The 247468-nt window shown below is 44.0% G+C and overlaps 3 protein-coding genes across 3 annotated transcripts; 1 reads left to right on the forward strand and 2 right to left on the reverse strand.

The window, feature by feature from the left end:
- Nucleotides 1-4258: 4258 nt before the first annotated feature.
- Nucleotides 4259-44191, reverse strand: LOC120933180 (gamma-glutamyl hydrolase-like). Its single transcript, XM_040346238.1, has 10 exons — nucleotides 43949-44191; nucleotides 39368-39486; nucleotides 37427-37541; nucleotides 24172-24222; nucleotides 22919-23003; nucleotides 22151-22289; nucleotides 16233-16339; nucleotides 11592-11685; nucleotides 8185-8322; nucleotides 4259-4690 (listed from the first exon to the last, which is right to left on the reverse strand). Exons 1-10 carry the CDS (start codon nucleotides 43987-43989, stop codon nucleotides 4572-4574), a joined length of 1008 nt encoding a protein of 335 aa, XP_040202172.1. The 5' UTR covers nucleotides 43990-44191; the 3' UTR covers nucleotides 4259-4571.
- Nucleotides 44192-60083: 15892 nt separating this feature from the next.
- ADAM9 (ADAM metallopeptidase domain 9) lies at nucleotides 60084-219652 on the reverse strand. Its single transcript, XM_040346239.1, has 22 exons — nucleotides 219220-219652; nucleotides 155412-155506; nucleotides 151939-152000; nucleotides 143409-143487; nucleotides 123982-124058; nucleotides 121711-121897; nucleotides 113984-114049; nucleotides 108373-108444; nucleotides 105788-105957; nucleotides 97763-97844; nucleotides 94552-94688; nucleotides 91427-91598; nucleotides 91237-91329; nucleotides 89420-89615; nucleotides 86282-86387; nucleotides 81985-82168; nucleotides 80394-80474; nucleotides 77749-77854; nucleotides 76693-76834; nucleotides 66938-67226; nucleotides 65424-65491; nucleotides 60084-61075 (listed from the first exon to the last, which is right to left on the reverse strand). The coding sequence occupies exons 1-22, from the start codon at nucleotides 219293-219295 to the stop codon at nucleotides 61000-61002; spliced, it is 2616 nt and encodes an 871-aa protein (XP_040202173.1). The 5' UTR covers nucleotides 219296-219652; the 3' UTR covers nucleotides 60084-60999.
- Nucleotides 219653-225362: 5710 nt separating this feature from the next.
- Nucleotides 225363-236163, forward strand: TM2D2 (TM2 domain containing 2). The gene is made up of 4 exons (XM_040346240.1): nucleotides 225363-225645; nucleotides 228082-228169; nucleotides 231526-231641; nucleotides 235747-236163. The coding sequence occupies exons 1-4, from the start codon at nucleotides 225473-225475 to the stop codon at nucleotides 235958-235960; spliced, it is 591 nt and encodes a 196-aa protein (XP_040202174.1). The 5' UTR covers nucleotides 225363-225472; the 3' UTR covers nucleotides 235961-236163.
- Nucleotides 236164-247468: the final 11305 nt, after the last annotated feature.

The raw sequence follows: 247468 nt of genomic DNA on the forward strand, positions 1-247468 counted from the left end.
CTTCATGGGTTGGGAAAATAAATATAATAAAGATGGCCATACTTCTTAAATTCCTGTACCTTTTCATAGTTCTTCCAATAGACATCCCAGCCTATTCCCTTGGAATTATACAACAAAAATTTATAAAATTTACTTGGGGAAAACTCAAACCACAAATATCTAGAGAAACCTTATTCCTTCCCAAAATCCATGGTGGCCTAGGATTTCCAAACATTTCATTATATTATAAAGCCGCTCAACTAGCACAATCTATAAAATATCACTCCAAAACTGAAGCAATAGATTGTGACCCTCTCTCCATACACAGTAATTGTATGGTTGCGTCCCATAAATCGTAAACCTTTAAAAAACCCAATCACTAAACATTCTCTAGCTGTTTGGGATAGACTCAAAGGGCTAGATTCACATAGATCAGCGGATCTTTAGATCCACGTGATCTATGTGATTTAAGATCCGCTGCCGCAAGTTTGAGAGGCAAGTGGGTAATTCACAAAACACTTACCTCCAAACTTGCGGCGGCGGATCGTAAATCCCCCGGCGGAATTCAAATTCCGCGGCTAGGGGGAGTGTACTATTTAAATCAGGCGCGTCCCCGCGCCGATTTAAATGCGCATGCAACGTCCGTGAATTTTCCCGGCGTGCATTGCTCCGACTGACGTCGCTAGGACGTCAGTGGTTTCGGCGTGAGTGTAACTTGCGACGAGCGGGTTTGAGAATCGGCGTACGCAAACAACGTAAAAAAAAAAATTTGACGCGGGAACGACGGTTATACTTAACATTGGCTGCGCCTCATAGAAGCAGGGGTAAGTATACGCCGGGTAAACCGCTACGTAAACGTCATATCAAACTGCGCCGGGCCCGCGTACGTTCGTGAATTGGCGTATCTCGCTGATTTACATATTTCTCAGCGTAAATCAGCGAGAACGCCCCCCGCGGCCATTTTTAAATTGCAGTTAAGATCCGACGGTGTAACACAGTTACACCTGTCGGATCTTAGGCATATCTATGCGTAACTGGATTCTATGAATCAGGCGCATAGATATGACGGGCCTAAGTCAGAGATACGACGGTGTATCAGGAGATACACCGTCGTATCTCTCTGTGAATCTAGCCCAAAATCTCTCATGGTCTGCAATCCAAACATAATCCACTTCTATCTTTTCTCAAAAACCCAGCTTTTTATCCAGCATTGACCTGTCCCAGATCTTTTCAGGCTTGGTCTAAAGCAGGTATAACATGTTTACATCACATGATCCTAAATACAACAATCTGTCCCTTCCCAGACTTATGCAAGTCTTTTGGGCTCCCCTAATCAGAAATATTTTGTTGCCTTCAAATTAAAAACGATTGTATTCCTTTCCTAGATGATTTTACCAAGTTAATCAAGCTATTCATACAACTTATGACGGCCGCGAAACAGACAATAACTAAAGCATGGAAAACTTCCTTACTAAACATAGAAACCAAACACAGGATGAATCGGTCATTGTTGCATGCAAAAATGGAAGCCATAGATAAAGAAAATTTAAAAGGATATGAAGATCTATGGAAACCATGGATTACACATTGTTTACCTATAAACCTTGACCACCAGGTACTCCAGTCATGGTAACTAACATTTGTATATGCAACAACAATAAAACTATAAGAATAGATTATGCCTCCGAAGCACCCCATTTTTTTTTCACGATCGTGTGTATGCAAGGCAGGCTTGACAAAAATCACGTTGAGAAAAACATTGTTTTTTTCTAGGACATTAAAAATGGTCGTGTGTGCGCGACATAATTGCCAGCATGTCCAGAAGCAGCAACGCTTTGGCAGGAAAAATGCTGCATGTGTATAAACGCGTCTAAACATGTATTACTGCTAGATGCGTCAAACGCTTTATTGTTAATTAACTTGAATGGCCAGGATAGGTACATACAGTGTCTTGAATGAGTATTTATACCCTTTGAAATTTTCCACTTTTTGTCAATTTGCAATAAAAAAAATTTACACAGTTTTGTCTCTTGCTGTGCTGACTGCTTTTACATACTTAGGGACTGGCTCGAATTAACGTTTAATATTTTCGTTGGAAACGGTGAGGGCGGGAGGAGTAGTAATTGGTCGTGTCTGAGAGTGTCATGTGACTCGTCTGTCTGGCAAGCCGGCTGATCTTACAGTTTAGTATAAAAGAGTTGTCACGCTGTGGTGAAGATGGTGGCGAAAAAAAAGTGCGGAATCGTTTTGAACAACCCTCCTTCTTCAATGAAGATATTGATATCCTACATCCTAACATATTATTTTGTAAACATGGTTAACAGCACTTTGATATAAACTTTTTGTTTACAGAGTAGGCAATTACTGTATTTATGAGTGCCACTATGGAATGTATTGTATATCAACAGTCGGACAGGAGCTTACATCAGTCAAGAGACCTCATTACTTAATCACTGTATATTTATTATAGTAGTATTTTGTTTTCCTCTTATCCTGTTAATGGCTCTCTAAGGATTTTACCGTCTTGGGTTACATTTAAGAAATCTCTCATTAATTATTGTTGCATATTGTAATTGTATCTGCTTAAACACAGAGCACATCAGGGATCAGATTATACACACCAGGGAGGGCTTCTACCACAAGGGAACAAAATGCTTCACAGCATGGCAAACATTTCAGCATCAATTTAAATTATTTTCATAGAACTGTAAATTAAAAAATGCAATGTGTTTAAAGTATATGTAAAGACAGTTACTTGCACATAAGTTTTAGTAGGTTATTGTAGCTGAAAATTCTATTCAGTCTTTTGAAACTCTAGCAGGACCAATCACTGTGTAGCACCCTCCTAGGTAGGTGCTAGAGAGAGAGTAAAGGTTACCCTGCCTACCAGGGAGCAGTGATCCATTGAAAGGATCTGCTTATTGTGCTCTGATGCTGCTCATGTTGTCTGCCTGTTTCAAACTGGTACAATAGGACTGGGCGTATTGGACAGTGGGAGGTAACCTGACAAATGGGAGCATAAGTGTAGTTACAGCCCTGGCCATTGGCAGGTGCCTCAAGGCATGCTGGGTGACTGTATATACACCTAGGGTACATGTGCTCTGGGTTTCGGGTGGAGAGCAGGGTCCAGGAGAGTGGGGGTTGCTGCCCCTTGTCAGAAGAGGTTGCCATGCGGCCTCAGGTGGTCGACCTGAGGGCCGGAAGTACAGAAGCTGCAACCCAAATGTCCTGTAGATCTGACTAGAAGGGAGACGTGGCTACACATTATGTTAAGCATAAACATCCCATAATGGTTCGATAAAAAGGTAAAGTGGTTACAATATTAATCTCATCTCCAAGAGCTGATCAGACAGAAACAATAAGTGACTCAATTAAAATGCACAGCTAGGAGGCACACAGTGGGCAACCCATACTTAACAATAAACACATAACACCTTAATAAATAGACTATAGCAGGAGACCCCAGTAGTGAGGCTGTTTGAGTTGATTAAGTTAACATCTGCTCTGAGTCTCACAGTTTAAAGCAGTCATTGTTGATTTGGGCATAGAGAGTCCCCAAATATGCATCTGGGTCCTTCAGTTCCCAGAGTCTGTGCGTTTTGGACTTGAACCTGAAGTATGACCACTCCAAGGGTCTCTCTGGCAAACACCTCCCAAGAATAGATCCCCCTTCAAAAGTCAGGGTCAATAGGCAAGAGGCTACCCTGCAGTCCCCTCCAAAAGCCCCTATCCTGGTTGGGTCTGTCACAGGCCATCTCTTTGCTGTATTTGGGCTGTCTCGTCGCTGGATTTGGGCCGTCACTTTGCTGCATTTGGGGACGTCACTTTGCTGCATTTTGGGACGTCACTTTGCTGCATTCGGGGACGTCATTTTGCTGCATTCGGGGACGTCACTTTGCTGCATTCGGGGACGTCACTTTGCTGCATTCGGGGACGTCACTTTGCTGCATTCGGGGACGTCACTTTGCTGCATTCGGGGACGTCACTTTGCTGCATTCGGGGACGTCACTTTGCTGCATTCGGGGACGTCACTTTGCTGCATTCGGGGACGTCACTTTGCTGCATTCGGGGACGTCACTTTGCTGGATATCGGGCTATTGAAATTATCTGTAAGTGTATCTGAGATTTGGTAATTGCTGGATATTTCTACTATTTCTAGGTGTGTGGGGGTGGAGACCAGGGGTGGTCTAAGGGGGCAGTTCTAGGGTGGGTAGGGGCAGAGACAGGCTTGGCCTATGAGAGGGGTGTGGCATCTAAGAATTGGTGGTCTGCAATATAATAAATATTTGCTTTTTGGTTTTAATATTGCATAAATGTGAAGATTATATAATAATCAAGTGTTCAATTCTTGAGCTCACCTTGGGTGGAACCCACCTTCATCATATCAGCTTCCAGACCAAGTACAAGATCTTTATTCAATTACAAAAGCACCAGTCCTTTTTACAGCACCCATAAAGCAAGGGAACAAAAGGTAAGTGTCCCAGGGGGGAAGCTAGGAAGGCATTGTGGGTGTTCACATGTTTAAATCTATATGTTGCTATGTATATATTTAACTTTATACATTTTTATTCAAACGGTGTCCCTGTTGGTGGCTAGAAGAAATAGACCTGCTCATAGCCACTGATATTCCCTGTGTATGTTGGTGTCCAATTGTAAATCAGAGCTGATCCCTCCTCTTTAGCACTTGGAAAGTGATTTGAGTTTTTCCTGGCTGTAATACAAAATTGAAAAATGCATAAAAATATTAAAACAGAAATGTTTCACACTGGGAACTTTTATATAAAATGTCTCCAAGTGCTCATGAACTCTGACTGCAATTGTACTAAAATTTACCTTAATTGGTCTTTAATAAATACCTTTCTGAATGACTAAAACCTTTTGGTACATGATTCTTTGCTGTGCTATCGACCTCTCACTGAACCTTTCTCTCCCTTTCTAGACCATATCAAATTATTTTTTTATTTCTTTGAACTTACTCTAGTGAAAAAAAACTTTACCCCCAGTGATGCCATCAACAGGTTGGTACGCGCCTTACAGGGACAGCTGCTTGGGAGGTCAGTTCCTTCTGAAGCAACCCCCCAGAATAACATCTTCCAAAAGCCCTTTCCCTACTCACAGTGTCTGCGTTCGGATTCACCCACCCGCTGCTGCCCACAGGGCCGCCAACAGGGGGGTAGAGGCAGTACACCTGTAAGAGGCCCGGATGGTAACCCCCTTCTTTTTTTTTTATAAGGGGTCCGGAGGTCTCCAGGGCCCCGGATGACACCCCCCCCTTTTTTTTATATATACTTTATATATATATATATATATATATATATATATATATATATATATATATATATATATATATATATATATATATATATATATATATATATATTAGGGTTGTCCCGATACCACTTTTTTAAGACTGAGTACAAGTACCGATACTTTTTTTCAAGTACTCGCCGATACCGAATACCTTTTTTTTTAATCTCATGTGACAGTGGCACATGTGTCAGTAGTTTTTTTTTTATCTTTAACAATTTGTTTTAAATTTTTTACAATTTTTTTTTATCTTTTGTTTTTTTATTCTTTATTTTTTTTTTCAGCCCTGTTGGGGGGGCTTTGGTGAGATATCAGGGGTCTTAACAGACCTTTGACATCTTCCCTTTGAGACAGGGAAAGGGACTAGGGACATATGTTCCCATGTCCCTTTCTCAGCAGCATCAGCTTCGCTGAAAATTAAAGGAGAGAAGACAGCGTCTTCTCTTCATTCATAAACTGAAACATTGTAATCACAGTTTACAATGTTTCAGTTATGTGATCACTGACTCTGTCCATTCGGAGCAGTAAGGAGCCAGATTTACTGGCTCCTACCCCGCTCTCCATCCTGACATTTCCAGGGGGTGGAGGAGGAGCATGGAAGGGGAGAGAAACACGGCGGGATGCACGGGATACACGGCGGGGCGCACGGGATACACGGCAGGATGCACGGGATACATGGAGGGATGCACGGGATACACGTCGTTATACACGGAGGGAGGGAGACAGACTGTAGAAAAACGGAGGGGGGCTGGAGGACACGGGACAGTCAGCGGTGATCGTGTATGGGGGAGTTACAAGCATCAATCACCGCTGATTTTAAAGCAGCTGAAAGATGCGCAGGGGGAGGGGTGTAGAGAGAAGCGGAGAAATAAATTTTAAATCTATACAGCGGTGATCGGTGCTTGCAACTTCCCCACGCACTGATCACCGCTGACAGTACAAGTATCGGGTGAAGCATCGGGAGCATTTGCCCGAGTACAAGTACTCGGGCTAATGCTTGGTATCGGTCCGGATACCGATACTAGTATCGGTATCGGGACAACCCTAATATATATATATGTATATATTTTTTTTTTATTAAAGGGCCCATAGGTCCCCAGGGCCCCGGATGGCAACCCCCCATTTTTTTTTATAAAAAATAAATAAAAATGTTATATATACTTTTTACTTATTTTTATTAAAGTGCCCAGAGGTCCCCAGGGCCCTGGATGGCTACCCCCCTTTTTTTTTATAATTTTTTTATATATATATATTTGTCTTTATTTTAGGGCTGTTACTGATCAAAATTTTTCTGTTCAATCAATCGTTTTTTTTAATCGATTAATCGACTAATTTCGATTAATTATAACGCACATACAGATCCAACTACTTTTAGCTGATCTCCTTGCAGGCTGATTCCCAGTGCAGCTACCAACCACTGAAAAAATGGATAGCAGGATACAAAAAAACACACAAAGGCAGCGCTCGATGGGAATAGCATTAAAACTTTTATAGTCTTCAAGTAGGTAACAAAATAAATATTGCACTGGAGATAAAATCGATGTAGCTACATAAACTGTAAAAATGGTGCGAGTAATACCAAACGATACTAAAATCAGTCATAAAAACATGTAGCTAAGTATGATACTGGTATAAAAATGTGTACAATGATACCACTGCTGAATCCAGATGAGCAGAGGTTAACATCAGTCCGTTGGCATGTAGATGTCCCGTGAAGGAAACTATCACAACTCCCAGTGGATGGCTGTAGAATCCCAGGTTGATAGAGGGAAGTGGTAGAGGGAAGTGTAACAGCCCTTGTGTGTGGCAGATAGTAAGGTCCCGCCGGCATGCAGATATGAAGGCACAGCAAAGAAGCCCTTCAGATGGACACAGCAAGCCCCGACGGTGTCCGTGACGTTACTGGATCTCCGATGGAACTCCCTGAAGGCCCAGAAGCCGGCGGATCGGTGAGTACCAATCAAAAGAATTTTAATCGATCAAAAAGATTTTGATCGATCAAAAAAATTAAAGATTAATCGATTAATTAAAAGTTAATTTGCACAGCCCTACTTTATTTCTTATTTTGTAAAGCCCCCGCCCCCCCCCTGCTTCTCAATTTTCTCAATTAGCGGCAACCCCCCCCCCCCCCCCTGGTTCTCTGCTCCAGGGGGCCATGCCTGAAGCTGTGTAAGGGGCCCCATAATTCCTGATAGTGAGAAAGGAAACTGTCGCTCCAGGTGAGTGCACTCAGCAATCAGTGTCCTCTCAGAAGCGTGGGTGCAGGCAATGCACGGAGCGAAGACTGGAGAAAAAGACTGGACAGCCGCACTTCCACAAAATTCTTAAAATATTGCCTTTAATAGTAAAAAATGGAAACAGCACTACAAATCACAGCAGACAGTGTGGTGGATAGCTGACGCGTTTCGCACTGGGGTATGAGCGCTTAGTCATAGCTATGACTAAGCGCTGATACCCCAGTGGAAGTGCGGCTGTCCAGTCTTTTTCTCCAGTCTTCGCCCCATAATTCCTGATGGCGGCCCTGGCTGCCCACATGTCAAATTTTGCCATTCAACTGTACACAGCTCCGAAGTGGATGCACACAAAGCAAAAAGAGGCTTAGTACAAAAAATGGGTCCCAGGGCCCGACTGAATGAGCCCTTTGGAGTAAAAAAGGAAACTGGAGTATCCAAAGCAAATGCAACAAAGCATAGGGAGAACTTGCAAGTAGTGTCCTTGTTGGGATTCAAACTGGGGACCCTAGTGATGCAAGGTAGCCCACTAAGCCACATATAAATGTGTTGCACCCTACTGATTTTCATGAACATAAATTTATTAGTCTTTTATTTTTCTTGATTCTCAAATTGTTTACACAATAGTTATGCATTATAAATATGTTAATTATAGTAAACCTATTACCTTCATTAACAAAGAAGTTGGCCATATATTGTGATAACCATATTGCATTTTCAGAGTGTGGGTAGGCATAGTCCCGGTTCCACTGGAAGCGATTCACTTCTGGATGCCACTGCACTCCATAGATAGGGTAATCTCGAGCTATGGACATAGGAGAACGTATTTAGTTATTAATTGCACTCCTAATATATAGTAATAGCTAAAATATATATTAGAAACATAGTTATAAAGCTTTTTTCCAGTTTTGTTCTTTAACCGCTTGCTGACTGCCTCACGCAGTTATACGTCGTCAGAATGGCACGGGCAGGCAAAGCAATGTATATATACGTTGCTTTGCATCTGATGTCCGCCGGTGTCCCGCGATCGGGTCACGGAACGGCAGAACGGGGGGATGCCTTTGTAAACAAGGCATCTACCTGTTCTGCCTAGTGACAGGACACTGATCGTCTGCTCCCTCCCATCGGGAGCAGCGATCAGTGTTGTGTCAAAGTAAGCCCTGCCCCACACATTTAGAATCACGCCCTAGGACACACTTAACCCCTTCCTAGCCCTCTAGTGGTTAACCCCTTCCCGGCCAGTCACATTTACACAGTAATCAGTGCTTTTTTATAGCACTGATCGCTGTATAAATGTGAATGGTCCCAAAACTATTTGAGTCAAACGTGTCCAATGTGTCCGCCATAATGTTGCAGTCATGATAAAAATCGCTGATCGCCGCCATTACTAGTTACACATTTTTTTTTATGAAAATGCCATAAAACTATCCCCCAAACCAATCAATACACACTTATTGCGATTTTTTTTTTAAACAAAAATATGTAGAAGAATATGTATCAGCCTAAACTGAGGGAAAAAATATTTTTTTATATATTTTTTGGGGATATTTATTATAGCAAAAAGTAAAAAATATTGCTTTTTTTTCAAAATTGTCACTCTATTTTTGTTTATAGAGTAAAAAATAAAAACCGCAAAGGATGTCAATTTTGTGTGGGAGCTACGTTGCACAACCACACAATTGTCAGTTAAAGCGACGCAGTGCTGAATCGCAAAAGGTGGCTGGTCATTGGGCAGCCAAATCCTCCGGAGCTGAAGTGGTTATTCGAAAATTTCAATACCCAATACCTGTTAAATGGGGGAAAAAAACTGCGGTGGACCTATCCTAAAGTGTGGAGGCTTTGGATACGGGTATACACACTGGTCAATATGGTCCTTCATATCAATGTGATGAAGGATCCATGGGATGCACTCTTAAATAAACCAATTGCAGAAGCCACTTGCCAGCAACGCACCCTCATAACACATTTTTATGGTGATGAAGAAAACGAGTGCGCGGTCATGGAAAATGCCTATCCTCAGTTTCGAAGTGGTCAAGAGTCTAATTCATGGAATGCTTAGCAATAAAAATGTATTCTTAATCACATGCAGGATAGATTCTTAAGAGTTTGGCAAAACTGGCTTGACCTGTTCCCTCATCTTAAATGACTTACCGCTTCCTGGTACTGTAGCCACTTTCACCTGAGCCGACACAAGCCCTGGGGCACCCCACTTCCCTATTTTCTCTCTTTTAATCCACTTTCTTTCCTTAGCTACTGTACCCCCCTTTTTTCTTCTTTGTTCTGTTTTGGACTTTTTAATGCTTTGGATGCACTCTCCTCCCCATTTTGGAATATGACTGTCTTTTCCTTGCTTCACCCCCTCTCCACCCCACTTTTTTTTTTGTTCGGCCTTTCTGTGAAGCACTTTTCTTGGCTACAGTGTAGTTAGTACGGCCGAGGCCAGTAAGTTTGATACTGCTCCTATTGCCCTACAGGGATGTGGGGGATTTTTGTGTTTCTGTCCACAAACACATGTACACCTGCATAATAAAATTACTTTTGTTCTTATGCGACCTGGTCTTCGACAAATGGAACATCTAGGTCATAATCCTTTGTTTACATGTTGTACTTAATTTTTTGTCAAGCGTGGACATTTTGTGTACTTGTTTACTGGATTGTACTCTCTATTTGCACCATAGGCGTACTGTTTTTTTTTTTATATCACAATGTACAGTATAACATTTACTATCATCTGTGCCCAGTCTTGCCACACAGAGTTAATCCAGCTCTGAGCAATCCTCTTTTATTGTTCAGTGAAATAAAACGGACTTAAGTGACAGGTTATTTACATATCTCATGCACTAGCTTGGAGACAGGCATTATTTTTTAATTCCCGCCCCCACTCCTTTTCTGAAGTCATGTGGTTACTTTTCTGGATTTTGACTGGATGTTAGTGATCGTAGCAGAATTTAGTGTAAGGAAAACAAAAGAGATAACAAGGGGAGTGTAGAGGAGGGCGGGGAGTCTACAGACATCACGACTTCACCCACCGAGCTCCAGACAACAGACCCACCCACAGAATCTGCAGTTTTTCAGTTCTTATAACAGACAGAGGGGAGACATTTGACAGGTAAGGATACATGCAGGAGGCATCTATATCCTTATAGATCAGCACTATGGCAGTAGTTTAGAAAGGATGAGAGTGGGTTAACATCCACTTTTGATAAAAGAAAAAAAAAAGTTTTCAATGCTCACATCCACTCCAGTTATGTCCAAGCAGACTTGCTTCCTCCATTCCCAGTTGTTGCCTCATGTTTCAGGATGAATGATGTCCAGTGTCATCCAAACCACTTTCTGGTAGTCCAGGCTGTCAAAGACTCACCCCCTTTCCAGTGGCTCGTCATAACGTATTGAGGGATCACAGTACTTCTGAGCTGAATGGCATTCATACAGCATCATGTGCAATTGAAAGGCCACCTAGTGCTTCTCCCCAGAAAAAATATGAAGGACCATGACATTACCAGACTAGCATGTTGGAAAAAGTGTATGTAGGGTTTAGGGTTTTTCTTTAAACTCATCTGAGAGGGACTTCATGTGGCATTAGGTGTCAACAGAGTTTCCATTTAAAGCCTAACTCAGGACAAATTTTTGGCTTGAGTAGGGTAGGTAGCGTTTGAGTAGAGTGGGGGGAGAGTATTTATGTTAGTCTTTTATTTCTGTCTGTAAACCTACTGGGGAGATTTTCCCTCACTCCCTGTCCCTGTGACAGCTGCAAAAAAAGAATGGAGCGTGCAGTAGACACTGGATGACATGGACAGCAATAAAAACATTGTCAGAATGGCTTTACCAGTAGGTGAGTATGTTGAGTGGTGCTGGGTATATAGAAACAAACACCTTTTGGTGCCTGTTTTGCAGCCATTGACTAACTGTTTTGTCAATACAGAGTCACCTAAGTGATCTGACATTTACCAGAACTAAGATATCCATTTTAGGTCTCATTATGAATTTTGGAATATTTTTAGATAGCAATTTAAAGTGTGCTATTATAAATATTAGATATCTTATCACCATTCTCAGCTGGTTATGCCAACTTACCCTCAAAAGTTGAAATAAATTCCACTCCTTTCGTATCTCGATTTGTGGACAGGATCCGATAAAACTCAGATAGCTTCTTGTTTGCATAAAAAACCTGAATATAATAATATTAATAAGCATAGTAAAAAAGATAATAGAAGTAGTAGAGACTTTAACATGCATAAGCAGTTTTGCTATAGAAACGCAAACCTTTCTACTCATGATTGGACACCACGAGGCAAGATATAAACATCTTCCAGCGTGTACACTATATTGTCAAAAGTTAAGAACTTTAATGGTATCCCAGTCAATATTGAGTTGGCCCACCCTTTGCAGCTATAACGGCTTCAACTCTTCTGGAAAAGGCTGTCCACAAGGTTTAGGAGTGTCTATGGGAATGTCTGACCATTCTTCCAGAAGCGCATTAGTGAGGTCAGGCATTAATGTTGGACGAGAAGGCCTGGCTTGCAGTCTCTGCTCTAAATCATCCCAAATGTGTTCTATTGGGTTGAGGTCAGCACTCCGTGCAGACCAGTTACGTTCCTCCACCCCAAACTCTTTTGTCCATGTCTTTATGGACCTTGTTTGTGCACTGGTGCGCAGTCATGTTGGAACAGGAAGGGGCCACCCCCAAACTGTCCCCACAAAGATGGGACCATTAAATTGTCCAAAATGTCTTGGTATGCCGACGCCTTAAGAGTTTCCTTCACTGGAACTAAGGGGCCAAGCCCAACCCCTGAAAAAAACACACACACCATAATCCCCCACCACCTAATGATTTGGACCTGTGCAAAAAGCAAGGTCTGTAATGACATGGATGAGTTTGGGGTGGAGGAACTCAACATGAAAGAATACCTATGGGATGAATTAGAGAGGAGACTGCGAGCCAGGCCTTCTCTTTTAATCATCCTTTATTTGATTTTAAACAACAAGGAAAACAGAGATTCACGAGTACAATCCAAAGAAAAGAAAAAGGAAAAAGAAACCAAACCCGAGGGGTATTCCTCTGGTTTAACCCCCTTTGATCACATATAACAGGAATATCCATTTATTTACCCATGGAAAGAAAACAAACATTTCAAAAACCATTTCCCCATCAAATTATTCTTCATTTATAACCAGGGGAAGGAAAAACAAATTACATTTTAAATGTTCTTATCCCTGTTTCTTTCCCCTCCCTCACTCCTCAAAAGTCGGGGCTCTCACCCTGATAACACCTTTATTATCCCGTTTCGGTTTCGTCCCCTTCATAGCAGGAAACCAAAATCCCGCCATGATTGGGACATTTCCCCTGTATCTCCTTGTTTACTTTACCTGACCCCCCCCCCCCCCAGTCCCTAACCCATCCCCAATACCCATTAAACCCCCCAAAAAAAAGAGAAAAAAGAAAAAAAAAAGAAAAGCAACGCCTCTGCCTGTCTCCCCCCCACGGACCCCGCAGCAGTCATCCCACCTTCAGTCTACATCCATCAAGGCTTTCCCCTCCTCCGAATATCTGAATATGTTCCATTCCGCCCACGTTTCCAAGTAAACCCTCCGCTTCTGCCTTGAGGTCCATACTAGGTCCTCCATTCTATTCAAGTTTTCCACTCTATTAAGCCACATCTTAATGGATGGGGCCCTTGTCTGTTTCCACAGCCCTGGAATACAAGCCCGGGCCGCGTTCAGGAGATGACACACCACTGATTTCCTGTAACGCCTCACTGATATTTCCACATCCTGAAGTATGAAAAAAGACCATTCAATTGGTAGTTGTTCCCTACAAAATCTTTGTGTAATTTCCCGGACCCTACTCCACTAACTTAGAATCTTAGGACAGGCCCAAAAGATATGCATTAGGGTTCCTCCTTCCCGCCCCCACACCTCCAACATCTGTCTGTCATGTGTGGAAAACATTTACTCAAAATCTCGGGGGTCTGATACCACTGAGACAAGATTTTATAATTCATCTCTTGTGTCTTTATACACATGGATGTTTCGAAAATATTCCCTATTATCTTGGTTTTTTGATCTTCTGTAAAAGGTCTTCCTAATTTCCGTTCCCACTTATTAAAGAAGGGTAACTGAGAGTCCGCTGATGGAGTATTAAGTAACGCACTAATTCTTGAGAGGGAGTGCCGTAAAGTCCCCTTCCCGCTACAGTACCTCTCGAACATTGTCAGGCTTCGGCAGTATCTAACTGGTGGTTTTAAGGTGTCTAAGAAGTGGTACAATTGTAAGGATCTCCAAAAGTCTAGTTGGTAGGGCAAGTCTTTCCTCTCCATTTCCTGCCTGGGGATCCAAGCGCCCTCCCTCAAGAAATGCGATGCTTGGAACCACCCCTGTTCCATTAGCTTACTAAAGGGGCCGTTCAATGACCCTGGTACAAACTGCGGATTTCCCAGAATTGGAAAAAGGGGTGAGTCCTCCGTCGATAGTACCCCCTTACAAATAGCTTGTGTGCCACCCGCAAGGTGGGGCCTATCAGCGGATGTCTTTTCATTTCTATTGGGAGAGCCCGGTAACACCATGCTGCCCGCTGTAGGACACTGCCGCATTGGTCCTGCTCTAGCCCCGGCCATAACTTTTCTCCAGTATGTCGGCTCCAGTCAATAAGTCGACCCAGTAATGTTGCTTGGTAATATCTAAAAATAGATATTCTGGGGCCGCAATTCCTCCGTCCCGTTTGGCCAATGATATAATATGAGCCTTAATTCTTGGGCGTTTATTTGCCCAAATAAACTTATTAATGAGAGCCTGTACCTGCCTGAAGAAAGCTCTGGGTATTGCTATTGGGAGGGTCTGGAAGAGATACAAAAATTTGGGTAATATACTCATTTTAATGATGCTAGATCTCCCCAGCCATGAATGAAACCCCCTATGCCATCCATCCAGGAGGACCCGTGTTTTGGACAACAAGGGCAAAAAATTAAGTTTAAAAACTTGTGTTAGGTCCGCCGGTATGGAGGTTCCCAAGTATGTAAGGGTAGTGTCAGACCATTTAAATTTAAATTTAAATTTCAATATCCTTAATTCTCTCCCCGGGATCGCCACTCCCATCGCCTCCGATTTATCATAATTAATCTTGAAATTTGACCACTCACCGTACAGACCTAGTTCTTGTTCCAAATTGGGGAGGGATTCACTCGGGCTGGTCAAACTGAACATCATGTCATCAGCATAAGCTGAAATTTTATATTCTGTACCTCTCAGAGACACCCCCTTGATACCCGGGTTCAGGCGGATCCTGCTCAGTAGTGGTTCAACCGTCAGGGCAAATAAGAGCGGTGACAGGGGGCAACCCTGCCTTGTCCCGTTTGATAGTTTAAAAGGTGGTGACAATATTCCATTCACTCTCACCGGTGCCGTTGGTTGCGTGTAATTGCTTGTGATCCACTGCAGCATCTTTCTCCCGAACCCCATGTGCCTTAACACTGCAAACATAAATTGCCAGTTGATCCGGTCAAATGCTTTCTCTGCATCTGTACCTAAAAAGACACATGGGGTTCGGGTGGTGCCTACCAGATGGATCAAGTTCATAGTCTTGACTGTATTGTCTCGGGCTTCCCGCAACTGCACGAATCCCACCTGGTCTTTGTGGACAAGCCCTGGTATGTTCTGCTGTATCCGCCCTGCCAAGATCTTGGCAAAGAGCTTCAGGTCTTCGTTCAACAACGAAATTGGTCTATAACTCCCACATTGGGAGGGGTCCTTTCCTTCTTTAGGAATCACCGCTATCACCGCCTTTAATGACTCGTTATGAAGGGCGCCTGAGTCCCCTAGGCCGTTAAACAGATTTACCATAAATGGACCCAGTTCAGGCATAAAGGTTTTGTAATATTGAGTGGTATATCCGTCCGGCCCTGGTGCCTTTCCTCCCTTCCCCTTTTTCACTACCTGCTGCAGTTCGTCCATTGTAATTGGTTTTTCCATTTCCTGGGACATTTCTGGTCTTAGGCTCGGGATACCTGAGGTTGCTATGTAATTACCCATTTCCGCCTGGTCCTTAGGGTTTATTTGTAAGTTATATAGGGAGTTGTAAAAATCCCCAAACCTCCCTGCTATCTTTCTAGGCAGCACAATTTTCTCCCCCTCTGTACCAGGCCTTCTCATCTGCATCAGTGCCTTACCTCACCGATGTGCTTCTGGAAAAATGGTCAAACATTCCCATAGACACACTCCTAAACCTTGTGGACAGCCTTCCCAGAAGAGTTGAAGCTGTTATAGATGCAAAGGGTGGGCCAACTCAATATTACACCCTATGAACTAAGACTGTGATCACATTAAAGTTCATGTGTATGTAAAGGCAGGCATCCCAATACTTTTGACAATATAGTATATGTCCAGCCCAAATTTTTTTTTTAAAGACATTGGAAATATTAATATCTCTTTGGGGTATTACTGCTATCTGGGACTTTTCGAGAGATATTCCTTTACCTACTGTTTTGAAGTTAGAGATTTCCCCTCACTTTTTGTCTGAAGAAACATTTCTCACTAGGACCATGTATGAGTTTAAAAACAAAAAACACTTTTAGCTGAACACCTTAGCCTGCCTCTTCAGGACCACACATAAGACACAAATAATATCGTGAATGGTCCTGCAGGTAAAGTACGTTCCAAATTCTGCATGGCCTATAGATAATAATCACCGAAATACTTATGAATATATTGACATCTCCTCACCTCTGGGGTTAGGCCAAAGTGGTGGAAATTGGCAGTTATGTCCTCTCTGGTGACAGCATGGAGTAATTTTGGAGGAATGTGCCGAAACATTCTGCTGGAGGAGATGTCTGTAGAGAAAATATTAGAACATGAAGTGTATTTTCTACCTTGTGCTGGTAGGAAAACAATTTTCAAAATGTTCCACATTAACCACTTGCTTACTGGGCACATATACCCCCCTCCTGCCCAGGTGAAATTTCAGCTTTCGGCACTGCATCGCTTTAACTAACAATTGCGCGGTCGTGCGACGTGGCTCCCAAACAAAATTGACGTCCTTTTTTCCCCACAAGTAGAGCTTTCTTTTGGTGGTATTTAATCGCCTGTGCGGTTTTTATTTTTTGCGCTATAAACAAAAAAGTGAGACAATTTTGAAAAAAATACAATATTTTTTACTTCTTGCTATAATAAATATCCCAATTTAAAAAAAAAATAACATTTTTTTTCTCAGTTTAGGCCGATACGTATTCTTCTACATATTTTTGGTAAACAAAAAAAAAAAATCGCAATAAGCGACTGGTTTGCGCAAAAGTTATAGCGCTTACAAAATAGGGGACAGAATTATTTTTTTTTAATTATTTTTTTTACTAGAAATGGCGGCGATCTGCGATTTTTAATGGACTGCGACGTTATGGCGGACACATCGGACACATTTTTGGCGCCATTCACATTTATACTGCGATCAGTGCTATAAATATGCACTAATTACAGTATAAATGTGACTGGCATTGAAGGGGTTAACACTAGGGGGTGAGGAAGGGGTTAAATGTATCCCTGCTTAGTGTTCTAACTGTAGGTGGAGGGGGGGTGACTGGGGGGGTGACCGATCTATGTCTCTATGTACAAGAGACACAGATCGGTCTCCTCTCCAGAGACAGCACCGCTGTGTCTGTGTAAAACGGCAATGAGAGATGATCTCATATGTTTACATATGAGATCCTCTCTCATTGGCCGCACAGATCGCCTCGCGAACGGCCACTCTGATTGGCCGTTCGCGGCGATCTGTAATTGGCTGTGTCCGAGGGACACGGCCAACACAGATTTTCCCCGCAGCGCGCTCTGGAGCGCGCGCGGGGAACGCCCAAAGGGGCGGCCGTCAATTGACGGCGGTTTGGCTTTTGGGATCCGCACTGTAGCCGTCAATTGACGGCAGGCGGATCCCAAGTGGTTAATTAAACATCTAGAAATTGTACAGTGCTAAACAATGACCTAAGAAAATTGATCATACAAAAACATAAAAAATGTAAATTTCTCATACATATGCTTAAAATAGTAATCACAACCAATACAATTCTGCAACAAGAGCAAACTATGTGAAAAAATGGATTCAAATAATGTATCTAAGTTTTCAGAAATTGTTATAGTCTACTGTGAACATATCAGAAAATGTAATCCACCTAATCCTCACAAGCTCCTCTGTGACTCCCCTTAGGGCTGAATTTTGGGACGCTGCATGGCAGTGCGGTAATTGTTGCTGGCTCCCTCAAACTCTCACTGTTTCAGTGTTGGGGGTTTCCGTGTCTCGGTCCTCAGCTGATTACCTTCAGCAGTCTGCCATTCTAATATTAATTACCTGCTTTGATGCCTGCTCCCTAGCCGCCCTTAATCTAATGCTTTTACCAGCATAGAGTTTTACCTACTTTTGTTCCCCCTTGTTCGCTACGGTGGACCTTGGTCAGCGAAGCTTGCACTACGGTCCTTGACACCTGACTATACCCCCTGAAGAAGCGGTCACCCGCGAAACCGGTAGAGGTTCCTCTAGGACTCCTCCTCACAACCTCAGATACCCTACGGCGTTTTCCATCTGTAATAACACTCTGTATCTTTAAGTGAGGTGGTCCTAGCCTTGTTTTATATATAGAAAACTATGTTTTTATGTATAATAAATGAATTTTTTATTATATTGACTCATGTTATCAGTATCGAGAAAGTGCATTGATACACATTTTTACTGGGTAATAGTTTGCGTGAGTCTGCGGTACTAGCAGCCGCTACCCCTCTATTCCTGGTCCCCCTCTTTTTCCTAATTCATTTCGGATGATGGTACATTTTATTTTTTCTAATTAAACCAATCTGAGGCTATACTCAAACTCTTTGCATATGAGAGAAGAGCACTGAATGGTGGTGACACATTTGTTAAAGGGATAAGTTTGGCACAAAGTGTGTGAAGGAAGAAGAGTGATCAGGTGGTGGATTACATTTTGCGGTAAATTCACAGTAGACTTCTATAAATATTTATAAACACTAGTCAGATTCCAATATTTTTTCACCTAGTTCGGGTTTTGTTGCACAATTGTTTGGGTTATGATTATTTGTTATTGTATGCAGATGTATGAGATTTTTTTTTTTTATGTTTTCACATGATTAGCTCAGTGTTTCTCAACCATTTTTCAGTCGAGGCACTATTTAAAATGATAATCTCAAGTCACCCTTTAGAATTATGGACAGTGTAAGGGGTTAGCTCGGTAGTGGGTGTGTGACCCCTTGGATGGGTTCACCACACACTGAATTTATACAGACTGGCAGTCGAAGACGGTTGAAAACAAAGTTTTTAGTTTATTTTTCCATCTTGCTGGAAAACAATTGCACGCATCCAAACAGCATAAACAAAATCAAACATAAAATAAACCCTAGCCACTCTGGGTGTCTACCTTCCACACAGGAACCTATCTATGGAGTCTGGCTCAGCCTAGCGCTGGGCAGACAGTGCTGGTCGTACAGCACAAAACAATAGTCTTTTGATTTTTATCACACAGAAAAATCACTCCTCTCCTCACCTCCTCAGAAGACTTTCAGTGCTGCTCTCCTACTCACAAAGCCTTAGGAATGATGCAGCAAATTAGTGGTAATCCTTTGGACTACTTATAGAGGCCTTAATTGCCTCATTCTGAACAGCTGAAGTTTTTCAACGGCCTCAAACCTTTCCTGGCTACATTTTTCAGCCGTCGCCTAATAACAATTAGTGTATTGTCTAACAAGGCAGAAATGTATGTCCCATCTGTGACAACACCCACAGATTTACCTGACTTCCTGTCACAACAGTCTCGAGGCAACCCATTCTAAAATGTAAAAATATTCGAATAGATTTACACAATGCAGCAACATCTACACGTAGGACACCCAACATTAGAAATGATTTATTGTTCCAAAGCAAATACACTTTTGCACACTGGTACTGACCAGTATTCCAGTGTTTATCAGTCAGCTAATGTAACCCCAGTGCTAAGGGAGAGGGGCACAGGAGGGTCAAACAAGGATGCTGTGGAGGCATCAGACATCCTCCTTATTAACTGATGATGTCATTGGTTGTTAGGATGTCAGTGTCAGTCATGATGGTGCGCAATGAAAACTGTGGCTTTGTGTAAGTAAAAATTTCCCATGCTGGCTTGTATCCAATTTTTTATACATTTTAGGCATTTTGCCAAGGCGGCCCTGAAGATCCCTCAAAGCACCCTGGCTGAAATTGCTGGATTAGCTTACTTATGGGGCATTGTTTAGTGCTGCACAAATTATGTTTAATAAATGTGTTTTCTGTGGATGAATGAGCTTGCTAACACTTTATATATATATTTACACATTTTTTACACTGATATTTTAGGTTTTCTAAAACTGTCCCCACAGTCACTATGTGGAGGGACAACTTTCTGTTCCTGCATAAACACAGATAAAATGGGCCTAACCTCACAAAAAGACATGGCTTGGTGAAAACGAAACATTGGCATATTTGTGAAATGCAACAGGTTTTTTTTTTCCGTTATACATCGCGGGACACAGAGCATCTTCGTATTAATGATAATAGTTTTATGCTGCCAACTTCAGGTGATTGGACACTGCCAAAAAAAGAAATTCCCTTCTAGGCATAACCACTTACCAGCTAGTCAAGGCTTCTGCTTTTTGCTAGTGTCTTATGCCATGTACACATGATTCCGACATCAAAACCACAGACTATTTTCCCAACAGAGTGTTCACTCAAACTAGTCTTGCATACACATGGTCACACAAATGTTGTCGGAAATTCCAAACGTCAACAACGAGTCACATACAACACTATGACGAGCCGAGAAAAATGAAGTTCAATGATTTCGAGCATGCGTCTAATTGATTCCGAGCATGCATAGGATTTTTGTGCGATGGAATTGCATACAGACGATCGGAATTTCCGACAAGAACTTTTGTTGTCGGAAAAATTGAGAACCAGCTCTCAAACATTTGTTGTCGGAAATTCCGACAGCAAATATCCGATGGAGCATACACACGGTCGGATTTTCCAACAACAAGCTCACATCAAACAATTGGTGTCGGAAATTCTGACCGTGTGTATGTGGCATTAGGTTTTAAAATAGCTCCCACCCCTCTTTCTTCACAGCTTGATACATAATCTGAAGCCTTGCTTAGCTTGGAGGGGTTATACCTAGGACTAGATTTCCTGTCTTTTTTGCCAGTGTCCAATAACATGAAGGAAAAGCAGAACCCTATCATTATTGATATAGAAAGTGAAAAAATGCGCATACCGAAAAAAACAGATTCTAGAACAGCAGCAAACTCAAAAATGTTATACAACATAAAAACGGATAATAATGAATGGGAGTTGCGCTAAAAAAATGAATATATAAGTGACCATATAAAAAACAAAAATAAAAAAGTTGTGCTAGAGACACCTCTTAATGATGACCATAAGGTCAACTGAATACAAAGTCCCAATATGTGTACACATGTAACAAGGGTGAAGCAAATGTGTATTAATCCAAAAAGAATAAATGAGTTCAATTCTGTGGATAATGCTGGATCAATTCTTGTGGATAATGCTGGATCTGTATCCGGGTAAACACATTCAAGCTGACCCTTACCAGAAGTATAGATCCCAAGGATCAAAATAAGCCATCCACGATATAACCAATGAAAGATCCAATCTAGATTGATGTAGAAACTCCAACTTCAAAGGACTCGACCCGGAACTAGGCGACCCTCTAGGGATCAATATTGCATAATAGTGTGTTAAGGTAATCAGCAGAGAAGCGTTCTCAAAAGGTCAATTAAGACGTTTTAAAACAGCAAGTATAGAGTAGCTGGCCGGCAAACAAACGAGGCACGTCCTCAGTACGCGGTGACGTCAGCACGACAACCTCCCTAGGGAGGTTGTCGTGCTGACGTCACCGCGTACTGAGGACGTGCCTCGTTTGTTTGCCGGCCGGCTACTCTATACTTGCTGTTTTAAAACGTCTTAATTGACCTTTTGAGAACGCTTCTCCGCTGATTACCTTAACACACTATTATGCAATATTGATCCCTAGAGGGTCGCCTAGTTCCGGGTCGAGTCCTCTGAAGTTGGAGTTTCTACATCAATCTAGATTGGATCTTTCATTGGTTATATCGTGGATGGCTTATTTTGATCCTTGGGATCTATACTTCTGGTAAGGGTCAGCTTGAATGTGTTTACCCGGATACAGATCCAGCATTATCCACAAGAATTGATCCAGCATTATCCACAGAATTGAACTCATTTATTCTTTTTGGATTAATACACATTTGCTTCACCCTTGTTACATGTGTATACATATTGGGACTTTGTATTCAGTTGACCTTATGGTCATCATTAAGAGGTGTCTCTAGCACAACTTTTTTATTTTTGTTTTTTATATGGTCACTTATATATTCATTTTTTTAGCGCAACTCCCATTCATTATTATCATTATTGATACAAAGATGCCATGTGTCCCATATTGTATTCCAAGAAATGGATTTTACAAGAAAACCAAAAATTCTATTTTTCAGATGTGCTCAGAAATGTAGGTCCACCTGGAAAAACAAAAGGGATAGAAGCCTCAATGGAAGCTGTGCAGGAAATCATTATTCAACTATTTCCATCCTACTGCTGTGATTACCTTCTGTGAGGTTTAGTGGAAGCGATATGTTTTCAGCCGATGTGTTACTTAATAAGTCCTCTCCAGTCGTTAGGGCAGTGAGGATCTGGAATCCCATACATGTCCCCCAGATAGGGAAATATATTCCAGAAGAAGCAGCCTAGGGGTAACAATGGAACCAAACACTGAGCAAAAAAGATGGTCTATTTACAATTAAAAGAATAAATCAACCTGCACAAATATATTTTACCAGACACAGAGACAAAATACAGAAAAAAATATTATATGAGCTGTATATATAAACTTGTGCCCAAACTGTGAACATCATTAAAGTATTGAAATATTTTGAACAAGCAGTAAAGACACTGTACAAGCCATCATTCATCTCTGTATCTAAAAAAACAGCAGGTGTCTCCAAGCAGTTAGAAATGGACCAACACTCAACATCAGAGTCTCTGTTGTGATATTTGAGGGTCTTTTAGGGTGGTTTTCTTCACAGTACAAGCAGTTATAAAGGTCAGGGATGAAATGTTTTAAAGCCCCTATACTGTTTGTTAAGATTACTTAAATAATGTCCATAGTTTTTTTAAGTTGGAAAAAGAGGCACACCACGTTGGGCACCATCTTCTACATATACTATATGTATAGGAGACATAACACTTATATATTTGGGTTTGGGTCCTTCTATTCTTCTTATGTACAGTATATGAGGGACTCTTGGTCACCATTCATAGCAGGAATCGTTGTTTTTTATGGTGCTATATGGGCCTTAGTGTCTTGCTTACTCACCTCAATTGACAGTTTATAGAATATTCCAGCTGTCCGAGAAAAATGAGAGGTCAGAAGACCAACAGCTCCTCCAGGTAGAAGAACACTGTTAAAGAAACACACATCAATCACATCATTGTAACACATTTCTGTAAAGCCCACATGCTACCAAGCTTTTAAAAATCTAGTACTGTTGTAGCTCCTGATTTGGTTTTAGGGTCTAAGTGCAGTAAAAAAAAAAAAAAATCAGCACAAGGGGCATAACTTACAGTCAAGTAGGATGTGTACCTTGTGCCGATGTCTCTTCTTTTAGTAGAAATCCTCCTCTGTCCATACCTCCCACACCCAAATCAACATAATCTTCTGGGGAGGTGTGGGTTAATACAACTTAGGCCCCCCGTACACACGACCGAGTTTCTCGGCAGAATTCAGCCAGAAACTCGATTGGAGCTGGAGTCTGCCGAGAAACTCGGTCGTGTGTACACTTTTCAGCGAGGAAGCCGACGAGGAACTCGTAGGGCCGAATAGAGAACATGTTCTCTATTTCCTCGTTGTACAATGAGGAAAGTCGGCCCGCCGAGATCCTCGGCGGCTTCAACACTGAACTCGACTAGGAACTCGATGTGTTTGGCACGTCGAGTTCCTCGGACGTGTGTACGGGGCCTAAGGGTCTGTCACAAGCTCTCACCAAGTGAACCCAACTATGCTTGCACTTTCTGCCCAGCTGCTTCATTCATAGAATCTGTACTACAGTTTCTATGAATGAAACAGGATCTAAAAATGGAGGACTGGTGGATGATTGAAATGTCTGCCCTTTCTATTCATACAGTAAATTAGATATAAACCTACTGACTGTAAGTTATTTCCTTTGTGCTGATTTTTCTTCTTTTCTTTAATTTGGGTACACTTAAAGCGGTTGTATACCCGCTGAACTTTTTTTTTTTTTAGAACCCTGTAAGGCAAAAGGCATAATGAGCTAGTATGGTTTTTCCCTGGGCATTCCCCAGGTTTTGTTGTTATTTGCTTTAGCCTTCCAATGCTACTTACTGCGATTGCCAGCTATAGATGGGGGCGGTGGACATGTTTGTGTTTCACTTAAATCACATAGCAGATAAATTCATAAAAGCAGGTTTTAATTATAAGTCATCAGTAAAAAAATGAAATATACATGGTATGAACAGCTGAAAGTACACCAACTGAAAATCATGATCATAGAACAAAGCATTATAGAAATATGAAAATATATGTAAAATAAATAGGAACAGAGAACTCACCCATTGATGGAGTGAAAGAGGGAGAGATACTCATCTTCGCTCAGATTCAACCTGAAAATCATTCACACGGTTTCATTAGATTTGTAGCACTGGACACCCTTACAAGTCAGATTAGGCCAGGTTCACACTGGTATGACATGAGCTCCGTCTTTGGGAGCACATGTCGCATGATATGTATAAATCAATGGTTCCCTATGAGAACTGTCTTAACTGGTCGGAAACATGTTGGTCCAACTTGACTACTGTGGTCTGACTTTGGTCCTACTTCAGCCCATTGAATATCATTGAAGTCGGATCATCATCTTAACTGATCTAACTTTGGCATGCCTTGTGCTCTAAGGATTTTGAAGGGGAACCTGGAGCTGCACAATCTTGCTGACATGTAGGAAGGGGGAACACTGAGCGGCTTTTTTCGCCTCACTTTACCAGGCGACCCACTATGCCAGGGGCCACTTAGCATTCTTGGACTTTTGCCTTAATTTGATAAACCAGATAATCTATCCCAACACACAAGTTGGGATAGATTAGATCAAGTTTGAATAACCCACGGATGAGGTTCTGGTTTGGACTACTCCACTAATCAAGGGAGTTGGTGACAACTGTTTAAGCTGATGTCTATATACATTGAGAGCGTGACCAGGGCCGGATTAACAATGGGGCTGATGGAGCTGCAGCTCCAGGCCCCTTTCTAAAGATAGGCCCATTTGCCCAAAAAAAAAAAAAAAAAAATTTTTTTTTTTTTTTTTAAGATTTTTTTTTTTTTTAAGATCGAATTTGGGGGGTTGTAGCTCGATGACCAGAGGTCACAGAAACCCCACATTTGGGGGTAGGCATGGGAAGAGCTACCCCACAACTGGTCAAAATATGGGACGGCTATCATTTATGGTTCCGGAGATACGGGCCTGCTTGCACAGCCTGTCAGAAGCTACATTCAGAGCGGCCAATATAAATACAAGGTGACACACTGCAGCAGACTGATAGGATCACAGTGCTTATAATAATTATTTGTATATTACTCATGGTAATTAACCCCTTGCCACCCAGGCCAATTCGGACACTTCTCTACTACATGTAAAAATCATCATTTGTTTTTTGCTAGAAAATGACTCTATGGTGGTCTTTGCACTTTTTATGTTGCACGGTGTGGAGCTGCACGATTCTGGCTAAAATGAGAATTGCAATTTTTTTGCTTAGAAGATAGATCACGATTCTCTCACGATTGTTGCGGCGTAACATCATCTTTCACATTAAAACAAAAAAAAAAAATGGGCTAACTTCACTGTTTTGTTTTTATGGTTTTTATTATTCATTGAAGTGGGAAAATGCAGTGTGACATAAAATATTGCAGCAATAGCCATTGTATTCCCTGGAGTCTCTGCTAAAATATATATAATGTTTGGCAGTTCCAAGTAATTTTCTAGCAAATAATATTGCTTTTTAACTTAAGAAACAAGTGTTGGACTTTAAGTGGTTAAATTTAGTTACAATGTTAGTTAGTTACAATGTTTCATTTTGTTTACAAACTTCACAGACTGCCCAGATTTGTTCTTTACACACAGAAGTGTATCCCTTTGATCTAAGAAGGAAGTGTCAGTTACAATGTTTCCTGTTAAAAACTTGGCAGACTGCCCAGATATTTTCTTTTGACAGCTGAAAGTCTCTCCACTTGTTATATGAAAGATTTAGCAAACTCTGCATTGAATATCGTCAGGGGGGTTGGATCGAGATCACGATTTTTTTAACGATTAATTGTGCAGCTCTAGCACGGTATTTGCGCAGCAATTTTTCAAACATGTTTTTTTGGAAAAAAAATGTTTCATTCATTAAAAAATCAGTTAGTTAGTTAAGTTAGCACAATTTTTTTTGGTATCCTAAGCGATGCTTTACATTTTTTTAGGTTACATGTTTAGAGTTACAGAGGAGGTCTAGTACTAGAATTATTGTTCTCGCTCTAACGATCGTGGCGTATGTAACCTGTGTGTATCTGGCTCTGATACTACCAGTGCCTACCCAGCCACTGACTAGTATCTCTCCCCAGCCTGTCCCCACACACCCTCTCACCTGCTGACCTGTGGATGGGGGAATCACTCCTGCAGTGTTATTGTGTTCTGCCAGTGCATACAATGATCAATGTTGCTAACTTTAGCTGGCAGCACTGATTGTTTTAAGAAAAAAAAAAACAGGGCTGGTTGTACTCAAGTTGATTAATAGATTGACTTGTGTAAAACCAGCTAGCCCATACATAGATTGACTATGGCTGGTCTCTGCATAATTGGCGTAATTTCAATCCATGTATGACCCGCTTAACCACTACTCAGTCCCTAAATATCCTTCCACTCCTGTACATAGTGCTCACTGTCATACTCTCCACACTCCTCTCCTGTACATAGTGCCCACTGTCATACTCTCTACACTTCTCTCCTATACATAGTACCCACTGTCATACCCTACACACTCCTCTCCTGTACATAGTGGATAATTAGTGAGAAATTCAGTGCGCTACTGTGAGTAAACGAATGTGATAATATAGCAGTGATAATAAGATGTGTAAAATAAATCTGAGGCCGCTGTATCTAGGAGTGTTCACATAACACAAAATAAAAATAGATAAATAAACAAATGATAAGCGCTTCAAATACGTGATCTAATTCACAGTGGAGGGTAATACCAGTGATGAGTGCACAAACACAATAAGAGGTTAAATGTGATAAATAACCAATAAAATATTTTCAAAATAATCACAAATGATGTGAACCTGAGAAGGTGCAAATAGTGCAATGAGATGTCCTTCAATATTAAATGCAAACAACGATTGGTGCAAGTAGTGGTTCAAAAAATTGAAAAATATATAAAAGAAAAAATGAATGGATGATAATGAGATCAGATTATGATCGACAGTCTATATAGGATGGATCAAATGAAATCAATTTCTGAATCTCTGCTCTCCTCCCTCAAGCGGTAAGCAAATATCCTCATAGGTAATGTAGTTCCCTTACCTGCAGGGTACTATATATGAGCATATAGTGTAGACTCCACGACGTGATGGTCCTGCTCCTCCGAGTATGGATGACTCCTCCTGCTCCAGCTGATGGGTCTCTCCAAGCTGCAGGGTGCTATATGTGAGTATATAGTGTAAACTCCACGGCGTGATGGTCCTGCTCCTCCGAGTGTGGATGACTCCTCCTGCTCCAGCTGATGGGTCTCTCCAAGCTCCGTGGTCCGGGGTGAGCAGTGAGATGAGGGAGAAAAGAAAAAAGTGCCTCCAATAGTGCAGTAGGTTTGGGCTCAATCCGGTTTATTATAGTAAAAGTTAGATATGCAGGTACATTTTGCAGGGATGGGCACATGCAGATAACAAATTTTAAAAATCCCGGGGACGCGGCGTTCTAGGTACCGCCTGACGTCTGGTGGCCTCCGACTTGTGCGGGTGTGTGAATATTGGTCTGACTCCCTACGGCGTTACGTCACGCACCTCGTGACTTCATCAGGGGAACCTTATTGGCCGTCAGGCCGTCAATTAAATAATAGCAAAACCGGAAGTAAACAAGCTTCCATTTTCTTGAAGTCCATGTCCATAGACATGGTAGTAAAGGAAGTGAGTATTGTTAGACGTCGATGGGACATTGATTGGTTCTGTGGATACAGGGAAATCCAAACTTGGACGTAACAGAACTAATGTCCCCAAGGCAATAGAAATTGTATAGAAATAGAGTTAAAATAGCGAGAGAGTTTCTCATTATGTATAAAGTATACTGGCCATAAATGTATAAAGATAGCAGTGCTCAAATGCGTACAGTATAGCGAAAAAAATGAATAAAAAGATAAAAACTTTTAAAAACTTTTAAAAAAATTATTACCAGGATACTGGGCGTAGATAAATATAAAGACACTTAGTGAGTCTATTATTGGTACTACTGTACGGACCAGTATTGATGTCTTCTGGTAAAACCACATTTATATGTTTTTATCTATATGTTGCTTACATCATTCAAGCGAACAGAAATGGATGTAAAGTATAGATACATCTTAAAGGGTGAAACTATATATCAGTGTATGTATATATAGGATATATATATAAAAATGACACTGGAATTAACCATTGTGGTACAGTGTAACCTCCTGCCAATAGTGTTGAAGCATATTTCAATAGAGGTATGTACATATCCAATTATTGATAGGTGTGGTGTGTTATTTTGTATGGGTACTAAAGATTCTAGTGAAAACTTCACCCACAGTCAAGGAGGGCCAGGGTGTCTCGGAGGTGAAAATGGTTAATATCATAGATGGATTAAATACCACCCCCACAAACCCAAGGCCACCACACATATTGTGACATAACATGTCAATGGACACTTTACATTGGAAAATACATAAATGATCCATATGTGAATGTTAATTCTACATAATATATAGGAGACATAATTAAAAATATTTAAAATTATTTTAAAAAACATATTTAAAAGTTATTTAAAAAACAGTTAAGATCAAAATCCACATTCATACCCCCTGGTGTAAGTGTATTAAGAGTGTGGATCCAGCGGGATTCTTTCTGACTGATAACCCGTATCTTATGACTACCTCTCCATGATGCCTTGTATTTTTCTATGCCCCAGAATTGTAGTGAGGTAGGGTCTTGGTTGTGTTCTTTCGCAAAGTGTCGTGATACACTATGTTTGGGATTGCCCTTACTAATATTTCGTATATGTTCCTCTATTCTCACTTTGAGTTTCCTTTTGGTTCTGCCTACATATTGCCTACATATTGCAAATTGCTCCAATGCAATTGCAATTTGCAATATGTAGGCAGAACCAAAAGGAAACTCAAAGTGGATCCACACTCTTAATACACTTACACCAGGGGGTATGAATGTGGATTTTGATCTTAACTGTTTTTTAAATAACTTTTAAATATGTTTTTTAAAATAATTTTAAATATTTTTAATTATGTCTCCTATATATTATGTAGAATTAACATTCACATATGGATCATTTATGTATTTTCCAATGTAAAGTGTCCATTGACATGTTATGTCACAATATGTGTGGTGGCCTTGGGTTTGTGGGGGTGGTATTTAATCCATCTATGATATTAACCATTTTCACCTCCGAGACACCCTGGCCCTCCTTGACTGTGGGTGAAGTTTTCACTAGAATCTTTAGTACCCATACAAAATAACACACCACACCTATCAATAATTGGATATGTACATACCTCTATTGAAATATGCTTCAACACTATTGGCAGGAGGTTACACTGTACCACAATGGTTAATTCCAGTGTCATTTTTATATATATATCCTATATATACATACACTGATATATAGTTTCACCCTTTAAGATGTATCTATACTTTACATCCATTTCTGTTCGCTTGAATGATGTAAGCAACATATAGATAAAAACATATAAATGTGGTTTTACCAGAAGACATCAATACTGGTCCGTACAGTAGTACCAATAATAGACTCACTAAGTGTCTTTATATTTATCTACGCCCAGTATCCTGGTAATAATTTTTTTAAAAGTTTTTAAAAGTTTTTATCTTTTTATTCATTTTTTTCGCTATACTGTACGCATTTGAGCACTGCTATCTTTATACATTTATGGCCAGTATACTTTATACATAATGAGAAACTCTCTCGCTATTTTAACTCTATTTCTATACAATTTCTATTGCCTTGGGGACATTAGTTCTGTTACGTCCAAGTTTGGATTTCCCTGTATCCACAGAACCAATCAATGTCCCATCGACGTCTAACAATACTCACTTCCTTTACTACCATGTCTATGGACATGGACTTCAAGAAAATGGAAGCTTGTTTACTTCCGGTTTTGCTATTATTTAATTGACGGCCTGACAGCCAATAAGGTTCCCCTGATGAAGTCACGAGGTGCGTGACGTAACGCCGTAGGGAGTCAGACCAATATTCACACACCCGCACAAGTCGGAGGCCACCAGACGTCAGGCGGTACCTAGAACGCCGCGTCCCCGGGATTTTTAAAATTTGTTATCTGCATGTGCCCATCCCTGCAAAATGTACCTGCATATCTAACTTTTACTATAATAAACCGGATTGAGCCCAAACCTACTGCACTATTGGAGGCACTTTTTTCTTTTCTCCCTCATCTCACTGCTCACCCCGGACCACGGAGCTTGGAGAGACCCATCAGCTGGAGCAGGAGGAGTCATCCACACTCGGAGGAGCAGGACCATCACGCCGTGGAGTTTACACTATATACTCACATATAGCACCCTGCAGCTTGGAGAGACCCATCAGCTGGAGCAGGAGGAGTCATCCATACTCGGAGGAGCAGGACCATCACGTCGTGGAGTCTACACTATATGCTCATATATAGTACCCTGCAGGTAAGGGAACTACATTACCTATGAGGATATTTGCTTACCGCTTGAGGGAGGAGAGCAGAGATTCAGAAATTGATTTCATTTGATCCATCCTATATAGACTGTCGATCATAATCTGATCTCATTATCATCCATTCATTTTTTCTTTTATATATTTTTCAATTTTTTGAACCACTACTTGCACCAATCGTTGTTTGCATTTAATATTGAAGGACATCTCATTGCACTATTTGCACCTTCTCAGGTTCACATCATTTGTGATTATTTTGAAAATATTTTATTGGTTATTTATCACATTTAACCTCTTATTGTGTTTGTGCACTCATCACTGGTATTACCCTCCACTGTGAATTAGATCACGTATTTGAAGCGCTTATCATTTGTTTATTTATCTCCTGTACATAGTGCCCACTATCATACCCTCCACACTCCTCTCCTATACATAGCGCCCACTGTCATACCCTTCACACTCCTCTCCTGTACATAGTGCCTGCTGTCATACACTTCTCTCCTGTACTTAGTGCCCACTGTCGCACCCTCCACACTCCTCTCCTGTACATACTGCTCACTGTCATACCCTCCACACTCCTCTCCTATACATAGTGCCCACTGTCATACCCTCCACACTCCTCTCCTATACATAGTGTTCACTGTCATACCCTCCACACTCCTCTCCTATACATAGAGCCCACTATCATACCGTCTACATTCCTCTCCTGTACATACTGCCCACTGTCATACCCTCCACACTCCTCTCCTGTACATACTGCCCCATCATACCCTCCACACTTCTCTCTGGTACGTACTACCCTCTGTCATACCCCCTCACTCTTCCTGTACATACTGCCCATTGTCATACCCTTCACACTCCTCTCCTGTACATAGTGCTTTTTTCCGTACCCTTTGTACTCCTCTCCTGTACATAGTGCCCACTGTTAGACCCTCCACATTCCTCTCCCTCACCTGCACATACTTCCCACTTATATACCGTCCATACTCCTCCCCTATGTCGCTTACCCACAAAAACAGTTCTTTAAAATTATACTGAATATCCTCAATGTTACCAGCTCTAGAATGGACACACTTTTGTTAGTTCAACTAAAGGAAATATCAGTTCTCATATTTGTTCTGCCCCATTATTAGTACTCCTTTAATTTTGTGATTACTACTATGATGTATAGAGGAACATCTGGGATCTCAGCTACTCTAAATATAGCACTTATATAAAAAAGGCCCTGAAAATATTTTTTAAATGTTGGCAACTGTGCACTTAGGCACTGCCCAAGGGCCACCGCCCACCGGGTCAGTAGGGGGCCCCATGAGAGGGTCCTGGGATCCTGTGATAATAAAGCGGTAGTAAACTTTCCTGACATTACTACTTTTTAGAGGCCCTGGGGTAGGTTATGCCACAATGTACAAGTATGCACAGCATATTAGCACATTAGTGTACACTTACATTTTCAGACTGAGCCCTCCAGTGCTGCGATGAATCAGGGGTTCTGTGCCTTTGGTCACTTGCCTTGGCTGGGCTGCGTTCATGTCATTCCCACGCATTATTATTATTTATTACACCCCATTCACACCTCCGCGACAAAACGCCCGACGCCGGCCGCTCGTGCCGCTGGAGGGGAGAATTCCCATTGCTGTCTATGAGATGGTTCACATCTCATAGACGCCGTACACCTGCGGCATGAAAAAAAGTCCCGGACCCTTTTTTTCAGGCGGCATTGGCGTTCCGCCATACAAAGCAATAGGAAGGATTTGTAAAAAAAAAGTTACACTATTTGCGGCAAAATACGCCGCGTACGCGGCGTTACTTGTCGCGGAGGTGTGAATGCAGCCTAAAAGGCCCCACCAAAATCCTCAGCACCAGGCCCATGATGTTCTTAATCTGGCCCTGAGCGTGACTGTAATTTGCTTTCCTGAAAAAGCGGACAGCGACCCGTGAAACGCAACTGCGTCAAAGGTCGCAGCAAGCCATTTATCACCTGATTCCCACAGGGCTGATCCAAAACGTCCCCCTGATGGACATTCAGCTCAGGAGGATTTCTGATGCTGCGTACACACGACCGTTTTTCGGGTTCTAAAAAATAAAGTTTTTAAGGGTCTAGAAAAAACAACGTTTTTTCAACCCGATCATTAAAACGGCCTTGCCCACACACGATCGTGAAAAAAAAAATGCTCTAGCAAAGCGCGGTGACGTACAACACGTATGACGGCACTATAAAGGGGAAGTTCCATTCGGATGGCGCCACCCTTGGGGCTGCTTTTGCTGATTTTGTGTTAGTAAAAGACGATTCGCGCTTTTCAGTCTGTTACAGCGTGATGAATGTGCTTACTCCATTACGAACGGTAGTTTTACCAGAACGAGCGCTCCCGTCTCATAACTTGCTTCTGAGCATGCATGTTTTTTTCACGTCGTTAAAGCCCACACACGACCATTTTTTACAACCATAAAAACGACAATGTTAAAAACGTCGTGAAAAAATAGAGCATGTTCGAAATTTTTAATGCCCATTTTTTAGATCGTGAAAAATGCTCTGGAGGCGACACACAATCGTTTTTAATGACATAGAAAAAAAAAAAATGTAATTTTTTAGAACCCGAAAAACAGTCTTAAGCCTCAGACACCTGGCGCAGACATACCGGGACTTAGAATCTGATATATCAGTGGTCCAGGTCAGCGGGACCGGGGGTGGGGGTGAGGAGGGGGACCTGTGTAAGTTCACCTTACATAGTTTTCTGTAAAGGTAAATTTACCCTTTAAATAACAGTTTATAGGGTCCTTTTGTACAATTTCTCTGATAGGATGAGGTACCGGACAGTTTTGTCCAGCCACTAGATGGCCCTCCCTGGTGGTTCCTCCTCCCACCTCACACATTTTCCTTCTTTTCCATGACAGTAATAAAAGTGGAACCACTGTATCCAGCACTGTGGTCTCCTGGAACTCCCTATTGGCCACTGTCATGTTTTGGCCCGGCCCAGTTCATTCCTCTCTGCATTACTGAAGTTTGTACACTGAGCTGAGTGTGCTTAGTTCAGTGTATAGGGCATACAGGCAGGTAATAGAACTTTAATGCAAGAGAAACATACTGTAAAATAAATTTTTGCCCGTTTGCCAAATGTTTTTCTCTCTCTTAAAGTTCCACTTTAAGAACAGCTCTGGGATGACATACAGAGGTATGCTAGTCCTCAGAATTGAGCATAGAGTGCTGGAAATCATGTATGTGACATGTATGGCTCCCCGGCCCCATTTATCTGTTTGCTGGGAGATACCTTCGCCAAAAGCTAAATGCAAACAAAGGAGCTGGGGATACAGGTGATGTCATTATGCAAATATGGCCGAGGCCAGGTGGGAAGAGCCCGATAGGAAACTGAGAGACTTGTTCCCAATCAGGTCCACTTTACTGTTGACAGCACACGGCAGTGGGCCGATTTGAAAGCTGTTTTTGAAATGATTAGAGGCTTTGGATCTGCTCACCGCCAATCAAAAGATGAGGGGATCCGATTGGGAAGTGTCTTAGCACCTATTCAGGCTCATCCCACCCCAGTAAAAAAACTCCTCCAGTGACGGTCACAGCGGCTGGGAGGACAGGACGGAGTGCAATGAGCATACCTCTAAATGTTTTGAGATGGGAACGGACACCCATTATCAAAAGTATCAAGAATGTATGTAAAGAAGAATTATAAAAATATATATATATATATTTTTTAAACCCATAAGTGCTTTTTTACAACTACTATTCCTTTAAATTGCCATTTGAAACTTACGAATGCAGCAATTTAGAAATTTGATAAAGTGTTTCCCGCTGCTAAACCTTTTATTCAAGATAAATAGTGCATTTTATATACAACCATATCAGACCAAAATGTGGGACAAATGAGGAGGAAAGCGGGACAGAGGATCTTTGTTAAAAATCAGGGACAGTCCCTCGAAATCAGGGACCGTTGGAAGCTATGGAATGAGGAAGGAGATACTGGATACCCTGTCCTCAGGAGCAGGCAATAGCATGTCCATGTTCTGATCTCGAACATGAATCAGGTGCAAACACAGACACTTTCTATGCTGCATCTGACAGAATTCTAAAGGGTGTTTATTATTACACCCTTTATGAGTTCCCCAGAGTAGGTTCAGTATTTCCATTATTTATTATGGAAAAGACTAAAAAATAAATAAAAAAAAAGTGTTCATTATATATATGTTTACATATACTATGTGTGTATATACAGTATATAAATATACACTATATTATCAAAGGTTTTGGGACGCCTGCCTTTACACACACATGAACTTTAATGGCACCCCAGTCTTAGTCCGTAGGCTGAGGAAGGAGATGTAACTAGCCACTGAAACGTGTTTCAATTGGTCAGTTCCTCCTGAGATTTGACAGGTGTCCAGTTCATTTGGTGGAGGGGGGATTATGGTGTGGGGTTGTTTTGCAGGGGTTGGGCTTGGCCCCTTAGTTCCAGTGAAGGGAACCCTTAAGGTATCAGCACACCAAGACATTTTGGACAATTTAATTCTGCCAACTTTGTGGGAACAGTTTGGGGATGGCCTCTTCCTGTTCTAAGTGAGTTTGGGGTTGAGGAACTTGACTGACCTTTGAGGTGAATTAGATCGGAGAAGAGTTGAAGCTCTTATAGCTTCAACGGGTGGGCCAACTCAATATTCAACCCTGTGGACTAACACTGGGGTGCCATCAAAGTTCATGTAAAGGCAGGCGTCCCAATACTTTTGACAATATAGTATATATATATATATTTTTTTTTTTTCTCTAACAGATGGAGCTCTAAGCTTTTTTTTCACGTTTACAAGGCTAATCTTAACTGCTCTATTAAAAAATAAAATATGTTGGTTAACACAGTAACATATGCCTTTGTCTGTGAAGGTTCTCATTTATCCAGGTCATAGTATATGTAGCAGAAGTTGGTCACATTCAACCGGACTTGTTCTGTAATGTTGAAGACATTTCACAGCTTATCCAAGCAACTTTTTCAGTTCTAATGAGCAGTGTTGTCAGTAACGGCGTTAAAATAAACGCTGTTACCCAACGCAGCCACTTTAGAGGGTAACGAGTAATCTAACCGATTACTCTTCCCCTCGTGGTAACGCCGTTCCCATTACCGCAATTACATCTACCTCCACTAGATGTCAGCAGAGTTCCAGAGGATTTACGACACTACACACAAGGGAAACCATCAGAATATGTCACGGAAGTGACGAAGCGGGGGGAAGAGAGAGAGACATAATGGTACAGAGAGCGTTAACGGGGGCTCAGGGAGGGGATTACCTCCCCTATGTGCATTACTTGCCCTATATACATACATATATATATATATATATATGTATATACAAAATAAAAAATGTGCTGATAATTTAAATACTTTAGAAAGTCTTAAGCTGTCACAATTCACAGTAGCCTACCCACATTCTCAAAAACACAATAAAAGTATACTGGAACAACCATACTGTCAGAGTGCATTAACCTGTGGTGCAATGCTGGGACTTGTAGTGCCCATCAAGAGCAACCTGTGGTGCAATGCTGGGACTTGTAGTGCCTATCCAGAGCAACCTGTGGTGCAATGCTGGGACTTGTAGTGCCTATCCAGAGCAACCTGTGGTGCAATGCTGGGACTTGTAGTGCCTATCCAGAGCAACCTGTGGTGCAATGCTGGGACTTGTAGTGCCCATCAAGAGCAACCTGTGGTGCAATGCTGGGACTTGTAGTGCCCATCAAGAGCAACCTGTGGTGCAATGCTGGGACTTGTAGTGCCTATCCAGAGCAACCTGTGGTGCAATGCTGGGACTTGTAGTGCCCATCCAGAGCAACCTGTGGTGCAATGCTGGGACTTGTAGTGCCCATCCAGAGCAACCTGTGGTGCAATGCTGGGACTTGTAGTGCCCATCAAGAGCAACCTGTGGTGCAATGCTGGGACTTGTAGTGCCTATCCAGAGCAACCTGTGGTGCAATGCTGGGACTTGTAGTGCCTATCCAGAGCAACCTGTGGTGCAATGCTGGGACTTGTAGTGCCTATCCAGAGCAACCTGTGGTGCAATGCTGGGACTTGTAGTGCCCATCAAGAGCAACCTGTGGTGCAATGCTGGGACTTGTAGTGCCCATCAAGAGCAACCTGTGGTGCAATGCTGGGACTTGTAGTGCCTATCCAGAGCAACCTGTGGTGCAATGCTGGGACTTGTAGTGCCCATCCAGAGCAACCTGTGGTGCAATGCTGGGACTTGTAGTGCCCATCCAGAGCAACCTGTGGTGCAATGCTGGGACTTGTAGTGCCTATCCAGAGCAACCTGTGGCTCAATGCTGGGACTTGTAGTGCCCATCAAGAGCAACCTGTGGTGCAATGCTGTTCTAAAACACTGTATATAGTGTTTTTATTCTCCAATCAGTTAATATAAACATCTTTGATATTAAAGATGTTATAGAACGTAATTGTATTGTAGAATATAAAAAAAAAAAAAAAATCACAGTTACTTTGCTGAGTAACTAATTACTTTTTCAATGTAGTAACTGAGTCACTAATGCAATTACATTTTCGGAGAAGTAATTTGTAACTGTAACTAATTACTTTTTTAAAGTAAGATGAGCAACACTGCTAATGAGTGTCAGGAACACCACCAACACTTAAAGCCTATAAATATAATGGTGGTGTTCCTGACACTCATTAGAACTGAAGAAGTGGCTTGGATAAGCTGTGAAATGTCTTGAACATTACAGAACAAGTCTAGATGAATGTGGCCACCTACTATTAGTTGTATTCCTTATACGCCAATTACAAGTGTTCTTGTTAGTTTTATGCACTTTTATTTAGTGTACTACAACATTTTTTTTAGCGGTGTATTCATTTTGTCTAATTTTGGTCTTAATATGTACTCACCGGATAGGAACTACTCTGCAGCCAGCGGACTCTAAATAATTCACATAAGAGTCTGCAATGTAGGTTTTCCCATACTGGAAGAATACTTCATCCGACACCTCCTGGGTTATAATCCCTAATGAAGACAAGTGGAGATGAATTTATGCTGCATCTATAAATACAATTAGAGGAGATCTAAACTCTAACTATGACTTTTAGCTTGCTAATGTACTGTACATCATATATCTTTTTTTTTTTCCTATAACAGCGTTCACCTTTTTATGCATCTCAGTGCTGCTGCTCTCCTCCAGCATGTTTCAGACATTTCTTGTGATGCTTTTACTCCAATGTTGGCTGTGCATCATTGCCTGGGAGCTTCTTCCTGATAGCGACAACAGTGCACCATGCCTGTGTTGATATGTGTGGGCCTGGGCACTTGTAATTTTTTCCAGGGGCATAGGTGACAGGGTTGGCAATGCATGAGCACAGTTGGTAGACAACAGTTGCCAGTGGATGAATAAAGTATTTCAAGGCAGGATTGCCAGATAATATTTTCTTTAAAGCTTTAGATACTAAAAACGTATAAACAATGTTGTAAAGTACATATTTAAACTTATATGACATTTTAGTGTTTGGGTTTAGACAGACTTTAAGCAGTATTTACCCAAAAACAAAAATGTTCTATATTGCAACTAAATATGGTGGCTGCATTAGTTTCTTCTTTTTCCTTTATTTTTACCCAGTGATCTGACCAGTAACACACCTCTGGTCAGAGCTCATGGATACTAATATTGGCATACATCAATTGAAAAATACAAACTTTGGATGATAGTTTTCATTCATGTTTCCAAAGCCACAGAATGCAGCATATGGGCGCCCTCTTGTGGTTGCTATGACTTATTGGTTTTAGTAAAGTATCAGTACACCACCACCCTCTCTTCCTTTCTTCCCCTCCTGCATTCCACACTTCACAAACATGAAGAATAAATGTGCGTGTTAAGATAGCTATTTAAAATGGCCATCTGAGCAACAACAAATCAGTTTCAGTAATCTAGTGGTGATAGTACACAGAAATCGCATATCAGTACAGAGGCCACAAGGTTACATGGTCAGTCTCTATATTTCTGGATCCCTACAGGTAAAAATTTAAAGTGGCTGTAAACCCAATTTTTTTTTGATGTCACAATGTACAGTATAAGATTTCCTATCATCTGTGCCCAGTCTTGCCACAAAGAGTTAATCCAGCTCTGAGCAATCCTCTTTTATGGTTCAGTGAAATAAAAGGGACTTGCAAAACCTTAGTCCGTTCTTCCCCCTTGCTGTGAGTGACAGGTTATTTATATATCTCATGCACTTGCCTGGAGACAGGCATTATTTTTTAATTCCCACCCCCACTCCTTTTCTGAAGTCATGTGGTTACTTTTCTGGATTTTGACTGGATGTTAGTGATCATAGCAGAATTCAGTGTAAGAAATACATAGGAAAAAATGCATGTTGACAAGGGGAGTGTAGAGTAGGGTGGGGAGTCTACTGACATCACGACTCCACCCACCGAGCTCCAGACAACAGATCCACCCACAGAATCTTCAGTTTTTCAGTTCTTATAACAGACAGAGGGGAGACATTTGACAGGTGAGGATACATGCAGGAGGCATCTATATCCTTATAGATCAGCACTATGGCAGTAGTTTAGAAAGGATGAGGGCGAGTTTACTTCCACTTTAAACCTACAGTATGAATGACACGATGCCACAGTCCATATTTCTCTGCATGGTATTGCATAGACATAGTGCCAGAGCTAACTAAAGTGTAGCATTGCTTTCTTGTTAAAAAAAAAAAGTGTAGCACTGTTTATTTTGTACAGTAATAAATATATATCAGTTTATACTCCCTCATTTTGTTATATTCAGATTGTACAGCACACACAAGAGAACTGTGCAGAAAAAACAAACTACACCTTACCTATTATAGGCCTCTCATTATTTCCTTGCACTTTAGAGATGAGCAGTGCGAAGCTCAGAAGGGAGTATAAATCAACAATCTTGATAGAGGACATATTTGCCATGGAGTCACTCTTGCATCTGCAGAACATAAAAGTTACAATACAAACATACTAAAAATGTAAAAATCTTAAAAAGTTGTAATTACGTTTATTATTCTATTTTAAATAGAAGAAGAAACAAGAAGGCAGTTTTAGAGCCGGTTCACACTGGGGCGACTTGGGATCTGACTTGAAGTCGCCTCAAGTCGTCCCAAGTCGCGCTGTAGAGAAAAACATTGTAAGTGAATGGGAGCGGTGTTAATACACACGACTCGAGTCGCTCCGACTTCAAAAGAAGTTCCTGTACTACTTCAATCCAACTTGTAGGCGATTTGTACCCATTGATTTCAATGGAAGTCGCCTCCAAGTCTGATCACTGCCCTGATGTTCACTGTGCCCTGATGTACTGTGACCTGTGCCCTGATGTACTATACCCTGATGTGCTATGCCCTGATGTTCACTGTGCCCTGATGTGCTGTGGCCTGTTGTGCACTGTACCCTGATGTGTTGTGCCCTGTGCGTGCGTGTCGGGAGGGGGGCGTCAAAATGCACCTTCGCCAGAGTTGGCAAACATTCTTGCACCGGCCCTGCACCCCAACACCAATTCATTGTGTTTGCATTGTAACCTGTTGCAATGCACGGTAGTGTGTTGCATTTCAAAAATAGAGTTTTAGACTTAACAGTCAAATTTATTTCCTGAAAAACATGGACAGTTTTATACATGTTCATGCCGAACAGGCTGGATTTTGGTCAGTGTATAGCCAGCTTAAAGGGGTTGTAAAGGTAAAAAAAAAATCCCTAAATAGCTTCCTTTACCTTAGTGCAGTCCTCCTTCACTTACCTCATCCTTCCATTTTGCTTTTAAATGTCCTTTATTTTTTCAGAGAAATCCTCACTTCCTGTTCTTCTCTCTGTAACTCCACACAGTAATGTGAGGCTTTCTCCCTGGTGTGGAGAAAGCCTCTTGAGGGGGGAGGGGGCGAGCAGGAGGGTCAGGACACTCTCTACATTGCAGATAGAGAAAGGAGCTGTGTGTTAGTGGGCGTCCTGACACTCCTGCTCGCCCCCTCAAGAGACTTTCTCCACACCAGGGAGAAAGCCTCGCATTACTGTGTTTAGTTACAGACAGAAGAACAGGAAGTGAAAATTTCTCAGAAGAAATAAGGACATTTAAAAGCAAAAAGGATGAGGTAAGTGAAGGAGGACTGCACTAAGGTAAGGGAAGCTATTTAGGGAAACATTTGTTTACCTTTACAACCCCTTTATAAGTTCTAATTTAAAAAAACTGATTTTGCTATCTCAGTCATGTGTGAAACTGAGGCCTACCAAAAAAAAAAAACTAAGCTCTCCTTAACCACTTCAGCCCGGAAGAATTTACCCCCTTCCTGACTAGAGCACTTTTTGCGATATTGCACTGCGTCGCTTTAAACTGACAATTGCGTGGTTGTGCGACGTTCTACCCAAACAAAAATGTTCCCACAAATAGAGCTTTCTTTTGGTGGTATTTGATCACCATTGCGGTTTTTATTATTTGCGCTATAAACAAAAAATGAGTGACAATTTTGAAAAAAAAGCCATATTTTTGATTTTTGCTATACTAAATACACCCAAAAAAATATACTGTATATATATATATATATATATAAAAAAAAACGAATTTCTTTCTCAGTTTAGGCCGATATGTATTTTTCTACATATTTTTGGTAAAAAAAAAAAAAAAATAATATCGCAATAAGCGTATATTGATTGGTTTGCACAAAAGTTATAGGTCCGGATTCAGAAAGAGATACGACGGCGTATCTCTGAGTTCTGACGGTCGTATCTATGTGCCTGATTCATAGAATCAGGTTACGCATAGATATCCCTAAGATCCGACAGGTGTAAGTGTCTTACACCGTCTGATCATAGGCTGCAATTCCAGGCCGGCCGCTAGGTGGCGCTTCCGTATTATTACGCGACGAATATGCAAATGAGGAGTTACGCCGATTCAGAAACGAACGACCGCCCGGCGGTTTTTTTTTACGTCGTTTGCGTTCGGCTTTTTCCGGTGTATAGTTACCCCTGCTATATGAGGGGTAGCCAATGTTAAGTATGGCCGTCGTTCCCGCGCCGAGTTTTGAAATTTTTACGTCGTTTGCGCAAGTCATTTGCGAATACGGATGGACGTAATTTACGTTCACGATGAAAGCAATGACGTCCTTGCGATGTCATTTAGAGCAATGCACACTGGGAGATTTTACGGACGGCGCATGCGACGTTTAAGTAAAACGTAAAAAACGCGGGGTCAAGGGAAATTTAAATAAAACACGCCCCCTACATCCCCATTTGAATTACGCGGCCTTACGCCGCTCTAACTAAGGGCGCAAGTTCTTTGTAAATAAATAACTCAAGCCCAAAGTTAGAGCGGCGTAACGTATCGGAGATACGTTACGCGGGCCGGACAGATACGCCAATGTATCTGAATCCGGCCCATAGCGTCTACAAAATAGGGGGTAGATTTATAGATTTTTTAAAATACATTATTTGGCAGGATCTGCGCTTTTTATCGTGACTGCGATATTGCGGCGGACACATCGGACACTTGACACTATTTTGGGACCATTGTCATTTATACAGCTATCAGTGCTATAAAAACGTCTGATCGGCACATTGAGGTGGGGGGGGGACCCGAAGCTGTTGCGAGTGCACACTGCTGCTCCGGAGCGGAGTGTGGCGGCAGGACTCGAAGTGAACTGCGGGGGGGCGCAGAGAGAAGTATTCAGCTGCGGTGGGGCTCGGTGGTGGTGGCGGGGCTGGCAGGCAATGGATGCGGGGGTGCTGCTGGTGCTGGCGTGGGGGATGGAGCCGGTCTGTTCCTTACCTTCAATGGTTGGCGCCGCTCCTCTATGATGCCCCCACACGCGCTCCAGATACCACCAGAATACCGGAAGTTATGTAATATTAATGGCACTGCCCGCTGACCTCTCCTCCGATCCCCGCCGAGCCAATCCCATGACAACACCATGCATGCTAGCAAATCAAATGACAGTGGGAGTGTGTGCGGGCGCACGGCTTGCGCCCTGCACACGCCCTAAACACGGGCAAATCAGCTTCCCAGCCTGCAATCAGCTGATTGCAGGCTGGGAAGCTTCCCATAGACCGCCGCATGACCGGCGCCTGGTCACTCTTAAAGTGACATTTTTTTATTTATTTTTTTTACAGCTTGGGGGGGGCGGCGCCTGAGCGCCCCCTATGGATGGGCCGCCACTGCCTACAGGTCTACACATTCTGCAGTTTGAGGGTTTTACTGGCGATTATTGCAAGGGGGCATTAGACCCCTACCATCAGAGTGCACTTTTTTTCCATAATAGGGCCCTTCTCAATGTGACAAAACACTACACTTTTCACTGTGTTTCTTTTCTGCCAATTACTAACTTTTCCCTTATATTTTTTGTTATTATTACATAAAATAATTTTGTTGTACAGAATAGTTTTTAGTCCTGGGTGGTCAAACACAGTGTGCAGTGACATTCTTCATTCCTTTATTCTGATATCTCAGCTTATTCTTCAGGCTAATGTACTGTGATCTGAAGATATGGGGCTAGATTCAGGATAGGGGCGCGCATTGTTATGGCGGCGCAGCGTATCGTATTTACGCTACGCCGCCGTAAGTTAGAGAGGCAAGTGCTGTATTCACAAAGCACTTGCCTCCTAATTTACGGCGGCGTAGCGGAAATGGGCCCGGCGTAAGCGCGCGTAATTCAAATGTTTTATGTTAATTCTTGGTGACCCGACGTGATTGACGTTTTTCCCGAATGGCGCATGCGCCGTCCGTGGAATTTCCCAGTGTGCATTGCTTCAAAGTACGCTGCAAGGACGTCATTGGTTTCGACGTGAACGTAAATTACGTCCAGCCCTATTCGCGAACGACTTACGCAAACGACGTTAAAAATTCAAAATTTGACGCGGGGACGACGTCCATACTTAACATTGCATACGCCTCATAATAGCAGGAGCAACCTTACGCCGAAAAAGCCTAACGTAAACTATGTAAAAAAATAGCGCCGGGCGTACGTAAATTTGTGAATCGGTGTATCTAGGTCATTTGCATATTCTACGCCGAAAACGACGGAAGCGCCACCTAGCGGCCATCGTAAATATGCACCCTAAGATACAACGGTGTAAGAGACTTACGCCAGTCGGATCTTAGGCCAATGTCGGCGTATCTTGCTTTCTGAATACAGAAAGAAGACACGCTGGCGCAGCTTCGAATTTACGTGGCGTATCTACAGATACACCGGCGTAATTCAATGCTGAATCTAGCCCATGGTAATTAACAGGCGTTCCTGTAAGCCATTGGAAGTCATTTTTAAGGATGTCCCCATGTTAAAAATGTGAGAAATGCTGCTCTAAAACAATATTCTGCTCTTAATGAGCCAATTACAATATTTTGATGGATTGTGAGGATTATCAGATAGAAGAGTGAAGCCTGGTGTAAATATGAGAATTGAAATGGACTTTACCTTGCTGATTCACAAGCTTGGCTCTTCTCTTGGCTTGTCATTCGCAAACGTTGATAGTGAAACCAGGAAGCAGAATGTGAGTAATGTGACCGGGAGGGGTCCTCGTCCAAAGAATGAGGAAGACACGTGCCAATTAGTCAGCAAAGTTTGCAAGAGCGAGAGGCATACATGACATAGATAGGTTCAAAAACAAATCCCATATCAGTCAATGAAAACGCCTGCTAAACACTGATCATGTGGCTTGCTTATGAAAAGTATACTTGGCTGCCCTTTGTTCTGTGTGCAATCAGTTCAATTTACTTCAGGTCAGTAACACTTAAAAGGTAACCAATGAGCAGGGCCGTTTGAAGGAATTTGGGGGCCCCAAGCAAAATGGGGCCCCCAAGCGCACCCCCCCCCCACACGCAAAGCCTACGTTAGCGCTACACTAATTTTTTACACCCATGTTCTTACTCCTCCCCCCTCCCTAGTCACTATGTTTTTCTATTCTCACCTCCCCTTCTTCACTGTAGGCTGCCACTGTAGCGTGGCCAAGCTCCTCTTCCTCCTGTTCAAAGTCCCCTATCAGGCAGTGCCCGGGCTGGGCCGGGTACCGCACGGTACAGGAGATTCCGATTCCTGTGTTCCCGGCCGGACTGAAAGTGTGCACTTACTGTCAGACCGGCCGGGAACAGAAAACTGAATCTCCTGTACCACGCGTGGTACCCGGCTGGACTGACAGGACTCCAGGAGGAAGGAAGAGGAGCTCGGCCACGCTACAGCCTGGGAAGGGGATGTTGGGGGCCCCAGGCCAGCTCGGGGCCCCAAGCAATTGTTTGTTTTGCCTGTCCTGTAGCAACGGGCCTGCCAATGAGGATCTAAAAACAAAAATGTAATACAGTGGAACCTTGGTTTACGAGTAACACGGTTAACCAGTGTTTTGAAAGACAAGCAACTTTAAAAAAAAAAAAAAAAAAACCTGACTCGGTTTGCGAGTTGTTGTCTTGCAAAAGGAGCACAATTCAAGCTAATGGGGTGTGCAGTACTGCATTTGGCCAGAGGTGCGGGGGCGCCGGTGACCCTCGGAACGGTTCGGAGCCGTTCAGGAAATACTTGGAAACACTTGGAAATACTCAGTTCCCAAGTGTTTCTGAGCCTTTGCGAGATCAGCCGAGCTGACCCTTTGGAGGACAATCATAATGCAAAAAAACACACTTCAGTCACCACATGTAGGGACTGGTAAACTGCAATATAGTACATTGTACATATTACAGCTTAAAGCGGATGTCCGCTGAAAAAAAAAAACATTAAAAGCCAGCAGCTACAAATACTGCAGCTACTGATTTTTAATATTAGGACACTTACCTGTCCTGGAGTCCAGCGGCGTCCGCAGCAGAGGACGAGCGATCGCTCGTCACTCTGCTGCCCCCCCGCCATCCTCGGTGAGGGAACCAGGAAGTGAAGCGCTCCGGCTTCACTGCCCGGTTCCCTACTGCGCATGCGCGAGTCGCGCTACGCCTGCCGATTGGCTCCCGCTGTGTTCTGGGAGCCGAGTGTTTCCAGAACACAACAGGGGGACGGGGACGGGAGGTGATGTCATGCCTGCAGTTTACCCGAGACTGTGTGGCCGGAAGTGGTGCAAATATTTGTCTTTAGACAGGTATCTGCACCCCCCTCCCCCCCTGAAAGGTGTCAAATGTGACACCGGAGGGTTCCGATCAGCAGGAGTTCCACTTTAGGGTGGAGCTCCGCTTTAATCCTTAGAGGTGGTGACTGAATTTGTTTTCTTTTATCAAGCTAAGAACGGTTTTGGTACAGAAAACACCAGAAATGCAGTGTCCTTGTTCCAAAAAGAAATGTAAATTTTTGCTTTTGGGTTTAGCTACGTTTCCAAATCACAAGAGTTTATGCAACTCTTGTTAATATTTTTAGGCAGAAATTTGATGTCACTGTGATGTCATGATTACCAGGAAGGCCTTTGACTGGTATATTTATGTTTTTTTGCACTATTGTGTCACTGGACAGTAAAGAAAAAGGCAACAGCCATCTCCCCCATCACACCTGATTGTCTCCTCCTTGTACTGCCATTCCCTCCCCCAGTCTGTACTGATTTACAGGGGGTTTCCGGGACATTTGTGTCCCAAGACCCCCTGTTAATCATTAACGCAAACTTTTTTACACCATTGGAATAAATAAAAATACAATTTTTGTACTCACAATAAAATGCTTTTCTTGGAGTCCATTGCACACAGGAAGCTTAAACCCTTAGGTTATACTTCCGCCTATTGGAGGAGCAGACACTGGCAAACAAAAATATGGCAACCTTACAAATCTGAGAAACAGAAGCCTGAAGAGGTGCTCACTGACCTAGTGGAGTTAGCCTGTACTGTATTGGGGGGATACCCGATGCTTAAGCTCATAAGCCTAAACATTGGTCTGTGTCAGCCACCTAGAGATTGTGGAACAAGAAGCAGGGGTGCATTTCTTAAAGGAAACAGCGACTGAAGGATAGAATCAAAAAGCCCAAGGCCCCTTTTACACTGGCGCCATTTAAAAGTCATGCGATTTTACGATTTTGACGCAATTTCAGGGAATGCCTGTGCAAACTTGAGGTCTATGGACCTCAACTCGCATGAAAGTTGGACAGGGACTACTCTGAAGTTGGCACGACTTGAAGTCGCACATATGTGAATGCATAGCATTGGAAATCATGGGGGAATGACTTGTCATGCAACTTTACAGTCCCAAGTCGCAGGACAAGTCGCACAAGTGTGAAAGGGTCCTAAACCGGATTTAAGGCTGATCCACTAGCGTCAGAGTGGGGCACACTGCATCAATATGGGCCAAAATGGTCTCCTTTACCTTAGAAAACTGACTCCTCGGGATAAAGCTCATCAGTGAAAGACTTGCATGACTCAGAATCATACAAAATTCTCAATAATCAATGACTCAAAAGCTGCAGGAAAATCGGTCACAGAATATCTGGAGAGCAAGTGATAGGGATCCTGCAGCCTCTGCAATCAGAGTCAGAAGAAAAACTGAGTAATTAGGGCCATGCATGACTGTAGTAAAAACCTCAGCTGTGAGGGCAGAGGGACACCCAACAGAGCAGAAGAGGGTTCTGAAGAGAGACTCCAGTTCCAGAGGGTACCAGATTTTCAGGTTACTAATGTTGCCACAATCAGGGGGACATGCTGCAAACAGTCTCTGATCTAAAGCATAGTTGTATGTTTCCTTGATGCGGTTTGGTGGGAAAAATAGAATGGAGTGCGCACTTGGCACTCCATCCAGCAGAAGACATCTGCACTTCCATGCAAACCTGTCAGGAAACAGGGAAAAATTGGTCCCCAGTGGCCACAAAAAATGAGCGAACTTGTGCTGCTTGGCTCAAATGATACAAGAAAAAATTCCCACTACTAGCGCTACACCATAAGGACAATAAAACACAGTGTTTTGTGTAGTAAAAAAAGATGAAAAAACCTTTCCGTGCAGCTGTCAATCACCTGAGAACATGGGCAAAGAACTGAAACAAAAAATACAGCGCTCGAGGATGGAGTACGAATCACTTTATAGTCTTAAAGTAGTGCAAAAATATACACATGAACTGAAAAATTAAAAACTGCACACTAGGCAGAAAGTTTAAACAAGCGAATCTATTGCAAAGTCCCCAAACACTTGAACAGTAACCATATGGTGATAGTGGGATAGCAACCTGAAATCACTGCTGGGAGAAAGCTTCCAACCAAAGTACACTTCTGTAGTATATGAAGGTGGTACAGCCGTTAGTAAACCTCTAAGCAGGGAGATGAAAAACACACAGCGGGGAGACAGCATCCACGCTGGGAGTGAACATAGATGTTATTCACCTGCCGAGGGAGAAATGGCTGTAGTTCTAATCCAACAGGGAGGCCGATGGGGGCGGGATCACTCCTCGCAACGAAGGATGTAGGGCAGTGAGGGAGATCCTGGATGGGAACCACCGTGCCAATACGAGGACGCCGCCGCGTCAATCAGAAGCGAGGAGGGAGGGGTGGAATCACCGCTGCGTCACATGAAGGGGAAGGGAATGAAGTCCGGACTCTATCCCTCGAGGGTCATGTGACTCCAGGGGCCAATCAGTGGAAGAGATAAACGAGCAGTAAAATCAACATGCTGAACGTCACTGAAGGAATTCCCAGACTGTCAGTATCTCAGCATTGGCTTCTTGTAAACAAGTGGGGGCATAAAACGAGATGGGGGTGAGCCGTGACTGACATGTTTCGCGTGCCAGACGCTTTGTCAAATGCTTAGAGGCATACTAACGGCTGTACCACCTTCATATACTACAGAAGTGTACTTTGGTTGGAAGCTTTCTCCCAGCAGTGATTTCAGGTTGCTATCCCACTATCACCATATGGTTACTGTTCAAGTGTTTGGGGACTTTGCAATAGATTCGCTTGTTTAAACTTTCTGCCTAGTGTGCAGTTTTTAATTTTTCAGTTCATGTGTATATTTTTGCACTACTTTAAGACTATAAAGTGATTCGTACTCCATCCTCGAGCGCTGTATTTTTTGTTTCAGTGCTTGGCTCAAATGGCCTACTCACTAAGTGGGTGTTCAGAGACAGGGCAAGCGCTAAGGCAATGCCAGCAGTCTGGACCTGGAAACTGCTTTGCAGCTAAGCAGAACTCATCTAGAAAGGGACCATGTGGGGCCCAGTACCTGAGGGTGATTTCCAAGCACAGGCAAGCCCAGTCCGGTCAGGGATGATAGAGTCCAAAATCCAGGCTAGGGACAACTGCATTGGATATATGCAAGTCAGTGGGAAATACCAGCAGTAGTGTATAGAAGAATCTTGACTAAGGGTAAAAAAAAGTTGCTAGAAAAATCACAGTTTAGTCTTTAAAACAGCAGAGAGTTGAAAAAAGACAACCACCTTCCTAAGACACTAGCAAAAAAACAAGACATACTGGTATTATGAGGAATATACCCTATGCTGGACTACATTTTTTTTGCCAATGTCAAGTCCCACTGTAGCTACATATTTTAACCCAAAAATGTAGGACTTCTATGTCCCTCAAGGTACAAAAAGGAAATACATGTTTACATATGTAAACAAGTGCATTTTAAGATCTTCCTAAAATTCCTAGGACACTAGAAAAAAAAAACAAGACATACTGGGTATTATGAGGGATATACCCTGAGCTGGACTAAATTTTTTATTTAATTTTTGCCAATGTCAACTCCCCCTGTAAGTAGCATTTTAACCTAAAAATGTAGGACTTCCATGTCCCTCAAGGTACAAAAAGGAAATACATGTTTACATATGTAAACAAGTGCATTTTAAGATCTTCCTAGAATTAAGCCGTTGTACTGCCATTGATCCGTTTCATTACTTCTGCTTATGATCCTTAAAGGTTTCACATTTCAGCATTGATGTTACAGACATTTACCATTGCAATATTCAAGAAAACAGTATAGAACTTACTATAAAAAAAACATTCTTTATTGATTACAGTGTAATTTAATTTTTACAGGTTTAATAAAAATCCTTCAATAACTTCAAACAGTACAAAAGAGTTGAAAGCTCAAACAAACATGGCATACAAACTTGTATGGAAAAAATGCTAAACATTTCCATTATTGAGAAATGAATCAATGGCCTTAGCAGAACTTTGCAGTTTTCTCTTATTGCAATGTACCAGTATCTTGGCTCCAATGGAATTATTTGTTTAATAGGGTTACTTGCTAGAAAAATAAATGAGTGCGTTTGGCAACGTTAGTATTCCTACTTTCCTTCATGAGTACTTTCCTGGAAATCTGCAAGGCTAAATACGACAGAAAAGTGTGTACTTCTGTTTGTCGCGCAACACGTTGGTCTAAATTTTACATAGAATATTCTAGTATCAAAAGTATTTTAATGGCTCTGGAGACAGACAGCAGATAAGAGCATCCAGGTCCATGGGGACAGAAACCCAATTCCAAATGCTAAAATCCTATTGTCTTTATACCTTACAGAAAGAAGCTAGAAAACTAATGATCATGGTCCCTATGAGCCAAGTAAAATTCTAAAATAGAATTCAGGACTTTATTAGTTTGGGGCAGAGTGGGAAGGGGTTAAAACTTCTGCCATGCTTTTCTGTGTACTCTTTGGGGAGATTTTCTCCCACTTCCTGTCCCTATGAACATTGTCCTACTTTACATCACTACCTGTCCACATGATCATTGTCCAACTCTACGGCACTTCCTGTCCCCATGATCATTGTCCAACTCTACGACCCTTCCTGTCCCCATGAACATTGCCCAACTCTATGATCCTTCCTGTCCCCATGAACATTGCCCAACTCTATGACCCTTCCTGTCCCCATGAACATTGTCCTACTTTACATCACTACCTGTCCACATGATCATTGTCCAACTCTACGACCCTTCCTGTCCCCATGATCATTGTCCAACTCTACGGCACTTCCTGTCCCCATGATCATTGTCCAACTCTACGGCACTTCCTGTCCCCATGATCATTGCTCAACACTACGGCACTTCCTGTCCCCATGATCATTGCCCAACTCTACGGCACTTCCTGTCCCCATGATCATTGCCCAACTCTACGATACTTCCTGTCCCCATGATCATTGCCCAACTCTACGGCACTTCCTGTCCCCATGATCATTGCCCAACTCTACGATACTTCCTGTCCCCATGATCATTGCCCAACTTTACAACACTTCCTGTCTCCACGATCACTGACCAACTCTTCGTCACTAACAAAAAGATCTGCCAGGACAAGTAGTAAGGAGAATCCTGCCCATTTAAAAAACAGTAGTAGGGACCTGCCTGAGGTTCTTGCCTTTCCATTTCCACGATAAAGACCAAATAAAGTCATAAGAACAGATATGCCGCTAACAGTTTTCATTTCCAATTGTGTCTCCATGTACATAGGGTGTTTAAATATGATTGAGCAGTCCAATAGGCACTAGAAATGACCCGATGCAACACCATTGCCGTTTATGGATTGTACTTACAGACTTGTACTGCCTTGTGTTCTATTCAATAAAACAATATTTTGTTGATTAAAAAAATAAATGACCCAATGCACTTTAATAGGTGTAGACCTTGTCAGACACGCCCCACTGCCTTCTATGCCATGTGCTGAGGGGCGTGGCTGTAACTCAGCTCTGCCAGTACAGAGCACTGCAGTAAGAGGGCAGGAAAAAAAATATATATATATATATATATATATATATATATATATATATATATATATATATAATGTTGTTTCTCCAATTTCTTCAATATCCAACAACGCATCAAATTCTGTGTTTGACTGGCTACTAGAAGGCACAGCATCACTATATCTACAGTCAATAAAAATCCCCCCCTCCATGACTGCAGACAGCGAAGAACAAATATCCTTTCACTTTTAGAAATAAGAACTAGTCTGTCTAATGCTGCAAATAATACAAAATCTGATCTCACTTTCCTGAAACACATTCACCAGACAAAGCAATGGGGCATTCTTTGTACAAAATATCCTACAAAGCAGGGTTTTGTGATCTCCCGCAACGACATTCGAAATAGTATCAAACCTTCAGAAACTAAACCATTTCTTAAAAAATTGACTCCAGAACTTGCAGTTTACAGCTTTCCATGCTGCTGGCTCCTGCTCTCTCAGTGCTGCTTCCCTAATTTTCTAGTCTACACAGAAAGGGTTAAAAAAAAAGGAGGACAGTATAGTCTCAAGATAGTTTGTGAGAATGGAGGAGCAAGGGAGTTCTTTGCCATCCTAAGCTGTTGGGTTGTGCATTTCTATTGATGCCCACAGTGTAGAGACAGAACTCTGCATGCACGGGTGGCTCCATAGGATGCTTTAAGAGAAAGGAGCCACCCTGAAAGAGAAAACCTGGGGCAGCGGTCATGTCACCAGCTTAAACGGGAACACAGGCAAGGCTTAAAAGATAAAGAAGCTTTATACTCTGAGGGTTTCATTTCACTTTAACTTGATCTGCTACAATAAACTGACAATCAAGTTTCAGCTGCTATGAAAACTAGAATGTCATAAACAGCCCCGGGACAGAAAAGATTTCTGGACATGTTGTAATTTCTGTGGAGATAAAGAAGAAATTACATTTCATATGTTTACATTGTATAATTGGCTGTCAGACATTACGCAGCAGTAGATATGACAGCAATTGTGTCCAAGTCAATACAAACATTGCAAACAGAAAACTGCAAACAGCTGCGGGTCATGTTATATATCACTGATTAAAATAAAAATGTAAAAGCAACAAATGGTTTTATAATCAAAATCAATTCATTTTAAAAAAATCATTGCGTTTCATAATGCTAAAGTTGTGAAGAGCATCACTCAAAGTCAGGTATGTTCCGATTCGTTCCGATTTGTCCATGAAACGGTGTGATTGGATGAATGACCAAGGCGTTCATTTATAAAATGTTTTCACATAATAGTTACACATTTTAAATTTAGTTAAAAAATGTGTGAATCTTGTGTGAAAGCATTTCTGAATAGACCCTGAAGTGAAGCTGCCAAAGCACCTTTTTAAGCCTTTAAAAGGATCTGCACTTTTTAAGCTTGCCAAAAATGATTCTTATCTGTGCTTTGCAGTGCGCTAAAATGCAGATCTCAGGGTGCCATTTAAAATGAATGGCATCACAATGCAGTACAGTTCATGTATTTCCTTAACCACTTCCATACCAGGCACTTACGCACCTTCCTGCCCAGGCCAATTTTCAGCTTTCAGCACTGTCGCACTTTGAATGACAATTGCGCGGTCGTGCTACACTGTACCCAAATTTTTTTTATCATTTTGTTCCCACAAATAGAGCTTTCTTTTGGTGGTATTTGATCACCTCTGCGATTTTTATTTTTTGCGCAACAACTAAAAAAAGACCGAAAATTTTGAAAAAAAATAAAGTTTATTTGTTTCTGTTATTTTTTTTTTGTGAATAAGGAAGTTTTCTTCTTCGATTACGGGCACTATGGCGGCACTGATGGGCACCGGTGAGGCGGCACTGATAGGCAGCGCTGGTATGCGGCACTAATGGGCACTCATAGGCGGCACTGATGGGCACTCATAGGCAGCACTGGGCATGCATAGGCGACACTGATGGGCACTCATGGATGGCACTGATAGGTGGGCACTGGGCATGGATGGGAACTGAGGGGTGGCACTGAGGGCATTGCTGGGCATCACTTGTTTATCCCAGTGCCCATCTTGCCAGTCAGTGCCCATTTGTGGGCACTGATTGGCATCTTTCTCATTTACTTATTTTTTTACCGCCCCCTTCTCTGGTGGTCCAGTGTGAGCTTCCCTGGTGGTCCAGTGTGGGCACCCGAGGGGGGGCTGCGCTGATAAACAATCAGCGCAAACCCCCCGTCAGGAGAGCCGCCAATAGGCTCTCCTCTACTCGCGTCTGTCAGACACGAGTGAGGAAGAGCCATCAACGGCTCTTCCTGTTTACATCGTGATCAGCCATGATTGGACACGGCTGATCACGTGGTAAAGAGCCTCCGCCGGAGGCTCTTTACCGAGATCGGAGATGCAGGGTGTCAGACTGACACCCCGCATCACCGATCGCCGTGCTGTGCGCCCCCACGGGCGCGCGCCAGCATGAAATCCTGCAGGTCGTCAATAGACGTCCAGTCAGGATTTCACAACCACTTCCTGGACGTCAATTGTCTATTGACGGGGCGGGAAGTGGTTAAAGGCTATGTTAACCTTTAAGCAAAAAATAATAAATGCATATATCTTTGCAGGTATAAAAAGTGCATTTATTATTATTTTTTTAGTTTTTTACATAGGAGCCTGCAAAGCATCTGTGATCAGTGGATCGTGGGTGCAATGTCAGGCTCATGCCGACTCTCCCTCTGCTTTCTCCCTTTACCTTTGCATGGGCTTTTAGTTAGAAAGCTGGAGGAAGATCCAATGGACTACGAGCATGCTGATTGGCATACTCGTAGTCCCTTAGGCCGGGTACACATGGACAAACATGTATGGTGAAAGCGGTCCGTCGGACCGTTTTCACCATACATGTCTGCCAGAGGGCTTCTGTACGATGGTTGTACACACCATCGTACAGAAGTCCGCGCGTAAACAATACGCGGGGCGTGTCCACGGTGTCGCCGCGTCGATGACGCGGTGTCGCCGCGACAATGACGCGGCCCGCCTTTAAAATGCTTCCACGCATGCGTCGAAGTCATTCGACGCATGCGAGGGACGGCGGGCGCCTGGACATGTACGGTAGGTCTGTACTGACGACCGTACATGTCCGAGCGGGCTGAATTCCAGCGGGCTGTTTTAAAACAAGTCCAGGAATATTTGTCTGCTGGGAAAAGGCCCGGCGGGCAAATGTTTGCTGGAATTCGGCCCGCTCGCGCCCACACACGACCAAACATGTCTGCTGAAACTGGCCTGCGGGCCAGTTTCAGCAGACATGTTTGCTCGTGAGTATGGGGCCTTAGAGTACAACAAGCTGTCTGCCGTGGTGGTAGATGGGACTTGAAGTTTCTTCATTCACAGATCTCTCCCAGCATCACAGAGAGTGTAAACACAGAGATCCACATCCTGTCAGGGAGAGGAGACCGATGGTGTGTCCCTTGTACATAGGGACACCCATCAGTCACCTCCCCCAGTCAGTCCCCTCCCCCCACAGTAAGAATCACCTAGCAGGGCACCCATTTAACCCATTGATCGCCCCCTAGTGTTAACCCCTTCCCTGCCAGTCACATTTCTACAGTAATTGGTGCAGTTTTAAAGCACTGTTCGCTGTATAAATTTGAATGGTCCCAAAAATGTGTCAAAGGTGTCCGATGTGTCCGCCGTAATATCGCAGTCCTGACAAAAATCACAGATAACCGCCATTACTAGTAAAAAAATTATAAAAACAAAAAGGCATAATTCTATCCCCTATTTTCTAGACGCTATAACTTTTGCGCAAACCAATCACTATACGATTATTACGTTTTTTTTTTTTTACCAAAAATATGTAGAATATGTATCGGCCTAAACTGAGGAAAATTTTTTTTTATTTTATTTTTTTAATTGGGATATTTATTAAAGCAAAAAATAGTTTTTTTTTCAAAATTGTCGCTCTTTTTTTGTTTATAGCGCAAAAAAAATAAAAACCGCAGGTGATCAAATACCGCCAAAAGAAAGCTCTATTTGTGGGAAAAAAAGGATGTCAATTTTGTTTGAGAGCCACATCGCACGACCGCGCAATTGTCATTCAAAGCGTGACAGTGCTGAAAGCTGAAATTTCGCCTGGGCAGGAAGGGGGTATATGTACCCAATAAGCAAGTGATTGAGCAGCAAAGTGATATTAACACTGAAAGAAAAAAACAGGGGGCATTGATGCAAACTATCTCTCAGCCTATACAGAGCTGGCTGGGGTGACTGGTTGTCTATACAGGACGATACCCTCTGTAAGGCTGGCAATGCTGCTTTTGAATTGGGATTGCTGAAAACTGGGGCAAGCAGAGGAAAGCCTCAAGTATAGCAAGGGGCGTTAATAGCTGCATTGGAGGATACATTATACATTTGTTTGTGTCTGGAGTTCAGCTTTACATTTTAGATCTGGTGGAGTGATTTCTTCTTTTTTTTCAAAAAAAGCTTAAGGCAGCTTTCACGCGGAGCGCACCGTTTTTGTGTCCGCTCCGTGTGTGTCCGTTGGCTCAGCGGGGCCGGCCTGTCTCTCCTCCGCTCTCCCCTATGGGGAATCAGATGAAGACGAACCGTCTGTCCGTCTTCATCCGATCCGTTCCGCCGGACAGAAGAAAAATAGGGTTTTCTTCCGTCCGATGCTCCATCCGCTAACGGACGCGATCCCATAGGGATGCATTACAAGTCCCTAAACGGACTTGTAATAAATGGACGAACGGTCCGTCAATGTGAAAGGGGCCTAAAAAAAAGACTTTAAATTAACCTTAAAATATATTTTTTAAAGGTAGCATGACAATGTTTTTTAGAGCAACCAATTAGATACTCTTATTTCTAACAAGCACTAGAAAACTACCAGATTAGGTGGCTATGGGCAATATGGCAATGGATCACTAGCTTTTTAGATGGGTCCTATTGTAGGCCTCGAGTACTCACAATACAGTGCTTTCTGGGGTTGGCGAATATGCAGATTATCAGTTCCCTGATAGGGGGGAATAGTTCATCGGTCACATGGACATTAGGGTCAGCTACACCAGAATGGCCGTGTGCGCTATTTGAAAGTGATGAGCACACTTGGCACATACAGTGTAATTATTCCCAGCATTGTACATTGATACAGTGTACAATATCACCGGAACACACACACCATGTAACTACTACATGCAATATTATGCTGGAGCATGAGAAAACGCATACTGTTACTAGGAACGAAGAGAACGTGTAAAATATAACTGGGCAGTTGGAAGTTATTATTCTATAGATGACAGCTAGTTAGTTCTGTACTTTACAGCTGTCTGGGTACAAGGGCATGCTGGGAGTGGTAGTTTTTTATCAGCTAGGTGTCTGTACATTGCCTAGCCCCTTGAAGTGCAGTCTCAATGAGAGTTATTCTTTATATCATTCCTCTGAAACCACAAAATGTATTGTATTGGTTTTGTACACCAAACGTCTAGATACCTGTACCACGTATAAAAGAAAAAAAAAAATCTCAATAAATCCTACTAAACCTTACTCTAAATTCAATCTTGTATCAATAAATATGTGCCATAGTAAAGGTAAATATATTTTATATATGTGGGATACCAAAAAAATCTTTAGAGTGGAGAGCAAATGCCATTATACTCTGGACACTATGGTATTTATGTTTACAGGCCACTCATAAAATGCTGTGTAGCTTGCAGTATTGCATGGAGTGGTTATTGTAGTAATTTGTGATTGGAGGAGAGGCTGGTCACAAACAGTTTTTCCTTTAGGTCAGTATACTGTCATTTGCACAATGTGGGATACTGCCACCTTGTGGCCGAATTGCAATACTGTATCTCAACACATAATATATTAAAATTTTAACTCAAAACTGCAGTTATTAGGCCATCAAAACTATGTACCATTAAAACAAATCTGATTTCCTCCTAACTGAAATGAAAAACGAATTTCACAAACAAGAGAGACTCAAGATGTTAAACGGTTATGGGTGAATTTCAAAACATACATTCTTTAAAAACAAACATTTTCATTTATGTGCTACTTCAAGTATATTATTATTGAAGAAAATAATTCTCATAGAGTGTATAACAGAGCAGAGTAAAATACATCTGAAGTTTAAAATAGAGAAAACTCTGAATTATGTAAAATTGACTACATATTATTCTTACTACATTGTAAAATAATCTCATCAACCACAAGTTCTGAACCTCATTTTGCTTTCAAGAAATTCCACATGTGAAATACTGAAAAAAAGAGAATTATAGCCACAGTTTTTCAGGCTGAACCTTTTTCTAAAAAAACAAAAAAAAAAGTTGCTTGTAATGGGCAACAGACATATTGCTTATGATGCTTTCTATCCATTGTGCACACAGGCAAACCTGTAAAGTCCAAGGCCATTCCAACATTGACAGAAAAAGGACACTTGGCACTGACACCCTTTCCTTCAGATTTGGGGTCCTCTGATGAAATCATGCCTACACAGACAGGACAGGAGCCCACCTCAATGGGCGACGACCCCCTCCTGCTAAAAACTGCAAAATTTGGTGATAGAGGAGGGGGGTCACAGCTAGAAACAAAATTTACTACCGGTAATTATCAAGGATAAAACAATGTATGTGCTTCCCAATCCTCTACCTATGAGGCCTTGTTATTACGTTAAAACTCAAAATCAGCTAATTTAGGATAGATTGGGGAAGAGTTGGAACCTGTTAGGTCAGTGGTCATCAACCCTGTCCTCAGGGCCCACTAACAGGCCAGGTTTTATGCATTACCTTGGGGAGATGCAGACCAGAATACTGCAATCGCTGAGCAGCAAATGATATCACCTGTGATGTATTTCAGTTATCTTGCAAACCTGGCCTGTTAGTGGGCCCCGAGGACAGGGTTGATGACCACTGTGCTCGGTAACTATTTTGCCTGCGGCTGAGCTATGGAGCTTTCACTTCCTGGCCCTTCTCAATCGGACAGGAAGTGAGGGGAATCTCTCCAGGACGTATGAGCTCCGGTGAGCCCGCCAAGAAGTCTGCACAGCGCTGCGCTAACCACAGGCAGGGAGACATTTCCTGATCTCTGCAGAGACCTCGAGCATCGGGAATATGTCTCGCTGCCTGTGATTAGCGCAGCGCCGTGCAGACTTCCTGGCGGGCTCTGCACGTGGACTGTGCGAGATATCGTCCCTCTCCTCTTGTTTTGGCGTGTGAGGCTACATTCAATTCACATATCTACACTGTTCAAGCACTGCAACTGCAGGGCCTTTTGCCAGGAACACCATCAAAGATGCAGCATGTAGGATTTTTTTTTTTGTAAACGCATCACAGTAAAGGTCAGAGGACTGAATGTGAGCACAAGGTGTCACCAGGGCAGGAATCGTGGAGAAATCTTTCCAACTAGAACACAAACGCAATAAAAAAAACCTGTCAAAGGTTCTCAACTTTCCTTCACTCTATCCAAAACTATAACAAATAGCTGGCGTTAAAATTTACAACACTGCAAGGGCAAAGACCTTACATCTCAATAACAAAAGCTGATCTCTATGATCCACATTGCAAAAGTCTGGTTGTTTACCAAGAATTGCTTCTTGTGCTTACTAAAGTTATTGCGATTTCTGTGTTGCAACACACGCAAAGCCTTATGCCGCGTACACACAACCGTTTTTAATGTCATGAAAAAAACCAAAGTTTTTCTCAACGTGATTCTTGTCAAGCCTGCCTTGCATACACACGATCGTGGAAAAAAATGCTCGAGCAAAGCGCAGTGATGTACAAAAGGCACAATAAAGGCGAAGTTCCATTCGAATGATGCCACCCTTTGGGCCGATTATGCAATTTTCCCTTCTAACTTGCTTCTGAGCAAGCGTGTTTTTTCCCCCCGTCGTTAAAGCCTACACACGACCATTTTTCACGACGGCAAAAAAGACGACGTGAAAGACGTCGAGAATTTTCTTTTTTAATGCCCATTTTTCTCGTCGAGAAAAATGCTCTGGAGCCTAAACACGATCGTTTTTAATGACCAATTTAAAAAATGGCATTTTTCTCGTCATGAAAAATGGTTGTGTGTACGCGGCATTAACAGAATCTTCATTTTAAATCAGATAAATACATTCTATGTACATCAAAATAAAGGGTGTGCGAAGGCTTGTTTTCTTGTTTCTTCTCCTAGCAGATGAAATCCAATACAATCACTTCATGTTACAGACAACAGGAAAAGCTGCTGATGCGTTTCACACCTACGAAGATGCTTAAAGAGGAAGTAAACCCTCACAAAAAAAAAAACACCCTGCAAGAGAAAGACATAATGAGCTAGTATGCATAGCATACGCCGTAGACATCGGTGCAGACTTTTCTTCAAATATCTCCTAAACCGTGTAGGTTTAGGAGATATTTCTTGTACCTACAGGTAAGTCTTAATCTAGGCTTACCTGTAGGTAAAAGTGGTCTGTAAGGGTTTACAACCACTTTAATCATAGCTATGATTACGCACCTTCATAGGTGTGAAATGCGTCAGAAGCTTTTCCTGTTTTCTGTAACATGAAGTGACTGTATTGGATTTCATCTGCTACACAAGATTTCAATAAAGATGCCTTCAACTGTGTGCAGCAGTCCAGGATTTTTTCTTCCTTCCTAGTTCGTTGCAGAGCCAGCACCTGTAAGTTCCTAAAAGGGCATGTGCTTTAGCGGACTGGGGCTTAGAGCGGCAATCCTTCTCTAGAAAAGCACCAGTACGTTGGAGACGAGGACCCTTGCTTTGTGTGTGATAGAAGTAGTCTCTCTGCAGAGATCCAACACACCCCCTGCTGAATAATAGCTAGAATACTGCAATCAGAAGAGAGGATGAGCTATGCTAAATGCAGAACTGTACATCGGACATCTGCAGAGAGACCAGTGCTTCCACATTGAGAGCAAGGGTCCTTCTCTTCAACATGCTGGCAGGAGATGGGCTTTTCTACTCAAGATGTGGCTGCTAATTAAAGAAAATAAACTTTCATTTTGATGCACCTAGAATGTGTTTAGAAATGTTTGATTTAAATTAGGCTTTAAGATCAAGTACACACCAACATGAAAAGAAGAGGCTTCCATTAATACTGAAGTACAAGTCCTCAGAATGGTCAGATTTTACCAGTGTGAGCTCTGTGTTACAAACTTTTTGAAAGAGGAACCGTTCGTTCCCCATGTATATCCACCTTGTGCTGCCGGGAATTCAGTGATGGAATATTTTACAGGACAGCTTTTTGCCAAGTACTGGAGAAACGATAACAAAGTGTTCATAAGCCATACATTCCTATAAAACTATAAATCGTCATTCGTTAGGGAAAATCAGAAAGAAACATTGTTTACTCAGTGAATGACCCGGTGAAGTATTGATAGAGAAATCTCTCACAGTATAAAAAGGCTCCTCAAAGGTGAATGATTTACCTCTGAATGCTTTCCAGTGGTTGGTCTTGACTAAGCATTGCTAGAACTATAAATCTCTCCCTGTTATGTCCCAAAGAAGAGGCGATTCTTAAGCTTTCGGAGGAATTACAGGAAACAAATTATTATGACTTCAGGTTCCATTAGCTCACTCTTGATCTCCATAAAATGTCCATGCCATGTATGGTATAGGCAGATTGGTTGCAGGGACCTGCACATGTAGAAAAGCTCCATGGTCGCCTGCAAGCGTAGATTGTAAAATGATTTTCCATACCGTACTTTTGTTCAGGAGCATTGTTTGCCATTTGCCCTGACTATGGCATCTTGCTCATAAATGGCTAGGAGGTCTATGCTGAGGGAAGGGCACCACAAACTGTGGATATTAAGATCAGTTCATACTTTTTGAAGACATTCTTTGTTCTATTTTCTCAGTTGATAACGTCTGTGCCATTCAGAAACACGTGTGTACCTAAGTCAGTTTAAAAAGTCACATGATAAAATTCTAACTGGAGTCATAGGGCAGGCGTTATACTGGTGGGGCAGGGGGTGGGCGTGCTGGGGTGATGTTAGGTTGAGGTTCTCTTTGAGAAGGGGGTGGGGGCCTGTAAAGAAAACAGAAGAAAAAACACATTACCAATTGGCTAATAACATAGACAGAGTTGAAAATATCCCTTTAGTGACCCAAGGTCAATGGTTAATTGCTCAGACCAAATTTAAATACTTTAACCACTTACCGACCGCTGCACGACTATATACGTCGGCACTTTGAAGATAAATTCCTTGGTAATGGCAGCAGCTGCTGCCATAACCGAGGTATCCATCTCTTCAGACTGCAGTGAACGATAATGGTGGATTTTTTTTTATTTTTTCCAAAAAAAAGTGCGCTTGTAAGTAGGGTTGTCCCGATACCACTTTTTTAGGACCGAGTACAAGTACCGATACTTTTTTTCAAGTAGTCGCCGATACCGAATACCGATACTTTTTTTAAATGTGTCCCCAAATGCAGCCATGTCCCTCACATATGCAGCCATGTCCCTCTAGCCATGTCCCTCACATATGCAGCCATGTCCCTCCAGCCATGTCCCTCCAGCCATGTCCCTCCATACCTTTGCCGCCGAAAGCCGGCGCATGGAGAAAATCACAGCATTCATTTGAATAGCTGTTTTGCCCGCGTGTATAGACACTCCCCCTTGCTCGGGATTGGACAGATCACGATCACCCATCCAATCCCGAGCAAGGGGGAGTGTCTATACGCGCGGGAACACTACAGCTATTCAAATGAAAGCTGTGATGTTCCCGCACGGCGTTTAACCCATGCGACGGCTTTCGATGCGGCGGTGCGATGCGGCGGCTTTCGATGCGGCGGCAGCGGCGGGGGGGGGGGGGGACAAGTATTCTATTTAGGTATCGGGGGTATTTGCGCGAGTACGAGTACTCCCGCAAATACTCGGTATCGGTACCGATACCGATACTGGTATCGGTATCTGGACAACCCTACTTGTAAGACCGCTGCACAAATATGGTGTGACAAAAAGTATTGCAATGACCGCCATTTTATTCTCTAGAGTGTTAGAAATAAATAAAATACATAATGTTTGGGGGATTCAAGAAATTTTCTAGAAAAAAAAATTGTTTTTAACTTGTAAACACCAAGTCTAAAAATCAGGCTCGGGTCTGAAGTGGTTAATTAACTTAACTGTACCTTACTGGCTAATTTGCCTACCTAAAACATTTTTAAGGTGGCATTAGAACTGCTTATCCACCTATATAAATCAATAGAAATACAAAAGGCAAGTTGATGTAGCATAGAAGCAGGTCTACAGCAGGTCAAATTCACAATGGATTCCGGATGATCTTTGGGTGGGAGCAGCTAGTTTTCCCAATAGGGTGCTTATGGTATTCTTAGCACTGGGCTAAGGAATTTCAATATAGTAATTATGGATGTGAAGTGAACTAGAGCCATCAAAAGCTGCCAAGCCCCCAACCATCTAAGGGAAAACAATGACTAGAAAGTCAAGCAATACTTCTACATAAATCAAAACCACAATAATATGTTTAAAGATTCAGTTGCTCACCATTCAGTTAGCTGCCCATTCCATTCTCACAATAAGGTCTTCCTGTGCTTAAACAGCCAATCACACTTTCTAATAACCTCATCACTAGCCATGTGTGCTGCAATTGCAGCCCCACTAATTCTAATGACAAAACTACTGCTTGTCTCCTGGACAGATGCTTTAAAGGCCAGTTCACACCAGATGCAATGCAGTTCTGTGTGCATTTTTTCTGCACTAAAAATGCATGCACAGTGTTTTCCATGTATTCCAATTTGGGCTGGGGAAATTAAAGATTAATTCCTCGATTAATCTTTAATTATTTTGATCGATCAAAATTCTTTTGATCGTTCAAAATTCTTGACGTCACCGGACAGCCTGGACAGTGAGACTTACGCTGCTGGATGCAAGCAAACTGCACCCATTGGATTGAGGTACTTTTGCATCTGTGGAGCAGGAGGATGCATCAGGCTCCATCAGGGGAAGGGGGCAAAAATAACCATTGTTTTCCTGTCCTAAGCAGTTTTGTGCAGACAATTCTTTGTGTATCGGCAACATCTGTTCTGTGCGAAAGACTGTTCAGTTCTTCAGGGTATATTGTCAATAAAATGCGATCATATCTGCTTCCAGAAAAAGTAAACACTCTGGTATGTCTGCCTGACTGGCTAAAGTGATGCCTACTATAAAGTGACTGACAGTCAATATACTAGAAATGTTTTATAATTAAAGTTAAACTAATTTGCTATGTTTTTCTTAAAGTTTAATAAGAAAAAATAACTTATGTCAGTGCTACAGTTTGAATTTAAAACTTATTTGTGTGAACTATAAAAATATGGATTGTGGAAACTAACTAGTGTCAGGTGATTGTATATAGTGTAATAGTGTATACCACATTTACCACTGACTAATGCAGAGTTGCAATGCAAGGAGATCAGCTAAAAGTAGTTGGATCTGTATGTGCGTTATAATTAAATCGAAATTAGTCGATTAATCGATTTAAAAAAAAAAAATCGAACGAAAATTTTAATCAGTAACAGTCCTAATTCCAATGGCTCTAGTTCACACCATGCAGTCAGTTTCCGGTGCAGAAACGGACTGCATGGTGTGAACTAGAGCCATTGGAATACATGGAAAACTCTGTGCATGCAATTTGTGCAGAAAAAAAAGCATACGGAACTGAACTAAAGATTTGCCTCTTAATTATTTGGGCCGGTGTTGGACTCGCTGGTTGGCACCTGGGGTCCTGCAGTGAAATGGTGGAGTCCTGGAGAAAACAAAGCTAAGTTTTCTCTGCGACTTCATGGCTGGTACAGATCTGATGGGAGGTGCCATTTTTAATTGAATGGTAAATGGCCTGAGAACTTGGACACACCATCACAGCGGGGGCCTGCTAAAGGTTTTGCTGGACTCGTCCAGCCCCAACAACCCCTGATAAAGCTCTCCTCAGCTTGGCCAACAAGAGATTAGGTAACTGATGCACAATTCAGCTTAATACTAGACAGATCAGGAGATAAACAGGGTTATGAAAACACCAAGACCTATGCAAAGACTTCCTGGCTTAAGAATTTGGGGAAGAAAGGAAAGGATTGGTCTGGTTAAATTTGGTTTAGCCATTAGCCATCACTCTAAAGGGTCAACACATCAAGCAGGTAATAGAACTAAGCCTGGCACTAGGAATCCATCAGTTGGTCTTCCGGGCTATGTCACTCTCGCAATACCTTTGCCACCTCTTGCTAATGTCAGACTTCTAACATATTTCATATCAGAGAGCAGATCCTGCCTGCTTCCATCCACCCTGGTATGTGCTATGAGAAAACAGCTTTGCCTAGTTGTGAAAAACGAACAGAGAAAGTCCATGCTGGTCACATCCAAGCACTAGAATAAGTAAACATCAGCGGTTTTCCACTGAGTGCTATAAATGAGGTTTCACACAAGGCTTCAAGGCCACATTTGCCTAATGCTGGTGTGCATAGGTGTGCGCAGCCTATTGTATTAGGGCAGGGGTGTCCAAACTTTTTTCAAAGATGGCCAGATTTCATCAAGTGAACATGTGTGAGAGCCGGCCATTTTACCTGACTTTCTTTGAACCATTAAAATGAAATGCAAAGTAAATATTTTATACAAAGTTTATTGCACAGTGCCTGTGATTGGCTCTGCGCGCTGTCAGCTTCATAGCGGCTCTGGCAAATAGATTTGTGAACACGCCCAGCTACACGCCCTGCTACACATCCTAACAATGAGAGCGGCGCTCGGGATTTGTCATGCTGAAAATGTATAAAAAAATAAAATAACATGGGAATGTACTTGGGGGGGCCACATTAGAATGTATATGTAAATCCCAAATGGGGGCCACATCAAACCGGAACGCGGGCCAGACTTTGGACATGCCTGCATTAGGGTGTGCACCCCAAAGTTTAAACACACATCAATGCCACCTGCTGTCACAGGAAGGAAGCTCTGGTGTAATGTGTTCCTAAAGTTGAACCCAACCTTTAATATAATGAAGGCATTTGCACTGGCTACTGGCACCTACAACCACCCACCTGGTTCCGCCCCTGGATAATGCTAATAAGCATTGGGTGATTAGGGTGTGCCCAGGCACACCCAGCACACCATGTGTGCACGCCTATGCTGGTGTGTGCCTACTGATTCTAATAAACCTTCCGAAGTTTGAATAGGACCAGCAAAGACCTTCTCCATCTGTATTGGCCTTTATATCAGCCTATACTCTGGACCCTTGCATCAGCTATATGACACATGTGACCAATGAGGTCTTACAAAAGCAACATTTGTATACGAATGCATTACCCTATGCAAAAAAAAAAAAAAAAAAAGTTATTTGTTTTTGCCCACTTTAATAATAATTAATAAAAAATAAAAAAAAGTTGACCACACTTACCGGGATGGTGTGTGTTGAGGCTGTCTTCCCACATATGTAGGGACAGGATAGTTATTCTGTGGATATGACTGCAAAGGAACAAAACAAACATTTTTATGTAAGATTTCTTAATCTCTAGAGAGGTTTCCTAATACAGAGCTGTACAGACAAAATAGATTGGATTATCAGATAGAGCTTTAAAGTCCAACTACGGACAACACTTTGTATTTCGTTTTACATACAGCTGGGAAGGGTTAGAGCCTCTGCCAGATATCTGTTACCAAATGAAAACAAAAGGGAAACAGGAACAGCACTATTATTGAACGGACTGTTTATCATATGTCGATCACTTTTCCTTTTGTTTTATATTTTGTGATACCTTGGGGGGTATCTGTTCTTGAGAGTCCAGCAGCTTCTGCTTAATAACATAAGAAGTGCTTTGTTGGCCCTGAGATACACATTCAGCTTTTTACTTCCTGTCAGTACAGGAGAAAATGGGACATCTCTACAATGGAAAAACAATGAAAACAGAGTAAGAAAGGGCTAGAATGTCTGTTATCACCGCTCTACTTTAAAAGGTGACAGCCACTACCTCCCCTGATACATCCCTAAGCACAACAATCACGATCCAGCCATATGCATGAGAGCAGAGGCTTTCTCCACTCTCTCTAAACTCATTGGCTCCGACACAACCAGTGAGGAGGTCAATGAACACACAGGGCTCAAGAGCAAGCACACACAAGTGCCCTCATAAAAAGCAGCTTGCTATGGAGGCACTCGGCAGGGGGGGGGGGGGTAATATGCCAGATGTGCTGACGGGGGACCTGAGAAAAGGAGGACTGGTGCTGCTCTGTGCAAAACCATTGCTGATTAAGAAATTTTTTGGTACTCAATTCCTGAGACAGGCTGACATGCTGAAGGGAATCATCAATTAAAGTGGAGGTTCACCCGCAAATAAAAAATTTTACCCTTAGATTGATGCTCATTTTGTCTAGGGGAATCGGCTAGTTTTTTTTAAATCGAAGCTGTACTTAACGTTTTAGAGATGCATCTTCTCCGCCGCTTACGGGTATGGGCTGCGGGACTGGGCATTCCTATTTTGATTGACAGTCTTCCGACAGGCTTCCGACGGTCGCCTTCCATTGCATCACGATTTTCTGAAAGTAGCCGAACGTCCGTGCTCAGGCGCAGTATAGAGCCGCACTGACGTTCGGCTTCTTTCGGCTACTCGTGACGCGATGGATGCGACCGTTGGAAGCCTGTCGGAAGACTGTCAATAAAAATAGGAACGCCCAGTCCCAAAGACCATACCCGGAAGCGGCGGAGAAGATGGCTCTCTAAAACGGTAAGTACGGTTTCGATTTTAAAACAACTAGCCGATTACCGTAGACAAAATGAGCATCAATCTAAGGGTAAAAATTTTTTTATGGGTGAACTCCCGCTTTAAGTAAAACAACCCTTTCCCTCAGCCTTATTAACCAAAACATATAGGACTTAAATTAAAATATCTGTCTCGCTCATACAAGGCCACTTACAGGTTCATGAGTTGGTTGGTGGATGTTTCTGTTGGGTCCCATCGGCGGCACATTTCTCGGAGGGGCACTATAGGTTTGTCCACCACCTGGAGGAACATTTTGTTGATTCCTTGGGGGCCCAGACATTGGAGGTATCCTTAAAGGTTGTCCGTGTGGATTATTCTTTATCTGACCTGTTGGGGGGCCATTCCCTCCATTTTTCTGTGGTGGGTTTCTTGAAGGACCAGTCGGAGGATCGCTTCTATCAGGAGTCTTACGTGGTGCTGGTCTTTCTCCATCCAGTTTCGCTCTGAAAAATTAACACAATTTTCAGAATTTGAAGTGCAACTTCAATCAAAACCTTTTTTTCGTGTTGGACAGACTGGAGAAGTATCAGAACTTCTGTAAAGGTTTGGACTCCTCTCCATCTCCATTACATTAGGGCGAGGGAATTAGTCGTTTACAGAAGATAGCTTTTAAAGATAACAATGTTTACAATTTCAGTTCAATTCAAAACAAGTAACAAACACATGGGAAGTTTGGCAAGATCCAAATATATATTTCTGTACTTGCAGAAGTGTTCTTTGCTCAAAAATGGAAAAAGCGCATGCAGACATCACATCTAGGGACTGGCAAGCTGCAATATGATAGGATGTTTTGTACGGACTATAAACTCCCTTTCTTGGAGTCCAATGAGGGACACATTAAGTTGTTAACCTTTTTACTGTCACCTACAGGAGAAACAGACACAGCCAGCTAAGGATAACCTCAAACCCCCCCCCCCCCCCCCCCACTACCAGCATGCCTCAGTCCTGTAGAACAGCTTTACTGAGAGCATGATCATAAACACAAAGGTATGGGACTTTTTTCTCTTAGTACAGTGGAACCCCGTTAATGAGCATTTCGCAATACAAGCACTGTATTTAAAAAATTCTTGACTCAGGTTTGTGAGTGTTGTCTTGCAAAACAAGCAGGATTCAAGCTTGCGCCGTCCTATCTTAGATTTCAATATTTCGGATGGCCGCTAGGTGGCGCTTCCATTGCGGTTGGCGTAGAATATGTAAATGAGGAGATACGCCGATTCACGAACGTATGCCCGGCCGCCGCAGTAGTTTTACGCTGTTTCCGTAAGGCATTAGCAGGCCTAAAGTTATTCCATATATTAGGTGGAATAACAATGTTAAAGTATGGCCACCGTTCCCGCCGCGAGATTCAAATTTTTTACGTTGTTTGCGCAAGTCGTCCGCGAATCAGGATTTACGTTGTTTACGTCCACGTCGAAATCAATAGGCCCGTGCGGCGTACTTAGCCGCAATGCACCCTGGGAAATGTAGGCGCCCGGCGCATGCACATAAAAAAAAAAAAGGCAAAAACGTGAGGTCAAGCCTCATTACCATACAACACGCCCCCCTCCAAGACATTTGAATTTGGCGCCCTTACGCCCGCCCGCTTTAGGCTACGCCGCCGTATATTAGCAGGCAAGTACATTGAGAATCATTACTTGCCTAGCTAACTTACGGCGGCGTAGCCTAAACAGGCTAAGCTACGCCGCCGCAAGTTTGCACCCAGGTACCTGAATCTACCTATTTGTTCCCGAGCCTGAGGTTTTCTGAGTTCAGCTGAGGTGTCCTCAGTCCTTTCCGGGTGTACCACATGCGGTATTGCATGCCACTGAAGTCAATTTTCAATTCCATTGACTTCAATGGGGAAACTTGCTTTGATATGCGAGTACTTTGGATTACGAGCATTCTCCTGGAACGGATTATGCTCGTAATCCAAGGTTCCAGTGTAGTTTCCAAAAAAAAAAAAAGATATTACAGTGAATTCAAATATCTTCTTTTCATTCTGGTCCATTAAGGGACACAGGAAGTCTTTAACCTTTATGCCGCATACACACGACCGTTTTTCATGACGAGAAAAATGCCATTTTTTTAATTGGTCATTAAAAACGATCGTGTGTAGGCTCCAGGGCATTTTTCCTCAACGTGAATTTAGAACATGCTTTAATTTTTCTCGTCATGAAAAATGGTCGTGTGTAGGCTTTAACCACTTAAGGACCTTGCCTTTTTTTTAGATTTGGCGTTTACAAGAAAATTACTTAAAACCCCCAAACATTATATATATTTTTTTCTAACTGTAACGGAATTACCCGTGACACCCCGAGACTTTTGAAGAATGGGGGGTACTCCTGGCACCCTAGAGAATAAAATGGCGGTCATTGCAATACTTTTTGTCACACCGTATTTGCGCAGCGGTCTTACAAGCGCACTTTTTTTGGAAAAAAGTCACTTTTTTTAATTAAAAAATAAGACAACAGTAAAGGTAGCCCAATTTTTTTACATATTGTGAAAGATAATGTTACGCCGAGTAAAATGATACCCAACATGTCGCGCTTCAAAATTGCGCCTGCTCGTGGAATGGCGTCAAACTTTTACCCTTAAAAATCTCCATAGGGGACGTTTAAAAAAATTCTATAGGTTGAGCTACAGAGGAGGTCTAGGGTTAGAATTATTGCTCTCACTCCAACGATGGCAGTGATACCTCACTTGTGTGGTTTGAACACTGTTTTCATATGTGGGCGCTACTCACATATGCGTTCGCTTCTGTGAGCGAAGCGCGTCGGGACGGGGCGCTTTAAAAAAAAAATGGTTTTTGTTTTCATATTTATTTGTATTTATTTTATTAATTTTTATACTAAAAAAAAAATTGATCACTTTTATTCCTATTACAAGGAATGTAAATATCCCTTGTAATAGAAAAAAAGCATGACAGGTCCTCTTAAATATGAGATCTGGGGTCAAAAAGACCTCAGATCTCATATTTAGACTAAAATGCAAAAAAAAAAATATTGCTTTAAGAAGCATGGGTGGAAGTGATGTTTTGACGTCGCTTCTGCCCTGCTATGCTATGGAGACGGGTGGGGGCCCATCTTGCCCTCACTCGTATCCTAGCCGAGCAGGAGAGAGGACCCGATCGCCTCCGCCGCTACTGACAACTCCAGTAAGCGGTGGAGGGCGCGGGAGAGCGGCGGGAGGCCCCCTCTCCCGCTGTCGATAACTGTGATCTCATGGTTAAATCCGTCGTGGAGACCACCGTTATCGTTTAAAGGACCGCTCACTGAAAAGATGGATATCTCGGTTGTGGCAGCAGCTGCTGCCGTTACCGAGATATCCATCTTTAAAAAAATGACATATATATACAGTGAGGGGTCCTTAAGTGGTTAACGATGGGAAAAAAACGTGCATGCTCAGAAGCAAGTTATGAGACGGGAGCACTTGTTCTGGTAAAACTAGCGTTTGTAATGGAGGTAGTACATTCGTCACGCTGTAACAGACTGAAAAGCACAAAAACTGAAAAGCGCAAATCGTCTTTTACCAAACTTTTTCTAACAGGAAATCAGCAAAATCAGCCCAAAGGGTAGCGCCATTCCAAAACTTCCCCTTTATAGTGCCGTCGTACGTGTTGTACGTCACCACGCTTTGCTTGAGCAGTCCAACAGAGGAGGTGGGCAACACAGCAAACAAATGTTTACACACCTTAGGGCTGCCTGAAGCATCTTAGACCTAAAGATAGAATTAAATGAGGCCTAAATGTCCACTTGGTAAAATTTAGTAGCATGGGAACAGAAAAACAGGCGGCAGCTATGCAAATCTGAGAAACAGTTTAAAGGGTAGAAGATCTTTGAGAACATAAGTATGGACGGTGGTCTATATCAAATAAATTGTGCGCAGTGCTGAACCTATTAACATATAAAAACATGTACAAAAAAAGTTTCTCAATAAATAGATCATTCTTAATTTAAGATGAATGTAATGAATATAAATCCTTCAGCATATATTGCATTTTACACATCTGTGAACCATAAATACTGTATTCTAGGATTAAAATATAAAATTCAAAGTGCAATCTAAATACATGTACACTTTAAATTGCTATTGGATACCACATTTGAAGTGCATTGTGACGTTCAATTAAGTGTAAATCTCAGCGCTACCTCAAATATAAAGTGTGCTCTAACCAGTGTATTTCAGGTGCTTTTTAAACCCCTTTGTGCCCCCTTCATTCGGATTGACTCACAAAATACAGAGGACCTTTATTTTATAAAAGGTCTTATGGCACTTTTCCCAAGGGACAATATACAGGCTAAATCTGTCCTCCTCAAGGGGCTTTAAACCTCCAGCAATCCACACTAGTGCATTAAACAGAGAAAAACAGAAGATATACTACATAGTGTAAATGTTTACCTTTTAAATGCATTAAAATACCGTATTTATCGGCGTATAACGTGCACCCTAACTTTAAGAGGGAAGTTTTAGGAAAAAAACTTTCCACAGCCCCCTGCGTATTACACGCAGGCTCAGTTTACCCTCCATTTTCAGGGTAAAAAAGTGAGTGTTATTCGCCAATAAATACAGTAAGTTAAAACATTTACAGTCTTTTGGTGCTACACCAGAACCAGCTAAAGTGCCTAGTTCTCTTTGCTTGCTGATGTCACTTAACTCGTTCAATGCGTTTCATCACAGATGAGCTGCTCCTGATGAACTGTGCTGTGATGAACCGTGTCTGTGCCTGGACGGTACATGGCTAAAAAAGCTGGAATTTTGTCCAGGACCACAATGGATCTTTATTCACCCCTGATGACTGATGTACACCACTGCAATGGCATTGTCCAATTGGAGAGTTCAAATCTGAGACTGGAAAGTTTCTCTCTGAGTTTCTGCAGTTTTTCCTGTGGAAGAAAACTCTGAGCTGAGCAGTGTCCAGGACTAGACCTAGATACTGCACATTATGAGTCTGTTTCAGCGACAGACCTTTTGCCCAACACTGCCTGCTCTGACTATTCCCTCAATAGGTGGTGGTCTAAGTATCCAACAATAGAGCCACTATAGTGCAGCAGGGATAATACTGGAGCCAGCACCTTGGGGAACACCCGAAGGTCCAAACAAGAGATCAAAGAGTAGGTTCATAAATTGGTTTTACAGGGGCCCCACAACAAAGTGTAGGAATCCCTGGTGTGCTGTAGAGATGAGGAGATGAAGGTAAGCATCCTTGATGTCTACAGAAGCTAGAACACCTACCTGGTGAAAGGAAGCTAAAACAGATTTAGTCCACGTGGAATTTCTGGACCTGGATGAAGAAGTTTGAAATCAAAGATGGGGCAGAAACCCCCTTTAGGTTTAGGAATGGTGAATACAGTTGGAGTAAAACCCCTGAAACCATTCTGCAACTGGAAATGGGGCAATCACACTTTACACCAGAAGACCCGAGTGGGCTTGATGGAGATCTGCTAATCTTTGTAGTAGTGTTGTAGATGAGAACGAGAAGGGGGCAAAAAGCGAGACTCTAGTTTGTAGACTTGGTATACCACTTTCTGTTCCCAAGCTTCTGAGATGCAAGTGTCCACAGGGGTTAACAAACATCCCCCACTCTGGGGGTCTTAACAAGGAGATTTGGAAAATGTCCCATGTCAAAGAGTGATAAGACTCTTGCCACCAGTTGCATCCTTAATAATATTTTGGGAGCTGGTTGAAGAGACATCCCTCAAAACCATGCAGTACCCACAAACAACAGTAGTGCCTGAGCATGTAATCCAGCATCAGCCGCTGATAGCGGCATGCACAATGAAAGTTACTGGTGCTCCTCTGGGCATGAATGCATTGGAGACAGTAGGTGTCAAGGACCTTGGAGTGCTGGAGTGTTTCTGCTTGAGGTCCTAGTTCCTGTATTTCAGAAGATGGGACATTGCTGACAGTTCGTTGCAGATGATGCTGGACACATTGCAAATGGTTTATTTTGTCCTGACTGGGTCAATAGGACAATGCTCCTTCAATGCTTATCTCAGGCTATTGAAATGCTAAGTGGAGCCGGCTTGTGAAATACCTTGTTATTGTGTTCTGCAGGTTAATAGCTGTTGTCAGAGACGGGACGTCTCTGGGAGATAATTACCTCCACTAAATGACTTTTAGAATGTGATTGAAGTTCATTGTATGTGTATTGTATAGTGGGGAATTGCAGACGAGACGCCTAGTCACCTCGTCAGGCTAAATGATTAGATAATTGGCTCAGGTTAATTATTCTGATTGCTTCATTGTACTTTGATTGATAAGCTTGTAAACTGTATATAACCAGCAGAATGCTGCCATTAAAGAGAGTCCTGTTTGAACTTACATACAGCCTGCCTGGTGTTTTGTTCTTATGGATCCCGAACGGCACATAGCTATAATTCGGATCCCGGAACCTTGGATGACTGGACCATCAGACGTTGCAATCGGCAATCTGATCCAATAGAAGCAGAGGAGTGTCGGGAGAGCAGAACCGAGCGAGCAAAGGGTCTCGTTACAGTAGGTATATCAGAGGCCATCAATTATAGATGTGGACCGCTATGCTGTGGATTGGTAGTCAACGGTGCTTCATTAACCTCTTATAATGTGGAGGTTAGATTTTGGTAAGTGCTCTGTGTTAGTGGTGGGAATCTCATGGTCTTCTTATGGTGACAGCAGTAGATGGACTTGGTCATTTATGGACATTTAAATGTGCTTTTCACTTTAATATCTGCTGCGTTTTTTATATGGAAAACGGCTGCGTTGCCTCTGTTAATCAGGCGCACAACTGAGCTAGTTTAACTCAGGAATAGGTCATTCTACTTAGCTAATGTGGCACATGTCACGCCTGACAGTTTCTTGCACCATTATAATGGTACAGGAAGCTTAAAGCAGAACTTCACCCTAAAAGGGAAGTTCCAATTTTATGCCCTCTTTCCCCCTCCCCATCTGTTTTTGGCACTTTTCTGTGGAGTGGGGGAAGCAGGTACCTTGTTTCGACAGATACTCGCTCTCACTTCTGGTTGGATCGCTCAGGGGGGACTTCTCCACGACTTCCTTCATTTTTCTGGGACACATGACAGGTCCCAGAAGGCTGCGGGGCAATTCACAAAGCACAGTGCAGGTCACGCATGCGCAGTGGGCTGCTGGCTGTGAAGCCACCAGCTATCACAGCTGGCTGCCCAAACGAAACACGCCGGCACCAGGACTCAAAGACTGGTGAAAAAGCAGTTTGGGTGATCACGACGCTGGACCCCTGGATAGGGGAGTGTCCTTGTATTAAAAGTACTTGTAGCTGCTTAGGCCCAGATTCTCAAAGGAGATACGCCATCGTATCTCTGAGTCTGGGCGGTCGTATCAATGCGCCTTATTCATAGAATCAGTTACGCATAGATTTCTATTAGATCCGACCGGCGCAAGTCTGTTACACCGTCGGATCTTAACTGCATATTTACGCTGGCCGCTAGGGGCGTGTACACTGATTTACGCCTAGAAATATGTAAATCAGCTAGATACGCAAATTCACGAACGTACGCCTGGCCGACGCAGTACAGATACCCTGTTTACGTTAGGCTTTTCCCGGCGTAAAGTTACCCCTGCTATATGAGGCGTACATGCGGCGTACCAATGTTAAGTATGGACGTCGCTCCCGCGTCGAATTTTGAATATTTTACGTCATTTGCGCAAGTCGTCCGTGAATGGGGCTGGACGTCATTTACGTTCACGTCAAAACCAATACGTCCTTGCGGCGTACTAGGGAGCAATGCATGCGCCGCTCGTGAAAAACGTCAATCACGTCGGGTCACAAGTTATTTACATAGAACACGCCCCCGTTCCAAATTTGAATAGGACGGGCTTACGCTGGCCTATTTACGCTACACCGCCGCAACATACAGAGCAAGTGCTTTGAGAATACAGCACTTGCCAGTCTAAGTTGCGGAGCTGTAACGTAAATAGGATACGTTACGCCCGCACAAAAATACGCTTATCTACGAGAATCTGGCCCTTAATGTTTTTTTAATAAGGCTGAAGAACCGCTTTAATTCCCTGGATTCTCTAAATACAAGAGGCATGTGTAATCTTAATTAATTTCTGATGTTCTTTGTGTATTTAATCCAGATGTGTGCAGTAATCTAGCTGTTCCTCTGTGCAGGAGTTTCCTGTAATGCAATCTGATCATTGCTACTCTCAACCCTGGTGCAGGGTGATTGGTCTTCTATCCACCCCTTTCTCTAGTTTTCTGTAGGCAGCCTGTAGTGAATGGGCATGCTGAGCCCCTTTCTTTTCTCAGCTCTGCTCTCTGTACAGAATATGAACAGCACAGTGATGATATCACTGTAACTTTTAGAAGGTAATAACTGGGTTTGTAACGGCATTTGGTGCAAACAAAGTGGATTTACAGTACCTTGAAAACGTATTCATGCCCCTTGAAATTTTCCACATTTTTTCATGTTACAACCAAAAACGTAAATGTGTTTTATTGGGAATTTATGCGATAGACCAACACAAAGTGGCATAATTGTGAAGTGGAAGGAAAATGATAAATGGTTTTCAACATTTTTTACAAATAATTATGTAAAAAGTGTGGTGTGCATTTGTATGGCGCCCCCCTGAGTCAATACTTTGTAGAACCTCCTTTCACTGCAATTACAGCTGCAAGTCTTTTTGGGGATGTCTCTACCAGCTTTGCACATCTAGGAGAGTGACATTTTGCCCATTCTTCTTTTCAAAATGACTCAAGCTCTGTCAGATTGGATGGAGAGCATCTGTGAACAGCAATTTTCAAGTCTTGCCACATATTCTCAATTGCATTTAGATCTGGACTTTGATTGAGCCATTCTAACACATTAATTTGCTTTGATCTAAACCATTCCATTGTAGCTCTGGCTGTATGTTTAGGGTCGTTGTCCTGCTGGAAGGTGAACCTCTGCCCCAGTCTCAAATCTGTCACAGACTCTAACAGGTTTTCATCTAAGATTGCCCTGTATTTGGCTCCCTCCATCTTCCCATCAACTCTGACCAGCTTCCCTGTCCCTTCTGAAGAAAAGCATCCCCACCACATGATGCTGCCACCACTATGTTTCACGGTGGGGATGGTGTGCTCAGGGTGATGTGCAGTGTTAGTTTTCCAGTTTACATAGTGTTTTGCTTTTAGGCCAAAAAAGTTACATTTTGGTCTCATCTGACCAGAGTACCTTCTTCCACATGTTTGCTGTGGCTTCTCGCAAACTACAAATGGGACTTCTTATGGCATTCTTTTAACAGTGATTTTCTTCATGCCACTCTTCCATAAAGGCCAGATTTGTGGAGTGCACGACTAATAGTTGTCCTGTGAACAGATTCTCCCACCTGAGCTGTGGATTTCTGCAGCTCCTCCAGACTTACCATGGGCCTCTTGGCTGCTTCTCCGATTAATACTCTCCTTGCCCGACCTCTTAGTTTAGGTGGAAGGCCATGTCTTGGTAGGTTTGCAGTTATGCCATACTCTTTCCATTTTCGGATGATGGATTGAACAGTGCTCCGTGAGACGTTCAAAGGGACACACCAGACACCTGTCTGGTGTGTCCCTTGGCCTTCATGATGCAGTTTGTTCACTTGGAAAATTTCAAGGGGTAGGAATATTTTTTCAAGGCAATATATATCTATTGATATATATTTATTGGCTACTGAGGAATACATTTCAGGGAAAGTTTTTGTGCTCAGGATTTAGCTTTAAGTGTTTACGAATAAGCAATTTACTAAGTAAAAAAAATATCCACAACATAGGAAAACTGGAAAAAGAGAAAAATGTCTTATGAGCTAGTTCGGTAAGATCGTGCAAAAGTCATGTGCTCAGTGTAGAAATGTATAACAGCCTATCAAAATGAATGTGCTACAGGAAACGAGTATCTGACTGATGCCTTCATACATAGTTATTGCACTTGTCTAACTGTAATAAGTCAGTATTTTACTTACTCGTTCTCCTGAGATCTCTTCTTCCTGCAGAATCTCCGTTTAAGGCTGTTTCTTCTGAAAAATACGAAGACTCCCAGCGCCAGAAGTGGGACGATCAGAAAGAAGAAAACCAGTAGGCCATCCCTTAGAGATGTGTCTTTATCTGTGACCAAAACACAAAAGAAGGTACTGTTGGGGACAAGGACTCCATGGGGGTTATTTACGAAAGGCAAATCCACTTTGCACTACAAGTGCACTTGGACGTGCAGTTGCTGTGGATCTGAGGGGGACATGCAAGGAAAATAAAAAACAGCATTTTAGCTTGCACACGACTGGATGATAAAATCAGCAGAGCTTCCCCTCATTTCAGATCTTCCCCTTAGATCTACAGCGACTGCACTTCCAAGTGCACTTGTAGTGCAGAGTGGATTTGCCTTTCGTAAATCAACCCCCATATGTGGTGAGTGTTCGCCATCTATTTCCAGTGCATCACTTTTTAAAGTGCATTTCCATTTTTGCATTCAAGTTTAAGACGCCCCACTATATAACTGTTATGTGTTACCATTCACACAGCATATGGTACTTAATAAAGTTTAATCCTTCTAGTTGTTTCGGGTAGGGTTAAAGTGGTTCCAAAGATACAAGTTTCTTTTTTTAACCTTGCTGCATGCTATGTGTCGGACTCTGCCCACACTGCCGCATCATTCAGTTTCCTGTGAATTAATAAACTACAAGTACCGTCATCCACCGCAGTAGATGTACTTGTAGTTAAAATGTGGCGCAATGATCAGCAAGCCTGTAGTTCATTCACACTGCCTATAGCTCTGCAATGATAGCCGGTACGGAGGAACGGGTAACAACACTGCAGACAGTGTGTGCAGCAGCCCGACATTGCACCCACGATTTTCTGATTATGGGTGCGATGCTTTCTAGGCTCCTGTTTTAAAAAGTAATAATGATAACAAAAAATTACCCTCAAAAAAGATGTGCATTTATTATTTTTTATGGAAATTTGAACTTAGCCTTTGAGCTTTCCTATGAGATGCTCTTCAAACAGTAGAGTCAAAATGATCATACCATTATATGTAGGTCCGCTGTCGATGCTTCCACCATAGCCCTTCTTCTTGCAGTCAGGGTAGGCCCAGCCATCATTACAGTGGCAGTTCTTGTTGCTGTTACACACCTGAGAAAACAAATCATCCTTTGTATTATTCAGACTGGTTTAAGCTGGAGACTTCGCTGGACTAATTAAAACAGTTAGGGCCCGTACAGGTCCGTCTGTCAGTTTTTTTTTGCGGAACTGTACGGGCGCTCCGTGCTCCTCTATGAAGCCGCGGATGTCAGCGGTGACATGCCCGCTGACATCCGACCCGCCAAAGTGTGACAGAGGAAAAACCTACTTTTCCTTCCGGCTGGCAGATCGGATCGGGTGAACACGAACATACGGTCCGTGTTCATCCGATCCCCCATAGGGGAGAGCGGAGAAAAGACAGGGCGGTCCCTGCACAGTGTGCTGGGACCGCCCTGTCATCCGCCGGCTCAGTGGGGATCAACGGAGCGAGCCCCGCTGAGCAAGCGGAGGTGCACGGGGCGGATCATTACTGATCCGCCCAGTGTGAAAGAGCCCTTACTGGTAGTTAATAGGTGGTTCTGTGGGTGAGTGGTGGTGATTGGACCCCCCTTGGAGGTTTGGGCTGCTACCTTAATAGTACTGCAGGGCCATCGTTTCAGCAAAACAGTGCTTGAATGGGAATGGAGGATTTCCTCCCCGTGTCTAGAAAGATGCATGCTTTTATACTCTCAATCAAAGATTGTAATCTCATTATTAAGAGTTGCATCATTTGTTTGATTCAGAGCAAAGTAACTGATTAAATAGTGTTATTGATAAAAAAAAAGTTTCACCCTTTCATTTTCACTTTCATAGAAGGTCACTGCATCTGGTACACTTTCTGTGGCCATACTCTTAGTGATATGTAACCAATTTAAAATATGACCAATCAGAAACAAGGGACTTAAAATCAATAAAAAAATATTCAACAAAGCAACACATACGATACTGGCTGAAAGTACGTGTTATCAGAAACAATAATTTAATCGAAGGGGTAGGCAACCTGGGGCCCTCCAGCTGTTGCAGAACTAGATGTCCCATCATGCCTCTGGGAATAATTGTAACTGCCAGCCTTGCAATGCCTCATGGGAAATGTAGTTTCACAACAGCTGGAGGACCCCAGGTTGCCTACTCCTGATTTAATCCATCTGTGCTACAATCTGTTGGCTAACACACATGCAGATATTTGTTTGATCAATCAGAAACCATCACTAAAATTCCAACAAGGCCAATCTACTTGTCAGGGTCAATCCCCCTTTTGCAGTGCGGGGGGATCCCAACTGCAAGGGTTTCCCCTTCATCTTTAACCACTTGCCGCCCGCCAATGACAAATTGACGTCGGCAAAGTGGTTGTAGAATCCTGACTGGACATCATATGACGTCCTCAGGATTCTTAGCCGCTGCGCGCCACCGGGGGCGCGCATCTCGGCGATCATTGTTGCGGGGTGTCAGTCTGACACCCCGCAACACCGATCTCGGTAAAGAGTCTCTCACGGAGACTCTTTACCACGTGATCAGCCCTGACCAACCACGGCTGATCACGATGTAAACAGGAAGAGCCGTTGATGGCTCTTCCTCACTCGCGTCTGACAGACGCGAGTAGAGGAGAGCTGATTGGCGGCTCTCCTGACAGGGGGGGTTCGCGCTGATGGTTTATCAGCGCAGCCCCTCCTCGGATCGCCACATGGACCACCAGGGATGCCCACTAGGGAAGGGCAAAACGTAAAAAAAAGGGGCAAAAAAAAGTCCAAAAAAAAAAGTCTGGAAAAAAAAAAAAAAGATGCAAAAAAAAAAAAAAAAAAAAAAGATGCCAATCAGTGCCCACAAATGGGCACTGACTGGCAACAAGTAAATCAGTGCCGCCCCACAGTGTCCATCAGTGCCACCCCACAGTGTCCATCAGTGCCGCCCCACAGTGCCCATCTGTGCCGCCCCACAGTGCCCATCTGTGCCGCCCATGAGTGCCCATCTGTGCCGCCCATGAGTGCCCATCAGTGCCGCCCATGAGTGCCCATCAGTGCCGCCCATGAGTGCCCATCAGTGCTGCCCATGAGTGCCCATCAGTGCCGCCTATGTGTGCCGCCTATGTGTGCCAATCAGTGCCGCATACCAGCGCCGCCAATCAGTGCCACCTCATCTGTGCCCGTCAGTACTACCTCGTCGATGTCCATCAGTGCCATCTCATCTGTGCCCATCAGTGCCACCATATCAGTGCCCGTAATTGAAAGAGAAAACATACTTATTTACAAAAAAATTACAGAAAAAAATAAAAACGTAATTTTTTTCAAAATTTTCGGTCTTTTTTTAGTTGTTGCGCAAAAAAAAAAAAATCGCAGAGGTGATCAAATACCACCAAAAGAAAGCTCTATTTGTGGGTAAAAAAGGACGCCAATTTTGTTTGGGTACAGTGTAGCATGACCGCGCAATTGCCATTCAAAGTGCGACAGTGCTGAAAGCTGAAAATTGGCTTGGGCGGGAAGGTGTATACGTGCCCTGTATGGAAGTGGTTAAGCAGAACAGCTAATATTCGTACACTGCAAAGGTTTTAAGGGGAATACTGGGCAGGGCATAGTTTAGGACGCACCATCGTCCTATGTGAATACAACATACTTACCCCGTTACCCCCACATTTCCCCTGCACATCACAGTCATATCCCAGTACTGACACATCGACACACTGGAAGTTCTGGCAAATCTGAAAAAAGCGAAAAAAAAAGATAAGGCCTGGTTTACAATAGTGTGATTTCAGATGCCACTTGAGTTGCACAGAATCGCATCACATTGGAACTCACATTGTTTTCAAAGGTGCCCATTCCTATCAATGCAGCAAAGAATTGTGGAATTTTAAGAAAAGGGTCTCTGTACCACTTTGGTGGTATTCCAGGGCGATTTTGGCCCCAAATACTTCAATTGAAATTCAGGGCATTTACGCCACCTGCCGGCATCCCAACAGCTAACGTCTCACCTCTGCTGTCAAACGGGTATTCCTGGCTGACAGAGTGCAACAAAGGAGACTGTCCGTGAAAAAAAGAAAAATGCTGTAGGCGTCCACACAATCCTAGGTCCTCTAGGTCTGGGATTGATTTTAAGGGGGACCCCATGCAAAAAAAAAAGGCGTGGGATCCCCCCTAAAAATCCACACAAGACCCTTGGAGTCTGGAATGGGTTTGAAGGAGGACGCATTAACAAGGTGTGAAAACACAATCAGATTGCACTGCATAATTGCACTATGAGCCGGATCAAATTGCAGCAGAACTAGTGTGAGCCTAGCCTGAATGTACCCAGTGACTGCATATATTTGCACAATAGTATTTATAGATATACAGAGAGATCACATCAGAAAATATCCTCAGTCAGGTCGCATGTAACTGACATACTTAAAAATAAACAAGGCGTTCACAATCTACAGATTTGAAATAGAGAATTCAATAAACACATATAGGTAGATTCAGTAAGAGTTAGGCCGACTTATCAGTAGATAAGTCGACCTAACTCAGAATCTACGCCGACTTATGTTTAAGCGTATGCTCAAACAGAGATACGCTTAAACATATCTATGATAAGACGGCTTGCACCGTCCTATCTTAGGTTGCAATTTTCTGGATGGCCACTAGGTGGCGCTTCCATTGCGGTCGGCGTAGAATATTTAAATGAGTTGAAAGGCCGATTCACGAACGTACGCCCGGCCGCCGCAGTAGTTTTACGCCGTTTCCGTAAGGCATTAGCAGGCCTAAAGTTATTCCATCTATTAGGTGGAATAACAATGTTAAAGTATGGCCGTCGTTCCCGCCGCGAGATTCAAATTTTTTTACGTTGTTTGCGTAAGTCGTCCGCAAATCGGGATTTATGTAGTTTACGTCCACGTCGAAATCAATAGGCCCATACGGCGTACTTAGCCGCAATGTACGCTGGGAAATGTAGGCGCCCGGCGCATGCGCAGTAAAGAAAAAACAGTAAAAAACGTGAGGTCAAGCCTCATTACCATCAAACACGCCCCCCTTCAACACATTTGAATTCGGCGCCCTTACGCCCGCCCGCTTTAGGCTACGCCGCCGTATATTAGCAGGCAAGTACATTGAGAATCATGTACTTGCCTAGCTAACTTACGGTGGCGTAGCCTAAACAGGCTAAGCTACGCCGCCGCAAGTTTAGGCAGATGTACTTGAATCTACCTAATAGTGAGCAGATGTTGGTCCACTACTTACTTTGCCATTGTCACATTTGGTGCCCTCGTTGACCATAGCAGGATCTGGGACATCGGTGCCCAGCTGGAAATCCACTCCCCAGCATACGGTGCCCTGGATGGTAGACTTGATAACTGCTGGTTCAATACCAAAGACAGGCATGGTGTCCACATTCTCACACTGCAGCTTCCCACACATAGCATTCCTATAGTACAGGTTAGTACAAAGAGTAAATACATATAGTAAGGATCTGGGAAATACAGGCAGCACCCTTAGTTACAGAAATGTATTGAAATCAATGTGTTAAAGTAGAACTAAGGGCAAAATGTCAGATATACTGCAATTTATCAAAACAGTGACAGCAGTTTTCGTTTTTTCTGAGTGCTCTCCTTAACATAGTTGTATTACCTGTCCAGTAGATTGGTTATGTTTCCACTTCCGTTAACAGGTCAAGTTGACCAGCAAAAGTTTCATTAACAGGGTTTGTAAGAAACCATAAAACACTTTCAGGGGTGCTTAGAAAATTCAGCCCTGTAGATCTGTTCTTGGCTCGCTTGATGCCTTCAGTATCTGTGGTCTGATACTGTGCTACCAGCAAGTAAGATCATTGGGCTAGATTCAGGTAGCTCAGCGCATCTTTTGGCCGGCGTAGCGCATCTCATATGCGCTACGCCAACGTAAATCAGGGAGCCCAGGACAGTATTCTGAAAGATCTTGCGCCGTACGTTAAATGTGCTGGCGTAAGCCCGCCTAATTCAAATGTGGAAGGTGTATACAAATTAGCCGTGACCCCATGTAAATGACTTCCCGAACGAACGGCGCATGCTCAGAATCACGTCGCAAATACTCCCTAAGAAACGTCGGCTCAATGCTTTCGACGTGAACGTAACCTACGCACAGCCCCATTCACGTACCACTTACGTAAACGACGTAAAATTCGACGGCTGTTCCGACGTCCATACCTTAACATTGGCTGTGTCTCAAATAGCAGGGATAACTTTACGCCGGACGTAAGCCTTACGTAAACGGCATAAATACGCTTGTGAATCAGCGTATCTAGCTCATTTACAAATTCTATGCGTAAATCTACAGAGGCGCCCCTAGCGGCCAGTGTAAATATGCACCCTAGATACGACGGCGTACTAAGACTTACGTCGGTCGGATGAAGCACGATTTCAGGCGTATCTAGTTCCCTGAATAGCGCGCATAGATACGACGGCGCATCTTTCAACTTACGCGGCGTATCAATAGATACGCCGACGTAAAGGGTACGTGAATCTAGCCTTAAGTCTCCTAACCTTCCACAGCTTGACGCCACTTACCCGTGGTGCGTGAGCTATGTTCTATGGAAAGTTGGCCACAGATTCCCCCATCCACAGAAGGGAGGCGAGTGGAGGAATCTTCCCTGCTCCAGCTGCTGATCGAACGAAAATTTTCCAACAACCCAATTTCACAAAAGTCAAATGTTGAATTGACTTCTGTGGAGCCGGAATGGCAATAGATAAATCAAAATTTGGCCAGTCCCTGCTGAATTTCAATCCATCTATGGCCAGCTTAAAGTGGAACTTCACTCTCTCAACATTGACTATTTTTATTCCAGCAATAGTAAACAAATAGGAAAGTATATATTTACTTGTTTTAAACTTTTTTTAATTTTTTTTTACATTTCTTCAAATTACTTCCTGGTTTCTTGCCTAGGCAATTGATGTCATACATCCCAGGATCGAGGAGGAGTTTTCTCAGCTAAGCACACCCTGCTGCCTGCATGCTTGAGCGAAGGGTAGATGGATTCCAGGAAGAAAATGCTATATCAATCATCTGCCCTTACTCAAGATGGCCACAGCAATAAATGGCAGGGGGCTGTTTTTCAAAGTGATTTCTCAACAAAATAAAGCATGGACACATGGATGGATCGGGGAGTTTGCTTTTAATATTAAAAATGAATTAACCACTAGCTGACCAGCTCATGCAGATATACTTGTGGCAGGTCAGCTCTACTGTGTAAATCCACGTACCTGTACGTCGGTCCGTGCAAGGAGGATGGCGGCCGCAATTGCGGTGAGGAGTGGCAGAATGGGAAACTACCTATGTAAACATTGAGATTCCCCACTCTGCCTAGTGACATGACATATCTACTGTTCCCAGTGATCGGGAACAGTGATCTCTGTCATGTTCCAGTAAGCCCATCCCCCCTACAGTTAGAACACACATAGGGAACACAACACCTTCATCGTACCTAGTGTTAACCCCTTCCCTGCCAGTGTCATTTTTTACATTGATCAGTGCATTTTTATAGCCAATAATTAAATGTCACTGGTCCCCAAAAAGTGTCATTTGGGGTCAGATTTGTCCGCCACAATGTCGCAGTCCGGCTAAAAATCACAGATCACCATTACCAGTAAAAAAGTAAATAAAAGTCCCTGAATCTATCACGTAGTTTGTAGACGCCTATTGCAATCTTTTCTTACCAAAAACATGTAGAAGAAAATATATCGGCCTAAAATTTGTTCTTTTTTATATATTTTCTTGGATATGTATTTTAGCAGAACGTTTTTTTTTTTTTTTTTTATTGTTGGTCTTTTTTTGTTTATAGTGCAACAAATTGAAACCGCAGAGGTGATCAAATACCACCAAAAGAAAGCTCTATTTGTGGGTAAAAAAGGACATCAATTTTGTTTTGGTTCAGCGTTACATAACCGCGCAATTGTCAGTTAAAAAAATGGCCTGGTCATTAAGGGGGCAAATCCTCCCAGGGCTGAAGTGGCTAAATAGTGTTTTGGTAAAAAAAAAAAAAACACATCTACGGGGGAAACATTAGCGAACTGTATTAAGGAGGCTAATGAGGGGGTTCTAGGGGTATTATTATGTAAAGCTGAACTTGCATACAATGCCTGGATTTCTCACTGGATCTGCAAAACTGTAACAAGAGGTTAGGTACTCTGTAAAGTTTTATTTTCATTATTGTTGTCCCAATTCTGTTTTGGGAGATTTCCCCTCATTTCCTGTGTAATCACCTTAACAGGAAGCAGGGGGGAAATCTCCCCAACAGTGGCATAGACAGCATAAGGCGCCTTTCACATGGACGGCTGTTTTGCCGCAGTTAAAAGCATGTAAATGTTCTGTGAAATTCAAGGCTCCAGGCACTGCGATTAGCTGCATTTGTACATTGCGATTACGTGCGACCACGTTTAGCTGTGGTAGTTTTTCCATAGCAACCCTTTTTTTTTATGATGCGCTTCCTGTCCTTTTTTTTCCTCACGCTGCTATCCGCAGTTGACACAAAAGACTGCGATAACCTGCGGTTATGTGCATTTAGCTGCGCTAAATCGCTCCCGGAGACATTCAATTCTATTTTTTTCTATTTGCACCAAACCGCCTTGTAACAAAATCGCAGCTAAACGTTGTGTGTAAATGGGGCCATAGGAAAGCATTGTGTGCTTTTAACTGCGGTAGAAAACTAAAAAATCCGCAGCTAAAAGCACCATTCTATCCGTCCGTGTGAAAGGGGCCTAAATCCTGAAAATCCCAGTTCGATCTAAAACCTAAACAGAATGGCTACTGTTCCAATTAAATCCTGCCACTAACTGAACAACAAATGCTGAAATTACTCCAGAAAATTTTGTATTTATCGGCGTATAACGCACACTTTTTTCCCCTTAAAATCAGGGGAAAATCGTGGGTGCGCGTTATACGCCGATCCTGTCTTTGTCGGCTGTCTCAGAGCGCCGCCGATAAAGACCGACCTGAGCCGAGTGTACTGGGCACTCGGCTAGGCTCGGCCACGCCGGCAGCCACGCGAGAGGAGCCGAACACACCGGAAATCCAGCTCTGCACAGCTCGACCGAGGCGCCAGATGGACGCCGGACAAGGCCGCCTATGGATGCCGGGCAAGACAACAGACGGACACCGACCATGCTGGACGAACCCCGCGCAAGGCCGCAGACGGACGCTGATGGACGCCGGGCAAGACATCCAAAATGCAAGTTTTTTTCCTTAAACTTCCCTTCTAAACTTGGGATGCGCGTTATACGCCGGCGCGCGCTATACCCCGATAAATACGGTATATGCTCAGTGCTACAGCCCACAACCTGCTGCTATTTACATGCTACGTTACGGGCTTTGAAGAAATACATTTCAGTTCCCAATAGTAAGCTATGAATAAGCACTAAAGTTTGGTGTGAAACGTGTCAGCTTTTTACCCCGTCTGCTGTGGCATGTTTTGTGTGTTTTTTTATTTTAAAATAAAAGCAATTTATTTTTGGAGTGCGGCTGTCCAGAAAGTTTTTCCTTCATTTTGCATCCCAATATGATTACTTGCCTGGCATCACATGATTTGTACACATTGCCATGTAAACCACAGTTCCCAAATCGGTCCCCTTTGGAGTTTACTTCTCGGAAACAAACGGGAGCAGCTGCCTTTGCCTCTACAAAAAAAAAAAAGAAGATGAAATAAATAAGCCTTTACCAACTCAGTGAAAACCCAAACATGTCCTATCGACAAACAAAAAATATAGGTAGTAGTGTATTACATGCGCACATACCCAGGGAAAGTAAATATGCTCACTTGCAGTAAGACCCCCAATTTACAAGGGTTAAATGTTCATTTACAACTAGGAATAAATAACTTTTACTTAGCCGCTCCTCTGTAAGACCGGTTCCCACAGCCTCTTCTCCCTCATGTCCCTGCAGCTGCAGGACCTCTAACCTTATCAAGATCAATGCAGGATCCATAGCCCTGCACTGGATGTGAAGATACTAACGAAAAGTCCTCCCCTGTAGTGCAGGGGAGAAGAGGAGAATGCCAGCTGCTGCAGGAATAGAGGATCAGATAGATAAAACTGCTTTCCCCAAGACCTAAACAAGCATTTAACCTTTGCAGTGCGGGGACAAATTTGTTTTGGAGTTGAACTTAAATAAATGTGGTCAGATGCTGCAATCTGCATTCTTTCTTAATAAAACTTTACTGAGCAATGCCCATGTACACAAAACCTAAAAAACACAAAAATAGTGCACAAACTCGTGTATAAAAAAAGGTGTGACTATAAATATACAGTATGTCACAAAAGTGAGTACACCCCTCATATTTTTGTAAATATTTTATTATATCTTTTCATGTGACAACACTGAAGTAATTACACTTTGCTACAATGTAAAGTAGTGAGTGTACAGCTTATATAACAGTGTAAATGTGCTGTCTCCTCAAAATAACTTGATGGTCTAGGCTATAAGAAGATTGCCAAGACCCTGAAACGGAGCTGCAGCATGGTGGCCAAGACCATACGGCGGTTTAACAGGACAGGTTCAACACAGAATAGACCTCGCCATGGTCGACCAAAGAAGGTGATTGCACATGCTCAACATCATATCCAGGAGGTTGCCTTTGGGAAATAGACATATGAGTGCTGTTAGCATTGCTACAGAGGTTGAAGGGGGGGGGGGGGGGGGGGGGGGGCGGGGGTCAGCCTGCCAGTGCTCAGACCATACGCCGCACACTGCATCAATGGTCTGCATGGCTGTCATCCCAGAAGGAAGCCTCCTCTAAAGATGATGCACAAGAAAGCCCGCAAACAGTTTGGGGAAAATAAGCAGACTAAGGACATGGATTACTGGAACCATGTCCCGTGGTCTGATGAGACCAAGATAAACGTATTTGGTTCAGATAGTGTCAAGCGTGTGGCGGCAACCAGGTGAGGAGTACAAAGACAAGTATTTGCCTACAGCCAAGCATGGTGGTGGGAGTGTCATGGTCTGGGGCTGCATGAGTGCTGCCAACACTGGGGAGCTACAGTTCATTGAGGGAACCATGAATGCAAACATGTACTGTGAGATAATGAAGCAGAGCATGATCCCCTTCATTACTTAAATTTACACTGTTATACAAGCCGTACACACACTACTTTACATTGTAGAAAAGTGTTGTCACGTGAAAAGATATAATATTATATTTACAAACATTTGAGGGGTGTACTTACTTTTGTAGGATACTGTATATGTGCATACTGTATGTATATATATATATATATATATATATATATATATATATAAAAACGTTGCACACATTAATCATAAAAATATACAGTTACATACCACAGTACATAGTACAACCCAAAAAGGTATTAAATATGTGATCAAATCTACATACTTCCTGAAAATGTCCCATTGCAGACAAAACACGTAGGGGTGGGGCTTGCGACCAGTGACTCTATTGCTACCCACCGGTGTACAGCAACATGGTGTTTGGTGTTCTTTACCTTTGTCATTTGTGTGTACCTTTTTTATTTAACAAAAGCAGAATTTTAGCGCTATTACCCTATGTTGGTTTGTCTTTCTTCCATTTACTTTTGAGGTAAGCTGTGCGGTTTAGGAGGCTGGTTGGATTACAGAAAGAGAAAACACACGGAAACATACAGTGTGTATGCTGGGGTTTGACACTTTTCACAAGCACATTAGATCTCTTTACAATACAAAGATCATATATTTCCAGTGAGAAGCTGGCACGGTTAGTGGTCTGTGAAGTTGGGAACACCAAATGTTTCTTAACACACAATTGTTCATTGTAATTTGTTTTATGCTTTATTAGCCTTGTGGGCTTTTTATGAGAACATTGGGAATGGACTTAATTATTTTCACATATTGCTTCACAGATTTCTCTTTGTTAAAGCGGAGTTCCACCCTAAAATGGTGTCACATTTGGCACCTTTCAGGGGGAAGGGGGGAGCAGATACCTGTCTAATACAGGTATTTGCTCCCACTTTGGGGCATAGATAGCCGCAGTATCCACAGATATCTATGCCATATCCGGCCCCTCCTCCGTACCTCCCGCTGTCTTCTGGTCTCAGGAGACAGCAGTGACCGCGCGACTCGCGCATGCGCAGTAGGGAACCAGGACATGAAGCCGCAAGGCTTGACTTCCAGATTCCTTACTGAAGATGGCGGCGGCAGCAGCACCTGAGGAACATATTGACATTCGGGTGCCGACATCACGGGCGCCCAGGACAGGTTAATTTCCATATTTTAAAAGTCAGCAGCTGCAGTATTTGTAGCTGCCGACTTCTAAAAAAATATATTTTTTTGAGGAACTCCGCTTTTATACCTTTTGGATTACTATTTGATTGTACTGTGGTATTTAGGTGTATATTTTTATGATTAATCTATGCGCAGATTATATATGTATATAAATAAACATTTGAAAAAAAAAAACTATTTCACAAGGGTTTGCGCACAATTTGTTGTGTTTCTGGTTGCATTTCTTGTGTCCCGATTTTTATGGTGCAGCAATTTTGCACCATACACCAAGCACATTTGAATTTTTGTTTTAAAACCTCACATTCACTGGCACAGTTTGGGTTCACAACAGTTCCATACCTACACTATCCTAAAGTGTGCATACAGACTGAACACAAACAAGACATAGTACTGTATTGGGACCTCATTTCTGGCAAGTAGGTTATCTTACTCGGTCCAAAAATTCCTTGGCACTGGCCATCGTAGTATTGGCAGATGCCATTGTAGCAGTAGGCTTGGCTGTTCTGGCACAAGTTCCCATTCTGAATGAATACGTCAGCCTGGCAGAACGGAGAAGAGCCATTGCAGTATTCCGGAAGATCGCATTCATTGGCAACGGCACGACACACGGTACCACCGGGGGCAAACTGCACAGCGACACATAAAAACAGTGATCAGTTCAGACAAAGTATAATAAAAAAGTATGATTGTAAAAGATAGAACGGACAGGAGAGTAGTGTAGCCAACATACACATCAATGTTTCTTTAGTCAAAAGCTGGGTATAAATGGATCGAAAGTCCCTGCTAAACCATCCAAATTTCCATCTATCTATGGCCATTCCTGCTCAGATGATCGACTTCACTCAAATGGGACTGTTAGAAAACTGTCGGCTGCAGTGCGGATCAATGTATTCTGACAGTGGAGGAGTCCTGCTGTCAGAATACAATGGCACAGTGGGAAGGAATCCTCCATCCTTTTGTGGATGGGGGGAATCTGTTTGTTTTTTCTGAACATAAGCTATTATGTTTTGGTTGTTTTTAATTTTGCTAATCTTCCTCCATGGTAATAAAATAAATAATTTCTAGGCAAAAAAAAAAAGCAGCATTACACGTGTTCCCAAAATATCCACAAAATGTTTACTTAAAGCGGGAGTTCACCCATAAAAAAAAATGTAACCTTAGATTCATGCTCATTTTGTCTAGGGGAATCGGCTAGTTCCGAGCAGTACTTACCGTTGTAGAGAGCGATCTTCTCCGCCGCTTCCGGGTATGGTCTTCGGGGCTGGGCGTTCCTATTTTGATTGACAGTCTTCCGACAGGCTTCCGACGGTCACATCCATCGCGTCACGAGTAGCCGAAAGAAGCCGAACGTCGGTGCGGCTCTATACTGCGCCTGCGCACTGATGTTCGGCTACTTTCGGAAAATCGTGACACGATGGATGCGACCGTCGGAAGCCTGTCAATCAAAATAGGAATGCCCAGTCCCGCAGCCCATACCCGGAAGCGGCGGAGAAGATCGCTCTCTACAACGGTAAGTACAGCTTCGATTTTAAAACAACTAGCCGATTCCCCTAGACAAAATGAGCAGGAATCTAAGGTTAAAAAATGTTATTTCCAGGTGAACCTCCAGTTTAATATTGAGGTAAATATGAATGATTCATATTTACCAATTACAACCAGCAGATGGCGAGTTTAAATCCGGAATAACAGCGTTCAGAGCTGAGAAGATCAGATTATACAGAATGCTGATCCCCCATTCTCCTAGCTGAGCTAAACTAAACTCATCCTACTCAGCTCAACACGGGTTTGTCTATATGCAGTGCTAGGATTTCTTATGAGAAAGGTCTGCATACTCTGTAAACTATTAATACACCCTATAAGAAATGTTTATTTGTAAACTCAATATTTTACAGGAAGAATAAAAAAAATGCACCTAAATGACTATGCCTCCCCTTGTACAGACAGTGCTTTGCCCATTTAATTCCCCCTCGCATACAGCATATCTTTTATTTCCTCACCCACTATTGTGTTTGATGGATCAAAGAAAGCGCCCAGCATTTTCCATGTGACAGTATTGGGCCATTTACCAGACAGCAGTGGTGTCACAAGCAGAGTCCCCTAGCTCTGTTTAGGTTACCACTTAGCAGCTCAAGTAGCTTACTGTCAACTAAAAGGAGCACATAGACACAATCTTTCATAAGCTTTACATACACACACAAGCATGATACTATACAACACACACATATAAGATACTTCTAAGGCACTAACCCGGCAGTTTTGGCAGCAGGATCCGTAGGCGCACTGAGCTCCTGAGCGCAGCTTGCAGGTCCCAGGCTGGCAGCATGGATCCTTCTCACATTCCTGCCAGAGTATTTATAACAACAGTTATATTGATAATTGTAATATTTGGGTCATGTATCATTTATATGAAGGATTCCATGCTTATATGCCGTCTGACCTTTTCATTCCCACAGTCGCACTCCTCGCCCGGGTCCACCAGCTTGTTCCCACAGGAGGGAGCGCTGTACGACTCGTCTGGGCTGGGCACATTCAAGAGGCATCCTCCACCTTTGTTCAGTGTCAGCTTCTCAAAATCATCTTCACTGCAACTGCTGAAATTCTTAGAGCCTCTACAGAACCAGAAATATACAAAAATTGTAATAAAAAATGTTGCCACGATTTTGTACAGGTAAAAAGGTAACCAATATAAAAAGCAGAACACATCTCTAATCTATTTTTTTGAGCTTCAGGCGTTTTGCTTCAGATGACCAAACTCTCAGATGTAAACAGGGGTCATTGAAATTAATGTGATTTGTCTTGTTGGGCCTAGGTGTGAACAGAGCCTAAAGAACAAGTTCACCTTTTGAAAAAATCTCAGGCTCCTGCAATGAGCAGATCATGGGTGCAATCTCAGGCTCGTACAATCAGCAGATCATGGGTGTAATCTCAGGCTCCTGCAATCAGCAGATCATAGGTGCAATCTCAGGCTCCTGCAATCAGCAGATCATAGGTGAAATCTCAGGCTCTTGCAATCAGCAGATCATGGGTGCAATCTCAGGCTCGTACAATCAGCAGATCATGGGTGCAATCTCAGGCTCATACAATCAGCAGATCATCGGTGCATTCTCAGGCTCGTACAATCAGCAGATCATGGGTGTAATCTCAGGCTCCTGCAATCAGCAGATCATAGGTGCAAACTCAGGCTCCTACAATCAGCAGATCATGAGTGAAATCTCAGGCTCCTGCAATCAGCAGATCATGAGTGAAATCTCAGGCTCCTGCAATCAGCAGATCATGAGTGAAATCTCAGGCTCCTGCAATCAGCAGATCATGAGTGAAATCTCAGGCTCCTGCAATCAGCAGATCATAGGTGCAAACTCAGGCTCCTACAATCAGCAGATCATGAGTGAAATCTCAGGCTCCTGCAATCAGCAGATCATGGGTGCAATCTCAGGCTCGTACAATCAGCAGATCATGGGTGTAATCTCAGGCTCCTGCAATCAGCAGATCATAGGTGCAATCTCAGGCTCCTGCAATCAGCAGATCATAGGTGAAATCTCAGGCTCTTGCAATCAGCAGATCATGGGTGCAATCTCAGGCTCGTACAATCAGCAGATCATGGGTGCAATCTCAGGCTCATACAATCAGCAGATCATCGGTGCATTTTCAGGCTCGTACAATCAGCAGATCATGGGTGTAATCTCAGGCTCCTGCAATCAGCAGATCATAGGTGCAAACTCAGGCTCCTACAATCAGCAGATCATGAGTGAAATCTCAGGCTCCTGCAATCAGCAGATCATGAGTGAAATCTCAGGCTCCTGCAATCAGCAGATCATAGGTGCAAACTCAGGCTCCTACAATCAGCAGATCATGAGTGAAATCTCAGGCTCCTGCAATCAGCAGATCATGAGTGAAATCTCAGGCTCCTGCAATCAGCAGATCATGAGTGAAATCTCAGGCTCCCGCAATCAGCAGATCATAGGTGCAAACTCAGGCTCCTACAATCAGCAGATCATGAGTGAAATCTCAGGCTCCTGCAATCAGCAGATCATGGGTGCAATCTCAGGCTCCTGCAATCAGCAGATCATGGGTGCAATCTCAGGCTCCTGCAATCAGCAGATCATAGGTGCAAACTCAGGCTCCTACAATCAGCAGATCATGAGTGAAATCTCAGGCTCCTGCAATCAGCAGATCATGGGTGCAATCTCAGGCTCCTACAATCAGCAGATCATAGGTGCAATCTCAGGCTCCTGACGACTCTCAGGATAGCTGTATGCCCGTACCTTGTACAGGCAGGCAGTTACCCTGAGAACAGGAAGATTGATGGACTACAATAGAGTTCACCAGCGCCCTCATAGCTTGAAGATTACAAGTCGTCTGCTGCAATGGCTGGCGGTACCTATAAGCATTCATTCACAGGAAACTGTGAATAATTGAATCGGCTGTGTGGGTGAAGCCCCCCACTGCTACCCTGTTTTTAAATTGTGACAGCAGGTGGTGGGAGGAGAAGAGCCCCTTCCCACTGTCACAAGGAGAGGGGAATCCAGGGGGGGAGAAGATGCTGGAACATGTTACACGTGATGTGTCCCAGGAAGTTGCAGGCGGGGGGCGTACTTCCATAATTTTCACCTGGGAGCGGGTAGCGGGTAGGAGGCTGCAGGACCAGGGCTCAAGTCCTGCGGGAACGCATGGGAACAGAGTTCCTGCACTTTTTTTACAGCAGGAACGCAGTTCCCTTTGCAGGATTAGAGCAGCCGAGCCACCCGAGCCAATCCTTCACTGAGCGACGATGCCTCACTGTCAGGGGCAGGCAAACCTTAGTAATCTTTTATGTTACTGGCAGCTTTCTGTATATGGTTCATCGGGTAGTGTGCGGGTATTCCGTCACTTCCTCGATGCCGCAATGTCTCCTGGGAGCTTTTGTCATTGTTCCCAGGAGACATTGCGGAGGTCTGCCACGAGTTATCGCGGGATTTAGAAAGAACTAGCTTAAAAAAAAAAACATGCGGTTTAGTAATTATGCTTATGAGCATATCATTTTTTTTTTTTTGGTGGGGGAGTGGATCTTGGGTGGGAGTTCCCACACTTTTTCCCCAGGACTTGACCCCTGTGCAGGACCATTCACAGAGCATCAATCAAGCTGCACATGCGCAGTAGGGACCCAGCTGTGGTCCCTCAGGAAGTCACAGCCGACTCCCGTATTTAAGATTGCAGCATCGGAGATCTGCTGTAAGAAGAACCAGCTGCAGGGATTCCAGGCACTCGTAAGTACCTGATATTTTAAAGTCATTAGCTACAGTTTTTTACTGAAAAAACAAAACAAAAAAAAAACATAACATGCTGAGAGAGGAGAAAAATGACCTCATCAAACTTCTGCTGCTCTTTCACCAGCCAGACACAGGTTGAGGATGGGGAAGTAGCCCAACTATATAACTATATTGCTTAATTGCAGTAAAGACAAGTGAGATCACCAGCCTTAGGTGTACTCTTAGTCGTTTGCCTGGAGTTTAGTCCTAAGAGTCATTTTATTTGTAGCAGAGAGCGAAGCTCCGTTAGGATACCGTGACAAAACTGAACACTTACGTGGCCCCGGAGTTCATGATACAACCCGCTGGTGTAGGACAGGAACAGCCTCGGCCGTCGTCATGATTCATTCCCAGGTTGTGTCCCAGTTCATGAGCAACAATAGAAGAAAACGATTGCACATTCTGATGTGAAAACTGTAAAAGAATACAGAAGGGAGATAAATTCATCAGAAACAGAAAGAAGGATAAAGATAAATGCATCATTCTACACAGATAGACATGTCTACTGAGTTCAACCAACTTGTAAAAAGATTAAAAAACTGCAGATGATCCAGAAGAAGGGAAAACACCCTATAAAGTACACCGACATGGAGGCAAAAGAATCTCTTCCTGATCCCCACAAGCAACTACCAGGATCAATATTCTACAATGTGTACTAATTTGTATAATAACAATTACATAATATAATTGTTAATACCATTAACAATAGTCATTTATATCGTGTGCATTTAAAAACTCATCCAGCACCTTTTGAAAGAGTCAGCTAGAACCAGAATGTGAACTATTTTACATCTCACAGCTCTTACAGTAAAGAACCCTTTCTGTATACAGAGCAAAATTCGCATTGTATTATCAATTGATGTCACATTATTTTTCTCAACTGCACATAATGCATTGATACTTTCTATTTGTATTATTAAATGTTTAATTAACCACTTAAGACCCAGACCAAAATGCAGCTAAAGGACCCGGCCAGGTTTTGCGATTCGGCACTGCGCCGCTTTAACAGACAATTGCACGGTCATGCGACATGGCTCCCAAAACAAAATTGGCGTCCTTTTTTCCCCACAAATAGAGCTTTCTTTTGGTGGTATTTGATCACCTCTGTGGTTTTTATTTTTTGCGCTATAAACAAAAATAGAGCGACAATTTTGAAAAAAATTCAATATTTTTTACTTTTTGCTATAATAAATTTCCCCCAAAAATATATAAAAAAACTTTTTTTTCCTCAGTTTAGGCCGATACGTATTCTTCTACCTATTTTTGGTAAAAAAAAAAAAAATCGCAATAAGTGTTTATCGGTTGGTTTGCGCAAAATTTATAGCGTTTACAAAATAGGGGATAGTTTTATTGCATTTTTATAAATTTTTTTTTTTTTTTTTACTACCAATGGCGGCAATCAGCGATTTTTTCCGTGACTGCGACATTATGGCGGACAATTTTGACACATTTTTGGGACCATTGTCATTTTCACAGCAAAAAAATGCATTAAAATGCATTGTTTACTGTAAAAATGACAATTGCAGTTTGGGAGTTAACCACAGGGGGCGCTGATGGGGTTATGTGTGACCTCATGTGTGTTTACAACTGTAGGGGGGTGTGGCTGTAGGAGTGATGTCATCGATTGTGTATCCCTATAAAAGGGATCACACGATCGATGCAGCCACCACAGTGAAGAACGGGGAAGCCGTGTTTACACACGGCTCTCCCCGTTCTTCAGCTCCGGGGACCGTTCGCAGGACTCCAGCGGCGATCGGGTCCACTGGTCCCGGAGCTTCGGACCGGGTCGCGGGGCGCGCGACCCACGGCTGGGTACTAGCACAGGACATACCTGTACGTGCATGTGCCCAACCGTGTCATTCTGCCGACGTAAATGTGCAGAAGGTGGTCCTTAAGTGGTTAAGGGAAATAATTTGCAGACTTTATCACAGTTGCAAAATAGGACATACCAGCAAGGGAGAAAAAAAAAAGTGCTTTAGGTTTCAAACAGTGTGGTCATAAATCTTACCACCGATCTGAGTATGGCTAGCATTAACCGTGTACTATGGGGGGGGGGGGGGGGGTATAATATACCAAGTGTAGGGGGCAGTTACAGAAATTTCCCATGTGTTATGTCTAGATGGTACTACGCCTCAGCGTGAATTGCAAAATACCTTCCTACATGCCCAGCGATGTGTTTCAGGAGTTGTTTAGACCAGGGCGATATGAACCACATATGGTGGACATGCCCCTGGTGGAGGGCGGGTCTGGCAGAAGCGGTGCTTGAGCGTGTCATGTGATGTCATGGTGCAAGGTAGCCGAGCGCAGTGGCCGGAGCCTTTTGTGCGGGTCTGTAGGACGGGAGCAAGGCAAGCCGGGAGCGGGACTGTCAGTGCTGTTTGGACTGGGGTAGACTGAAGGGACCTCCAGGCATGGATAGAGACTGTCACTGTGACTCAGGGGGGGGACATGTGATGTCGGCGAAGTGTCATCATCATCATCATCATCTGTGCTGCTTCACACTGCTGTCAGTGTTTCTGTTAGAGTCAATTTCATGTGTGTGTACCACCCATTATAATTTCTTGCCTTCCTGAATCCTGTCCCTGAGCTACTTATTTACTATATCGAAAAAAAAAAAATAAGAAATATGCATTTTGCCTTAATACCTGCCTTAAAGCGGAGGTTCCGCCGAAATTTGTTTTTTTAAAAGCCAGCAGCTACAAATACTGCAGCTGCTGACTTTCAAAAAATGGACACTTTTCTGTCCAGCGCGCCTGCGATGTCGTCAGCCGGGGACGAGCAATCGCTCGTCGCTCAGCTGCACCCGCCGCCATCCTCGGTTAGGGAATCGGGAAGTGAAGCGTTGCGGCTTCACTGTCTGGTTCCCTACTGCACATGCGCGGGTAGCGTGCCGCGCCATCACTGGTCCCCGCTCTCTCCTGGGACCAGTGTATTTCCCAGGAGACAGCGGGGGGGGGGGGGGGGGTGCGGGTAAGGGGGGTGTCTGCCGCAAGAGTTGTTATCGGAAGAGGGTGCAATTACCATATCTTAGACAGGTATCTGCACAACCCTCCCCCTGAAAGGTGCCAAATGTGACACCGGAGGGGGGGAGGGTTCCGAAAAGCCAAAGCTCCATTTTTGGGTGGAGCTCAGCTTTAAATCACATTGCTAATTGCATATTGTACTTTTTTGTAGCCTAAATACTGAAATTTGCACTTAAATCTGTAATTTTGTAACTTTTAGAAATGCCAGTAAAAACGTGGCTGTGGCAGCAAATTCTGGGTGTCGTGTCCGTAAATTTCAATCTGGTAGGCTGGCAACACTGGAGAGGAGCCTGTACAACAGTGCAAGACCGAAGGGAAGGCTGGAGCTCAGCTTTAATTACTTCGTACTAAGACTATGTTATTGGCTAAATGTTCATAGCCTGTCCTCAGTTCTTACCCATCTCTATAGTACCAAACTAACAACCAAAGGAACATTTTTATATTGGTAAAACACATAGGACATACCACATTAATGCCACCAGCGTGGCTCCTGGAACACACGGTGCCTACAAAAGCCATGCCTGCAGTGCCTCCGAATCCCTTCTTCCTGCAACAAAACATGTTAAAAAATCTGAATGATTCCCTGATCCAGGGAAATAAAACAAAAATAAAAAGGAGCAGTCCTGCGAAAGAAAAAAACAACAACAACTTTGTACCCCTTGCCCCCCCCCCCCCTTTGCCACCACCTGCACTGCACCGGTCATGCGTAATGGGAATTGTAGCTTTAGTGACACGGGGGGGGGGGGGGGGGACGAAAATAAATATATTTTTTACAAATATGGACATCATTTAGTGAAGAACATAAAGTAGGACTGAGTATAATCTTAACATTGATTGTTTAGAAGCACTAACTAGAAGCAGTAATTTGTGCACTATCCCCAAAGAACCTGTAGATGGTGCTGTTAGGTGCTAAAATGGCTTTGTTTGACTTGAGTACTTTTTCACAAATATAAAAACAGTAAGGCTGGGTTATAATGCGCTCACATGCATTGTGCATACATTTGGCAGGGGAATTTGGGCTGTCATGCATGTACTGTAAGCCGGCCCTTTGTATAATGTTGTGTTTTTAAAACCTAACTGCCCCCAAAATCTATTAACCACTTAACCTTCAGGAGATTCTCCCTCTCCCCCACCCCCGCTGACCAGGCCATTGTTTGCTGACCAGGTCATTGTTTGCTGACCAGGCCATTGTTTGCTGACCAGGCCATTGTTTGCCACACCAATAAAAAACTGTAAAAACAAAAAAACAAAAAATCATAAATCACAAATTTAGGCCAATATGTATTCTGCTACATAATTTTGGTAAAAAATGCCAATAAAGGGATTTTTAATACAGCTTACCTGTAAAATCCTTTTCTTGGAGTACATCACGGGACACAGAGCGGCATATTCATTACTATATGGGTTATATGGAGTACCTTCAGGTGTTGACACTGGCAATCTCAAACAGGAAATGCCCCTCCCTATATAACCCCCTCCCATAGGAGGAGTACCTCAGTTTTGTAGCAAGCAGTATGCCTCCCAAAATGGTCCCCAAAAAGAGGGGTGGGAGCTCTGTGTCCCGTGATGTACTCCAAGAAAAGGATTTTACAGGTAAGCTGTATTAAAAATCCCTTTTTCTTTATCGTACATCACGGGACACAGAGCGGCATATTCATTACTATATGGGATGTCCCAAAGCAATGCTCACAATGAGGGGAGGGAGAACATCTCCAAGACAAAAGGATTTAATTTAGAGAAATACTCAAATCATAATAAATCCAACTTAGTTGAGAAAAATAATCTTAAATTTTAAATTTAACTCAAAAAAGAGGAGCCCCCGGAATCCGAGGGTCTCAAACTGCAGCCTGCAGCACTGCCTGCCCAAAGGCTGTATCAGACTTCCTTCTTACGTCCAACTGGTAGAATTTTGTAAACGTGTGGACAGAAGACCAGGTTGCCGCCTTGCAAACTTGAGCCATAGAGATCTGGTGGTGTGCTGCCCAGGAGGCGCCCATGGCCCTAGTAGAATGAGCCTTTAATGATACTGGAGGAGGCAACCCTTTCAAGCCGTAGGCCTGAGTGATTAATTGCTTAATCCACCTAGAAATGGTGGACTTTGCAGCTGCCTGCCCCTTCTTGGGCCCATCCGGTAATATGAACAGCACATCTGTTTTCCGGATCTTCTTTGTAGCTTTAAGATAGGCCTTCATGGCCCTGACGATATCCAAGGTATGCAGCAACCCTTCCTTTCTGGAAGTAGGTTTAGGGAAGAAGGATGGTAATACCAAATCCTGGTTCAAATGAAAACTGGATACAACCTTCGGTAGGAAGGAAGGATGAGGGCGGAGAACGACCCTGTCCTTATGAAAAATAAGATATGGTTCCTTACAGGATAAGGCCGCCAGTTCCGATACTCTTCTTGCGGAAACTATGGCGACCAAAAATACTAACTTTCTTGTCAGTAAAACCAAAGGAATTTCAGCCAACGGCTCAAACGGTTGTTTCTGTAAACTTGACAGAACAAGGTTTAAATCCCACGGGCAAAGCGGGGATTTAACTGGAGGTTTAATACGTAAGACCCCTTGAAGGGAGGTCTTAACCAGCGAGTGGGTGGCCAGCGGCCGCTGAAACCACACTGACAGAGCAGAAATCTGTCCTTTGATTGTGCTTAATGCCAATCCTTTATCCACTCCTAGCTGGAGAAAACTTAATACTCTATCGATGGTAAATTTGCGAGAAAGCCATCGCTTGGACTCACACCAGCCTACATAGGCCTTCCAGACCCTGTAATAAATCACCCTAGAGACCGGTTTCCTGGCTCTGATTAGGGTAGAGATTACTTTCTGAGACAGACCTCTACCCCTGAGAATCAGGGATTCAGCTTCCAGGCCGTCAAATTTAGATGCCGTAAGGCAGGGTGGAGGATCGGACCTTGCGATAGCAGGTCTGGCCGTAGAGGAAGAGTCCAAGGGTCTCCCACTACCATCCTTAAGATTAGTGAGTACCATGCCCTTCTGGGCCATGCTGGAGCTACCAGGATGACTGGTATGTGCTCCACCCGGATCCTGCGCAGCAGGCGGGGTAGTAACTGGAGCGGGGGAAACGCATAAAGAAGTTTGAACCGATGCCAAGGGCAAACCAACGCATCGGTTCCGCAGGCCATCGGATCCCTTGAGCGGGACATGAACCTGTCTAGCTTCTTGTTGAGTCTCGATGCCATGATATCCACGTCCGGCACTCCCCATCTTTGGCAGAGTGCTTGAAAGATTTGTGGATGCAGAGACCATTCCCCCGGCAAAAGAGTCTGGCGGCTTAAGAAGTCCGCCTGAAAGTTGTCCACTCCTGGAATGAATATTGCCGATATGCAGGGCACATGAGCCTCTGCCCATAGGAGAATCAAGCTCACCTCTCTCTGAGCGGCTTGACTCCTGGTTCCCCCTTGGTGATTTATGTATGCCACGGCCGTGGCATTGTCTGATTGAATTCTCACCGGGAACCCCTGCAATTTTGACGTCCAAGCCCTGAGGGCTAGTCGAGCAGCTCTGAGCTCCAAGATGTTGATGGGCAACTGCTTCTCTGGCGTTGCCCAAGTACCTTGGCGAGTGCAACCATCCAAAATTGCTCCCCAGCCCGTCAGGCTGGCGTCTGTGGTCACTATCTTCCAAGCCACTGGGCTGAAAGACTTCCCCTTCAGTAGATTCTGAGGGTCTAACCACCAACACAGACTTTGTCGGACTCTTGATGAGAGCGGCAACGGGATATCCAAGGCCTGTGGCCTTCTGCTCCATGCTGACAGGATGGCTGCCTGCAGGATGCGAGTGTGGCTCTGGGCGTATGGTACCGCCTCGAATGTGGCCACCATCTTGCCTAGTAACCTCATACATAGGCGAATAGTCGGTTCCTTCTTGCTTAGAACCAGTAGGATTAATTCCTTGATGGCTTTGACCTTCCTCAGAGGTAGAAACACTCTTTGTTGTTCTGTGTCTAATCTCATGCCGAGATATTCCAACTGCCTTGTGGGCAGGAAAGCTGACTTTTCTCGATTTAGGACCCAGCCGAACTTCTCGAGGTATTGGACCGTGAGGGCCACTGCTCGCTCCAAGCCGGGAGACGAGTGATCTATGACTAGGAGGTCGTCCAGGTATGCTAGGATCGTGACCCCTTGGATCCTTAGTTTGGCTAGGATTGGAGCTAGGACCTTCGTGAACACCCGGGGGGCCGTAGCCAACCCGAAGGGAAGCGCCACGAATTGGAAGTGACGCGAAGCCACCATGAAGCGTAGATATTTTTGATGTGGCTGATAAATTGGAAGATGAAGGTAGGCATCCTTTATGTCTATGGACGCCATGAAGTCGTCCTTTTGGAGTGTGGTAGCTGCTGACCGCACGGATTCCATCCGAAATGAGCGGATCTTTAGGTATGTATTTACCATCTTTAGGTCCAAAATTGGCCTGACATCTCCATTGGACTTCGGGATGATGAATAGGTTGGAGTAGAAACCTAGCCCCTGTTCCAGGACTGGTACCTCTACTATTACTTCCTGGGAAAGTAGATGATTTAATGCCGACATTAATGCGGCTCCTTTCTCCGGATCGTTTGGAATCCTCGACTCCTGGAAATGAAGAGGAGGAAACCTTAGGAAATCTAATTTGTAGCCCGTGGCCACGGAAGACCGTACCCACTCGTCGGGAATGCTGGCTTCCCAAACCTCTGAAAAGAGTCGCAGCCTTCCCCCCACCTTCGTGGGTGGGGGCGTCCCTTCATAAGGTCGGCTTGGGGGCTGGTTTTGCTGGTTTGCGAACCCACTGCTTTCTGCCTCTAGCAGCCTGTCCTTGTGATTTGCTGTTGAAGCCGAAGTTTGCTTTCGCAGGAGGCCGTCGATACTGTTTGGCATTAGAGGGCCCCTGCCCAGGGGAGTACTGTCGTTTAAACGCAGGCCCCTGAAACTTCCTCTTAGTTGGCAAGAGAGTACTTTTGCCATTTGAAATGGTTTGAATGTATTTATCTAGGTCTTCTCCGAAGAGTCGTCCTCCATGGAAGGGGAACCCTACCAGGAGCTTCTTGCATGGGGGCTCGGCCTCCCAGCTTTTTAACCATAAGAGTCTTCTCATATGGATAAGGGATAACGATAAACGTGACGCTTGCTGGATAGAATCCTTAATTGCGTCTACTGTAAAACATATGGCCCTAGGGACATCCGAAAATTCTTCTGCCTGCTGGGCAGGAATAAGTTTAAGCATCTGCTTAACTTGATCCGATAATGCTTGAGCAACCCCAATCGCAGCCACGGCTGGCTGTACTACTGCCCCTGCAGTAGTGAAGGAGTTCTTAAGTAGTGCTTCCAAGCGTTTATCAACTGGATCCTTGAATACCTGTATGTTTTCTACAGGGCATGTTAATGATTTGTTAATACATGAGATGGCTGCGTCCACTGTAGGAGTAGCCCATTTCTTGGAAAATGTATCTTCCATAGGATATAGGGCAGAGAATCTTTTAGGTGGTAAGAAGATTTTATCTGGCTTGTTCCAATCTTGGAACAAAACTCCCTCTAGTAGAGGGTGGATCGGAAATACTGCATTGCTTTGAGGCGCCCTCAGTGAGCCCAAAGCTGAAACCGTAGACACCTGGAGATCTGGTACTGGCAAGTTGAATGCATTATGGACCAAGTCCGTTAAGGCTTGAATCCACCAGCTCTCCCCTTGGGAGACTGCTCCAGACTCCTCTGTATCCGGATCTTCGATCCCTGAACCTACTTGGTCCTTGTCCAAGAGGTCGTCCAATTCCCATGAGGAAAGGACCTCCTCTTTTGAGGGTCCGCGCTCGGGCGACGGAGATCTAATCCGTTTACTGCCCCGCATAGCTGTGGCTATCATTTTTCCCATTCTTTTCTCCATCTCTCTTAAAGAGGTGAGTAATACCTTGTCCGTGACCATCTTAGGGTTGGACTGACCCGCGCCAGCTCCAGCCCCAGATCCCGATGGCCCCAAGGCTCCCTGTGGGGAAAGCAGCGGCATAACTTTGTCCGAGACCTCAGACTCTCTGGGGGAATCCCCACCTCTTGTACCCTCTGACCCGGATGCCATGGTACAATACCGAGGTACACCTGCTACCTATTGGTATTTGGAACTATAAAAGTTAATTGCCCAAACACCTGTTCGGGGGATAAAAAATGCTTCCTCTCCCCTAGATGACTTCTTTTTTTTTTTTTTTTTTTCGTTTTTGTTTCAAATCCAGGAAAGAAAAAACATTCTGTCCCCCTGAGTAGTATTGCAAAGAAAAACTATGAGATGGAAAAGAAACAGCCTATTTCTAGGCTTGAAAAACAGTCTTCTGAAGACTGCAATATCCTTTCTGGCCACTGTGTGTCCTCGGCGCACCGTGCTGCCGCTCTGGTCTTTCTTCCCCAGTTCCAAAGTATTGAATGGAACAAACAAGGAAGGGCCGCCCCTTCCTTAAGCCACTGACCCGCCCTTCCCCCCCCAGCAATCTCAAACAGGAAATGCCCCTCCCGACAGGGGGGGGGGGGGGTTTGGGAGGAAGGGACCTCTCTGTTCCAGCAAACTGCAGCCTGCAGCCTGGAACCATGAGGAGGTCAGCGTTTTGCCTGCTTTGCAGGCTCTGAGGAGGAAGACTGAATGGAGCATCGCCTGGAGGCTTGCAGGTAAGCACAGCTCTCTGACACACACATATACTTTTATATCACACAGGCCCCACTCAATGCTTTTCCAACACTACAAGGGAGGTCACATCTTATGGGGAATAATACATATAGAGCCATCCTATCTTTATGATATGTGAATAGTTTGCCAGATGCAGTGCATAACTTTAGGCATGTCCCCTGTGACCCCCCAGAAAAAAACCTGCTAAGAACCAAGTTCCGCAAGTTTTCCCCTCACTTACCTGCTCCATGCCGCAGGACTTTGCCAAGCAAGAGGCCCAATCTTCCCCCATCTCCGTGGGGATGTCTAGACCTTCAGGCCCTGGGTTCCTATGAAGGATCCACTGTCCTGGGCCCATATAGCACCCTGGCAACAGAAAACATTAGGCACCCAAGGTTTCTAAGTTCTGGGCCCAGGGTCCAGCTCTCTAAAAAGAAAAGCATTATGGGCTATACCCCAAGGGTTTGGGGTCCGGTTACTGACCACTTTAGCGCTGAGGCTTTTTTGGACAGAACCGGTAGCTCACCTAATCCCAAGGATGCGGAGGCAAGCTAAACCATGACTAACACCTAAGACACTGGCGTAAAAAACTGAGGTACTCCTCCTATGGGAGGGGGTTATATAGGGAGGGGCATTTCCTGTTTGAGATTGCCAGTGTCAACACCTGAAGGTACTCCATATAACCCATATAGTAATGAATATGCCGCTCTGTGTCCCGTGATGTACGATAAAGAAAAGTGTATATTGGATTGGTTTGCGCAAAAGTTATAGCGTCTACAAACTATGGCATATATACTGGTATTTTTTTTTATACTAATAATGGCAGTGATCAGGGACTTATAGTGGGACTGCGATTTTGCGGCGGACAATCTGACACTTTGTGGGAACCAGTGAAACTAATACAGTGATCAGTGCTAAAACTATACACTGTCACTGTACCGACACTGGCTGGGAAGGGGTTAACTATCTAGGACAATCAAAGGGTAAAATGTGTGCCCTTACCAGTGTTTTTGTGTGTAGTGTACTGCTTTCACTAAGGTATATGCTGGATTTTATTCCCTACTTTGCATGGAAACAAAGTCCAGCACATCCCTGCTGACAGGATGGAGCTCTACATTGTTTACATCCGCAGAGCTCTATCCAGTTAGTCTCCTCGCCGATCAGCAGGTGCTGGCGGACATCCATTGGCCGACACCCACTGATCGGCTTCTGCTGTGACTAAATTACAGTAGAAGGGGCGCGCCACCTACCCAGAAGTGCAGAATCACGTATATAAACGTGATCCTGCACAGAAGAGGCGCCCTGTAGCAGTAAACCTGCTATGAGGCAGGCGACAACTAGTTAAAATGTATGTGAACCTTGTAAAACAACCCATTCAGCAAGCAGGCACAAATCAGGAATAGGAAGTGTTGGGTTTACATACACAGACACACAGTATACATACACACAGAATACACACACACACACACACACACACACTAAAAAGGTACTGGAGAGGTGGGGCAGCTATAATTTTGGGATTTTTAAAAAAGCACAGATTTTTACATACTGTCCCTGGTTTTACTGAGGCTGGCAACCCTGATGGGGCTCCCTAGTGGCATGGGGCCCTTTGGGCAGTGCCTGAGCGCCCAAATGGTCATGCACAACACCTACCGGTACACAACTCTGAATCCTCCGTCTATATAGGGATTTAACGAATGTATTGAGCTGTATGCCTGGTGGTCAGTGTAAACACCATTACTAATGGAATTATTGTCCACTATTGGCCATTGGTACATTCCATCTCAATAGCACTAAATTAAAGGAAAGCCTTCTGTTTTGCTGATCCAGGAATACAAAGGTTACTTACAGAATAAACTGAGCACTGTCGTGTCTGCGGAGGGGTACAAGATTCTGCTCACGCCAGGTCACAAAACGCCCCAGGACATCTCCAGCCGAGCCTTCAATACTGATGTGATTCATCCTCATCCAGATGTCCAACCCAACCAGGACAATTCTGATATTCAGCACTTTGTACATCTAAAGAACATTGGAGAGACCTTGGTCATCAACACCCAGGAGGGACAAGACACCTCGTCAGATTTATCAGATCTGACACCTTCACTACAAATCACTGCTACAACTGAATTGGCTTTTCTCTTAAAGCTGAAGCTTAGATTAAAAAAAAAAAAAATGCTTTAGTTTCTTAGCTCTAAATAAGAATGTCCCACAATTTGCAGGTTGTTGGATTCTGTAGAATTCTTCATTGTAGGGCTGCCCTGTCCTCTTCCTGGTGCTGAACGTCCAGCTGTGGATCTCTGGGCTCAGCCACACTAAAGATGAAAGAACTTTTCTCAATGGAGAAACAGGCAGGAGGGGGAGTGTCCTGGTTGGATCATCTTTAGTGCAGCTGAGGCTGAGCCTGGACGCCCAAAGCTATAAACCCCCACAGTGTAGGAAGTTCAGCACCAGGAAGAGGGCAGGGCAGCCCTACAGTAAAGATTTCTATAGAGTCCAGCAGCCTGCACATTGTGCAATACTCTTCATTACAGGCAGAGCTTTTTTTTCTCAGAAAATAGGTGCAGGGACTCAGCCACGACCCGTTCAGATTTCACAAACAGTAGAAGGGTCTTAAAGGGGCATTAAATACCAGAATTGCATTACATACAGAGTGCAGAGTTCAGGGGGGTTACAAAACTGTCACTTGTAAACACAGAACCAGACTTCTGTGTTTACAAGTGATTGTGATGAGCAGGCACCAAAGGGTCTGAGCCAAAGGTGGTGGAACTGAGTTCCCCCAAGTTCCCCCTGAAAAAAAGCCCTGATTACAGGTAAGTCTTGTCATTTTTTCCTTCCTGCAGTTTTTTGCAGGCAGCCTGTAGTGCAGGGGTGCCCAACCTTTTGAAGAGCAAGGGCCACTTAAGCGACTTGGTAACCGATCACGGGCCACAATGAGCGGAGTGGGTGGATGGTAGCCCACTCGACTCTATAGAGCCCACTCTACTCTTAGCACACCAAACTCGCAGGTAATAGAAGTCTATGGCTCAGTGCAGGTAACCCACAGGTACACTTCTCTGCACCTGTGGATCAGTTTGAAAGCAGCCCAGTAACCACTGCAGAACAGATATGCCCATATATACACTGTGATTTTAGTAATAAACTTACCTTGAATAACAGTATTCTATTTTATTTCATCCAAGAGCAGGAGGTCGCGGGCCACATCAGAGTGCTCCGCGGGCCACATGTGGCCCCCGGGCCACTGGTTGGGCACCCCTGCTGTAGTGGGTGGAACTGTTGGGCCCCACCCACTGCTCTGCTCAGGCTATGTGCATCACAGGTAATTTTACAAGGTAATATCGTGGTTCACAAAGGCATTTGGGGCACAGAAAGGAAATCTATATCATATGTAGCTATTGGGGAATATATTTATATTCATTTGTGTGCAGAGTTTAACTTTATTTTAATGCAAGTTTAACATTTTACCATGTTTGCATCTTCATATTTTTTGTGATAAACACACATATATGTCTATAAAGCCGCCATAGATGGTTAGAACCGACCAAGATTCAAACCATGTATGGGCAGGCTGAATGCACCTAAGTTGATCGATCAACTTGGGTACAACCAACCTGCCATATTTTACATGCAATTATTGCAAGTATTGTTATAGCCACTAGCAATAATCGCAGTGTTCTCCATGGCTCTGAGGAAGAAGGTATCCCTTCGAAATGCGTCAGTCAGCAGTGACTATCATGTGCTTCTCTTTATCACCTGGAGACGGTGGATATCAGACCGATCAGTTTAAGGCTTTCACATTGCAGTTTTCTTTCACATGCTTGTGAGTAATTTTTATAATAAACTCAAAAGGATAATGCACAAGGCTGGTGCGCCCTTTTTTCTTTAGTTATTTTTCTGACTGTTAGACCGCTTTCACACTGAGGGCGTATTGCAGGCGCTATAGCGTTAAAAATAGCGCCTGCAATCCGCCCTTAAAGTGCTGCTCTATTGCCGAGGAGTTTCACACTGGAGCGGTGCGCTAGCAGGACGGTAAAAAAGTCCTGCTAGCCGCATCTTTGGAGCGGTGTGTATACTGTTCCTCCACCGCTGCTGCCCATTGGACAGTGCGGCTAAGCAGCGCATTGCGGGCGGTTTTAACCACTTCTCGGCCGCTAGCAGGGGTTAAATGCGCTCTGCTAGCGGCCAAAATGCGCCGCAATTCCACCCATAGCGTTGGCGGTAAAAATATCGGCATTTTACCGCCGACGCTATGGGCGGCTCAGTGTGAAAGGGGTCTTAGGATATCCCTATCCTGGAGGGCAGCAAGGCCTGAGACATTATCCATCCTGAACTTTCGGTCACCAGATCAACACATATTTGTTTTGCTGCAACCAGGTTTTTTTTACCATGGCATAGGTAGAAAGAAATACAAAAGTCCCATACAACTGTTCTACTTACACTGTCAAGATAGTTGGCCAACTGCACCATCTCAGCCCTTACTGCTGAAGCATTCTGTCCCAGCATATCATACTGTAAAGGAAAACACATATCTAGGTTACAATAAACAAATACACACACAACAAAAGTGTAATTGACATTTCACTTTCTAAATACTGTACATTTCAGATGCATAAAAAAAAACAAAAAAAAAAACAATCTTATAGTTCAATTTCTTTAGAAAGCAGTCCCAGTGCGAGTAAAAAAGCCTGTGCCCTAGCAGCATGCTGAAAAGAAGGACCCTTGCTCTCGGTGTGGAAGCAATAGTCCCCCTGCAGTTTGTCCTACATGCCCCCCTGCTGAGCCCGAGCTAGTGGGACCAGACGCTGTCAGAATACACTAATCAGCAGCTGCAGCTAATTGGCTGTCACCCCAAGTCAACAAGTTTCCCAACTTGTCTGTTTGACAAAAATCGATCAAATGATCGACTTCTGTTGACCAGGAATGTCCTCACATCAATCACAATTTGGCCAGTCCCTACTGAACCAGTCGGATTTCAGTCTGTGTAAACAAAAGGAGAAGAGAGCACACATCCGCCTTAAAGTGGAGTTCCACCCATAAATATAACATTACATCAGTAGTTTTAAAAAAATGTCATTAGTCCTTTAAGATTTTTTTTTTTTTTTTTAGATGCCTTCAAAGAGTTGTTGCTAGGCAGAATAGTTAATCTTCTCTCTTCCTGCACCTAGGTGCTTAACCTTCACCGCACAGACTCCTGGGAATGTAGTGGGTGTAACTTTCCAGGAGTCTGTGCACTCCCCAGTCTCGAAGAATCATGTGACTTGGACAGTACAGGTGTTGAAACCTAATCTGAAACCCATTACACTGCTTGTGCAGCACTGAGCATGTGCGAGATCTGCAAGGCTGAAATCCAGGAAGTCATACAGTCTGGCTTCATGATGCCCACACTTAAGATGGCCCCAGTCAATATCTATTTTATAAAGTGTCTAAATGCTGTAACAACAAAACGGACCTTAGTTTACAGACTAACTTTACTAGAATACATTAAGCTTGTGTATTACATGGATATTTATATTTAAAAAGTGAAATTGTGTCCGGAACTCCGCTTTAATGTGACACCATTTATTAGTCCGAAAATAAAAACTTCAATCCATACACTCACATTTTGCAGCGTGTAAATAGACCTGTATAACCTCGGGTTCCTTCTCCGGATCGCCGCTGGGAGTCGGAGGGATCCCATGCGCCGCCAGGCAGTTGAAAGACCGCTGGGACAGAGCTTTGATGTCCCCGATGCACTGCGCAGGCATCAGGTCCAGCCGGCGCTGCGCTCTGATGCAACGAACCACGGCACAAGAAAAGTCAAGGGAGAGAGGATAAAGGTGATGTCCGGGTTGCTAGGACGACATGTTTCGAATGAGTATCCTCCTTTATCAAGTTGATAAAGGAGGCCACGCCTCCGAAACGTGTTTTGGGCGCCTCCGAAACGCATTATTATAGCAACCCTTTAACTGTAATTTTTGTATGTGCGCAATGTAATCTATTTTGTTCTATTATAGCAACCCTGACATGCGGGTCATTGCATCAAAGTGCAGTGCTGCTGGACCGACGCATGCGCAGGGGATCTGGGACATCACCGTGTCCTGGTGGTCTTTCAACTGCCTGGTGACACATTAGAATCCTCCGACTCCCAGCCAGCTTTTACAGAGGCGATCCATTGAAGGAACCCGAGGCGATACATGTCTATTTACACGCTGCATAATGTGAGTGTATTGATTGAAGTTCTCATCTTCAGATTTTAATACATGGTGTCATACTAGGGGGAATGTGCGCTCTCTTCTCCTTTTGTTTACACAGATGCATCCCCAACACCCAGTGGAACATTTAGAGAGCTGCAGGGTCCCAGTGATTGATATCCATATTAAGGTGGACTACTAGCACCAGCATGTTGTGGGGGAACTCTGACCAGCGCAATCTCTAGGTTTTGTGTTGTTAGGAATTCAGTCAGTCTATGACCAGCTTGGCACAGACAATGCTCAGCCTGAAACACATGTGGACATTTTTGTGGTGGGGCCTGTGAAGGGAGGACTTGGAGGGGGACGGGCCAAGTATTAGCTAATTACAAAGCTGGAAGTGCAAGTGTAAACTGATCTCAGCAAAATGACAATATTTGGATAGTCAGCTCCTCGGTGCGGGCGCTGTGTGCGCAGATAGCAGGGTGAGGAGTGTGGGCGGAGGTCCTGATTAAGGGTGGAAATGTTCAGGGGAATTCTTAGTAATGAGACAATAACAGATGTGCAGATGACATCACATCAGAGTTCAGATACAAGAACACAAAGACACAGCAAAAACAATTAACCATTAATAACAACCCAATGTGTATGCTCATCTGCATAACCAGAAAATACTCTATGTAACAATATTCTGAATTTGTGCCCAACTCTTCTGTTCGGTCATTGAAAAAAGCAGTGCAGCTGCCTGCCGCAAATAATCAGAAGCTTTTCATCAGATTTTTATTACCCCAAAAAAATAAAAAAATAAAGAACATAGAGGGGACTTATAAAAACTGGAGCAGACAGAATCTGGAGCAGCAGTACATGGCAACCAATCAGCTTCAGTAAAATAAACTTAAATGCTGCAGGATGCCCTAGCCCCCCCACCCCCCTTATTTTCACCCAAGTCCGATCCAATCCAGTTATGTGCACAAGAGCAGCGGCTCCAGCCTCTGTCTCCCTCCTCATTGGGCAGATCAAAAGCAGTGGGAGCTATTGGCTCCTGCTGCTGTCAATTCTTTGACAAGGGAGCACAGGGAAGGCTGAGTTTATCAAAAGACACAGACAGTGTGCACGGGTGCCCTCATGGAAAGCAGCTTGCCAAAAAAGGAGGGGCCTGGAGCACCTGCCGGGGACCTCTGAGGAGGATGGGGGCTTCTCTGTGCAAAACCACTGCATGGAGCAGGTAAGTATAACATGTTTGTTATGTTATTAAAAAAATAAAACACATTTTTAATATTACTTTAAAGTCCTCTATAAGAACGATGTATTTCGAAGCACACCACATGGCTCCAACACGCAGTCTGAGATTGTTATCTGGGCAGTTGAGATGTGTCATCTGCTGGAATCAGGCCGTAGGGTGGATTTGGAAGAGATTTTTACTTCTATGTTTTTTTTAAGTGCTTACACCAAGAAAAATATGCAACCATTAATGAAACATGTCAGCGTCCAGTACGTCTCTGATCTACACAAGAATTCTCCGTTCCTTGGCTGCCTTGTACTTAGCCCTAATTGCTGTCCTAGGTTTAGGAGATTTGTTCTTGGAAATGGCCATTTTGACAAGACTGTAAGGAAATTTGTTAAGAAAACGCATTGGGCATCTCTAAAAAAAAAAAAAAAAAAGAGTCCTATAACATAGTAAACTACAAAAATAGAAAAACTTTATTCATTAAAAGAATTAATCCTAGCAGACAAAAAACTGAACACAGACTATGAGCTTTCAGAAATGAGACCCAATTGGTTAATAGGAAACAGGAGAGGGCTGGTGGGTTTGGCCTTGGAGACACATCGGCTAAAGAACAGTTCACTACAAAAAGTGTGCCGTGGTACCAGTGATTGGCAGTCATGGTGAAAGGTGGGTGTTATCTTGAAGAACGTGGTTTATTGTAACTTTTTATAAATACGTTAACAAAAAGGGCCTAATTCACACGAGGCGGACTCAGTTGCTACGGAGTCCGCCTGCTCCCGCCAGCTCAGCGGGAGATCAGTCCGCAGATCTCCGCTGAGCCGACGGATGATAAAAAAATGTAAGGGGCTATGTAATATAAATGTAATTGCACCACATTGAAAAACTGCTGCGCAAAAACCACACACCGTAAAGAATTGCAACACCCACCATTTTATTCTCTAGGGACTAAAATAAAAGTAATTTTCTAACAAAATTATGGGGCTCCGCCCACACAGCCACATCATTCATACACAGAGCTCTGTGTATGAATGAACTACAAGTCCCAACATCCTTTGCGACTGTTGGCTTGTTATTTTTAATGAACTATGCGCAGTGGTAGTTAATTGATTCTTCTTGTTGGATTGTATCGGCTTCCTCGTATGGGGAAGCAAATACTGTACACTGACAAGTCTGCAGGATACCTGCATGGCATCAGCGATCTGCTGAAAGCTGCTGCAATGCTTTACAGGCTCCTGCAATAAAAAAATTATAAACTCACATTTTTTTTACCTAAAAAAAAAAATTGACATTTTTTTTTTTAAAGTGAACTTATCCTTTAAAGGGGTTGTAAGGGTAAAAGTTTTTTTACCTTAATGCATCCTATGCATTAAGGTAAAAAAACATCTGACAGCACCCCCCCCCCCCCCCCCCGAGCCCCCGTTTTACTTACCTCACTGTTTGAAAGTCCCGGGCGCGTGCTTGTCATCTTGTTCGGTTCCCAGCCTGGCCGTTGATTGGCTAGGCTGGGCGGCTATGGCCGCCGATGTATCACGGAAGCGCGCTCGCAAAAGCTTTCCACCATGCGAGGGAGCTCGAATGGTGGAAAGCTTTTGCGAGGAGGAGCCGAGACAGCCGCCGAGGGACCCCAGAAGACAGGATTCGAGGACACTCTGTGCAAAACGAGCTGCACAGTGGAGGGAAGTATAACATATTTGTTATTTTAAAAAAAAAAAATTCTGCCTTTAGTGTCCCTTTAACCGCACAAGCTTAAGTTAGCGGATTGGCTACCATGCAGAGCTGCACCAGATTCTGTGCTCTCTAGTTTTAGTAAACCAACCCCTGTGTCTCTAGGTGGAAGTGACCATCTTGGTAGAGAGAGATCTGAGACATCATGAAATCGCACTCCACTATTCTGAGACTAGCAATCAGAGACAGCAGCGCCCTAGATCCCACACTGCAGATACCAGGGTGTGCACTGCTAGTTTTAAGGAGGATATCGAGACAAAAGGGTACTTTTTTCAGGGTACTGCTTAGACATGAATAACATCTGCACTTTTTGAGCATGGGTCCACTTTAAATAATAAAGTTCCCGATCAGGTAACTGGTGCTCTGTGAAAATGAAAAGGAGCCACCTAGATAAAATAATAAATATGCCATCATCAAAATAATCCTCATCGTTCACATTTCACTTTTGCATTTCTCGGATTTCTTTTGTTGCCGTCTGCCTTTTGGTCACATGACATCTCAGAGTCATACAAAAAAACGATATGATGGAGGATCACAGGTCAGCAGAAGCTATACAACTGCCAGAAAGTGTCACTAATATTGCATCCCTCTTCGATTGATGCCTGAACAAGGGAGCATCTCCACTTAGGACCACCATTTTTTTTTTGGGTGGACCTGGGAAAGGTTGGGTCCCAGATTAGTCCTGCTCTGATCGGAAACATTATTTTATGATGTTGGAAATATTTTACTATTCAGATACTTCCAAACATGATCATGAACCATTTATTCAAAGTGATGGGTGCCATGCAGCATAATTCCTGGAATTGCTAACCAGTTAGATTTCTCCAAGTACCAAACAAAATTACGGATGAATCGCGATCATATGTGGGGGAAAACGCAACACATTGGCAGACACATGAAACAAGTATGAACACAAGCCATGACTTACCCTTTCCTTGTCCACCACCAAGAAGAGCTCCACATACCTCGTCTGTGGCAGGATCGCCCTTTTCTTCTAAACACAAGAATATAAAAGATCATTTATTTCCATAAAAATACAGCTGCATAATATAAAGCAAGCTTGACAATAAAAAAATATATAAGTAGCCACTGGTAATCACTAAGGCCGCGTACACACGACCGGTCAAAACCAATGAAAACGGACTGAAGGACCTTTTCATCGGTCCAAATTGATCGTGTGTGGGCCCCATCGGTCAGTTAACCTTCAGTCAAAAAAATGAGAACTTGCTTTAAAATTTAACCGATGGACGCCTAACCGATAGGTCAAAACCGATCGCTAGTATGCAAAAGCATCGGTTAAAAACCCGCGCATGCTCAGAATCAAGTCGACGCATGCTTGGAAGCATTGAACTTCGTTTTTTTCAGCATGTCGTTGTGTTTTACGTCACCGCGTTCTGACACGATCGGTTATTTAACCTATGGTGTGTAGGCACATCAGACCATCAGTCAGCTTCATCGGTTAACCGATGACAATGGTCCTTCGGACCGTTCTCATCGGATGGACTGATCGTGTGTATGCGGCTTTACGGAAACTGCTAGCTTCCACGACAACCCTTTGGCTTGAAAATATTAAAGTCCATGACTGAGAGCAAGTAGCATTTTGCCCATCTAGGGAAGTGACCCTGCAGTGGTCTCTTTGCCCTGCCCAGCGATCTTGTTACTGATGAGTTTCAGGCAAGCATCAGGATTTCTAGGTGGACATAGGCCTTACTACATACTGGCTTTCACACCTCAAACTTTGTGACATGCGTTTTATTCAGACGGATGCACCAACACTGGCAGGCGATGAAGAAGCCCCGAAAGAGTCACAGACACAAAGCAGAAGAGACGTAGGAGTAAGAGGACAGGAACACAGACTGAGAACAATGCTGACAGGAAAAACAAAGACAGGAGCCTCGGGATAACAATGTAAAGATGCAATGGTCTGCAGAAATCGATGTCTGACATCAGTCCAGTACAAACAAGCAGAGAAGGGAAACTAAACTGAAGAAAGGCATGGTGGACTGCAGCTATGAGGGAAGATTACCTGAACTGAACCTTTGAGCAGCAGCAATTAAGGGGGGATATGATCACTATGTATAAATAAATACATGGTCTATATGGTAAACTTTATGCCAAGTAGAATTCTAGGTATGGGTATTTTTACATTGGCGCATGCAACTATGCATATACCATACCCGTGGGATCCCTCTGGAACAGCCTTTCTTAAAAGCTTTTTACCATGGAGGAACCCCTAAAATAATTTTCAGGTCTCAGGGGATGCCCACTAACAGTATAAGACCTAAAGCTAATGGTATACTAGTGTGAGCAGTAGGTTGTAGAGTAGGGTGACCACACATCACCGGTTTCCATGGACAGTCCCCAGATTGAGAACACTGTTCCCAGACCAAGTCTGTCCCCGGTTTTGTCCCCGGATTGGATTTGAACAGGGGCTGGGTCAATTTCAAAAACCGAAGAAAGAAAAAATCTGCGCCGCTCCTACTAGCTTAAGGGGTGTATTTTTTGTTTTCATTATCTGTGCCCCTTTCTGATGATCATGTGCTGGTCAGAGCAGAGGTAATATTTCTTCAGTTTCAGATGCAAGTTCTTCTGCCTTGGCTCAAGTCCCGGCCAGCCGCCTACCTGCTTATCTCCTTGTCTTCCCTTGAGGAGTGATCTTCCTCCACTCCCCACCCAGTAGTAGCCGGGGCCTGGAGAGTAAGACTTGACAGACTGTCCCCGGATTTCATTTTAAAAATCTGGTCACCTTACTGTAGAGAGTTTTAATGACCGTATTTGCTGGCGTATAAGACGACCCCCTAATTTTCCAGCTAAAATGTTGGTTTTGGGATATACTCGCTGTATAAGATGACCCCCTTCCCCCCTCACTGTGCCATTGCATGCCTCACATCCTCTCGTCCTCGGACGAGAGGACGTCCGTGATAGGCGGAACACTGAACACAGACTCTGCTGGGAAACTGAGTGTTCCGCCTATCACGGAACAGCATGAGGAGGAGGCGCGGCTTTTGAACAATGGACGCCCGCAGTCTGACTGACTATGCATCCGGCGTATAAGACGACCTTCAATTTTTGAGGCGGATTTTTAAGTATAAAGGGTCGTCTTATACGCCAGAAAATACAGTAAAAGTGTAAAGAATGAGGTTGACTTAATAATGAACCACTGGAGTTTCTCCTGAATAAGGTGGGCTTAATCTCTGCGGTTACTCCTAAATGAGGTTGATCCAATAATCAACCAATGGGGTTACTCCTGAATAAGGTTGATTTACTCAATCTCTGGGGTTTCTCCTGATTGAGGTTGACTTAATCTCTGGGGCAACTCCAGAATGGGGTTGACTTAATAATCAACCAATGGGGTTCCTTCTTAATGAGGTCTATTGAATATTTAAACTCTGGACTGCCCTCAGGGGTTTTCTAGGGTTTCCTTTAGAATAGAGCTTCTCAAGGAAGCCCCAGAAACCTTTGTAGGAACCCCAGGGTCCCATGGAACCCTGGCTGAGAAAGGCTGCTCTGGGGTTCGTTCTGAATGAGGTTTATTAAATAATCAAACTCTGCATTGCCTCCAGAGGTTTCTAGTGTTTCCTAGAGAGTAGAGCTTCTCAAGGAAGCCCCAGAAACCTTTGAAGGAACCCCAGGGTCCCATGGAACCCTGGCCGAGAAAGGCTGCTCTGGGGTTCCTTCTGAATGAGGTTTATTAAATAATCAAACTCTGCATTGCCTCCAGAGGTTTCTAGGGTTTCCTAGAGAGTAGAGCTTCTCAAGGATACCCCAGCAGCCTCTTGAGGAGCTCCAGGGTTCCATGGAACCATGGCTGAGAAAGGCTGAAGCTGGAAATCCCCGTAGTAGACAATACAAATCCAGTAATCTCCACTAGCTTCTGTGTCCTGTGCTGAACAGCTGCCCTGTTACCACAGGAGATCGCTGGCTTGGCATTAGAATGCTTAGGATTTTCTCAATGAATGCAAATAATTCTCTGATTGGAGGAGGTGGATAGGCAAGGTGGTGACGTCACACGGTTCACCGCTTTAGAAAATCCTACCCCATTGCCTTAGAACACTGGACTATGGTTTACAAGAATCTTGTCTTTCTCTGGATCAGTTTTGGAGTTCAGAGCCCTGTGAACTTGATACTTTTGACTGAAAGGTCAACTTGATACTTTTTCAGCCTATGTAACTATATGTGTTTTTCTGCAGTAACAATTTGTGCTGGCTACATTGCATCTTTCCCAGCAGATATTCACCATTTAATGATTAGCAATTCTGCTTCTGCATTCAGCAGATTACTTGTTAAATATACATGTTGAATAATTGATCACAACAAAGCAATACAATTTGCAGAGAAAGCCATTATAGCATAGTCTTTACTTCCTGGCAATGCAATGTTCTTTCTTTAGTCTGACATTCTGTCCTTAAAGGAACTTTCATTAAAAAAAAAAATAATAATACACCCACATCTGACATTTCAGTATTTGGTAGATAACTGGAAGTGGATTGAACTTCTTTTTTTATCCCCTAGGAACTGATGCAGCAAAGGATCCGCAAAAATAAAATAAAAAGGTGCACTGGTATGACCATATATTATGGACTATATTATTTCCTATTTTTATTTCACCTGATTTTAAATTAGGAGTTGCTCCATCTTTCTAAAAACTAAGCATGCATGCAGACTGGGATGAGATACTAGAGGGGACCAAGACTGCATCACCTAAACTGTCAGATAGACTGACACAACTTTATATTGTTCACAGAGCCTACCTAACACCACTGAGACTGGCCAAATTCCAACGCATACCCGATCCAACCTGTCGTCTGTGTCAGTCCACGAGTGGCACATTTTACCATCTCATTTGGAGTTGTCCAAATATTCAGACTTACTGGACGCAAGTTGTCCGCTTTCTGCATGACAATATGGGGTCCCCTGTGGTGCTTGACCCTAAGCTGTGTATTCTGGGGCTGATTCCGGACGTAGAGGTGGATAAATATCACACAATTTTCATATTGGAAACCTTATTCTTAGCTCGAAAAGTAATTGCACATAGATGGATGCAGGTCCTGCCCCCCACTCTACCGATGTGGAAAAAGGCGGTTAATGATGCCTTGCCATTCAAGAAGCTGATCTACACACACAGGGGTGCCACGCAGAAGTTCTCCAAGGTTTGGGATAGATGGCTGGGGGACGGGGAGGCGTGTGTCTGATTGTTCCGTACCCGGAGGTTATATGAGTAAACAAAATGAGCATGCATTTCACCGTATGATACAGTATTGTTATTGACAAATATTGGTAAAAAGATGAGGGATGGACAGCCGCACTCCAAACCAAACAGGTTGTCTTTATTCAAATCAACAGCAAGAACACAGCAGATCACAGCAATAGGAACAGGAGAATACCGACGTTTCGCACTGACTTCAGTGCTTATTCATGGCCATGAATAAGCACTGAAGTCAGTGCGAAACGTCGGTATTCTCCTGTTCCTATTGCTGTGATCTGCTGTGTTCTTGCTGTTGATTTGAATAAAGACAACCTGTTTGGTTTGGAGTGCGGCTGTCCATCCCTCATCTTTTTACCAATATTTGCCTTAGTGCATTGCCTGCACCCTTGGAGTCCTATATATTTTTGAAACGACCCTACAATAGACCTACCTTGAGCGGTGATCTTCTCTCTCATTGTTATTGACAAATGTGATTGATCTGTCTTGTATTATGTGCTTTGAATAAATAAAGTTGTTTTTTCCAAGTAAAAAAAAAAAAAAACTAAGCATGCAATATTTCCTTCTCCCCGATCCCCTCCCCATGACTTTACCATTGAGATCAATGGTACAACCATTGGTCCTCCACACAAGCCAAGGTGCAGGGTGTAATCCTGGACTCTGACCTCTCCTTCAGCCCCCACATCCAATCGCTGGCTTTATCTTTCCACCTTAACCTCCGCTACATCTCCCCATTATGAATGCTGCTAGACCAATACACCATATTTACCGATCCATGACTGCGGCTCCTGTCTGCCAATCTCTTCACTGGCTTTCCCTACTTCATCTTATATATTCAAAATGTTAACCACAACATACAAGGACATCCCACAACATCGCCCCCAGCTACATCACCAACCTCATCTGCAGATATTGCCCAAATTGTCCTCTCAAGACCTCCTGCTCTCTAGCTCCCTTGTCCCCTCCAGGACTTCTCCAGAGCCTCCCCCATCCTCTGGAACTCCCTGCCCCAGTAGGTCCGGTCAGCCCCTACCATGTACACCTTTATGTGATCCCTAAAACCGTACTTATTTAGGAAAGCCTACTCTGCCTCCACCTAAGGACTATACCCGGAGTCACCTCCATCAGATTATCCCCTCCGCAGCGATTACCTTTTGTGCCACCTCCCCCTCCCACGAGCAGAGATCTCCTATTCCTTCTCTATTGAACTGTATTGTAATTGTACTGCCCCCCCTCTACATTGGAAAGCGCTGCACAAACTGTTGGCGCTATATAAATCCTGTATAATAATATTTACACGCAACCCAAGCTGTCCAGCAAAATGAGAGTGCCAGGGGTTTGGACAAAGTATAAAATTGCAGGTGTATTTACAGCAGTCACTATTTGTCACAACAGTGGTCCTTTAACCACTTCTAGACCGTTCCCCATCGTTATACGTCGGTACTTTGGTGTTAAATACCGGGGTTATGGCAGCATATAGCTGCCATAATATCACTGGAGCGGTGCGCTAGCAGGACGATAAAAAAAAGTCCTGGTAGCAGCATCTTTGGAGCAGTGAAGGAGCAGTGTGTATACCGCTCCTGCCCATTGAAATCAATGGGCACCGCAGCTATACCGCTGGCAAAGTGCCTCTGAAGAGGCTCTTTGCAGTGGTTTTAACACTTTCTCGGCCGCTAGTTGAGGGGGGTAAATGTGCCCTGCTAGCAGCCGAAAAGCGCAGCGAAATTAACGGTAAATCGCCGCTAATAAGAGCAAAAAAAAAAAAATTATATACATTATATGTTGCAGTTTGTCACTAGAGTGAACACAGCAGTTTGTTTTTTCTGAATCCTCCATGTAACATATTTTATTACCGGTACTTGTTGGTGTTGACAATTCTTCTTTTAAATTCCAACTGAATTTAAGTTTAAGGGCAGGTTCACACCACAAAACGCACTCTAGATCCGTTCCAGATGCGTTTCTGCATGCACAATTTTAATGTTTGTTTTTTTTGGGGCGTTTTACTGAGTTCCAGTCCAGTCTAGTGCACGAAAAACAGAGCAGGTTCTACTTTTTTTTCTGGAACTGGTCGCACTGGTGTAAATTATGCAATTGGAAACCATACACCATACTTTCCATGTGTATTTGATGCAGAAAAAAAAAATGCACTGGGCTGCAGGTGGTATGAGCTGGCCCTAAATCCACTAAATACATTCTAGGTGCATTAAAACAAAAAGGTAGGCAAAGTCCTACAGTTTGTTTTCTTTAAAAAAGCAGCCACAGCCAAGGTAGGAAAACCTGCCTCTTAGCATGCTGCAGAGAAGGACCCTTTCTCTGCTGTATGAAAGCAGCAATCTCTCTGCAAAGGTCATACATGCCCCATTCGAAATAAGGGTTTGTTCTCTTTCATCAGCAAGGAGTGTGAGCTTAACAGAGTGCAGAGCTATTGGTCTAACTCAGCAGAGGGTGTATGGGACCTCTGCAGACAGACCACTGCTTCTAGACGAGAGTAAGGGTTCTTCTGAGACATTTTGGCAGGGGGAGGCTTCTCTACTCAGGCTGTGGCTGCATTCCAAATAAAACAAACAGTAAGACTTTGAACTTTTTGTTTTCTAATGCATCTAGAATGTATTTGCCTGAATTGAACAGAAACTACAAGTGGACTTTAGCCCTGGTTCGCACTGGTGTGGCTTTGAAATCGCCCTACTTCAGTGTGGTTTCAGAAACACAGATCAGTGCAAATTGCGCATCCGATTTCATTGTGCTTGTGACTTAGTTTATCAGAAGTCTATGCAGGTCAGGCCGCGTACACACGGCCGAGAAACTCGACGGGCAAAACACATAGTTTTGCTCGTCGAGTTCCTTGTTCGGCTGTCAGAAAACTCGTCGAGCCAAATGTACCCATTGCCCAACGAGGAAATAGAGAACATGCTCTCTTTTTGGCTCGACGAGTTTCCCGACGGGTTTCTCGGCAAAAAGTGTACACACGACCGGTTTTCTTGGCAGAATACGTCTCCCATCGAGTTTCTTGCTGAATTCTGCCGAGAAAACCGGTCGTGTGTACGAGGCCTCACTGTAGAAATGCAGGAACCTTTTTTATAGTTGCTGTGACATGAGTTGCGGCAATTTAAACAGTTCCATTGCCGACAATGGGGTGCAATTTGAAACTTTTAAATTGCATGACAAATTGCACCAGGGTGTGAACGGGGGCTTAAAGAGAGAAAGATAGGGGATCTATTCAAGGAAGGGGTGGCATGAATTGCAACAATGTGGATGTTTCCAGCTACTCAAATCATTTACAGAAGAAAGATAATAGAGCATAGACAACGGCAGCAGTAAACGGGTAAACTGAATTGTCCTTGTTGAACCTTTTATATATCTATTTTAAGGAAAAGTCAAACCCCTGAAATAATAAACTGCACATAAATGCCATTTCACGAGTATCTGAAAAATAGTCACGGTTATAGACTTACCCGCAAAAGCTGGGTCATACTTGGCGCATGCTGATGATCTCCCTCCTGCCCCATGTCAGGACCGGACACCCCGCATTCCATCGGCTCCGTCTTCACATTCTCCATACGGTAGATTAGGTGATGAGACTTGGAGGAAGACTCCATGGGTTCAATACCATAACTCCCACTCTTCAGGTGCAGTAGGCCTCTGTGACACAATAAAGGATATAAGATATCTGGACACCAGATGGCCATTTTGATTCAAAATTTCTGCAACACTGTCTGCATGCCTCCTCCTCCTCCTCCTCCCAGAAGCACCCTGGGCAACCACACAACCATGAAACACATCTACAGTATAGGCACCAAAATGGCCAACACCACACACCCATTACCCATCTTCTCTGTAAAACATAGTGCCCCCCACATGCACGATACCTGCATCACCCGTTCAACAATTTTACATACAAAAGGCTCCATTCACAAAGCCAACACACCAGGGTAAGGATCTTCATTGACTTATTCTCCACTAAGGCAGACCATAGACAGTGCGACTGGAAATTCACACGATTCCCCCATCAACACAGACAGTGTTGACAGGGGAATCCCTCCTGCCAAGCAATTGTCTTCTCCCGGCAAGGGGGCAGGAGCGGGCAGGGAAAGCTGTTCCTGCCAGGAGAAGGCAGTGATTATCGCTAGCGGGTAAAGCAGCCACAATAATTGCTAGAGAATCCAGCAGCCTGGCTGTACCCAAGTTGATCAATCGATCAAGTTGGTACATTCAGCCTGCCTATTAATGGTTTGAATTACGGCTGGTTCCTTTTTGAATTGGCTGAGATTCGAACCATGTAAGTCCAATGAGATTTTAAAATAATCTCCGAGTTAACATGGAACTAAACCCTACTTTCCGTGAATGTAACTGTCATATTTGCTCATGCACTCAACCAAACTGTCAAACATTTGAATGGCTGGTGTCATAACTGACCACATGTGCAGCACCATGGCAGTTGAAGATCAAAGGGGTCAAAATGGCAGCTTCCTTGGCTGAAAACAACAGGAGAGTTAAGTTCTCTTTTAAAGCAGAAGTATGCGCACTTGTTTACAAAAACACTGACAGATTTTCTATTACAGAAATGCTTCTCCCTGCCGTCAGTATTTTTGCGCACTGAGTCAGGCATGTGAAGCCCAGTGTACAGTCTTATTATAGTTCTACGCCAGGATGAACTAACTCCTGTGCACATACGTGGAGGTCATTCCAGACCGGCCAATCAGGATGGCTGAAGACTCTGTACCTGGAAGAGAACCAGTTGAAGATGAAGGTGCCAACCATGGAGGAGAGCACAAGCATCGGGGCACTGGAAGGGTGCAGCTCTGTATGCATGCATGGGAGTTATATCATCCAGCCAATCCAGATGGCCAAAAGACTCTGTACCCGGAAGGGAAGAGATCAGGGCTGGACTGGGACAGAAATTTGGCCCTGGACTTCATCCAGACTGGCCCACTTTGAAAGGTCTCTGCCATGGCGGCCGGACAACTCCCGCACCCCCCCCCCCCCTGGCACCCAAGCCCCCTCTCCCCCTTCACTAGCCACTAGCTGTTCTATTTATTAGAGTAGAACGGCTGGTACTGGTACTCTTATAAGGCAGTACCAGTGGGGGAAGCTTAGGCAGAAGTGAGAAACTCCAAGGCCATAGCTGTTGAGTCAGCTGTCATGCTCCTCTGTCGTCCCCCCTGCTCCTCTGCTCCTCCCCCTGCTTTTTTGTTCCCCCCAAGTGAGTGCTGTGGGGAGGGAGAGGAGGTGAGCGATGCGGGGAGGGAGAGACAGAGGAGGGGAGGCGGTCCCCTGTCACTGAAGCCGGCCCACTGAGCCATCGGCCCACCGGGAAACTCCCTGTAGTCCCAATGGCCAGTCCATCCCTGGAAGAGATGAATGTGCCAGCCATGGGGGAGAGCATGGGCATCACAGAACTGAAAGTGGTCGCTTTTCTTGGTAGGTGTATACTTCATGTATACCGTTATATTAAAGCAAAAAGCTCCTGGGGGTTCAAAATTCAGCATTTCCTGTGGCTGTTTACTTCTGCTTTAAAGCCTTGGGGATGGAGCCTGAATCCCAATAAGGGGCTCATGTTTAGCCTTGCCTGACGATGTAATGTAATTCCTAAAAATTCCCCTATGTCTTTTTACCATTATACTAGGAGATACAATTGTTATCAGCATAGCTAATACAATAAAAATAATAGCACAGCTTTAGCCAATAAAACCCACAGAAAAAATAAATAAATAAAAGATGGCTACCGGAGGCCTGAACAGGTACTGATCGCTACCCGAGAGTCTGGATCTCCTTCTGCATATCCTTGATAGTGGCATTGATCCTGAAATAAATGAAACAAAATTATTATGAATCAAAATAGAGTTTCAATCAGGGAGAGGTAGTCTGAAAGCAAGCTACTTCATTTTTACCTTCAGGTAAGCTTATAATAAAGAGAAAAAATAAATACAAAGTCCATATATGGACTTTGCATTCATGACCACAAACAATGTAATAATAAATCAATAGCAGTGTCCATCATCCATCACCAAAAACCACAGTGAATACACCACCAGCTGAAGACACTGCTTACCAGCTCTTGTGGACCCCTTATTATAGGGGGTCGGGGTACGCCTGTGGCTTTAAACCCAGCTGGGGCCTTTCTCCTCATCACAGGGCTTCTCCACACTTCCGATATCACTCAGTAAGTTGGTTAATAGGTAGGCACCAATAGGAGATCAAAGGCTCCACACAGTGTAAAATCCTGCAGTCTCTCCCCCTCTCTGCTTATAATAAAGCTACCTGTAGGTAAAATGAATATCTTCTAAAAGAGCACCGTTTAGGAGTTATTTGGCAGCCGGTGACATCACTGGCACAAGGCATGGCATACGCATACTCAGGGCCGCCATCAGGAATTATGGGGCCCCGTACACAGCTTCAGGCATGGGCCCCTGGAGCAGAGAACCGGGGGGGGGGGTGCTGCCGTCTCAAATTGAGAAACGGGGGGGCTGCGAATTGATTGAGAAGGGGGGGTGCCGCCATTAAGAAACGGGGGGGGGGGGTCTGAATTAATAAGGGGGGGACCTCTGGGCCCTTAAAAAATATATATATATATATATATATATATATATATATATATATATATATATATATATATATATATATATATATTATAAATATAATTAAAAAAAAAGGGGGGGTTGCCATCCGGGCCCCTTACAGCCTGTACAGCCCTGATGGCGGCCCTGCGCATACTGTTCCTTCAGGGCCCTGTGCTATGGAAGTGATGTCATTGCGGCTTCGACATTCAAGCGGCCGGAGCCTGTGAACCCGGCAGGAAGACTTTGTGAAGATGGAAGTCTCTGCAGCACCCCTGGAGCCCTTTCATAATGTGCTAGCGTGCGATGCATACTAGCACAGTACGGCTTTACCTTGCATGAGGAAATACATATTTTTTTTTTAATACATTTTCTAAACTTTACTACTGCTTTAAAGTGTTACTAAACCCAGGACCCTGCATTCACTATATCTGGTCTCCCACAGTACACATAACATGGAAATGCAATTATTTTAGTAAATATAAACTGCTAAATACTTTTTCTCATTAGCAGTATCAGTATCTGGTTAAAGTTTGTAGGAGGAGTTTTCATTCTCTTTTGACTGTCCTATGAGGCTGCATGACCCCTGACCCTCTGTTTGGACAGTGCTGATTGGCTGTGTGCCGATCACATGCACCCTCGCAAAAAAAAAACAACGCTCTAGCAATACGCACCAAACTTAGCATGCGCAGAGTGCCCCCTAGCCTGTGTACTATCAGGAGATGGATTGGGGACAGTGGAAGAAGGGGAGGATCAACGAAGACAGGATCAAACAGCCTTTTTAGACAGTACAGGGGATTAACCCATGGAGGATTGGCGTGCCGCTCAGGCTCGTTTGACAATCTGAGGGGTAATGTGAATGCTTCTGAAACAGTGCCGTGGAGCTTTTCCCAGCTCCTGTAGTCACTAGAGAAAGGAAGGAGAGGAAATCCCCGGTGCCGCACAACCACGGGTTGTGTGATGGTGAAAGAGACAACCTCAGCCTGAGCTCCCACCAGGCCATGCCCCCAATGCGGCCCACCAGAGCCTCCTTCCTCCAGAGGATTAACCCCTTAAGTCCAACAGTGAGTATAAACAAGCATGCTTTTCTGCACAGACTGATTTTACTGTTGTGGGTTTAGCAACAATAATGGCCCGTACACACGATGCATTCTAGTAGCATATGAAAAATGGAGAGGTTAATAAAGTTACAACATTTTTTTGATGTGGACACCTCTATGCACAGCAGATTATAAAGCAGCATGCCCAGACCGATGAATTCTGCATTTTATTACATTATCAGTGACATTTTATCCAATTATTGAAGAGCTGCATGCATAAGAGCTTATTTGTTTGTCACTCATCACTTTTACCAGAAACAAGTTATTAAACCAGCACCCAAACGTTTTTTTTTTTTTACCAGAGATGTTTGCACCCAAAAGATTTACAACAGCTCCAAACAAACACATTATTATAGGTTTATTGATATCGTAATAATTGCTACGTGACTTTGGAGTGCTGCCAGTAATGACAATGCAGTGTACAGGCTTGCAGCCACAACATCACTGCATAGAAATCAGACCTGACTAATGCACTGAACACTAGAGGGCGATCTAAGCTTCCAACGTCCTCACATCTGCTAGTCTGGACTACAGTGATATAGCAACACATCTAAATAGAAACAATACAGCAAGTCTTGTACAACATAAGAGTACATCTAAAAAAATAAAAAATTACTGTAAATCATCAAATCGCCCATTCCAATCAAAATCTGTATGAGGCACAATTAAAAATATCATCACATTCTGAAAAAAAATGTATTACCTACACACAGGTGACGTAGTCTGGAGTATACACTGATCGGTCATAACGTGGCCACTGACAAGTAAAGTGAATAATATTGATTATCTTGTTACAATGGCATCTGAAATTGAGTGGGATATATTAGGCAGCAAGAGAGCATGTTGTCTCTAAAGCGGATGTGTTGAAAGGAGAGAAAAGATAAAAAAATGGGCAAACCTAAGGATTTGAGGGATTTTGACAAGGGCCAAACTGCAATGGTTATACAATCTGGCCAGGGCAATTCCAAAACTGCACTTCTTGTGGGATGTTCCCAGTCTGCAGAACCTACCAGAAGTGGTCCAAGTAAGGAAAAGCAGTGACAAGGCCATGGGTGGCCAAGGGTCATTGATGCATGTGGGGAGCAAAGGCTGGCCTGTGTAGTCTGAACCACTAGAGGCCCGCGTTATAGCCGAATGACGGCCACAGCGCGGACCTGAAAATCCGGGAGGCTGTCTTCCCCTGCAGGGCGCGCGCTGTAATAACCGAGTCACTGAGACTTAGGTGATCACAGATCCGTGTAAGGGGCCGGCCCTGGCCCCTTACTATGTGATCAGCTGGCAGCCAATGACAGCTGATCACATGATGTAAACAAAGGATCAGTAATCACCGGCTTGTGTACAAGGGACATCGCTCCCGAAGAGGAAGAGGCAATTCTGCCTCATCTGTGCCCACCTGCCAGTGCCACCTGTGCCAGTGCCCACAGTGCCACCTATCAATGCCAACAAGTGGTGCCAATCAGTGCCACCTAGTAATGCTTCCTACCAGTGCCCATTATTGCCACCCATCAGTGCCCATCACTGCCACCTATCAGTGCCCACCAGTGCCACCTATTAATGCCCTTCAGTGTCACCCATCAGTGCCGCCTATCGGTACCCATCAATGCAGCCCATCGGTGCCCATCAATACAGCCCATGAGTAGGCCGATATGTATGTTCATCTACATATTTTGGGTAAAAAAACAAAAAAAAAACGCAATAAGCGTATATTGATTGGTTTGCGCAAAAGTTATAGCATCTACAAAATAGAGGTAGTTTTATGGCATTTTTATTATCATTTTTTTTGTTTGTTTTTTATGGCGGAGATCTGCGATTTTTATTTTGACTGTGACAATATGGCTGACACATCGGACACTTTTGGCGCCATTTTGGGACCATTCACATTTATACAGCGATCAGTGCTATAAAAATGAACTGATTACTGTGTAAATGTGACTGGCAGTGAAAGGGGTTAACCAGTAGGGGGCACTGAAAGGGTTAAGTGTGTCCTAGGGAGTGATTCTAACTATTAGGGGCCGTGGCTTACTGTGACACATCACTGATCGCTGCTCCCGATGAGAGGGAGCAGACGATCAGTACTGTGTTACTTGGCAGAATAGGGAGATGTCTTGTTTACAAAGACATCCCCCCGCTCTGCTGTTCCGTGACCCGATTCGTGGGATACTGGCAGACATCGAGTCACGGTCATGTAGACCACCGCCGTCTATTTCTAGGCCTCATTCATGCTGGCATTCTTGTGTTTAGCTTTTACCACAAGAGTGTAAGAATTAATGAGGCAGGAGAAACGATATCGGTCACCACACACAGCTCACTTCCCATTACCCGTGCAATCATGAAGGCCTCATTCACACGCATGTCTGCAGGCATGAAAGTATACCAAGAGTAAAAAACATGGTGGTTCCCCATGCTAAGGGAGCTGTAAGTAGGGAGTACAGCCGGGCATACAAGTAAAAGGCTGAACACTTCTTTACTCATAGAAACACCAATGCTTCTGTGCACCAGTGTTGATCCATGCATGTTTAACACTTCTAAAAACATGAATATTTTCTGCTTTCTGGGTCATTGTTTTACTGTCTGCATTTAGATGTTCCTTCTTTAAGGCAGGTTTAGCCGCATTTACATGCATTTCGATTATTTTATAGTCTAATCAAATCCTAGAGAGGTCTGCACTCCTGGCTCCTGCATTATATGTGGAAGACAACTGAAGTCAAAGGTCCCCACCCATGTTCAGTGATTGTTATTTTAATTTAACTTAGATGGCCTCTAAGCCATTTATGCCAAACTTTTTCTGACAATCATTCCCTAAAGAAGTGGCTTATGGAAGCTAAAAAAAAAAAAAAATCTTCAACATCACGGAACAAGTCCAGTTGAATGTGACCAAGTATTTCTATCACCATATCTCAGATAAACGAAAACCTTCACAGAGAGCTTCCACAAAAGCCTTTGGCAAGTGGGAAGAATCAGGTTGTAATATGTGAGGTAAGTTTTAGGACCTGGTGTTGCTTAACTTATTACCATTTGGCATATCTCAGACCAAAAAAAAAAAAAAAGAGGAAAAATTGTCCCTCCAAATGTAGCGCTCACCCCCGAAGGAGCCGCTGGTTATAGATTGGGATGGCGTGTTACCTCTGTGAGCGTCTAGGGTAGATGATGAGAGCAGCAAAGATGGAATGTCGAAACAGCAGGTGTCTTTTCTTGTGCTTTATTTTACCCAACACGGTAAACAATAAACTTGAGGTAGATAGCAGAGATGTATGAGGAGAAGAAATAACAGATTCAGGCCCAATAGTACAGAAGCAGTCCTGTTCCAACGATACTTTACTTTCGTCGCCACTCCAGCCGGAGTGGGTATAGTGTACCTGGACAGGCCTCTCACACCGACCTGGCAGCCAGGGTATCACTCGGAACTTTGAGAGGAACAGGTCTCTGCCACAGACCTGGCCTCAGAACTTAGGTTATGGAGACTGTTCTCCTCAGTAAACTTCTTCTTGCCTAAATCTTTCTCAGGTAGTTTCAATTGGGTTAGCGACTGACAGGTGGCCAACATCCACCCCCTCAGTGTCCGGTTACCTCGATCCCCGGTGGATTGTCTAGGCCCTGTTGGACCGCCAGCCTCTCATTGGCGCTCCTCAGACGGACTCCTCACCGAACAGATATCTTGCTTGGGATCTCCTCAGAGTTGGGGCCCAGTCGATTACTGGAGCCCCGCCACAGCTTTAAATGTTCCGGGCCAACATGGTCCCGGAACCAGGAACACCGTGTGGCACGCGCACCCCGGCCTGGTAGGCCATATCGCCGGGGGCCGCGATGTGTGGTCACCCTGAAGGTGGGCACCACACCATGAACAAGAACCCCGCCCAATCGCGTCTGCTCCAGAAGTACACTCTCCCAGCATGCCCTGCAAGGGAAAAACCCTCCTGATTGGCTGCTGGCAAGAGAGACCCTAGCCTGGCCTACACTGGCGCCACCTGTCGCTCCGGGGTGGTACAACACCGCAGCAACAACAAAATTAGCCCACAGTACAGCCCAGCTGAAACAGAGACCCAATTTAACAAATCAACTGGATGAGAGCTAACTAACTCTCTCATCCCCCTTAAATTTAGAATTGCACCTGTACCTGAAAGTACACAGGCGCTACACAAATATAGGACAACAGGAGCTACAAAGTTAGGCCATTCATAATGGCCAATTCTCATGTATTCCATAACATGGCCGCCTCCAGTGTACAGTACAGAAAAGGATTTATCTTCTAATTCTGATAATCTGACGTGCATTTACACAATGAAGTTCATTGAAAAGCATGTATTTCTCAAAAGTGCATATTACGTAGAAATAACGATCAAGTACCTACAAGAAAAAACGATCAGCAAAATGAAGTGCTGTAAAGTGATGACCTGTTTGTCAGCTGAAATAAAAGTGAATTTTGCAAGCCTTAGATTACATTATATGACCCCAGAATGAAAATGTGTCAGACATCTGATTGATGATCTATGCAGCAGGAAAACCGTATTCATTACTCAGTCAGATTACTGGAGACTGGCTCATTTCCTAAACATGCAGCCAGCCTCTGACCTCCACTGTCTTTTTATCTTATCACCAGTTCCTGTGGCCTGACAAAAAAACAGGACATGGCACAATACAGGCCATGATTAAAAAAAAAATGGGATAGGAGTTCAAAGAAATGAAAAAATTTGCACTCTAAAATATAGGTTGATGTTTTCTACTGTTTTCAAAAATCTGATCGCAAAGCTCTGATCAATTTTCTTGTACAATGATTGTTATTGAAATATAAAATGGAGAACAGTCGCAACATCCCTCGCAGGGCATATGAGCAATAGACACAATGTAGAATTCCATGAAAAAAAACACAAAAAGGATGTGCCATAGGAAGTAGACTATAAAACAACAACAACCCTCTGATCGAGGCCAGGGGTCAACGCAGGGTACCTGAGCCCTAGGACTCAGGGGCTGGGGTGGGTGAGGGGAGCAGACCAAAGCTCTGATCAATTTTATTCTAAATCATAAATAAAAGTTAAAGGGGATGTAAACCCAATTCATGAAATTTGAGCTGGGCACATATACCTGCAGTGTTTGGTTATCTATTTTCAAAGAGCCAAGTCCAATAGCTGTCTGCTGACCACTTCCTCTTTATCAGCCAGATAACTTCTGACAAATTCTCAGACACATCAGATAAAAGCAGCCTAAAATTTCTGTCTGGGGAGGTTGCTATAAATAGATTAACAGGCAGCTGGCCCTGTTACAAAACACCTCTGAGAGTCTCTGCCTATGATGAGAGGGGGTGTGTGCCTTTCCTCCAATCAGCAATTTTAGTCTGTATGCCCAGACATCACACTCTGTGTCGAACAGGAAGAGAAAATTTCCTAACGATCTGAACTTTCTAAACAGTATATAAATGTGAAGACCGCAGATATGGATGTAAAACTTATGTAGGGAGATTTGTTTCATCTCAGTTTATCATCTGAGGTTGTTCACTTCACTGGGTGTATGGAGGGTTTACATCCACTTTAAGTGTGGCCTCTTTACATTCGACAAATAAAGGACACCAGGCCTTCAAGTCAACTATACAGTTCTTCCCTTCAGTCATGGGGTTTACTTTCAAATGCAAGAGCTAAATCATCAAAGCATACTAAATAATGCCATTTACTGAGTGTCTACCTCCATTTTTCCACTCACAAGAGGGTAGTGAATATAGCATTGTTACTGAAGATGAATGAAATCACATCTTGAACAGTAAAAGTTGTCTTTTGTAATTGTGTAGATATGCGATTCGCCATATATAGTTCAAAATAGGGGTGAGCTTTTCTGGGAATGTAATACATGTCCATAACAAAACATCAAACGGTTCCCAAGTACTTTTTGCCTAGGTTCACACTGCTGCGAATTCAAAATCGCGGTAAAATGCGCGATTTTGCCGCGATTTTGCCGCGATTTCGGCTGGAATTTAATGTAAATCGCGGCCCGAAATCGCAAAAAGTAGTACAGGAACTACTTTTTGAAATCGCAGATGCGGTGTCGCACTGATTAGGACAGTGCCATTGCTGACAATTGCCGCCGATTTGAGATGCGATTTGACATGTCAAATCGCATCTCAAATCGTTCCAAATCGTACCCAGTGTGAACCAGGGCTCAAGAAGAAATGGTATCCTGAACAACCATGTGACAAATCCAAACCATAGGTTTGTTTTCTGCTGCCTTACAAATAAAGAAACACAGGTAAGTTCACTGAACAACAGTTTCCGGTGCAGTGTCACATTCTGCTGCCTATCGTAGAATGCTGCGGAAGTCACGTGGCGGACAACTGCGCATGCGCAATGTGTTCCAACCGCAAGTGCGATGCATTCCACAGGATTTACGACACTACCCTTCAGTGAACCCATCACAATTTGTCACGGTAGTGACGTATTACCATAGACGGAGCGGGGGGAGAGAGAGAGAGAGAGAGAGAGAGAGACACACATTCAGAGCGAGAGAGAAATAGAGATATAGAGATACTGAGATACATTCAGAGCGAGAGAGGGATACAGATATAGAGATACTAAGAGAACCGGGGCTCAGGGAGGGGATTACCTCCCCTATGTGCATTACTTCCCTTATATAAAATATATGTACATGATCTCTCTCTCGCTCTGAATGTATCTCAATATCTCTCCCCCCCCCGCTCCGTCTATGGTAATACGTCACTTCCGTGACAAATTGTGATGGGTTCACTGAAGGGTAGTGTCGTAAATCCTGTGGAACGCATCGCACTTGCGGTTGGAACGCATTGCACATGCGCAGTTGGCCGCCACATGACTTCCGCAGCATTCTACGATAGTCAGCAGAATGTGACAATACACTGGCATCTCCACCCTTCAGGTTTACTGTAGAGATGAGCTCAGGTGTATTTGGATGCTCTTCCAAACACACATGGCCAAGTCCGCCAGCAGTCTGTCACCTGTATGCGCTAGTCATCTGTGGCCAGGACATTTCCCACGAATACACGTCACTTGTATAGGTGTGGCTGAGGGGTGAGGAACTCTCCCACTACAGATGATTGGCCCATTAATGGTGACAGCTTCCTGACAAACTCAATCAATGAGCTTTGGAAGAGCATCCAAACACATCTGAGCTCATCTCTAGGTCATAGGTCATGGGAATATGGTGGGTGGAAAAGAAAAAAAAAAGGACTCTGGCTAATGAATGATTCCCTCTTTAACAGCTTTACTTTAATCAGTTTCTTAATTCTCTGTCAGGTCATCAGATAATTACCTATTCCAGACATTTTGGCCTGCAGAGTATATTGCTGGCGATTTTGGAGAGTGTTTTTTGGGACAGTTTCAAGCTTTGTAAGATAAATTTTTTCAACTGTATCAAGTTTCATGAGTTTGTTATCTGGACTGGGCAAGCGGAGGAAAACAGTTCTAGAGGAGAAAAGGCGCACTTCAGGCACAAAAATGTATGTGTCTCTTTTACAGGCACTCCTATTGGAGTCTATGGGACCAAAAAAAGGGATTTTTAATACAGCTTACCTGTAAAATCCTTTTCTTGGAGTACATCACGGGACACAGAGCGGCATATTCATTACTAGTGGGTTATATGGAGTACCTTCAGGTGATGGACACTGGCAATCTCAAACAGGAAGTGCCCCTCCCTATATAACCCCCTCCCATAGGAGGAGTACCTCAGTTTTGTAGCAAGCAGTATGCCTCCCAAAATGGTCCCCATAAGAGGGGTGGGAGCTCTGTGTCCCGTGATGTACTCCAAGAAAAGGATTTTACAGGTAAGCTGTATTAAAAATCCCTTTTTCTTTCTCGTACATCACGGGACACAGAGCGGCATATTCATTACTAGTGGGATGTCCCAAAGCAATGCTTACAATGAGGGGAGGGAGACATCTTCCCAAGACAAAAGGATTTAATTTAGAGATATACTCAAATCATAATAAATCCAACTTAGTTGAGAAAAATAAATTTAAATTTTAAATTTTACTCAAAAGGGAGCCCCCGGACTCCGAGGGTCTCAAACTGCAGCCCGCAGCACTGCCTGCCCAAAGGCTGCATCAGTATTCCTTCTTACGTCCAACTGGTAGAACCTTGTAAACGTGTGGACAGAAGACCAGGTTGCCGCCTTGCAAACTTGAGCCATAGAGATCTGGTGGTGTGCTGCCCAGGAGGCGCCCATGGCCCTAGTAGAATGAGCCTTTAATGATAACTGAGGAGGCAACCCCTTCAAGCCGTAGGCCTGAGTGATTAACTGTTTAATCCACCTCGAGATGGTGGATTTTGCAGTTGCCTGCCCCTTCTTGGGCCCATCCGGTAAAATGAACAACACATCTGTTTTCCGGATCTTCTCTGTAGCTTTAAGATAGGCCTTCATGGCCCTGACAATATCCAAGGTATGCAGCAACCCTTCCTTTCTGGAAGTAGGTATAGGAAAGAAGGATGGTAATACCAAATCCTGGTTTAGATGAAAACTGGATATAACCTTTGGTAGGAAGGAAGGATGAGGGCGGAGAACGACCTTGTCCTTATGTAAAATAAGATATGGTTCCTTACAGGATAAGGCTGCCAGTTCCGATACTCTTCTGGCGGAAACTATGGCGACCAAAAATACTAACTTCCTTGTCAGTAAAACCAAAGGAATTTCAGCCAACGGCTCAAAAGGTTGTTTCTGTAAACTTGACAGAACAAGATTTAAATCCCACGGACAAAGCGGGGATTTAACTGGAGGATTAATACGCAAGACCCCTTGAATGAAGGTCTTAACCAGCGAGTGGGTGGCCAGCGGCCGCTGAAACCATACTGACAAAGCTGAAATCTGTCCTTTGATTGTGCTTAATGCCAGTCCTCTACCCACTCCTAGCTGGAGAAAACTTAATACTCTATCGATGGTAAACTTACGAGAAAGCCATAACTTGGACTCACACCAGCCTACATAGGCCTTCCAGACCCTGTAATAAATCACCCTAGAGACCGGTTTCCTGGCTCTGATTAGGGTAGAGATTACTTTCTGAGACAGACCTCTACCCCTGAGAATCAGGGATTCAGCTTCCAGGCCGTCAAATTTAGATGCCGTAAGGCAGGGTGGAGGATCGGACCTTGCGATAGCAGTACTGGCCGTAGAGGAAGAGTCCAAGGGTCTCCCACTACCATCCTTAGGATTAGTGAAAACCATGCCCTTCTGGGCCATGCTGGAGCTACCAGGAAGACTGGTATGTGCTCCACCCTGATCCTGCGCAGCAGGCGGGGTAGTAACTGGATCGGGGAAAATGCATAAAGAAGTTTGAACTGATGCCAAGGGCAAACTAACGCATCGGTTCCGCAGGCCCTGGGATCCCTTGTGCGGGACATGAACCTGTCTAGCTTCTTGTTCAGTCTCGATGCCATGATATCCACGTCCGGCACTCCCCATTTCTGGCAGAGTGTCTGAAAGACCTGTGGATGCAGAGACCACTCCCCCGGCAACAGAGTCTGGCGACTTAAGAAGTCCGCCTGTAGGTTGTCGACTCCGGGAATGAATATAGCCGATATGCAGGGCACATGGGCTTCTGCCCACAAGAAAATCAAGCTCACTTCTTTCTGAGCGGCTTGACTCTTGGTTCCCCCTTGGTGATTTATATATATGCCACCGCCGTGGCATTGTCCGATTGTATTTTCACCGGGAACCCTTGTAGTTTGGACGTCCAAGCCCTGAGGGCTAGTCGAGCAGCTCTGAGCTCCAAGATATTGATGGGCAACTGCTTCTCTGCTGCTGCCCAAGAGCCCTGGCGAGTGCAACCATCCAAAATTGCTCCCCAGCCCATCAGGCTGGCGTCTGTGGTTACTATCTTCCAGGTCACAGGACTGAAAGTCTTTCCCTTCAGGAGATTCTGAGGGTTTAACCACCAAGCTAGACTTTGCCGCACTCTTGGTGAGAGTGGCCAAGGAATTTCTAAGGCCTGAGGCCTCTTGCTCCAGGCTGACAGGATGGCTGCCTGCAGGATGCGAGTGTGGCTCTGAGCTTACGGAACCGTCTCGAATGTGGCCACCATCTTGCCTAGTAGCCGCATACATAGGCGAACAGTTGGCCTTCTCTTGCTTAGAACCATTTGTATTAGCTCTTTGATGGCCTTTAATAGGGGTAGAAACACCCTCTGTTGTTCTGTATCCAATCTCATGCCGAGATAATCCAGCTGCCTTGTGGGCAGGAATGCTGACTTGTCTCGATTTAGGACCCAGCCGAACCTCTCGAGGTACTGAACCGTGAGGGCCACTGCTCTTTCCAGGCCAGGAGACGAATGGTCTACGACCAAGAGGTCGTCCAGGTAAGCCAGGACCGTGACCCCCTGGATCCTTAGATTGGCTAGGATTGGGGCTAGGACCTTCGTGAATACCCGGGGGGCCGTAGCCAACCCGAAGGGGAGCGCCACAATTGGAAATGACGCTGAGCCACCGAGAAGCATAGAATACTTGATGTGGCTGAAAAATTGGCACATGAAGGTAAGCATCCTTTATGTCTATGGACGCCATGAAGTCGTCCTTCTGGAGCACGGCGACAGCTGACCGAATAGTTTCCGTCCGGAATGAGCGGACCTTTAGATACGCATTTACTCCCTTTAAGTCCAAAATTGGCCTGACATCGCCGTTGGGCTTTGGGATGATAAACAGGTTGGAGTAGAACCCCAATCCCTGTTCCCGGACTGGTACTTCTACTATCACCTTCTGGCATAGCAGATGATTCAATGCCGCCATCAATGCGGCTCCTTTCACAGGGTCGCCTGGTACTCTTGACTCCTGGTAATGAGGAGGAGGGAATTTTAGAAATTCTAGCTTGTAGCCCGTGGTCACGGAAGACCGTACCCAGCAGTCGGGAATGGTGGCCTCCCAAACCTCTGCAAAGAGACGCAGCCTTCCCCCCACCATCGTGGGTGGGGGCGCCCCTTCATAGGGCCGACTTGGGGGCTGGCTTCGCAGGCTTGCGGTACCACTGCTTCTTGCCCCCAGTGGCTTGGCCCTGCGGCTTATTGTTAATGCCTGATCTTGCAGGAGGCCGTCGATACTGTTTGGTATTAGAGGGCCCCTGCCCCGGGGAGGGCTGGCGCCTAAATGCGGGCCCTCGGGCCTTCTTCTTGACTGGCAAGAGAGTGCTTTTGCCGCTTGATATAGTCTGAATATATCTATCCAAGTCTTCTCCGAAGAGACGTCCTCCATGGAAGGGAACCCTACCAGGAGTTTTTTGCACGGGGGCTCAGCCTCCAAATTCTTCAACCATAAGAGCCTTCTCATATGGATTAGAAATAAGGATAAACGTGACGCCTGCTGGATGGAGTCCTTGATAGCATCCACCGTAAAGCGTATAGCCCTGGGTATATCCAAAATTCCTCTGCCTGCTGGGCAGGGATAAGTTTAAGCATTTGCTTAGTCTTATCTGATAATGCTTGGGCCACTCCAATAGCAGCCACAGCGGGCTGAACTATCGCCCCTGCTGAAGTAAAGGAGGCCTTAAGTAATGTTTCCAAGCGTTTATCAACCGGATCCTTAAACACCTGCAAGTTTTCTACAGGACAAGTTAAAGATCTGTTCACACATGAGATGGCTGCGTCCACAGTAGGGACAGCCCATCTCTTTGAAAACTCTTCCTCTAAGGGTTACCTGTCTGGCTTAGCCCAGTCCTGAAAAATCAGGTCCTTTAACAAAGGATGTACCGGGAATACCAAATTGGCTTGGGGCGCTTTCAGGGAGCCCAATGAGGATACCGCGGAGGCCAGAGGCTGAGGCACAGGTATCTTAAAAGCCAACCGCACCATATACGTTAGGGACTGAACCCACAGTCTTTCTGCGTGAGAAGCTGAAAAAGGTTCCTCTATTGTAGAATCCTCAGAACCTAAATGGTCAAGGTGATCCTGACCTCCCTCTGTCTGGTCTCCTTGATCCTCCAATTCGTCAGTCGGAGAGGATATCCTCCTCCAGAGACTCAGACCTGGGAGACGGGGATCTAACCCGCTTCTTCCCTGCCAAAGATGCCGTAATTAGAGCGGCCATCCTCCTTTCCAATCCACCCAAGGTGGAGGCTAACATCTCTTCAGTTACATAGGAAGGAGCTGGTTGAGTAGGGCCAGCCATAGCACCTAGCAACCCTGATGGCTCACCTAGGACAACTTCCGGGCATTCCGGAGTAGTAGGGGCCACTAGATTTTGGATATCCTCAGAGCCCGATGGAGAACCTTTTGGTTTTTTAACCGTTTTAGCTTTCTTAGCGCTACCTGCACCCTTAGGAGCCATAATATACAAATTCTGAGGCACTCCGCTAGTATACAACTGACTGTAATAGCTGGAGAAAATACACATATAATCAAATAAATGTGAAACAATAGGATAGGGTAATGTTAGAGGGACTCCAAACCTCCCATAACCTATAAAAAGGGAAAAATCAATACTGAGCCCCAAGGGCTTCAACCAGAAAAAATATTTTTTATTTTTTTTTTGTCTGGTATTGACCCCCTAATGCTGGGCTAGGTGAGCACCCTAAGTGTTCAAAGGCGCTGCTTAGTACACAGGCTTGAATGCAAACTTTTAAGCCAGAGGCTCCTTAGTAAGGTGTACTTCCCACAACTGCCACCGGGTGTCACTGTGCCAGAAAGCTCTGTCAAACCTTCCTATGCTGTAGCCAGCATCGCTGCTCCGTGTCCCCTCACAGCCTTTACAGACTGAACAGCCCTCCAGGATTTATCCTCCCTGTGTGCAGGGGGGAGGAGCCGTCCGGCGTCAACCGCCCCCTCCCCGCGGCGTCGCCGCGCACGCACAGATAAGTAAAAGCGCGCGCATGCGCGCGCGTCAAACGCCGCTAGGGGAAGCAGGAAGCCATGTGGAGAGGAGACACCAGGACCTTAGACGCTGGAGCAGCAGACACAGGTAAAAGGGAAGCTTTAAACTGTCTCCCTAATGGTATGGTTCCTTCTCTGTGGAACACCCTGCCCAAAAAAAGGCCCTCCTTGTGACAGAAGCAGCAGCAGCCTACTAGCCCAGCCAGGGGAACTATACCTGGGTGTTTTGAGCCATCCCGTTTGAAAACTTTGTGGTTCTCCTTTGCCCATGCACAGAGGCATAAATAGGCTGCCCAAGAATCCCCTGTAGGAAGCCTACTGACAAACCAAGTTCCGTAGGCCCCCTGCTTACCTTTCCACGCCGCAGGGTATTGCTCTGCAAGAGGCCCAATCTTCACCCTTCACCGTGGGTATGGTCATAGACCTTCAGGGACTGGGGTCTTAAAAGAACACCACAACCTGGACCTATACAGCACCACTGGCAACAGGTATTCTCTAGGTTAGAAACCAGACCTGGAACCCAGGGTCCAGCCCTCCAAGGAGAGGCATTATAGGCAAAACCCCATCCACGAATTGGGGCCCGGGTACCGTCCACTTTGGCTATGAAGCACCTTGGACGGATCCGGTCAGCTGGCCCTGGTCCCAAGGACTACTACAGGGACAGCCTCAACGTGCACCAACACCTAAGACACTGGCGAAAAAACTGAGGTACTCCTCCTATGGGAGGGGGTTATATAGGGAGGGGCACTTCCTGTTTGAGATTGCCAGTGTCCATCACCTGAAGGTACTCCATATAACCCACTAGTAATGAATATGCCGCTCTGTGTCCCGTGATGTACGAGAAAGAAATGCCTGTTTGCAACCCCCCGCCCCACCCTAATTCCTTACTGAATCTATTTGGATTCTGCCAAGGGTTTGCTTGTTTGAATGTGTCTTACTTACTTACTGTAAACCTGATGAAGGGTATGGATGCCCAAAAGTGTTGTTCTGCATACATACCAATGTAACTTTCGTTTATATATATTTGTTCATTTTTCAACGCTATAATAGCATATATTAGATATTATTAAAAAATGTCAATGCACAGAGCTTTGAGCATGCTGCAGGAACTTATCAACCAGATTGCAAATTAATATAGTCAGCATGGTCCCGATTGGTTGGTACAGTGCTTTTTTTCTCTCAGAGGATAGGTGCAGGCACTCCTCCCCTTCTAAGCCACTTTGTGTCTCTGCCCCCTACCCACCTCTGAGCACTGACCTTTGGTACCGCCCCTACCTACCTCCGAGCACTGACCCTTGGTTCCACCCTTACCCACCTCCGAGCACTGATCCTTGGTTCCGCCCTTACCTACCTCCGAGCACTGACCCTTGGTTCCGCCTCTACCCATCTCCGAGCACCGACCCCTGGTTCCACCCTCTTCCTAACTTCCAGTAAGGCCCCTCTTAGAGAATATAGAGCCAAGTATCATTTTGTATTGCCAAGTAATTTGTATGGAATTTTGAAATAACAAGAAAAGCAATAAAATAGATCCCCTGCAGCCTGCAGCAATAGATTCGATTTGATTCTCTTCCACCCGCGCCAGCATCAATAGGGGTGTCTACTGGCTGCCAGAGAGTCTATCAGTAGATCTCTTCTAGCAACAATTAACCCCCCAGTAACAAAAGTTCCTCCACCAAAAAAAGATTGCCACGCAAAAATAGATCACCTCCATCAATAATAGATACCCCAGCAGCCAGTGTCAGTAGACCCTCCATCACACCCCAGCACTCCTTGTCATTGCATACATTCAGCGCTGGAGGTGCATTCCCGCTGAAAAAAGTCCTGGGTTGGTAACCCTGAAACACACTATTATTTCTTCAGAGACGCGTGTAGAACTTTTGTAGATTGGTGAATGCTCTGAAAAAGCAACAGTGATGCCACGTACACACGATCGGTCAAACCGATGAGAACGGTCTGATGGACGCGGTGACATAAAACACAACGACGTGCTGAAAAAAACGAAGTTCAATGCTTCCAAGCATGCGCCGACTTAATTCTGAACATGCCTGGATTTTTAACCGATGGACGTGCCTACAAACGATCGGTTTTGTTCTATCGGATAGGTATCCATCGGTTAAATTTAAAACAAGATGGCTTTTTTTTAACCTATGAATAAATAACCGATGGGGCCCACACGCGATCGGTTTGGTCCGATGAAAACGGTCCTTCAGACCGTTCTCATCGGTTTGACCAATCGTGAGTACGCGGCATCAGAAGAAAATGCAGCATAGGACAGCTTCTGTATAAACTTGACTTCTGTGGTCAAAGATCTTGGAAAGATTCCTGTGAAATGTTTTCTCACACAATGGTTCCGTGGTTGCATTGATCTAGATGCATATGTACAGTGAAATTACAAAAACTAAATCTGACTCTGCTGTAACCTCCCTCTTACTTCCTTTTTTCAGTTTTTCTAGTGAATGAGCACATGATAATATTACCCAAGATGGGTTCTAGGTTATTCACTAGAAAAACTGAAAAAAGGAAGTAAAAGAGGGAGGTTACAGCAGAGTGAGATTTCGTTTTTGTAATTTCACTGTACATATGCATCTAGATCAGGGGTTTCAAACTGACGGCTCTCCAGCTATTGCAAAACTACAAGTCCCATGAGGCATTGCAAGGCTGACAGTTACAAGCATGACTCCCACAGGCAGAGGCATGATGAGACTTGTAGTTCCGGAACAGCTGGAGGGCCAATAGTTTGAGACCCCTGATCTAGATCAACACAACCACGGAACCATTGTGTGAGAAAACATTTCACAGGAATCTTTCCAAGATCTTTGACCACAGAAGTCAAGTCATAAAAGGTTGAAATGTCTTTTTCCAGGGGAAAATAATTTATAAATTACCCCACTGATTTTAACATGACTTTGCAGTAGGTTCACTTTAACCACTTAAGGACCGAGCCTGTTTTTCAGACTCTGTGTTTACAAGTTTAAAACAGGTTTTTTTTGCTAGAAAATTGCTTAGAACCCACAAACATTATATCATTTTTTTTCTAACACCCTGCCTAGAGAATAAAATAGCGGTCATTGCAACATTTTTTGTCACACCGTATTTGCGCAGAGGTATTACAAGCGTACTTTTTTGGGAAAAAATCACTTTTTTTAATACAAAAATAAGACAACAGTAAAGTTAGCCCAATTTTCTTTTATACTGTGAAAGATAATGCAACGCCGAGTAAAATGATACCCAACATGTCACGCTTCAAAATTGCGCCCGCTCGTGGAATGGCAACAAACTTTAACCTTTAAAAATCGCCATAGGTGACGTTTAAAAAATTCTATAGGTTGCATCTTTTGAGTTACAGAGGAGGTCTAGGGCTAGAATTGTTGCTCTCGCTCCAACGATTGCGGCAATACCTCACTTGTGCGGTTTGAACACCGTTTTCATATGCGGGCACTACTCACGTATGGGTTCGCTTCTGCACGCACGCTCGTCGGGACGGGGCGCTTTAAAAAAAATATTTTTTGTTTTCTTATTTATTTTAATTGATTTTATTTATTTCTACACATCCCTTGTAATAGAAAAAAGCATGACAGGCCCTCTTAAATATGAGATCTGGGGTCAAACAGAACTCAAATCTCATATTTAGACTAAAATGCAATAATAAAAAATAAATTGTCATTTGAAAAAATGACAACAAGAAAATATTCCTTTAAGAAGCATGGGCGGAAGTGACGTTTTGATGTTGCTTCCGCCCTGCTATGGAGATGGGTGGGGGCCTTCTTGCCCTCACTCGTATCCACACCAAGCAGAGAGAAGGACCCGATCGCCTCCACCGCTACCAACGGCTCCGGTAAGCGGCGGGAGCCTCTCACGCCGCCGATAATGGTGATCTCGCAGCAAATCCGCCACGGAGACCGCCGTTATCGTTTACAGGACCGGCCATGGTAAAGATGAATATCTCGGTTGTGGCAGCGATCCTTAAGTGGTTAAAAGAAAAAAAGAAATCTAACCCAATAAAAAAAGAGGAAAGCCTTTCTCAAACAGAGGTGTCCTCAAGAGATGGCAGTGACAGATTGACCTCCTGCCTACACTGACCGCAAATCTAAGGGTTCACCTTCTTTTACTGTCCCAATTCATCTCCTGACAAGTACAGAGCCTTGAGGGTACTCTGCAGTTAGGTGTGTATTGTTTTTTTTTTTCTTTTTTTGGTTTTTGGGAGGGTACATATGATCGGCACAGGCCAAATCTGCACTTTCCAGACAGAGGGTCAGGGGTCCTGCAGCCTCATAGGACAGTCAGAGTAGAATAAACACTCCTCCTACAACAGACACTGATATAAGTCACAAGACTGCTATATGCTGCTGATGAGAAAAGGAATTTAGCACTTTATATTTACAAAAAGAATTGCATTTCCATGTTCTGTGTACTTTGGGAGACCAGATATAGTGAATGCAGGGTCCTGGGTTAGGTAACACTTTAAGCAACATAACCAAATACCTAAACTGCAGAAGGCGCAAATATGTCAAGTTGATCTTACAGAAATATATAGTGACAAATGACATGTCATGAAGCGCAGAGGTTCAAAACGTTCAAATAGCATGATGCCACAGTTCGATATAGTGACAAAGGGCACACAGCAAACAGAGATACCATTGCTAAGCTAAATTTATTACAACACTGGGTTTTCATTAGTAAGCACGCATACGGCATACCTCTTTTTGAAGCGGACTTGCCAATCTTGTTCCATTTTCTGCATATGTATATACCGTGAAATCTTTGGCCAACAAATCACTGTTAGAACAGGAAAAAAAATGTAAAATGATCATCTCAGTATGACAGGTTAAATCTCTAATTCAACATGCAATGTACACATTGCGCCTGCTTTGTCCTGAAACTACACATTTCACATTAAAAATGTAGTGGTTAGGTCTTAGAGTTGTGTAATCTTTGGAATACTTCACAATCTGTTCACGCAGCATTGCTGGTTTTCTGAACCAAAGGAATCCAGTGGCTCCAGTGTCATCATCATCAGGATACCTGCCCTGAAAAATGCCATAGGGCCATCACTGGGTTGCACATATATGTGGAGTTGCTGCAGAAGATCAGCAGCAATGGGATGCTACAAGGATAGGACAAAAAAAAAAAAAAAGAAGGATGGGAAGGTACTTATTAACCCCTTCCCACCCAGTTAAGGCATGACTTTAATTGGTTAAAAAAGGGCTGTGCTCATTAGACAAATAGTAAATAAAGTTCATAAAGTAAAAAGTCCAAACCAAGTGCCCAGACCTGAACCAAGTAGCTTTCTCCCACCTTATGTCAGTATGCCCCATGTTGGCATGGTGTCCACCGCAGCAAAAGGCGTGTCACCAGTTTACGAAAAAAGCCGAAACTCGGTGCGCAGGTGCCGTATAGAGCCGACTCGCAGTTCGGCATCTTTCAGAAACTGGTGACGCGCATTATGCGCCGGGGGTGAAGCTTTTGTCATGCGTCAATCACTTAGTCTCTGAATAGGAACGCCCACTCCCGCGGAAATCACTACCCGGAAGCGGGGGGGGGGGGGGATACCTATACTACGGTATGTAAACCGAAAAAAAAAAAAAAACAGCATACTGTACATGTCGGCAGTATGCTGGATTGAATGGTATATACTTGTTTTTAGGGTGAACCCCCACTTTAAGCGTTTTCTCCTCAAATATCATCTATACCTCTAATTTTCTCTCCCTCTCCTCCCCCTAGTGGATTCTTTTGGCTAAACAAAACACCTGAAGCTGTAAAACACTTTTAAAAAGCTTGTAAAAAGCTGCAAAAAGCTTAAAAAAATGCCTGCAAAATGGCAGTAAATCGATACACTCAGTTGTGAATGGAGCCTAAATCTGCTAGTACATCTAACACTCCTCTCCCCCCACATTAACAACGCTGCTACTGTCCAAAAGCTGCCCCCTGTGCTCTTTCCTCCAGAGTGGAGGCACTCTAATACAGGAGGTGTGTTACTGACCAGATCACCAGGTGACAACAGAGGAAATCAAAGCGTAAAAGAAAAAAGAAAATGCAGCCACCACATCTAATGATTGGTAAGCTGCAATACAATATATTTTTGGTTTTGGGTTTAATACCGCTTTCAATATTATCTTGCCTAGCTCTGAATGATTAAAAATATACTGTGAAAAATCTCTGCAAGTCCCTGCATGCTAACCAAGAGAGATTCCAGAAAATGACATAAGGGCTTTCCAGGGTAAATCATGATGAGCTCCAATGAATGGGTGTTGGGCTGCTATCCTTGAAGTGAGAAGGTTCAATGGGCTGAGCGGGACTGGAATGTGAAAGCATTTCTGAAATGACGAGATGTGTTTTACGGAGAATCGCGTGCCATTTGTGTGCAAACTGTTGGTACTATATAAAGCCTGTATAATCATTTTTACGATTAATATATATATTTTTTTAATGAAGAATTACAACAACACATATATACAGCTGTTTAATATAAAAAGACATTTAAAGCTGTACTCCAAAAAAAAAAAAACGCACATACACTCATTGCTCATTATGTCTTAGTTTATAAAATATTTATCACATTAAAAAAGAAACAATATTTTAAAATTCTTTTAGTCCCAACAATCATTAAAGCGGAGGTCCCACTAAAAAAAAAAAAAAAAAAAAAAAAATATTAAAAGCCAGTCACTACAAATACAGCAGCTGCCGTCTTTTAATATCAAGGACACTAACCTGTCCAAGGCGCCAGGGCGCCCGCGATGTTGGCAGCCGAAGCCGATCTGTCGCCATCCTCGGTAAGGGAATCAGGAAGTGACTTCACTTCTCTGTTCTCTACTGCTCAATAGGCGTCGGAAGTGGTATAGAAGTGGTGTAGACCACCGGTATCTGCTCCCTCCTCCCCTCTGAAAGCTGCCAAATGTGACACCGGAGGGGGTGGAGGGGGTTCCATTTTTGGGTGGAACTCAACTTCAATGCCGCGTACACACGATCGGTCCATCCGATGAAACCGGTCTGATGGATTTTTCCATCGGTTAACCGATGAAGCTGAGCCTACACACCCCATCAGTTAAAAAACCGATCGGGTCAGAACGCGGTGACATAAAACACAACGACGTGCTGAAAAAAATGAAGTTCAATGCTTCCAAGCATGCGTCGACTTGATTCTGAGCATGCGCGGGTTTTTAACTGATGGACGTGCCTACAATCAATCGTTTTTTTTTCTATCGGTTAAATTTAAAACAAGATTGAATTTTTTTAACTGATGGATAAATAACCGATGGCGCCCACACACGATCGGTTTGGTCTGATGAAAACGGTCCATCAGACCGCTCTCTTCGGTTTGACCGATTGTGTGTACGCGGCATAAAAAAGCCTATGCCACTCAGTATCATGCATAACACAATTAGCAACACCAGCAAAGCATAAAAGTGTCCCTGAAAATCATTTTAAAATGTTGCCATTTGGTCTAAGCGGCATTGCCGACCCATAACATAATAATGATGGAAAGGTTAGTTGTAGAGAGAAGGGAATGAATGCTTACGAGTAGGACTCCTCCTTACTCCCTCCCTACACATCATGATAGAAGGTTTCCTAGTACCTTCTCCTTACAAAGGGAAGTTTCACCTGATAAACAAGGGTGCAGCATGCTGGAATCACACAATTCAGAGAAAGGAGCATGAGGAAGACAAATTACACAATACTGACAAGTTGGGACTTTGCCGTCTCATATATCCATACATCCACTGATAACGATCAGGAAACATGGAGTGCACATTGTGATTGGAAGCTGAATATGACATGGTGTGTGTGTGTGTATATGTGTGTGTATATATACATATATATATATATATATATACACACACACACACACAATTTGCATACACACAGTGGGGGGAAAAAAAAAGTATTGGATTTTGTACTGTAGATGACATTCTTTGCAATTTTGCCTTGAGAAACATTATTCTGAAATTGTTCAACAATGTTTAGACACCGCTTTTCACAGATTTGTGAACTTATACCCTTCTTTACTTCCAAGGGCCCTTTCACACGGGCGGACCTGACAGTTTTTTAGGCGGACCTGAACAGGCGCTCCGTGCTCCTCTATGGAGCCACGGATGTCAGCTACGACATGCCCGCTGACATCCGACCGGCTCCAATCCACCAAAGTGTGACGGAGGAAAACCCTAATTTTCCTTCCGTCTGGCAGATCGGATCGGGTGACAACGGACTCTACGGTCGTCATCCGATCCCCCATAGGGGAGAGCAGCGCTCTGACAGGTCGGTCCCTACACAGTGTGCAGAGACAGACCTGTCATCTGTCTGCTCATCGATCCCCGTTGAGCTAAAGCGGAGCCCGCACACGGACAGCTCTGTGTGAAAGGGCCCTTATGCCCTGTACACACGATAGGTTAGTCTGATGAAAACGGTCTGATGGATTTTTCCATCAGTTATCCGATGAAGCTGACTGATGGTCAGTCGTGCCTACACACCATCAGTTAAAAAAATGATCGTGTCAGGACGCGGTGACGTAAAACACAACGACGTGCTGAAAAAAATGAAGTTCAATGCTTCCAAGCATATGTCGACTTGATTCTGAGCATGCGTGGATTTTTAACCGATGGACGTGCCCACAGACGATCGTTTTTTTCTATAGGTTTTTGATCCATCAGATAATTTTAAAACAAGTTCCTATTTTTTTAACCTATGGATAAATAACCGATGGGGCCCATACATGATCGGTTTGGTCTGATGAAAACGGTCCATCAGACCGTTTTCATCATACTAACCTATCATGTGTACGCAGCATTAGGCACTCTAGGCGTTATTTACTAAAGGAAAATCTGAGGGGGACATGCAAGGAAAATAAAAAACAGCATTTTTAGTTTGCACATGATTGGATGTTAAAATCAGCAGAGCTTCCCCTCATATTAGATCTACCCTTCAGATTTACAGCGACTGCACTTCCAAGTGCACTTTCAGTGCAAAGTGGATTTGCCTTTCGTAAATAACCCCTCTCTTTTTATACCCAATCATGTTACTGACCTGTTGCCAATTAACTTAATTAGTTTCAAAATAATCTTCCAGCTCCTCCTTGCTAGTACCACTTACTTTGCCAGCTTTTTGTTGCTCCAATTTTCTTTGCCACGAGTAGTTGCCATCAATTGCAAAATTACCTTTTTATCTTAAAGCGGAGGTTCACACAAAAAGTGAACCTCCGCTTTTTGGATCCCTCCCCCCCTCCGGTGTCACATTTGGCACCTTTCAGGGGGGTGCAGATACCTGTCTGAGAAAGGTATTTGCACCACTTTTGGGTTATGACTCCCGCGGGAGGCCAGCCTCGTCACGTCACCCCCCCCCCCCCCCTGTCTTCTGGGAAACACTGTTCCCAGGAGAGAGCGGGGACCAGTGACGGCGCGCCCCGATCCTCGCGCATGCGCAGTAGGGAAACTGTCTGTAAAGTCGCAAGGCTTCACTTCCTGATTCCCTCACCGAGGATGGCGGCGGAAGCAGCCGAGGACTGAGCGATTGCTCAGCCTCATCTGCTGACATCGCGGGCGCGCTGGACAGGCAAGTGTCCATTTTTTTTAAGTCAGAAGCTGCAGTATTTGTAGCTGCTGGCTTAAAAAAAACAAACAAACGGGTGGACCTCCGCTTTAAAATAGTAAATTTTCTTAGTTTCAACACCTGACATGTTTTCCATTTTCTATTGTGAATAAAATATGGGTTTATGAGATTTGCAAATCATTGCATTTTGTTTTTATGTAGATTTAAACAGAGTCCTCAGAGCCCATTTACACTTGGAATCCGAAGTGAATGAGAGCCGTCTTAATGTACACTACTGAAGTCGCTCCGAATTCAGAAAAGGTTCCTGTACTACTTCAATCCGACTTCTAAGCGACTTGTATCCCTTGATTTCAATGGAAGTCGCCTCAGAAGTCGGATCACTGGCTTTACTGCAGCGACTTTTCAGGAAGTGAAAATAGTTTTTAGGGCAAACCCCTCTCTCCCACAGAGCCGATTCAAGTTTGATTGGCCACTGGAAAGCCTCCTGTCCTGGAGGCGACTTGAAGTCATCTTGTAAGTCGCCCCATGTTGCGCTGTAGTGTGGGCTCAGGTCGCCTCCAAAGAGTCGTGTTGCCCCTGTGTGAATGGGCTCTAACGGTTTTAGAACTGGGGTTGTGTGTGTGTGTGTATATATATATATATATATATATATATATATATATATTTATTTATTACACACACGTATGCATGTATGAAGAGTGCTCACAAACTTGGCTTATTACAAGTGCTTAATAATATTGCGGATAGATGAAGTAAAGTGACTATTATAGAAATATCGGATTATTTTTCTATTGCGAGCAGACATTTCTAAGCTTGAATTTGGTGATCACGTGAAACATTAGAACTGACTTGCCTACTGATACATTACATGGTCAAAAGCGTGCATGCAAATTAATTATACTACAATGGAAGGATTCCCATTTGCCAACCAGTACCACTGTTAAAAAGCTGCTAAAACGAACCCCTGCCCAATTACAGAACAACATATGAATGTCCGGTGTGACCTTGTAAATTTAATATAATATGGGGTCAGCAAATATGGCTGTATACATATGTTTAATCTGCTTGTCTGCCATATAGCTTAGTACCTTGGATAGGAAAGTCGTGCTGGAGTGAGGACGGGGACAGTATGGGGTATAGGCCGAGTTCTATGCTCAAGCAGTCAGAGATGGTTCTGATTTCAGTGCAGCAAAGATACTGGCCCGGATTCACATACATTGGCGCATATTTATGCCGGCGTAGCGTATCTTTTTTAGGCTACGCCGGCGTAGCGCAGAGCGCCAAGCACAGTATTCACAAAGCACTCGCCCCCAAATCTACGCTGGGTTTCCTCGGCATAAGCCAGCGTAGGTGGAAGTGGGCGTGAGCCATGCTAATGAGGCGTGACCCCATGTAAATGATGGACTGAGCGTCAAAGATACGAATAACGTACGGCGCATGCGCCGTTCCGTGGCCGCATCCCAGTGCGCATGCTCAGAATCACGTCGAAACAACTGCCTACGACGTGGACGTGAACGTAACCTACGCCCAGCCCTATTCACGTACTACTACGTAAACGACGTAAAATACGACGGCTGTTCCCTGGTCCATACCTTTGCATGAGTTGCGCCTCATAGATGGGGAATAACTATACGCCGGACGTAAGCCTTACGCAAACCGCGTATATTATGCGCTGGGCGCAACTACGTTCGTGAATCGACGTATCTCCCTCATTTGCATATTTGCAATCAGGCGGCCAGCGTAAATATGCGCCCACGATACACCGGCGTAGGAAAGTAACGTCGGTCGGATGAAGCCTATTTTCAGGTGCATCTAGTTCTGTGGGCACTGCGCACAGATACAACAGCGCATATTTACACTTACGCGGCGTATATCAAGATACGTCGGCGTAAGTGCTTTGTGATTTCGGGCCACTGTGTTTCCACCTCAAAACAGGCAGATTTGTCAGATCAACTGGTATTTTCTGTACAGCAGACAGAAATCTGTACTGGAGTGATGACCTGGATTTTTATTTATTTTTTTCATTGACATACACTTGAAGTCAATAATTAAAGTGATACTAAGGGTTGATTTTTATATTTTTTTTATTAAAAAAAAGAGGCAATACTTACCTGCTCTGTGCCATGCTATTGCACAGAAAGGTCACTTTTCTCTTTTGGCGGTTCCCCCATTAGCGCGGTCAGCTTTTCCTTCCTCCAGGTGCCTCCTGCAGCAATCTTGGTGCTGAGAAGGCACACCTGTGCGTACGCACTTCCGTGTCCATAGACGCACTGGTGGTAAGCCATACCCCACACTCTCTCGTCACAGGAGTTTGACAGCAGCAGAAGCCTATGGTTCTGCTGCCCTTGGTTTCTCCAGTGAAAGGAGCCAGAGAATGTGCTGGTGTCGTGGTGCCAGATAAGTGTTTAGGGATGAGACTGGGCTTTAAAATGCAATTGCTCCAACTGGGAATTGCAGGTTCAATTGAGCAGCAATATCAGATTGCACCAGCAGGAGGTGAAATGTGTGATGTCAGATCACTGTACCCGGGATTTAGGCCTGGTACACACAGGGGGCTAGATTCAGGTAGGGGCGCACAAAGTTACGGCGGCATAGCGTATCGTATCGTATTCACAAAGCACTTGACTTCTAAGTTACGGCGGCGTAGCGTAAATGGGGCCGGCGTAAGCGCGCGTAATTCAAATGTGGATGAGGGGGCGTGTTTTATGTTAATTCTCGGTGACCCGACGTGATTGGCGTTTTTTTACGAACGGCGCATGCGCTGTCCGTGTATATATGCCAGTGTGCATTGCTCCAAAGTACGCCGCAAGGACGTATTGGTTTCGACGTGAACGTAAATTACGTCCAGCCCTATTCACGAACGACTTACGCAAACAACGTAAAAAAATCAAAATTCGACGTGGGAACGACGTCCATACTTAGCATTGCGTACGCCTCATAGAAGCAGGAGCAACATTACGCCGGAAAAGCCTTACGCAAACGACGTAAAATAATTCCGCCTTGCGCACGTACGTTTGTGAATCGGCGTATCTAGGCCATTTGCATATTTTACGCTAAAATCGACGGAAGGGCCCCAACGGCCAGCGTAAAATTGCACAGAATTATACGCCAGCGTATTCAAGTTACGTCGGTGGAGGAAGCCTATTTTTTAAACGTATCTGCCTTTGAGAATCGGCGTAAAAATACGACGGCGCATATTTGAAATTACGGTGGTGTATCTGGAGATACGCCGCCGTATGTTGTTGCTGCATCTAGCCCAGAGTTTATTTTCTAGGTTGAATGAAAAACCACTGTCAGCTCCAGTTGGAGCCGCTGTACCAACTATGTGAAGTTAGTACAGTGATATCTCCTACTGAGCTGTTGTGTTGTGACAGGGCGCGCCGATCAGTGCTCTCCGCTATTGGCTGAGAGCACTCATCAGGAGTTGTCAGCTGCTGGTTTTCCGCCCAGACAGGTGGCTTCTGTCAGACAGGGTGGCATACACATGGGCCGAATGTCAGACGTTTTTTTTCCCGAAATTTGGCCCTAGTGTACGGGGGTTTAGGGATCGGTGCAAGTCTTCCATGTAACGGTATTGAAGGGTTCCACTTCCACTGATACATATGTTTTTATTTTTTCTATGTTAATAAAGTAATGTTAAAAAAGGCGAAGCTAGCAAGCAGCAAATGAAAAGAGAAGAAGGAGTACCTGTTCTGCTCGAGGTGCAATATGTGCTCCTGGCCTTCAGCCTTAATAACATAGGACAAACCCTGCAAAATATTAAACAGAAGTGATCAAAATAATCCATATTCAATAGATCAATGCAAGTTCAAATAAACTAGATCACATAAAAAGAAAAAATGCTGTACAATCTCCAATACTTTGTCTATGAGTAATAACCAATATCTATAATCCGGTGTTCTATGCAATCACCAAAAATAAAAATCCATCAACCAATCATAAACAATAAAACAGCAAAAGTTCATTAATCGTGAATGTAATAATCCCACTTAATAAAATATTGTAAATAATGCTACTTTCTTAAATAGAAGTGTTAATAGTTTATTTTTTTATCAATTAACAAAATGGAAAGTAAATGAACAGAAGAGAAATCCAAATCAGATCAATATTTGGTGTGACCACCCATAACCTTCAAAATACTGGGGATAGCACAGCATTTCTTTTCTTTATATAAAGCATATTCAAGTGATTTTTTTTACTTTTAACTTGCAGCTTTAATGGCAAAAAATGTTATCAGTTTTGGATAGAGCAAAGAGAGATTAGAACCCCTGTCAGTTTTTACTGTTGTCAGCCAATGGCAGAGAACGCTGATCGGAGTGTTCTGGCGGGAGGGGGCGTCCCCATGTCAGAACACAACAGCTCGGCAGGGAAGATCGCTAGACTAACCTTGCATTATTAGTAAAGCGGATCACAACCAAAGCTGTCAGTTTGTTTTTTTTGTGCAAAAAACAAACAAAAAAAAAACAACACAGTAGTATATACCTGGCTTTGGCCTATCCAAAATGAAAAGAAAAGTTTTGCCTATAGTCCTACCTTAATTATTCACAACGTTGTGGGCGGATAATCACGTATACAACTAAACTAGATCACCTGCACAAACCACAATCATAAGTTACTACAAATACATACAATGCAAACTCAATATTCAAGCAGGAATTCCCCCACCCACAAATTTTCCACAGTCATTTCTATACAACCCCTCCCAAATAGATGTAGAACTGCAGCCAAAACTGGATTTTGTATTTTTCAAAATGAATGGCTTCACATAGACCAAGTTTACCTTCTGGAGCATGTTACACTTACATTTAGGGTGCAACATGCTCCAGACCTGCAAAAAGTGGGAGTAATCTCTGACTTGTAACTATAGGTAAGCTTATAATAAGGCTTATCTTATCTACAGGTAATGTAAATAATCTCCTAAACGTGTGCCGTTCAGGAGATATTTACTTTTCATGCAGCCAATGATGTCATCGGCACATGCTCTCTGAAGGAATTGCATGCCCGGGCCATTCCTTCAGAGTCCTGTGCCATAAACGTCAGCTCCCCCATCGCAGCTCCGGCCAATCACACAGCTGGAGTCCACGGACGGAGGACAGGTAGGGTTGCCACCTCATCCCTTTAAAACAGAACACATATGAATTACACAGGTTCTGTGGCTAATTAAGGTGGTAATTAGACTCATTTGGTGCCTTACCTGCATTAAATCAGCCACAGAACCTGTGTAATTCATATGTGTTCTGTTTTAAAGGGATGAGGTGGCAACCCTAAGGACAGGTGAAGTGGCCTCCAGCAGTCGCTGGAATGCTTAATTTTCAGGTAAGTTTCACATATTGTGCTAGTATGCGATGCATACTAGCACATCATGTCTTTACCCTTCAGGTAAAAAAAAAAAAGAAAAATCACCCAGCGTTTTTTTATTACTGCTTTACCCACTTAAGCCCTGGACCATATTGCTGGTCAAAGACCAGAGCACTTTTTTGCGATTCGGCACTGCGTCGCTTTAACGGACAATTGCGCGGTCGTGCGATGTGGCTCCCAAACAAAAAAATTTTCCCCACAAATAGAGCTTTCTTTTGGTGGTATTTGATCACCTCTGCGGTTTTTAGTTTTTGCGCTATAAACAAAAATAGAGCGACAATTTTGAAAAAAAATAATATTTTTTACCATAATAAATATCCCCCAAAAATATATAAAAAAAAAAAAATTCCTCAGTTTAGGCCGATACGTATTCTTCTACATATTTTTCGTAAAAAAAACAAAAAAAAAACGCAATAAGCATTTGATTGGTTTACACAAAAGTTTTAGCATTTACAAAATAGGGGGTAGTTTTATGACATTTTTATTAATACTGTTTTTTACTAGTAATGGCGGCGATCATCGATTTTTTTTGGTACTGTGACATTATGGCGGACACTTCGGACACATTTTTGGGACCATTGGCATTTTTATAGCGATCAGTACTATAAAAATGCATTGATTACTATAAAAATGCCACTGGCAGGGAAGGGGTTAACACTAGGGGATGGGGAAGGGGTTAAGTATGTTCCCTGGGTGTGTTCTAACTGAAGGGGGGGGGGTGGACTCACTAGGGAAAATGACTGATCGCTGTTCATACATTGTATGAACAGACGGTCAGGCATTTCTCCCCTGACAGGACCGGCTCTGTAACGAGCGATCGCGGGTGCCCGGTGGCGATCGCACCCGCCGGGCGCGCGCCCCTATTGGCTGCTTGGCGAGATGACATATAGCTACGGGCTTTGGCCCAGCAGAGTCGACCTGCCGCCGTATAACTGCGGCGGCTGGTCGGCAAGCAGTTAAAGCAGAGTTTTAGGCTTTTTTTATTTATTAAAAAGTCAGCAGCTACTACAAGTGTAAAAATAAACCGACACTTACCTGTCCCACAGTCCAGCAATGCAGCCACCCGGAGTGTCGCTCCTCTCCCCCTCTTCTCCGCCGGCGCCGTCATAGCCACTGTGGGCACCTAGCCGTGACAGCTTTCAGCTTCATGGCTGGGCACGCACTGCGCATGCGAGAGTCACGATGTGCACTCCCAATGGACAGACAATCTTCTGGGACCTGTCACGTGTCCCAGAAGATTGCAGAGAGGAAGGGGTCGCCTAGGGGGAGAGAGGAGTCGCCTAGGCGGCCCGTAGGCGGAAGGAGGAAGTGGCACAGGAAGTCCCACTCAAAATGAAGCCCCCACTCCCCCCAAAAAAAATTACATGCCAAATGGGTGGAACTCCGCTTTAATGGTTTAAGCATCCTGATAAAAAGAGAAAGCAGAGTGACAGAGATAAGCTCATCACTGTGTTTACTTCTCCTTTCACTGGCTGGGGGTGGGTTCAGGACAACCTGGGCTCAAAGGAAGTGGGTTAAATGATGCTGGCCATAACACTGCGCACATTTAGTGGAAATAGTATTATGCGGGAAATTTCTGAAATTCTAGCAATTGGGCTATTCATTTTTATCTAGTTTTTTTTTGTCTGGAGTCTGGTTTTAAAGCATCTGTTACCCAGATAAGCCAATCAGACTGCAGCAACTTCTTAGTTTAAGACCGTAAAGTGGCACCTGAATTGTAGATGACAACTCTTTACTTATGTCCCGTTGTAGAAGCAAGGCGTATAAGGGGGAGTTACCATCGAATTAAAAAACAGATTTACCTCTTTGAGAGAACCAGATGCATCTCTTCTTAGCCGAGTGATTTTCTGGGGTATTATAATTTCATAGGAAGACAAAAACGATGTTGGGTCCACAGCTGTCAAAAAGGAAAATAAACATTTATTATATAGTGCTTGGATGGAGAAAAGGAAATACTATATTTTTTCTGTAGTTAAAATATTTACACATATCCACTTGCAGTCCAGGACTTCTCTGGCACTTTATGTTTACATGTAACAATCAGTATTTTTTGCTAGAAAATTACTTCGAACCCCCAAACATTATGGGGCAGATCCACATACATTTGCATGGGCGCAGCATATGTAAGATACGCTACGCCGCTGTAACTTACTTTGATTTTGCTTGGATCCTCAACGAATCCGCGGCATAAGTTACGGTGGAGTAGCGTATCTCTCGCGGCGTAAGGGCACGGAATTCAAATTCGGCGAGTAGGGGGCGTGTTTCATTTAAATGCCTATCGGCCGCCGGAAAATTGCATCTAAGATCCGACGGCGTACTAAGACGTACGCCTGTCGGATCTAACCCAGATGCCGTCGTATCTTGTTTTGTAGAAAACATAGATACGACGCGGGAAATTTGAAATTACACGGCGTATCAAGAGATACCCCGGCGTAATTTCTTTGAGGATCTGCCCCTATATATTTTTTAAAAAAGGTCCTAGAGAATAAATTGGCAGGTTTTGCATTTTTTTCATGCCACACGGTATTTGCACAGTGGTTTTTCAAATGCAATTTTTTGGGGAACACTTTTTTTTTTTTTATTTGTGCAAAAAAAAAAAAAAAAAACACACAATACATAACCCAATTTTTTGGTAAAATATAAAAGATGATCTTATGCAGCGTAAATAGATACCAAACATGCTACGCTTTAAAATTGTGCACACCTGTGCAACAGCGACAAACAACATACATTTTACTATAGGCAACGCTTTAAAAACCATTACAGGTACAAAGATACTTACCATACTCTTAATAAAAAATACAATAATAAAAAAAAAAAAAAAAGGCTTTACAAGTTACCACTTTAGAATTAGAGGAGCTCTGGTGCTAGAATTACTACCAATGATCTGGCGTTCGCGGTGATACCTCACATGTGCGGATGATCGATGTTTGCGTGTATTCGCCTTTGCGTGTGGGTACGGGGGAGGGAGGGGGTGGTGGTGTGGGGGGGGCACTTTAATTTTTTATTGATTTTTTTATTTTATTTTTACACTGCTGCTTTCATTTTTTTTTTTTATCACTTTTATTGCTGTCACAGGGAATGTAAACATCCCTATGACACCAATAGGCATGCGACAGGTACTCTTTATGGAGAGATCTGGGGTCTATATGACTGCAAATCCCTCCTCTGCTCTTAAAAGATTTCAAAACACCAAGATCAGTGTTTTCGAATGTTTTTGTTTTCTTAAAAACGGATAAACGGAAGTGATGTCAGGTCAACACTTTCGAGTTACCAAAAACGGAGAACCGAACAAAGCCAATCCTGGCTGGTAGCTTGGGTCTCCTGGTGAGACGGGAGAGCCCGAGCAAGCCATGGGAGGACGTCCCGCTGCTTGTAAATGCAGTCCAGCTGCTAGTTAGCCACTAGGATTGCTTTAACAAGAGAGCCTTCTGCTGGCTCTAAAAAAAAACGGTACTGATCATCCCAGTATAACCAACCAAACTTCAGTGACGTATGGGTATGTCACTGGTCCAAAAGTGGATATACTGATTTATATATATATATATATATATATATATATATATATATATATATATAAATATAAGAGAGAGAGAGAGAGAGATAGATAGATGTTAATAACAAGTACCCCCCCCCCCCCCTTCATTTTCATTGTCATTGGTGTCCCCGTTGAGGAAATCCTTTCTGTCAGTACAGCAAGTGATGGTAAAATTCTCCAGCACTGCCCGTACCCCCTATAGAGGTAGTGAGGACAGCAAGTGAAAGGAAAACCTCCCTAGTAGGGTCACAGACAGAAATAAAGACTTGCTAAAAATGTAAATCTTCCCCAAAAAAATGACCCAAGTTGAGCTTTTAGCAGATATAAAGGGCACAAATTAATGAAGATCTGAAATCATTATTATACCATTAAATACATTTTTAAAGACAAGCAGTACTGTAAATTAACCTATACGTTTCTTCCTATCCATGCACAGCAGGGCTGTAGTGCAAGACCCATAAGCAGCACCTGGAACCAATCAGTGCATGTGCTGATAAGAAGCATGCTGATAGGACAGCGCAGAATGATAACAGAGGCCCAGATTCCGGTAGCAATTGCGCCTGCGTAACCATAGTTACGCAGCGCAATTGCTGACTTGCGCTGGCGTAACGAGTTCTCCTGATTCAGAGAACTCGTTACGCCGACTGCAGCCTAAAATCTGCGTGGCATAAGGCTCTTATGCCACGCAGATTTTAGGCTGCATTCTAGCGATGACCGCTAGGGGGCGCTCCCATTGTGATCTGTGTATAGTATGCAAATTGCATACTAACACCGATTCACAACGTTGCGCGAGCCCTGCGTACGCAAATTACGTAGTTTGCGTACGTCGGGTTTCGCGTAAGGTTACACATCCTAATAGCAAGCGCAGCCAATGCTATAGGATACCCACGTTCCCGCGTCGCAATCTTTAAAATCGACGTTGTTTGCGTAAGTGAATCGTGAATGGCGCTGGACGCCATTCACGTTCACTTTGAAGCAAATGATGTCCTTGAAACGTCATTTGCCGCAATGAACGTCGGGAAAGTTTCCCGACGGAGCATGCGCTTTACGATCGGCGCCTAATTTAAATGATTCCCGCCCCCGGCGGGATCATTTACATTGCGCGCGCTTACGCCGGGCAATTTTGCCGGCGCGCCCTCGCAATTTACGGAGCTACTGCTCCGTGAATCGAGGGCAGCGCAAAATATTTGCGTGGGCGCAGGGCAAAATCGGTGCCCTGTGCCTCCGCAAATAAAGCGCAATTCGTACCTGAATCTGGGCCAGAGATGAGTTCATCACTGTGCGGCTTTCCCTTTTCCCGTCCACTCATAGGCTGGGGCAAATCCATAAATGTCAATGGTCATCAAACTGAGGACATCTAGTGACAGAAAAAGGTACTGTGAGGGAAATCTCTCGGTAGAAAGTGAATACTGCAGCTAAAGATGGTTGTGTTTTTTTTTTATCTGTTAATGGGCTGTTCATTTTTAAAAAGTGTAAATTCACCTTTCGGATTCAAATCATTTGGTGGAGGGGGGATTATGGTGTGGAGTTGTTTTTCAGGGGTTGGGTCCGGCCCCTTAGTTCCAGTGAAGGGAACTCTTAAGCAGTCAGTATACCAATACATTTTGGACAATTTCATGCTCCCAACATTGTGGGAACAGTTTGGCCCTTTCCTGTTCCAACATGACTGCGTACCAGTGTACAAAGCAAGCTCCATAAAGACATGGATGAGCGAGTTTGGGGTGGAGGAACTTGACTGGCCTGTACAGAGTCCTGACCTCAACCAGATTGAACAACGTTGGGATAAATTAGAGCGGAGACTGCGAGCCAGGCCTTCTTGTCCAACATGAATGTCTGACCCCACAAATGCACTTCTGGAAGAATGGTCAAACATTCCCATAGACACTCCTAAACCTTGTGGACAGCCTTCCCAGAAGAGTTGAAGCTGGTATAGCTGCAAAGGGTGGGCCAACTCAATATTGAACCCTACGGACTTAGCCTGGGATGTCTGTCATGAGTACCACCTACACTGTCTCCTTCCACCAAATGCTTATAGAATACTCTTACAATTCAAATATAATGTTTCCTAACAGATTTTAAAATCACAACAATGTCTGATGAATTCTGTCATCACTACAATGTGGTCAGCAGCACCTAAAATAGACTGTCCAGCTCCCCCTCCCTGGGTGGTTCAGTCACATGGGTGTCATTGTGCTGACAGCTGCAATGATGCCGGGAAGCCGCTCACGTGACTTTCTGCTCTGCTGTCAGTAGTGGTATGACACCAGAGTCATAAGTTTAAGAGGAAGAGTTCAGGATGTGAGTAGTGGGGTCACAGATTTTGTCTAGCATTCGAAAGTCGCCCACAGAATTGAGTAGGCAGCCATCTGTAAAAGACACAATGTGACTGTCTTCAGGGCAATCCAATGGAGGGGGGGCATTGAGGTAAAAAAAAAATAAAAAAAAACATCTTGGAAAGAATAGCGATCAGCAAAAGTACTGTGTGAAATCATCACACTGAATGTAATATCACATTGGGGCTTGTCAGTTATAAAGTTAAAAAAGTAAACAGCAGGGTGTTTTTTTGTTTCTTTCCTAACCTGAAAGGTAAAGCCATAATGTGCTAGTATGCATTGCATACAAGCACATTATGTTAAACTTACCTGAAATTAAAGCCTTTCAGCACCGAACTGTCACCACTGCAGGCGCTTCCATCTTCACCTGTGTTCCTTCCAGGCTGTGTGACTGACTGGAGCCGCAAGGATGCATGCACGTGGCAGACAGTGCTCCAGTGAGTGCAGGGAGGCAAAGCAGAGAGCTGGTGACCAAGGCTGCATTTACACCTGAGCGTAGCGTTTTGCGGCATTTTTTACAGCGATTGGTCGCGACAAAACGCAGCGGTTTTTCCCGTGATTTGCCGCGACAAAACGCAGCGTTTTTTTACAGGTCTAGGGTCACCAAAGTAAAACGCCCAAACACCCAAATTTGAGCAACAAAAAAGGGTCCAGAACTTGTTTGGGCTTCAGGCGTTCGGCGTCAGACGTTTTGTAGTGGAGATGTGAACCATCTCCATAGAGAATAATGTATTTTTTCCCCTCTAGCGTTTTGGGGCGTCGCGCTTTAGACGACAAAACGCTCAGGTGTGAATGCAGCCTAAGCATGAGCTCAGGTGTGTTCACAACTGCAAGTGCCCGCGCCCGCCAGGAAGCTGACACTCCGCAGCGCTATTCACAGGCAGTGAGACGTTTACCGATCCGCGGCTGCACAGATCGGGAAATGTCTCCCTACCTGTGATTAGCACTGCAGAGTGTCAGCTTCCTGGCGGGCGTGGGCGCACTCAGTTGCAAACACACCTGAGCTCATCCTTACTGGTGACTGACAGTGTTTGATCGCTCGGTTCTCAGTCTTAGAGCTGACGGGGGGAAAGATGCAGCATCGTACCAATGCTGCATCCAGATAGGTAATCTGAAAAAAATAAAAATAAAACAAAAGACAGATTACCATACTTCCCTTTTAATTTGCATGGATTTCCTTTCACTTCCTGTTTGACTATGGAACAGGAAGTGAAGGAAAATCTCTGCAATAGGACACAAATGATGGGAAAAAAAATCTGACTGAGTTGTAGCCCTCCACATTTAGTTCCCCTTTAGTATGATCACAGTTAGGATGCTATGATGTTTCCTGCACATAGCTGTGAACATAAATGGAAAGGTCCCGGCAGTATATAAACCTTCACTTTAGACACAGCAGTCTCTTCATTATGGAGATACTTGAGTGCCTGGCACTGGTCACCTGCTCCTGAACTTTGCTCCCTCTACGTCCATCTTGGCAAGGTTGCCATAAACACTCAATTTCCCCCCTCATGAGACTTTCTGTACTTAGAAGCTTACACCAGCTGCCAACCTGGATTAGTACAGAATTGCTCCGCTAAGAAAACCTCAAACCACACGCCCACGTGACTCAGGAAATCCATGGGGCTCATACAAATCAGTCTTTCATACTCTGCGGAGGTAGAGATGTTTATACAAGTCAGTGTGCAGACAGGTCAGGCAGGTGAAAGCCAACTCTGAGTGGACTCTGGAGGGAAAATAAAACCTGAGGCCACAATACTGCTATGTCCCTCACTGGCACCGCCAGCAAAAACTGAAGAGAAATACAGCCAAGTTTACCAGTCACTTTTTCCCTTCATATGTCACCTAAGCTACCTATGTCGGGAAATATCGGTGGCTGACACTTTTTGTGCTTGGACCTTGTAACAACTAGTAGAGTTTGGTACTGTGCGACTGGAAATACACTATATTGTCAAAAGTATTGGGACGCCTGCCTTTACACGCACAAGAACTTTAATGGCATCCCAGGCTTAGTCGGTAGGATTCAATATTGAGTTGTCCCACCCTTTGAAGCTATAAAAGCTACAACTCTTCTGGGAAGGCTGTCAACAAGGTTTAGGAATGTGTCTATGGGAATGTTTGATAATTCTTCCAGAAGCTGTGAGGTCAGGCACTGATGTGGACGAGAAGGCCTGGCTCACAGTCTCTGCTCCAATTCATCCCAAAGATGTTCCATTGGGTTGAGGTCAGGACAGCAGTTCCTCCACCCAAAAATCCCTCATCCATGTCTTTATGGACCTTTTAACTCATATAATCTTTATTCAAAAATTATTTTTTTACATACATCTTCTCACGTCCACGTTTAACCCAATGAATCAACATTTAACATACTTTATGGACCTTGAAGCTATTATAGATGCAAAGGGTGGGCCAACTCAATATTGAACCCTACAGACTAATGCCGCGTACACAAGATCGGAATTTCCGACAACAAATGTTCGATGTGACCTTTTGGTCGATTTGAGCTTTGGTTGTATATTCTGACCGTGTGTATGCTTCATTGGACATTTGCTGTCGGAATTTCCGACAACAAATGTTTGAGTGCTGGTTCTTAATTCTTCCGACAACATATTTCTTGGCTCGTCGTAGTGTTGTACGTGACCGCGTTCTTGATGGTCTGAATTTCCGACAACATTTGTGCGACCGTGTGTATGCAACACAAGTTTGAGCCAACATTCCGTCGGAAAACAATCCACGGTTTTGTTGTCGGAATGTCCGATCGTGTGTGTACGCAGCATAAGCCTGGGATACCATTAAAGTTCATGGGGCAGATTCACATAGAATTGCCCAGGCGCAGCGTATCAGAGATACGCTACGCTGCCGTATCTTACCTGGCTCTAAGTCGAATCCAGGAAGATTTTGCGCCGTAAGTTACGGCAGCGTAGTGTATCTCTCGGTGCGTATTTCAAATTGGGCGGGTAAGGGGCGTGATTCATTTAAATGAAGCGCGTCCCCGCGCGATTGAACTGCGCATGCTCCGTTTTGAAATTTCCCGCCGTGCTTTGCGCGAAATGACGTCGCATTGACGTCATTTTTAGAACTTCAACGTGACTTACGTCCATCCATATTCACGGACAACTTACGCAAAAAAAAAATCAAATTTAGACGCGGGAACGACAGCCATACTTTAACATGGCAAGTCAATCTATACGCCGCAAAATAGCAGCTTTAACTATACGCCGGAAAAAGCCCACTAGAGACGACGTAAGAGAATACGACGACCGCGCGTACGTTCGTGGATCGCCGGAAAAAGCTCATTTGCATACCCGACGCTGAAAACGACGCAAACTCCACCCAGCGGGCGCCGAAGTATTGCATCTAAGATCCGAAGGCGTACGAAGCCGTACACCTGTCAGATCTTACCCAAATGCCGTCGTATCTTGGTTTGAGGATTCAAACTAAAGATACGACGCGGGAAATTTGAAAGTACGCCGGCGTATCAGTAGATACGCCGGCGTACTTGCTCTGTGAATCTGCCCCCATGTGCCTGTAAAGGCAGGCATCCCAATACTTTTGACAATATAGTGTCGTTTTGGCTGACATTACTCAAGCCCAATGGGTTGGTATAAAGATCCGGTATGGAAGCTGGTATTTGGCAATACACAAGCCGCACAATATAAAATCAGGAGGCGTCCCGCACGTGGTTAATGCATGTGCTCTGGTGTGTGTTGTGTAGGGGCGGTGTAAATTGTTGCATTGCCCCCTCCCCAGCATTTGTTTTCTGCTCTTGGTACATTCATGGCATTTGTAAGATGTGAACAATAGATCCAGGCGCCAAAATGAACTAGTTTTAGAATGCAAGTTATTTAGATGGTCAGTTTGTTAGAGCAGAAATGCATGTGCTCTTCTCCCCTTCTTCTTGCTGACCCGAAAGCCAAGTGTATGGTGTCACTTCCAGGCACCCCTTTCACTCTTCACTGCAATAAATTCATTGGATTGCAGGTGAGGCAGAATGTCTCATTAAAGAGAACCTATCACCAAATAATCATCACTAAGGATGAGCTCTGGCGTGTTCGCATTCTACACATGCAGAACCCGCCAGGAAGTGTGCACGGCGCTGCGCTAAACACAGCCAGGGAGACATTTCCCGATCTCTGCAGCCGAGCATCGGGACAATGTCTCCCTGGCTGTGATTAGCGCAGCGCCGTGCACACTTCCTGGCGGGCTCTGCATGTGTAGCATGCGAACACGCCAGAGCTCATCCTTAATCATCACATATGGGATATTGTAAAAAATGAAAAAACGTCCATGTAAAATTGTAGGCCCCCCACCCATACATGCACATACAAACAAAAACGCACAAGTTGGATGCACCTACACACGAAAAACATTAATTGCAATGCACGTTACATATTGTGGTGCACACCGGAAATTAGAACAATCATTTTAGCACCAAAGCTCCTGCGTAGCTCTATATTTATTACCTGTAGAGAGCTTTTAGTGTCGCCTATGGAAAACATAGGATACTGAAGTTTGTCGCTATTTCGCAATCTTAAGCCTTAACATGTTTGGTATCGATTTACCCGACGCAACCTCATCTTTCATATTTTACCTAAAAATTTGGTAATTTAGTTTATTGCTTTTGTGCTCCCTAAAAATAAACTTAAAAAGGACAATAATATTATTATATATATAACACACACACACACACACACACACACACACACACATATATATATATTTTGCTAAAACAAACACGTCATACTTACCTCCTCTGTGCAGTTGGTTTTGCCCCCAATCTTCCTCTTTTGAGGTCCCTCAGCGGCGCTCCTCATCCTCAAATGCCCCATTGGAGAGCCGCTCTCCCTTGGGGCACTCGTGCGGGCACGCTGCTGTGTCCTGCTGTGGCGTCCATTGACACAGACAGCAGTACTTGGCCCCACCCCCTGATCTTTGGATTTGACAGCAGCGGGAGCCAATGGCTGTGCTGCCAACAATCTATCCAATCAGGACCCGAGACACCGGCTGGAGCTGGTGTGCTTGTCCCTTTCGCTGGAAAGACCGGGTTCAGGTAAGTAAAACAGGAGTTTTTTCACATAGAATGCATGTGTGTAAAGCGATGTGTAAACTGACGACGCTATACAAGTACCTGATATAAATAAAAAATAAATACTATTTTTAATGACATAGACATTATTGCCATTATCGCTATTATTGCGCAACATAAAAATTGGAACTACCACCGTTTTGTTCTCTAGGATGTCTGCCTTCAGAAATTATATGATGTTTTAGAGGTTTTTATGCAATCTTCAATGCTAAAATAATTTTTTAAACCGTGTGCAAAAAAAAAATGCAATGACGGGGTTAAAGGATAATTCCAGGGATGGATACTTTTACAAAGTTGCATTGATCCAGCCTGTAAACATATGCCAGGAGTTATACTTTCACAGCACATTGTCAAAAGTACTGTAAACTGCCTCATCCACACGGCCATAACACAGCAATAAAAAAAAATATTTTCATGATTGTTAGGGCAAGGAGCAAAAAGTTCCTCCATAATGATCTGTAAAAAAAAGTTATTTATTTTTGTTATGGACGTGTGAATGGGGCCCAACTGCAATTCTCTTTTATCCGTACTAAAAGCAGGAAACAGCAGACAGTCTCTTTAAGGCAATAAAGCTTAGTCACGGCAAGCAAAGGAAATGATTCACTTTATCTCGCTGGCACACTCCTGATCTTTTCATCGACTTTTTACAGAATATAATTTGTACTTCCAGGGAAACACATAAATATGGAGCCATGAAATAGATCGAGATATTTGTCATCATACAGTGGAAAAGGGAACGGAACATACAATGACCAAATAAACCAGCAGATATATCCATCCCACAACTGCATCCACCTTCGTCTTTTCTTTCTTACATTTTAAAATGATTAGGCCCCTTGCACACTGGGGCGTTTTTCATGCGCTACAGCGCTAAAAATAGCGCTGCTATACCGTCACCGCGGCTGCACGCCTCAGTGTGAAAGCAGCCTAAGGGCTCATTTACGTCTTCAAGGTGCATCAACGCACGTTCTGTCACACATTAAAGTGCACTGCGTTACGGCAGGCTATTGAAATAAATGGGCCGCTAACACCCCTAAAAGGGGACGCAACTAAAAAATTGAGAAGGGTTCTTATCTTCCCCTATTTTACCTAAGTTAGTTAGAAAGAACTACATAATAGAAAAACATAAATACCGTATTTATCGGCATATACCGCGCACTTTTTTCCCCTTAAAATAAGGGGAAAATCGTGGGTGCGCGATATAAGCCGATACCCGCGCTCAGTTTGAACGCCTCCGCCGACATATACCGAGTGCAGTACACTCGGTATATGTCGGCGGAGGCGTTCAAAAGCGGGAAGCGGAGATTTGACTCGGAGACAGCGCGGGAGAAGCCGGAAGGACACCACCGAGGCCCCAGACAGACGCCGGACCGGACAAGGCCGCCGATGGACACCAAAACTGTAAGTATAAAATGTTTTTTTTTTACAGGAATTTCGGGTGCGCACTATACGCCAGAGCGCACAATACCCCGATAAATATGGTACCTTTTTCCCCCCTTTATTTATAAGTGATCACATATCTTCTGTTCTCAGCTGCAGAGAGCTGGGAGAGGAGATACAGCAGAACACTGGTCTTCCCAGTAAATGGGGGGGGGGGGGGGCGTGTCAGCACAAGTCTGATATTTGGAGGAGAGCACACCGAGTTCCACGTTGTGCTCTCCCTGCTTAGTGTGGTCAGTTTTTAACAGGAAAGCAGAGGGACTTCATCATACAAGTACACAGTACAGCAAGCACATATCAGGAATATGAAATGCTGGGTTTGCATATTATTTTTGTATTCTTTATTTAAAGTGATTATAAAGGAAACCTTTTTTATATATAAAACAAAAAATAACAAACCTGTCATACTCACCTGCTCTGTGCAGTGGTTTTGCACAGAACAGTCCGGATCCTTCTCTTCTCGGGTCACCCTCCCCCTTGCAGAGTGCCCCCATAGCAAGCCACTTGCTGTGGGGGCACTCGTGTGTGCTCGCTCCATAAGACACAGACTCAGCCCTGCCCTCCTCTCCAACTTCACTGGCTGTGATTGACAGCAGTGCGTGCCAATAGCTCCTGCTGCTGCATCTCTGCCAATCGTAAGGGAGAGACGTGGGAGAGCCTTGGGTCTTGTGCACACCGCTGGATCAAGATCAGGCTTGGGTAAGTCTTGAAGAGGGGGGGGGGGGGGGGTTGAGGGGAGAGCTGCACGCTGAAGATTTTTTTACCTTCATGTACAGAATGCACAGAGGTAAAACATGTTCAGCCTTTACAACCACTTTAAGGTTTTCACAACACAACACAAAAAACAACCAAAAAAACAAACAAACAGGATTGAGAAGAAGAAACAAAAACATAAAAAAGGCAGAGAGCCACAACCACCCATATACACAATATGTATATCCCATAAACACCAAGAGTAAACAGGGAGGCCCTCTATGGATAGAAGCCCTCTAAAGGCCCCCTATGGATAGAAGGTATCCCCACACAACATAAAACATTAAGAGGGCGAAAATGCGGAGGAAAGGTGGTGGGGGGTTGGGTGCGCGCCACATAGCTGGGGATATCATACAGGCTTACATAACATCTAAACAGTCAGACAGATTTCTAAATACTGTATTTCACTATATAAGCTCAGTTTATTGTTAAAAATAATTATGATATGCAAGACTCCGGTGGGTGTAACAAGATGCTCGCACACCGCCTTCTCACTGTATCCTTACTGCGGGGTGTAGCAAGATGGCGGCATCAAAACGTCACAAAATCTGATGGGTCGCCAAATCTGACAAAACACAGGCATCACCTGATGCTGATTGCAGAAAGTTTACCTGGTGCATGCTGTTACACATTGCCTTGGTATTTTCTCTATGTGCGCCTTATCTGTGTTCCTGAAGCCTGCATCCTGGATCCTGTTCCTGGACCCTGACCTGCAGCCTGATCCCGACTCCTTTTCCTGGAACCCGGCCCTGCAGCCTGATCCCGACTCCTTTTCCTGGAACCCGGCCCTGCAGCCTGATCCCGACTCCTTTTCCTGGAACCCGACCCTGAAGCCTGCATCCTGGATCTGGACCCTGACCTGCAGCCTGATCCCGACTCCTTTTCCTGGAACCCGACCCTGCAGCCTGATCCCGACTCCTTTTCCTGGAACCCGACCCTGCAGCCTGATCCCGACTCCTTTTCCTGGAACCTGGCCCTGCAGCCTGATCCCTTCCTACCCGATCGTTCCGTCTCCTGCCTTGTTCCCAGCTCCCTCTGCTTGATCTCCCATGTGGCTCTGTTACGATTACGATCTGGCTATCCCATTATCTGTATAGATATGGTATAGGCAGTTGTTTATTGTGTGTTCACTGTTTATTTTGGTTCGCTGATTGGGTTACACTGTTTGTTATATTTGAGGTGCTTTACTTTGTGTTATCTACTTATCTTTTAATAATTGATATTATTTACACTTTACCTGTGGTTGGTTACTCTGTGCCAGTCCACACATATTTCTTGTCACACCGGTTCCTGGCAGCAGTTATCGGGTGATAGAGTACGGTAACTTTTTTTTTTTACCTATCCTCCAATAACTTTCCCATAACAATCGTCCTATTCAGGTGGTAAATCCTTCTCAGGCCTCCCCAGCTGCTTATTGCCGAGAATTCCTTCCCTATCTCTGGCAGCTCACCCATGATAATGACATGCTTTGTGACAAGGCAGGCAGGCTTCACTTGCATCTCATTTTCTTCTGACGGCTGCTGACAGACAAGGTCATCCTGATAAAATAAAATCCATTGTTCAGGTTTATAAAAAATGATTCCTCCTCCTCTGTTACTGAACACCGCAGGACCCCACCCTGTCTTCACAAAACGGCTGATGCTCATATGGTTCAAATTAAATAATAATTGCTGGCTTGTGAAGTGCAAATGATCCGGGGATCACAGCACTGCGGAGCCCGACAATGAGCTCCGTCCAATCAAAAATCCCAGATATTGCTCTGAGCAGAGGCTTGCAAAAGGACGGGGTCTACAAAAGGAAAGTATATTTAAAGTGGAGTTCCACCCATAAATATAACATTACATCAGTAGTTTTAAAAAAATGTCATTAGTCCTTTAAGAAAAAAAAAACATTTTTTTTAGATGCCTTCAAAGTGTTGTTGCTAGGCAGAATAGTTAATCTTCCCTCTTCCTGCACCTAGGTGCTTAAGCTTCCTAACCTACACCGCACAGACTCCTGGGAATGTAGTGGGTGTAACTTTCCAGGAGTCTGTGCACTCCCCAGTCTCGAAGAATCATGTGACTTGGACAGTACAGGTGCTGAAACCTGATCTGAAACATATTACACTGCTTGTGCAGCCCTCAGCATGTGCGAGATCTGCAAGGCTGAAATCCAGGAAGTCATACAGTCTGGCTTCATGATGCCCACACTTAAGATGGCCCCAGTCAATTTCTATTTTATAAAGTGTCTAAATGCTGTAACAACCTAACAAAACGGACCTTAGTTTACAGACAAACTTTACTAGAATACATTAAGCTTGTGTATTACAGGGGTATTTATATTTAAAAAGTGAAATAGTGGCCGGAACTCCGCTTTAAGCCCTAAATTGATTTTCAGTAGTTCTGGCATTATGCCTCAGTTTTCTTAATTATTGGTTTGTTTTGGGAAATGTGTTGCAAAGTTTCTTACCTGTAGATCCTGCCAGTACCGACACTTTCTGTTGCAGCTTGACAACGCTAAGCCTCTGCCTCACATTTGGCAACAGCGTTGTCAGCCTGTTGCACAAGCTAGTTCACTGTTGGGTTGCCTATCAGGTCTGCATATGCTTCTTGATAGGAACTCCAACCTTTCCCCACTTAGGCTGTGTTCGGGCATGGGCGTTTTGACAGCGATTCTGCATTTTTTGCCATAATAAACCATGTTGCAATTGCTGCAAACCGCATTGTGTGAAGCATGCCACCCAAAAGAAGCTTTTTGGGTGGCAAGCTTCGCACAAGGCGGTTTGCCGCGATTGCGGTGACATTTATCACGCAACTTTTGCAGCAGAATCGCACAGCTTTTTTGGTGCCATTCAAATGAATGGCATCTAAAAGGTTGTGCGATTTGTCATTTACACCTGGGCATTTCGAAATCTTGGGCCGAATCACCATGATTCAAAACTCCCAGGTGTGAATACAGCCTTAGTCCAAAATGTATAAAAAAAAACGTTTTAGTTTTAGACCAAGCTTTTTCTTCCCTCAGAGAATAGGTGCAGGTACCCCCCACTTCCAAGTCACTCCTAGTCTCTACCCACCTTTGGGCACGATCTATTGGTTCCACTCCCTACCCACCTACCAGTACCACTCCTTTTAGAGAATACAGAATCAAGTATCACTTTGTGGTGCCAAGTAATTTGTATGCAATTTGTTAAAGGGGAGTTCCACCCCCCTGAAAAAAAAAATTGTTTTAAAAGTCAGCAGCTACAAATACTGTAGCTGCTGACTTTAACCATTAGGGTACCTACCTGTCCAGCCATCCAGTGGTGTCCTCACCTGAGCTGATGCTTGAATCGGCTTTCGGATGCTGCTGCCATCATCTTGGCTACAGGAATCTTACTTACAGGTTTCCTACTGCGCCTGCGTGAATCACGCCGCGCTTTCTCAATGGGCCGGCTGCAGGGAAAAAGGAGGAGGGGCCGCGGCAAACTGAGCAAGAAGTGGGGACAGATACCTGTCCAAACCTAGTATCCTCTCCCCCCCAAAAGGGGCCAAAAATGTGGCAGTGGAGGGGGTTAGGAGACATTAAAGCAGGCTTTTGGGTGGAGCTCAACAACAGATAAACCCCCCCCCCCCCACCAACAACAGGCCTCCAGCTAGGGTGACCACATTTCCAAACTACCATTCAGGGACACACCCCTTCCCAAAAATCAGCTTGTGCTGTAACGAATCACAGCACAGTGATTGGAGAAATCATAAATCCCACCTCTTGTCCAATCACAAGCAGGGGGCGGGGATTGTGCTCCCGGGCAATCCGGGACACGTGGTCACCCTACCTCCAGCACACCACACCACCTCTTGCTATTACATACATTCAGTGCTGGAGATGCCAGAATTACATTCCTGTTGAAAAAAAAAAGCTCTAGTTTTAGATATATGCTGCACGGCAATCCTAAGCATCGCTGACTGTCCTGCCCGAGTTCTCCTCATTGGACTACAGAACACCTTCCCTTCTCCATTTCTGTAACAGTTGGAGCAGTCCTGCAGCTCAGCACAGGAGAGCCCAGCCAGGGCTGAATACACTGTTGGGATTTTGGTGCAGCAGAGGCAGGGTTGTCAGCTCGCTACAGGAGGTTAGGAGTTTTGTTGGATTTCTGGCAGTACAACTGGTGTTTTTCTGTGCTTGCAGCATTCTTAACCACTTGCAGACCTGCTCACTCAGATATACTGCGGCAGGTCGGCTCTCCTGCGCAAACTGACGTACCTGTACATCAGTCCGTAAAAGAACAATAGCGGGAACGTGCGTGCGCGCCCTGCCACGAAAGTGTGCCTGCTGTCTCAATGTCTGCCGCAAGGCTTCACTTCCTGATTCCCCTACCGAAGATGGCGGCGGCAGAACCCGAGCGATAGATCGGCTTCGGGTGCCAACATCGCGGGCGCGCTGGACAGGCAAGTGTCCTTATTTAGGAAAGTCAGCAGCTGCAGTATTTGTAGCTGCAGGCTATAAAATTTGATTGCCCCCTAGTGTTAACCCCTTCCCTGCCAGTGTAATTTTTACATTGATCAGTGCATTTTTATAGCACTGATCAATGTACAAATGTCACTGGTCCCCAAAAAGTGTAATTTGGGGTCAGATTTGTCCGTCGGAAGCCTGCTAAAAATCGCAGATTGCCACCATAACTAGTAAAAAAAGTCCCTAAGTCTATCCCGTTGTTTGTAGGTGCGATAACTTTTGCACAAACCAATCAATATACGCCTATTGCAATTTTTATTTTTTACCAAAAATATGTAGAATATATAAATCGGCCTTAAACTAAAGAATACGTTTTTTTTTGGGGGATCTGTATTATAGCAAAAAAGTATTTTTGTTTATAGCGCAAAAAAATAAAAACCGCAAAGGTGATCAAATACCACCAAAAGAAAGCTCTATTTGTGGGGGAAAAAGGACGTCAATTTTGTTTGGGTACAACATCGCACGACCGCACAATTGTCAGTTAAAGCGACACAGTGCCAAATCACAAAAAATGCTCTGGTCATTAAGGGGCCAAATCCTTCCGGGGCTGAAGTGGTTAAAGAGACAAAACACAGGAAATGTGCATGTACTGCAGAGTTGTACTGAATATAAAATATCTACATTTAAAGGGCCAGATTCACAGATAATTGCCCAGGCGCAGCGTATCAGAGATACGCTACGCCGCAGTATCTTACCTGGCGGAATTTCGAATCCAGGAAGATTTCGCGCTGTAAGTTACGGCGGCGTAGTGTATTTCTCGGCACGTATTTCAAATTGGGCGGGTAGGGGGCATGATTTATTCAAATAAAGCGCGTCCCCGCGCTGATTGAAATGCGCATGCTCCGTTTTGAAATTTCCCACCGTGCTTTGCGCGAAATGACGTCGCACCGACGTCATTTTTTGAACGTCGACTTGAGTTACGTCCTTTCCTATTCACGGACGACTTGCGCAAAAAAAATTCAAAATTCGACGCGGGAACGACGGCCATACTTTAACATGGCAAGTCTATCTATACGCCACGAAATAGCAGCTTTAACTATACGCCGGGAAAAGCTGACTAGCGACGATGTAAGAGAATGCGACGGCCGCGCGTACCTTCGTGGATCGACGGAAAAAGCTAATTAGCATACCCGATGCGGAAAACGACGCAAACTCCACCCAGCGGGCGCCGAAGTATTGCACCTACGTTCCGAAGGCGTACGAAGCCGTACGCCTGTCGGATCGAAGCCAGAAGCCATCGTATCTTGGTTTGAGGATTCAAACTAAAGATATGACGCGGCAAATTTGAAAGTACGCCGGTGTATCAGTAGATACGCCGGCGTACTTCTTCTGTGAATCTGGCCCAAAGATTTCATCTTTACAAGACAATTTGCAGCTGCATTTTTTCATAGGTCTACAAACAAAATAGATGACTGTCGGTTACAATTCGCTAAAAAAGGAGCTCAGATAATAACTTTCCTATGAAGTGATAGAACGCTGGGTCTGGCATCCTTCAAGCTGCAGCAATCATCCGGCTACTGCATAATTTAAAGGCCGGAGAGAAAGTCCATCAAGAAGGGAAGTCTAGCCATTTCTTCCAATGCAGAACAGAAGGATGCACAGATCCAGCCTGCACTGTTCAGTCTGGCCTTCCACTTTATTTATCCATGACAACAAAGCAATTCAGACGTTCTGACCTACACAGTCATTTCTTAACCCTGTGACTCACCAAACAATATGGGAACTAACATAATCTAAAATATAATCAGCAGTGGCAAGTTCTAAAAGCTTTTTTAAAGTGGTAGTATTTTATTTTCATTTTTTTACCCTGCAAGGTAAAGGCACAATGTGCTAGTATGCGTTGCAAAAACTATCATATTATGAAATACTTGAAGGTATAGATCTCGCGCCAACTAAATGTACATAAAAATATTTGTGAAAAATTAAGATTGTGAATAATAATAATAAATCAATATTATTAATAATAAGCTGCTCCCCCCAAAAAATCAGTAAACTGAATTGAATGTTGGATATATGGAAAAAGGGGGCGCTACAAATAATAATGAGTGATAATAATACGATATAAACTAAATACTAATACATCAAACAAGTGTATTACAAAACCAACAATTAAAATGTGAATAATGATCAGAAGCACCACCAATACTGGTGGATTTATTAATAGTAATATACATGTATGTGCAAAAGTCCATTAGTAAGGTGCTTGTGCTCAAACGATTTCTTCAAATCCACTGTGACCGATCTCCACCAACTGTAAAAACACCCAAAACTGTGCTCAAAGGGTGGCACCTTACCAGATGATGTTACCACGTCATCAGGAAGCGTGATGACGCGTTTCCTGATGACGTGGTAACGAAACGTACGTCGAGGCGGTACCTGGTTACGCACAGCTACGCACTTCCGGTCCCGCTGGTTCTCTGCATCTAGGAGGTGGAACTCACGCCAGCTTCCCCAGCGTGGGGCCATCTCTCCACTATCTCAACGGCGAACAGCCTCAGTGCCGGGTCATAGGCACCAACAAGAGTAAGGAGCCACTTGGCGCTGTGTTTTATACAATTTTTTTATGAAATACTTACCTTAGAATAAAGCTCTCCAGCGCCACGCTGTCACCACTGAAAGGCACTTGCATCATCATCACCCGGTATTCCTTCCAGGTTCATGTCCTCCAGGCCATCCGATTGGCCACGCCGCAATGACGTCATTCCTGCGCATGCGCGCAGAAGTCACAAACTGCAGCACGGAGCTCTGAAGGGACGGCATGGGAATACCATCTCTTCATAGCGCATGTGTCAGTGACATCACTCACTGTGTGAATATCTCCTAAACCGTGCAGATATTCACTGTACCTACAGGTTAAACCTTATTATAGGCTTTCCTGTAGGTACAAGTGCCAATAAAGGGTTTACTTCCATCTTAAACCCCCCTGGAAGTGTCAAAGATTGTCCCAAGCCATGCAACTATCAATTTTGATTGACAGCGTAGGATGCAGGAAATGTGGAAAAATATATTGGCATGTGAAATAAAAAGGATTTATTATACTGAATCCAATCATTACATGTATTAAAGTGCATCTATAGCCAAAACTGTTTTTAGTTTAGGAAAGGGTTAAAAACTCTTGCCAAGTAATTTTTTTTCCATTGAGCAAATTACCTGTCACTTCCTGTCCCATTGACACAACAGGAAGTTAGAGGAAGGAGTTGATTTACTAAAGGCAAATAGAGTGTGCACTTTGCCAGTGCAATTTTACCAATTTCCCCGAGCTTACTGAGCTTCATCATCCAATCATAGTTAGGTTGAAAAAAGACACAAGTCCATCTAGTTCAACTAATAGAAAATAAATAAATATATAAAATCATACAACCCCATATACACAATCCTTCACCCACAGTTAATCCAGAGGAAGGCGAAAAAACCCAGGAAAGCATGATCCAATTTGCTACAGCAGGTGGAAAAAAAATTCCTTCCCGATTTCCCGAGAGCCAATCGGATAATCACTGGATCAACTTTACCTATAAATGTTAGTACCCAGTTATATTATGTACATTAAAGTGGATGTAAACCCTCCATACACTCAGTAAAGTGAACAGCTTCAGATGATACACAGAGATGAACCCAATCTCCCTACATAGGCTTTACATTTATATCTGCTGTCTTCACATTTATATACTGTTTAGAAAGTTCAGATCGTGTTAGGAGATTTCTCTCCCTGGTTAACACAGAGTGTGATGTCTGGGCATACAGCCAAGATAGCCAACATTGCTGATTGGAGGAAAGGCACACACCCCCTCTCCTCATAGGCAGAGACTGTTAGAGGTGTTTTGTAATAGGGCCAGCTCCCTGCTAATCTATTTTAGCAACCTCCCCTGACAGAAATGTCAGGCTGATTTTGTCACAGAATTTGCCTGGGATAAAATGTTATGAATCGGGTTTACATCCACTTTAAAAAAAAAAAAAGGAAAAAAACATTTTTTAAAGCAATCTACTGAGCTGGCCAGAACCACCTCTGGAAGAAGTCCGTTTCACATTTTCACAGCTCTTACTGCAATGAAACCTTTCACAGCAAGAGCTGTGAGGTTCAGAAGCAGGTGTCTAGAATTCTTAAAAACACCTGTATATATACATGCACCGAAATGGAAATTTCAGAACGGAAACCAAAATAAAAGAAAAATGTCAGGCCGAAACCGAAAATGGATTTTCTTTTTTTTTTTTATAATTGTATGTTAAAACAGTACAGTCGGATTGCAAAAATGTATGGGAGCATCCTATCACTGTCCCCCAATTCCCGCCTCTTGTTTCTTTCTTTTTTTATTACTTTATCACTTTTTTTTTGTAGCTTGTCGTTTTACCTTTTTTATTTTTGTACAATTTTCATATTTTTAATATTATTTTTCTTATTCTTTACTTTTTAATTACTTATTTTATTAATTTAATTATTATTTCTTATTTTTTTTTACACTTAACTTTATTGCTATCACACAGGAGAAAATAATTCCCTGTGTGATAGCAATTGGAGGCGACAGGTTCTCTTTATTAACCCTGTCACCCCCAAAACAGGAGTGCATTGGCGGCAGGGACAGGAGGCAGACTAAGCAGCCGGGGGGAGGAGAGGGGGGGGGACAGAGTCCCGAAGATAGAGCCAGCCGAGGGATGTATGTGGGGGGAGAGGGGAGGACGGATGGCTGCAAACATGTTATGCTAGAAAGGAAAGCAACTCGCTGCCCGTATGTTGAAACTGTCTCCGCTCTGCTTGCACACAGCCCCGCCTCCTCCTAACCCCACACTGTGATAGACAGAACACATCTCAGCATTAGACCCGCATTCTGTCTATCACAGCGTGGTTAGGAGCAGGCGGGGCTGTGTGCAAGCAGAGCGGAGACAATTTCAATGTGTGTTTTACCGCTCTGCAATCCCAGTAAACTGAGTTCATATAGTCAAATACAGTACTTACAACTCCGTCTTACTGTTTAGATAATGAATTTTAAAATCCGCAAACTTCTGTCAGATTGACAAACCTGTAGGATCAGCAGGCTTGCCGCCGCTTTTAAAATTCAACATCTAGGTCAGACGGAGTTGCAAGTACTATATTTCACTATATAACCTCAGTTTACTGTTAGAAAAAAAAGTGTGAAATGCAAAACTCTGGTGGGTGTAACAAGATGTCCGCTTGCCCCCTTCTCGCTGTATCCTTACTATGGACGAGTGCAGGGTGTAGCAAGATGGCGGCGACGTAACATCACTTCCGTTACACTCTCTGACGGGTCGCCTAATCTGATGAAACAGACGATTTGAACACTGGCCAGTTCAGCAGGAACTGGCCAAGAGTTGAACCATGTACTGGCAGACTCAATATACCCGAGTTGATCTATCCATCAACTTGGGTACAACCAGCCTGCCAGATTTACATGCAATAATTGTAAGCGGTGAGAGGGATTCCCACATCAACACTGTCTGTGTTAATTGGGCAATCAAGTGAATTTCTTTCTGTACTTTAGTCAACTCCATCAGATCATCCCCTGCAGCTATTCGATTTTGTACCACCTCCCCGCTCCCTTTAGATTGTAAGCTCCATGGGCAGGGCCCTCCTATTCCTTCTGTATTGAACTGTGTTTTAATTGTACTGTACACCTTTATATTGTATAGCACTGCATAAACTGTAGATAGGTCTCAGACATAGGTGTGATAAGCCTTTGTCATTAGGGTGTGCACCCCAAAGCTCAAACACACTCTACCAATCACTCACAATGTTCATTCAGAAACAGAAGGGGCCGGTAAATGGCATATTTACTGGCCCCTTCCCCCACTCATCCTAAAACATCCACAGCAACAACCGGTGGGAGAAGCGGGAAACCGGCAGTGCTGTGGGGGGAAGGAGGGGGAGCCAGGTCAGTAGGGGGAATCTGTTCTGCTCAAGGTGATTAGGGTGTGCCTGGGCACCCCTGGCACACCCTGTGTGCACACCAATGGTCCCAGATAAAACGCACCTTGCATTTTCATGCAAAGTTCATTAGAACACATTATTATACAGGATTTACAGAAACCCTTCGATAGGATTGATAGAAAAGTAGAAAATTGTATTGATCTTCATGTGCATTCCTAAACTCAAAGTCTGACACCTTCTTCACATTCATCCATAAAGTTTATTTTCATGGAGTGATCCTTTAAAGCGGAGTTCCACCCAAAAGTGGAACTTCCGCTTAATCCACTCCTCGCCCCCTTACATGTCACATTTGGCATGTCATTTTTTTTGGGGGGGGGGGGGGGGGGGGGGGCTTCAGGAGGTGTGGGACTTCCTGTCCCACTTCCTCCTTCCGCCGAGGGGCTGCAAAGGCGAATAGCCTTAATCGCCTTTCTGCAGCCCCTCCCTGTAGGCGATCGCCTGGGACACGTGACAGATCCCAGGCGATCGCCTGTCCAATTGGATGGCGCAGTGACGCTCACGCATGCGCAATGGGTGCCCGGCCGTGAAGCCGAAAGCTGTCACGGCCGGGTGCCCACACCTGGAATGAAGACGCCGGCCGGAGAGGGGGGGGAGAGGAGCGGAGCCCCGGCCGGCGTGTCGCTGGAAAGTGGAGCAGGTGAGTGTGTGTTTATTAAAAGCCAGCAGCTACACTTTTTGTAGCTGCTGACTTTTAATTAACATAAAAAATGACTGTAACATTCCTTTAAGGACAATCAGTGATATCACACAAGGGGCATCAGCACATTGTCAACACGTGCTGTACGTCTCAAGGCCTGGCTCCGATCACAGCCCCCGGCATTTTGTCAGCAACCTCCTCACAAGTCAGGCAGGCGGCTTCCATATAAAGAGAGAGGTCCGGATTTTTGGGAAGTGTTTTCAATTTCTCATGTCCTGGAAAGAAGAACGATTTATAAGATCTGGGCAGCAAACCAAAGTTTTCCCCGTAGTCACTAAACCACAAAATGAGTCTTGGGAACATGTGAAAACAACTTGTGATGTAGACCTAAAGCAAAGGATGAGCACGCTGGGTGAGAGCGCAGACCGAGCGTGACCAGGGCATGTATGACACAGACAAAGACAAACGTGTTTTTTTGGAGGGGGGGGGGGGGTCAGGATTATCAAAAACTTTCAATTACCCTTCATTCCGACTGTATTAAATTGTATAGTAACAGTACTGTCTGCCCTTATGGTGTAAATCAATGTGTAAACTGTTGGCGTTATAAAAATCCTGAATAATAATAATAATAATAAACGGTCACCAGAACATGACTGGAGGGAAAACATTCCAATAGGGGTGCTTGTTTCAGTGCCAACTGTCTAAGGCTATGTGACTGGCATTTGGAGGACGGTAAAAACAAACAGTTGGGCTGTGTGAAACCACACACACACTTATATATCTATATACACACACACACACACACACACACACACACACACACAATGGGCCAGATTCTCCAAAAAGCACCTATCTATAGGCGGGCGTAGCGTATCTCAGATACACTACGCCGCCATAACTTAGTGAGGCAGGTCCCGTATTCACAAAGAACTTGCGGCCAAAGTTACGGCAGCGTAGTGTAACAGTGCCAGCGTAAGCCTGCGTAATTCAAAGTAGGCTAGTGTGGGCGTGTTTTATGTTAATGTATCGTGACCCGACGTGATTGACGTTTTTAACGAACGGCGAATGCGCGCGCATGCTCAGTATCACGTTGAATTTTCAAATTAAATTACGCCCGCTCAATGCCTAGTCGACGTGAACGTAACTTACGTCCAGCCCCATTCACGGACGACTTACGCAAACGACGTAAAATACGACGCTGTTCGTACGTTTCCGACGTCAATACCTAACATGACTTACCCCTGCTTTATGAGGGGTAACTTTACGCCGGCGTATGTCTTACGTAAACGACGTATCTTGATACGTCGGGCGCACGTACGTTCGTGAATCGGCGTATCTAGCTAATTTACATATTCAACGCGGAATACTACGGAAGCGCCACCTAGCGGCCAGCGTAAATATGCAACTAAGATACAACGGCGTAAGAGACTTATGCCGCTCGTATCTTAGCCGAATTTATGCGTAACTGATTCTAAGAATCAGCCGCATAGATACGACAGCTCTCATTCGGACTTACGACGGCGTACATGGCGCTACGCCGCCGTAAGTCCTTTGAGAATCTGGGTATATATATATATATATATATATATATATATATATATATATATATATACACACATACATACACACACACACACACAATATATATATATATATATATATATATACAAACACACACACACACACAACTATACAAAAAAGTTTTGCCTTTCATTTAAATTCTATTTTAAACTGAATTGGTTGTTTTACAAGGTGACAGTTTAAATAATATAAACCACACAAATAAATTATTGGTTCAACATGCCCACGGCCTTTTATTATCCGTGTAAATTTTAAGCCAACCATAAATTATGCAACAATGTTTTAAATATTAAAAACATGAGATACACCATATAATGACTAACAGCAATTCAGCTCGAGTTAACAAAAAACGACTGTCCCCCTTCCGAAGAAAAGGACCAAGAGCACATAAAGAGGAGGAGCCGCGACTACAAATAACAGGGAGGGGGAAGTTCTGTTCTTCTTGAGTTCCAGGTTTGACTGACAATAACACGCAGTTTCTTTTGTTTTACAGGTACAGCACAAGCAAGACCGTTATTCTGAACATGTGGCCTTCAAAACATTCAATTACAGATATGTAAATTACTGTTAACTGTCAAGCTTTATTTCTTTTATCAATGATCTGCAAAGGTCCCATAGGTGAGCTTTCACTTTGTTGGGCAATTCTTCTTTGCCCCGCCCACTTCCAATCTGCTAAGGCTGCTGTATGGGAGTATACACATTCTGTGGTGGAGCAGCAATATCTATAACCCCCCCCCCCCCCCCACCCCGTCATGTTCGGTGGACATTACCTTTAATCCTTTCCCACCCATGCTATGGCCAAAAGATGGTGTAACGGAATGACCCGTGACACCCAGAGACTTTTGAAGGATGGGGGGTACTCCTGTGCCAGCGTCACTAATGACTCTTGGGTCTAGGGTCACCCTGTGCCCCTTTTGGGCATAGGGTGACTGATAAATGATAATTCATGTTTTGCAGGATATCTTGGAATATTACAAGTTGTTAAAGTCTGACTCCAAATGGAGTGTTTTCATTCAATGGGGGGACACATGCTTTTGAGGTGTTAATTGCGTCTGCTCCTAGACATTCCATTGTGAGATGCTAACTAAGTCTGCTACTGTGGTGATGTGGAATGTGACTTGTCAAGCTGTATGCGGAGACAGGCTGTCTGGATAATGACTAATAATTAACTCAACTGAATGTCATTGTCTAAGAGAAGGTGTATTGAAGCCCCCCCATTGTGTAATGTGTGGGTGGAGTGTTCCTTTGATTACTGTAACATGCCTGTACTGTATATAAGAGAGCTAACCATTAAAGCATTGGTTCATTCATACATTTTGAAACCAGAGAACAGAGCGTATGTCTCGTTTATTCTGGGGAAATCCATATGGATCGTGTCTGCTGGATTGTCGAGTGTCGGATAAGCTGTCCGTGGCTGATGGAATGGGAATATCGTAAACGGTGGTGACCGTTACAGATGGCTATAGCGCAAGCTTACTTTGCTGGGAGGGCATCCATGAAGTCTTTCCGTGATCACGCTGCCCGCAGGCCACCTGCAGCACGCTCTGTGATCGCTGAGTCTTTTGGACGCAGCTGATTTCAGATCGGGGTAAAGGACCAATTACAGCAGCCCTTTACCACATGTGATCAGCTGTGTCCAATGACAACGGATCACAGGTGTATACAGAAGCCGGTTGTCGGCTTTCCTTTCCTCATGCCAACAGCATGAGGAAGGGAGAAGACAGCCAATAACTGACTTGTATAAAAGGGGCATCTAAACTGATAGTCGGGGGAAACTGTCCTAACAGTGCCGACTAGTGCTGCCAATCAGCACCGACCAGGGCCCCCGCTCAGTACTGCCCATCAGTGCAGCCTATCAGTGCCCATCAGTACAATCTCATCAGCACACATCAGCGAAGGAGAAAAATTACCGGTTTTCAAAATTTTAAAGCAAACTATTTTTGTTTTTTTAATGTTTGTTTACCAAAAAATAAAAAACCCAGTGGTGATTAAACCGTTAAAATAAAGCTCTATTTGTGTTAAAAAAAAAAGATAAAAATTATCATCTGGGTACAGTGTTGCATGATGCAATTGTCATTCAAAGTGCGATAGTGCTGAAAGCTGAAAATTGGCCTGGGCTGGAAGAGGGGAAAAGTGCCCAGTAGGCAAGTGGTTAAAGGGGAGTTCCAGCCAATTTGTATGTTTATTAAAAGTCAGCAGCTACAAAAAGTGTAGCTGCTGGCTTTTAATAAACAGACACTTACCTGCTCCAGCGACGCGCCGGCCGGGGCTCCGCTCCTCTCCCCCCCTCCCCGGCCGGCGTCTTCATTCTCAGTGTGGGCACCCGGCCGTGGCAGCTTTCGGCTTCACGGCCGGGCACCCACTGCGCATGCGCGAGCGGCACGGCCCGTCGCTGCGCCGTGTAATTGGCCAGGAGATCGCCTAGGACCTGTGACGTGTCCTAGGCGATTGCCTACAGCAGCCCCTTCCTGTCGGCGATTAAGCTTAGTCGCCTACAGGAAGGAGGAAGTGGGACAGGAAGTCCCACTCTTCCTGAAGCCCCCACCCCCCCCCCCCAAATGTGGCATGTAAGGGGGTGAGGAGTGGGATAAGCGGAAGTTCAAATTTGGGTGGAACTCCTCTTTAAAGAACATGACCCATTCAAAGGGGCATTTAGGAGTTCAAACAAGCAGTGAAGAGGTGGCACAAGGCCTTCTCAACACAGTGAAATGTCCTCTAAAAAGCAGGTTACACTTCAGAGGGTTATCACTAGTATAAAAGAGAAGACCAATCCCAAGGAAAAGACCAGCTGCAGAAAAATATAAATGCTGAGAACGTTATTCATCCTGACAACATGAAAACTAATGCAGCCACCACATCCAAGAATTGGTAAGCTGCAAAATATTACATTTTTGTTTTTGGGTTTGATACGGCTTTAAGGCTGGTATACGGTACACTACAGAATCCCAAACCTCATCTCCCATGTCCTTGTTTGGTGGTTGGTTTTCATTATTTTCTGATCGGGAAGTAGAGAGAATAGGGGACTGTGGCATTAATATGTTGGCCTGGCAAACACAAGTATAGTGAGAGGTGAGAGATACACAAGTAAGATTCATCTAGGAATAGGGATCAGGGTGATCACCACAATATAATATATGCATTTATTCCATTATAATCCTAACAGCCACACAAAGGATATCAATTCTTTGTGTGCACCAAATGTATTACCTTGTAAAAGCAGCAATGACACCATCAACGTTGCTGTACATAACCTGTGCAGAGAGTGGAGCTGTGGGAATTACCCAGAAGGCTTCACCTACTACAGGCTGCCTGCAGATTACTACAGGAGGGGGCGGAGACAAGACCACTCTCCCTGCACAAGGAGAGACAGCAGCAGTGTCTGGTCTTTATTACAGGAAACTCCTGCTCAGATGTAAATTGTCACACTGGATTACTGCACAGATCTGGAAGAAATACACAAATCACACCAACGATTCAAAGAAAACTATGGGCCAGATTCACAAACATTTGCACTTGCGCCGCGTATCAGTGATACGCTACGCCGCCGTATCAGTGATACGCTACGCCGCCGTATCTTACCTGGCGGAATTTCGAATCCTCAGCGATTTCGGCGTATTTGAAATTGGGCGGGTTGGGGGCGCGATTCATTTAAATGAAGTGCGTCCCCGCGCCGAATGAACTGCGCATGCTCCGTTTTGAAATTTTCCCGCCGTGCTTTGCGCGAAATGACGTCGCACCGACGTCATTTTTTGACCTTCGACGTGAGTTAAGTCCTTTCCTATTCACGGACGACTTACGCAAAAAAAAAAAAAATAATTTAAAATTTGACGCGGGAACGACGGCCATACTTTAACATGGCAAGTCTATCTATACGCCACTAAATAGCAGCTTTAACAATACGCCGGGAAAAGCCGACTAACGGCGACGTAAGAGAATGCGACGGCCACGCGTACCTTCGTGGATCGACGGAAAAAGCTAATTAGCATACCCGACGCGGAAAACGACGCAAACTCCACCCAGCGGGCGCCGAAGTATTGCACCTACGATCCGAAGGCGTACGAAGCCGTACGCCTGTCGGATCGAAGCCAGAAGCCGTCGTATCTTGGTTTGAGGATTCAAACTAAAGATACGACGCGGCAAATTTGAAAGTACGCCGGAGTATCAGTAGATACTCCGGCCTATTTCTTCTATGAATCTGGCCCTATACCTTTAGTAATTAGAGAATACTTAAAGTTCCGCTGAAAAAAATAAAAAAGTCAGCAGCTACAAATACTGCAGCTGCTGACTTTTAAAATAAGGACACTTACCTGTCCAGGGCGCCCGCGATGTTGGCACCCGAAACCGATCTGTCCCTCAGCTCTCGGGTGAAGGCACCGCCATCTTTGGTAAGGGAATCAGGAAGTGAAGCCTTGCGGATTCACTTCCTGGCTCCCTACTGCGCATGCGCGAGTCGCCCTGCACAATCCCACTGGTCCCTGCTGTCTTCTGGGACAGAGGGGGGGGGGGAACGGAGGAGGCAGCGGACGTGGCATAGGTAGCCGCGGTGACCTATGCCTGTAAGTTGGAGCAAATACCTGCATTACACAGGTATCTGCTCCCATCTCCCCCTGAAAGGTGCCAAATATGACACCGGGGGGGGGGGGGGGGGGAATCTGAAAAGCAGAAGTTCCATTTTTGGGTGGAACTCCGCTTTAATCCAGGAATCATCATTATTATAAGGCCCCTTTCACACCAGCAGACTGATTGGACCTTCCATTGCTCTCTATGGGGTGGTGGATGTCAGTGGACATGTGTCTGCTGATACTCGCTAGGCATCCGATCCGATAAAATCCACTAAACATTAGACGTATGGTGATACGTTCGCCATCTGTCCCTCGGATCAGATCAAATGAAAACGGACATGCAGCCTGTTTCCATCCGACGGCCCTATAGAGAGGAGAGCAGTGTCCATGTCCGCTCTGCATAGCGGAGCAGACACAGACCCATCATCTGCCTGCTCAGCAAGGACCAGCGGAGAGATCCCCTCCCGCTGATCAGGCAGATTCCGCTCCATCTGAAAGGGTCTTTATATTTTACACGCTATTTTCATTTTCTATGTTCCTTTTACATTTTTTAAAGCCAATTTCCACGAAACCAGATAAAGACACTAATAAAATACATGTATAGGATAGGTTTTACCTGCCAAATGATTTGTATTGGGGTAAGTCTTCAGGATCTGACAAATAACGGAAAAATCACTTTTGGATGGAATGATCCTTGAATGTTATGACGTCACAACACTTTCTTTATGGATTTCCCTGCCCGTGGTTCCTGGATGACAGGATGATGTCTGTCCTAAGAGGATAAGGTCATGGGTTCTAGCTGACTGAAAACCATGTTTATGTAGCATTGTGTTTAATTAACTGCAGGGGCTCAGTATATCCAAATACAGGAAGTCACGGAACCCGCAGCAGTCTGCGTCCTGCGTTCCCATGCAGCCACTGACACAGACAGCTAGATGTCAATAGGACATTATGGAAGGTTATCCTGCATGCCCTGGACTGTATACAGGCAAGCCAACATTCTCATCATATAAAAGCTGCAGGAAACCTCTACACTACTTGGGAGATAAAAAGAAAAGTAGGCAAAAGTACTAGATGTCAAGTCCTACTGCGCTCGTACTTTGTACTTTTATCTAATTAGGAAGAAAAATGTAATAGAATATAAAGAAAAAATAATCCTTTGTGTAATTACATGCATCTATTTAAAGTTTATCTAATCCCCCCCAAAAAAAAAAAAAAAAAAAAATGCGGTGATGGCATTCTTTTTTTCCCCCCATACACACTGGCTGGTTAGCCCTGATGCATGGGCATCTGGCAGTGCTGCGGGTAGAGGGCACAGGTGCAGTGAGAAGCTGACTGCGGCGATTAGGGTACAGGGCAAATGCCCAGAACACAAAAATTCTGCAATTTAGGTATTCTACCTTTGGCCCTAAACATTTGTACCGCTAGGTGCTCCGTCCTGCCGCAGCAGCTCTCAGGCTTCCAGTAGAACTGCACGATTTTGGCTAAAATGAGAATCACAATTTTTTGCTTAGAATAAGGCCCCTTTCACACCGAGGAGTTTTTCAGGCGGTTTCGCGCTAAAAATAACGCCTAAATACCGCCTGAGAAACTCATGTCCTGCAGCGATGCGCTGGCAGAACTGCTCCAAAAGTCCTGCCAGCAGCATCTTTGGAGCGGTGAGAGGAGCGGTGTGTTTACCGCTCCTTCCCAATGGGAAACCGTGGTAATACCGCCGGCAATGCGCCTCTGCCGGCGGTATTAATCCCTTTTTCGGCCATTAGCGGGGGTTAATACCGCACCACCAGCGGCCCAATACCTCGGCAATTCTGATTCCACTGCACATGCTGCCCCAGTGTGAAAGGGGCCTAAAGATCACTATTCTTGCGGTGTAACATCATCTTTCACATTATACAAAACAAAATTGGGCTAACTTTACGGTTTCGTTTTTTTTTTTTAATTCATTAAAGTGTATTTTTTAAAAATTGTGTTTGAAAGACCACTGTGCAAATACGGTGTGACATAAAATATTGCAAAAAACACCATTTTATTTTCTAGGGTCTCTGCTAAAAAAAAACAATATATATCTAATCATGTTTTTGGTGTTCCAAGTAATTTTCTAGCAGAAAATTTGGATTTTTTTTTTTTACTTGTAAGCAACAAATGTCAGAAAAGGTTTGGGTTTTTAAATGGTTAAACCTCCTTCATTACACAGAGTTCTTTCCTTTGATGAAAGAACGAAAAGATACTTTGTTTCTACTTATTGGGCAGGCTGCCTGGAATTTTTTTTTTTCCAGCTGTGACCTGCTGTTTTGAAGATCGGGAAGGGAAAAAGATTGCGATTTCGATTCTTACCGATTAATCCTGCAGCTCTAGCTTCCAGCAACTGGGCTGGATGGGGCACCTGTGACCTTTGCCTGCAGCTAAATGCCAGAGCCCCATGAACCTGGGCTAAATGCCCAGTGTGCCTGGGGCCTTTCCATTTGTTCTCACACCACTAACACAATTTCTAACCTTTCCAACAACTAAGCACATTGAAATACATTTGAACCATTTTACCTGATCTGTAATTTTGTTCATCTAATCCTAAGGTTTTCACAGCAGAGCCAAGTTGGGGACCTCACTTTTTCTAGGACAGTAAAAAGAGGAGTGTGGACAAAGCTTTTTTGGCCATACTTCTCTTCTGGGTAAGAAGGGTGCACTTATTTCTGATAAAGTCTGCTGTCGGCCGATGTCAGGGAGCAGGTCCAGGCACTGGAAGGATCCTGGCTTTAAGTGTTGGCATCCACCCAGATGCTTGATTGGCAGCTGACTCAGCCTCTTTGCACATTGCTAAAAGGCTGAGCCGACCACTTCCACCCCCTCCACAGACGGCGCTCCAGTGAGCACTGGAGGGGCAAAGCACAGAGCCACCGAGTCCTAATAGATTTAAATGGGCTGCTTGCATTCAGCACCTGCCGGATGGGGAGGTAGAAAAAAAAATTGTCCCACTTCATGGTATATGGGCCTCAAACAAGGTCAAAGACACCCACAATCCCAGCAAGCCATGTCCCTGCCTCCTCCTCTCACCAAGATGAATGGCAGATGCATTGGCCTGTAAAACCACCTACCCTCAGGAACCTGAAAATGGCAGCCATAAAAAGAGAGATAAAAGTAAGTGTATGGGTACAACCATACAGGGCAGTGAGTAAAGTCTAACCCATTTTTATCTGAAAATAAAAAGGAGATAGAGAAAGGGAGTCACCGCTCAGGGTAGGAAATGCAAGTAATGAACCTCTTCACCGGATCTGAAGCCGCGGGTGCTGGCAATGCTTAAGGCAATGCAAACGAAAGAGGATGTCTGGACAGCCGCACTCCAAAAATATTGCTTTTTATTGTTTAAACATGATCACAGGATACATGTCACAGCAAACAGGATACAAGCTAACTCGTTTAACACTATAACTTAGTGCTTAATCTATGATTAAGCACCAAGTTATAGTGTGAAACACGTCAGATGGTATCCCGTTTGCTGTGGCATGTATCCTGTGATCCTGTTTAAACAATGAAAAGCAATATTTTTGGTGTGCGGCTGTCCAGACATCCTCTTTCGTTTGCAAAATAAAAAGAAGGTTATACTTATCTGCTCAGTGCAAAGTTACAGCACAGAATGGTCTCCTACCTTCTCTTTTTCAGTCCCCACCGGCGCTGTCCACTCCTCCTTTCCCTGGGTTCCCTCATCAGCAAGCCAGGTGCTAAGGCGGCACCCATGCGCATGCACTCCTAACGGGCTGTGTGCTCATAGACAGACACAACCCCCACTCTGTCCTCACAAGATTTGAATGACATGCTGCCTGTGAAAGCAGGAAGAGAGCAGCGGGGACAGCGCTGGATCAGTGGGAGGAGCCAGGTTAGTGTTTAGGGCCAAAGGGGCCAGAACAAGTACAGGCATATTTTTTACCCTAATGCAGGGAATGCATTAGGGCAGTGGTCATCAACCCTGTCCTCAGGACCCACTAACAGGCCAGGTTAACCACTTAACCCCCGGACCGTATTGCTGCCCAAAGACCAGAGCACTTTTTGCGATTCGGGACTGCGTCGCTTTAACGGACAATTGCGGTCGCGCGACGTGGCTCCCAAACAAAATTGGCGTCCTTTTTTTCCTACAAATAGAGCTTTCTTTTGGTGGTATTTGATCACCTCTGCAGTTTTTATTTTTTGCGCTATAAACAAAAATACAGCGACAATTTTGAAAAAAAAATGAATATTTTTACTTTTTGCTGTAATAAATATCCCCCAAAAATATATAAAACAAAGTTTTTTCCTCAGTTTAGGACGATACGTATTCTTCTACATATTTTTTGTAAAAAAAAAAATTTAAAAAAAAAATCGCAATAAGCGTTTGATTGGTTTGTGCAAAATATGTTATAGCGTTTACAAAATAGGGGGTATTTTTATGGCATTTTTATTAATATATATTTTTTTACTAGTAATGGCGGCGATCAGCGATTTTTTTTTTCGGTACTGCGACATTATGGAGGACACTTCGGACACTTTTGACACATTTTTGGGACCATTGGCATTTTTATAGCGATCGGTGCTATAAAAATGCATTGGATTACTATAAAAATGCCACTGGCAGTGAAGGGGTTAAAACTAGGGGGCGGGAAAGGGGTTAAGTATGTTCCCTGTGTGTGTTCTTACTGTAGGGGGGGTGGCCTCACTAGGGGAAACACTGATCTTCTGTTCATACCTTGTATGAAGAGCTACGGGCTCTCGCCCAGGAGAGCCGACCTGCCGTCGTAGAATGATGGCGGCTGTGCGGCAAGTAGTTAACTGAAATACATCACAGGTGATATAATTTGCTGCTCAGTGATTGCAGTATTCTAGTCTGCATCTCCCAAAGGTAATACTTAAAATCTGGCCTGTTAGTGGGCCCTGAGGACAGGGTTGATGACCACTGCATTAGGGCACAAAACATATTTTGACTTTAGAACCACTTTAATGCCATCAATGCAGCAAGATAAAAGTTCACCAGTTGGATTTTTCCTTTAACTGTACATGTGTTGGACTCCGTGTTCAGTCACGGGGAAGGTGGGGGAGGAGCTTAGACAGCGCTTACATTTCAAACATGCTTTTGAACAAAGCTAATTCTGAGTTCCAGAGAAAGTAAGAGCGTTAACCGAAACCGGCCTCTAAGTACAGCAAAGTTTACTCATCCAACTTCCCCAGACTCCCCCTTCTCCTATTATAAAGCATGTGTGTTATGTCATGTTTGCTGAATTTAACCTCTTCATATCTGTTCATATCTGCAGGACTTGGACCCGTCTACAGCGATATGTCTGGGAGAAGAATCGGTTCCACCCTAGATACATTTGTTTCTTTTGTACGAAGACATTTTGTGTGTTTTTTTTGGATGGATGAGACATTCATTTGGGTGAAGATTTTAACAAAAAGGCTGTCCAAATTGGGTCTAGTATACGTGTGTGTATGCGAGTATGTATGTATGTATGTATGTATGTATGTATGTATTTATTTATGTGTGTAGGTAGGTGTGTGTGTGAGATAGGGACCTTAAGAGTCGGTTCACACAGCAGCGGCACGACTTCGGGGGCGACTCTGCAAGTCGTCCTGAGGACTTCAGAGGCCATTTGCAAAACGACTTCTGTATAGAAGTCAATGCAGGTCGCCCCGAGCCGCCCCCGAAGTCGTGCAGGAACCTTTTTCTAAGTCGGAGCGACTTGCGTCGCTCCTATTAGAACGGTTCCATTGCATTGAATGGGACGCGACTCGTCAGGCAGCTGAGCCAGTGTGAACCGAGTCTTAATTGTAAGCTCCATGTGGGCAGGGACGGGTGTGAGTGTACAATATATGTAAAAGTGCTGCATACATTTCCAGTGCTTTATAAATACATGTAAAAAATAAAGAACTTTAAAAAAAAAAAAAAAATCTGTCAGTTTTTGATAGCCTATGGGAGCAACCGGCCGCACTGTGTGATCGTTTTTATGCGTGAACCAGTGTAAGCCAGAGAAACACCGGTGAGCTGCGGGAGGAGGAAGTGGGGTCGAGGGACACGTCGCCTAACGCCGCTTCGGAAACCGTTCATGAGCCACTCGGAGCAATTTCATGAGACAGCCGGCTGCCTGGAGAAAACGAAAAATAATACTGGGGATATGGCTATGGGATTATAATATATATTCAGCCATAATCCTGGTAAACCACTTGCAAACCGCAATGTACCGTATTTAAATCGGCGTATACCGCACACTTTTTTCCCCTTATTGTCCGAGCCGAGCCGAGTGTACTGCGCACTCGACTAGGCTCGGCTCAGCCCGCAGCCACGCAAGAGGAGCCGAGAGAAGCCGAGTGCGCAGAAAATACGGCTCTGCACAGCACGCCAAATTCAAACACACAACGGAACGCAACCCCGGGCAAGGTGCGGATGGACACCCACAACACTCGACGGACCCCGCGCAATGCCGCAGACGGACGCCGGGCAAGACATCCAAAATTTAAGTTTTTTCCCTAAACTTCCCTTCTCAGCTTGGGGTGCGCGCTATACTGTATATACGTATTGCGGTCGTCAGCAGATGGTTAAAGTATAAACTAAAAGGCAACAAAAAATATTGTTTTTTTTATTTAGGTTTGTAGATATGGATTAGAATCCCTGTAAGTTTTTATTGCTGTCTGTGCCCCCATTAGGGAGATTCATTCTCTCTATTTGTCCTGTTTACCATTATCATTGAAAGTGAATGTAAAAGAAAATCTCACATTTTGGGTTGTCCCCAGAACAACAAAAGAGGGAAAATCTTGCAATGGGGACACTAGTTCTGGTGACCTGAGGGCCATAAGGGATTCCCTCTCACTTCCTGTTTTGGCTATGGGACAGGATCAGACTTCCATCAGACTTTTCCATGGATTTTTGTTCGAAGGGCGTTGGTTGTGAATGCACGGCAGCACTTTTTCAGACAACTTTCACCAAATCACATGGTTTTTCAGCTATTGTTGTCTGGTCTTTAGCATTGGTTCTGAGCATGTGTGTTTGTACTTTAGTCCGATTGACTTGTGTACACACACGATAGGATTAGCCGACGTAGGACATTTGTTGCTGGAAAGTTTGTCTGTTCTCACAGCGAAAAAAATTCAGATGAAAAAGCGAAAACATTTGTCCGATGGAGCGTACATGCGGTCGGATTGTCCGCTAAAACAGGTCCGTCAGACATTTGTTGTCAAAAAGCCCAATTATGTGTATGGGCCTTTACAGGTATTATTTCCCTCCCTTACTCTATCCATAATGGAAAAAAAAAAAAGTGGAAAAAAAAGGAGGAAGAAGAAAGAAAAAGGTTTTGCCTATAGTTCTACTGTAACCACTTGCTGACCGGCCCGCAGTACTTATACTGTGGCAGGTCAGCTCTATTGTGCGAAACGACCTACCTGTACATTATTTCATGCAATAGACAGTGGGGGCGCAAGCTGATTGGCCAGAGGGAGGAGCCAATCAGCGGGTCCGGCAGGAAAAAAAAAATTGTACCTTTACAACCCCTTTAGCAAGCACCACCCAGGGACACATTTAACCCTTTGATCGCCCCTGGTGTTAACCCCTTCCCTGCCAGTGTCAGTACAGTGACTGAATATTTTTAGCACTGTTCACTGTAATAATGCCACTGGGATTGTACAGTTTATTTTTTATTGGCTGACCTGGATAGACTTGTTTTTTTTTCAACCTGACTACAGTGGCCCATCAATGGTGTCAGTGGGAAACATTATGCCCCATTGTTGGTATCAGGAAAATAAATGGTGACTCACCATTGTGTCAGTGAAAGGCTCTGACCTACCCATTGTTGGCGTCAGTGGTAGGATTTATGATTTATTGTGCCCCAAGGACAGGATAAAGTAGAGCTGCACGATTCTGGCCAAAATGAGAATCACAATTTTTTTGCTTAGAATGAAGATCACGATTCTCTCACGGCGTAAATTCTTTTACATTTATACAAAAAAAAAATGGGCTAACTTTACTGGCTATTTTTTTTTTTTTTAATTCATTAACCACTTAAGCCCCGGACCATATTGCTGCCCAAAGACCCAAGGTGTTTTTACAGTTTGGGACTGCGTCGCTTTAACAGACAATTGCGCGGTCGTGCGACGTGGCTCCCAAACAAAATTGGCGTCCTTTTTTTCCCACAAATAGAGCTTTCTTTTGGTGGTATTTGATCACCTCGGCGGTTTTTATTTTTTGCGCTATAAACAAAAATAGAGCGACAATTTTGAAAAAAATGCAATATTTTTTACTTTTTGCTATAATAAATATCCCCCAAAAACATATATAAAAAAAAATTTTTTCCTCAGTTTAGGCCGATACGTATTCTTGTACCTATTTTTGATAAAAAAAAAAATCGCAATAAGCGTTTATCGATTGGTTTGCGCAAAATTTATAGCGTTTACAAAATAGGGGATAGTTTTATTGCATTTTTATTATTTTTTTTTTTTTACTACTAATGGCGGCGATCAGCGATTTTTTTCGTGACTGCGACATTATGGCGGACACTTCGGACAATTTTTACACATTTTTGGGATTTTTGTCATTTTCACAGCAAAAAATGCATTTAAATTGCATTCTTTATTGTGAAAATGACAGTTGCAGTTTGGGAGTTAACCACAGGTGGCGCTGTATGATTTGGTGTACACTGTGTGTGTGTTTACAACAGTAGGGGGGTGTGGCTGTAGTAATGACGTCATTGATCGTGTCTTCCCTATAAAGGGAATGACGCGTTCGATGCGCCGACACAGTGAAGCACGGGGAAGCCGTGTTTACACACGGCTCTCCCCGTTCTTCAGCTCCGGGGAGCGATCGCGACGGAGCGGCTATAAACAAATAGCCGCGCCGTCGTCCCGGATCGCTCCCCGAGGGGACCCGACCGCCGCAAGTCGCGGGGGGGTCCCGATCGGACCCCCCACCCACGTATAGGCAGGGACGTACAGGTACGCCAATGTGCCTGTACGTGCCATTCTGCCGACGTATATGTACAGGCGGCGGTCGGGAAGGGGTTAAAGTAATTTTTTCCCCAAAAAATTGCATTTAAAAAGAAAGAGCTGTCAGAAAAAGGTTTGGTGTTTAAGTGGTTAAACGTTCCTAATTTACATACAGAAGTTTATTGCTTTGATGTACAAGTCAATGTGATACAATATTTAGACTTAACTTTCCACTGATGAAGAATGTTTTCAAAACTTGGCAGGCTGCCCAGACTTTGACTTTTGGCTGAGAGCAGACAGGAAAGTCTTTGCATACCAAAGTGCAGAGAGAAAATTATTTTCATGTCAAAGATCGTGAAACCCTGTGTCAAGGGAAAAAGATCACGAGAACGATTCTTGACGATTAATCGTGCAGCTCTAGGATAAAGGCAAGCTGGGCCTCAGATTGGAGACCACTGTTCAAGTGGATAGACTGTTTTATATATTTGAACAGAACATTTCATCCATGTGCAATTGCTGGTTTTATGGAGGTAACTTTTGCTTACAAAATTAAATGCTTTTATTTTCCTTCCTTAAAACTATTTTTGTTCGAGCGGTGGATGGAAAATGACTTGCACAATAGACTCAATTCACAAGGCCACTGAGCCTTTTTACATGCAAGTTATTTTATTAGTGGGAATGCTTTAATAAGCATTCCCAGTATTGATATTCGTTTTTTATTAGTGGGAATGCTTTAATAAGCATTCCCAGTATTGATATTCGTTTTTTTATTAGTGGGAATGCTTTAATAAGCATTCCCAGTATTGATATTCGTTTTTTATTATTAGTGGGAATGCTTTAATAAGCATTCCCAGTATTGATATTCGTTTTTTATTATTCTTCTTCTTAATTTTAATTTTAATTTTATTCCGTACGTTTTTTGGCTCTGCGTAACTTCTGCATACTTTCAGCTATTGAGACCATTTAACTTTTAAGTCAATGAGAACATCCTTTTTCCTGCTTCAAAACACACGTTCTGCCAAAAGTTTCAGCTCCTTCATACTTTCACTTACAGACACCAAACAAACTTTAAAGCGGTCACAAAATATTCAGCTATCCAAACATGACTTTTTAGATTGATATCTTATACGGTTTTTGTGAAAACGCAATTTACGTTTAGTGATTTTTTTATCGGTTATAATGTAATCCTATGGAGCAGGTTTAGAGTGTGTCATGTGACCTTTAGAGTGGAGATCTTTGAAAACAAAAATTATCTTTAAAAAAAGGGCGAACAAATTGCTCTCACGCCCACAAGATCTACTTGTCATACACAATTTATATATCAAAACGTAGGTATGCTTGTCTGGTTTCAGGCAATGTGATCAGTTTTGTGATACGTATTTTAGTTTTAGTTCCAGGAGCTTCTAAAGGACAAGAGTGACAAAACCACTCTCATTGACCGTCCATGTTAAAAATTTTAAAAATTTTCCTGCAAAACACACAAAGACGCTCTTTTCTAAATCGCTGGCATGGCCACAATTTTAAGTTTATCAACATAAATTTCATATCGATGCGTTCACAAGGGCCGTGTCTTTCAAACGGTGAAGTCGCTGTATCGATCGCATGTACGGTTGTGGATTTATTACGTTTTGTTTGGAGGCGTAATTAATGTATTGGTCTGTGAATTAAAAGGCGTTTGTAATGTTATTTCTTTCCATAAATAGCTTTCTACCTCAGTGCAATATTCCTCCTCACTGACCTGGGGGGAGGGGAAACCTCTTGAGGGGGGAGGGGCGACCAGGAAGTCAGCATACTCTCTACTTTGCAGATAGAGAAAGGAGCTGTGTGTCCTAAAGATAGTGTAGTGGTTATGGTGAATGGCTTTGGTGCGGGCTCAGCAATTCAGCATTCCCACTCGCATTTTCCTCAGGGAATGCATTTTCTAGTTCTTCTTCTTAATTTTAATTTTATTCCGTACGTTTTTTGGCTCTGCGTAACTTCTGCATACTTTCAGCTATTGAGACCATTTAACTTTTAAAATGTTCGTCTCATTCAGCTAACGATGGGACTTCTTCAAGTTTTTTTGTACTATTTATACTTTTTAAAATATTAAGCTTTTAGACACTTTTTTTTAACATTGAAGTCAATGAGAACATCCTTTTTCCTGCTTCAAAACACACGTTCTGCCAAAAGTTTCAGCTCCTTCATACTTTCACTTACAGACACCAAACAAACTTTAAAGCGGTCACAAAATATTCAGCTATCCAAACATGACTTTTCAGATTGATATCTTTTACGGTTTTTGTGAAAACGCAATTTACGTTTAGCGATTTTTTCAGAAAATTGAATCGGTTATAATGTAACCCTATGGAAGGGATTTAGAGTGTGTCATGTGACCTTTAGAGTGGAGATCTTTGAAAACAAAAATTATCTTTAAAAAAAGGGCGAACAAATTGCTCTCACGCCCACAAGATCTACTTGTCATACACAATTTATATATCAAAACGTAGGTATGCTTGTCTGGTTTCAGGCAATGTGATCAGTTTTGTGATACGTATTTTAGTTTTAGTTCCAGGAGCTTCTAAAGGACAAGAGTGACAAAACCACTCTCATTGACCGTCCATGTTAAAAAATTTAAAAATTTTCCTGCAAAACACACAAAGACGCTCTTTTCTAAATCGCTGGCATGGCCACAATTTTAAGTTTATCAACATAAATTTCATATCGATGCGTTCACAAGGGCCGTGTCTTTCAAACGGTGAAGTCGCTGTATCGATCGCATGTACGGTTGTGGATTTATTACGTTTTGTTTGGAGGCGTAATTAATGTATTGGTCTGTGAATTAAAAGGCGTTTGGAATGGAATTTCTTTCCATAAATAGCTTTCCTTACCTCAGTGCAATATTCCTCCTCACTGACCTGGGGGGAGGGGAAACCTCTTGAGGGGGAGGGGCGACCAGGAAGTCAGGATACTCTCTACTTTGCAGATAGAGAAAGGAGCTGTGTGTCCTAAAGATACTGTAGTGGTTATGGTGAATGGCTTTGGTGCGGGCTCAGCAATTCAGCATTCCCACTCGCATTTTCCTCAGGGAATGCATTTTCTAGTTATTCTTCTTCTTCTTAATTAGTGGGAATGCTTTAATAAGCATTCCCAGTATTGATATTTAGTGGGAATGCTTTAATAAGCATTCCCAGTATTGATATTCGTTTTTTATTAGTGGGAATGCTTTCATAAGCATTCCCAGTATTGATATTCGTTTTTTATTATTCTTAATTTTAATTTTATTCCGTACGTTTTTTGGCTCTGCGTAACTTCTGCATACTTTCAGCTATTGAGACCATTCAACTTTTAAAATGTTCATCTCGTTCAGCTAACGATGGGACTTCTTCAAGTTTTTTTGTACTATTTATACTTTTTAAAATATTAAGCTTTTAGACACTTTTTTTTAACATTGAAGTCAATGAGAACATCCTTTTTCCTGCTTCAAAACACACGTTCTGCCAAAAGTTTCAGCTCCTTCATACTTTCACTTACAGACACCAAACAAACTTTAAAGCGGTCACAAAATATTCAGCTATCCAAACATGACTTTTTAGATTGATATCTTATACGGTTTTTGTGAAAACGCAATTTACGTTTAGTGATTTTTTTATCGGTTATAATGTAATCCTATGGAGCAGGTTTAGAGTGTGTCATGTGACCTTTAGAGTGGAGATCTTTGAAAACAAAAATTATCTTTAAAAAAAGGGCGAACAAATTGCTCTCACGCCCACAAGATCTACTTGTCATACACAATTTATATATCAAAACGTAGGTATGCTTGTCTGGTTTCAGGCAATGTGATCAGTTTTGTGATACGTATTTTAGTTTTAGTTCCAGGAGCTTCTAAAGGACAAGAGTGACAAAACCACTCTCATTGACCGTCCATGTTAAAAATTTAAAAATTTTTCCTGCAAAACACACAAAGACGCTCTTTTCTAAATCGCTGGCATGGCCACAATTTTAAGTTTATCAACATAAATTTCATATCGATGCGTTCACAAGGGCCGTGTCTTTCAAACGGTGAAGTCGCTGTATCGATCGCATGTACGGTTGTGGATTTATTACGTTTTGTTTGGAGGCGTAATTAATGTATTGGTCTGTGAATTAAAAGGCGTTTGTAATGGAATTTCTTTCCATAAATAGCTTTCCTTACCTCAGTGCAATATTCCTCCTCACTGACCTGGGGGGAGGGGAAACCTCTTGAGGGGGGAGGGGCGACCAGGAAGTCAGCATACTCTCTACTTTGCAGATAGAGAAAGGAGCTGTGTGTCCTAAAGATAGTGTAGTGGTTATGGTGAATGGCTTTGGTGCGGGCTCAGCAATTCAGCATTCCCACTCGCATTTTCCTCAGGGAATGCATTTTCTAGTTATTCTTAATTTTAATTTTAATTTTATTCCGTACGTTTTTTGGCTCTGCGTAACTTCTGCATACTTTCAGCTATTGAGACCATTCAACTTTTAAAATGTTCATCTCGTTCAGCTAACGATGGGACTTCTTCAAGTTTTTTTGTACTATTTATACTTTTTAAAATATTAAGCTTTTAGACACTTTTTTTTAACATTGAAGTCAATGAGAACATCCTTTTTCCTGCTTCAAAACACACGTTCTGCCAAAAGTTTCAGCTCCTTCATACTTTCACTTACAGACACCAAACAAACTTTAAAGCAGTCACAAAATATTCAGCTATCCAAACATGACTTTTTAGATTGATATCTTTTACGGTTTTTGTGAAAACGCAATTTACGTTTAGTGATTTTTTTATCGGTTATAATGTAATCCTATGGAGCAGGTTTAGAGTGTGTCATGTGACCTTTAGAGTGGAGATCATCCACAAAAACTATTATCTTTAAAAAAAGGGGGAACAAATTGCTCTCACGCCCACAAGATCTACTTGTCATACACAATTTATATATCAAAACGTAGGTATGCTTGTCTGGTTTCAGGCAATGTGATCAGTTTTGTGATACATATTTTAGTTTTAGTTCCAGGAGCTTCTAAAGGACAAGAGTCATGTTAAAAAGTCTAAAAAATGTTTCTGCAAAACACACAAAGACGCTCTTTTCTAAATCGCTGACATGGCCACATTTTTAAGTTTATCAACATAAATTTCATATCGATGCGTTCACAAGGGCCGTGTCTTTCAAACGGTGAAGTCGCTGTATCGATCGCATGTACGGTTGTGGATTTATTACATTTTGTTTGAAGGCTTCGATAACTGATTTTGTGTGTGGATGAAAGCGTTTCTAATGGTATTTTGATTCCCTAAATAGCTTTCCTTACCTCAGTGCAGTCCTCCTCCCCCACCTCATGTGGAGAAAGCCTCTTGAGGGGGGAGGGGCGACCAGGCAAGTCAGGACACTCTCTATATTGCAGATAGAGAAAGGAGCTGTGTGATATTAGGCTTTATAAGTACTGAAGGAACACTGCTTGTATGTCCTAATGATAGTGTAGTGGTTATGGTGATTGGCTTTTGTGCGGGCTCAGCAATTCAGCTATTCAGCATTCCCACTCGCATTTTCCTCAGGAAATGCATTGTCTAGTCGTTTTTTATTATTCTTTTTATTCTTATCCTTTATTCCGTACGTTTTTTGGCTCTGCGTAACTTCTGCATACTTTGAGCTATTGAGACCATTCAACTATTAAAAAGTTTGTCTCGTTCAGCTAACGATGGGACTTCTTCAAGTTTTTTTGTACTATTTATACTTTTTAAAATATTAAGCTTTTAGACACTTTTTTTTAACATTAAAGTCAATGAGAACATGCTTTTTACCGCTTCAAAACACACGTTCTGCCAAAAGTTTCAGCTCCTTCATACTTTCACTTACAGACACCAAACAAACTTTAAAGCGGTCACAAAATATTCAGCTATCCAAACATGACTTTTTAGATTGATATCTTTTACGGTTTTTGTGAAAACGCAATTTACGTTTAGTGATATTTTATCGGTTATAATTAGGGATGCACCGAAATGGAAATTTCAGAACCGAAACAAAACCGAAATAAAAAAAAAATTCAGTCCGAAACCGAAACCGAAAATGAATTTTCTTTGTTTTCCCCCTATTAAAATTTTTTGGCGGCAATCGATGTGGCAATAATAATTGATGGTTACAGTGGCTGCGTTTGATGGGCACAGTGGCGACGTGTGTTGGCACAGTGGCTGCATGTGATGGCACAGTGGCTGCGTTTAATGAGCACAGTGGCGGCAATTGATTGGGCAAACTGGCAGTGGCAAAAATAATTGATGGTTACAGTGGCTGCGTTTGATGGGCACAGTGGCGACGTGTGTTGGCACAGTGGCTGCATGTGATGGCACAGTGGCTGCATGTGATGGCACAGTGGCTGCATGTGATGGCACAGTGGCTGCATGTGATGGCACAGTGGCTGCATGTGATGGCACAGTGGCTGCATGTGATGGGCACAGTGGCTGCGTTTGATGGCACAGTGGCTGCGTTTGATGGCACAGTGGCTGCGTTTGATGGGCACAGTGGCTGCGTTTGATGGGCACAGTGGCGGCGTGTGTTGGCACAGTGGCGGCATGTGATGGGCACAGTGGCGGCATGTGTTGGCACAGTGAGGCTGCAATTAATGTTTTTTTTGGTAGTCAGATAAGGCAAGCATGGCTCAATAACACACAATCGTTTTTTTTTAAAAAAAAGTTTGTGTGTTATTGAGCAATGCTTGCCTTATCTGACTACCAAAACAAATATCAATTGCAGCCTCACTGTGAAAAAATGGCAGATTTTTTTTTTTACATAGTCACTCACAGCAGTTAGTTAACCATGTGCCTGTGCCTCCGTCCCCCCCTCCCCCAAAACATGGGACGAACTAGCCATTTAACAGATTGCTCCTAGTCCTAACAGGTTTTGTACACAACTTAAGTTAGTACTGCTTACTTTTTAAGTAGAGGTTCCTCCTAGGCAGGCAGTGTGATGTGACTCAGTCTCAGGCTGGTGATGCTCCGAGTCCTCCCTCGCCTCCGGCCGTGACGTCACGCGGCTCGCGCCGCTGGACTAAACCAAGAGACTCCCCCATAGGGGGAGTCCAAACAACAGGTGATAGGTCTTGCTAGGAGGACAAGGTGGAGCGCGAGCAGCAGTCGGCACACAGTTAATACAATGCCACTGCCGCTGCCCGCTGTGCACGTCTGGCGGCCAGCATGTGGGTCTACATATATTGATATGAACATTGCCTCCCCCCCTCCTAGTAAAAAATGGTATCACCCATTCACCCAGCTTTATTATCGGCATTTTAAGTTTATTTCGGCAGGGACCCAGAAACGCTATTTTCGGCCGATATGTATCGGCCACCGATAATCGGTGCATCCCTAGTTATAATGTAATCCTATGGAGCAGGTTTAGAGTGTGTCATGTGACCTTTAGAGTGCAGATCATCCACAAAAAATATTATCTTTAAAAAAAGGGGGAACAAATTGCTCTCACGCCCACAAGATCTACTTGTCATACACAATTTATATATCAAAACGTAGGTATGCTTGTCTGGTTTCAGGCAATGTGATCAGTTTTGTGATACGTATTTTAGTTTTAGTTCCAGGAGCTTCTAAAGGACAAGAGTCATGTTAAAAAGTCTAAAAAATGTTTCTGCAAAACACACAGACGCTCTTTTCTAAATCGCTGACATGGCCACATTTTTAAGTTTATCAACATAAATTTCATATCGATGCGTTCACAAGGGCCGTGTCTTTCAAACGGTGAAGTCGCTGTATCGATCGCATGTACGGTTGTGGATTTATTACGTTTTGTTTGAAGGCTTCGATGACTGATTTTGTGTGTGGATGAAAGCGTTTCTAATGGTATTTTGATTCCCTAAATAGCTTTCCTTACCTCAGTGCAGTCCTCCTCCCCCACCTCATGTGGAGAAAGCCTCTTGAGGGGGAGGGGCGACCAGGCAAGTCAGGACACTCTCTATATTGCAGATAGAGAAAGGAGCTGTGTGATATTAGGCTTTATAAGTACTGAAGGAACACTGCTTGTATGTCCTAATGATAGTGTAGTGGTTATGGTGATTGGCTTTTGTGCGGGCTCAGCAATTCAGCTATTCAGCATTCCCACTCGCATTTTCCTCAGGAAATGCATTGTCTAGTTTTAATTTTATTCCATACGTTTTTTGGCTCTGCGTAACTTCTGCATACTTTCAGCTATTGAGACCATTTAACTTTTAAAATGTTCGTCTCATTCAGCTAACGATGGGACTTCTTCAAGTTTTTTTGTACTATTTATACTTTTTAAAATATTAAGCTTTTAGACACTTTTTTTTAACATTGAAGTCAATGAGAACATCCTTTTTCCTGCTTCAAAACACACGTTCTGCCAAAAGTTTCAGCTCCTTCATACTTTCACTTACAGACACCAAACAAACTTTAAAGCGGTCACAAAATATTCAGCTATCCAAACATGACTTTTCATATTGATATCTTTTACGGTTTTTGTGAAAACGCAATTTACGTTTAGCGATTTTTTCAGAAAATGGAATCGGTTATAATGTAACCCTATGGAAGGGATTTAGAGTGTGTCATGTGACCTTTACAGTGGAGATCTTTGAAAACAAAAATTATCTTTAAAAAAAGGGCGAACAAATTGCTCTCACGCCCACAAGATCTACTTGTCATACACAATTTATATATCAAAACGTAGGTATGCTTGTCTGGTTTCAGGCAATGTGATCAGTTTTGTGATACGTATTTTAGTTTTAGTTCCAGGAGCTTCTAAAGGACAAGAGCGACAAAACCACTCTCATTGACCGTCATGTTAAAAATTTTAAAAATTTTCCTGCAAAACACACAAAGACGCTCTTTTCTAAATCGCTGGCATGGCCACAATTTTAAGTTTATCAACATAAATTTCATATCGATGCGTTCACAAGGGCCGTGTCTTTCAAACGGTGAAGTCGCTGTATCGATCGCATGTACGGTTGTGGATTTATTACGTTTTGTTTGGAGGCGTAATTAATGTATTGGTCTGTGAATTAAAAGGCGTTTGTAATGGAATTTCTTTCCATAAATAGCTTTCCTTACCTCAATGCAATATTCCTCCTCACTGACCTGGGGGAGGGGAAACCTCTTGAGGGGGGAGGGGCGACCAGGAAGTCAGCATACTCTCTACTTTGCAGATAGAGAAAGGAGCTGTGTGTCCTAAAGATAGTGTAGTGGTTATGGTGAATGGCTTTGGTGCGGGCTCAGCTATTCAGCATTCCCACTCGCATTTTCCTCAGGAAATGCATTTTCTAGTTATTCTTAATTTTAATTTTATTCCGTACGTTTTTTGGCTCTGCGTAACTTCTGCATACTTTCAGCTATTGAGACCATTCAACTTTTAAAATGTTCGTCTCATTCAGCTAACGATGGGACTTCTTCAAGTTTTTTTGTACTATTTATACTTTTTAAAATATTAAGCTTTTAGACACTTTTTTTTAACATTGAAGTCAATGAGAACATCCTTTTTCCTGCTTCAAAACACACGTTCTGCCAAAAGTTTCAGCTCCTTCATACTTTCACTTACAGACACCAAACAAACTTTAAAGCGGTCACAAAATATTCAGCTATCCAAACATGACTTTTTAGATTGATATCTTATACGGTTTTTTGTGAAAACGCAATTTACGTTTAGTGATTTTTTTATCGGTTATAATGTAATCCTATGGAGCAGGTTTAGAGTGTGTCATGTGACCTTTAGAGTGGAGATCTTTGAAAACAAAAATTATCTTTAAAAAAAGGGCGAACAAATTGCTCTCACGCCCACAAGATCTACTTGTCATACACAATTTATATATCAAAACGTAGGTATGCTTGTCTGGTTTCAGGCAATGTGATCAGTTTTGCGATAGGCATTTGACTTTTAGTTCCAGGAGCTTCTAAAGGACAAGTGCCTCAAACGCCCTCCCATTGACCGTCATGTTAAAAAGTCTAAAAAAAATTCCTGCAAAACACACAAAGACGCTCTTTTCTAAATCGCTGACATGGCCACATTTTTAAGTTTATCAACATAAATTTCATATCGATGCGTTCACAAAAGCCTTGTGTTTCAAATGGTGTAGTCGCTGTATCGATCGCATGTACGGTTGTGGATTTATTACGTTTTGTTTGAAGGCTACGATAACTGATTTTGCGTGTGGATGAAAGCGTTTCTAATGGTATTTTGATTCCCTAAATAGCTTTCCTTACCTCAGTGCAGTCCTCCTCCCCCACCTCATGTGGAGAAAGCCTCTCGAGGGGGGAGGGGCGACCAGGCAAGTCAGGACACTCTCTATATTGCAGATAGAGAAAGGAGCTGTGTGATATTAGGCTTTATAAGTACTGAAGGAACACTGCTTGTATGTCCTAATGATACTGTAGTGGTTATGGTGAATGGCTTTGGCAAGGGGCTCAGCAATTCAGCTATTCAGCATTCCCACTCGCATTTTCCTCAGGAAATGCATTGTCTAGTTGCATAATAATTTTGGCATAATTTAAAAATAATTCCTGCATTAAAGTGGATTTTAAAATGATAAGTTCAGCTTTCGTAACATGTCAGAGGATACACCCCCCGCATGGTCCGTTTGTAACATGTATTAAAGTCGGCCATACATGGATTAAAATTCTTCCGGTTCTGCAGGGACCAGCTGAAACTTCAATCCCTGCATGGGCAAGCTGGTTGCACAGACGTCGATTGATCTTGCAACCCACATCACATAGGTTATTGACTGTGCATATTGTTTTTCTGTTTAATTAATGCCACTAGTGGGCCCCTCAATAGAATAGAACTACGGTGGGCAGGTGGAGGCCTGTTTGTTGCGTCTATGTGTTATTGCTCAACCTGCCAGGAAACCAAGCCTTTCTTTATATAAAATAATCTATTTGTTTAGTCTAGATGGCCGACAATACACAAGCTTTGTGCTGGTGGGTATGAATTTGGACATAATATCTCTGTCTAGCTTCCACTGACAATTACACAATACAGAATGATACAAAAAAACACACACACACACACACACACACACACACACACACACACATATAAATACAATTTGAAACTTGCATATACAGAAATACATGCTGCTGATCCAGAGGAAGGCAACAAAAACCCTTATAAAAGCACTATCCAATCTAATATGGAAAAACAAATAAAAAAAAATCTTCCTCATCCCCCTAGGCCAGGGGTCTCCAAACTTTCTAAAGAGGGGTCCAGTTTACTGTCCCTCGGACTTTGGGAGGGTCGGAATGTGGCCATTTTGAGTAGAAAAGATCCCAACGTCAGTGGGAATAAACAATGTGCCATCTTTGATGTCAGTGGGAAGAATTGTGCTCCATCATTGGTGTCATTGGGAGGAATTGTGCACCATTGTTGGTGTCATTGGGCCCTGATTGTTGGTTTCACTGGAAGGAATTGTGCCCCATTGTTGGCGTCATTGTGTGAGATTGTGCTCCTTTGTTGGTGTTGGTGGGAGGAGTTGTGCCCCATGATCATTGATGTCAGTTGGGGGAACTGTGCCTCATTGTTGGTATCAGTGGATGACATAGCACCCCAAGTGCCTGATAAAAGCAAGCAAAGGGCCATATCTGGCCCCTGGGCCGCAGTTTGGAGACCACTGCCCTAGGCAATCAAATGTTCCACTGCTTGCAATCACTGGTGTTAATAATTATAAATATTAGCAGACAGTTATTTTCTGTACATTTAGTAAAACATCCAGCTTGAGGTGGTTCTAGGGTTGCCACCTCATCCCTTTAAAAGCGAAAACATATTAATTACACAGGTTCTCTGGCTGATTAAGGTGCTGCTAATTAAACTCACTTGGTGCCTTATCGACATTAAATTAGCCCCAGAACCTGTGTAATTACTATGTGTTCGGGTTTAAAGGGATGAGGTGGTAACCCTAGGTGGTTCCTGAGAAAATCTATTTCACATTTTCACAGCTCTTACTGTAAATAAGAAGTTCTGTACTGCATATGGAAGTTAACCCTTTTTTTTCCTCCGGTAAAGTTGCCATTGTTTAATTACTAGGATACAATATTGATTTGGATATTGTGGGCCTCGGAGATGCAACCAGTCCATGTCTTACCAACTATTATACATTATTTAAAGTGTTACTAAACCCAGGACCCTGCATTCACTGTACATGGTGTAGCACCCTCTACCGTAGGTAGGTTGCTAGAGGTCGTTTTTTTCAGACAGTGCAGGTAAATTTAGGCAGGCCTAGGCCTGCTAGGCTAAAAGCTAGGCCTGTTTGTTTTTGATCTGGGGGCTGGAAGCAGTTTAGAGCAGTAGCAGGTGACTGACATGTGGCTTCATCTCTCTGGAACCTCCCTCTGGTTTCTGGAAGGTTCTAGAAAAAAGGTGGGGAGTAGGGTGCCCACGTGTCCTGGATTGCCCCACAATTTGCATTTGTGTCCCGTGTACCTTCATTCCGGGACAATACAATGTCCCGGAATGAAATGAGGGCACACAGCCACCCTAATAGACAATGGATAAAGGGGGGGGGGGGGGGGGGTTTGGGACTTTAAATGAGATGCGTTTTTAGCAGTATGCGATTTAATATATATATCTATGGAATATAAAAAATGTTTTCATAATAGCCAGGCTCAAAGTTACCAACCAAAAGCACTAAACCAAATGAATCTGTCTAGCTGTATGTAATTAAAAACAGAGGTTTAGTTGCATGTATTTGCAAATACCTGTGTGAGCTGCCCCCTATCTATTGATTTGCACTCCTGTGCTCCTCTTTAGGAGACTTTAAAATTCATAGTTGGGACTGCAGTACACGGAGTGCCTTGACGCGGCCTGCAGCTCACACAGGTATTTGCAAATACATGCAACTAAACCTCTGCTTTTAATTACATACAGCTAGACAGATTAATTTGGTTTAGTGCTTTTGGTTGGTAACTTTGAGCCTGGCTATTATGGAAACATTTTTTATATTCCATATATATATATATATATATATATATATATATATATATATATATATATATATATATATATATATTTAATCGCATACTGCTAAAAACGCATCTCATTCAAAGTCCCAAACCCTCCCCCCCTTTTATCCATTTACAGGGATGGAGGCCTGTGGTAGTTTCTATCATATGTCTCATCTAAAGTCCCAACCCTATCCCCCCTTTTTTAACCCTAATAGACAATTGCCAAACTGGTTGCTAGGGCCGCCCCTCCTGGCGTCTAGCAACCAGTGACGTCACATTCGCAGAGTCTCAGAGCAAGGCCGAGAGGAGCAAGTGCTGCCCTGCGCTCCCAGTCCACCCACCTCCTCTCCTTCTCCGACCGCGGCAGCAGCATCTCCTGACTCCTCCATGCTTTAGTGACCTCCCGGCAGGCAGTGGCATTCTGTAGTGCTGGTTGGCTTAGCTCTATGGTTTGGCTGCCTATCCCGACTCCCACAGCGCATTGCCCGAGCCACTCGACCGCCCACCACACCAGACCAGTCCAGATTAGAAAGTGAGCAAATGGAACCTGATTGGAGCTGGTCAGGAGACAAGTCGGGGCACTGGAGCTGGGCACAGCACAGTAATAAAATGAGGCTTACAAAGTGGGGCCCTGCCCTCGGGGGCAATAAAAAAAAGAGGCCGACATGTGGGGGCAATAAAAAAAAAAAATTATATATATATATATTTGCTTTTCCAAAAATTGGCAAAAAAAAAAAAAAATCTGTTTTTGGGCTGGCACGAGGGGGCTTGGGTGTGCATGGGGGGTGTCCCTGAATGGCAGTTCGGAAATGTGGTCACCCTAGTGGGTAGTGGGGAGAGAGGATTGGCCTGACGTGAGGTGTATCTGGGAGCCCTGAGCAATCCTCAACCAGGATTGGCAGGGGGCAAGCGCCCTACATATAGCCAGGGTCAGCCTGCTGGGGAAGGAGTTGTTGGGTGGAAGAACTGAGTGATGGAGTGCTAGGCTGTCGTGGCCTTAGTGGGAACCCCCTGTCTGGGGAAGGGGGGGGTGTCCTTGGGCCAGGGCTCCGGGGAGCTGGGAAGGAACCTCTCCATACAACCCAAAAGGAGGGGAATACTGAACAGGAGCAGGAGAGGACAGCGGGGAACATTGCAGAGCAAATTATCAGGAGGTGGTGTAGCAAATCATGCTACACCAAAGGGGACTGCAGACCCCTGCCAGCAAATTGCAAATCCTTAACCGTTATGCCGTGTCGGGATTTCTGACAAGAAAAGGTCAATGTGAGCTTTTGGTTGAAATTCTGACTTTGTGTATGCTTCATCTGACTTTTTCTGTCGGAATTTCCGACGACAAAATTTGGACGGATTGGTGTGGATGAGCAATGTGTACACCGAGCGTGTGTACGAGGCTTTCAGGTTTCTCATAAGCTAAACCGATCTTTACACTTTGACACTAGAGCAGCACTATTCTGGCCAAAATGAGAATCACAATCAATTTTTCTGCTTAGAATAAAGATCGCAATTCTCGGAGTAACATCATCTTTCACATTATAAAAAAAAATTGTTTTTTTTTTTTTAAATTTCATTAAAAGTGTATTTTATTCCCCAAAAATTGCATTTGAAAGAACGCTGCACAAATATAGTGCGACATAAAATATTGCAACAATCGCCATTTTATTCTCTAGGGCAGGGATCCTCAAACTACGGCCCTCCAGCTGTTGTAGAACTACACATCCCATGAGGCATTGTAACACACTGACATTCACAGACATGACTAGGCATGATGGGAATTATAGTTCCTGAACTGGAGGGCCATAGTTTGAAGACCCATGCTCTAGGGTCTCCAAGTAATTTTCTAGCAAAAAAATAAAGATTTTAACTTGAAACCAACAAATGTCAGAAAAAGGTTTTGTTTTTAACTTCCCTAATTTACACGCTGAAGTTCATTCCTTTGATCTAAAGGACTAAACATTACAATGTTCAGGCCTCATGCACACAGGACGTTAAAATAACGTTATAAAAACGCCAGTAGCTTTGCAGAGAGTTATTCAAAGTTTTTACAATTGATTTCTTTGTTTTTTAATGGATCAAAAACGTAAAAAACGCTGGTGAGCGACATTTTTGAGCGTTTATCAGCGTTACAGTGGTTTTACAGCTGAAAAACGTCTCTCAGAACCCACTAGTTTTTTTTTTTTTTTTCACTGCTCAAAAAACGCAACTGCCCAAAACTGGTGATAACAGCCTGTGTGTGCATGGACACATAGGATAACATGATGAAGAGTTTAATGACTGTAGAAAAAAAAACATCTACAGCCAAAAACATCCAGTGTGCATGAGGCCTAGTTAGTTCCATGGCTGAGGAATGTTGTGATACTTGGCAGACTGCCTGTTTTTTTTGGGAGGGGGGGGGGGCTTGACAGCTGTCAGCTTCAGCAGAGAATTCTCTGCATAGAAAGAATCGGGAAAATGCTTTGTCAAGATCGCAAGGGGAAAAAAAATTAAAAATTGCAACACTGATTCTAAACGATTAATCATGCAGCTCTAATTGACACTGCATTTTAGTCCATGCGTTGTGCTGCAGGTGTGGCGAGTTATGTCCTTGTGCTGCTCAAAGGATATGGTACAAAACAACCCCATAAACTGCAGGTGCTATGAGCTGTACGGAGTTGTGAATGCTCACTGTATTTCACATTATCATGATGATATAGAGGAGTCAGGTGATACCAACGACTGCTTGTCATATGGGGGGGGTCATAAAAAGAAAATGCAATAAAATAATTAAAATGTACAGAGCATATGACACGCCAGGATGAGTACATATAGATAAGAAGAAGCAGGATACAGTGTAACCAGGACACAGAGATGTACAGCAAACAAATGACCTATTTGAAATATCATAATACACAAGGCGCTGGCACGATGGGTCACATTTCTCAGTTCATTAGCACAGTGATGGCAACTCATTTCTGATTGGCTACTGGAAGTTATAGAACAGCATTGATAAAGGCACCATATTAGTAGCTGTAAACCCTAGAAAGAAAGAAAAAAAAAAAAAAACCTACAAGACAATGGCATAATGAGCTAGTATGCATAGCATACTAGCTCATTATAAATTACTTATCTTACATCAAAGCCCCCGATGCGGTCCTCCTACCCCCCTCCGGACGGCGACATCGCTCCCGGAGTTACTTCCTGGGTATCGTGGGCTCCAGCGCTGTGATTGGCCGGAGCCGGTAACGGCGCACTCACTGAAGCAATGGCCGGTAGGTGCCATTGCTTCAGTGCGCATGTGCCGATAACAGGTTTAGGAGATATCCGGGGTAGCTACAGGTAAGCCTTATTTTAGGATTACCTGTAGCAAAAAGTGGTTGTAAAGGGTTTCCAACCACTTTAAGATACTTAGATGGATGATTGGCTCTGCCTTCAACAGAAAATGCAAACCACAAAAAGATTAAAAATCCCTTCACTCCTCCTCCTCCTCCTCATTTGTTGTAAGTAAAGAATCTCCACCGATGTACACGAGGGGAATTTTTTTTTTTAGGTAAAGATGTAACAAATTTCAAACACCATCACTTGCAGAGTACCCAATCACCAATAGCTTTAATGGCCTTCCATCCATGAACAGCTTGCTTTTGATTGTGATTGGCTAAGCAATTCACATGTTACAGGTAAGCCATGTGACTGCTGTGGGCCAATCACAGATCACAATAGTAAGCAAGCTGTTCATGAATGGAAAGCCAATCATGACAGATTGTTTACATTGTTATGAGGTGATCGCTATGACCAATCATAGCGATCACATGATACCCAGTTACTGGTAACAGTGATCCACTGTGTTCGGCGAACACAGCGATCACAGGAGGGGCACCCCTAAACCGCAGCAGGCTTAAAGCGGGATTCCACCCGCAAATTATAAAAAAAAATTTAAGTCAGCAGCTACTAACAGTGTAGCTGCTGACCTTTAATAAGGACACTTACCTGTCCTACTCGCCATGCTGATGGCCCCCCGAAGTCGATCCCTCGATCGGTGCAGAGCCCACGCCACCATTCACACTAAGGGAAACAGGCAGTGAAGCTTTACGGCTTCACTGCCCGTTTCCTACTGTGCATGCGCGAGTCTCGCGCCGACTTGTGAATGGGTAGCTGCTCTCTGGGAACACACACAGTTCCCAGAAAGCAGCGCACCCATTCACTAGAAGAAGATGAAGAAGATAGGCCGCGGCTACGGAAGAGGCAGATTACGGACTTCCACATAGCAACAGGTATTTTGGGTGAGTATAATTTTTTTTTTTTCTATATATTTTTTATTTTTTGGTGGATTTTTGGGCTAAAAAAAAAAATTCCTGGGTGGAACTCCACTTTAATCAAGTATTTATACATAAATAATAATAAAGAATTATCTGTGCTGTAGTATGATCTCTAAAGCAAGTAGCAGCTTTCACATATAAGCAGTATACTTAGCTCAAACATATATAAAAGAAAATGTGCAGTACCAGCATTTTCAGTGAACAATAGTGTGAAATAGGAAAGAAGTAAAAAGCTAAGCCAAGTATAAAGCTCACCAGGAGCCACAGAGATGCTCTGCTAGTGTAGTATTTAATATGAATCCATGTACTGTTAAAAACATACATAAAACAAAGTTATTACATAAAAAGCCGATGCCCACCCAGAACCAGACAGCGGTATGACTTCAGTACTTGCAGCTCTGCCCCAGACATGTTTCGTCCAAAAGGACGTTATCTTATAGGTTTAAGTGGATGTATACCCGATTCATGAAATTTGAGCTGGGCACATATATCAGCAGTGTTTTATTATCTCTCTCCAAAGCCCTAAGTCCCATGGCTTTCTCCTGCTCCGTTCTTCTGTTATCAGCATGATAACTTCGGACAAGTTCTCCGACACATGTGATAAAACCAGCATGAAATTTGTGTCAGGGTAAGTGAGATTAGCAGACAGCTGGTTAATTCACAGCACAGCTCTGCAAGTCTCTTCCTATGTGGAGGGGGGGGGTGTGCTTTTCCTCCAATCAGCTGCCTCACAGTGTATGGCAAGTCTCCCCTTCCCCTGCTGGCACAGGAAAATAAAATTCTAACAGGATGTACACATTCTAAACAGTATATGAAGATGAAGACAGCAAATATACATGTAAAACTTATGTAGGGAGATTTGTTTCATCTCCGTGTATCATCTGAGGCTGTTCACCTCACTGTGTATATGTGAGGGTTTACAGTCACTTTAAAGTGGATGTAAACCAGATTCATGAAAAATTTGAGCTGGGCACATATCTGCAGCATTTTCTTATCGCTCTTCAAAGAGCCAAGTCCCATAGCTTTCTCTTGCTCCGTTCCTCTGTTATGAGCTTGATAACTTTTGACAAGCTCTCCGAGACAGGAGCCTGAAGTGTGTGTCAGGGAAGATTGCTATAAATTGAATTATCAGAATGCTAAACTATTCACACACATGCTGAAGGGAGGGGGGCGTTTGCCTTTTCTCCAAACAGCTGTCTGAGTATCTCACAGTGTATAGCAATAATACACGCCTACAGATGAATCAGGAAGAGAAAATTCTTACAGGACGTGTACTTTTTAAACAGTGTATAAAAAGGTGAGGACAGCAGATATACATATAAAACTTATATAGGGAGATTTGTTTCATCTCTGTGTATCATTTGAGGCTGTTCACTGCACTGGAGTACAAGCGAGGGTTTACATCCACTTAACGTTAACGTCCTGCTGGACGAAACATGCCTGAGAGTAGCTGGTAGTGCTGACGTAATGCCGCTGTCCGATTCCAGGCTGGCAGCAGATTTTTATGCAAGAACTTTGTTGTTTTATGCATGGTTTTTAACAATACAGGGATTCATATTAAATACTACACTATCAGACCATCTTTTTGGCTCCTGGTGAGTTTTATTCACTCCAGCTTCGAGGAATATTTGTGACGTTGCTATTGGGCAAGATTTATATACTCGCTATTGACGTTTGTCATAAAGACACAGGCGTGCATGCTGTTGTAATGTCAGCCATCGCATCTGGTGAGTGTTGATTTCATGGGGAAGCGACAGCTGACCTCTGAACACTCTCTTGGAAGGACGTTTTTTCACATGTGAAGATGTTAGATCTTCGCTTCACGATTTCCTGCACAAACCGACCGTGTGTACGGCCCATCGGTCTGTTGTCCTTCGGACAAAAATTAGAGGACTTGCTTTAAAATCGAACCGATAGACGGCTGACCGATAGGTCAAAACCGATGGTTAGTACACAAAAGCATCGGTTCAAAACCTGCGCATGCTCAGAATCAAGTCGACGCATGCTTGGAAGCATTGAACTTCGTTTTTTTTCAGCACGTCGTTGTGTTTTACGTCACTGCGTTCTGACCCGATCAATATTTGAACTGATGGTGTGTACGCACATCAGACCATCGGTCTGCTTCAGCAGTGAACCGATGAAAACGGCCGTCTGACCATTCTCATCGGATGGATCGACCGTGTGTACGCGGCCTTAGAGTTTAGATAGAGAACATGTTCTCTTTTACTCCGATGGATATCCGTTGCAAATTTAGCCGGGCAAAAGCCTGATCGTGTGTATGGGGCATATCAGGCCAGATTTTAAGTATTTCCTTGGGGAGATGCAGACTATAATACTGCAATCACTGAGCAGCAAATTATATCACCTGTGATGCATTTCAGTTATCTTGCAAACCTGGCCTGTTAGGGCTCTTTCACACGGAGCGGACCGTTTCCGGGTCCGCTCTGTGTGTCCGCCGAAGCTCAGCGGGGATCCCCGCTGAGCTGTCGGCGGATAGGGCGGTCCCCGCACACAGTGCAGGGACCGCCCTTTCTCTGCTCCGCTGTCCCCTATGGGGGATCGGATGCAGACGGACCGTCTGTCCGTCTGCATCCGGTCCGTTCCGCCGAACGGAAGAAAAATAGGGTTTCTTCCGTTCGGAAAAGCGGAACCCGACTGACGCGGACGCTAGCGGATGCTCCATCCGCTAACGGACGCGTTCCCATAGGGATTCATTACAAGTCCGTTAACGGACTTGTAATGAGCGGACGAACGGTCCGCTAGTGTGAAAGGACCCTTAGCGGGTCCTGAGGACAGGAGTTGAGAACCACTGCACTAGATGGATGGACAACAGATATCTATCCGTCCGTTTTTAGTGGAAAGGATCGAATGTTGGCGGGTGTCAACCTATTGTGACTAAGGGCCCTTTCACACGGAGCGGATCAGTAATGATCCGCTCCGTGTGTCCGCTTTGCTCAGCGGGGATCCTCTGTAAAATCCCTGCTGAGCTAGCAGCTGACAGGGCGGTCCCCGCACACTGTGCAGGGACCGCCCTGTGTTTCCTCCGCTCTCCCCTATGGGGAATCGGACGAACACGGACCGTATTCATCCGATCCGGCAGACGGAAGAAAAATAGGATTTCTTCCGTCTGCAAATGCGGATCTTTGCGGAGGCGGACAAATTACGGGTGTCAGCAGGTGTTCATCCACTGACACCCGTAATCACATAGGGACCCATGTATGTCCCGTTTTCATCCGCAAACGGACGGATGAAAATGCGGACATACGGTCCGCTAGTGTGAAAGGGCCCTAACCTGTGTAAGAAGAATGTGTATACTTACTTACCCATCATCCGGCTAATCTGCTCCAGTCACATGATCCATCCTGTGTGTCAGCCAGTGGCAGCTGCAGGGGATGGATGTGTCATAGCAAGCCTATGGGTAAGGTCACCATTCAAAGCATTGCCAGCCGTTGTTTGATCACTCTATCCTCTCCCCTGCAGCTGACAAATACAGGGGCGATCACATGACCAGACTCAAGCAGGGTGAAAATAGGTAAGTATACATCTTTCACAGTATAAATACAGTGCCACACCAGGCCTAGTGGCACGCCTCAGCGCCAAGTAGCCAGGTCACAGATGATATGTTGACAATTCAGTCAATCACCTAGAAGGTAATGGTCTGACACACAAACCTCCAGGTAGTAAATAAGGATATATATATTAATATTCACAAAAATATCATATAAATAGGTAACAGTGTGTAAAAAGCAGCTATTTAAAACATACTATCAAAAAGACGTATGTATCAAAACATAATAATGAGAGTACCACTCTAAAAAACAGAAAGTTCAATGTGGTCAAACAGCGCTAAAAATTGGTAATGATTGTCCAATTTCAATAAAATAAAATAACATGCAGGTGTTCATCGGAAACGAATTAAGGAGATCAAGGTAGTGAAGATAGTTGATAGAATATTCTACACCTCTTCCCAGGATAACAAGGTAGTGAAGATAGTTGAGATAGTGAAGATAAGTGGTGACTTATCCTGGGAAGAGGTGTAGAATATTCTATCAACTATCTTCACTACCTTGATCTCCTTAATTCGTTTCCGATGAACACCTGCATGTTATTTTATTTTATTGAAATTGGACAATCATTACCAATTTTTAGCGCTGTTTGACCACATTGAACTTTCTGTTTTTTAGAGTGGTACTCTCATTATTATACATCTTTCACAGGTTAGTCAGTATAGAGTTAGGAAGAGGGAGGGGACATTTTTTTAAAGCTTAGATAGGGTTGGAATTCTACTTTAAAGCAGAACTGAATTCTCAAATCAAAAACTGTGAGCAATCAGGGTCTTTATTATAGAAAAGACAAGCAATGTCTATTCTACAGTAAAATCAACCTACCTGTCTGCTCAAACTTTCACTTGATGATAACAGTAAACAGGACCACTGGAGAGGGTGAATCTTCCTAATCAGGACACAGACAGCAATGAAACCCGACAGGGGTTCTGATCCCTCTCCACTCTATCCAAAAAAGTTTGCCTTTAGTTATGCTGTAACCACTTGCCTCATGCTTTGATGAAGGCTTCTTAGCCGAAACGCGTCAGCGTATAGCCTGTACCTATGTAAGCAATAAAGCACTTTTATTCAAGAGCATCCGAGCTGCCAGCCCTTTTTGATTCAACTTGCCTACAGGGTACTTTCACCCCCTTGCTGCCCAGGCCAATTTTCAGCTTTCAGCACTTTCATACTTTGAATGACACAGCTGTACCCAAATGAAATTTGTATAATTTTTTCAGACAAATAGCGCTTTCTTTTAGCGGTATTTAATCACCATTGGGTTTTTTCTTTTTTGCTTAACACATTAAAAAAAAAAAAAAAAAAAAAAAAAGACCAAAAAGTTTGAAAAAAATAAACACTTTTTCTTAATTTCTGTTATAAAATTTTCCTCCTTCACTGATGGGCACTGATTAGGCTGCCCTTATGGGCACTTTTGGGGATTCATTGATGATCAGTGCCCCGATTATCAGTGTAGATGTCCCCTGTGTGGATTTGCCGTCTATCGACTCTCACAGCTGACAGCGCGTGAGGAGAGAAATGACGATAACCGTCAAATCCCGTTTACACTGTGATCAGCTGTGATTGGACACAGCTGGTCACATGGTAAAGAGCCACTGTGATTGGCTCCTTACCCCGATCCGTGATCCAACACAGCAATCACAGATCCATCCGTACCAATGTGTACCGCAGGGGACATCTGGGAAACCTGATCACAGGTGAACATCCATAGACGCAATCCTGGCAATGTGAGCCCTCGCTATAGCCGTCTTTTGGTTATATAGTGTAAAAATATATTGCGCTAAACTACAAAACGTTTGTGGTAAAGAAATAAAATAAAACTACAAAGTGTAAGGCAGCCAACACAACAATGGAAAATTGTAAAAAGAAGAAAAAAGAAGAAAAGTGCAGCGCCAAATAAAACCGGTTTGCCCTGCTGAGCAAAACCATGTAGTGTGTCCGTGGGTGAATCTAGATAACACACTCAATCATAGTGTGTACACAATGTAATAAAAATATAAAGTGAATCAAACCGAAGGTCCAACACATGAAAGGTATTTAGTATACCCTCACAAACCTCTACGGTCAATGTAGTATCAACTATTCACAGTGCATAAAAATTATAAAGTGAATATATATATATTGAATATATCCACCTTACTGCGCATTTGACTGCTTCACCACCCTTTTTTTGAGGACCTTTGCTGTGTTTGCTGTGGTTGCTGTGCATTGGCGTTTTATCCATATGGACATTTATCTGTGTGATCTTTTGAGATGCAGTTGGAATTTTTTATGAGCATGCTTTTTGAATTTTAATCCTCAGAGGGTCCAGCACAGAAAAGAAAAGGAGAGAGGACACCTCCTCATAGCGTAAAAAAGTATTTATTTTAAAATTCAAAAAGCATGCTCATAAAAAATTCCAACTGCATCGCAAAAGATCACACAGATAAATGTCCATATGGATAAAACGCCAATGCACAGCAAACACAGCAAACACAGCAAAGGTCCTCAAAAAAAGGGTGGTGAAGCAGTCAAATGCGCAGTAAGGTGGATATATTCAATATATATATATTCACTTTATAATTTTTATGCACTGTGAATAGTTGATACTACATTGACCGTAGAGGTTTGTGAGGGTATACTAAATACCTTTCATGTGTTGGACCTTCGGTTTGATTCACTTTATATTTTTATTACATTGTGTACACACTATGATTGAGTGTGTTATCTAGATTCACCCACGGACACACTACATGGTTTTGCTCAGCAGGGCAAACCGGTTTTATTTGGCGCTGCACTTTTCTTCTTCTTTTTTTATTCTTTTTACAATTTTCCATTGTTGTGTTGGCTGCCTTACACTTTGTAGTTTTATTTTATTTCTTTACCACGAACGTTTTGTAGTTTAGCGCAATATATTTTTACACTATATAACCAAAAGACGGCTATAGCGAGGGCTCACATTGCCAGGATTGCATCTATGGATGTTCACCTGTGATCAGGTTTCCCAGATAGCATGGGCAGGAGGTGGTTAAAGGGTTAGTTCACCTTTACAAAAAAAAAAAAAGGAAAAGATGAACACTGTACACCCTTCACACCCGCTTGTCCATGCTGTACTTACCTCTGCTGTTGCCAAGCTGTCAGCACCCCTGCAGCCAGAGCCAGCATTTGATATCCCCGTTCTTCTCTTTGCAGATCTTCCGGGGCAGACCAGACAGATTCTCATTGGTCAGCGTTGTCACAGAAAAGAGTGGGGATTTGAAATCCCTCAACCATTGGACCAGCTGCGCCGGTGCTGACAGTTCAGCAACCCTGCAGGTGAGTACAGCGAGTACAGTGGGGACTGGGGGGGGTTGGGCCGGTGTATGGAGATATTTCTCCTTTACCATTTTTTCCATGAAATTGAACTAACCCTTTAAAGCGGAAGTAAATATGTAGGCACCGGGCAGTTTAAAGTGGAGTTCCACCCAAGAGTATTCATCTCCTCCTCCCCTCAGGTGCCACATTTAGCACTTTTCAAGGGGAGGGGGGGGGGGGGACAGGGACCTTGCCGCGGTACGTCAGAAGTCTGGCCTCCTCCTCCTTTCTCTGCCACCGGGCCAAATGGAATGCGCAGCGCGCTTCGCGCATGTGCACTATGGGACCAGGCATAAAGCTGAAAGGCTGCACTGCCGGGTTCCCTTACCGGCAACCGCGGCGGCTGCAACCGACAGCCAATCCGAAGATCGGCTGCAGTGCCAACATCGCGGGCTCCCTGGACAGGTAAATGTCCATATATTAAAAGTCAGCAGCTGCAGTATTTGTACCTGCTGACTTTTAATTTTTTGGCGGGGTGGGCGGACCTCCGCTTTAAGTCATAATGTCCTAGTATGCATCACACACTAACACATAATGACAGACTTACCTGAAGACGAAGCCTTCCAGCACCGTGCTGTCAGTGCAGAATGTGAGAAACAAAATGTTGCCCCAGATCCACTGCCAATATAGAAGTCCACGAAATGTGATCCGGCGCTCTAGCCCCATAAATACAATACTTGAATCAAAAAGGGCTGGCAACGCGGATGCTCTTGAATAAAAGTCCTTAATTGGTTACACGGGTACAGGCTATACGCTGACGCGTTTCAGCTAAGACTTCAAAGCCTTTGATTAAGGCTTCTTAGCTGAAACGCGTCAGGAGTATAGCCTGTACCCATGTAACCAATAAAGGACTTTTATTCAAGAGCATCCGAGTTGCCAGTTAAGCCCCGTACAGACGACCGAACATGTCTGCTGAAACTGGTCCGCGGACCAGTTTCAGCAGACATGTTCGGTCGTGTGTAGGTGCGAGCGGGCAGGATTCCAACAAACATTTGCCCGCCGGGCCTTTTCCCAGCGGGCAAATATTTCTGGACTTGTTTTAAAACAGCCTGCTGGAATCCTGCCCGCTCGGACATGTTCGGTCGTCTGTACAGACCTACCGTACATGTCCGAGCGCCCGCCATCCCTCGCATACGTCGAATGACTTTGACGCATGCGTGGAAGCATTTAACTGGCAGGGCCGCCCACGTTGCGGCAACGGCGCCGACACGCCCCACGTATTGTTTACGCGCGGATTTCTGTATGATGGTGAGTACAGCCACCATACAGAAATCCCCGGGCAGACATGTACGGTGAAAACGGTCCGGCGGACCGGTTTCATCGTACATGTATGCTCGTCTGTACGCGGCCTAAGCATGAGCTCCGGCGTGTTCGCATAGAACACGTGCAGATCCCGCCAGGAAGTCGGCACCCGCGCTGCGCTAATCACAGCCAGGCAGACATTGTCCGATGCTCGGCTGCAGAGATCGGGAAATGTCTGCCTGGCTGTGATTAGCGCAGCGCGGGTGCCGACTTCCTGACGGGCTCTGCACGTGTTCTATGCGAACACGCCGGAGCTCATCCTTAGTTGCATCCTCCCCTGGTCTTCCTTCTGGGTAATAAATGGCCAAGCCAGCGCTGACATCACTGTTCCCGGGGCGGCTCGGAAAAAAGCCATCCCATCAGAGCACATGCACCGGTGACGTCACTAACTGCATCTAAAATAAATATCTTCTAAACGGCGCACGTTTGGGAGATATTTACTGTACCTATAGGTAAGCCTTATTATACTTACCTATAGGTGTACATCATACTTTAATGGTTGCAAAATGACAATAGTAAACACTGCAGTGCACGGCGGCGACATTATGGGGGGGGGGGGGGGGATTTACAAAAACTGGAGCACAGAATCTGGTGAAACTCTGCATAATAACCAATCAGATTCTAACTTCAGCATGTTCAATTGAGCTGGGACATAAAAACTTGGAAGCTGATTGGTTATTATGTAGAGTTGCACCAGTTTTAGTAAATTTCCCACCCAATGAGTTGTGATGTATAAAAATACAGACATACTACATGGTCTTATTATGGCGCACCTGTACGGTGTAAACACGGCACATAGAGAACCATTGTAGTCTGTGTGCGTTGCGCCTGCGTCCATCTATGCAGACCTGGTGTGAGCGAGCCCCCAGTAAATCAATATATAACATACAGACATAGGAAAAGTAAAACGTAAGTAGGAGATCTCACTTACCTCCGGCACACAAGCAGGTGAGGATGAGCAGCAGAGAGGCACTGTAGAGGAGGGCAGACATGGTGCCAGCAGCCATGGAGGGGGGTGATCCTGACCGGTGTCTATATACAGAGAGCAGCACTAGTCCCCAGTGTGATGAGAAGATCCCAGGATCCACTTCTCATAGTATACTGATCATCCTGATCCCTCCTCTTCTAGTACAGCCTGATCATGACAACAACAACAATGGCACAGACCCCCAAACTGGGGGGACAATGAGAAGTGAGGGAGCCCAGAAGTTCCCAGCAGAATGCAGCACTCCCTGCTTGTTGGTGTTCAGTCCCTGCCAGGCTCCCCCCTCCCTGCGAGCAGCAGCAGCCTGATGATGATGATGATCCCGCCTCTGCTCTCCCATAGAAGTGCACACACTGCACTCTACCCAGCTGATCACTCCCTGACCTCAGCGCTACACACCGCGCCTGCGCACACCGGCCACTACTCTCCCCGGCCCCGCCGCTCATTGGACAGGCACGCCTTACAACAGCGACATCTTGTGTCCAAAAAGCGAACTGCGGTTCATTCAAAAGTATTACTGGACAACCAGGGCAACTCTTAGAAAATGCAGATCACATTACATCGCAAGGTTGGAGTCACGGGTCTCATACACACCCCAGCTGTTCTGAACACCACCAGTGCCAAAAACGAGACTAATAGCTAGATTCACGTAGGGTTACGCCGGCGCATCAGTAGATACGCTGTCGTAACTCTGAATCTACGCCGTCGCAAATTTAAGCGTATTCTGGAAACCAGATACGCTTAAATTAGGCTAAGATACGAGCGGCGTAAGTCTCCTACGCCGTCATATCTTAGGGTGCAATATTTACGCTGGCCGCTAGGTGGCGCTTCCGTTGAGTTCGGCGTAGAATATGCCAATTCAGAAACATACGTGCGCCCGGTGCATTTTTTTACGTCGTTTACGTACGGTTTTTTACGCCGTAAAGTTAGTCGAACAAATAGCTGGCCTAGTCAATGTTAAGTATGGCCGTCGTTCCCGCGTCGAAATTTTAAAATTTTACGTCGTTTGCGTAAGTCGTCCGTGAATGGGGCTGGACGTAATTTACGTTCACGTCGAAACCAATACGTCCTTGCGGCGTACTTTGGAGCAATGCACACTGGGATATGTCCACGGACGGCGCATGCGCCGTTCGTAAAAAACGTCAATCACGTCAGGTCACGAAACATTTACATAAAACACGCCCCCTGTTCCACATTTGAATTGGGCGCACTTAGGCCGGCCCATTTACGCTACGCCACCGTAACTTAGGAGGCAAGTGCTTTGTGAATACAGCACTTGCCTCACTGACTTAAGGCGGCGTAGCGTAAATACGATACGCTACGCCGCCTGAAAGATGCGGCAATCTACCTGAATCCAGCTATAAAGCCTCATACACACGATCGGATTTTCCAACGGGAATTGTGTGATGACAGGCTGTTGTTAGAAAATCTGTCCATTTGTACGTTCCATCGGACAATTGTTGGATTTTCCGCAGACAAATGTGGGATAGCATGCTTTAAAATTGGCTGCCAACAGTGTTGTCGGAGAGACAAAACTTCAAAGTACAAACACGTGTGCTTGGAAGCAATGTTCACCATAACACAACGTCAGCAGAAGTCGCCCAAAGGGTGGCGCTAAAGATCTGAAAAACCACGTTGTTTCGTGTTTGTTGGCCGACAATTCTTTGCCGTTTGTATGCAAGTCAAGTTTCTGGCCAACGCCTTTCGGGACAAAAGTCCTGCGCTTTGTCTGCAGAAAGTCCGATCGTGTGTACGAGGCTTAAAGCTGGATACACACTATACAACTTTTGCTGTTGAATTTTCTTTAGATTTACCTTCTACTATGTAGTGGAAGGGCCTGCCGGATTGTATACAGGTTGAAAGTGTTTAGGTTTGCCCTCATATTATACGGTTTTGTAAATCGAAAGGAAATAATCGAAAGCACATTGTATAGGGGGTTATTTACGAAAGGCAAATCCACTTTGCACTACAAGTGCAAACTACAAGTGCAAAGTGCACTTGAAATTGCACTGAAAGTAAATATGAGGGGTAGATCTGAAATGAGGGGAAGCTCTGCTGATTTTATTATCCAATCATGTGCAAGCTAAAATGCTGTTTTTTATTTTCCTAGCATGTCCCCCTCAGATTTACAGCGACTGCACTTCCAAGTGCACTTTTAGTGCAATTTCAAGTGCACTTTGCACTTGTAGTTTGCTCTTGTAGTGCAAAGTGGATTTGCCTTTCGTAAATAACCCCCAATGTGTGTATCCAGGCCCGTCGCTACAGGACAGGCAAAACAAACAATTGCTTGGGGCCCGAGCCGACCTGGGGCCCCCAACTTCCCCTTCCCAGGCTGTAGCGTGGCCGAGCTCCTCTTTCCTCCTGTCAGTCCGGCCGAGTACCGTGCGGTTCAGGAGATTCAGTGTCCTGTTCCCGGGCCGGACTGACAGGAAGTGCACACTGAGTGCTCACTTCTTTTCAGTCCGGCCGGGAACAGGAAACTGAATCTCCTGTACCGCCGGTGTTCTGCCGAATAAGTTCCGCCCGGCGGATAAGGACCCCCCTTGTACTGCGCATGCGTGGCAACGAGTCTCCGAAAATACGGCAGGACACCTGACTGACAGGAGGAAGAGGAGCTCGGCCACGCGATAGCCTACAGCTAAAAAGGGGAGAATGCTGGCATCTTTATGCTTCCCACATTGCTTTTATTCATATTTTACCATTTTGTGATCACTTTTATTGGCTATATCTTACACTGATTTGTAAGATAGTTTCATAAATAAACCTCATTGGCTGATCTACACCATATTTATATTTCATGCTATTCTGGGGCACTAGTGGTTCTGCGCTTTGTGTGCGTGCGGGGGGGGGGGGGGGGGGCCTCCATGTCCATTTTGCTTGGGGCCCCCTATTTCCTTCAAACGGCCCCGTGTGTATCCAGCTTTAGGGCCCGGACACACGATATGTTAAAATTCCTACGACTAATGATCTGCCGATTTTTGGATCGTTAGTACAGTGCTTTTTCGACAGCCGATTTCGCGTTTTTGTCCGACAAAAGCTGGAAGTGCAGACTATAAAACGTTTGTTGGATGTGAACTCAACGTCTGATTTTCGTTTTATTAGTACTGATTAAATTGTAAGAGCAAGACTGGGCATGCTGAGAAACGAAAGAATACATACAAAACTATTCAACACATTACGTCGCTTCTGAGGTTGTATGAAAATATTCGTATGGTGAGTAACCTCTTCACTTTCGACATGAGACTAGGATGCCACAAATAACGGACGTTCGGTCATCCAAAAATCTAAGCGTGTGTACGAGGCATTAAGCAGCGTTTTGGATGTTAATTTATTTCCTCAATCAGAATAAAAATTTACTTTGGCCATTGAAATAGATTAACACTCCCGGGCAACGCGCCTAGCATTAAAGCAGAGAACCGCCCCTCCAACGAAAAATGTAAAAGTCAGCAGCTACAAATACTGTAGCTGCTGACTTTTATATTAGGAAATTTTCCTGTCCAGGGATCAGACGATGGCGGCACCTCTAGTTCTATCAGGTTGTGCAGACCAATCAAGTTCCTCCACCCCAAACTCTCTCATCCATGACTTTATGGACCTTGCTTTGTGGACTGGTGCGCAGTCATGTTGGAAGAGGAAGGGGCCACCCCCAAACTGTTCCCACAATGTTGGGAGGATGAAATTGTCTGAAATGTCTTGGTATGCTGACGCATTAAGAGTTCCCCTCACTGGAACTAAGCCCAACCCCTAAAAAACAACCCCACAGCATAATCCTCCCTCCACCAAATGATTTGGACCAGTGCACAAAGCAAGGTCCATAAAGACATGGATGAGCAAGTTTGGGGTGGAGGAACTTAACTGGCCTGCACAGAGTCCTGACCTCAACCTGATAGAACACATTTGGGATGAATTAGAGTGGAGACTACAAGCCAGGCCTTCTCATCCAACATCAGTCCCTGACCTCACAAATGCGTTTCTGGAAGAATGGTCAAACATTTCCATAGACACACTCCTAAACCTTGTGGACAGCCTTCCCAGAAGAGTTGGAGCTGTTATAGCTGCAAAGGTAATAGGCTCTATTTGTGGGGGGGAAAGGACAAATTTGATTTGGGTTTTATTTGGGTACAGCATTACACGACCGCGCAATTGTCAGCTAAAGTAACAGTGCCGTATTGCAAAAAATGGCCTGGTCAGGAAGGGGGTAAATCTTCCGGAGGTCAAGTAGTTAAATGACGCCAAAGGTGACTCCTGAAATCATCCTGTTATAATTTTTCCTGATTCCTGTCACTAGACAGATTGGTCTGGGAGGTAAATTTGGCGACAATAAAACGATAGAGCCATAGAAAAGGAATGTATATACGGAATACTCACTACAATTCTATTCCCACTATATATATGTACAGTGGCGGTTCGTCCATAGAGGGCCCCCAGAGCGTCGCCCCCTCTGGCTCTCGCACAGCCACTGAAATACATAGATTTATGCATTGCATGAATCTATGTATTTTCGCCGCTGCCTGCCGACTATTCAGATGGCCGGATGGTGAGCGCCAGCCACCTGAATAGCGCCAGCTGGTTGGCTGTGTGGAAGTGCCTATCAGAGCCAGCGGCTCTGATAGGCTTTCCGAGTACAGCCCTTAGGCTGTAGTTGGCTTCCGAATGCTTATCCAAGGAACGCACTCCCTGTGCGTTCCTTGGATAAGACTGACAGGCGTCTCAGCCAATCAGGTTCACCGGTTCTGGTTTACCGGTAACCTGATTGACTGAAGCGTCATCGAGGGCGGGAGAAGACATCGAGGGACGTGGAAAGAGGATGGCTAACCCCCAGAAAGGTAAGTGCCGGGGGGAGAGGCATTTTACAGGACAAAGCGACGACAATGGGCACAGTGGTGACAATGGGCACAATGGCATCAATGGGCACAGTGGCGAAAATTAAAGGGGAACAGTGGCATCAATTGGCACAGTGGCGAAAATTAAAGGGGAACAGTGGCATCAATTGGCACAGTGGCGACAATTAAAGGGCACAGTGGTGACAATTAAAGGGCACAGTGGCGACAATTGGCACAGTGGCGACAATTTATGGGCACAGTGGCTGCGTTTGATGGCATGGCACAGTGGTGACAATTGATGGCACTGTGGCTGTGTTTGATGGCATGGCACAGTGACTGCGTTTTATGGCATGGCACAGTGGTGACAATTGATGGCACAGTGGCTGCGTTTGATGGCATGGTACAGTGGTGACAATTGATGGCACAGTGGCTGCGTTTGATGGCATGGCACAGTGGCTGCGTTTGATGGCATGGCACAGTGGTGACAATTGATGGCACAGTGGCTGCATTTGATGGGCACAGTGGCTGCATTTGATGGGCATAGTGAGGCTGCAATTGTTTTTTTTATTTATTTTTTAGTTTGCGCCCCCCCAAAAATGTTGAGCACCAGCCGCCACTGTAGAGATATATATATATATATATATATATATATATATATATATATATATATATATATATATATATATATATATATACACAGGGCTTTTTTTCAGGGGGAACTTGGGGAACTCAGTTCCACCACCTCTGGCTCAGACCCTTTGGTGCCTGCTCACCACAATCACTTGTAAACACGCAAGTCTGGTTTCTGTGTTTACAAGTGACAGCTCTGCACTCTGTGTGTAACCCCCCTGAACTCTGCACTATGTATGTAATGCAATCCTCGTATTTAATGCCCCTTTAAGACCCTTCTACTGTTTCTGAAATCTGAACGAGGTCGTGGTTGAGTTCCTGCACCTATTTTCTGAGAAAAAAGCTCTGGATATATCATTTAAATAAAATTTAAAAAACCGTAACCACAAACAGCCACCAGAATTTAATGTTGTTTATTACTGCACACCACACTGTATTGGCTGGCAAGAGGATTGCTACGATTTGTTGTGGAAACCACCATAATAGATCTAATAGATAGTTGAGTGTGGTTCTTTGTTGTAGCGAGTGCGGCCATTTTCTCGGAGACCATAATTGCATTGTTGCAGATGCATTGGACGCAACAAAAATGGCTCCGGTAGCGGAGACTACACATTCACGAAAACAAGGATTTGCGTGTGATTGCGGAAGATCGCAAGAGGAACGTAATTTGCTGCGCTGTGATTGGCTGGGTGGAATCCTGGCGGAAGAAGCCGCGTAGTGCAGGTGGAAAGCGCTGCGGCAGGAAGATGGGGTGGCCTGTGCCACCGATGACTTACATATTACTGGGGGGACAGGGGCTGCTTCTCACCTTCTCCCTCATCGCCTCCCAGAACCAGACCAGCCCTGCCTCCTCCGTAGAGCCCAGCACTGTACCGGAGCCCAAAGACCCCCATGGTCCCCTCATCTTCTGCGAGTACTTGTGAGTATCCGGGGTGACAACACTGTGTGTGGGGGCAGTGTGTGCTCCTGAGGGGGTGACAACACTGTGTGTGGGGGCAGTGTGTGCTCCTGAGGGGTGACAGTGCTGTGTGTGGGGGCAGTGTGTGCTCCTGAGGGGGTGACAACACTGTGTGTGGGGGCAGTGTGTGCTCCTGAGGGGTGACAACACTGTGTGTGGGGGCAGTGTGCGCTCCTGAGGGGTGACAGTGCTGTGTGGGGGGAGCAGTGTGCGCTCCTGAGGGGTGACAGTGCTGTGTGGGGGGGCAGTGTGCACTCCTGAGGGGTGACAACGCTGTGTGGGGGGGCAGTGTGCGCTCCTGAGGGGTGACAACGCTGTGTGGGGGGAGCAGTATGTGCTCCTGAGGGGTGACAACGCTGTGTGGGGGGAGCAGTATGTGCTCCTGAGGGGGTGACAACACTGTGTGTGGGGGCAGTGTACGCTCTTGAGGGGTGACAGTGCTGTGTGGGGGGGCAGTGTGCGCTCCTGAGGGGTGACAGTGCTGTGTGGGGGGAGCAGTGTGCGCTCCTGAGGGGTGACAGTGCTGTGTGGGGGGGCAGTGTGCGCTCCTGAGGGGTGACAACGCTGTGTGGGGGGAGCAGTGTGCGCTCCTGAGGGGTGACAACGCTGTGTGGGGGGAGCAGTATGTGCTCCTGAGGGGTGACAACGCTGTGTGGGGGGAGCAGTGTGTGCTCCTGAGGGGGTGACAACACTGTGTGTGGGGGCAGTGTACGCTCTTGAGGGGTGACAGTGCTGTGTGGGGGGGCAGTGTGCGCTCCTGAGGGGTGACAGTGCTGTGTGTGTGGGGGGGGGGGAGCAGTGTGCGCTCCTGAGGGGTGACAGTGCTGTGTGGGGGGGAGCAGTGTGCGCTCCTGATGGGTGACAACGTTGTGTGGGGGAGCAGTATGTGCTCCTGAGAGGGTGACAACGCTGTGTGGGGGGAGCAGTGTGCGCTCCTGAGGGGGTGACAACGCTGTGTGGGGGGGCAGTGTGCGCTCCTGAGGGATGACAACACTGTGTGGGGGGAGCAGTGTGTGCTCCTGAGGGGGTGACAACGCTGTGTGGGGGGCGGGGCAGTGTACGCTCCTGAGGGGTGACAACGCTGTGTGGGGGGAGCAGTGTGCGCTCCTGAGGGGTGACAACGCTGTGTGGTGGGGGCAGTGTGTGCTCCTGAGGGGTGCCAAAGCTGTGTGGGGGGCAGTGTGTGCTCCTGAGGGGTGACAACGCTGTGTGGGGGGGGGCAGTGTGTGCTTCTGAGGGGTGACAACGCTGTATGGTGGGGGCAGTGTGTGCTCCTGAGGGGTGCCAAAGCTGTGTGGGGGGGGGGGCAGTGTGTGCTTCTGAAGGGTGACAACGCTGTGTGGTGGGGGGGCAGTGTGCCCACCCGAGGGGTGTGACAACACTGTGTGGGGGGCAGTGTGCGCCCCCGAGGGGTGTGACAACACTGTGTGGAAGGCAGTGTGTGCCCCTGAGGGGGGTGACAACACTGTGTGGGGGGCAGTGTGCGCTCCTGACCTCCTCTCTGCCAGTACTGGGTCACCTCCCTCTGATTGGTCAGAGAGGGCTTTACATGGGACCAGCGTTGGATGGGATGAAGTATAGGGGCTTATTCACACCAGGGTGTGTTGCCTTAAGGGCACTTTCAGACTGAGGCGGTGGGAGGTAAAACGCTGCTATTTTTTTGTGGCGCTTGACCATCGTTTTAGCTTTTGATTTCAATGGGAAGGGGCGCTTTAGGAGGGGTTTTATATAACGCTCCTAAAGCGCCCCAAAAATTCTGCTTTCAGGACTTTTTTTTAACGTCCCGCAAGCGCACCATGTTTTTTACTTTGGAAAGTCTCTTCTCTTGAATCTTCCTCCCTATGTATGACAAATGCGCCAAAGAAGCTCACATACATTTTTATTTTGCATTTTCCTGAAGGCCTAGCTTTAAATGCAGCCTTGGGGCCAGTTCACAGCGGAACGTGGTGCTGGAAAGATGCCCTTCATGATTGTTCCCGCCCTGCAGGTGAATCCACTGCCAGTGCCTTTGCCATCTGCATGTGGGTGCAACAACTACACTCACCGGCCACTTTATTAGGTACACCTTGCTAGTACCAGGCTGGACCCCCTTTTGCCTTAAGAACTGCCTTCGTCCTTTATGGCATAGATTCAACAAGGTGTAGGAAATATTCCTCAGAGATTTGGGTCCATAGTGACATGATAGCATCACGCAGCTGCTGCAGATTTGTTGCCTGCACATTAATTATGCAAATCTCCCGTTCCACCACATCCTAAAGGTTCTCTAATGGATTGAGATTTGATCTCGTCATGTTCAAGAAACCAGTGGTGAGATGATCTCGTGCAGCTCTTTGTGTCTCAGACAAATGTTCACTTCTTTGTACTCACCTTGATTTTTTATTTATTTTTTCTTCTCAGACCAGAAGAGTTCATCCAATGTGAGGATCTGATGGATCATACAGGAAACGTGACCATGCAGCAGGAGATTGGCTATGGCTGTGCCAGGGTAAATGTTGGAGTACCTGTTGTTGTTTATGGATTTGGGGCCAAATCCTCAAAAGAGATACGACGGAGTAACTGCTGTTACTCCGTCGTATCCCTGGTCCTAACTATGGAACTGATCCACAGAATCAGTTTCCCATAGTTAGGACGAAGATCCGACATGTGTAATTGAATTACACTGCCGGATCTTAGGATGCAGTACCGCATCCGCCGCTGGGGGCATTTTGTGTCGAAATGACGCCTCGGGTATGCAAATTGGCACTTGCGGAGATCCACGAAGCTTTTCTGCTTCGTTTTTTCTCCGTAAGTATTAAGTTGCATACGCAAAATTAGGGCTGCTTTTACAAGGTGTAAAGTTAGTACACCATGTAAAAGCAGACCCTTCTGTCTAGCGACGCGTTTTTTTTTCGAATTTGAATTTTTTTTTTTTTTCGCGCCGTATCATTTTTTTTACCCGACGCAACTTTATTGACCCGTCGCAATCCATAAAGCCCAGCGTAACGTAATTTCGCGCTATGCACGTCGGGAAAATGACGTCACGAGCATGCGTAGTACGGCCGGCGTGGGAGCGCACCTCATTTAAATTGGAATCGCCCCCATGAAATGAGGATCGCCTTGCGCCGGCGGAATTTAAGTTACACGGCCAGAAATTTCTAGGTAAGTGCTTTGTGGATCGGGCACTTAGGTAGAAATTTTAAGGCAGTGTAACTTAAATTAGAATTTCGCCGTTACGCCGGGTCTTTGTGGATTTGGCCCTTGTTTCTTTAGAATTTCACACCTCTGTGGTTAAGGGCCCATGCAGGCGAGTATACAATAGGCTGTGTTCAGGTTGGTAATATGTACAGATCTGAAAGCACAGCAGTATTGTATGCTATGGGCCCAGTCATACAGAACCATTTCACTGTTATCCTAAATATTATGTCCACAGTCCGATTTCGCTGTATGCATGTTAACTTTTGTGCAAGTGTTTACTTTTTTACAATTTTATGTGTATGTTACACATAGAAAACAAAAATAAATATTTAGGTTATGTTCACATGTTGTATATGTTTTATAAATCATATTCTCTATCATTTTCTTGTACTTCTTCCATCTAGTACTTGGTTGATCCTGCCAGTCACCTTTTTTCTTTACTGACCACACAAAGCTGATCTGTGTTGACATGGTCAGTTTTCATCCCTTGGCAGGCCATTTAGAGGTACACAGGACAATGCCGGCCTGCCTGTCCTGCCTCTGACCCCCCTCCCAATCCCAGCACAAAATCGTAATTAGGGCTGCAACTAACGATTATTTTCATAATCGATTAGTTGGCCGATTTATTGTTTTGATTAATCGGATAATAGCCTTAAAAAAGTTTTAAATAAAAAAAAATATTGAATTTTTACATTTTTTTGGGGACAATTTGTTGTTGGGCAGATTATAAAACACAAATTGCCGCAAAAACACATTACATGCTTTTCTGCAGCTTCTCCATTGAAGTATATTGAAGCCAGAAAAAAAAAAAATAGCACCGTTTTGCGTTATAAACTCCTCGCCCTTTCCAAATACGCAGCAGCTGAAAAAAAAATCATGGATGTGAACGTGTCCCATAGGAAAACATGTAAATTAACTGTAGTGTGTTTCTGCAAAAAGCACCAAAAAACAGGTGTGACCCCGGCCTGAGATGTTTAGTAACATAATATGGTTAAAAAAACAAAAATAAGTACAAAAAGAGCAAATAATCGCTAGTATTTACAGTAGCGATTTTTTTTTTTTTTTTTTTTTGTACTATAAATGGCTAATTTTTTTTTTTTTTTAACCCCACTATGTTACTGGCCGATTAATCGATTGTGAAAATTGTAATCGATTAATTTCATAATCGATTAGTTGTTTCGGCCCTGAACTGAATTAATAAAAAAATAAGATATACTTGCCAAATATGCGGCACACCCTCTTCATCAAATCCTTCCACCCAGCCATTGCTCCCCTTTTTAAAGGGGTTGTAAAGGTTTGTTTTTTATTTTCTAAATAGGTTCCCTTTTAAGCTACCTTTTACTTCGATTTCTCTTCTAAATGTTTTTTTTCTTTGTTTTCTTTGTCTGAATTTCTCATTTCCTGTTCCTCCTGAGTAAGCTGTTGTGGATGACTAACCCCCAGCCAGGTGATGGGGGCAAGCTTACTGAGGAGGAACAGGAAGTGAGAAATTCAGACAAAGGGAAAACATTTTTTTAGAAGGGAAATCGAAGAAAAAGGTAAGTGAACCATCAATGCACTAGCTTAACCACTTAACCCCCGGACCATATTGATGGTCAAAGACCAGGCCACTTTTTGCGATTCGGCACTGCGTCGCTTTAACTGAAAATTGCGCGGTCGTGCGACATGGCTCCCAAACAAAATTGGCGTCCTTTTTTTCCTACAAATAGAGCGTTCTTTTGGTGGTATTTGATCACCTCTGCGTTTTTTAGTTTTTGCGCTATAAACAAAAATAGAGCGACAATTTTGAAAAAAATGAATATTTTTTGCTATAATAAATATCCCCCAAAAATATATAAAAACATTTTTTTTTTCCCTCAGTTTAGGCCGATACGTATTCTTCTACATATTTTTCGTAAAAAAAAATCGCAATAAGCGTCTATTAATTGGTTTGCACAAAAGTTATAGCGTTTACAAAATAGGGGATAGTTTTATGGCATTTGTATTAATATATTTATTTTTTTTACTAGTAATGGCGGCGATCAGCGTTTTTTTTTTTTTTTTTTCCGGAACTGCGACATTATGGCGGACACTTTTGACACATTTTTGGGACCATTGACATTTTTATAGCGATCAGTGCTATAAAAATGCATTGATTACTATAAAAATGCCACTGGCAGGGAAGGGGTTAACACTAGGGGGGCGGGGAAGGGGTTAAGTATGTTTCCTGTGTGTGTTCTAACTGTAGGGGGGGTGGCCTCACTATGGGAAATGACTGATCGCTGTTCATACATTGTATGAACAGACGGTCAGGCATTTCTCCCCTGACAGGACCGGGAGCTGTGTGTTTACACACACAGCTCCTGGTCCCTGCTCTGTAACGAGCAATCGCGGGTGCCCGGCGGCGATCGCGCCCACCGGGCACGCGCGCCTGGATCAGGGACGAGCGGGGGGCGCGCGTTGCTTGCCTCCGGCGGCGCGCGCCCCTATTGGCTGCTTGGAGAGGTGACATATAGCTACGTGATCTCGCCCAGCAGACCTGACCTGCCGCCGTATAACTAGTTATACGGCGGCTGGTCGGCAAGCAGTTAAAGGGATCTATTTTGAAAAAGGGAGAAGCAGGATGTGTCATTCTTGCATTTAGAATTATTATATTATTACTTGAATAACTTGTTGCTTTATTTTCAGTTTGGAGGACAGGCATATGATGACGTGGAGCATACAAAAGTCATGTGCCGTGCTCTAGACGATATTGAATGCGCTGGACCTCGCTCTTTTCAGCGTGGGAATAAACCGTGTATCAAGTATGTATTAGCAGATCTTCTACTCTTTACCAGAACATTGTCTCATGAATAGTGGCATTTGTTACTTCATTAACCCTTTTGCTGACAGCCATTTTTGCACACATGTTAAAATATCTATATTGGGCCTGAAGATTAGTAAAAGGTGGGGGGGGGGGGGCAGAATGAAAACAAATATATATAGCAAAAGGGTTAATGCTGTGTGTATGTGTGTTTTTCTGAAGGCCGAGACTTCAAAGAATAAAATGGTGGTAGTTTAAAAAATAAAAATAAAATTATATATATATAATTTATTTAGTTGTATGGTATTGGCGCAGCTGTTTATCAAATCCTCTTTGATTCAATTTTTCTACCACAACTACTGGGGAATGGCTGCTCTGAACCTGGTAGTGATGAAATGTTCACCTCTTCCAGCTTCATTCTCTGGAGCGACAATTAGCGAATGGTTTAACAGTAAAAGGTAGTTGCAGTTATTCTTTAAAACTGAGCTCCAGCTTAAAATATCAAATATGCCTTTAAAAATAAAGCTACGCTGAAATACTTGCCTTTAATCCAGAGCTGTCACTAGTCTTTTGGGTCTGTCCAGCATCATTCAACCCACTTCCTCTGATCCTAAGCTGTCATGGACCTGCCCACTGAGTGTGTATCATTACGCTAACTGATACTGCACTAAAATGCACTTGCATGTCATTATATGAATGACATTTAGTTTCTAGCCTCTCCTTCTAAATGTGTAAGTTGCCTGGCTCTCATGCTAATCCAACAGCTGTAATAGTGTTGGCATCACTGGAACATGTATGCAGTGGAGTACAGAAGTTCTAACCTCAGCCCCACTTCACTTGATTAATGCTTGTTCATGGTTAGGGTCTCAAAGCCAGAGACTGCCAGATAGCTAACTTTTTTAGAAGAAGCTCAGCAATGGCACCGGTGTGCTTCTCCCGCTACTTTTAAACTGCTTAATTATGAAGCTCTGTAATATTTTGGCCACTAGAGGGGGTTGTCGCACAGAAATGTGTATCTGTTCAGTCTTTCAATAAGGATATTAAATGCACCTTTTTTATAGGAAACGAAAGCGGGGGTTCACCCAAAAAAATGTTTTTTAACATGACATTCAGCCGAGTTGTCAGAATGACAATCGGCTGTGTTTTTTTTCTTTCAGTGCCGTACATACCGTATGTTCACCGCCGCTTCCGGGTATGTAATCTGCGGGACTGGGCGTTCCTAATTGATTGACATCCTTCTGACCGGCGCATACAGCGCGTCACGAGAAGCCGGACTGCGAGTCGGGTCTATACGGCACCTGCGCACCGACGTTCCGCTTCTTTCGGCAACTCGTGACACGCTGTATGCGCCGGTCGGAAGGATGTCAATCAATTACATACCCGAAAGCGGCGGTGAAAATACGGTATGTGCGGCACTGAAAAAAAAAAAAACAGCCGATTGTCATTCTGACAACTCGGCTGAATGTAATGTTAAAATTTTTTTTTTTTTGGGTGAACCCCCGCTTTAAGTGTGTGCCAAAATGTGTTGCCTAATGACCCTGCACTTTTTCCTGAAGCAATGGGGCCAATAAATGTTCTCCCACAGCTTATACATGCCTACCCTTCACCCCTCATTGCCCCCTTCAGTCATCAGAAAAAAAGCTATGGGAGCTTCAAACAGACTTTCCAAAGCTTAAAGTGGAACTTCATTCTCTCAATCAACAGTGACTATTTCAAATACGTATGGTGCTGGCACTAATAAATAGTTTAGAGCATATATCAAATTTACTTTTTTTTTAACTTTTTTATTTTTATTTTTTTTAAACTTTTCTTCAGTTACTTTCTGGTTTCCAGACATCCCAGGAGTCTTTAGGAATGGCTTTCTCAAGTAAGCACACCATCATGTCTGAGCTAAGGGCAGAAAGATTCCACAAAGTAATTGCTACATGAATCATCTGCTCTTACTTAACCACTTAAGACCCAGACCAAAATGCAGCTAAAGGACCTTGCCCCTTTTTGCGATTCGGCCCTGCGTCGCTTTAACTGACAATTGCGCGGTCGTGCGACGTGGCTCCCAAACAAAATTGGCGTACTTTTTTTCCCCACAAATAGAGCTTTCTTTTGGTGGTATTCGATCACCTCTGCGGTTTTTATTCTTTGCGCTATAAACAAAAATAGAGCGAAAATTTTGAAAAAAATTCTATATTTTTTTCTTTTTGTTATAATAAATATCCCCCAAAAATATATAAAAAAAAAATAATTTTCCTCAGTTTAGGCCGATACGTATTCTTCTACCTATTTTTGGTAAAAAAAAATCGCAATAAGCGTTTATCGGTTGGTTTGCGCAAAATTTATAGCGTTTACAAAATAGGGGATAGTTTTATTGCATTTTTATTTTTTTATTTTTTTTACTACTAATGGCGCCGATCAGCGTTTTTTTTTTTTTTTTTCTTTCGTGACTGCGACATTATGGTGGACACTTCGGACAATTTTGACACATTTTTGGAACCATTGTCATTTTCACAGCAAAAAATGCATTTAAAATGCATTGTTTATTGTGAAAATGACAATTGCAGTTTGGGAGTTAACCACAAGGGGGTGCTGATGGGGTTATGTGTGACCTCAAGTGTGTTTATAACTGTAGGGGGTGTGGCTGTAGGTGTGACGTCATCGATTGTGTCCCCCTATAAAAGGGATCACACGATCGATGCGCCGCTACAGTGAAGAACGGGAAAGCCGTGTTTACACACGGCTCTCCCCGTTCTTCAGCTCCAGGGATTGATCGCGGGACTCCATCGGCGCCGCGCGTGCGCGCCCACGACCCCACGGCTGGGCTTAAAGGACAACGTACATATACGTTGATGTGCCCAGCCGTGCCATTCTGCCGACGTATATCGGCGTGAAGGGGTCCTTAAGTGGTTAAGATGGCCATGGCCAGAAATGCTAATTTTTTCTAAGTGATTTCTCAGCAAAAATAAAGCATGGAGACATGGATGAATGAGGGAGTTTGCTTTAAATATAAAAAAATAATGAAATTGTGCTTTTGGTTTGTGGTGCTCATATACAGTATAGTTCTTCTTTAAATTCCCCATCCACAACAACATATTGCATACTTTTCCTTCCTCTCCCCATTTATTATTTTTCAGACGCTGGGAGTGAAGGGAAATAAACTGCCACTTCTGGGTATGGAACAACATGTGACTTACTTGTCCACTGGCCGAGTGCTGTCACACGGGTGCATGGAAGAGAGCTCTGTTAAAGCAGAACTATACTGTATCTGAGCACCACAAACCAAAAGCACAACTTCATTCATGTTTTATATTCAAAGAAAACTTCCCCATCAATCTATGTCTCCATGCTCTTTTTTGCTGAGAAATTACCCCCCAGAAATTCCGGCCATGGCCATCTTGAGTAATGGCAGGTTATTCATGTAGCATTTTACTTCCTGGAATCCATCTGCCCTAAGCTTGAGTGTGCATAGCTGGGATGTATGCAATAATTTTCCTAGGCATGGAAATCGGGAAGTAGCTAAAAAGACATGTAAAAAAAAAAAGTGTGGGTTTTGGCTTTTTATTTTTATTTTTTTGTAGATGAATTCTTACCTAGGTGGATGCAGCATCGGCCCCCTGCCAGCACGAACACTGAGAACAGAGCAATCAAATCTCTTTGATCACTCTGTTTTCAGAGCCAGAGAGCTGGTGACTGTCGGTCACCGCTCACTGGAGTGCAGGGCTGTGGAGGGAGCGGCCGGCTCAGGCTCTCAGCGACTCACTCTGAGCCGGGTGCCTGGGTAGTGCAGGAGGAGCATTAAACCGATGAACTAATTTCTGCTCTTTCCTCCCATCAACATATTCCTTGTTGGCACAACTTATTGGCTGCTTGCACCACACTTGTTTTCCATTTCCATGTGCAAGCTCTGCTGTACAGGGACATTAAGAGACTGATACCTTGTCAAATACTTACTGTGCTTGCACTGAAAATAAATACATTTCCTGCTACATTAGTTCATGTCCTTCTTTTTATATATATATATATATATAATCTGCTTTGTTTTCACAAATCTCAAACTGACAAGAAGCTGTACTATGAGGTCATGGTTCTTAACCCTTCGATTTGTCTCTGCACAGGTACACAGGCCACTATTTTATTACCACGTTGCTGTACTCCTTCTTCTTGGGATGCTTTGGAGTAGATCGCTTCTGCCTGGGACACACGGGCACCGCTGTGGGCAAGCTTCTCACTCTGGGAGGTCTGGGCATCTGGTGGTTTGTGGATCTTATATTGCTCATCACAGGTGGGCTCATGCCTAGTGACAACAGCAACTGGTGCACAATATACTGATATATAGACTATCCATGGGGGACGCTGCAATCTGTATCAGACTTCCAGCTGCTGAATTCCATGTGGCAGCACCATGGCACAAAGACAACACTGAATGGTTTACACAGCTGGGCTCATATGTAAGATACAATGATGTAAATATGTTATACAGTGTACAGCAATGTTTAATGTTACACTGTAATAAATGTAATTTAAGATGGTAATGTTTGCAGTTTTTGCCTATTCATTTACCAGAACACTGTAGGCATATACGAGTGGCCATGCAAGGCCTGGTTTTTATCAGCAATCGTTTTTCAGGCCATGTAGAGGTTAAGTGATAAAACTTCAGGGTTTTTCTAACCAGCAACAGCACAAATCCAAAATACGGGTCTCCTTTAATGCCTGCATGAGAACAAGCCCATGCAAGTGTTGAAAGTGTTTAAATAACACATTGAGATGTAAGTAGAAGTGGGTCCTGAGTTAGTTTCAGCATTCTGGAATATTTTGCACTGAGGGATTGAGGAGGTTGGAATGAATGCTGCTAAATGGACCACTAAATAAATTCCTTATAACACAGGTTTTTTTTTTTTTTTTAATACTACAAAGTATTAACCACTTGCCGCCCGCCAATGACATATTGTCGGTGGCAAAGTGGTTGTAGAATCCTGACTGGACGTCATATGACGTCCTCAGGATTCTGAGTCGCTGCGCGCCCCCGGGGGCGCGCTTCGCGGCGATCGTTGTTGCAGGGTGTCAGTCTGACGGAGACTCTTTACCACGTGATCAGCCGTGTCCAACCACGGCTGATCACGATGTAAACAGGAAGAGCCGTCGATGGCTCTTCCTCACTCTAGTCTGACAGACGCGAGTAGAGGAGAGCCGATCGGCAGCTCTCCTGACAGGGGGGGTTTGCGCTGATTATCGGCGCAGCCCCCCCTCGGATCGCCACACTGGACCACCAGGGAAGCCCACCCTGGACCACCCTTTTGCCAGGGAAGGGCAAAAAAAAAAAAGATGCCAATCAGTTCCCACAAATGGGCACTGATTGGCAACATGGGTAAATCAGTGCCGCCCCACAGTGTCCATCAGTGCCGCCCCACAGTGTCCATCAGTGCCACCCCACAGTGTCCATCAGTGCCACCCCACAGTGTCCATCAGTGCCACCCCACAGTGCCCATCCATGCCCAGTGCCCACCTATCAGTGCCCATCTGTGCCGCCCATGTGTGCCCATCAGTGCCGCCCATGTGTGCCCATCAGTGCCGCCCATGTGTGCCCATCAGTGCCGCCCATGTGTGCCCATCAGTGCTGCCTATGTGTGCCCATCAGTGCCGCATACCAGCGCCGCCAATCGGTGCCACCTCATCTGCGCCCGTCAGTACTACCTCATCGATGTCCATCAGTGCCATCTCATCGGTGCCCATCAGTGCCGCCATATCGGTGCCCGTAATTGAAAGATAAAACTTACTTGTTTACAAAAAAATTAACAGGGGGAAAAAAAACGTAATTTTTTTTCAAAATTTTCAGTATTTTTTTTTTTTAGTTGTTGCGCAAAAAAAAAATCGCAGAGGTGATCAAATACCACCAAAAGAAAGCTCTATTTGTGGGGAAAAAAGGACGCCAATTTTGTTTGGGTACAGTGTAGCATGACCGCGCAATTGCCATTCAAAGTGCGACAGTGCTGAAAGCTGAAAATTGGCTTGGGCGGGAAGGTGCGTAAGTGCCCTGTATGGAAGTGGTTAAAATACATGTATAATTTTAAACCATCATAATTTAAGGTGTATATTCCCATGCAATGTGGCCTTGTCCACACTGCACAGATCAGCTGCTTGTTTTTATCCAGGGAAGTGGAGAAAGGCGATTAACCTAATCCTCCCAGCATAAGACTTGTCCAGCAGCCCCACGCTCCTGCGGTCTTAAGTTGTGGACTGTTGATGATGTCACCAAGCTCCATAGAACAGGAACAGTCCACTTACTGGACTGTTGAGGGGCATTTTGCAATGGAACGGATCGGGTGACTATAAACTTTCTCTTCATGCCTAAACAAAACAAGCAGCTGTCCTGTGCAGTGCGGGCACAGCCCAATTGCATGGCAAAACTTGTATTTATGAAATGAAAAAGACACACGTATGGTATGGAAAGTGAAGAGCGCTGCGCACCCCGATATATTTTGGCAAGGAAATTTTCCCCAGTTGGGTTTTAAGCAGCGAGAATTCCAACAATTACAAAATTATATATTAAAAGGGTTTATTAAATGTGTATATTTGGACACAGTCATGATAATAAAAAAAAAATTTTTTTTTTTTTTTTTTTTTTTTTTTTTTTTTTGAATCTCCAGTCACAAGAATAAAAATACATACATACATACATACATACATACATACATACATACATACATACATACATACAGTTACAAACAATATTGCAATTACAGTTGTACATAGCAAGGCCGGGAGATCACCGGGATCTCTTTAACATATTTGGTGGGACTCCAGTTACGAATACTGTTCCTACAACACAGTTGATTGGTAACTATATATTCTTGTTTTCTAACCATTGGGCATACACCTAGGTATAGAATTTAAATTCATTACTTATTCCATTACAGCAAACTATAAATCCTCTGAAGAAGATCCCGCATCAGAGATCGAAACGCATCAGAAATTCAACATATACAGATGTCCTTGCTATGTACAACTGTAATTGCAATGTTGTGTTTGTAACTGTATGTATGTATTTTTATTCTTGTGACTGGAGATTCAAAAAGAAAAAAAAATAATTTTATTATCATGACTGTGTCCAAATATACACATTTAATAAACCCTTTTAATATATAATTTTGTAATTGTTGGAATTTTCGCTGCTTAAAAACCCCACTGGGGAAAATTTCCTTGCCAAACTTGTATTTATTAATTTATTTATTTTTTTGCCTGGAGGTTTTAACCATTTGACCCCCAGGCCTTTTCTGGCACTTGTTTACATGTGACAATCGGTGCTAGAAAATTTCTTAGAACATTATATATTCTTTAAAGCAGAGGCCTAGAGAATAAATTGGTTGGTGTTGCAATTTTTCATGTCGCACGGTATTTTACGCAGGTTTTTTTTTAAATACACTTTTTTTTAACCAAATTGTTTGGTAAAATATAAGATGATGTTCTACTGAGTAAATGGATACCAAACATGTCATGTTTTAATAGATATAAATAGATACCAAACACTTATTCCTTTATAGAGAGAAACTGTGGTCTATAAGACCCTAGATCCTTCCTCTGCCCTTAAAAGCATTTGATCACACCAAGATCGGTGTTCTCAAATGCTTTTCATTTTTAAAAATTACACCCTTTACATCAGTGGTCTCAAAGTACCGGCCCGCGGGCCATTTGCGGCCCACGGACTGGTTAAAAATGGCCCGCAGGCAGGGCGGGGGGGAAAGCCGCGGAAGTGGGGGGAGTAGATTTCCTTCACATGCAGAGTAGCGCAGGAAGCGTCTCTGTCATAAGTTCACTTCTCTGTCTCACGCTGCGGCTGCTCCCCGCCCCCCGGCGGCCCCCCCCCTCTCTTCTCGTCCAATCACATTTGCTTGTGATATCACCCGGGATGGACGAGAAGAGAGGGGGGGCCGCCGGGGGGCGGGGAGCAGCCGCAGCGTGAGACTGAAGTGAACTTATGAAAGACGCTTCCTGCGCTACTCTGCATGTGAAGAAAAAAACACAACAAGTAAACGCTGACATGTGCCCCATGTACCCCGATTGTGCCTCCATGTGCCCCATGTACCCTAATTGTGCCCCGATTGTGCCTCCATGTGCCCCATGTACCCTGATTGTGCCCCATGTACCCTGATTTTGCCCCATGTACCGTGGATGTGCCCCATGTACCGTGGATGTGCCTTAATGTGCCCCATGCACCCTGATGTGCCTTAATGCGCCCCATGTACCCTGATGTGCCCCATTTGCTCTGATGCGCCGCATGTACCCTGATGTGCTCTGATGTGCCCCATGTACCCTGATGTGCTGGGCTCTGTACCCTGTTGTGCTGTGTCCTGTGCCCTGTACCCTGATGTGCTATGCCATGATATGCCATGTGCCATGCCCTGTGCCCTGATGTGCTGTGCCCTGATGTGCTGTGCCCTGTACCCTCATGAGTAGCTGTGCCCTGTACCCTGATGTGCCCTGTGCGCCCTGTACCCTGATGTGCCCTGTGCGCCCTGTACCCTGATGTGCCCTGTGCGCCCTGTACCCTGATGTGCCCTGTGCGCCCTGTACCCTGATGTGCGCTGTGCCCTGTACCCTCATGTGCTGGGCTCTGTACCCTGATGTGCTGTGCCCTGATGGTGAGTGGTCAGTGGGGTGTGTAGTGGTCAGTAGGGTGTGTGTAGGTCAGTGGGGTGTGTAGTGGTCAGTGGGGTGTGTAGTGGTCAGTGGGGTGTGTAGTGGTCATTGTGTAGTGGTCAGTGTGTAGTGGCGAGTGTGTAGTGTGCTGTGGTCAGTGTGTAGTGTGCTGTGGTCAGTGTGTAGTGTGCTGTGGTCAGTGTGCTGTGGTCAGTGTGTAGTGGTCAGTGTGTAGTGTAGTGGTCGGTGTGCAGTGTAGTGGTCGGTGTGCATAATGCATCCACTGACACCAGTGCTGGGGGTAAAAATGCGTCCGCTCACACCAGTGCTGGGGGGTTAATAATGTGTTCACTGACACCAGTACTGTTGTTTTTGAAGTTTGTGTGCGGGCCCCCCCATGGCATATGAAAACTTGTCTTGTGGCCCTCAGGTAATTTGAGTTTGAGACCCCTGCTTTACATCCTGGTAAACCGGAAGTGATGTACAGTCATCACAGTTCCAGTTCCCTATATCATAGAGGTAAACAAAGTGGTTCTGGTCTTCATTTGCCAATATAATCAGCTGGTGGAAGCGCCAGCTGATCGATCAGTGTCCCCAGTGGGATGGGGCAGCCTGATGAAGGCAGTAGGAGGGGGGATGTCCCCTCCCACTGCTTGTAAAAGCAATCCAGCGGCAAGTGAGCTACCAAGATTGCTTTTACAAGAGAGCTTGACCATTGGCTCTAAAAAACGATACCAGGATGATGCCTGCAGCTGCAGGCATCATCCTGGTATAATCACTTGAAGTCCAGAAATGTACCAGTATGTGGCTCGTTGTCAAGTGGTTAGAGGAAGAAGAATTTGAGGTATTGACCAATGTAACTATGTATATACAATATCTGGCCAATGCCCCTGGAGGCTGGAAATCAATGAAGTATACACTTCTGCTCTTCTGACCTCCACTAGCTTCAGGCCCCGTGCTGGCTGGCTTACTGCATTCTGAACACAAGAGGTCAGCTGCTCGGCACAAGCACCATTCGAGGTATGAAAGCAAAGCATTTTCTGATTGGACAAGATTAGAGAGGCTGGGGGGGCTGCTCAGTATTAGACCTGAAAGCAAGTGGAGATCACTGGAATAGCAGTGTCTACCTCAGCGATTTCGAAGGACATCAACCCAGGTATGGTTGATATAGAGTTACACTGGTCCAAGCTAGAACATTGTAACTATGTAAAAAAATAGCCATACCTGGAATTCGTCTTTTTATTTTCCCAATTTTAATGTAACTACCAAGATCCAATGCTAAAGAATATGGTGATATTTAATACTTTTGTTGCTCAACTGGAACAAGTTAGATGATTAGGACGTTTTGTGTTTCCAGGTAAGTCTGTGGGGATGCAAAAAACACTTTGAAATGTTTTTCCAATTGTCTCAAACTGACATTGCTGACACAGGCTCTTAAAATGCACAGTAGTGTGCAACTGTTCCAGATCTTGAAATCTATTCAGTGGAGTATAGTTCTTGTATGCAGCTCATGCATTTTTACTTGACATGAATACGATGATTTTTAAAGGGTTTAGCAGTCACAGTATTCTGCCACTGCATGCCAAGCTTCCCAGACAAACATTATACCCAGAGATGTGCTGTTTGTGTTACTCATCATTTATCATTGTTTACAGAGCTACCCACTCACGTCTGTCAATCACTGTACTCGTATCCTGTCAGCATTGCAGTAGGAAGAGAAGAGGAAGGTGCAGAATATATTGTAGTCTATGGAGAGAAACACGTAATGAAGGACAGCCCATAGACTGTCAGCTTGTTCACACACTTCAGAAAAATACAGTATACCTGTGTATAAAAAGCCCATTTAAAATAAATTCTGACAGAATCCTGTTTATACAGCTCAAACGTGAATTTGCATTGTCAGATAAAATCACAAACTAAAAATAATTATATTCACTCAATAAGCCTAACATGTTTTCCATTATTGATATCCTTTCTTTTGCTGTTCCCTGGAGCTGTACTTAGAACTGTATGCCAGTTAAATATGTTCTCTCTCTAATGGGTGATGAACATCTTCAAATTGTTTAAAAAAAAAAAAAAAAAAAAAGAATCCCCAGGTACCCTTTAGATGTACATGCTCCTAGCTCTAACACCACTGATTGGCCCTCTACAGGATGCCGGGGTTGGGTCCTGAGCTACAGGAATTTGGTTTCTGGTCCCTACTATTTGGTTTGTGGTCCCTTTAAGTGGAATGATTGCAAGGTATGTTGAGTAATCATGGGTTCTCCCTAATGCAGGGTGAGGGGTTTCTGGGTAGTTCGCCTAGAGAGGCGAGGGCTGATTTTTCAGTACTCACTGGATTGCTAAGTCCTCATTAGGGACTTTGGTGCTAAAGGGGTTAACCCAGATATCTCAGCGTCCAGAAAAGGAAGAGCAAACCGTCTGCAACAAAGGGAATGTACCACTCCAAGCCCTCAAACGCCTGTAATCGCTCCCGCCATGTTACACCGACAGGTGCTGGCTCTGCACTAATCCTTTTTTGATTCCTGCGCACTTCAGCTATAAGTAAGCATCAAACTATGATGTGGAACGCGTCAGGCATTTTGTCCCTGTATGTCCACTATTTGCTATGGACTGTTTTTGGATTATACTTTTGTACCCTTTGGATTTTATCCTTTGGAATTCTCAAATAAAATTTTGCTTCAAGAGAGTGCGGCAGTCCAGGATGTTACTTCTTTCCAAACAAGCCGTCTGCTCCTGGCAGTGAGAGAGTGAGCTGGACACGCCTGAATGAGCAGGGTGAACAGAGCTTTGGATGGAGCCATGGTTGCTGACACTGAAATCATCCTCTTTGGGGTCCGTGCTGCAGATGGGAAACCCCAAAATCCCCTGTGTGTAATACCATATAGCAGTAGCTTCCCAAAGGTATTTGCGTTTAGCAATCGGAACAGGCGACACAGTCTGCCATCTGCAGTTCAGAGCCCTACCTTTCCAGCTGTCCTCTGCCCCAAGGATCTTCACCAAGATCATGGAGGAAGCTTTGGCGCCTTTGAGGATTCAGGGAATCATATTAGTTCTGTATCTAGACTATCTCCTCCTATTTGCCAACACGAAAGAACATCTACTGATGACAAATTTGAGCAGGACACAATGGCACTTGCTAAACCAGGGTTGGCTGCTGAACAAAGAAAATTTGAATCTGGTTCCCACCCAAGTGATGAGGTTTTTGGGCAACACCATTGACTTAATTCAACAAAAGATCTTTCTACCAGAAAAGAAGAGGGGGAAGTTTCTAGGAGCAGTTCAAACAAGCTTGCTGGTTACAGTTTGGTCGGCTATATCAGTGATAGGTTTCCTAACATCCTCTATCCCAGCCGTTCAATGGGCAAGGGAGCTACAGCAGATAATGCTGCTTAGGCCCCATACACACGAGAGAATTTATCCGCGGATACGGTCCAGCGGACCGTTTCCACGGATAAATCCTCTCAAAGATTTCCGCAGATTTCTATGCGATGGAGTGTACACACCATCGCATTGAAATCCGCGCGGAAATCCTCTGGCGATGACGTGTCGCGCCGTCGCCGCGATTATGACGCGGCGACGGGCGCGACGCTGTCATATAAGGAATTCCACGCATGCGTCAAATCATTACGACGCGTGCGGGGAATCCCTTTGGACGGATGGATCCGGTGAGTCTGTACAGACGAGCGGATCCATCCGTTGGAATGGATTCCAGCAGATGGATTTGTTGTGCATGTCAGCAAATATCCGATCTGCTGGAATCCATCCCAGGGGAGATTTATCCGCGGAAAAAGATCCGCTGGCGTGTACACACCATAGGATCTATCCGCAGAAACCCATTTGCTGGGATTTATCTGCGGATGGATTCTATCGTGTGTACGGGGCCTCAGAGAAATGGATCACAATCCCTTTACGGCTGAGGAGGAAATTGTGGTGGTAGAGGAGCCAGTCAATTTGAACAAGAGCTGACTTTGGGTGTTCCCTGTCTCGAGAAGGCTAATGACTGATGCAAGTTCCTGGGGGTGGGGAGCACATCTGGAAGGTCATTTTGCCCAGGGGGCCTGGTCAAGCCTGGAAGCAAGCAGATCATCCAATTGGAGATAACTGAGGGCAATTCTGAGGGGGGTTCCTGTATTTCCAGGAGAAGATCAGGGGCCAGCATATTCAGATCTTGTACGACAATGCTACGGCAGTTGCCTATGTTGCAAAGCAAGGAGGTACCAGAAGCAGGGTTCTCCTGACTTTAGCTCGGCAGATACTATTTTGGCGGAGGAGAATCTGGCATCCCTGTCAGCCCTGCATCTGAAGAGCAGTTTGAATTGGGTGGCATATTTCCTGAGCAGAAAGAAAATTTCAGGATGTGAATGGAGCCTAAATTAGGAAGTTTTTCAGATGATTGTGAACAAGTGGGGCATTCCGCAGATCGATCTTTTTGTGACTCACTCAAACGCAAAAGTTATGGTTTAATTTTCACTATACAGAGGCTTGGGCAAGGGGTGTAGATGCTGTGGCCCAGCCTTGGGACTTCCTTTTTATGTTGTGCTTTCCCCCCCTTTCAATTAATAACACTGGTCCTCAAAAAGTTTCAGGAAGAGTCCACAAACCTAATACTTGTAGCCCCTTATGGTTATCGACACTTCTGAATTTGGCGATAGAACTTTACTGGATGCTACCTCCTGCGGGACGATTTACAAAATCGGGGGCCCTTCCTTCATCCAAACATAAGCCAGCTCAGGCTAGCAGTCTGGTTTCTAAAGAGCAGATCCTGAAGAAAAGGGTTTTATCGGACAAATTTGTTTCTACGCTACTAAATAGCAGGAAGAAAGTTACCTGAGACATGTATTTAAAGGTTTGGAAATGCTACAATTCCTGGTGCGCTGCAAAGGAGTATTTGCTGCAGGAAGTGGTTTCCATCCTGGAATTTCTTCATGACGAAATGGAGAAGGGATTAGCGGTCAGCACCTTGAAGGCGCAGGTGGCTGCACTATGAGTTTTTTGGAAAGGCAATTTTTACGAGATCCATTGATGATAATTAGGTTCTTTAAGGCCCTGGCTAGGTTATGACCCGTGTCTGTTAATTTTTTCCAAGATGGGACTTGTGGTTCTACAGGGTCTGACTAAAAGCACTTTTGGGCCTCCAGAAAATTTATACAATTAAGGATTGAACAGTCCTGTTGGTGGCAGTTACCTGTGCCTGAAGAGTTAGTGAGCTGCAGGCTTTCTCTATGGTCAAACCTTTCTTGATGATTTATCCAGACCGGATAGTTCTAAGGGTTGATCCAGGTTTTCTGCCAAAAGCTCTTCCTTTTTTTCATTGATCACAAGAGATCGTTCTTCCAACCTTTTGTTCATCCCCATCCGGTCCTAAAAAGGATGTTTTCACACTTTGGAAGTGAAAATATGTTTGCTATGATACCTAGAGGTCACTAAGGAGTTTAGGAAATCCAATTCTCTTTTTGTGCTGTTTTCAGGATCGCGTAAAGGGTATCGTCCTTCCAAAAGCGCAATAAGAAGGTGGCTTAGAATGGCAATAAAGAAGCCCACACAACCTTAGGGCAGGTACTTCCGGATGGTATCATCATGGCCCATTCAACTAGGGCAGTGGCAACATTCTGGGCAGAGAGGGCTGGCTCCTCACCTTGGCAAATTTGTAAGGCAGGAACATGGACGAGCTTCTCTGTTTATACGGCATTATAGAATCGATTTTACTGTCAGCCACAGAGCAGTCATTTGGCAGGAAGGTCTTGCAAGCAGTGGTCCCACCCCAGAGTAAGATCTCACTTATATCGAGGTGCTGTCCTGAAAGTCGATTTGGGAAAACCTTAGACTTGCTGGTAACGGTATTTTAAGGAGTCTTTCAGGACAGAAGCTATTACCCTCCCTAGCATGGCTGGAGGTTCTCTATTATGGCTGAGGCCATAGTTGAAGTGTCCTGCCTTTTAAAGACATGGATCGTGGTGTTTCTTGGGAAAGTGGGTGGAGCTGCGCTCTCCAGTTGCTGTCTTTAAAGACTCCTCGAAATATCGTTTCCGGTAAGTCTAAGGTTTTTCTTCCTGTTTTCCAGGCTCCTGCAGGAAAAAAAATCTGCAATCCAGTAGATCACAGTTGCAATGTGGGCTCCTGCAGACATGTTTACCAGATTTTAGCCTGTATCTCTGTACAGGCTTTCTGTGTGAAAGCCAGAGGACATGTTAGTGGACTACGAGTGTGCTCATCGGTGCCCCCGCAGCACATTGAAACTAAAAGTCTGTCTGCCGTGGTGGTAAAGGAAAAACTTTTTTTTTTTTTTGGACACAGTGGAGATGGATTAGAACACCTGTCAGTTTTTTTTTTTTTATTGCTACCTCTGCCCCATTTGAGCGATTCATTTGTAATGTTTACCTCTCAAAAATGAAAGTAAAAGAAAATCCAAAAGTTTGGGCTTTCCCAAAGAACAGGAAAATCTTCCAATGTGGTCACTCGTTTTGGTGACCGAGGGGGTGGGGGGGGGGGGATGGGTTCCCTTAGTTTGCAGGAATAATTTCCTCTCTGTTCCTTTTTTGGCTAAAGGTAAATCTCCCTAGTGCAGTGATGGAAAACCTTGGCACCCAAGATGTTTTGGAGCTACATTTCCCATGATGCTCATGCACTCTGCAGTGTAGTTGAGCATCATGGGAAATGTAGTTCCAAAACATCTGGGGTGGCAAGGTTCGCCATCACTGTCCTAGTGGGACACGGAAGGAAAAAACAAACAAAAAACGACAGTGGTTATAACCCTCCCTTACTTTAATTGAATTAGGATTGGGAAAGGATACCCCCAACAGTTGAGTGGAAGGTTATTGGTTAACCATGCTATCACACGTACGAGCCATCCCCAAAAATGTGATGAAATCTGGTCCATGTGGGTTAATGGGTAAATGTACAGTGAAATTCACAGGTCCTCGTTAAAAAAAATCCAGTCCTACTACACATCTCTTATTTTTAGATCTCTGGTCGCTCCTGCTCTTTATTAGAATAGACACCTGAGATACAGTGCCTTGCAAAAGTATTCACCCCCCTTGGCATTTTTCATGTTTTGTTGCCTCACAACCTGGAATTAACATGGATTGTTTGAGTATTTGCATCATTTAATTTACAGAACATGCCCACAACTTTGAAGATGTTTGTTTTTTTAATTGTGAAGCAAACACCAAAAAGGACAAAATAACAGAAAAAGTCAATGTG

This window comes from Rana temporaria, chromosome 3 (assembly GCF_905171775.1).
Source record: "Rana temporaria chromosome 3, aRanTem1.1, whole genome shotgun sequence".
Lineage (NCBI taxonomy): Eukaryota > Metazoa > Chordata > Amphibia > Anura > Ranidae > Rana > Rana temporaria.

What these genes read in the sequence shown, in the direction of transcription:
- LOC120933180 (XM_040346238.1), bottom strand. Translation starts at nt 43,989, where the DNA reads ATGACAAGCCAAGAGAAGAGCCAAGCTTGTGAATCAGCAAG. An exon ending in TAATGAGAGGCCTATAATAG is followed by an intron (nt 37,542 to 39,367) that starts GTAAGGTGTAGT and finishes TGTCTTCATTAG; the next exon opens with GGATTATAACCCAGGAGGTG. An exon ending in TCCACTAAACCTCACAGAAG is followed by an intron (nt 16,340 to 22,150) that starts GTAATCACAGCA and finishes TTTTCTCTACAG; the next exon opens with ACATCTCCTCCAGCAGAATG.
- ADAM9 (XM_040346239.1), bottom strand. Translation starts at nt 219,295, where the DNA reads ATGGCTGCTGGCACCATGTCTGCCCTCCTCTACAGTGCCTCTCTGCTG. An exon ending in GACAGTGCTCAGTTTATTCT is followed by an intron (nt 97,845 to 105,787) that starts GTAAGTAACCTT and finishes GTTTTGTTGCAG; the next exon opens with GAAGAAGGGATTCGGAGGCA. An exon ending in CCTCAACACACACCATCCCG is followed by an intron (nt 61,076 to 65,423) that starts GTAAGTGTGGTC and finishes TTTTCTTTACAG; the next exon opens with GCCCCCACCCCCTTCTCAAA.
- TM2D2 (XM_040346240.1), top strand. Translation starts at nt 225,473, where the DNA reads ATGGGGTGGCCTGTGCCACCGATGACTTACATATTACTGGGGGGACAG. An exon ending in TTGGCTATGGCTGTGCCAGG is followed by an intron (nt 228,170 to 231,525) that starts GTAAATGTTGGA and finishes CTTTATTTTCAG; the next exon opens with TTTGGAGGACAGGCATATGA. An exon ending in GGGAATAAACCGTGTATCAA is followed by an intron (nt 231,642 to 235,746) that starts GTATGTATTAGC and finishes GTCTCTGCACAG; the next exon opens with GTACACAGGCCACTATTTTA.